Source organism: Mobula birostris, chromosome 4 (genome assembly GCF_030028105.1).
Source record: "Mobula birostris isolate sMobBir1 chromosome 4, sMobBir1.hap1, whole genome shotgun sequence".
In the NCBI taxonomy this organism is placed as follows: domain Eukaryota; kingdom Metazoa; phylum Chordata; class Chondrichthyes; order Myliobatiformes; family Myliobatidae; genus Mobula; species Mobula birostris.
The window spans coordinates 192856847-193106421 of NC_092373.1; the positions used below are offsets into that span (position 1 = coordinate 192856847).

The 249575-nt window shown below is 43.6% G+C and overlaps 1 protein-coding gene across 1 annotated transcript; it reads left to right on the forward strand.

The window, feature by feature from the left end:
• The first annotated feature begins 16144 nt into the window (after window positions 1-16144).
• gfra4a (GDNF family receptor alpha 4a) lies at window positions 16145-242768 on the forward strand. Its single transcript, XM_072256714.1, has 8 exons — window positions 16145-16478; window positions 138979-139257; window positions 153768-153848; window positions 161674-162019; window positions 204236-204345; window positions 216096-216230; window positions 217988-218142; window positions 237064-242768. Exons 1-8 carry the CDS (start codon window positions 16439-16441, stop codon window positions 237208-237210), a joined length of 1293 nt encoding a protein of 430 aa, XP_072112815.1. The 5' UTR covers window positions 16145-16438; the 3' UTR covers window positions 237211-242768.
• Window positions 242769-249575: the final 6807 nt, after the last annotated feature.

Consider the following 249575-nt stretch of genomic DNA (forward strand, 5'->3'; position numbering starts at 1 on the left):
CCTGGTTTGTTTATCCCGCCAGTAGACTTGGAGGATTATTCATTGCTGCTCTCACAGGTTAATTATATGTCTTGTGGGATGCATTTATAGCTCACTGCAAACTATGGGGCACGTAATTGCCTTTAGGAATCTGCTGCTTTAAAAACTAAAGTTGAGAGCTAATAACTCATGACAGATAGCTCTGGTCTGTGACCTTCTGGGACTCGGTGATGTAATGGTACCTGTGACTGGATTTGCAGCCAAAATTCCTTCTTATACTGGCTTCTTCCCACTTCCTTTCCAGTCCTGATGAAGGGTCTCAGCCTGAAACATTGACTGTTTATTCCCCTCCATTGATGCTGCCTGGCCTACTGAGTTCATCCAGCATTTTGTGTGTGTTACTGCGGATTAACAGTATCTGCAGAATCTCTTGTGTTCCACTATTCTGTCCTAATGGCAGGGTTTCTTTATGCATTCATAACATCTGATCAGGTTCACTTGCAGAGAAAGACGGGAGATATTTCTAAGCACAAGAGATTCTGCAGTTTCTGGGAATCCAGAGGAACACACACACACAAGGCTGAAGGAACTCAGCACAAACAAGAGAAAATCTGCATTGCTGGAGGAACTCAGCAGGTCGGGCAGCATCTATGGAGAGGAATAAACAGTTGACATTTTGGGCTGATATCCTTCATAAGGACTGGAAAGGATGGGGGAAGAAGCCAGAATAAGAAGCCGGGGGTGGGGGGAGAGTACAAGCTGGAATATGACTAGAAGATGCCAGGTGAGGGTGGAAATTGGTGAGTGGAGGAGGGGGGATGACGTGAGAAGCTGGGAGGTGATAAGTGGAAATTTCTAAATGCAGAGAATTGCAAATCTTTGGAATTTTCTATGTCAGAGGGATAGGTCAGATCAGGCCTCATCTCAATGGATGAAAAAGCCAGCTTGAGACACTAAATAGACAATTCCTGCTTCTGATGACTGAGGTAAGAGTGTATGGTAAGTGTGACCCAGTTCACTGATTGTCTGCACCATTGCTAGTGAGGTGGATCACTCAGTGATCAGAGGCATCCATTAGTATCACCTTGCTTCTTCCTTCTAACGAAGGAAAGTGCAACACTAATTTGGCTCACAAACAAGAGAAAATCTACAGATGCTGGAAATCCGAGCAACATGTACAAAATGCTGAAGGAACTCAGCAGGCCAGGCGGCATCTATGGAAAAACGCATAGTCAATGTTTTATGTGGAGTCCCTTCAGCGGGTCGAGAGAAAAGAAAGCTGCGCAGTAGATTTGAATAGTGGGGAGAGAGAAACACCAGGTGATCGGTGAAATTTGGAGGGGGAAGGATGAAGCAAAGAGCTAGGAAGTTGATTGGTGAAAGAGACAGAAGGCCATGGAAGGAAGAAAAAATGGGGGGAGGAGCACCAGAGGGAGGCGATGAGCAGGCAAAGAGGTAACATGAGAGAGGGAAAAGGGGATGAGAAGTGGTGAAGGGGGGGTGTGGCATTAATGGAAGTTTGAGAAATCGAAGTTCATGTCATCAGGTTGGAGGCTTCCACTTGCAAGAATAAGTGCCAAGAGGGAGATCAGTGGGGAGGGAAGAATGGACAAGAGAGTTGCATAGGGAGCAACCCAAACGGAATATAAGGTGTTGTTCCTCCAACCTAAGTGTGGCTTCATCACGACAGTGGAGGAGGCCATGGATGGACATATGGGAACAGCAATGAGAAGTGGAATTAAAATGGATGGCCACTGGGAGACTCCGCTTGTTCTGGCGGAGTGGTTTCCTAGTCTACCTCAGGTCTCACCAATATACAGGAGGCCTCACCAGCTGCACCGGACACAGTATATGATGCCAACAGACTCACAGGTGAAGTCTCTCTAGGAAGAGGTACAGTCGACGTTTCGGGCCAAGACCCTTCGTCAGGACTAACTGAAGGAAGAGCTAGTAAGAGATTTGAAAGTGGGAGGGGGAGGGGGAGATCCAAAATGATAGAAGAAGACAGGAGGGGGAGGGATGGAGCCAAGAGCTGGACAGGTGATTGGCAAAAGGGATATGAGAGGATCATGGGACAGGAGGACCAGGGAGAAGGAAGGGGGGGGGAAACCCAGAGGATGGACAAGGGGTATAGTCAGAGCGACAGAGGGAGAAAAAGGAGAGAGAGAGAGAAAGAATGTGTGTATATAAATAAATAACAGATGGGGTATGAGGGGGAGGTGGGGCATTAGCAGAAGTTAGAGAAGTCAGGGCCCCAGACAATCCTTCCAGGTGAGGCGACACTTCACCTGTGAGCCAGCTGGGGTGATATACTGCGTCCGGTGCTCCTGATGTGGCCTTCTATATATTGGCGAGACCCGACACAGACTGAGAGATCGTTTCGCTGAATACCTATGCTCTGTCCGCCAGAGAAAGCAGGATCTCCCAGTGGCCACACATTTTAATTCCACATCCCATTCCCATTCTGATATGTCTATCCACGGCCTCCTCTACTGTAAAGATGAAGCCACACTCAGGTTGGAGGAACAACACCTTATATTCCATCTGGGTAGCCTCCAACCTGATGGCATGAACATCGACTTCTCTAACTTCCGCTAAGGCCCCACCTCCCCCTCGTACCCCATCCGTTATTTATTTTTATACACACATTCTTTCTCTCTCTCTCCTTTTTCTCCCTCTGTCCCTCTGACTATACCCCTTGCCCAGCCAGTGGGTTCCCCACCCCCTTTTCCTTCTCCCTGGGCATCCTGTCCCATGATCCTCACATATCCCTTTTGCCTATCACCTGTCCAGCTGTTGACTCCATCCCTCCCCCTCCTGTCTTCTCCTATCATTTTGGATCTCCCCCTCCCCCTCCCACTTTCAAATCTCTTACTAGCTCTTCCTTCAGTTAGTCCTGACGAAGGGTCTCAGCCCGAAACATCGACTGTACCTCTTCCTAGAGATGCTGCCTGGCCTGCTGCGTTCACCAGCTACTTTGATGTGTGTTGCTTGAATTTTCAGCATCTGCAGAATTTCTCGTGTTCACATATGAAGTGTTGCCCTACCTGGAAGGACTGTTTAGGGCCCTGAATAGTAATGAGGGAGGATGTGTAGGGAAAGGTGAAGCACTTGTTCCACTTGTAAGAATAAGTCCCAGGAAGGAGGTCAGTGGGGAGGGAAGAATGGACAAGGGAGTTGCATAGGGAGCGATCCCTGTGGAAAGCAGAAACTGTGGCGGGGGGGAGATGTGTTTGGTGATGGAATACAGTTGGAGGTGGCAGAAGTTTCAGAGAATTATGTGCTCTACGCGGAGGCTGGTGGGGTGGTAGGTGAGGACAAGAGGAACCCTATCCCTGGTAGGGGGGGGCAGGAGGATGGGGTAAGAGCAGACATGCGTGAAATGGAAGAAATGTGGTTGAGTGCAGTGCTGATAGTGGAGGAAGGGAAGCTCCTTTCTTTGAAAAAAGGAGGACATCTCCTTCATACTAGAATGAAAGGCCTCATCGGGAGACCAGGTGTAGCGGAGATGGAGGAATTGAGAGAAGAGGATGGTGTTTTTACAAGTAGCAGGGTGGGACGAGGTATAGTCCAGGTAGCTGTGAGTTTCCATTGGTTTATAATAGACATCGGTGGACAAGCTGTCTCCGGAGACAGAGGCAATGAGATCGAGAAAGGGGAGGGAGGTGTTGGAACTAGACCAGGTAAATTTGAGGGTAGGGTGGAAGTTGGAGGCAAAGTGGATGAAGTCGATGAGTTCAGCACGGGTGCCAGAAGCAGCACCAATGCAGTCGTCAATGTAGCGTAGGAAAAGTGGGGGACAGATGCCAGTGTAGGCTTGGAACTAGACTGTTCCACATAGCCGACAAACAGGCAGGCATAGCTGGGACCCATGCGAGTGCCCGTAGCAATCCTTTTTGTTTGAAGGAAGTGGGAGGAGTCAAATGAGAAATTATTTAGAGTATGGCACTGGGCAGAGGAGAGTGGTGGTGGAGAGGAACTTGTGTACCTGCTACAAGGTTTAGTACAGGAGGAGACTGGTGTGAAGCATAAGCACTCCTGTAGTAAATGTCAAAATCCTGTGGTATAACCTCAGTACAAAAGGTTCAAAGGTTCATTTATTATCAAAGTATGCATGCAGTATACAACTCTGAGATTCGGTTTCTCCGGTTAGCCATGAAACAAAGAAACCCATGGAGGTCATTCAAAGAGGAACTTCAAACCCATTTTCCTGCGCAAAGAAAGAATGGTAACATTTTAGCCAGAGGGTGGTGCATCTGTGGAATTTGTTGCCATGGGCGGCAGTGGAGGGCAAGTCATTGGGTGTATTTAAGGCAGAGATTGATAGGTATCTGAGTAGCCAGGGCTTCAAAGGTTATGGTGAGAAGGCGGGATAGTGGGACTAAATGGGAGAATGGATCAGCTCATGATAAAATGGCGGAGCAGACTCAATGGGCTGAATGGCCGACTTCTACTCCTTTGTCTTATGGTCTTATGATCGTCAACCCCTAAACCCATTCTCCCCCGCACAAGATGCAACAAGAACATTGACACTGTGCAAGTGAAATGTTGTCAAAGAGCTATGCTTATTGTGAGGCTCAGAGTTGTTCATCTAAGCATGAGATGACATCTAGTAAAGTCTATTTACAGACAAATGCACAAGACACATATGAGCTTGATATGAGGTGTGTCCTTATTACTCAAGACTGATAAAACAAGGGATATTTTTAAATGATGAGAGACCTGTTTATATTTATTCATCTTCTTAGGAATCTGGGCATCACCAGCAAGACCAGAATTCATTGCCCATCATCAATTTCCTTTGACAAGATGGTAGTGAGATATTTTATTGAGTTTCCACAGACCTTCTTGCTGAAGGTTGTTATATAGAATATTTCTGGGTCAGGAGTTCCAGGACTTAGAGTCCGTGACAATAAAGATCACCAAGATTTCAAAGTTAGGATTGAATACAAGTTGGAGAAGAAACTTCAGGTAGCGTTGCTGCAACGTACCTGCTGCCTTCGTCCTTCTTGGTGATAGAGATAATAGATTTGGGGATGGAGATCCAATTGGATTAGCCTGGACAAGTAACTGCAGTCCTTTATTCCAAAACCACCCGCTATTTAAAATGGATGTGTTATTTTAGTGGATTTTTTTGTAAAAGTAGATAACCACACAGTGTATTCCATCTGCCATGTGTTTTTGTACTCATTTAGCTTGTCCCTTTGAAGTCCCCTCTGGTTTTCATCACATTCCCACTCAATCAGGAGTCATCAGCAAACATGAAAATGTTACACTTGGTCCCCTAGGCCAAGCTGTCCATATAAATTGTGGCTAGATTGAGCCTAGGCAGCAATCCACGTAGCAGAACACTAGTCACACCATGGCACCTTAAGAAGAATCTGTTTAGATTCATGGAGTTACAGAGCATGAAACAGGCCTTTTGGCCTACACATTTTTGCTGACAAAGTTGCAAACTTGAGCTCACCCTATTTGCCTGCATTTGGCCTAAATCCCCCCCATATATTTCCCATACATGTACCAGTCCAAGTATTGTTTTAAACACTGTAACTGTGTACACTTGTACAGCTTCCTCTGGCAGTTCATTTCATACACCCACATCCTCTGAGTGAAAAGTTTACCCATCAGGTCACTTTGTAAACTTTCCTCTCTCACCTTTAACCTATGCTACCTAGTTTTTTTATGTTTGTTTGTTCGTTTATTTATCTTTCTATCTACCTGTTTATTGATTGACGAATTGAAATACAGCTCTGAATAGGGCCTTATGGCCTTTCCAGCCACACTGCCCAGCAAAGTCGCCCCCCCCCCACCCCCAGATTAAACCTAGCCTAATCATGGGACAATTTACATTAGTTTTAGACTCCCCTACACTAGGACCAACCACCTTATCTATTCCTTCAGATTTTAAAAACCTTTATAAGGTCACCCTTCAACCTCCTACTGTCAAGAGAAAAATGCCCCTATCTATTCAGTCCCAGTAATACCCTCAAGAATATTTCCAGATTAATGGCTTCCTTCCTTTTACTTGGAGACTAGAACCACACACCTCTAGGATATTTTTCTGGTTCAGATTCCAGCACCTGCAGTTTTATTTGCTTTCCTTTACTGTTGAATTCACTGTGACTTCTCTTCCATTATCGTTCAAACCAATCTTCAGAGGCTTTGTCTAATTATCACTTCTTTCTCTTATTTGCTCCCTTACAGGCATTTAAATTCAGGCTTGGACTCACCTAATTGCTACTTTCTGACATGCCTCATTCCATCCCCTACATTTTTTTTCATCTTCCCCTTTAAACCTTTTCTTTCAGAGGGTTTGAAAGAAAGGATCCAGTCTCGGAGGTTTTCTTTCTCTGACATACTTTGAAAACAATGTGGTTTGCTCGTATTTATCAAGCTAATAAAAAGAATTTACAAGACGCTTTTCAAGAGTGACAGAATGGCAAAGTCAGTAAAGTTGCTGCCTCATGGCTCCAGAGGGCTTGGTTCAATGCCGTCTGCATGGAGTTTGCACATTGTCTGTGCTCCAGTTTCCTCCCACATAGGACATAAAACACCGCAGCACAATAGGGGTTGTTTGGTCCACAACACTGTGCTGAAATTTATAAGATGATCAATCTAAACTCTTTCCTCCTATACAGCCCACAACACCCCATTTTTCTTCCATTCCTGTGCCAGAGGACGGTGCCAGAGTCGTGAGTCTTGGACAAGGTTTAATCCACACGGTTTGTAGGCTCGACTCTGTAGTTCATGTTATGATGTGCTCCAAACGGTATCTGATTTTCCTTTTTTTATCATTACTTTGTGCGGCTTTGTTGGGGATGGACCTGCTCTGTGGCCTGCGGTCAACAAACGACACAGTGTTAAATTGAACAAATTGAACACTCCCAGACTCTTTCAAGGTCTCTATGGTTTGATGTTTTATATTCTGTGTGTTGTTTGGCTCATTTTTTCCATTTGCATAATTTGTTCTTTTTTCAGGTGTTTGATGCTTTTTTTTGAACGGTGTTTCTTTGACTCGTGGCTGTCTGTGCGAAGATTAATCTCAGGTTTGTATACTGCATACATACTTTGATACAAATGTACTTTGAACTTAGAACTATCTATGGGTCTTTTAAATGCTTCTATCGTACCATTCCCTGCCACCACACCTAGCAGTGCTTTCCAGGCGTCCACTGCTCTCTGTGTAAAAAACATATCTCTGCTATCTCCCCTAAGCTTTCCTCCAATTACCTTAAACAGATGTCCCCTGATATTGGTCATTACTACTCTAGGTTAAAGGTGCTGGTTATACAACTCTTTCAATCCACCTCTCATCACTTGTTGCTCCAAAGCGAGAAGCTCACTCAACCTTTCCTCAAGGACATGTCCTGGATTCCAGGCAGCATCCTGGTAAATCTCCTTTGCACCTTTTCTGAAGCTTCCATATCCTTTCTTTCATGAGGCAGTGAGAACTGAACACAGTACTTTAAGTGTGATCTAACCAGAGTTTTATAGAACAGCAACTTAACCTTGAGGATCTTGAACACAGTCTCCCATCTAGTGAAGACCAGTACGCCATATGCCTTCTTAACTACTCTATCAATTTGTGTGACACTTTGAGGGATTTGTGGACTCAGTCCCGAGATTGCTCTGTTCCTCCACACTGTCAAGAATCAATGGTGCCATCTTGTACTCTGCCTTCAAGTTCAATATTCCAAAATGTTTCGGCTCACACATCTCTAAAACATGTGAGTTAATGTCTCACTGCAAAATGCCCTGCTGTGTAGATGAGGTGCAGAGTTTAGTATGGGGAGATGCTGGGAAAATGGAGAGAATAAAATGGGTTAGGGTCAATTTGGTGTCATAGTAAGTACTTAATGGTCAGTCAAAGGGCTTGCTTCTATGCTATATCCCTTTTTGACTCTACGACAGCTTATAGTAGCCACTTTACTAATAGTTGCTTATTGAAATAGTGGGAGAGTCTAGGACCAAAGTATACAGCCTCATAATAGAGGGATATCCCTATGGAACAGAGATGAGGAGGAATTTCTGTAGCCAGAGAGTGATAAATCTGTGGAATTCATTGCCTCTGGAGGCCAACTCATTAGGTATATTTAATGCAAGGGTTGATAAGTTCTCAATCAGAAATGGTGTCCAAGGTTACAGGGAGAAGGCAGAAGAATGGGGTTGAGGGGGAAAATAAATCAGCCATGATTGAATGGCAAAGTAAACACGATGGGCTGAATAGCCTAATTCTGCTCATATGTCTTATGGTCTTATAGAAGTTTTACATTATGAATGTTCTAAGTATCAGGGTGGCAAAGTGGAGGTATGTCTCTACCAAAGGAGGCGTAAGGCATTTCTTCCCTTCACTATCCTTCAGGTCACCCTTAGGCAGGGTGTAGTTCCTGCTTAACACTCCCCCATCACCATCAAGATCACGTGAAGCCATGGGAGCAGGTGGTGAATGGTTGTATGAGCAGCTGGTGCATATCACAAAGTGCTGGTTATGTGACCACTGACACCAGGCAGACAATCTCTGCAGAGTACTGATAACAGCTGGGGTCACCCATCTTGTAAACACACTGCCCAGAAGGCAGTGGCAAACCAATTCTGCAGAAAAAATTTCCAAGAACAATCATGGTCTTGGAAAGACCATGATCACCTACATCATACGACACAACACATAACCAAAAATTAAATTCTGGCCTGGTAAATCCCTGCCAACACTTCCCACTGAGAACTCAGGTTTAAAATATGATGCATTTTGAGCACAGCAAATCACAGAATCATTCAGTGCGGGAGAAATCCATTCAGCCCACAACACCTGTGCTAGCATTTGATCTGATTCTCCCTGTTCCATTATTGTTTCACGGAACAGGCATGAAAGATACCATGATGGATTCTAAAGTTGCTTCAGAAAGGTGTTATTCTGAAGATGGGGGGTGGAGGGTCATTTTAGAATCAAAGTGCTTGCAAAATTTCTCTCTCCTCTTGCCCGCAGATAAAATGGGATTACCTGATGCACTTTCGGTCAAGATATGGCAATAGAGAAATGGGGACAATACTAACCAATGCCATGTTAATCATCAATAATGTAAAATCAGTGTGAATCATGGAGTAAGATGTCGCCAGAGTTCCCCTAAAATAACGCAGTACGCAGTTTAAACATCATTAACTGTTTATATAGGCTATACAAATGATCAATGATATCCCTCAGTTGCAAGCATATTGGAGTATCCATTATGCCAACTAACATGGTCTTATTTCTCCCTGCTTCCTTTCATTTTTTGCATGTGCACGTAGTATGTGATTGGTCTACAAAGCTACTCAAAGGGCAACTCGACTCACATTACAGTGTATCAAAATATCAGAATCAGGTTTGTTATCACTGACGTATGGAATGAAATTTGTTGTACACCTGCTCATTAATGCACATATCTAATCAGCCAGTCATATGGCAGAAACCCAATGCATAAAAGCATGCAGACGTGGTCAAAAGGTTCAGACCAAACATCAGAATGGGGAAGAAATGTGATCTAAGTGACTGCTGCGGAATGATTGCTGGCTCCTGGCAGAGTGGTTCAATTATCTCAGGTCTCCTCCAATTTTCATGCACAAAAGTCTCTAGAGGTCACAGAGAATGGTGCAAAAAACAACAAAAAAATCCAATGAGCTGCTGTTCTGTGAGTGAAAAAGAGATCAGAGAGGTCAGAGGAGAACGGCCAGACTGGTTCAAGCTGTATTTACTAAGGAAACTGGCATGAAGTCTATGGAATTGAGGGAATCAAGTAGTGAGATCATGGAAACCGTACAGATTGAAAAGGAGGAGGTGCTTGCTGTCTTGAGGAAAATTAAAGTGGATAAATCCCCGGGACCTGACAGGGTGTTCCCTCGGACCTTGAAGGAGACGAGTGTTGAAATTGCGGGGGCCCTGGCAGAAATATTTAAAATGTCGCTGTCTACAGGAGAGGTGCCAGAGGATTGGAGAGTGGCTCATGTTGTTCCGTTGTTTAAAAAAGGATCGAAAAGTAATCCGGGAAATTATAGGCTGGTGAGTTTAACGTCAGGAGCAGGTAAGTTATTGGAGGGAGTACTAAGAGACAGAATCTACAAGCATTTGGATAGACAGGGACTTATTAGGGAGAGTCAACATGGCTTTGTGCGTGGTAGGTCATGTTTGACCAATCTATTGGAGTTTATCGAGGAGGTTACCAGGAAAGTGGATGAAGGGAAGGCAGTGGATATTGTCTACATGGATTTCAGTAAGGCCTTTGACAAGGTCCCGCATGGGAGGTTAGTTAGGAAAATTCAGTCGCTAGGTATACATGGAGAGCTGGTAAATTGGATTAGACATTGGCTCAATGGAAGAAGCCAAAGAGTGGTGGTAGAGAATTGCTTCTCTGAGTGGAGGCCTGTGACTAGTGGTGTGCCACAGGGATCAGTGCTGGGTCCATTGTTATTTGTCATCTATATCAATGATCTGGATGATAATGTGGTAAATTGGATCAGCAAGTTTGCTGATGATACAAAGATTGGAGGTGTAGTAGACAGTGAGGAAGGTTTTCAGAGCCTGCAGAGGGACTTGGACCAGCTGGAAAAATGGGCTGAAAAATGGCAGATGGAGTTTAATACAGACAAGTGCACGTTGGAAGGACAAACCAAGGTAGAACATACAGGGCTAATGGTAAGGCACTGAGGAGTGCAGTAGAACAGAGGGATCTGGGAATACAGATACAAAATTCCCTAAAAGTGGCGTCACAAGTAGGTAGGGTCATAAAGAGAGCTTTTGGTACATTGGCCTTTATTGATCAAAGTATTGAGTATAAGAGCTGGAATGTTATGATGAGGTTGTATAAGGCATTGGTGAGGCCGAATCTGGAGTATTGTGTTCAGTTTTGGTCACCAAATTACAGGAAGCATATAAATAAGGTTGAAAGAGTGCAGAGAAGGTTTACAGGGATGTTGCCAGGACTTGAGTAACTCAGTTACAGAGAAAGGTTGACTAGGTTAGGACTTTATTCCCTGGAGCGTAGAAGAATGAAGGGAGATTTGATAGAGGTATATAAAATTATGATGGGTATAGATAGAGTGAATGCAAGCAGGCTTTTTCTACTGAGGCAAGGGGAGAAAAAAACCAGAGGACATGCGTTAAGGGTGAGGGGGGAAAAGTTTAAAGGGAACATTAGTGGGGGCTTCTTCCCACAGAGAGTGGTGGGAGTATGGAATGAGCTGCCAGATGAGGTGGTAAATGCGGGTTCTTTTTTAACATTTAAGAATAAATTGGACAGATACATGGATGGGAGGTGTATGGAGGGATATGGTCCGTGTGCAGGTCAGTGGGACTAGACAGAAAATGGTTCGGCACAGCCAAGAAGGGCCAAAAGGCCTGTTTCTGTGCTGTAGTTTCTATGGTTTCTATGGAAGGTGGCAGTCACTCAAATAACCAGGAGCTACAATGGTGGCGTGCAGAAAAGCATCACTGAATGCGCGACATGTCACACCTTGAAGTGAATGGGCCACAGAAGCAGAAGACCACGAACATACACTCAGAAGTCACTTAATTAGGTCCAGGAGGTATCTACTAAAGCAGCTACTGAGTGTATAAATACTTATGTTTCTTATTGGAATATTTATATATAAAATCCAAAAATAGTGAGGTAGTATTCATAGGTTAGCTCATCATCAGTTCGGAAATGTGACGGCAAGAGAAAGAGGATGTTCTTAAAATGCTGAGTGGGGCCTACAGGATCCTGTACCTTCTACAAAATGAATCTCGTGGCCAAAACTTATTGGGTTTTATTCATTTTCCAGTAATGTATTTGGCACACCCTCTATTTATACAAACATCTATTAGTCGATGCATAATTGAAATTGCTAAAATATGCCACTTGTAGAATTTAACTTTCAAGGAGATATCTACAACAACAAATACATTCCCCTAACTGTGTGCATATAAATTCATAGAAAGCAATTCCTTGAGACCACGGCCACTACAGCCCCCCATCCTGACAGCATGAACATAGATTTTTCTAACTTCTGGTTATTTCTCCCTTCTCTATTTTCCATTCCTCATTCTGTTACCCGTTCCCTTCTTGTCACCTGCTCATCGCTTCCCTCTGGTGCCTCTCCTCCTTCTCTTTCTCCCATGGTCCACTCTCTTCTATCAGATTCCTTCTTCTTCAACCTTTTCTACTTATCATCCCCCAGCTTCTCACTTCAACCCCCTCCCCCAACCACCAACCTTCCCCCTCATTCAGTCTCACCTATCACCTGACAGCTTGTACTCTTTCCCCACTCCCCACCTGCTTATTCTGGCTTCTTCCTCTTTCCTTTCCATCCCTGATGAAGGGTCTCGACCCAACACAACTGTTTATTCCTCTCCATGGCTGCTGCCTGACCTGCTGAGTTCCTCCAGCACTCTGCGTGTGTTGCTCTGGATTTCCAGCATCTGCAGAATCCCTTGTGTTGAGCATTAATCTGATTCTGGTTCTGATTCCAACTGGCTAACACAGGCTGACGAGAATCCTATGCCAAGATAAACTTGGTAAGACAAGGAAATTTCAGAAATTAACATACTGTGGAGCTCATCAGGAAAATCCTCAGTAAACTGCACAGAGAGGTAAAGAACTGAATGCTGTTCTAATTGAGTTCAATGGAGTGGGAAAACAGGAACCACGTAGCCTGGCCTCCTTGTCATTGAGGACATCTTCAAAAGGCATCAAAAAAGTGGCATTCATCATTAAGGATGCCCACCATCCAGGAGATGCTCTCTTTTTCTATAATATTTATAATTTTACAATATAAAATATTATATTTTATATGTGTGATAATATAAAAGTATAAAATATGTTATGTTACATCTTATATCTCATAGTGAGAGATACAGCACAGTAACAGGCCCTTTGAGTCTAATGAGTGCGAGCTGCCCATTTACACCCATGTGACCAACTAATCTGTCCATACATCTCTGGAACGTGGGAGGAAACCCACAAAGATACGGGGAGGACATACAAACTCCTTACAGACAGCAGCGGAAATTCAAGTCAAGTCAAGTCACTTTTTATTGTCATTTCCACCATAACTGCTGGTACAGTACACAGTAAAATTGAGACAACATTTTTCAGGACCATGGTGCTACATGAACAATACAAAAACTACACTGAACTATGTAAAAAACAACGCAAAACTACTCTAGACTACAGACCTACCCAGGACTGCATAAAGTGCACAAAACAGTGCAGGCATTACAATAAATAATAAACAAGACAATAGGCACAGTAGAGGGCAGTAGGTTGGTGTCAGTCCAAGCTCTGGGTATTGAGGAGTCTGATGACTTTGGGGAAGAAACTGTTACATAGTCTGGTCGTGAGCGCCCGAATACTTCAATGAATGAACTGAACTCATGCCGCTGGTTACTGTAATAGTGCTGTGCTAACCATTACAGTACCACACTCCCATACATTATTACTATCTTCTGAGAGGAGGTACAGGAACCCAAACACACACACACACACACACACTCAACGTCAGATTTCTAGCAGACAATGAACCAACCCATGAACACTGCCTCACTATTATTGCTCTCTTTTTGCACCACTTATTTAATTTTTTAATCTATATTTCTTATTGTAATTTTTGTTTGTTTTATGTATTGCTCTATACTGCTGCTGTAAAACAACAAATTTCACGACATGTGCAGTGATAGTCAACCTGATTCTGATTCTGAGTCATAAATTCCAACACTAGTTACATCAAAATGGTCTGCCTCCGTCTCAAGAAATATTCCTTTAATTCAGTTATTGCCTTATGCATGAATATTTTGCAACATCATCATATGTCATGTCATATGACGTGGGCGATCATGGTCATTGCACAGGATTGTTCTCGGCAAATTTTTCTGCAGAAGTGGTTTGCCATTGCCTTCTCTGGGCAGTGTCTTTAAAAGCCGGGTGACCCCAGCCATTATCAATACCCTTCAGAGATTGTCTGCCTGGCCCCAGTGGTCGCATAATCAGGACTGTGATATGCACCAGCTGCTCATACAACCATCCACCACCTGCTCCCACGACTCCTCGTGACCCTGATCAGGGGCTAAGCAGGTGCTATACCTTCTCCAAGGGTGACCTGCAGGCTACCGGAGGGAAAGAGTGCCTTACACCTCCTTTGGGAGAGACACATCTCGACCCCACCACCCAATTTCACATCAAATGTGCAAATTAATTTATTAATTCCAAAATGTATTCAGTATAAAGGGCAGTACAGAAGTTAAACAGTGTGAAACAGACAAAATGCTTGGTAGAACTGGAGCATGAGCTAGAAAATAGGGAAGTAAGATCCCAGCTCACACCCACCCCTCTGCCAAAGGATGTCTGAGAAGTTAAGTTCAGACTTCTAAATTTTATTCAAAAGCAACGTCACACCATAAAACCAAGACAGAGTTAGACTATTCAGCTCATTGAATCTGTTCCTCCATTCCATCACATCTGATTTATTATTGCTCTCAACCCTTTTCTCCTCCCTTCTCCCCGTAACATTTGATGTCCTTACTAATCAAGAACCTATCAACCCCCGCTTTAAGTATACCCAATGACTTGGTCTCCACAACATCTGTGACAATGAATTCTTCAGATTCACCACACTCTAACTAAAGAAATTCCTCCTCATGTCTGTCCTAAAGAGACCTCTTTGTATTCTGAGGCTGTGCCCTCTAGTCCGAGGCCGTGCAGACAGAAAACCGAAGGTGCAGAATGAAGGAAGAGCTGCTGAATTTCAGTTCTCCTGTGATTAGTGATCTAGATAAGATAAAGCCTTGAACACTTACACTCAGTGACCACTTGATTAGGTACACCTGTGCACCTGCTTATTAATGCAAATACCTAACCAGCCAATCATGTGGCAGCAACTCAATGCATCAAATTATGCAGATGGAGTCAAGTGGTTCATTTGTTGTTCAGATCAAACATCAGAATGGGGAAGAAGAGAGATGTAAGTGACTTTGACCATGGAGTGATTGTTGGTTCAGACGGAGTAGTTTGTATATCTCTGAAATTGCTGATTTCCTGGAACTTTTGCACCCAGCAGTCTCTCGAGCAGGGGTTCCCAACCTTTACTATGCCATGGACGCCTACCAGGAACCGAGGGCTCTGTGAAGTCTAGGTTGGGGAACCCCTACTCGAGAGTTTAGAGAGAACGGTGAGAAAACAACAAACATCCAGTGAGCAGCAGTTCTGTGGGCAAAAACAAGTTGTTAATAAGAGCGGTCAGAAGGGAATAGCCAGACTGGTTCAAGCTGACAGTAACTCAAATAACCACACATTTCAATAGAATCTCTACAGAGCATCTCTGAACATACAGCACATTGAACCTTGAAGTAGATAGGCTACAGCAGTGAAAAATTCAAGATTACTTAATGTCATTTCCAGTGCATGTGTAAAGGAGAATGAAATAATTGTTACTCCAGATCCTATGCAGCACAAAATAAACACTAGATAAAGAACAATAATAATACAAAAAACAAATAAGATAGCTATTCTTATTGATTGACTATATGTCCATAAGGTGAAGCTAGGCACAGGAGCATCTGTGCATAAGGTGACTGGCAAGAAACCTTGCCAATGATAAAGTAGTGGGGTGTGGTGGAGTGGGTTAGTGGGTGAACCTGTTAATCAGCCGTTTTGCTTGGAGAAGGCTAACTGTTTTTGCGTCTGGTGGTCTTGGCGTGGATGCCTTCTCCTTGTTGGGGGTGGGACAAATTGTCAATGAGCAGGGTGGGTGGGACCTTTCATGATGTTACTGGCCCTTTCCAGCACCTTGCTGTGTACATGTCCCTGATGGTGGGTAGGCTGGCGGCGGACCACACAGAGTTCCAATTCCGTACCTAATAAAGTGGCCACAGAGTGCACATCCATGGGACACTTACAGTGGCAGAAACTGGCGCTCAAAGCGCCGTGGAGATTGGTCCTGGACGCTCAGGTGGACCGTGAGTGTGGGCAAGTTCCTTGCTTTAAGCGGTGCCTTGTTGCCACTGACGCCAGGCGGCAGAACATAGGAGCTTCAGAGAGCGAGAGAGAGAGAGAGAGAGGCTCACAGCTGGATAGCCGTGCGCCGATATTTTACAGTCTCCCTCTTTCAGAGTGGGTCGGGACAGAAAGAGCAAATGATTTACTATCTAAACACAGCGGATTTAAAACCCTCCCCAGTGCGGGCGGTGCAGGAAACCGCGAATCTCAACTGACAAGCTGTCTGCTCTTTTAGCGAAAGAAATTTTTAAAACTGGGGATTTAGAAGAGTTCTGAGCTTCTCTTTTTCTTCCCCCATCAAATTGAACGGACGTTTGTTTTTTTTTCATCGAATCTTATAAGGAATGATACCAAGGAAAGACCCCAGCAAAACCCAGCGGATTATAATTTTTATACACGATTGGACAAGTGATTTTTGAATCGATTTGAATTTGCGAGAAGGGAGCGGTTCACACGCAATGTTGCTGATGGGGATTTATTTAGCCTTGACACTTATTGGTAAGTACTCAGTATTTTTAATAGGGAGATGTAGAGGCACGAGCCGTATCACGCTATTTATAACTGGTAGACATATAGAGACCTCGACAGTCTGTTAAAAATTTGAAATCCAATAGTTGTAATTCGTTTCAAAATTTGCAAAAGTGGCTTTTTATTATAGATCTCTTTTTACGGAATTACTGTGAACCGCGAGCTTCTCTTGCACGGACAAGACAGTTACATTGCATTCTAAGGATTAGATCCGGGGTTCATTGTCCTAACAGTGGGGATTTATTTCGCGGGGAATCGGGTTTCCAACTTTTCAACCCAGTGAAGATTAGTTTTTTTTTCTTTCAGTTATTTTCGATGCAATGAAACCCCAGGGTAGAAATATATATTCGGGAAATTATTTGATCAGATCTATGCCATGTCTTAAGGAAGAATGAAAGGCTACTTTAACCAGTTTGGATAAACCAGGGAATTAAGATTCAGAAAGAGAGAAGGGGAGAGAAGGGGAAGAGAGAAGAAAATAAACGGATAGTGAGGGAGAGATGTCTTCACCGGAGCAGAATGGGTTCCATAACATTCACTCCAATTTTAGCAGAGAAACGGTGGGAGTGGGATCCAGAACTGGGGAATCAGTCGGTGCCGCGAAGTCCTGCCCTGTCTATCCTAGTCTAACACATTTTTATATTTGGAGATAATGCGCTGATGTGTGTGTGTGTGTGTGTCTGTGCGAGTGTCTGTGTGCGTGCCTGTGTGAATCTCTGCGTGCGCGCGCGCGTGTGATTGTGCTTAAGTGTAAGTTTATGAATCTGCTAATAAGTGAGTCCTGAAGTACTTTTGTGCGTTGATGTGTGTATGAACGTGTGTGTGGGTGGGTGTGTGTGAATGTGTGAGTTTGTGTTTGACTGTAAGTGCGAGCGTGTATTTTGTTGCGCGTGTATGCAAATGTGTGAATATGTCCGCAAACTTGTATTTCCCGGAGTATATTGATATAGATATACAGTGTATATATTGAAGGGGATTGCTCGACTTGTCTGCGTTTTATTTAAGATCATTTCGCTATCCCATTCATCGAATCGCGCTAATTTGTTGAACATGTCCTAAACCCGTTTAAAAATGGAATGTATAGCTGTACAGACAGGTTAGAGGTTACTGCGTCTTTTAAAGATCGGCATTGTTGTTGGTGGCTCGGTGGCGGAGCGGAGCTGTCAAGCGTTTAATCCCGTCCTACCAAGCGCGGGAATTCGCGAGCGAGAGGCGAAGTGAAGGACGCGGAGTTGGACTGTGTGCTGGAAGGGATAATCTGAAGGATCTAGGGGTTAACCCTTTCTCCCAGTCTCGCCGGAACCAAATGGACAATGCCTTTTATGTCTCGAACGTTCGCAGATCTGAGAACTCCGGCAGCTTTCGTTTGCTCTTACTGTACCAAGAACAGCGAGAAGCTAGAATCTAGCTGCTGTTCAATCAGGACAGAGTAAATAAGACTCCATAAAGTTCCACACATTAACTCCCTCCTCGGGACCCCTGATTTAAAGGAAGGAGGTCTATCTGTATTAATCAATGTCTCATTTCTCCTGTCTTTGTAGCGTCGAAAACCGATTTGAAATATCCAGCTCTCACAGAAACTCGATGGTGTTTAAAACAGTTTTAATGCTCATCGTGTGAGACAGTTACAGAGGGCCATTCAGTCCATTATGTACCTGCTGCCCCCTTGAAAAAAGATGATTGGCTAGTCCCAGTAAACCGCTCCCAGTCGTTTCAAATGTATTTCCTCTCGTCCCTTTTGAACATTATTATTAGACCTGCTGTCACTGCTCGTTCAGACAGACAGAGCATGACAGATCTGAACAGATGGCCGTGCTTAAAAAAGGGTCCCTTCACCTTTCATCTGATCGTTTTGGAAACCTTATCCAGATTAAAAATGTTTTAAAAGGTTGATATGGGGAAATATTTTATTTCAAACTTTTCCCCCAAAAAATGTTTGACTTAAATGATGCCCGATCCAAAGGTTAGGCAGATAGTCTCACAACATTTAAGAAAGCATCTAGTAGACAACTTGAATCACCCAGGCCAAGGAGCAAGAACCTTCGCAAAGACGTCGTTAAACGGGAAAGAGTGCCGAGAAGATTTGCCATGATGCTGCCCAGGACTGGAGGGACTGAGTTTTCAAGAGGTTGAAAGGGTGGGAGTTCAGGCCCTGGACATTGACGGATGACATTACAGAGACGCAGAAAGGACATGATACTCCGAGGTAGGGTGTACGCACAAGCACCTTCCTCCCCCCCCCCCCCGCGGAAGTGTACCTAAAAGCTAGAGGGCATAGGTGAGAGGTAAGAAAAATTAAGGTGACCCGAGAGGCAATTTCTTCAGTCAGTGTGTAGGTGGAACGAGCTGCCAGAGAGGGCGGTTGAAGCAAGTACAGAACCAACATGTAAAAGACATTTGGATAAGTACATGTATAGGAGGGGTTTAGAGGTACAGGGCGGCACGATAACACATCAGTTAACACAATCGCTTCAGAGCGTCGGCGATTACCGGTCGGTTTCGATTCCCTGACCGCCTGGGTTTCCTCCGGGTGCTCGGGTTTCCTCCCCCATTCCAAATACGTAGGGGTGAGGATTAGCGAGCGGTGTGCTGTCGCTGGAATTATGGCGACTCTTGTGGGCTGCCCCCAGCACAAAAGTGCCACATTTCACGGCAGGTTTTGATGTTTAGGTGTGCACGTGACGAATAAAGCAAATCTTAAATGCGGGCAGATTGTGCTGGGTGGTCGCCCTCACAGTGCCTGCTAGCCCGCGAGCCTCCACATCCAACATATTGTGTCCAGTGCTCCCGACGCAGCCTCCTCCGTACTTGTGAGACCTGTCGAAAATTGAGGGACTGCTTCTTCCAGCTCCTCTGCTTCATCCACCAGAAGTAGAAATTCCCGGCGGCCAAATATTTTCATTCCCATTCCAATATGTCGGTCTCTGGGCTCCTCTTGTTCCACAGTGAGGCCGTCTTCAGGGTGGAGGAGCAACGCCTTATATTGCATATGGGTAGCTTCCAACCTGATGGCATGAATATCGATTTCCCTTTCTGGGAATAAAAAAAACGCTTCTCCTCCCATCTTTTTCAATTCCCCTTTCTGGTCTCTTACCTCTTCTCACCTGCCTATCACCTCCTCCTGGATCCCTTCCTCCTTCCCTTTCTCCAATGGTCCACTCTCCAGTCCTATCAGATTCCTTCACCTGCAGCCCTTTACCTTTCCTACCCACATGGCTTCACCTATCACCTTCTCCCTGCCAAACAGCCAAATCACGATATTTACTCAGGTCACTACTGACCAAACTAGTATTTGTTGTCCCTTTATTCCATGCCCATTTCCCTCTTTAGATCCTGCAAAGTGCCTCCAGCATTTTATTCCAGTATCTGCAAGTCTCTTGTGTCTCCATGTACTGTCCATCCCTAACTGCCCAGTCCGGCATTTTGATGTCAGCCATGAGTCATTCTTTGTCCCTCTGGGTCTGGCTTCACATTCAGACCAGACAAGAAAGTAGTGATGTCCAGTTTCTCAATGTGAAAGTGAAGCAGATGGGCTTTTACAACACCAGCAGATCCACATTCAGTTTAACTGATATTTGTTTTTTTATGGCAGATTTAATTAATTACAAGTGATTATGTATCCCAGCTGCCACAATGAAACTTGAATCTGAGGCTCCTGATCGATATTCTAGCCTTCTGGATGTTAGTCTAGTAGTTTAAACCACTGTGCCACCATTCGGCCAGATGTGCTGATAAGTCACCAGAACTGCTTGCCACCGTGTGTTCAAGAGAGTGTATATATCAGTGGGGGATATTCTGGACAATAAAAACAATGCCCTGTAATTCATGTCTAACAGAGATCATTATTGTTCTAGTCCTGTGAAGGAACACAATGTAGGGTGATGGATCTATCAGTCAAGAGGCAAAGAGAGAGCAGAGAAACTGGTTCTGGACTGTCTTTTTTTTCTGTGCTATAAACATGAATGGTTCTGTAAAGCCAGCTAGATAACTGATGTGTACAAAACACAGAAAAGAAGTCTGCATTTTAAAGGTGATTTTCTGTTAGCAGTGAAGTACCAGGATCTGATTTTGATTTCTTATCACTGACATGTTATGAAAATTATTGTTTTGCGGCAGCAGTACAGCGCAATACAAAAAATATACTGTAAATTACATTCAGAAATACACTCAGTAGTCACTTTATTAGGTACACCTGTACACCTCATTAATGCAAATATCTAATCAGCCAATCATGTGGCAGCAACTTAGTGCATAAAAGCATGCAGACATGGTCAAGAGGTTCAGTTGTTGTTCAGACTAAACTCAGAATGGGGAGGAAATGTGATCTAGATGACTGTGACTGTGGACTGACTGTTCGTGCCAGACAGAATGGTTTCAGTATCTCTGAAACTGTTGGTCTGCTGGGATTTTCATGTACAACAGTCTTTAGAGTTTACAGAGAATGGTGTGAAAAACAAAAAAAAATATATTGACTGAGAGACAGTCCTGTGTGCAGAAAAAAAGCCTTGTTAATGGAGATGTCAGAGGCAAATGAACAGATTAGTGTAAGCTGACAAGAAGGTAACTGTAACTCAAATAAACACACTTTACAACAGTGGTGTATAGAAGAACACCATTCTGAAAACACAACACGTCAAACCTTGAAATGGATAGGCTACAGCATCAGAAGACCACACCAAGTACTACTCCTATACCTAGTAAAGGGACCTCTGAGTATATGTTAAAAAATAGACAAGAGAAAATCTGCAGATGCTGGAAATCCGAGCAACACACACAAAATGCTGGAGGATCTCAGCAGGCCAGGCAACGCCTATGGAAAAAAGTACAGTTGATGTTTCGGGCCGAAACCATCAGACATAGGTAGTGCAAAAAGAGAGCAAAAATAGTGAGCTAGTGAAGTGTGTTAGTGCCTTCAGGATTCAGCGAAGCTACATCAGACTCTCCTCTCTCAGCAGGGAGTTATATTACCAATCTGAACATTGCAATTCTCTCCAATCCTGTGGAATTATCATTGCCTTTCCATTCCACAAGCATAAACACAAAACTACTCACAGAACTTCTCTCTGCGCTTTTATTTTATAAACATTCAAGCTTCAGATCAGCTCTCTCATATAAAATAAGAATAAACAGAGATTTTGACCAAGCCAGTAAATGTCTTACTGAGAAAAGTTCCTGGTTTGGGATTTTCAGTGGTATTCAAAAAGCTCTTTACATTGTAAATATATGCTGTTTTTTATGTATTTATGTACATTTTATTCCATATCTAAACTTTGACTTTATTTGTTATATAATTCTTTATTCTTTATAATTGTTGAATGTTGTTGTTTGTTGTTGCATGTTGCACCCTGGTCCACACATCATGGAAAATTCCTAATACCTGTAAATATATATGGCAAATAAAGTTGATCCTTGATCATTGAAATAGGTATTTGGCATATTGTGTCAGTATTGGGTCTGCAGTCAAACCAACACTCTCATAGCCTTATACTAACCCAATATCCTCTCTTTGACTCACTTTGTTACACTATACGCCGCTGACATGAATATCCATTTCTCCTAGTGAACATAATTCCCCCAACCCCCTTCTTTTATTCCCTATTCTGGCTTTTTACCTCTTCTCACCTGACTATCACTTCCCCCTGGGTCCCCTCCTCCTTCCTTTTCTCCTATTGTCCACTCTCCTCTCCTAATGGATTCTTTCTTCTCCTGCCCTTGACCTTTCCCACCCTCCTGGCTTCACCTATCACCCTCCAGCTAGCATCCTCCCCCCCCCCCCCACCTAACCTTTTTATTCAGGCATCTCCTTTCCTTCTCAGTCCTGAAGAATGTCGATTGTATACTCATTTCTATAGATGCTGCCTGACCTGCTGAGTTCCTCCAGCATTTTGTGTGTGTTGCTTTGGATTTCCAGCAACTGCAGATTTTTGCATGTTTGCTCTATACTGCATTCTCTCATTTTTTTTTGTTTCTACCATCTCAATCTATTTATGCGTCAAATGATCTTTCCAGATGCCATGCAAACAAAAGCATTTCATTTTATCTCAGTACTTAACGATAATACATCAATTACCAATTATTCCCTCTTACAAACAACTTCCAACCACTCTCTGGATCAAGAAATAGCTACGATCTTTCTCCTTGGAGAAAATTCTAACTGCTTGAGCCCCTCTGTCATAGAATTCACCTGTCACCTACCAGTTTGTACTCCTTCCCCTCCCTCCACCTTCTTAATCTGCCTTCTTCTCCCCTTCCTTTCAAATCCGGATGAAGGTTCTCGGCCCGAAATGTCTACTCTTTGTTCCTTTCTATAGCTGCTGCCTGACCTTCAGAGTTCCTATAGCATTTTGCGTGTGTTACCCTGGTTTGATAGCATAACTGGTTAAGTTACAAGGCAGAGATTTCAGAGATAGAACTTTTAAGAGCCAGCAAATTCAAAATCAAATAATCACATACATCTTGACAATGAAAGTAGATTATTGTCTTTACTAAAACTTATTGTTCTTTAGTGTGCTTCAGGAAAGAAATCTGTCATCCTTACTGGGTCACATCTGACTCCAAACTCAAAGCAAAGTGGTTGACACTGAAATATCGGGGCACCACGGTAGCATCGCATTTAGTGGTTAGCTGTTATAGCTCAGTGTGTCGGTGTTTGGAGTTCAAAGGTTTGTACGTTCTTCCTGTGAGCATGTGGATTTCCTCCGGGTGCTCTAGTTCCTCCCATGGACCTAGGCTGACCCAGTTAGTAGGTTAATTGGTCATTGTAAATTGTCCTGTGATTATATAGGCATCTGTTGTCTCCTGAGACCATGGATTTACGCCTTGGAAGGTTTCCAGGGCGCAGGCTTGGGCAAGGTTGTGTGGAAGACTGGCAGTTACCCATGCTGCAAGTCTCCCCTCTCCATGCCACCGATGTTGTCCAAGGGAAGGGCATTAGGACCCACGCAGCTTGGCATCGGTGTCGTCGCAGAACAATGTGTGGTTAAGTGCCTTGCTCAAGGACACAAGCACGCTGTCTCAACCAAGGCTCGAACTCGCGACCTTCAGATCACTAGACGAACGCCTTAACCACTTGGCTACATGCCAACGCGTCCTGTGATTAGCCTAGGGTTAAATAGGTGGTGTGGCTCATTGTGCTGTTCCTCACTGTATCATTAAATTTTTAAAAATGGACCAGAAAATCACTCAGATTGAGATCTGCAGAGGCACATCTATAGAGGGAAATAGGTGACATTTTGGTGGAGAAACTTCATCTGAACTAAACTTTATCTGATATGGTCAGGAGACAACTGTGGAGCAGGATATGAAGTTAATGCTCTGTCAGAAATGTCACACTCGGAATTTTAATGGTAAGCAGGTAAGGGATCTTGAACCTCTGGGAAAGTTGAATGAATCTGATCTTGTGTGCAAGACAACGTCACTGCACTATTGAGAAGTGGAAGACTTCAATGGAGGGAGTGAGCATGCGGTAGAACCTCTAATTAAATTAATGAGGAGAATTCTCACTAAGCCCTGCCCACATATGCCATCACCTGTGTTGTACCTAGGCCATCCTAGAGTGAAGGTTTGCAATGGACTTCCATTTGGTGGCCCACATGTTGCCTCAGTGGAGGCCAAGCTCCATAACTTTCCCAGCTCTGTCCACTGAATTTAACCCAAACACTGCAGGCTATTAACAATGGGAGAAATCAGCCTCTAGGAGAAAGATTCAGCAAAGTTTTCACACTGTCGAGTTTAAATATTCTTATTTTGTTTTTAAGTGTGTGCATGGCTTACTTTAGTCTTCTAATATTCATTTTTTTAACAGTCAAAGAGCAATGTCACATGGAAACAAGTCTGCATGAAGCATCCATTTATTCTAATTCTATGATAATATCCTTATTTAAAACCAAAAGACCAGAGCTAGGCCAATTGGCCCCTTCTGTCTGCTCTGCCATTTCAATCATGGCTGATTTATTCTTCCTCCCAACCCCATTCTCCTGCTTTATCCCGATAACTTTTAATGTCCTTATTGATGAAGAACCTTCCAACCTCTGCTTTAAATATACCCAATGACATGGTCTCCACAGTCATCTGTGGCTATCATTTGCACAGAATGGCACCCTCTAGCTGAAGAAATTCCTCCTCATCTCTGTTCTAAAGGGACTTCCTCGTATGCTGAGGCTGTGCCTTCTAGACTTCTATAGAAAGCCTCTCTTCACATCCACACTATCTAGGCCTTTCCATATTGCATAGGTTTCAGTGAGATTCCCCCCCCCCCACCCCATTCTTCTAAACTCCAGTGCATACAGGGGCCCAGGGCCATCGATAGCTCCTTATACTTTAACACTTTCATTCCTGGGATCATTCTTGTGAACCTCCTCTGGACCTTCTGCAGTAGCAGCACGTCCTGTCTCAGGTAAGGGGCCCAAAACTGCTCACAGTACCCCCCATGACTTCCTGACTTGGAAATATCACTTTATCTTCACCTCAGATGGGTTAAAATCATGGCAGTCCCTCCCTTCCTATCAGTATTGTGGGTCTATCTGTACATCAACGGTTGCAGCAGTTGAGAAAGGTGCATTTTCTTTCAGGGTTGGCACTGTAATGTAGAGGTCAGTATAACGCTACTACAGCTCCAGAGACCCGAGTTCAATTCTGCTGCTGTTTGTAAGGAGGTTTTACGTTCTGTCTGTGACTGCCTGGGCTTCCCCCCACACACTAGTCACACAGTAGATTACTTGGCCAAATGGGTGCAATTTGGCAGCACAGGTTTATTGGGTGGGGAGGGTGTGGAACTATTAATTAATAAATTTCTAAATAAATAATGTAACTCCCACTACCTTCTAAAATGGCAAATAGGAATGTACAATTACATGCTGGCTTAGCCAATGTACCCCCTCCCAACCCTTCAATGAATAAATAAATAAGTTCTCATCAATTCACCCTAGGTACTAACATTCACCTACAAACAATGTCATGTTTGTTCATTTATTCATTCATTATGTGCCGTGACGTATGACGTGGGTGATCATGGTCTTATCCATGACCTTAATTGTTCTTGGCAAATTTTTCTGCAGAATTGGTTTGCCGTTGCCTTCTTCTGGGCAGTGTCTTCACAAGACAGGTGGCCCCAGCCATTATCAATACTCTTCAGAGATTGCCTGCCTGGCGTCAGTGGTCGCATAGCCAGGACTTGTGATATGCACCAGCTGCTCAAACGACCATCCACCACCTGCTCCCATGGCTTCACGTGACCCAAAGCAAGTGCTCTATCTTGCAGGCGATCTGGAGGCGAGTGGAGGAAAGGGGCGCCTTACACCTCCTGTGGTAGAGATATGTATCTCCACCCTGCCATCCAAATGTCATGTTACAATGGGTAATTAACCTATTGACCCATGCATATTTGGGATTTTGGCAGCAATGGGAGCACGCAGGGGATAATGTGCAAACTCCACACAGACAGTGCCTAAGGATCGGATTGAATAGAGGCTACTGGAGCTATGAATCCACAACTCCTTTCACTGTGCCACCCTAATCTTAATCAATACTCTTCTAATATTTTAGTCATTCTCGGGTGATTTTGAATAGATGTTGACAACTGGTAACCCTGAGGACAGCGCCCTCCTCTGGTTGTCTCAGCGCGCGCGTGCACACACACACACACACACACACACACACACACACACACACACACACACACGGAGTAACCATAAGCTGCAACACACAATCTGCTGGAGCAACACAGTGGGTCAAGCAGCATCTGTGGGAAGAAAGAAATTGTTGCTATTTCAGATCAAAACTACATAAGCTCCAGCTTCCTGCATCTGTAGATTCTTGTGTCAGCCTTAAGGTGTCCTGACCTGTTCCAATGAGCTGGGAACAGTAAGTACAGTAGGTTCCAGTTAATTAGTCCATTGGTTAATCATTTTCAGTGGATAAACTTCACTTCTTCTCTGCCTTATCATGACCTCCACCCTCCACAAAGAGTGGCAAAGCCGTCTTCTTGGCCGTTGGGTCTCACTGTAGATCTCATCCACCAAGTCTGCTGGAGCTGGTATGAGGCCCACTAGCTACCCTCACGCAGTTTGGCCCACCTGTCGAATCGGTGTACTGGGGGGGGGGGGGCCACTGTCGCATTCAAACAGTCCTTGGAGGCACAGAAGACAGCTGAGGGGTCTGGTAAGGACCAAAGGTAAGTGAACTGCCCCAGAACGGACACAATAAACCCCTTCACCAGAGGTGCTAGGCAGCACCCACCAGATGAATTCCTCTGTTAATAATGATTAGGAACTAATACACAGCTTTATACTACTGTAGTAGTATTGGTAGTGTTCTAATTTGTTCTATATTTCAAATAAATATATAATTCGTTATGTAGTTAAATGAGTCTTTTTTTATACCTTTTTAGCTATTTCCCTGAAACTGGCTCATTGGTGCATTTGCTTAATCGGGACCAAGAGCACTGGTCCCAATGTGTCCCAATTAACCAGAATCCACTGCAAAAGAGAACTGAGAACATGAGTTGTAGAGTCCTTGAAAGTAAGTCCATAGGTTGTGGAATCAGTTCAGTGTTGAGGTGAGTGAAATTATCCCCGCTGGTTCAGGAGCTTAATGATTGAAGGGTAATAACTGTTCCTGAACCTGGTGGTGTGGGATCTCAGACTCCTGTGCCTCCATCCAAATGGCAGCAGCAGGATGAGAAGTTTGTACTGTACATAGGACAAGCAGGAAGGTCTGTCATGTTATAGCGAGGCACATTGCTAATTTTAATCCTCTGTCTCTCATCACAACCAAAAGCATTGACCATTAAAAGTAAATCAAAGGAAGAAACAGTGTATAAAGGTGCCATTCAGCCCATTATGCTGTGCAATCCCTTTGAAAGAGTTCTCCAACCAGTCATGTATCCTCCGCATCATCTTCCCTACAGTATAATTATTTTTGTGTATTTATCCAATTCCCTTTCTAAAGTTACCATTGAACCTGCTTTCACCAAATATGCAGGCAGGATACTCCAAATCTCGATAATTTATTGTATTGAGTAATAATTCTCCCTCATCCAGCTTCAGATAAACATGCTTTGTCTGCCACACTCCCAGCGAGGCTACAAAAGCAGCAGGCAAATACAGTTCTTTCCAGATCAGAGCCATTCACCGTGTAAACAATTATTGCTTCATCCTCTCCCGCTTGGTTCCTACGACAATTGCTTTTAATCTGTAGTTGTTGACCCTCCTGTCAGCTTCTCCCATTAAAACCCTTCACGGCTTTGAAATGGTGGAATTATATCCCGCGTTGTACATTGCAGTGTCAGCTTTAACAGTGTATTTCACCGCTGCTCCCCTCGAGCCCTGTGATAGATGAGCTGTGTTTGGGGCGTTTGATTTATGGAGAGGTGATCTCCAGAGTCACTGTGATTCATGGTTCAAAAGTCTGATTAGCAACAGAGGTAAAAAAAAAATGATGATTTGCTTTGAAAACTGCTGTTAAATTAAGCTTAGCTATGTAAGAGCTGGAGGAACTGCTGGATGAACGGAGAGGGGTTATTTTCCTTTGGTCAGAGAATCTAGATCTGGAAGGAAAGCCAGGATAAGATACAGTTATTTAGAAGTGAGATTACTGAAAATCTTTACCTTGGTGCGTGATAGGTGCTGAGTCACTGAAATATTTCAAACCAAAGTTGCGAAGATTATAGAAAAGATTTAGAGGGATATAAGAAGGCAGCAACCATTGTCAAACACCTCCACCATCCAGACCGCTTCATGCTAAACCATTGGGCAGGAGGTACAGGAGCCTTAGATCCCGCACCACTGGGTTCAGGAACAAAAGGCAGAGAAGGATATGGGCCAAACACAGGCAAACGGAGACACAAGATGCCGCATACTGAGAGTGGAGGGGAGAGGTAGCCAGTATAGGATAAGGAGGAGATGGGGAGCGGTGACACAAGTGTCTGAGTTGATGGGTAGGCCAAGGAGGGGTGAAAGTTGACGGCAGGTTGCACCAGATGGTGGGGGGAAGGGATGGATTTGGCAGACGGCAGCAGATAGGTGAAAGATGGAGACAGAGGGAGAAACATAAAAAATTAAATGAAACGGGGTGGGGGTTAGGGAGTCTAATCCACCCACAGGTGTTCGACCCACTGACTTTGTTCCATAGTTCGTTTGTTACAGGAAAATGGGACAAGCTCATTTGGGTAACTTGTCCATTTGGGCTGAAGGGCCTGTTTCTCTGCTGTGTGCGTCTGTGACTCTATGGCTGAGCCTGACAGCTGTTTGGAATCTTAAAGGACCATATGGATTTCAGGTGAAAAAACGCTGAAGTGGACCCGCAGCCATAACTTACTGAGCACGTGGCTGGGGGCATGGACCTGCCCCCATTTCTAGCATCCATTTCCAGAAGAAAATGAATCACAAAGTTCAAAATAAACTTATTATCAAAGTACATATATGTCACCCTGTACAACCCTGAGATTCATTTTCTTGCAGGCAAATCCACAGAAGAAGAACCAAAACAGAATTAATGAAGGACCGCTCCAACTTGAGCATTCAACCATGTGCAAAACACAACCATCTATGCAAATACAAAAAGGAAAAAAAAACAATAAATAACTAAATAAGAAATAAGTATCGAGAACATGAGATCTCAAGTCCTTGAAAGTGAGTCCATAGGTTGTGGGAACATTTCAATGATGGGACAGGTGAAATTGAGTGTAGTTATCCCCTTTCATTCAGCAGCCTGATGATTGAGGGGTAATAACTGTCCCCAAACCTGGTGGTGTGAGTGCTGAGGCTCCTGTACCTTCTTCCTGATGGCAGCAGTGAGAAAAGAGCATGTCCAGGTGGTGCGTGTCCCTGATGACGAATGCTGCTTTCCTGTGACAGCACTTTGTGTAGATGTGCTCAATGGTGGGGAGGGCTTTACCTGTGGTAGACTGAGCCGTATCCACTACTTTTTGCAGAATTATCCATTCAAGGGCTTTGGTGTTTCCATTATCAGGCTGTGATGCATCCAGTCAGTATACTCTACACTACACATCTAGTCAAAATTTTAGATGTCGTGCCGAATCTTCACAACTCTTAACGAAGTGGAGGCACTGCCATGCTTTCTTCATAATGGCCTTTACATGCCGGACCCAGGACAGGTGCTTTGAAATAATTACACTGAGGAATTCAAAACTGCTGACCCTCTCCATCTCTGTTCCTCCAATGAGGGCAGGCCAGGGTTGTATATGGTGAAATATACTGTATGTACTTTGATAATAAATTTACTTTGAACTTTGGACAACATGTCCATTGAGAACCTCAAAGAATCTGGTTTGAAGCTAATGGAAACATTTCACAGGGAAAGGCAAGAATTTGTTATGAGCCTGTTGGGTTTAGGATTGATTAGTAATGGGAATGTGCAACCGTACAAGTTGGGAAACAGACCCAGATCAGCAGGATATTATCTGCACGGCAGGACTGCTTAAGCACCTGTTCACCTGTTCACTCCCTGATCTCACAAGCTTGCCAGCTTTACCACAACGTGCTCTGTGATTCAGAAGGTCTAGAGCCACAGGCAGGTCCAAACCTCTGTTCTAGCAAAGTTTATTTTGCCCTAATGCATCAGGGCTCGTTTCAGAATCGGAAACACAATCAGGTTTAATATCATTGACATATTGTCATGAAATTTGTTGTTTTGCATCAGCGCTGCAGTACGATACATACAAAATGTTATAAATTACAATAAGAAATATATATTTTTTAAATTAAATAAGTAGCGCAGAAAGAAGGCAGAAGTAGTGAGGTAGTATTCATGTCTTGGTACATTGTCCATTCAGAACTTTGACTATGTATCTTCAGTCTCCTGTACCTCCTCCCTGATGGTAGCAATGAGAAGAGGGCATGTCTTGGTTGATGGGTGGCCTTTTTGAGGCATCGCCATTTGAAGATGTCCTTGATGCCGGGGAGGCTGGTGCCCATGATGGAGCTGGCTGAGTTTGCAAGCTTCCGCAGCTCTTTTCTAATCTTGTGCAGTGGCCCCTCCATCTCATTTAGTGCTACGTTCTAGTTTCTCCTTAATGATATGTTTCAGTTCCAGATTTTAGCTGTGTACAAGTGATGTAGGATTCTCTTCCCTTTAGTGATAGGCCCAAACCCAGCAACACCCAGAACTTCCCATTTGATTCTCTTTGTAATCTTTCCCAACCTCCTTCATCTTCCTGCTGTCTTGGGCCTTCACCCAAGAAACTCCCCTGTCCAGCATTTATTGCCCCATCTCCTAATGCACTTGAGAAGGTAGCACTGAGCTGCAAACTTCAAACGTTACGGTCCTTGTAGTGAAGGCAATCACATAGTGCTATTGAGGAGCGTGTTCTAGGACATGGACCTGGTGACTGCCGAGGTATTTCCATGTCAGGCTGATATTGAAGCTGATTGGAAGGGAACCTGCAAGTGGTGGTGTCCCAGAAAGAGGTGGACACGGTCCAGTCCATCAGAGGCAAAGCCTTCCCCACAACTGAGCACATTTACATGGAACGCTGCCACAGGAAAGCTGCCTCCATTATCAAAGACCCCCACTATCCAGGCCGTGCACTCGTATCACTCCCACCGTAGGGCAAAAGGAAAGGAAGCCATAGATTCCACACTACCAGGTTCAGGAACAGTTATTACCCTACTGTCAGGCTCCTGAACTAGCGTGGATAACGTCACGTTACAGTCCTCGTAGTCACCTCAGTAATGAACCCTGATTCTGCAACCTGTAGACTGTTTTAAAGTGACACTTCACAGCTTATGCCCTCAGTATTATTTGTCTTATTTTGCACATTGTTTGTCAGTTTTTGTTTATGTATGGTGCTGTGTAAAGTCTAGTGTGTTTTCTTTATTTTCCTGTAAATGCCACACAAGAAAACGAATCTCAAGGAAGTTAATAAGACCACAAGACCATAAGATACAGGAGCAGAATTAGGCCATTTGGCCCATTGAGTCTGCTTCACCATTTCGTCATGGCTGATCCAATTTTCCTCTCAGCCCCAATCTCCTGCCGATGATAACATACATATCTAGATAATAAATGTACTTAAAACTACTATTTTTGTCCTCGGTGGTTGAGACTGTGGGTTTGGGAGGTGATGTCCAAGATACCTGGGTGAGTATTTGAATGAATAGGTTAGGACTTTGTTCGTTGGATCACAGGAGAATGAGGGGAGATTTTATGGAGATATACAAAATCATGGGGGGTATAGGAGTCAACTGGCTGGTGGCATAGTGGCATCAGCGCTGGACTTCGGGGCGAGAGGTCCGGAGTTCGATTCCAGCCGGCACCCTTGCACACTCTCCATCCATGCTGGGTTAAGAGCTGGTGATCTCCTAAAAAAAAAAAAACACTCACCTGGCAGAAGGTAATTGCCTCGTACACAATTTCCCAATACGTCAGAGCGGCGCGGAAGGAAATCCCCTGCTAACCAGAAAATTCTGGATGCAACACACCTTTCTGTAGCTAGAGTAATAACATGCAGGTGTTTTTTCATTTGAAGTTGAGAGAGACTAGGACTAGAGAGCATAGGCTTAAGGTGAAAGGTGAAATATTTAAGGTGAGTCTGTTGGGTAACTTCATGAAGGTGGTTTGAGAGTAGAATAAGCTGCCAGTGGAAGTGGTAAATGTGGGATAAATTAGATTTAAGAGATGTTTAGATAGAAATGGGGATGGGAGAGGTATGGAGGGCTATGCTCCAGTTGCAATTCAATGGGACTAGGCAGAATAAAAGTTCAGTATGGACTAAAGGGGCCAGAGTGCCTTTCTCTATGCTATACCGCTCTATGACTCTATGACTATGATTTTGTAGATGGTACATTCTGCAGATGCTATGCGCCCGTGGTGGAGAGAATGTTTACAGTGCTCAATAAGATGCCCATCAAGTGAGCTGCTTTGTCCTGGATGGCTTCAGGTGGCTTGGGTGTTATTGGAGCTGTGTTCATCCAGAGAAGCAGAAAATATTCCAGCATTCTCCTGACTTGGAGGCGGTGGACAGGTTTGGCTGGTCAGAAGGTGAATTGCTCTCCACAACATAGCCTGACCTACTTTTGTTGCCGCAGTATTTATAAGACGGGCCAACATGTTCAGAATCAGAATCGTGCTTCTTATCACTGATGTGGGTTGTGAAATTCATTGTGTTGCAACAGCAGTGCAGTGGAAATTACTCTAAATTATAAAAATAAATAAACAAAGCTAAAGATGAATAATAAGGTAGCGTTCCAAATGCACCGTTCAGAAATCTGATGTGGGACCGGAAGAAGCTCTCTGACTGAGACTAGAGCTGGTGATCATCGGCTTAGAGTGAAAGGTGAAATATTTAAGGGGAGTCTGAGGGCGAACTACTTCACTCAGAGGATGGTGAGGGTGTGGAATGAACAGCCAACAGAAATAGTAGATGCACATTCAATTGTCACATGTAAGAGAAGAAATTTGGATAAGTACATGGACGAGAGCAGTATGGAGGGATATGGTGCAGGTGCAGCTGGACGGGACTATTCAGAAGACCAGGCTGGCATGGATAAGATGGGTCAAAGGGCTTGCTTCTGCGCTATAGTTCTCAATGACTCTAAAAAGGCCAAGAGCTGCACAACTGATGTCTCACATATAGTAGATTCTATCGTGTTACTTGTAGGTCCTGCCACCACCTGGTGGGTTTTGCGTAACCATGGCACCAACTCTGCAAGTACCAGGTGCATTTGGCCACCTTCACTTCCAGTTCACTTACTGTTCAATAATGTGTTCACTTCAATGAAAGTGTTACAGTAAAGCACGAGGTTTCTCAGCTCATCACACCTGCTCTGGCTGTTTGAAAGAATTGAATTGATTAGTCTCACTCCCCATGTGTTTCCTCTCTTGTCTGTGGATTCAATAAAGACTGTATGTAAATGAAATCAGATCCCACCATTGGGAGAAATCTCTCATTATCCGCCCTGCCAATCCTTCATGGAATCTTGGACATCTCAATCACCATCTTCTAGCGTCCGGGGAGTACAGGCCTGTCTTCTGCAATAATTCCAAAATCTCATTTGGGAATCTATCTTATGATTCCACACTAGACTGATTTCAAGGCAAGAATATCTTTCTTAGTGCAGAAGACCTTAAGACCAAGGAGCAGAATTATGCCATTCAGCCCAACAAGTCTGCTCCACCATTTAATCATGGCTGATATATTATCCATCTCACCCCCATTCTCCTGCCTTCTCCCCATAATCTTTGACACTCTTACTAATCAAGAACCTATAAATTTACCCAATGACTTGGCCTCCACACTCATCCATAGCAATGAATTTCACAGATTCACCACCCTTCTGGCTAAATAAATTCCCCCTCGCTCTGTTCTAAATGGGTGTCCTTCTATTCTGAGGCTGTGCTCTCTGGTCCTGGATTCCCCCACTATGTGTTATGGAGACTAGAACCCCAAATGAAATGATATCAACACCCTGTAAAATCTCTCAGCAGTCTGCCCTACTTCTCTACTTTTCCACCGTACTATTTGCCTTCCTAATTACTTATTCTGTTGTATGTGAAGCATCACTGTACAGCCATGTGTATTAGTTTATTAATACACTATACCAAACTTTCAACTATGTGAGCCCTTATTTCATGCAACACGTATGGTAGTATAGAGATTAGTGCAATGCTTCACTGCATCGGTGATCAGGGTTCAATTCCTGTATGTTCTTCACATGACCACCTGGGTTTTCTCCGCTGCTCCAATTTCCTCCATGTTCCAAAGACACTTGGATAAGTGAGGATTAGTAAGTTGCGGGTATGCTATGCTGTAAGTAGCAGCATGCTGGCACTTGTAGGCAACCCCCAGCACATCCTCACACTGTGTTGGTTACTGATGCAAACAACACATTTCATTGGATGTTTCAATGCATATGTGACAAATAAAGCTAATCTTTCTTCTTGTAATGGACACCGCAGCATTCTCAGAAACCAGCATGGACACTTGGTAAAGAAAGGGATATTAGTTTTTATGACCAAATCACCATCAAATGTTGAAGCATGTTGTACCTATCGAAGATATTCAAAATTCCATGGCTTCACAGCACAAGGGTGCTGGCAGGCAATACTGACTGCCATCTACTGGGCAGTCTATGAATAACATGTATTGAGCGATGTTTGGCTGGAGATGCCTGGTTCTTAAACTCAGTCAACCTTGGACAATGGTTCTAAAGGTCATATTTTCAGAGATGTTGAGATCTGTTTTAAAGTTTCTTATACTTCCAATTCTTGTTGCTCCTTACATGTAGTTGTACTATGTAGAAACTTAACACTGTGTTTCACGTGTGCATTGAACATAGAACAGTACAGCACAGTACAAGCCCTTCGGCCCAAAGTTTAATTAGCATGCAGTGATGCTAAGAAATGAGTGCACAACAAGATTCCATATTCAAGGACAAGGAAGAAGGAAGAGGTCCTTCTCCAGAGAAGTCAGGAAGTTAGGAGAAAAGCACAAAAGTGGGATGTTTAGAGGGATCTTGAGGGTCCAATTCCACACTTCCCTGAGAGTGACAACCAAGGTGTATGGGATGTTTCACTTTATTGCTAGGGGCTTAGGGTACAGGGAGTATTTGTATAAACCTGTGGTTAGACCTCAGTTGGAGTATCGTGTTCAGGATCTGGAAACAATGTTCCCTGTGGTGGGGGAGCCTAAGACCAGAGGACACAGCCTCAGAATAGAGGGACATACATTTAGAATGGAGATGAGCAGGAATTTCTTCAGTGACAGAGTGATGAATCTCTGGAATTTGTTGCCTCAGGCATTTTTGGTTGCTTTGTGGTTGACGGATTCTTGATTTGTCAGGGCATGAAGGGATACGGGGAGAAGGCGGGAGATTGGTTTGAGAGGGAAGTGGATCAGCCACGGTGAAATGGTGGAGCAGACTTGATGGGCCAGGCAGCCTAATTCTGCTCCTTTACCTTATGGTCTTCAGGTTGCCCCACTGCGGGAAGGATGTGTAGTCTCTGGAGTAGGTGCCTGTTGACCAGGACTCTGCCTGGATTAGAGGATGTTAGCTACAAGGAGAGGATAGACTGACTTGAATTGTTTTCTCTGGAGCATCAGAGGCTGGGGGGAGACCTGATACCTTTATAATTTTATGAGAGGCATGGATAGGGTAGACAGCCAGAAACTTTCCATCAAGGTAGAAATGTTGAATAGTGAAGGGAACAGCCTTAAGGTGAGATGTGTGGGGCAAGTTGTTTCAGTCAGAGGGTAGTGGGTGCCTGGAATAGGCTTTCAAGGTGGAGGTGGGTACTATGCGGCCTTTTGAACTGCCATATTCCAGGTGGCCCAGTCATTTGCTATGTCTGCCCAGTTGTTCATTTCAATGTTGGCCACCTTCAGATCCTTTTTGCAGATGTCCTTGAAGCTATGGGCGAGCAAATGGCTATTTTATATGCCTCCAACTGGAGTTAGAGGAACATATATACACGAATATCATGGAAAGGAATAAAAACAACAGGGTTATTGTAATGGGAGGGGGGGTATTTAATTTCTCAAATATTGAACGGGGCTCCCATAGTGCCAGGAGTTTAGAAGGGGGAAAATTTCTTCAATGGGTCAAAGGCAGGTCGTGCCTAACAAGCCTATTGAGCTTTTTGAGGATGTGACTAAACACATTGATGAAGATAGAGCCGTAGATGTAGTGTATATTGATTTTAGCAAGGCATTTGATAAGGTACCCCATGCAAGGCTTATTGAGAAAGTAAGGAGTCATGGGATCCAAGGGGACATTGCTTTGTGGATCTAGAACTAGCTTTCCCACAGAAGGCAAAGAGTGGTTGTAGACGGGTCATATTCTGCATGGAGGCCGGTGCCTCAGGGATCTATTCTGGGATCCCTACTCTTTGTGGTTTTTATAAATGACCTGGATGAGGAAGTGGAGGGATGAGTTAGTAAATTTGCTGATGACATAAAGGTTGGGGGTGTTGTGGATAGTGTGGAGGGCTGTCAGAGCTTACAGTAGGATATTGATAGGATGCAAAACTGGGCTGAGAAGTGGCAGATGGAGTTCAACCCAGATAAGTGTGAGGTGGTTCATCTTGGTAGGTCAAATATGATGGCAGAACATAGCATTAATGGCAAGACTCTTGGCAATGTGGAGGAACAGAGGGATCTTGGGGTCCGAGTCTATAGGACACTCAAAGCTGCTGTGCAGGTTGACTCTGTGGTTAAGAAGGCATATGGTGCATTGGCCTTCACCAATCATGGGATTGAGTTTAAGAGCCGAGAGGTAACGTTGCAGCTATATAGGACCCTGGTCAGGCCCACTTGGAGTACTGTGTTCAATTCTGGTCACCTCACTACAGGAAGGATGTGGAAACCATATAAAGGGTGCAGAGGAGATTTGCATGGATGTTGCCTGGATTGGGGAGCATGCCTTATGAGAATAGGCTGAGTGAACTCGGCCTTTTCTCCTTGGAACGACGGAGGATGAGAGGTGATCTGATAGAGGTGTACAATATAATGAGAGGCATTGATCAGGTGGATAGTCAGAGGCTCTTTCCCAGGGCTGAAATAGCTAACATGAGAGGGCATATTTTTAAGGTGCTTGGAAGTAGATACAGAGGAGGTGTCAGGGGTAAGTATTTTACGCAGAGAGTGGTGAGTGCGTGGAATGGGCTGCCAGTGACGGTGGTGGAGGCGGATATGATAGGGTCTTTTAAGAGACTCCTGGATGGATACATGGAGCTTAGAAAAACCGAGGGCTATGGGTAAGCCTCAGTAGTTCTAAGGTAGGGACATGTTCAGCACGGCTCTGTGGGCCGAAGGGCCTGTATTGTGCTGTAGGTTTTCTATGTTTCTATGGGTCCAGGAGAATTTCATGAAACAATATTTAAATAGTCCAACAAGGGTTGGGACCATACCAAACATCTCATTGGAGAATAAACCTGCCAGGTGATCAAAGTTACAGCGGGGGAGCATTTAGGGAACAATGATCATAATTCTAAAGTTTTAAGTTAATTATGGACTAGGATACAGCAGGTCCTCAGGTGAAAGTTCTAAATTGGGGGAAGGTTACAACATTAGAAATGTTTTTGGGGGAAGTGGATTTTAGGTGACTGTTTTGAGGATAAATCCACTTCTGACATGTATGAGTCTTAATTGGGGTTCTTAATTAGTAAATTGGTAAACTGATTTATAAATGGTCTACCGAGTTACAGAGAAAAGCTTTATTTTGCATGCCATCCATACAGATCATCGAGGTCGTACAAGGAAAACCAATAACAGAAAGCAGAATAAGGTGTTGCAGACAATAAGTTGCAAGGAACACAACAAGGTTGGTTGTAAGGTCAATGTTCCATCTTATCATACAAGGGAACCATTCAATAGTCTGATAGCAGTGGGACAGAAGCTATCAAAGGCTGGTGATACATTCTTTCAGCCTTTTGTATCGTCCGCCAGATTGGTGGGGGGAAGAGAGAACATTTGCGGTCTTTGATTATGTTGGCTGTGAGGCAGCAAGAAGTTCACATCACTATTCACCACGGTGAAGGACATGGATGATGGTAGGATTAGGGAGGACATATTGATATTGTGGGAAATGCCAAGGTTAAGATGGAGGAAGTGCTAAGTGTCTTAAAAAATAGTCGTGTGGAAAAAGCAACAGGTCCTAATGGGTTCTATCTCAAGATACTGTGGAATACATGGGGATTGCTGGGACGTTGACAGAGATCTTTGACGCTGATGAGGCACCGGAAGATTGGAGACTAACCTGTGTTGTTCCTTTGTTTAAGTAGGGCAACAGAGACAAATCAAGTAATTATAGGCTGGGGAGTGTTCCATCAATGGTAGGAAAATTATTGGAGAAATATTTAAAATGTGAGATAGAGAGATTCAGTCACTGCATATTTGCATTGGAATGAAGGGCAAGGCAGGCAGGATTGTAGAACCATAAGTGACAAGAGATATCTAGGTACTGATCAGGAAAAGGAGGAGGCATATATCAGGTAGGGTAGTAGGTTGGAGATACGTCTCGACCAAAGGAGGTGTAAGGCTCTCCTTCCCTCTACTAGCCTGCAGTCACCCTTGGGCAAGGTGTGGCACCTAATTAGCCTGCTGATCAGGGCCATGTGAAAGCCATGAGAGCAGGTAGTGGATGATCGTACGAGCAGCCGGTGCATATCACAAGTCCTGGTTATGCGACCACTGATGCCAGGCAGACAATCTCTGAAGAGTATTGATAATGGCTGGGATCAGCCGTCTTGTAAAGACACTGCCCAGAAGAAGGCAATGGCAAACCACTTCTGTAGAAATATTTGCCAGGAGTAATCATGGTCACCGTGATCACCCACGTCATATGACATGGCACTTAATAAACGAACGATATATCAGGTATAGAGCAGATGGGATCAAGTGAACTCCTTGAGAAATACAAGAGATATCGGAGTGCACTTCAGCAGGAAATTAGAAGGGCAAAAAGAGAAAATAAGATAAATTTGGCAGATAAGATAAAGGACAATTTTAAGAGACTATACAAGTCATTGTAAGCGGTGTCACAGGTAGACAGAATGGTGAAAGATGTTGGCGTGTGTTTTTCATCAGTCAGGGAACTCAGTACAGGAGTTGAAACATTATGTTGCAGCTGTATAAATCACTGTTGAGGCCACACTTGGTGTACTGTGTACAGTTTTGGTCACCCATGTTATAGGAAAGATATGGTAACACTGGGAAGAGTCCAGGAAGATTGGTGGGGATGTTGCCAGGACTAGAGGGCCTGAGTCATATAGAGAGGTTGGCCAAGGTTGGAGTGAAGGAGAATGAGGGGTTATAAAATCATCAGGGGCATAGGTGAGGTGGATGGACCACAGCAAGGCTTTTGAAAGAGTCATAGAAAAGTACAGCATGGAAACAGTCCCATTGGCCCATCTAGTCCATGCCGAACCATTTAAACTGCCTACTTCCATCAACCTGCACCAGGCCCATAAACCTCCATACACTTACCATCCATGTACCTAGCCAAACTTCTCTTAAACATTGAAATCAAGCTTGTACAGGCAGCTCATTCCACACCCTCTCGATCTCTGAGTGAAGAAATTTCCCCTCATGTCCCCCTTAAACTTTTCACCTTTCACCCTTAACCCATGACCTCTGGTTGCATTCCCACCCAGACTCAGTGGAAAAAGCCTGCTTGCATTTACTTTATCTGTACCCCTCATAATTTTGTAAACCTCAATCAAATCTCCTCTCAATCTTCTATGTTCCAAGGAATAAAGCCCTAACCTATTCAATCTGTCCATGTAACTCAGGTCCTCCAGACCTGGCAACGTCCTTGTAAATTTTCTCTGTACTCTTTCACTCTTACTTACATCTCTCCTATGTGGTAGACTGCATTGTGAACAGAATGAGGAACGAAAATATTTCCACGGGCACAACTTTCCTCCAGAACTAGAGGAGCATATATTGAGGTTGAAAAGGGATTGAGAAGCAAAGGGTGGTAAGGGTCTATGGAATGAGCTGCCACAAGAAGAGGTTGAGGCAGGTACAGTATTAACATTTAAGAAGCACTGGATAGGTATATGGAGGGCTGCGGATGAATGCAAGAAATTGGGACTAAATTAGTGTGTCAGCATGGACTGGATGGCCCAAAGGGCCTGTATCTTCTCTGCCTTGCTCTATAAGTCAATGATTCTAAGTATATTATGAACCAAAGGGGTAAATAGAGAAAGGATAGGTCCTCTTAAGAATCGATGTGATCATCCATGTGTGAAGCTACAGGAGAGGACAAGCTGTTGAGTGATTACTTCTCATTTGTATTTACTGTGGAGAAGGTCATGGAGGAATTAAGGGAAATAAATAGCAATATTTTGGACCATATCCAAATTACAACAGATGAGATGCTGAAAGCTTTAATGCATATTAAGGTAGATAAATCGTCAGGACCTGATCGAGTGTATCCTAGGACTTGTGGAGAGATGGAGAAGAATTTGCGGGGCACTGCAAGGTACCTTTGTCCTACTTAGCCACAGGTGATGTACCAGAAGGCTGAGGATAGGCAATGCTGTGCCTTTATTAAAGAATGACTGCAAGGACACGCCAACAAACTAAAAGCCAAGTGAGCTTAATATCAAAGAGGAACGGGATCTACCAGCATTTGGAAAGACATGGAATGATCACAGATTGTTAACATGTTATTGTGCAAGTGAGCCTAATATCAAGGAAGGAATTCTGAGGGACAAGATCTACCAACATTTGGAAAGGCATGGAGTGGTTAGGGATAGTTAACGTGGTATTGTGCATAGGATGGCACCAAGATGGTGCCAGTGACCAACACAACTAACAGCAACATCCTGCAGGCAGCTCACCACACTACTTAGAGTCATAGAGTCACAGAAACAGGCCCTTCGGCCCATCTAGCCTTTCTCTTCTTTTAAATATGTTTCTTCTACTAAACTGCATACGATTGCTGATTGTGAGATCCAGTGATTTTGCTGCCTCCGGGCGATTTTGGCAAGGTTGAGAGTGGAGTGTGCAGCCTAGGGGCAGAATGCAAACCCACGATTAGCTTTGTTACTTCTCGCCAGCTAAAATATTGAGCACAATTGAAATCAGTGAGGACAAGAGTGGAAGGTGAGTGGGTATTCAACATCGTCTGCCTGCGTCTGACTGATCTCCCTCTTGCTCGCTGCTGTTGAAGGGAGGTGCAGGAGTCTCGGGTCCCACGCTTCAAGGTTTGATCAGTGCGGCTTATAGCTGTGGACTCATACATTAAAAGGACTTTGCGGTTCGTATCACCTGTCTCTCTGGACTCTGCTTACCTCTTTTCCCTATTGTGTGTGATTTGATTGGGGCTCTTCAGTGTGGACTGGGAGCTTTGGCACAGACTGGCTCTGTCACCAACAAATGACACAGGCTTGGCTTGGCTGAACTGAACTAAACATTCCCCGACCATTTCAAGGACTCTGCGATTTGATGTTTAATATTCTGTGTGTTATTCACTCACCCTTTCCCTTCTTTGCAATTTGTTCTTTTTTTCGCGTGTCGGGTGTTTGACGTTTTCTTTGGAAGAGTTCCCTGGTGTTTTTTTGTTTCATGACTGCCTGTGGGAGGACAAATCTCAGGGCTCTATACTGTCTACATACATTGATAATAAATGTACTCTGAATCTCTAAAAGGAAAATGCGCATCACAGATTTGATTGAGTTTTCTAAAGAAGTAACGAAGAAGATTCATGAGGCTAAGGCAGTCGACATTACCTGCGTGGACCACAGCAAGGGTTCTGCGTTGGTAGGCTGGATTGCTATGAGAATATTTGCACGGGCATAACCAAGACCATGGGCAAATTGAACCAAATTGTCTGCTTCTGTTCTGTAGTCTCCTTTACCTCGAAATTGGACCCAAGCACTTGTGGAAGTACTACATTAAAGCCACTTTATGCATGTTGAAATCCCACTCCTCCAGAGATTGCGCTGGGCACTTCTGGTTATGATAATGTTCAAAGTTTCAAGGTACTTAATATCAAAGTATGCCCTGTAGCATACAGTGTGGGCACGTGGCCAAGTGATTAAGGCATTGGACTAGCGACCTGAGGGAACGTGGTGTGTCCTTGAGCAAGGCACTTAATCACACATTGCTCTGCGACAACACTGGTGCCAAGCTGTATGGGTCCTAATGTCCTTCCCTTGGACAACATTGGTGTCATGGAGAGGGGAGACTTGCAGCATGGGCAACTGCTGGTCTTCCATACAACCTTGCCCAGGCCTGCGCCCTGAAGAGTGAAGACTTTCCAGGTGCAGATCCATGGTCTCGCAAGACTGATGGGTGCCTTAAAAAGCATACAACCCAATGTAGTGCTGTGGTGTTTGTTGAATGCAGGCCGCAGGGTCAGTCCACCTGATCAAAATCACTCAAAATAACAATAATAAACGGAGTGACCAGAAACCAGAAACACATCATAACATGAACTACAGAGTCCAGTCCACAAACCGCATCGATTAAACCTTGCCCGAGACCCACCACACCAGCACCATTCTCCGACATCATCGAGCGAGAGGGAGAGGGAGAGACCGGCCAACGCAGGCATGATTCCAGACAAGGCACGTCTGAAGTCATTTGTCAATAACAGCTATTAAAGCAAGGACAAAAGTTTGCAGCAAGATTGCAAAGAGACATGAATTAAAGCATCCCCACTGGGACACTGATGTGCTAGAGTCAGCATCTCCCTGCCTGAGTTTTTTGATGTTCTGAATATTTCACACATAACTGCCTGGTGTCACAGTACTTCCCGCAGCCCTGCACAGTGAAGTGATGTGCTGCTCTCTTATCTCTGCATATGCCTTGGGGCCGGCCATGAGATGGGACCTGCTCTGCACCAACAATCATAGCAGTGGTGGTGCTGGAGGTGGCTGGATTGGATGAAGACACATTTGCAGGACAGATATTATGTTAACTTTTCCGGTTACACCATAGCTCCCTGTCCATCCGACAATGTGAATAAAATGTGAGCAGATCTCAGCCGTCATGGCTAAAGTCACAAATGAAACAGTTCTCTCTATAGCAGGGGTCCCCAGCCCGGGGTCCTTGCTTAATGGTATTGGTCCATGACATAAAAAAGGCTGGGAACACCTGCTCTACGGTTATCCTGGGCTCTCTGTCAGAAACTTGAATGAATGGCGCCTTCAACCAGAATTTAGGCAGGGCTGTTTTCAAGTTAGCATCATTGAAGCTGGCGATTTCAACCATGCTAACTTAAAAAAAAAATCCTGCCGAAATTCTATCTTTGCTACCAGAGGTAAGAACACATTAGTCCTGATTTATACCAACATCCCTGGTGCTCCCAGCTGCTCCCAGTCCTCACCTCAACCACTTATCTGTTATGCTAATTCATGCATACCAATTGCTGATTAAACCAGTTCAAAGGAAGATAAAGACCTGGCCAAAAGGGGCAATTTCAGCATTATGGGACCGTTTTGAAAATATGGACTGGAACCGGTTCAGGGAGATGGCTAGCTATAACATCAGTCAATATACGAGATCTGTGATTGGTTACTCAGAGAAGTGCATTGAAGACATCAGTGTTATTAAACACATCTTTGTGAGGGCACATCAGAAGCCATGGCTGTCAGCAGAGGTCCAGGTATGGCTGAGAGGTGGAGATGCTGCTGTCAGATCAGGGTTAAGACTGCTCTCAGGTCAGCAAGACCTGTATTGCCTTCCGGGCTGTGCTTTGCTGCACCACCCAGAAGGCAAAACAGGAATATTCACAGAGAATATACAGACATTTCTTTTGCACCAGAGACAGGAGGCGTGTGGCAGAGCATTCGGGCTACATGTCCACCCTGCACGTCAACGATAGTGATTCTTCTTTTCCTGACAGGCTAAATGTCTTTTACACTCAGTTTGGTGCATGAAATGATCTGCAGCGAGGAATGCCCCCCCCCCCCACCTCCCCTTGGGGAGCAGGAACTCTGCTTGGCTGCAGCTGATGTGAGGAAGACCCTAGCCAGGATCAACCTACGTAAAGCTGCAGGGCCTGAAGGATTGTGCAGCCCAGTTAACAGAGGTTCTAACAGACATCTTCAACATCTTTCTGGAACTGTCCCCTATCCCTTCAAGCTTCAAGGTGTCCACCATCATCCCGGTGCCCAAGAGGGCAGGGTGACAGTATCCTGCCTCAGTAACTACCGTCCAGTGTCACTGACCTCAACAGTAATGAAGTACTCTGATTGGCCGGTTATGGATCACATTAAAGCCCACCTTCCTGTTGCATTGGACCCATTCCAGTTCACTTTTCACTCAAGTCAGTCCACTGATGTCCTGTCCCACCTGGAAAATGGTGCATCATATGCTAGGGTGCTGTTCATTTACTTCAGCTTGGTGCTTAATATGATCATCCCTCAGGATCTGGTGGGGGAACTGTCCTCATTGGATCTGAACACTCCTTTCTGTGACTGGATCCCGCTCTGTATTGGCAAAAGCATCTCTAGCTCCATCACGCTGAGTACTGGCTCCTCAGGGCTGCCTGCTCGGGCCGCTGCTTTTCATGCTGCTGATGCCTGACTGCATTGCTGGATTCAGTTCAGACTGAATAATCGAGTTTGCTGGTGACCTTCCAGTGGCTGGCCTCATCAACAACGACAACCAAGTGGCCTGCAGAGAGGAGGTAGAGTGGCTAGTAGAGTAGTGCAAGCAACCAACAACTTGAGTCCCAATGTGGACAGGACCAAAGAGGTGATTGTGGACTTTAGGAAGATGCAGGCTGACCACTCCTCATGGTACATACTGTATGCGGCTTCACTGTGAAAAGAGATAGGAATGCCAAGTTTCTGGGAATGCACTTAACGGGATTTGGTCAAGAAGGCACAGCAGTGTCTCCACTTCCTGAGGAGACTGAGGTGAGTGAGGCTCCCCACCTCGCCCACCCCCATTCTAACCCAGGACTTTATCAAGAGCATCTTGACCAGCTGCACCTACAAAGGACTGTGAGGACAGCTGAGAGGATCATCAGGGTCTCTCTTCCACCCATCTGTGATGTTTATCAGGAGTGTTGTGTAAGCAGGGCCCTTAGCATTGTCAATGATAACAATAGACAATAGGTGCAGGAGTAGGCCATTCAGCCCATCAAGCTAGCACCGCCATTCACTGTGATCATGGCTGATCATCCACAATCAGTATCCAGTTCCTGCCTTATCCCCATAACCTTTGATTCCGCTATCTTTAAGAGCTCTATCCATCTCTTTCTTGAAAGTATCCAGAGACTTGGCCTCCACAGCCTTCTGGGGCAGAGCATTCCATACATCCACCACTCTCTGGGTGAAAAAGTTTTTCCTCAACTCCGTTCTAAATGGCCTACCCCTTATTCTTAAACTGTGGCCTCTGGTTCTAGACTCACCCATCAGCAGGAACATGCTTCCTGCCTCCAGCGTGTCCAATCCCTTAATAATCTTATATGTTTCAATAAGGTCCCCTCTCATCCTTCTAAATTCCAGAGTATACAAGCCCAGTCGCTCCAATCTTTCGACATATGACAGTCCTGCCATCCCGGGAAATAACCTTGTGAACCTACGCTGCACTCCCTCAATAGCAAGAATGTCTTTCCTCAAATTTGGAGACCAAAACTACACACAGTACTCCAGGTGTGGTCTCACCAGGGCCCTGTACAGCTGCAGAAGGACCTCTTTGCTCCTATATTCAATTCCCCTTGTTATGAAGGCCAGCATGCCATTAGCTTTCTTCATAGCCTACTGTACTTGCATGCTTGCTTTCAGTGACTGATGTACAAGAACACCTAGATCTCGTTGTACTTCCCCTTTTCCTAACTTGACTCCATTTAGATGATAATCTGCCTTCCTGTTCCTACCACCAAAGTGGATAACCTCACATTTATCCACATTAAACTGCATCTGCCATGCATCTACCCACTCACCCAGCCTGTCCAAGTCACCCTGCATTCTCATAACATCCTCCTCACATTTCACACTGCCACCCAGCTTTATGTCATTGGCAAATTTGCTAATGTTACGTTTAATTCCCTCATCTAAATGATTAATATATATTGTAAACAGCTGCGGTCCCAGCACTGAACCCTGCGGTACCCCACTGGTCACCGCCTGCCATTCCGAAAGGGACCCGTTAATCACTACTCTTTGTTTTCTGTCAGCCAGCCAATTTTCAATCCATGTCAGTACTCTGCCCCAATACCATGTGCCCTAATTTTGCCCACTAATCTCCTATGTGGGACTTTATCAAAGGCTTTCTGAAAGTCTAGGTACACTACATCTACTGGCTCTCCCTTGTCCATTTTCATAGTCATATCCTCAAAAAATTCCAGAAGCACGATTTCCCATTCATAAATCCATGCTGACTCAGACCGATCCTGTTACTGCTATCCAGATGTGTCGTAATTTCATCTTTTATAATTGACTCCAGCATCTTTCCCACCACCAACGTCAGGCCAACCAGTCTATAATTCCCTGTTTTCTCTCTTCCTCCCTTCTTGAAGAGAGGGACAACATTAGCCACCCTCCAATCCTCAGGAACTGATACTGAATCTATAGAACATTGGAAAATGATTACCAATGTGTCCACAATTTCTAAAGCCAACTCCTTAAGTACCCTGGGATGCAGACCATCAGGTCCCGGGGACTTATCAGCCTTAAGACCCAACAGTCTATCCAACACTATTTCCTACCTAATATAAATTTCCTTCAGTTCATCCATTACCCTAGGTCCTTTGGTCACTATTATATCTGGGAGATTGTTTGTGTCTTCCCTAGTGAAGACAGATCCTATGTGCCTGTTCAACTCGTCTGTCATTTCCTTGTTCCCCATAAAAAGTTCACCTGTTTCTGTCTTCAAGGGCCCAATTTTGGTCTTAACTATTTTTTTCCTTTTCACATACCTAGAGAAGCTTTTACTATCCTCCTTTATATTCTTGGCTAGTTTACCTTCGTACCTCATTTTTTCTCCGCGTATTGCCTTTTTAGTTACCTTCTGTTGCTCTTTAAAAGTTTCCCAATATGCTGGCTTCCCACTAGTCTTTGCTATATAACCATATAACCACATAACAATTACAGCATGGAAACAGGCCATCTCGGCCCTTCTAGTCCGTGCTGAACTCTTACTCGCACCTAGTCCCACCAACCTGCACTCGGCCCATAACCCTCCATTCCTTTCCTGTCTATATATCTATCCAATTTAACTTTACATAAAATCGAACCTGCCTCAACCACTCCTGCTGGAAGCTCGTTCCACACGGCTATCACTCTCTGAGTAAAGAAGTTCCCCTTCATGTTACCCCTAAACTTTTGCCCTTTAACTCTCAACTCATGTCCTCTTGTTTGAATCTCCCCCATTCTCAATGGGAAAAAGCCTATCCACATCAACTCTATCAATCCCCTTAATAATTTTAAACACCTCTATCAAGTACCCTCTTAACCTTCTACGCTCCAAAGAATAAAGACCTAACTTGTTCAACCTTCCTCTGTAACTTAGGAGATGAAACCCAGGCAACATTTTAGTAAATTTCCTCTGTACTCTCTCAATTTTATTGAGCATAAGGTGGTAGCTACTTTGATAAGTTTTCCTGGCCCAGTAGGAAGTGGTGGCAGAAGAGTCCTCATCCTCTGTAACTGGGAGGGTCTCAAAATCTATATCAAACCACTGCTCTTCCAGGACTAGCTCTGGATCTCCGTTAGGAAGCATAGCACTCAACTTGGTCATAGAAACAGAGAAACATAGAAAACAGGTGCAGGAGTAGGCCATTCGGCCCTTCGAGCCTGCACCACCATTCAGTATGATCATGGCTGATCATCCAACTCAGAACCCTGTACCTGCCTTCTCTCCATACCCCCTGACCCCTTTAGCCACAAGGGCCATATCTAACTCCTTCTTAAATATATTCTTCTCTTTTATTTTTACACTGTCCATTACTCCCCTTGTCAGCCACGGCCTCCCCTTACTCCCCTTAGGATCTTTCTTCCTCTTTGGAATGAACTGATCCTGCACCTTCCGCATTATTCCCAGAAACACTTGCCATTACTGTTCCACTGTCATCCCTGCTAGGGTATTGTTCCATTGAACTTTGGCCAGCTCCTCCCTCATAACACCATATGATGCCTCCCATCCACCCAACAATCTCTTTGACCTCCTACCATCAGGCAGGAAGTACTGTAGTGTCAGAACAAAAACTATTAAGATGGGAAACAGCTTCTTCGCCCAGGCTGTGAGACAACGGAACTCCCTGCCACCACCCAGGTCTCATCATATATGAAACACCAGTAGTGCTGTTACAATGCTTATATTTTAACGTGTGTTATAAATGCACCTTATTATTTGTTAATTTACTGGTAGTAGTATCACTTTATGTGTTTGTGAGTTATATGCACTGTGTTGTGCACCATGTTCTAGGGGAAGGTTGTTTCGTATGGTGGTGTACATGTGTACAGTTGAATGACAATAAACTGAACTTGAACGTAAATGCCATGATCACCAAAGCTATCTTCCACACCCAATCGCTGAAAGAGAGATTTTTTAAAAATTTCAAAATATACTTTATTCAAAAATAAAATTATATACAATAAACCATTCAATAACTTTCTATCCTTTACATACTTTTTCATTATCGTCTGTACATATCCATACTTATGGCCACCCATGTGGCATGAGATAAAATCCAAAGGGGAAAGTAACTCAAATAAGAGAGGCTGAGCAGCTAAAACACAGCTTGCTGTATCTCAAGCAACAAACATCAAAGTTGCTGGTGAACACAGCAGGCCAGGCAGCATCTATAGGCAGTGAGTACAGTCGACGTTTCGGGCCGAGACTCTTCGTCAGGACTAACTGAAAGAAGAGCTAATAAGAGATTTGAAAGTGAGAGGGGGAGGGGGAGATCCAAAATGATAGGATAAGACAGGAGGGGAGGGATGGAGCCAAGAGCTGGACAGGTGATTGGCAAAAGGGATATGAGAGGATCATGGGACAGGAGGCCAAGGGAGAAAGAAAAGGTGGGGGGAAACCCAGAGGATGGGCAAGGGGTATAGTCAGAGGGACAGAGGGAGAAAAAGGAGAGAGAGAGAAAGAATGTGTGTATATAAATAAATAACGGATGGGGTACGAGGGGGAGGTGGGGCACTAGCGGAAGTTTGAGAAGTCAATGTTCATGCCATCAGGTTGGAGGCTACCCAGGCGGAATATAAGGTGTTGTTCCTCCAACCTGAGTGTGGCTTCATCTTTACGGTAGAGGATAGACATATCAGAATGGGAATGGGACGTGGAATTAAAATGTGTGGCCATTGGGAGGGGCCCCCCTCCCCCTTCCACTTTCAAATCTCTTACTAGCTCTTCTTTCAGTTAGTCCTGACGAAGGGTCTCGGCCCGAAATGTCGACTGTACCTCTTCCTAGAGATGCTGCCTGGCCTGCTGCATTCACCAGCAACTTTGATGTGTGTTGCTTGAATTTCCAGCATCCGCAGAATTCCTCGTGTTTGCTGTATCTCAGATATCTTCTGACATGTACTTAGGACCAATTATATTAGGGTTAACGTATGCGGCATAAAAAGTGACTCTGCTTTGTTATTAATACCACAGGCACTATTTTGAGATTACTAACTGTGCTTGGCATGGCTTTCTCTTGTGCCAAGATGAGGCCACCCTGAGGGTGGAGGAGCAACTGCTTATTTTCCATCTGGGTAGCCTTCCAACCTAATGACATGAATACTGTTTTGTCCTTTCGATATAAAAAAAATCCCTGCTCCTCCCCTCTTCTTCTATTCCCCACTCTGGCCTCTTACCTCTTCTCACCTGCTTGTCACCTCCCCCTGGGTCCCCTCCCTCTTCTCTTTCTCCTTTGGTCGACTATCCTCTCCTATCAGATTCCTTCCTCTCCAGCCCTTGACCTTTCCCACTCACCTGGCTTCACCTATCATTTTCTAGCTATCCTCCTTCCCCTTCGCCCACCTTTTTATTCTGGCGTCTTCCCGCTTCCTTTCCAGTCCGGAAGAAGAGTCTCAGCCCAAATATCAACTACTTATTCACTTCCACAGGTGTTGCCTGACCCGCTGAGTTCCTGCAGCAGTTTGTATGCGTTAAGTTAAACATAGAGTGTGCACAATTTTTTACAGGAAAGAATATGATTACAACAAAATAACATGTCACTTAATACAAAATGATCGAAGTGTTGCCTAAACTGCCGTGATTAGGGTCGTGACAGTTAGTTCAAGAACTGAATGGTTGAAGGGAAATAGCTGCTCTTGAATCTGGTGGTGTGTGACGCCTGCCTGATGGTAGCAGTGAAACAGAGCTGATTAGTTCTATTTCTAGTACTGTATACGGAAATGTGTACCTGTAAACCTAACACACTAGCCGGCCATTGGTGTAGTGGCATCAATACTGGACTTTGAGGTGAACGGTCCCAAGGTCGAATCCAGCCGGCTCCTTGCACGGTTTCCATCCATGCTGGGCTGAGTGTCGGCCTCGTACAACACAGTCAAATGCTGTGGAAACGGCAAAAATATGTGAAAAGGACAATAACTAGCCTAATACATACCCTCCCTCTGATGACTTACTCTGTTGCTTGGAAGCTTGAAAGAAACTAAATGAAACTGTAATATGTTCAACAAAAATTGCTCCGACCACAGGCAGCTTCTTAGTTTCGTGGCTGCCTGTAAGGAGATGAAAGTCAAGGTTGTATAGACTATACATACGTTGATAATAGAAGTACTTTGAACTTTCACCTGTTTATAGGAACTCATTCCTGCCTGTGGTCATCAAACTTTACAACTCCTCCCTTGGAGGGTCAGACACCCTGAGCCAATAGGCTCTTCCTGGACATTCCCTGGCATAATTTAAATATTACTATTTAATTATTTATGGTTTTATTACTATCTAATTATTTATGGTGCAACTGTAATGAAAACCAATTTCCCTCGGGATCAATAAAGGATGACTATGACTATTACACAGCCCGCTACACACATGTCCATGTACTGTACCACACACCCTCACAAACACAGAGATGGGGTGCCACGATCGCGTAGATGCTTATCACAACAGTCTACCGTGCAGACCACCCGGGTTCAGTTCCTGCCCCTGCTTGCAAGGAGCCTGTGTATCCTTCCTTTGGCTGCGTAGGATTCCTCCAGGTGCTCCGGGTTCCTCCCACAGTCCAAAGACGCATCAGTTACTAGGTTAGTGGGAATTGTAAATTGTCCCATGATTAGGCTAGGATTAAATTCGGGGGATCGCTGGGCAGCATAGCTCGAAGGGCTGGAAGGGTCTATTCCATGCTGTTGATAAATGAATAAATAAGTCTTAACTCCACGTTCAAACTAATCCTGTTCTGAGAAACAATCTCAGCCCAACATGTACCCACCCAATGTGATCATTCTTATAAACATACACACCATTACCTTCTGACACAAGTCCACCCTTGCATAGAGATTTACTCATCCTTACATTCATCAGCCTAACAAGTTCACTCAGGACACGGTGCAGGTGCGTGACGTGTGAACCCTTGCACAAACTGCAAGAATTAGTGGTGGTTAGCAATTGAACGGATGCAACACACACAAAATACTGGAGCAACTCAACAGGTCAGGCTGCACCTATGGAAAAGAGTAAATAGTCAACATTTCCATCTGAGGCCCTTCATTAGGACTGGAAAGAAAGAGAAGTCAGAGTAAGAAGGTGGGGGGAGGGGAGGATGGAGTACAAGGTGGCAGGTGATAGGTGAAACCAGGAGAAGGGGAAGGGAGAAGTAAAGAGCTGGGAAGTTGAATGGTGAAAGAGATAAAAGGCTGGGAAAGGAGGAATCTGATAGGAAAGCTCAGAAGACCACGGAAGAAAGGGAAGGAGGTTGAGCACCAGAGGGAGGTGACGGGCAGATACAGAGATAAGGTAAGGGAGGGAAACAGGAATGGGGAATGGTGAGGGAGGGCCATTACTAGAAGTTTGAGAAATCGATGTTCATGCCATCAGGTTGGAGGCTACCCAGATGGAATAAGAACATAAGAAATAGGAGCAGGAGTAGGTCATCCAGCCCATCGAGCCTGCCCCACCATTCAATAAGATCATGGCTGATCTGTCCTTAACTCAGTTCCATCTATCTGCCTTTTCCCCATAAACCTTAATTCCCCTACTATGTAAAAATCTATCTAATGGTATCTTAAATATATTTACTGAAGAAACCTCAACTGCTTCCCTGGGCAGAGAATTCCAAAGATTCACCACTCTCTGGGAAAAACAGTTTCTCCTCATCTCCATCCTAAATCTTCTGCCCTGAATCTTGAGGCAATGTCCCCTAGTTCTAGTCTCACTTACCAATGGAAACAACTTTCCTACTTCTATCTTATCTATCCCTTTCAAAACTTTTTATGTTTCTATAAGATCCACTCTCATTCTTCTGAATTCCAGAGAGTATAGTCCCAGGCGACTCAATCTCTCCTCATAGGTTAACCCCTGAACCTCCTCTGCACTGCCTCCAAACTGAGTGTGGACTCATTGCAGCAGAAGAGGAGGTCATGCATCGACATGTCAAATTGATATGATGTTGGGTTTCCAAAGTCCTAACTCATGTTAATGATTAAGCTGGATATTATCATCATTTACATTGACCATGCCCATCGCACAGCCAGGGAACATGTTTCAGCTCAAATGTAAGAAACCAATTATTGTGCACTTGCAATTTTGCATGCTGTTGTTTGTGATTGGTTAGATATTTATAAGTCCCTACAGGAACATTGTTTGGGCAAGTGAAGCATGACTTATAGCATTGCTTGGAATCTTGAAACAAATTGACTGAAACTGTAATGTGTTCAGCAAAAATTGCTCCAACCACAGGTGCAGGGTTGGCTGAAATTGCATGGTGTGACTTTTGGCCTCAGAAGAGCGGGACATAAATCATCTCTGAAACAGCACCCACGGCCTGTCCCTCCTCAATTACTGAGCAATCTCAGAAAGGAGAAAGCCTGCATCGGACAGATTGGAACACTCAGTGGCTAGTTTATTAGATAAACCTGTAAACCTGCTCATTAATGCAAATATCTAATTAGCCAATCATGTGACAGAAACTCAGTGCATAAAAGCATGCAGACCTAGGCAAGAGGTTCAGTAGTTGTTCAGATCAAATATGAGAATGGGGAAGAAATATGATCTAATTGGCTTTGACCCGTGGAATGATTGTTGGTGCCAGACAGGGTGGTTTGAGTATTTCAGAAACTGCTGATCTCCTGGGATTTTCTTGCACAGCAGTCTCTAGAATTCACAGAGAATGGTGTGAGAAACAAACAAAAAAATCCAGTAAGCAGCATTTCTGTGGGTGAGGACACCTTGTTAATGAGAGAGGTCAGAGGAGAATGGTCACACAGGTTCAAGCTGACAGGAAGGTGACAGTAAATCACATAACCACATGTTACAACAGTGGTGTGCAGAAGAGCATCTCTGAACACACAAAATGTTGAACCTTGAAGTGGATGGGCCACAGCAGCAGAAGACCTCAAGCATACACTCAGTGGCCACTTTATTGGCCACAGGAGGTACCTAATGAAGTGGCCACTGGCTGTATAGTGAAATGTATTGTTTGCGTCGACAACTGGGCTTTTGCCATGCTTCTGGCACCAACACAGCATGCGCATAACCTACCCGTAAACCTCTGGAATGTGGGAGGAAACCTGAGTGCCCAGAGGAAACACACACGGGCACAGGAAGATGGTCCAAACTGCTAACAAACAGTTGTGGGTATTGAACCCTGATTGTACAGCTGGTGGTGTAATGCATTATGCTAACTACTAGGCTACCCTTCTGTGTTTATTTGGTCATGAACATATTTATCAATTAAAAACAATATTATAGCTAGTATGGGATTTCTGCTTCATTTGTGGTTGAGTGCCCTTAACAAACATGGCCTTAACAGTCAGAGATACATCTCCTAACCACTGTTCTGGTCAATTAGGAAGCATTGCCTAAGTACCACACGTGGCCCAATGTCTAGATGCATATTATAAGTTTTTTTTCCTTTTTTTTTTCTTTGTTTTTTACCAACCAGCTCATTTTGGTAAACAACAGGAATTCTGCAGATGCTGGAAATTCAAGCAACACACATCAAAGTTGCTGGTGAACGCAGCAGGCCAGGCAGCATCTGTAGGAAGAGGTGCAGTGGACGTTTCAGGCTTGGGAGCGGGGGTAGATTTTTTAAAAATAAGATACAATTATTTTATTTTATTTCATTTCATAATTCAATCTTTTTTTTCTACATGATTGATTTGGAATATGGGATACTGTGATCATATTACTGTGATTTAAATGTAATGTAATTCATATTATTTACTTGTATCCTTATGAATTTTGTATTTGTATTTATGCAATTTATATAATATCAAAAAAAAATTGAAAGAAGATAACTAAGCCACCACTTGCTAGGGGAGTTTGGGATAAATAGAAGAGTGTTGCTCAGTTGGCTACAGACTCTCCCCCTCTCCCTCTTCTTGCACCTCAGTAGAAGTAGAAATTAGGCAGGCTACCAATGGATTCAAGGTTCTGCTTTACTGACTGAACAGCTGTTAGGGTTAAATAACTCTAGACTCCTTATCCTGAACTCCATTCTGAGCTTGGTCAGGGCCATATGGGAGTTTGAAAGCAGGAAGGTTAGCATCACAATGGAGTGAAGTTTCTGTTAAACGAGGAAAACAAGCTCCCTCCTGTGGGTTGCCTTTTAATAACCACACGTTGAAGTTGATTATCCACAAAATCTCCAAGAGGATAAAGTTCTGTGAAAAATATCCCTGACTCCCCAAAGTAATATAGTGAAAGTTCAGGATTTCAATCCAACATTGCAATCTGCATTATTCAGTCATGGACAGTTGTATCCAAGGGAGCATGAGAAAAAGAGAGCATGGGAAAGAGTGAGAGAGAGAGAGAAAGGATGAGGGAGAAAGAAAAGAGAGAGAGAAAGAAAGAGACTGAATGAGAAAGAGAGAGAGGCTGAGGATGAGGGACGGACAGAGAGTGTGAAGGAGTGAGAGAGACTCCCAAAGCCCCACCAGTTCAGATTCCACATATTATTTGATCTTTTCTCTCTCATAATCCATATAATCCCCAAGTTTACGGTGGAAAATAGATGTCCACCTTTTTTGGCCGTGATGAGCAGTATCTCTGTGTACTCAATTCATAGCTCTGGAAATCAGGGGAGAAATCTATCAAATCATCTAATTAATCCTTCCACAGACATTTATGAACTTGGTATTAGCTTTCGGCTAATTTCCAGAGCTTTTCTCCAAGGAGTCCATTCTGTCCATTAGCAATTCCTTAAATTAAACTGTTGTTCCTGATTTTACTGGTGAACCTTTGTGCAGGCTGTTGATCGCTATATTGACTTTGCCCTTGTTCTAGAGAAGTACAGCACAGAAACAGGTCCTTCGGCCCCTCTAGTCCATGCTGAAACCATTTAAACTCCCATCAACCTGAGCTGGAACCATAGTCCTCCATAGCCCCACTATCTATATACCGTACCTATCCAGAATCAGGTTTATTATCACCGGCATATGACGTGAAATTTGTTAACTTAGCAGTAGCAGTTCAATGCAATGCATAATCCAGCAGAGAGAGAGAAAAAATATAATAATAAATAAAATAAAACATAATAAACGAGTAAATCAATTACGTATATTGAATAGATTTTTTTTTAATGTGCAAAAACAGAAATACTGTATTCTTAAAAAAAGGTGGGGTAGTGTTCAAAGCTTCAATGTCCATTTGAGAATCGGATGGCAGAGGGGAGGAAGCTATCCCTGAATCGCTGAGTGTGTGCCTTCAGGCTTCTGTATCTCCTACCTGATGCTGAGAGTAAGAAAAGTGCATGCCCTGCATGCTGGAGGTCTTTAATAATAGACGCTACCTTTCTGAAACCCCGCTCCCTAAAGTTGCCCTGGATGCTTTGTAGGCTAGTGCCCAGGATGGAGCTGACCAGATTTACAATCTTCTACAGCTTCTTTCGGTCCTGTGCAGTAGCCCCTCCATACCAGACAGTGATGCAGCCTGTCAGAATGCTCTCCACGGTACAATTATAGAAGTTTTTACATTTGTTGGCATGTCAAATCTCTTCAAACTCCTAATAAAGTATAGCCTTTCTCTTGCCTTCTTTATGACTACATCAATATGGTGGGACCAGGTTAGATCCTCAGAGATCTTGACGCCCAGGGACTTGAAGCTGCTCACTCTCTCCATTTCTGATCCCTCTACGAGGATTGGTATGTGCTCCTTCGTCTTAGCCTTCCTGAAGTCCGCAATCACCTCTTTCATCTTACTGACGTTGAGTGTCAGATTGTTGCTGCGGCACCATTTCACTAGTTGGCATATCTCACTCCTGTAAGCCCTCTCAACACCTGCGATTCTACCAACAATGGTTATATTGTCAGCAAATTTGTAGATTGTATTTGAGCTATGCCTAGCCACATAGTAATGTGTATATAGAGTAGAGCAGTGGGCTAAGCACACACCCCTGATATTCACCAGTGTTGATCGTCAGCGAGGAGATGTTATCACCAATCCGCATAGACTGTGGTCTTCTGGTTAGGAAGTCAAGGATCCAGTTGCAGAGGGAGGTAAGAGGCCCAGGTTCTGCAAGTTCTCAGTCAGGATTGTGGGAATGATGCTGGTAAATGCTGAGCTATGGTCAATAAACAGCATCGTGACGTAGGTGTTGGTGTTGTCTAGGTGGTGTAAAGCCATGTGGAGAGCCATTGAGATTGCGTCTGCTGTTGACCTTCTCTTAAACGTTGAAATCAAGCTCACATGGACTACTTGTGCTGGCAGCTCATTCCACACTCTCGTGAACCTCTGAGTGAAGAAGTTTTCCCTCCTGTTCCCCATAAACTTCTCACCCTTCACCTTTAAGCCACGTCCTCTGGTTGTAGTCCCATCCAACTTACCTGCTAGTATTTACCCTATCTGTACCCCTCATAATTTTGTAGACCTCTTTTCAAATCTTCCCTTAATTCTCTACATTCTGAAGAATCCAGTCCTAATTATTCCATCTTTCCTTATAACTCAGTACCTCCAGATCCGGAAACATCCTGGTAAATTTTCTCTGCAGTCTTTCAGCCTTGTTTACATGTTTCCTGTAGGTAGGTAACCAAACCTGCACACAGTACTCCAAATTAGACCTCACCAGTGTCTTATACAACTTCCATATAACATCCCATCTCTTATACTCAATACACTGACATATGAAGGCCAACGTGCCAAAAGCTTTCTTTACAACCCTACCTACCTATGATGCCACTTTCAATGAATTATGTACCTGTATTCCCACATGCTTTTGTTCTGCCACACACCTCAGTGTCCTACCATTCACTGTGCAAGACCTAACCTGGTTGGTCCTATCGAGTGCAAAACCTTGCACTTATCTGCATGAAATTTCATCTGTCATTTTTCATCCCATTTTTCCAGCTGATGCAGATCCCTCTGCAAGCCATGCTAGCCTTCCTCACTGTCCACTACATCCCCAGTCTTGGTGTCCTCTGAAACTGGCTGATCCAGTTAAACACATTATCATCCAGATGTTGATGTAGATGACAGACAACAATGGACCCAGCACCGATCCCTGCAGCACACCACTAGTCACAGGCCTCTAGTCAGAGAGGCAACCATCTACTACCACTCTCTGTCTTCTCCCATAAAGCCAATGTCTAATCCAATTTACTACCTTATCCTGAATGCCAAGCGACTGAACATTCTTGACCAACCTCCCCATGCAGGATCTTGTCAAGTGCCTTAGTAAAGACTACGTAGACAACATCCACTGCCTTGCCTTCATCCACTTTCCCAGTAACTTCCTTGAAAAACTCTACGAGTGTTTAGATGTGACCTACCACTCACAAAGCCATGCTGTTGTAGATATAGTTTAACCCGATTCCCAGTGTAGATTAATCATTTCCTCCACACTATGACAATATCTCTTTGCAAACACTCCCTTACCTTTCTATATCTCAGAATTTAGTGTCAGGATATATATATATGATACTTAGCCCAACATACCTCAATGCCTAATATTTGGTTGAAATACCAATACAGTCTTGTTTCCTTGCTCTTTTTTCCAAAGAACTGAGATCATTTCCTCTTCTCACTACTACCATCGGGAAGAAGGTACAGGAGCATTCGGCCCCACACCAACAGGTTCAGGAACAGTTATCACATGACATCCATCAGGCTCCTGAACCAATATGGTTAGCTTCAATCAACACCACTTGGAACTGCTTTTGTCATCTACAGACACTACAAGGACCGTTTCCAACTTACACTCTCAGTATTATTTTTGTTAGCACAGTTTGTCTTCTTTGTACATTGCTTGTTTGTCAGTCCTTGTCAGCATTTACAGGAAAAAAGGAATACAATAGAATTTACAAAGGACTACATATAAACACCTGTAAATGCTTGCAAGAAAACGAATCTCAAGGTAGTATATAGTAACATATACGTAATTTATTTATCAATTGATATCAAACTTTAAACTTTGAAAGTATTTAACTCATTCTCATTTGAATGCTCACTCTCACATTGAATCTCCTTCCACTGCCCACTTGAGTCACATATCACAGGTCAAGCCAACTTACTGGGCCAAAGGTTTCTATTCTGAATATTTTTTAAAGCCTCTGTATGTTAAGCAATTCATTTTAAATCCTTATCTGTGCACAGTTCTGGTCACATGACTATAGTAAAGTTCAAAGTAAATTTATTACCGAAGTATGTATGTATATATACTACCTTGACATTCATTTTCTTGCAAGCATTCATGGTAAAATAAGAAATACATTAGAATCAATGAAAAATTACTCACAAAGACTGACAAACAATTTGTAGAAAAAGGCAACAGGAAAGATGTCAAGCAACACACACAAAAGTTGCTGGTGAACGCAGCAGGCCAGGCAGCATCTATAGGAAGAGGTACAGTCGATGTTTTGGGCCGAGACCCTTTGTCAGGACGAACTGAAAGAAGAGCTAGTGAGAGATTTGAAAGTGGGAGGGGGAGGGGGAGATCCAAAATGATAGGTGAAGACAGGAGGGGGAGGGATGGAGCTAAGAGCTGGAAGGTTGATTGGCAAAAGGGATACGAGGCTGGAGAAGGGAGAGGATCATGGGACAGGAGGCCTAGGGAGAGAGAAAGGGAGGGGCGGGGAAACCCAGAGGATGGGCAAGGAGTATAGTGAGAGGGACAGAGGGAGAAAAAAGAGAGAAAAAAATAATAAATAAATAAATGAGGGATGGGGTATGAAGGGGAGATGGGGCATTAAGGGAAGTTAGAGAAGTCAATGTTCATGCCATCAGGTTGGAGCCTACCCAGACGGAATATAAGGTGTTGTTCCTCCAACCTGAGTGTGGCAGTAGAGGAGGCCGTGGATAGACATGTCAGAATGGGAATGGGATGTGGAATTAAAATGTGTGGCCTCTGGGACATCCTGCTTTCTCTGGCGGACAGAGCGTAGGTGTTCAGCAAAGCGGTCTCCCAGTCTGCGTCGGGTCTCGCCAATATATAGAAGGCCACATCAGGAGCACCAGACACAGTTTATCACCCCAGCCGACTCACAGGTGAAGTGTCGCCTCACCTGGAAGGACTGTCTGGGGCCCTGAATGGTGGTAAGGGAGGAAGTGTAAGGGCATGTGTAGCACTTGTTCTGCTTACAAGGATAAGTGCCAGGAGGGAGATCAGTGGGGAGGGATGGAGAGGACGAATGGACAAGGGAGTCACGTAGGGAGCGATCCCTGTGGAAAGCAGGGGGGAGGGAGGGAAAGATTTGCTTAGTGGTGGGATCCCGTTGGAAGTGGTGGAAGTTACGCAGGATTATATGTTGGACCCGGAGGCTGGTGGGGTGGTAGGTGAGGACCAGGGGAACCCTATTCCTAGTGGGTTGGCGGGAGGATGGGGTGAGAGCAGATGTGCGTGAAATGGGAGAGATGCGTTTGAGAGCAGAGTTGATGGTGGAGGAAGGGAAGCCCCTTCCTTTGAAAAAGGAGGACATCTCCTTCGTCCTGGAATGAAAAGCCTCGTCCTGAGAGCAGATGCGGCAGAGATGGAGGAGTTGCGAGAAGTGGATGGCATTTTTGCAAGAGACAGGGTGGGAAGAGGAATAGTCCAGGTAGCTGTGAGAGTCCGTAGGCTTATAGTAGACATTAAGCTGAAAAGTTTGCAAAAAAAGAGTCATAAGTTTCTTGGTCCAAAATGTCAACTGTTTATTCCCCCGTATAGACGCTGCGTGACCTAAATTACGGGATAATTTTCAATGACCAATAAAACTGTCTTCAGAAACCGGAAACTGGAGGACCCGGAGAATACCCACACAATGCTCCAAGCAATAATAGCATCAAGCTAACCGCTACGCTACTGTGGCGCCCACAGAGGGCTTGAGTTATAAGGAGCAATTAGATTGGTCAGGATGGATTGAGTTATAAGGAGTAATTGGATAGGCCTGGAAGGCTTGAGTTATAAGGAGTGATTGGATAGGCCTGGAGGGCTTGGGTTGTAAGGAATGATTGGATTGGTCAGGATGGCTTGAATTATGAGAAATAATTGGATAGGCCCGGAGGGCTTGAGTTAAAAGGAGCGGCTGGATAGGCCTGGACCTTCATTCCTGGAGTGTAGGATGTTGAAGGCTGACCTTTCAGAAGTGTATAAAGTCATGAAGGGCATGAATAATGTGAATAGTCACAGTGTTTGTCCCCCAGGGAAGGGGAGACAAAAACTAGAGCATAGACAAGGTGAAAGAAAGGGAGATTAAATATCAGATTAGTTTTATTTGTCCCATGAGCGCTGCCCTCAACACTGCCCAAGGATGTGCTGGGGGGCAGCCTTCAAGTGTTACCATCAAGACAGCATGTCTATAACCCACTAGCCCTAACCGGTACATCTTTGGACTGTGGGAGGAAACCGGAGTACCAGAAGGAAATCCATGTGGTCACGGGGAGAACGTACAAACTCGTTACAGGCAGTAGCAGGAATTGAACCTGATTTAAAATTTAAAATGAATCCAAAGTGCAAATTATTCATAGAGTGGTGGGTAAGTGGAAGAAGCTGCCAGAGTAAGTGGGTACAACGGTAACCAGTCAACCAATCCGTCAGCTTTGATGTATTGAGACTACGTGTTACACTTTTTTTTGGATCGGTGTCATTGTTGTTTGTAAAGTGTTTCTTCCCATTCTACTGAGGAAATCTTACATTTAAAGTTGTTCTCCTTTCTCCCCTGGAAGGTCCGGAGTAAATAATGCCATGGATAAAGTGATTAGCTTTATTTGTCATGTGTACAGTGAAATGTATCGTTTATGTCAAATCATAATAGCAGAAATAGTGCCTGGCAGCCCTCATTTGTCGCTACACTTTCAACGCCGACATAGCGTGCCCACAATTCACCAACCCTAACCCATACGGTAGGTCTTTGGAATATGGAAGGGAACCGGGGCACCCAGAAGAAACCCACAGAGCCAAAGGACAAGGTACAATTTCCTGAGAGGTAACTGTGGAAATTGAACCTCCGATCAGTGATCAGTGGTGCTGTAAAGCAATGTGCTAACTACTTTGCTACTGTGCTGCTCCTCCTCGCCCACTGGTTGCTTAGTGAAGTAGCAGTGCTTGGGAAGTTAGGCTGAAGACCAAGAAGGGACCCCAGGGCCTGGTGATCTATACTGCAGAGTACTGAAGGAAATAGCTCTTGAAATAGTGGATGCACTGGTGGCCTCCTCATCTGCTTATTACTTCCCCGTAGGTCCCTTCCTCCTTCCCTTTCTCTCCTCTCCTATCAGATTCCTTCTTCTCCAGCTCTTGATCTTTCCACCCACCTATCATCTTCCAGCTAGCCTCTCTCCCCTCTCCCCAACTTTTTACTCTGGCATCTTCCCCCTTCCTTCTCCATCCTGAAGAAGGGTCTTGGCCCACAATGTTGACTATTCCTTTCCATAGGTGCTGCCTGACCTTCTGTGTTTCTTCCAGTATTCCGTGTGCGTTGCTTCTTGCAATCTCTCTTTTTGTCTCTGGAATAGTTTCTGTCGGTCACTGGGGCAAAAAGTGGTCCAACAGTTTAAATAGGGAAGAAGCTTAACTACAGGGAATTAAGATAATTAAAGCCTTACATCAGCAGTCAAGGAAATGCTATTATATAAAGTTGCAATAACAGTACTTGAGAAAATGTAACAGGGTTGAAAAAAAATCAGCATAAGGTGATGAAAAAATACATCATAGAACATAGAACAGTACAACTCGGGAACAGGCCCTTTGGTCCATGATGTTGGTGCTGAACATGATGCCAAGTTAAACCGAATTTCTTCTGTCTGTACATGATCCACACTTAACAAATCTGCAGGATTTTTTGGAGCATCTAAATCCTATAATATTAGGGGGAAAGTGGTGGGCGTAGTGTGTTTGGTCCTTAGAAGGTTTTTGATAAGATCCCAATAAGAATTTAGTGTGCAAAATGAAGCATAAAGTATTAGATTAGATTAGATTATGAGGACACTCAGTCCTCGTTTATTGTCATTTAGAAATGCATGCATTAAAAAATGATGCAATGTTCCTCCAGAGGGATATCACAGAAACACAGGATAAACCAAGGCTAAACTGACAAAGCCACATAATTATAACATATAGTTACAACAGTGCAAAGCAATACTGTAATTTGATAAAGAGCAGACCATGGGCACAGTAAAAATAGTCTCAAATCCCGATAGCCCCGTCATCTCACACAGACAGTAGAAGGGAGAAACTCTCCCTGCCATGAACCTCCAGTGCCGCAAACTTGCCGATGCAACGCCATTGGTAGCACCCGACCACAGCCGACTCTGAGTCCGTCCGAAAACTTTGAGCCTCCGACACCGAGCACCATCTCTGCCGAGCGCTTCAATCCCGCCCCGGCCACCGAGCAACAAGCAAAGCCGAGGACTCGGGGCTTTCCCCTCCAAAGATTCTGGATCACACAGTAGCAGCGGCAGCGAAACAGGCATTTCAGAAGTTTCACCAGATGTTCCTCCGTGCTCTCACGTCTGTCTCCTTCAAATCAGGATTGTGCACGGTGCCCTACTTGACAGATAACAGATATCATTCACCGGAGTGGCTGCTGCGCGTTGTGTCACGCTGCCATCTTCTCCTTATTAGGGGTAACATACTGACGCTATTGAGAATCGGTTGGTGACGGGAAGCAGACACTATAAGTAAATGGGAGGTATTTGGATGGTAGACTGGTAGGCTGTGGCACGATCAGTGCTTAGGCCCCAGCTACTCACAGCACATGAAGGATGGAGGAACAGTCCATCACAGGAAATGGCATCCCCACCATTGAGCACACCTACAAGGAGCCCTACCACAAGAAAGCAACATCCATCATCGAGGACCCCCACCATCCAAACCACGATCTCTTCTCCTGCTGCCATTGGGAAGAAGGCAGAGGAGCCTTGGGTCACACACCACCAAGTTCAGGAACCCTTCAACATCAGGCTCCTGAACCTCCTCAACACTGAATTGATTCCACAACCTATGGACTCACTTTTGCTGAGTCTATAACTCATGTTCTCAGTTTTATTTGTTTATTTGTTTGTTTGTTTATTGTTTATTGTTATTATATTATTATTATTGTATTTGCACAGATTGTCTTCTTTTGCACATTGGTTGTTTGTCAGTCTTTGTGTGTAATTTTTAATTGATTTCATATTATGTTTTTGTGCCACAGTGAACGGCTGCAAGGAAGTGAATCTAAGACTAGTATATGGTGACATTATATATACTTTGATAATAAATTTACTTTGAATTTTGAACTTTGAAGTGTAACTGCTGCGAGTCTGTAAATAACATAAGGCTGGGGGAGAGCGTGAACTGTTACAAGAAGACTCCTATTTGATTCGCATTCTGTGCTCACTTTATTAGATATCTCCTTTATCTAATAAAGTGGCCATTTAGTGCAGGCTTGTGGTTTTCTGCTGCTGCAGCCTATCCACTACAGGTTTCGACATGTAGTACGGCAGAGGTGCTCCTCTGCACACCACTGTTGTAACGCGTGTTTGCTTGAGTGGCTTGTCAGCTTGTACCAGCCTGGCCATTCTCCTCTGACCTTTCTCTCACTGACATGCTGTTCCTACACTGAGCGTGAGTCCTCCCTGACGGTCATGAGAGGAGTGCACGTGCTGGAGACGGAGGATCCACAGTGATGGATGCTGTCTTCCTGAGGCACCGCCTTTTGAAGATGCCCTCAATGGCGGGGAAGTTAGCGCCCATGATGGAGATGGCTGTGTCTGTAGTGGCCTGCAGCTTTTTCTGATCCTGTGCATTACAGCCTCAATGCCAGGAGGAAATACAACCTGTCAGAATGCTCTCCACTGTACAGGTAGAACATAGCACATAGACACTACAAGCCCTTCAGAACAGTTCAGGCCCTTCAGCCCATGATGTTGAGCCGACTTTTTAACTCTAAGGTCAACCTAACCATTCACTCCTACATATCCCTCCATGTGCTTATCATCCAATTGCCTATCTGCGAGTCTCTTAAATGTCCTTAATGTGTCTGCTGCTACTACCACCCCTGGCAGCATGTTCTACACACTCACCACTCCCTGTGTAAAAAAATTACCTCTGACAACCCGCCTATATTTTCCTCCAATCACCTTAAAATTACACCCCTTTTTATTAGTCATTTCCACCCTTCGAAAAGTTTTCTGGCTGTCCACTCGATCTATGCCTCTTATCTTGTACAAGTCATCTCATGCGTGTCTTGTCATCTATAGAAATTTGTTCAAGTTTGTTGAGTATCCTAGGGCTTTGGTTTGATAACCTAAGGGAATAAAACAAGAAATTGTACGGAAATTCTTACTGGAGATTAACTGGGTGATGGAGTACTTAAAAAGGCTATGCTCCCACTTGAAGAAAGATGGTGAACAGATTGTATAACTACGTAGGTTCATTATGGTGCAGGCATTTACAGTAGTTTAATTCTATTATGTTTTTGTGAATGCCCACAAGAAGATCAATCTCAGGGTAGTATACGGTGACATGTATGTACTTTGATAATAAATTTACTTTGAACTTTGAACTTTTGCTATGAAGTCTCTAAGGAGACATGACAATGTATGCAATGAAAAAGGTGTTACACCATGTTTAGGGCAGTGGAGCAAGAGAAGACAGAGGAAACACAAAGGGACAATAGACTAAGGAGTCGCAGACTCAGGGTCACCATGGTAGTGTAGTGGTTAGGGTGACACTATCATAGCTCGGGGTATCCTGGAGTTTGGAGTTCAATTCTGGTGCCGTTCTGTAAGGAGTCTGCACGTCCTCCCGGCAGAATGCATGAGTTTTCCCTGGGTGCTCCTGTTTCCTCCCACAGTCCAAAGATGTAGAAGGTAGGTTAATTGGTTATTGTAAATTGTCCCATGATTAGGTTAAGGCGAATTGGTTTTGTCGGGGGTTACTGTGTGGCATGGCTCAAGGGAATGGAAGGGCTTGCACCATACTGTATCACTAAAAAAAATTTAAAAAATTATTATTTCAGCAAGTGAATGAACAATTTATGAAGCAGGAAGCTGATACTGATTCAGGCTAAAACAAGCAGGAGAGATTTCATCCAAAAAATCATACTCTGGGACACAGTATATGAATAAGTTGAAACATAATATGTGATTCGTGTTGGCATGTGGCCAAGTGGTTAAGGCGTTTGTCTAGTAATTTGAAGCTCACTAGTTCGAGCCTTGGCTGAGGCAGCGTGTGTGTCCTTGAACAAGGCACCTTACCACACATTGCTCTACGACGACACCTGTGCCAAGCTGTATGGGTCTTAATGCCCTTCCCTTGGGCAACATCAGTGGCGTGGAGAGGGGAGACTTGCAGCATGGGCAACTGTCGGTCTTCCATACACCCTTGCCCAGGCCTGCACCCTGGAAAACTTTCCAAGGCGCCAATCCATGGTCTCATGAGACTAACAGATGCCTAAAATATGTGATTTGAAAATCATCCTTGGGAGGAAAGATACAGTTCACAGTATCGACAATATTTTCCTGGAAATTTGTCTGGACCCGCTGCAGAGTAATTGAGAGACTGGTTGCTTACAGGCCAGACCATACTAATACTAACCAAGAAACTGTGAGATGGCTGGCGTTTCTAATACAGACAGACAGAATGAGCAAGTTATCTAAAGACGGAGAAAGCAATTTTTACGGTTATTCGCTAGTTTCACAGCCGTGATAATAGTACTGTCATTTCAGACAGAGTCAAATTATTGAAATTTAATTTCTTCAGGTGTGGGATTCAATCCAGTACAATAATTCAGGTCTATAGATACCAGTCATCAAAAATGGGACATATTCTACCATAGCTACATCCCAAACTGCTTAGCATTTTCAGTCTTTATCTCAGATTTCCAGTATTTTCAGCAGCTCACATCTTTCAACATTAGACTGGCTGGGCAAACTTTTCAATGATATCCCCTGGGGAGTGGACAGCTTTACCCAAGAAATCATTTGCACATTAATTTCTTCCATGCCACAGTGAGAATTATAGCAGTCATATACAGTATCGGATTGGAATCGAAGTTAAAGTGTTCAAATCCCACCAAGGCAAGAGGTGAAACTGTTGTCTATTTTATATATCAGGCATGTCTGAGTAATCTTGTTGATTTAAATTATTCGTTACAGATTATAGTAAAAATATATTAATTACATACGTCATCACCCTACCTCGTGATACATGCACACGTCGTGTAAAGTAAAGGCAAAGTTACACCTGCATTTTGGACTCCTATTTTCATTTGAATTTGTTTAATGTTTTGAAGTTACAAAGAATAGCAGAAGCGAAGTTTTAATATATATGAAAATGGAAATCAGAAGATCTGTGGAGATCTAAAGTAAAAACAGAAAGATGCAGGGCAGGTTCAGCAGGTCAATCAGCATAATTTGGCATCGAGTTAGAAAGGATGTGCTAAAACTGGAGAGGGTTCAAAAGAGGTTCACGAAAATGACTCCAGGATTGAATGGCTTGTCATATGAAGAGTATTTGATGGCTCTGGGCCTGTATTCATAAGACATTAAGAGAATAAGACATAGGAGCAGAATTAGGCCATTCAGCCCATTGAGTCTGCTCTGTCATTCCATCATGGTTAATCCCGATCCCACTCAATCCCATACACCTGCCTTTTCGCCATGTCCTTTGATGCCCTGACCAATCCGGAAACAATCATCTTTTGTCTTAATCATACTCACAAACTTGGCCTCCACTGCAGTCTGTGGCAGAGCATTCCACAGATTCATTACTCTCAGGCTAAAAAAAATTCTTTCTTACCTTTGTTCTAGAGTTGTCCCTCAATTTTGAGGTTTGTGCCCTCTGAATTCAATGGAATTGGGAAGAATGAGGGGTGACTTCATTGAACCCTATCAAATGGTGAAAGGCCTTGATAGAGTGAATGTGGAGAGGATGTTTTCCATGGTGGAAGAGTCTAAGACCAGAGTACACAGCCTCAGAGTAGAGGGGCGTCCTTTTAGAACAGAGATGAGGAGGAACTTCTTTAGCCAGAGAGTGATGAATTTGTGGAAATCTTTGCATAGGCTGCTATGGAGACTAAATTTTCATGTATTTTTAAGGCAGAGATTGATAGATTCTTGATTAAATCAGCCATAATGAAATGGCCGAACAGACTCAATGAGCCAAAATGGCCTAATTCTGTTCCTATATCTTCTGGTCTTTTGATGTTAAGCACAGACAACGTTTGTCAGAGGGCCTGTTCCTCCGTTGTACTATTCTAACTTCTATGTTTAAACAGAGCTAACCTTTCATTAGAACTAGGAAAGATTAAAAACAAAGTTAAAATTAATTAATTTCAGACCCTTCGACCCACAATGTTTTGCTAACCCTTTAACCTACTCTAGCTATTCACTCAATTTGTACCTCTTATTGCACACATCTGTCAAGTCATCTCTCACTCTCCTTTGCTCCAAAAAGCAAAGGCCTAGCTCACTCAGCCTATTCTTATAAACCATGCCCTCTAGACCAAACAGCATCCGTGTAAATCTCCTCTCCTCTTCCCCCTCTCGAAAGCTTGCACTTCCATCCCATAATGAGGTGACCAAAACAGAATACAATATTCCAAGTCCTGCTGTCACCGCACCTCCAAGCGTTCTGAGTTCAGTTCCAGCCTCAGGTACCGGATGAATGGATTCTGCACGTTCTTCTTTTGATTCACTCTGAATGCTTCAGTTTTCTTTAACATTCAAAAGCAAAGCAAGTTGGTAGGTGAATTGGCCAGTGTATCTTGTACCTAGTAGGTAGAGTCTGGGAAGGAGTTAGAACATAGGTTGTACCTAGTAGGTAGAATCTGGGAAGGAGTTAGATTAGATTATGAGAACACTCAGTCCTCTTTTATTGTCATTTAGAAATGCATACATGCATTAAGAAATGATACAATGTTTCTCCGGAGTGATATCACAGAAAACAGGACAAACCAAAGACTAACACTGACAGAACCACATAATTATAACATATAGTTACAGCAGTGCAAAGCAATACCATAACTTGATGAAGAACAAACCATGGGCATGGTAAAAAAAAGTCTCAAAAGTCTCAAAAGTCCCCGATTCCCTGATAGCAGGCGGCAAAAGGGAGAAACTCCCTGCCATAAACCTCCAGGCCCGTCAACTTGCCGATGCCTTGGAAGCAGCCGACCACAGCCGACACTGAGTCCATCCGTCCAAAAACTTCAAGACTCTGACTAGCCCCTCTGATACAGCCTCCCGAGTGCCATCCTCTACTGAGTGCCTTCGACCTTGCCCTGGCCGCTGAAACAAGCAAAGCCGAGGATTTCGGGGCCTTCTGCTCCAGAGATTCTGGTTACCACACAGTAGCAGCGGCAGCAAAGCGGGCATTTCAGAAGTTTTCCAGATGTTCCTCCGTACTCTCACGTCCGTCTCCATCAAATCAGAATTGTGCACGGTCCCCTACTTGACGGATAACAGACATCACCACTGAAGTGGCCACGCGTGCTGCCGTCTCGCCGCCATCTTCTCCTCCTCCTCTGTCCAATGTTAGAACATTGGACATAGAAGATTACAGCACAGAAATAGGCCCTTTGGCCCACAGTGTTGTTCTGATTCAATGGGTAATCATTCTCTTCTGCCTACGCAATGTCCATACCCTTCCATTTTCCTTACATTCACATGCCTATGAAAATGTCTCTTAAAAGACCCTAATGTGTCTGTCTCTACCACCATCCCAGGCACCCACTACTCTCTGTGCAAAAACCTTGCCCCTCACATTACCCCCTCTAATCTTAAATGCATGCCCTCTGGAACCCTGAGAAAATGTACTGTCTACTCCATCTGGGTCTCTCATAATCTTACAAACTTCTATCAGATCTCCTATCGGCCTCGGCCACCTCGGAGAAAACAACCCAAATTTGTCATTCTCATTCTTCTATGGCCTTCTGTCCTTCTTTATCAGTTTCCTCCTTCCCCAGCCCCTTATCCCTTTCACCAATTTACTTCCCAGCTCTTTACTTCACCCCTCTCCCCTCCCAAGTTCATCTATCACCTACCTCCTTGTATTTCTTCCCCCCCCCCCATTTTCTTACTCTGACCTCTCATCTTTTATCTCCAGTCCTGATGAAGGAACTCAGCCCAAGACGTCAGCTGTTTATTCCTTTCCATAGATGCTGCCTGGCCTGCTGAGTTCCTCCAGCATTTTGTGTGTGTTGCTTGGATTTCCAGCATCGACAGATTTCCTCTTGTTTGTCCATATCTGTCCAGCCTCACATTACAGCTCTTATCCAACCAGCATCCTTGTAAACCTCTTCTGCACCCTCTCCAAAGCCTCGATGTCCTTCCTGTAATGTGGTGACCAGAATGGTAACAATACTCCAGATTAATAATGGTTGTCATGGATTTAGTGGTCCAAAGAGATGTATAACTCTATGAAGTTGTAGCTCTTAAATGGCCTGGCAGCTCACTTAGCTCAAGCACAATTAGCGACACCATTTTGGCCAGTAATACCCAGATCCTGAGGCACAAATACATAAATAAAAACACTGATTTTATATGTGACCCCAAATGAATAAATATATTTTTAAAAAATCGGAAAGTGGAGAACGGCAAACACATTTATAACATGCTGGAGGAACTCAGCAGGTCGGGCAGCATCCGTGGAAACGATGAGTTGATGTTTCAGGCCGGAACCCTTCGTCAGGACTGAAGAGGGAAGGGGCAAAGGCCCTATAAAGAAAGTGGGGGGAGAGTGGGAAGGAGAAGGCCGGTAGGTCCAGTTGAAAAACCAGTAATTTGCACGTTCCCAGGAAGGAGACGTGGCTGTGGTAGCGGGTCCGGGTCAGGACACATTTAATATTTCAGGACAATAAGATGTTGACTTGAAATGCTAATTTTCTTAATTCCTCAGTGTTTCCTTTCTGGAAAGCACTATACAGCTATTAAAACAAAAAAAATCTTCATGCCATCTTAGAAGTTTCTTTCCTCAGGCAGTTAATCTGATCAACCACTATAGTTAACTGCTCTCCCTCTGTTTATTAGCTCAGTCACTGCACTGTAAATATTATTCCATATCTGTACTAATAACTTATTGTTATATAATTCTTTATTCTACATAAATGTTGAAGCAATTTGATTCAGAATGTTGTTGCTTGGTCCTACTGTTTGCATGATTTGTGTTTTTTCCCTTCTTTCTCTGCGCATTGGGTTTTGGTCTTTTTTTTAATTGGGTTCATTTGGGTTTCTTGCTTTGTGGCTGTCTGTAAGCAGGCAAATCTCAAGGTTGTATAATGTATACGTACTTTAATAATAAATGTACTTTTGACTTTGGTTTTGGTTTTTTGTTGGATGTCGTGACAACATGCCACAGCAAACTCTTAATACATATAAATGTATATGGAGAATTCTGTTGATCCTTGGTCCTTTCCATCACTTTCTGTTTTTATTTGATATAAGTAATTGGCTGTTCAGAGTGTTATATCATTTGAAGAGGCGGATTAAGGAAAACATCTTTTCCGCAGAGTTACAGGATCCAGGGGCGGTCAGTCACAGAGCATCATTTAACCATCCTATCTTTTCATTAAAACCTAATAAATTTCCAGAGTGTCTATGTATAGTATCACAACACAGCAATTACCATTGATAAAGATGTTTCGAGAGTTCATACAGACAATGACCTGTATCTTCTCTTTAGACCACCATGCAACAATAATCACTGACAGGAGGTCAATTAAAGTCTCAGAAACACTGAAATCCTCATGTGTTTAATGTTCTCAAAGCCCAGTGAAATTCATTCATGGCTTCCAGTGCGAGGACCAGACCCAAGAACAAGAATAGGTTAGTCATACCCATGTTGCCTCATCTTTAATTTCTATTTAAATCCATGGTTAATGAAATTCTATTGATCTGATTCCTGAAAGCTCCTTTAAACCTCCCGCCCCAAAATCGATAGTGTTTTCAGGCCATGTTTTATGGAATTCTACTGTGTTGATATTCCTCCTACATGGCTGAGGTTTATCAGTCATACTATATTCCTTTTCCAAATATTTTCTACTTTCCTTTACTATTTCTTTTCTTCATGTCAACCCTGCTGAATCCTTTACACATTTTTAGCACCTTAATCAATTCACCTCTTTATTTTCTCTCCACTTGTCTGTCTCCACCTGTCATCCACCCTTCCTCCTCCCATCTGTCCATCATTACCTCCTCCCCATCGGGTTTCACCTATCACCTGCCAGGCCTTGGCTCACTCCCACCTCATCTCCTGCTCCAAGTTTGGAAAGCCTAGTCACTTTAAAACCTACAAAACCAAAGTATTTATTCATATATCTAAAGATACATATTGGAACAAACCGTTCCAGTCCAGCAATCTACACCACCCAGCAATCCTCCTATTTAACCCTAGCCTAATCAGATGACAAGTTACAATGGCCAATTAACCTACCAGCTGGTACGTCTTTGGAATATGGGAGGAAACCGGAGCACCCGGAGGAAACCCACGCGTGTCACGGGAAGGACACACAAACGTCTTACAGACAGTGTTGGAATTGAACTCCAAACCCAGACGCTCTGAGCTGTAATAGTGTCACGGTAACCACTATGCTATACTGAGCTCTTCACGATAAAAAAGTTGTTTTCTCAGTGCATACAGTGCTTTGACATTAAAAGAAGCATACATTTCAATTTTACTCAAAAGTACTAACTGGAAACCTATTGGAAACATCTTAACATAACTCCCCATCAAGGCGCCCCAAAGCAGAACAGGTTCTTGATCCCAACAGACTAACTACAGTTGAAGTCAGAAGTTTACATACACCTTAGCCAAATACATTTAAACTTAGTTTTTCACAATTCCTGACATTTAATCTTAGAAAACATTCCCTGTCTTAGGTCAGTTAGGATCACTACTTTATTTTAAGAATGTGAAATGTCAGAATAATAGTAGAGAGAATGATTTCTTTCAGCTTTTATTTCTTTCATCACTTTCCCAGTGGGTCAGAAGTTTACATACACTTTGTTAGTATTTGGTAGCATTGCCTTTAAATTGTTTAACTTGGGTCAAGTGTTTTGGGTAGCCTTCCACAAACTTCTCACAGTAAGTTGCTGGAATTTTGTTCCATTCCTCCAGACAGAACTGGTGTAACTGAGTCAGGTTTTTAGGCCTCCTTGCTCACACATGCTTTTTCAGTTCTGCCCACAAATTTTCTATCTGATTGAGGTCAGGGCTTTGTGATGGCCACTCCAATACCTTGACTTTGCTGTACTTGAGCAATTTTGCCACAACTTTGGAGGTATGCTTGGAGTCATTGTCCATTTGGAAGACCCATTTGCAACTGAGCTTTAACTTCCTGGCAGATGTCTTGAGATGTTACTTCAATATATCCACATAATTTTCCGTCCTCATGATGCCATCTATTTTGTGAAGTGCACCAGTCCCTCCTGCAGCAAAGCACCTCCACAGCATGATCCTACCACCCCCATGCTTCACGGTTGGGATGGTGTTCTTTGGCTTGCAAGCCTCACCCTTTTTCCTCCAAACATAACGATGGTCATTATGGCCAAACAGTTCAGTTGTTGTTTCATCAGACCAGAGGACATTTCTCCAAAAAGTAAGATCTTTGTCCCCATGTGCACTTGTAAACCGTAGTCTGGCTTTTTTATGGCGGTTTTGGAGCAGTGGCTTCTGCCTTGCTGAGCAGCCTTTTAGGTTATGTCGATATAGGACTCGTTTTACTGTGGGTATAGGTACTTGTCTACCTGTTTCCTCCAGCATCTTCACAAGGTCCTTTGCTGTTGTTCTGGGATTGATTTACACTTTTCGCGCCAAAGTACGTTCATCTCTAGGAGACAGAATGCGTCTCCTTCCTGAGCGGTATGACGGCTGCGTGGTCCCATGGTGTTTATACTTGCGTACTATTGTTTGTACAGATGAATGTGGTACCTTCAGGCATTTGGAAATTGCTCCCAAGGATGAACCAGACTTGACATCATTTTCTGACCTCAATCCGATAGAAAATTTGTGGGCAGAACTGAAAAAGCGTGTGCAGGCAAGGAGGCCTACAAACCTGACTCAGTTACACCAGTTCTGTCTGGAGGAATGGAACAAAATTCCAGCAACTTACTGTGAGAAGCTTGTGGAAGGCTACCCAAAACATTTGACCCAAGCTAAACAATTTAAAGGCAATGCTACCAAACACCAACAAAGTGTATGTAAACTTCTGACCCACTGGGAAAGTGATGAAAGAAATAAAAGCTGAAATAAATCATTCTCTCTACTATCATTCTGACATTTCACATTCTTAAAATAAAGCGTGAGATGTGGGACTTTCGAGAGACTTTGAACTTTTTTACTGTGCAATGGCCTGTTCTTCATCAAGTTATGGTATTGTTGCACTGTTGTAACTATATGTTATATTTATGTGGTTTTTGTTAGTTTTTTCAGTCATGGCCTGTCCTGTATTTTTGTGGTATCACACCAGAGGAATATTGTATCATTTCTTAATGCATGCATTACTAAATGACAATAAAGGAGGACTGCATGTCCTCATAATCTAAAAAAAAGTAGTGATTCTAACTGGCCTAAGACAGGGAATGTTTTCTAGGATTAAATGTCAGGAATTGTGAAAAACAGAGTTTAAATGTATTTGGCTAAGGTGTATGTAAACTTCTGACTTCAACTGTACCTTCTTCACCACCCGATCTACTTAGGTTTAACAACTTTCAGGAAACTATAAACTTGAGCGCTAAGATCCCTCTACCCTCTGCATTCATTAACATCGCATCATTTTCTGTATCAGTCCTGCCCTTGTTTGATTTGACACCTATTGTGCTAAGATAGAGTGGACATCCTTTAGAGAGTGGTGAATCTGTGGAATTCATTGTCACAGATAACTGTGAAGGCCAAGTCATTGGGTATATTTTAAGCAGATGTTGATAGATCCTTGATTAGTAAGCACGTCAAAGGTTACAGGGAGTAAGCAGGAGAATGGGGCTGAGAGGGATAATAAATCAGCCACAAAGGAATGGTTGAGCAGACTTGATGAGTCGAATGGCCTAACTCTGCTCCTCTGTCTTATGGTCTTATGGACTTCCCAAAACGCATCACCTCACACTTGTCAGGATTAAATTTCATCTGCCAGTTCAGCAGCTAAGTTTTCATTAGTCAGTTAATTATTTAGCCCTAGAGAAAGAATGCTTTGTTTTGGAGCCATGCAAGAACCACAGTGACATTTCAATCCTAGACCCTTGGAGGTTGTGCGGAGCTAGAGTTTTGGAAGTAGGAATTAGAAAGCAATTAAGACAGGCAATCAACACATTGTCTCTGTGAGGGTCTGTCCCATTCCTCAAAGGGAGTTCTTCAGTGGATATGAGAAGTTATTAATAAGAATCCTCTCACAGTTAAAAGTTCAAAGTAAATTTATTATCATATATCTTACACAACTGTGGGATTCATTTACTTGCAGGCATGCACAGAAAAATAAAGAAGTACAATAGAATTCACAATGCCCGAGATATTTGTGGTTTAAGTGATAAGGAAATCAGTTAAAGTTATTAAGCAGGGAGAATCTGCTGAGAATATAGTTGAGATAACTGTGGAAGTCTAAAGGTTTGTAATGGGTGTTTGGTACTAAGATAGAGACCCAGAAGGGGATGAGATAAATTAGGGGTAGACCATGTGTGAGTGAAGAATGAAAGGCAGAGAAGTGTGGAAAGTGGTGGCAAATGTAATGGAAATTTCGTTTCTTAGATGATGTCAGGTGAACTCTGTTTTTCTGCAGAGTTAAAGCTGCATTCATCCTGGCAAATGGAGGGTTTTCTGTTATATTCAGGAGCTTTGTCCAGTGAAGAGACTTTGGGGTGTCAGGAAGTGTTCACAAGAGCAAGGATGTGATGCTGAGGCTTTATAAGGCACTGGTGAGGCCTCACCTTGAGTATTATGAACAGTTTTGGACCCCTCATCTTAGAAAAGGTGTGCTGGCATTGGAGAGGGTCCAGAGGAGGTTCACAAGGATGATTCCAGGAATGAAAGGGGTACCTTACGAGAAAAATTTAATAGCTCTGGCTCTGTACTCACTGGAATTTGGAAGGATGGTGGGGGAGAGGGGGGATCTCATTGAAACCTTTCGAATGTTGAAAGGCCTAGACAGAGTAGATGTGGAAAGGATGTTTCCCATGGTGAGAGAGTCTAGGGCAAGAGGGCACAGCCTCAGGATAGAGGGGCGCCCTTTCAAAACAGAGATGCGGATAAATTTCGTTAGCCATAGGGTAGTGAATTTGAGGAATTTGTTGCCACATGCAGCTGTGGAGGCCAGGTCGTTGGGTGTATTTAAGGCAGAGTTTGATAGGTTCTTGATTGGACATGACATCAAAGGTTACGGGGAGAAGGCCGGGAACTGGGGTTGAGGAGGAGAGAAAAAAAGGATCGGCCATGTTTGAATGGTGGAGCAGACTCGATTGGCCAGATGGCCTAATTCTGCTCCTGTGTCTTATGTCTTATGGTCTTATGGAGTCACTTGCCAAAGGTTACTCACCTCCTGACCCGCTCTTGTAACTACAATATTGGTTGGGTCGAATTGTTCTCTGATCTTGGCAATCCATTTGTGAACATTTCATCACCATACAAGGAGACATCATTCTATTGTGATGAACTGTTAGAAAATGGATTGCCAAGATAGGAGAACGATTCAATCCAACCAGCAACCACCTGAGCTACACATTTTCTGAGCTGCTTCCAACCACTGTATTTCTGTGGTTAGTGCGCTTTAAATGTTCAGTCATAGACGGTAGACTTTAAGACCATATGACCTTATGTGGTAAATTGGATCAGCAAGTTTGCTGATGATACAGAGGTTGGAGGTGTAGTAGTCAGTGAGGAAGGTTTTCAGAGCCTGCAGAGGGACTTGGACCAGCTGGAAAAATGGGCTGAAAAATGGCAGATGGAGTTTAATACTGACAAGTGTGAGGTATTGCACGTTGGAAGGACAAACCAAGGTAGAACATACAGGGTTAATGGTAAGGCACTGAGGAGTGCAGTAGAACAGAGGGATCTGGGAATACAGATACAAAATTCCCTAAAAGTGGTGTCACAGGTAGATAGGGTAGTAAAGAGAGCTTTTGGTACATTGGCCTTTATTAATCAAAGTATTGAGTATAAGAGCTGGAATGTTATGATGAGGTTGTATAAGGCATTGGTGAGGCCAAATCTGGAGTATTGTGTTCAGTTTTGGTCACCAAATTACAGGAAGGATATAAATAAGGTTGAAAAAGTGCAGAGAAGGTTTACAAGGATGTTGCCGGGACTTGAGAAACTCAGTTACAGAGAAAGGTTGAATAGGTTAGGACTTTATTCCCTGGAGCGTAGAAGAATGAGGGGAGATTTGATAGAGGTAAATAAAATTATGATGGGTATAGATAGAGTGAATGCAAGCAGGCTTTTTCCACTGAGGCGAGGGGAGAAAAAAACCAGAGGACATGGGTTAAGGGTGAGGGGGGAAAAGTTTAAAGGGAACATTAGGGGGGGCTTCTTCACACAGAGAGTGGTGGGAGTATGGAATGAGCTGCCAGATGAGGTGGTAAATGTGGGTTCTTTTTTAACATTTAAGAATAAATTGGACAGATACATGGATGGGAGGTGTATGGAGGGATATGGTCCGTGTGCAGGTCAGTGGGACTAGGCAGAAAATGGTTCAGCACAGCCAAGAAGGGCCAAAAGGCCTGTTTCTGTGCTGTAGTTTCTATGGTTTCTATGGTTCCTATGGACATAGGAGCAGACCAAGACAATTCAATACATTGAGTCTGTTGCACCATTCAATCATGGCTGATTTACTTTCCCTCTCAACCCTATCTTCTTGCCTTTTCCCCATAACCTTTGATACACTTACCAATCAGGAACCTGTCAGCCTCCACCTGGACCTGGTCTCCATAGCCATCTGTGGCAATGAATTCCACAGATTCACCACCCTCTGGCCAAAGAAATTCCAACAAATTACACAACAGTGATAATGATCCTGATTCTGATTGTGATTTTGATTTACCTCAGCTCTAAATGGATGTTCCTCTACTCTGAGGCTGTGCCCTCTGGACCTAGACCCCCCCTCTTTAAGAAACACCCTCTTCACATCCACTGTATGAAGGCCTTTCAATATTTGGTAGATTTCAATGAGTTTTCCCTCTCATTCTTCTAAACACCAGTGAGTATCGACCCTGAGCCATCAAATTATCCTTGGTGTTGATGTTGCAGTGAATCATATCAAGGATAGTTGGTTAGATTCTCTCTTGTTGAAGCTGGAGGTGGCATGGTAGACAGCAGTTAACATAGTGTTCCTAACTTTAGAATGTACTATTGGGCAATTAATATTTGATATATTACTTTTTGGATTCACTATTAAGATGTACATGAATATCCTTCATGGTTGGATTTGCAGGTAAACGCGGTGAAAGGATTCTCTTCGGCCTCTTTACTGGGAGCTCCTCTTCCCTTTTTGTTCTCTAAGATTAGTAAACAAGATTTTAATCCCATTATTAAACATGCGTTAAGAATTTGGTTTCAGTTTCGTAGATTTTTTGAGTTAAATAATTTTATTCTTTCTAGTAATATCTATCTCAATTATTTTTTAAAACCATCAGTTTTGGATAAGGCCTTTTTAATTTGGAAAACCAAGGGAATAATAACTTTTTCAGATTTGTTTTTAGGGGATTATTTAATGTCTTTTTCTCAGTTAGTGGATAAATATGATTTATCTAATGTACACTTTTTTAGATATTTACAAATTAGGAATTTTTTACATGGTTTGTTGCCAAATTACCCTTCTGCTTATCCACCTAATATGACAGACGCTCTCTTTCAGTTTAAACCATTTCAAAAAAGGGTTGATAGCTATAATCTATAAACGGTTATTGAACTCACAAACGATATCTAATGATAAAATTAAACGCGCTTGGGAATCGGAATTTCAAGAGTCATTTTCAGATAATCAATGGAGTAAAATTTTTCGTTTGGTTAACAACTCATCTATTTGTGCCCGTCATTCCTTGATACAGTTCAAGGTGGTGCATCGGGCCCATATGTCAAAGGATAAACTGGCGCGAATTTTCTCCAATATCAATCCTATTTATGACAGATGTAATACTGAGCTGGCCACTTTAACTCATATGTATTGGTCTTGTGTAAAGCTAGATAACTTTTGGAGAGATGTTTTTAAAATACTATCAAAAGTTTTGGATCTGGATCTACAACTTAATTTACTTACAGCAATTTTTGGGATTATCCCATCGGAAGCAGGAAATATTCCTGTTTCCGCTCAACGTATGATAGCCTTTTCGACCTTACTGGCTAGGAGAGCCACTTTATTGAAGTGGAAGGATTCTAATCCACCTACTGTCTTTTATTGGCTCTCCTCCATTACGTCCTATTTAGAGAAAATAAGGTCGGACATTTGATACTTCCTTTAAATTTGAGCAAATCTGGTGACCTTTTATCCAATATTTTCATTTAATTTGATTTATTACTCTTTCAATTTTTTTTTCAAAGTTTTAGATTTGATCAGAAAGTCTTTCTTCCTTTTTTTTGGTTGTATCCTCAAAATGGACTGCCCAGTCCCTCTTTATTTTACTTTTCGTTTTGTTTTTTTTATATAGTGTAGTGGGTTTTTTTCTCTCTTCATTTAAAACTCAATGTTTTTTCTTTTCTCTTCATAAACTGATAAGAGGAGAATTGCCATTTTCTTTGTTTATTATTATATATTTTATACTAGTTTAACAATATCTATGATTTTGACAATGTTTATCTTAATCTCGGTTTATATTGTTACTGATGTATATATGTGAGATATTCTCCTCTTGATTGTATTTATGTTCCTTTTAAATCAATAAAAAGATTAATAAAGAAAGAACATAGTGTTATTACAGTGTCAGCTGTAAGATCAGGAGTGCAATTCCTGCCACTGTCTAAAAGGTATTTGTACGTTCTACTGTGACCATGTGGGTTACTTCTGGGTGCTCTGGTCTCCTCCCAAATCCCAAAGATATACAGTTATTTGGTTTGTCGGTCACCTGATTGTAAATAGACGGCCTGGACTCGCCATGCTGTATTTCTAACTGAAATAAATAAATAGGCTGACTGCATGGTAATTAACCCAACTGGATTTGCGGTATTACTTGCGAACATAGATAGGGAAGGTTGTACAGTGCAGTTGTGTGCATTGTAACTGTCCTGAAAGTCTTTCACCGGAGGCACAGCTATTCTGGAGCACAAGGCTGGGAAGTTGTCTGATCCCCCGGCCTTTGCTCTATCCAGTGTGCACGGCTATTTGTTGTTATCACATGGAGTGTGTCAAATAGGCAGGAGACAGGCTTCTGGGAATCTTGGGAGGACGCCGGGATGAATCATTTCTTCAGCACTTCAGGCTAAACGCGGTTATAAATGCTTCAGCCTTTTCTTTAGCACACACATGCTGGGTCCCAGCATCACAGGTTCTCCTGGTGCCTCTGCCCATCATTAGCTGTTTAATTACCCGCCACCGACCAAGACAGGACAGCGGAGCTTTGGTCTCGTCTGCTGGTGTGGGATCAGCTCACTCTGTCCATTCCATGCTGCTTCTGGCTGTTTCTCCCACATGTAGCCCTGTCTTTTAGCTTCACCAGGCAGCTACCTCATCACTCCCAGGAAAGGCTAATAGGCAGGGGCTTCACTTTCAAGTGACTGTCGGCGGAATATCAGAAATATGTTTTTTTTTACACGGAGAGTGGTGGTTGCATAAAACATGCTGCCAGGGGTGGTGGTAGACGCAGATACATTAGGGGCATTTAAGAGTATCTTACATAGAGATATGGATGACAAAAATGGAAGTCTCCATGGGAGGGAAGGGTTAGATGAAACTTTGAGTAGGTTAAAGAGTCAGCCCAATATTGTAGGCCAAAGCGACTGTACTGTGTTGTGTTCTATGTTCTGTCTTCTATCCTCTGTGCTCTATGTATCGCTTAAGCCCTTTAACATACAAGAACCCATTAATCTCCACCTTAAATACCTCTACAGCTGTCTGTGGCAATGAATTCCACAGATTCCTTCTTTGTATCTCTGCAGTCCTTATTAAACAAGGCTTGATCCCTTATCTAAAAAATAATGGCAGATTGAGGGATATAATGGGCCCTGATATTACAGCTCAAGGGATTGCATGTTTCTGTTGCTGCTGGTTGTCAATGTCTATGTTGCCTCATGGATATCCAGTTCTGACCTGCCATATTTGTACTGAGTCACTCTCATTTATGGTAGCACCATTAAGCATGATGGATGTGGTCATCGGTGTCAAACAATATCTTCGTCTCCTTGAAGCAAGGGTAACCAACCTTTTTTTGTTCCGTGGACCATTGCCATTAAACAAGGGGTCTATGGACCCTGGGTTGGGAACTCCTGGGACTGCATGATGATCACTATCAATGGAGTTATGTACAGATGCATCTGCCTCAGGTAGTCCAATAAGAACAAGATTGAGGGTTCTGTGAAGGGTTTCGGCCCAAAATGTCGACTGTACTTTTTTTCCATGGACGCTGCCTGGCCTGCTGAGTTCCTCCAGCATTTTGTGTGTGTTGCAAGAATAAGATCAAGTAGGTTTCTCTCGTGATAGTTCACTCATTACTTGACCCAGGTCTGATCAGGTAGCTGGGTCCTTTAGGACTCAGATTTCTCGGTCAGTGCACCAGATCGTTCTTGGTGATGGGCATTAAGGTTCTCCCATTAAGGTGCCCTTGCTGACTTCAGTACTTCCAGGAGTTGTTCAACAAGAGTGAACACTGATTCATTGGTTTATCATGGTCCATATTAATCAGAAGGAATTTCCTTGCCTGCATTTGACAGTAATAAACCAAAAATTTACCAAAATAAATAAATAAACTATAAGGACTTCTGCTGCTAATATTTCGATATTATACACCACCCCACTGCTAATTTGGGTGGCTATGCATGTCATACCCAGGAACTGTAACGTAGGAGTCAGACCCATTTTCTGCAATGTATGATTCTGTGAATGCTGCTGTTTGACTAGCGCCTAGGATGGCTGTCCCAACTTAGACAGCAGTCAGACCAAAAACTTCAAGATGACGCCAGTGACCAATGCAACCAATGGTGACATTCAAACTTGAAAGTAATTTTATTATCAAGGTACATATATATCACCATATACAATCCTGAGATTCATTTCTTGTGGGCATACTCAATAAATCTATAAGAGAAAAATAATCATGATAGAATCAATGAAAGACACCAAATGGTTGTTCAACCACTGTGCAAAAGCAAAAGAAGTAATAATAATCAATAAATAAGTGATAAATTTCAAGACATCCTGAAAACAATTTACAAAGCTTATTAATTTTTTAAATATGTTTCTACTACTAAAATGTGTGTGATTGAAGCCTGTAATTTACATTTTGATTATGTGTTTTGGGCTGACTGAGCGATCTGGTGCTTTCGCCGTCTTCGGGGGAATTCAGCGAGGTTTAGAGAGGAGTGTGTGGCCTAAAAGCGGAGCTCAAACCCATGATTGGCTTCATTACATCGCACCTATTAAAGCGCCAAGCAAGATTGAAATCCACAAAGGCGAGTGGGTGTTCAGCGCCATCTGCCTGCATTTGGCCTGTCTCCCTCTCGCGCTCCCTCGCTGCTCCTGGAGTAAGGTGCAGAAGTCACGCTGCAAGGTTTGCTCAGAACAACTTGTGGCTGTGGATTCATCTCTGGGGGACTCATGTTACATGTGTTTCTGGTCACTTTTTTTGGCTATTTTGTACAATTCGATTGGGGCGCTTCAGCGTGGACTGACTCTGCGGTCTGCAGTGAACAGATGACACAGTGCTAGGGTGAACTGAACTGAACTAAACACTCCCAGGGTGCTTCGAGGACGCTGCGATTTGATGTTTGATATTCTGTGTGTTATTCGCTCACTTTTTGTCGTTTGCGCGATTCGTTCTTTTTATTTGCTCGTTGGGTGTTCGATGTTCTCTGCGAACGTGTTTGTTTGTTTCGTGGCTGCCTGTGGGAAGACGGATTTCGGGGTTGTATTCTGTATACCTACTGTGGTAAACCATATATATAGGTTGTAACTGGGTTACCTGTCTGGACATGCCTGGACACGCCCCTCTGCTGATTGCTCCTGGGGCTCCTCCCACAGACTCCTGAATAAAGGCGATTGTGTCACTGCTCCTCCCTCAGTCCAGGACAGATACTCAGCATGGACGTTAGACCATTTACTGTTAATAAAAGCCTTTCAGTATTTACTCTACTTCCAGTCTTTTGGAGTAGTTGATGTGCATCACCTACTTTGATAACAAATGTACCTTGAGTCTTTGAGTGCCCGGATGTCTGTGAAGAGAACTTTGTCAGGTTGCCAAGGCTGGCAACAACTTCGCCAATTCTGTGCCCAGGTTTCTCAGTATGTTCTGTTTGAACATAATGATAAGGTTGTAAACAGGCACATGGATGTTCCATTTATTTTATATTTTTTGGAGATAAGCACAGATACTGGCCCCTGCCTCATAATTATACCCATGTGACGCATGAAGACTAACCCGTGTATCTTTGGAATGTGGGAGGAAACTGAAACCCTCATGGCCATCGGGAGAATGCACGGATTGCGGTGGAATTGAACCAGGCTCACTGGCACTGTTACTGCCACGCCAGCCCTTCAGAAGGCAGTTCAGAGTCAAGCACGTATTGTGGACCTGGATTCACATATAGACTGGACTGGGATGAAATGAGGAACCCAAATGAGCTTTCACAGCTACCTGGTAGTTTTTGTGCTCATCATCTCGAAGATTTGTAAGTTTTGTTTCCAGATTCCAAATTATTGACAATATAGATTGCACAGCTGCCAAGGTGGGATTTGAAGTTAGAACTCTGTGGATTATTAATCTCGTCCTCTGGATTATGTATCACGGAGCCAATACTATAACAAAAACGGCACTTCTCCATAAATACAGCAAGTACCAGTAAATTGCTGGTAAAGTTGACACTTGGTTGTGTTGGTTGCCATAGTGATGGATTGTCAATCACAAACAACTAAATTCACGCTCAGAAATGATGGCAGCCACGTAAACTGCTAAATTGATAAATGGATTTATTTTTATCACATGCATCCAGGAACATTGGGCGGCAGAGCGGAGATACGTCTCTACCAGAGGAGGTGTAAGGCACTTCTCCCCTCCCCTAGCCTGCAGGTCACCCTTGGGTAAGGTGTAGCACCTGGTTAACCCCCCCACCCCACCCCCGAAGGTATAGGATGGTTGTATGACCAGCCGGTGCATATCACAACTTCTGGTTATGCGACCACTGACACCAGGCAGACAATCTCTGAAGAGTATTGACAATAGCTGGGTTCATCTATTTTGTAAAAATACTGCCCAGAAGAAGGCAATGGCAAAATACTTCTGTAGAAAAATTTGTCAAAAATAATCAAGGTCATGTAGACCATGATTGCCCATGGCAAATGATAAGTTTCATTGTGTGTTTTGATGTACATATGACAAATAAAGCTAATCTGCTTCTTGCTTTTCACGACTCTGTATTGGCTCTTTGGGTTTGCTGATATGATGGAGAAATGGTCGGAAGACTGTATTGTTTATGCTTCACAAACAGGAGAAAATCTGTAGATGCTGGAAATTCAAGCATCACACACAAAATGCTGGAGGAACTCAGCAGGCCAGGCAGCGTCTGTGGAAAAAAAGTACAGGACGAAGGGTTTTGGCCAGAAACGTCAACTGTACTTTTTTCCATAGATGCTGCCTGGCCTGCTGAGTTCCTCCAGCATTCTGTGTGTTTTGCTTTGTTTTTGTTTGCTGGGTGTTCTGAAGGTGTAAAATAAAATTAAGGCAATGGCTCAGAATTTGTACAGAAAGCAACAGTGAATTTAATGCAATAAATAATCTGCTGGAGGAGCTCAGTGATTTGAGCATCTATAGCTGAAAGGAATAGTTGGTGTTTTGGGCCAAAACCCCAAAGAGTGGAGAGACAAAATGGCCGATATAGAGGAGATGAGGAGTGTGAGACACGAGTCCAAGATGATTGGTTGGCTGAGGTGGAGTGAAAGATGATGAGGAGGTCAAACTAGGTAGTAGAGGGGCAGGGGTGCTTGAGGGATAGGGGCAGGCAGATGACAGATGGGGCAGAGAGGACAAAGCAGCAAAGGGAAGGGTGGAGGAAAGAAGCGAAGATCCATCCTCCCCCAGGGATGAGGTCTTTGGAGCTTCGACTGGTGTCTCTGTAACTGGGTTTTTACAGGATGAAGTTGCTAGCCCCATGCCCAACCCTCTTCCTTTCGCAGCCGGGCTTGGACTGTCCATTGCTGGGCTAAACTGATCTTGGTGTAGATTAAAAGATCAGCACATCATCGGCCAAGTGGCCGGTATAGTGCTGTCATTTTCCATGTTCTATGTTTCAATTGCTGATTTACAAATAAGAATTAAGCTCACTACAGAAGTCTGGTCTGGGAATTAATCATGTCCTCCCTCTATAGCCTTCACTCTCACTGGTCAGTAACATAAGTAGAGGTTTGGTAGCTCACATTCAGATCTACTATTATCATCGACAGACATGAATGGTATAAAAGCCATGAAAATTAGATTTATGCAGCAGTAACACAATATATTACAGAATATGGACAAACATAAGTTAACATAAATTACGCATAACCTAGCAATGACCTGTGATGCCTCTTGGCCAGTTTCAGAATCAGAATCAGATTTAATATCACTGGTATACATTGTGAAATTTTTTAACTTTATGGAAGCAGTAAAATGAAATAAGACCGTATGATATATAAGCAGAATTAGGCTATTTGGCTCATTGAGTCTGCTCCACCAGTTCATCATGGCTGATCCAATTTTCCTCTCAGCCACAATCTCCTGCCTTCTCCCCATAACCCTTCATGCACTGACCAATCAAGAATCTATCAACCTCTGTCTTAAAGACTTGGCCTCCACAGCTGCCTGTGGTAAAGAATTCCACAGATTCACCACTCTCTGGCTAAAGAAATTCCTCCTCATCTCCATTCTAAATGGACGTCCCTCTATTCTGAGGCTGTGTCCTCTGGTCTTAGACTCTCCCACCATAGGAAACATCCTCTCCACATCCACTCTATCAAGGCCTTTCAACATTCAATAGGTTTCAATGAAGTCACCCTCATTCTTCTGAATTCCAGTGAATACAGGCCCAGAGCCATCAAATGCTCTTCATATTTCAAGCCATTCAATCCTGGAATCGTTTTCGTGAACCTCCTTTGAACCATCTCCAGAAATACATGATAAATAAATACAGAGAAAAAAAAAAACTGAATTGCAGCAAGAATATATATGTCTATTAAATAGTTAAGTTAAAATAAGACCATAAGACATAGGAGCAGAATTAGGCCATTTAGACCATCAAGTCTGTTCCGCCATTCCATCATGGGTGAATAAGTAATGCAAAAAAAAAAATTATTGAGGTGGTGTTCATAGATTCAATGTCCATTTAAAAATCGGATAGCAGAGGGGAAGAAGCTGTTCCTGAATCACTGTACTTGCTCCCCAATGGCAACAATGAGAAGAGGGCATGTCCTGGATGATGGGGAGCCTTAATGATGGACGCTGCGTTCCTAAGGCATTGCTCGTTGAAGACCTCTTGGATGCTATGGAGTCTAGTTCCCATGATGGAGCTGACTAAGTTTACAAGTTTATGTAAGTTATTTTTGATCTTATGCGGTAGCCTCCACGCCCCGCCCCTCCCCCTCCCCTTACCAGATGGTGATGCAACCAGTCAAGATTCTCTCCATGGTACATTTATAGAAGTTTTAGTGTTAATGTCTTTACTGGAGGAGTGGGATGAGGAAGGAAATCCCACCCACGAGGTACATTTCAATGTGGACTCCCCCTGGGATCTTACTGAGTGCTTCAATAATTTGGTGAGGGATCAAGGATCAATTTTATTTGCCATACATATTAACATGTATGAGGAATTTGTTGGTGCAACATGGAACAAAAAAAGAGCATTCAACAATTGTGTAAGAATAAAGAATTATATAAAATATAAATTTTGAGGGGGTACGTCACTTGCTTCGGTTGCGTAGACTCAGTGAAGAGTCAATTCCGCCAGAAGGGAATGTTGTAAAACATCCATTCCGCATGAACAGTGCAAAAATTCTGGGCGGTTCCCTTTAAAGTATGGAGCTGTAGCCCCCAGTGCTCACTCATGCTGGCAGGGAGCAATTGCAATGAAATCATCTGAAAATGCCTTGTTTGAGCATTTCCAGAATCCAGCCCATGGAGAGATGACTAATATTGATGGTAATATGAGCATACACCATAATCATTAGCTCCTATCCAAATGAGCCATTCCACCAGAAACATGGTAATTGTGCTTGTGGAACAAAGGCCTAATTAAAGCAGGCTTTTTATCCATGAGAAGTAAAGATTTTAGAGAACTAGAGAGACTTTGACAGAAGTATCACATACAACACAGAGACAGGCCCTGAAGCCCACTAGGTCTTGAGGAGATTTGGTGTCGCCAAAGACTCTAGCATATTTTTTACAGATATACTGTGGAGAGCATTCTGACTGTTGCATCACTGTCAGGAACTGAGGGGCCAATGCACAGGATCGGAAAAGGCTGCATAGGGTTATAAGCTCAGCCAGCTCCATCGGGGGCACCAGCCTCCCCACCATCAAGGACATCTTTAATACGTGATGTTTCAAGAAGGCATCATCCATCACTAAGGAGTCACATTATCCAGCGCATGCTACCATCAGGGAGGAGGTATAGGAGCCCAAAGACACATTTTCTGAACAGCTTCTACCATCAGATTTCAGAATGGACCATAAGCTCATGAACACTGCCTCATTATGTTTGCGCCCTTTTTGCACTGTAACGGGGCTCTCTGTTGATCGGGGTTGACCATGGATATTGTATCCTAGCCGTCTACGTAATACTCAAACCAGCACACAAGCCAGAGCAGCACGATATGCTGTTGCCCATGCAACAGGCTCCCCCTTTTCATGCAGCTGATGAATCCCAAGGAATGGGAGACACTAATAGAGTTTTACACCGATTGGCATCACAGGAGTTGCCAGTCAGTGTTGATAGGATTGCCTTAGGGACTCCAGCTCTGGATTTTTCTTGGGGTTTACTCCCCATGAATGGGTATGGCTGCAAGGAAGCGGAGGTTTAGGTCAGAATTTTTCCTTCTCCTAGCTGAACTGCCAACAATAGCTGATGAGCCCCATCTGCCCAACCCAAAGCGACTGATTTTAAGGCATCAATAACCCACCTTTGCCCCTTCTCCTGTCAGTGGAAATGGGCTTAGGAACTAAGCCACACATAAATGCCAGGAGCTGGACTTAGTTGTCAGAGGCTATTTGAGATGCACGCCATTGGGAGCATTTAATAGGTAGCGGAAGCCTGTTCTCATTACCATCCCCAGCTATAACAAACTTAAGGAATCCTTTTGCATTTCTTATTTATATACTGTGTGTAACTTACAGTATATTTTATGTATTGCACTGTGCTGTTGCCACAAGTGTTGGCGCGTGGCCAAATGGTTAAGGCGTCGGTCTAGTGATCTGAACGTCGCTAGTTCGAGCCTCAGCTGAGGCAGCATGTTGTGTCCTTGAGCAAGGCACTTAACCACACATTGCTCTGTGATGACACTGATGCCAAGCTGTATCGGCCCTAGTGCCCTTCCCTTGGACAACATCGGTGGCATGGAGAAGGGAGACTTGCAGCATAGGCAACTGCCGGTCTTCCATACAACCTTGCCCAGGCCTGCGCCCTGGAAACCTTCCAAGGCTCAAATCCATGGTCATCACGAGACTAACGGATGCCTATAGTGTTGCCACAAAACGACAAATTTCATGACATATGTCCGTGATAATGAACCAGATTCTGATTCTGATTCATATCCATGCCAACCATTAATTACCATCCAAAACTTTTCCATTTATCTGCAATGAACCACAGCTTTCCCTGCCTGGACGATTCAAGTGCTTGTCACTATGATATCCTTGCAATATCAAAAACCTTAATATACAGTACTGTACAAAAGTCTTAGGTAGCACATGTCTACATACCTAAGGTACCTAAGACTTTGCACAGTACTATATTTGTCAATGTGGAGTGGAGAGCGAGTTTGTAAATCTGGTGGGAACAAAGGATGTTGGGAATGGAGAGGGTGAAGTGCCACGGGAGGGATGTGGGGCAGGTGGCAGAGAAGGAGTGCCAGGGGCATGGGATGGCAGAAGTGCAGACATACACAGCTCTGAGACACCAGGCAAGGTCATTTGATTCCAATATTTATTAGAAAAATAACAGTAGCAGGGATGACAGCAAAGCAGCAATGACTGGAATTTCTGGCAACAATTCGGAAGGCACAGGATATATACATCCCAAAGAGGAAGAAAGGCAGGATGGCACAACGGTAGCTGACAAGAGAAGTTAAAGCCAACGTAAAAGCCAAAGCAAGGGCATATAACAGAGCAAAAATTAGTGGTTAGTTGGAGGATTGGGAAGCTTTCAAAAACCAACAGAAGGCAACTAAAAAAGTTATAAAGCAGGAAAAGATGGAATATGAAGGTAAGCTAGCAAACAATATAAGAGAGAGTACCATCAATTTCTTCAGATACATCAAGTGTAAAAGAGGAGAGAGTAGATATTGGACCGCTGGAAAATGATGCTGGAGAGGTAGTGATGAGGGACAAGAAAAAGGTGGACAAACTGAATAAGTATTTTGTGTCAGTCTTCACTGTGGATGATATTGGCAGTACGCCAGAAGTTCGAGTGTTTCAGGGGGTAGAAGTGTGTGAAGTTTGCGTTACTAGGGAAAACGTTCTTGGGAAACTGAAAGGTCTGAAAGTACATAAGTCACCTGGACCTGATGCTATAGACCCCAGGGTTCTGAAAGAGGTGGCTGAACAGAGTGTGGAGGCATTAGTGATGATTTTTCAAGAATCAATTGATTCTGACATGGTTCAGGAGGAATTGAAAGTTGTAAATGTCATCCCACTCTTCAAGACGAGAAAAGGGACAGAAGCAAAGAAATTATAGTCCAGTTAGTCTGACCTCAATGGATGGGAAGATGTTGGAGTCAATTGTTAAGGATGTGGTTTTGTGGTTCTTGGAGGCACATAATAAATAGGCCATACTCAGCAAAGAAAAATCTTGACTGACAAATCTGTTGGAATTCTTTGAAGAAAAAACATACAGGATAAACAAAGGGGAATTGTTTGATGTTGTGTACTTGGACTTTCAGACAGCCTTTGACAAGGTGCCACACATGAAGCTGTTTAACAAGTTAAGAGCCTATGGTATTACAGGAAAGATACTAGCATAGATAAAGCTTTGGCTGATTGGCAGGAGGCAAAGAGTGGGAATAAAGGGAGCCTTTTCTGGTTGGCTGCTGCTGACTAGTGGTGTTCTATAGGAGTCTGTGTTGAGACCACTTCTTTTTACTTGATATGTCAATGACTTGGATGACAGAATTGATGGCTTTGTGGCCAAGTATGCGAGTGATACGAAGAAGGGTGGAGAGGCAGGTAGTTTTGAGGATCTAGAGAGGCTACAGAAGGACTGTGACAGATTTGGAGAATGGGCAAATAAGTGGCAGATGGAATACAGTGTCGGGAAGTGTATGGTCATGCACTTTGGTAAAAGAAATAAAAGAGTAGACTATATTCTAAATGGAAGGAAAATCAAAAATCTGAGGTACGAGGAGGCTTGAAAATCCTCATGCAGGATTCCCTAAAGGCTAATTGCAGGTTGACTTGGTGGTGAGGAAAGCAAATGGAATTCTTGTCATGAGGACTAGAATATAAAAGCAAGGGTGTAACACTGAGGATTTATAAAACACTGGTGAGCCTCACTTGGAGCATTGTGAACGATTTTGGGCCCTTTATCTATGAAAGGATATGCTGACTAGATGGGCCAAATGGCCTAATTGTGCTCCTATATCTTAAGATCTAATTGGTTTATTGATCTGATTGGTTTATGTCTCTTTGGTTCTTCCCACTCCCTCTCCTCTTCCTTCCCCTTTTCCTAACCTCAAGTCTCCTTCCCACTCTCAATTCACAATAGAGACCCATATCAGTATAAGGTTTATCATCACTCACATACAGTACTGTGCAAACGTCTTAGGCACATATATATAGCTAGGGTGCCTAAGACGTTTGCACAGTACTGTAGTAAATTTTATGTATCGCACTGTACTGCTGCCAGAAAAAAAAACAAATGTCATGACGTGTGATTGATGATAAATATGTTTTGTGTGTGTTCAAAGTTCTAAATAAATGTATTATCATAGTACGTATATATCACCATATTAGATTCACTTTCTTGCAGGCATTCTCAGCAGAACAAAGAAATAAAATAGAATCAGTGAAAAAAATTAAACACAAAACAGATAAGCAACCAATGTGCAAAAAGGCAAACTGGGCAAATACAATAAAACCACAGAAAATATATACAAAAACAAACTGACAAATAATAGATAAATAAGTAAATAGAAAGATAGATAGATAGACAGATAGATAGGTAATATTGACAACATGAGCAGTAGAGTCCTTGAGCGGGAATCTGTAGGTTGTGGAGTCAGTTCTGTGTTGAGATGAGTGAAGTTATCCATGCTGGTTCTGGAGATCAATGGTTGAAGTGCAATAACTTTCCCTGAAACTGGTGGATGGGGTCTTAAGACTCCTGTACCTCATTCCCGATGGCCGTAATGAGTAGAGAGCACACCCTGGATGGTACAGCCTTTGGTGAAATATGCTGCTTCTTCTGGCAGCACTTGACTGATCTTTCTTCAAGACAGGCCAGAGACAAAAACTTTGGTTCTTCAAAAGGATCAGCAGAGAAAAGAAAAGGTCCAGTGTTTACAAGGTGCTCCAGTGATCATTATGTTAAGAGAAGTGAGCACAACATTATTACAGCACAGACATCAGTGCTTGGAGTTGAATTCAGGCATCTTCTGTAAGGTGTTTTTTACGTTCTCCCCGTGATCATGTGCTCCAGGTGCTCCGGTTTCCTCCCACCATCCAGAAATGTTCCGGTTAGTAGTTTAACTGGTCATTGTAAATTTTCTTGTGGTTAGCCTAGTGTTAAATAGATGGGTTGCTGGAAAGGCTTGTTCTGCTCTGTCTCTCTAAATAAATAGAAAAATAAATAAATAAATAGAAGTTTAAATTTAAAATTGCTATTACTGTGCCTGCAATGTATCGAAAACAATGTAAAGTTGAAAATTACCGCAACTGTTAGTAAGAGATAAGTCAAAGTTAATTTCTGGTAGTTACAGTCGATGTTAAGAATTTCAATTGGTGCACTGTCTGTATTCAAAATCATTTATATGAGATCCGTTAGATAGGAAGTCTATTGTAAAAGTCATTTATTTGATTTATTGGTGCCAAGGGCACCCACTATTGATTTGTTATCTCGAGTTAACATTGTAGTGTTGTGGTTCAGAAGATTTGAAAGACAGAGATTTATGTTTGGTTATAATACTGTGCAGAATATAAATATGTGTGTGTGTGTGTGTGTGTGTGTGTGTGTGTGTGTGTGTGTGTATATTGTATATATATATATTGTTAGAGTGCCTAAGACTTTTGCACAGTATTGTATCTACTAAATGTTTACTAATATTAACAAAAACTTAAGACTCACAGATATTGCTGTTTGACGGGCAGATGGAGGATGGAGATGAATGTCTTTCCGCCATGTGCTTCAAATCCAATCAAAATTAACTCACGCAGGAAATGATATAAAAAGCAGCTTACAGTACTCTGCAACAGTCTTAGGCACCCTAGCTATATATACGTGCCTAAGATTCCTGTATAGTACTGCATATCCACAGTTGCTAACTGATTATGTTTTGTAAGTAGATAATTAATTAGAAAAAATGTGGAGCGGCCCGGTAGCATGGCAGTTAGAGTGCCATATCACTATTACAACATTAGCGACCCAGATTCAATTCGCACTGCTGTCTGCAAGGAGTTTAAGCATTCTCCCTGTGACCACATGAGTTTCCTCCCACACTCTAAAGGCACACTGCTTAGTAGTTCAATTGTACACGAGTGTAACTGGGTGGTGCAGGCTTGTTGGGCCAGAAGGAAATATTACTGTGCTGTAAGTCTCCAATGTACAATACTCTGGGTTTTACCGTGTACTTTGTATTCTGTATGATGTGTACACTTTTCACAATTTGACTTTAGCAACTTTAACATCCTATGAGCTATGACTTGGTGTCAACCACCGCTGTCAAGTTGAATGTTTGTTAGATACGTGGGTTATGTCCAAAGAGAAAAGTGGCTGGAACTATTTTGCACTTTAGTGCAAAGGTGTTTATTAAGCACGTCAAAAATCAAATTTACAAAATTCAGCGAAAATAACAAAAAGAAAACTGACAATATTTACAAAAAGCTATCTACCAGAAAACATAATATTACTTCCATACCTTGTCAAGTATAAGCTCCTGGCAACCCCGATCTCTTTCTCCCACTGAGGGTGATGAGCCCTGTTTATTAGGCAACAGGGCATAATTACCCACAAAATTAACTTAAGACAACACAAAGCAGAATATGATACACCCCACAATATAGCTACAATCATATTACAAAATAAACTGAAGTATCTGCCTTAAATACAGTATACAAATAACATATACACATCATTTACACATTCTCATTATTAAAGAAATGGACTATTCCTCTGCGTATGGAGGGGAATGTCATAAAACCAAATCAAGCACATTAGCTCAGTTTAGGATCAATTATGAGGATATACTGGGTAAGACATTGACTCAGCACAAAACAGCAGAATGACAAGGCAACGTTTATGTCTGTGCAAATGTGCATGGGTAAGGAGTGTGTTTACCGAGTGCTCTCCGTCACAAGTTAATCGTGATCAACGAAGGACACACCATTGAATCCAGTTCAGAGTGAGCTCTTGCATTTTGTGAAGTCAAACTAAGGCAGGACTCTCAGAGTGAGTAGTAGGGCCCTGGCATTGTTGTAGAATAGTGGGACCTATGAACAGTACCACACAGTTCCCTGAAAGTCAAGCCACAGGTAGACCCGGTAGTGAAGAAGGCATTTAGCATGCTTGCTTTCATTGGTCAGGCCAGTCAGCGTTAGACTAAGTTGCAGTTGTACAAGACATTGGTGAGGCTGGGCTTGGAAGAACATGCACAGTTTTGATTACCATGTTATAGGCAAAATGTCATTAAATTTTACAGAAATGTTGCTAGGACTTTGTTTCTTGGCGCATAGGAAACTGAGGGGTGCTTATACTCATAGATTCCTCTGCTCTATAGAGTTGTATAGAATCAGAGGGGCACAGATAGATTGAATGGTCTTTTGCTCCAAGGGAATGGAATCAAAAACTGAGAGGATATTTGCTTACGGTGAGAGGGAAAAGATTTAGAATGGACCTGAGGATCCGTTTTTTATGCAGAAGGTGTTACATATATGGAATGAACTATGTGGTTGAGGCAGGTAGAATAACATTTGTTAAAAAAAACTTAGAGGGATACATGGATAAAAAAGGTTTTGAGGCATTTGTACCAAACCCTGGCTGATCAAAGCAGCTTAGATGGACATCTTGGTCGGCATGGACAAGTTGGACTGAATGGCTTGTAACTATGCTATATTACTCTATGACTCTGTGATATTTGGTGAGAAACAATTCTGTTGATATGTCTTGCTGAACAGCAGCCTAGAGAGGAGAGGAGTCTCTGGAACTTCCCTCAGGTCTACAATCCTTTGCACTTTCCTACTCCTGGACTCTAATCCATCCGGAAGATTATTCATAATGCTGTACCAATTAGAAGACAGAGATCTGAAAGCATCGTAGGTCTGGAGAAAACGGTAGAGGAAGAGAATGCTGGAGGCCATGAATGGGACCGAAAATAAGAATAAAAATTCTAAAAACTAGACGTTGCAGGACTGGGTTAACTGAGCAAACACTGAGTGGTTGATAAAGTGGACTTGGATATAGTTGGAGATTATCTCAATGTCAGACAGTGGAGATTGGAGGCCAAGCTGCAGTGTACTATCACGCTCAACTCTTTATCCACAAATGTTTACATAACACCTTCAATGTGGAAAGTGTCTCCAGGTCCTTCGTAGAACAAATCTCACCAAAGCATGATGCCATAAAACATTAAATAAAATTAGGACAGATAGCACAAAGCTGGGTGAAAGGAACACAAACACGAGGAAGACTGCAGGTGCTGGAAATCTAAAGCAACACGAACAAAATGCTGGAGGAACTCCGCAGGCCAGGCAGCATCAAAGGAAAAGAGTAAACAGACAACGTTTCAGGCTGAGACTCTTCATCAGGACTGGAAAGGAAGACGAGAGGTTTCCTTAAGATGATGGGGGGAGAGGAGGAAGAAGTACAAGATAGAAGGTGAAAGGTGAAACTAGAAGAGGGGGAAGTTGATTGGTGAAGGAGATAAAGGGCTGGAGAAGGGGGAATCTCCATGGAAGAAAGGGAAAGAGGAGGAGCACCAGAGGGAGATGATAGGCAGGTAAGGAGATGAGGTGAGAGAGGGAAACAGGAATGGAGAACAGTGAAGGAGAGGTGGGGGGGGTGGAAATTACCAGAAGTTCAAGAAACCATTCATGCCATTAGGTTGGAGGCTACCCAGATGGAATATAAGGTGTTGCCCCTCCAATCTGAGTGTGGCACCATCACAGCAGTAGAGGACGACTTGGCCTGATATGTCAAAATGGGAATGGGAAGTAGAATTGAAATGGATGGCCTCCAGATGACCCTGCTTTTTGTAGCGGACGGAGCGAAGGTGCTCAGTGAAACCGTCTCCCAATCCTACGTTGGGTCTCAAATGAGGAGGCTTGAGGGTTAGAAAGGTTGTCTTTCTTTGCCACATTGAAATCTAGAGCAATGGCTGTCTCAAACTCTCTCAAATTAAATTCTGTGTCGCTGACCAAATCATCAAACTGCACACATATTGGTTACCTAAGAAAGTGTTGCAGCATCTTGCAAAGAAATATGCATACAGTTGTCATAGCAACAGGACCTTTTTCTACAAAAGGTACTGATTTTCTGGAAGAGAATGATGTACGCACATTGTGATTATCCAGCTAATGGATTTTTGGTGGCCAGCCACTTTGGAGCATCTGAAAGGCTGTTAAGAATATAACTGACTTCCCTACACTCAGAACAACCAAACAGTTAGAACAGGGGTAAACAGAGTGCTTATTAGACATTTGTTCACTGAAAATGGGCCCCAGTGGCTATACCAATACTTATTGCCTATCATCGAAGAGTCTGCCCTGTTTATTGATCTGGAACTACATGAAAGCCCCACTGCTTCAGGATGCAGACTCCCAGAGTAAGATAGAGGTGACACACATCAAAGTTGCTGGTGAACACAGCAGGCCAGGCAGCATCTCTAGGAAGAGGTGCAGTCGACGTTTCAGGTCGAGACCCTTTGTCAGGACTAACTGAAGGAAGAGTGAGTAAGGGATTTGAAAGTTGGAGGGGGAGGGGGAGATCCAAAATGATAGGAGAAGACAGGATGGGGAGGGATGGAGCCAAGAGCTGGACAGGTGATAGGCAAAAGGGGATACGAGAGGATCATGGGACAGGAGGTCCGGGAAGAAAGACAAGGAGGGGTCAGAGGGACAGAGGGAGAAAAAGGAGAGTGAGAAAAAGAATGTGTGCATAAAAATAAGTAACAGATGGGGTACGAGGGGGAGGTGGGGCCTAGCGGAAGTTAGAGAAGTCGATGTTCATGCCATCAGGTTGGAGGCTACCCAGACGGAATATAAGGTGTTGTTCCTCCAACCTGAGTATGGCTTCATCCTTACAGTAGAGGAGGCCGTGGATAGACATGTCAGAATGGGAATGGGATGTGGAATTAAAATGTGTGGCCACTGGGAGATCCTGCTTTCTCTGGCGGACAGAGCGTAGATGTTCAGCAAAGCGGTCTCCCAGTCTGCGTCGGGTCCCGCCAATATATAACAGGCCACATCGGGAGCACCGGACGCAGTATATCACCCCAGTCGACTCACAGGTGAAGTGTTGCCTCACCTGGAAGGACTGTTTGGGGCCCTGAATGGTGGTAAGGGAGGAAGTGTAAGGGCATGTGTAGCACTTGTTCCGCTTACACGGATAAGTGCCAGGAGGGAGATCAGTGGGGAGGGACGGGGGGGACGAATGGACATGGGAGTTGCGTAGGGGGCGATCCCTGCAGAATGCAGGGGGGGGGGGAGGGAAAGATGTGCTTAGTGGTGGGATCCCGTTGGAGGTGGCGGAAGTTACGGAGAATAATATGTTGGACCCGGAGGCTGGTGGGGTGGTAGGTGAGGACCAGGGGAACCCTATTCCTAGTGGGGTGGCAGGAGGATGGAGTGAGAGCAGATGTACGTGAAATGGGGGAGATGCGTTTAAGAGCAGAGTTGATAGTGGAGGAAGGGAAGCCCCTTTCTTTAAAAAAGGAAGACATCTCCCTCGTCCTAGAATGAAAAGCCTCATCCTGAGAGCAGATGCGGCGGAGATGGAGGAATTGCGAGAAGGGGATGGCGTTTTTGCAAGAGACAGGGTGAGAAGAGGAATAGTCCAGATAGCTGTGAGAGTCAGTAGGCTTATAGTAGACATCAGTGGATAAGCTGTCTCCAGAGACAGAGACAGAAAGATCCAGAAAGGGGAGGGAGGTGTCGGAAATGGACCAGGTAAACTTGAGGGCAGGGTGAAAGTTGGAAGCAAAGTTAATAAAGTCAACGAGTTCTGCATGTGTGCAGGAAGCAGCGCCAATGCAGTTGTCGATGTAGCGAAGGAAAAGCGCTGAGGACACCACTATCATCAAAGGTCAAATCAAAGGTGATGACGAATCAGCATATCGGAGGGAGATTGAAAATCGGGCTGAATGGTGCCACAACAACAAGCTGTCAATGTCAGCAAGGCCAAGCAGCTGATTATTGATTTCAGGAGAAGGAAGACGGAGGTCCATGAGCAATTCCTCATTGAGAGATCAGAGGTGGGGCGGGTCAGCAACTTCATCTTCAGTGTTCTCAATTTTTTTTTTATAATCACTTTATTCTTTGTATTTGCATAGCTTGTTGTCATTTGCACAATGGTTGTTTGTCTGTCCTGTTGGGCATGGTCATTCAATGATTCTATTGTGTTTCTTGGATTTATTGAGCATGCCCGCAGGAAAACAAATCTCAGGGTTATATATGGTGACATAAATGTACTTTGATGATAAGTTTACTTTGAACTTTGCACTTTGAAGGGCCTGTTTCTATGCTGTAGTATTCTATGACTCTATGTTCTTTTCTGGTCACCTCGTTATAGGAAGAATGTGGATGCTTTAAAGAGGAGATTTACCTGGATGCTGCCTGGATTACAGAGCATGGCATGAGTAGAGGTTGAGTGATCTAGGGCTTTTCTCTTTGGAGTGAAGGAGGATGAGAGGTGACTGGATAGAGGTGCATAAGATGATACAAGATCAAGTTGACAGCCAACGTCTTTTCCCAGGGCAAAAATAGCTAATACAAAAGGGCATAATTTTAAGGTGATTAGAGGAAATTATAGGGGGTGATGTCAGAGGTAGGTTTTTAAAACTGGGAATGGTAAGTGCAGGGAACTCCCTGCCGTGGGTGGTGGTAGAGGCAGATACATTAGGGACATTTAGGAGACTTAGATAGGCACATGGATGAAGGAAAAATGGAGGGGTATGTGAAAGGGAAGGGTTAGATGGATCTTAGAATAGATTACAAATTTAGCACATCATGGGCCAAAAGACTTGTACTATGCTCTACAGCTCTATGTCACAGAAAATGGGCTTTGGTAGCCAAACCAGTCTTTATTGCCCACCAGTAAAACTGCCTGAAAGTGAAGTACACAAGATCATTTCAAAGGTCCATTGAGAGTTTGTCCTGTTTATGGGTCCAGAGTCATATATGAGCTATGCTATTTAAGTATGGCATATTTTAGAGTAATGGTAGAGGTGGGTTCGTTTAAAAGGCATTTAGAGAGGCTAAGGGCCAAGCGTAGGCAAAGAGACTAGTTAAGTTAAATAATTTGGTCAGCACGGATGTGTTGGGCTGAAGACTCTGTTCCATGCTGTAAAATTCTATAACATCTCTCTATATTTTTCCCTAAAGGACATTTGTCCACAAGATGAGGTTTCATTACAGGCTGGTGATATTTTTATGGTTTCCATGAGTGATGTTTAATCACTTGGATCTGCCATATTGGGATTCGCTCTTGACTCCAGGTTAACGGTCCAAGCCCCTGGAGATGAGTCTAGTGAAAAGACTGCTGAACACTAATGGTCAGCCTTCAGCCCAAATTTGGCAAACGATTACATACGAAATAGGGGCAAAGCTTTCCAATAGTGCAGTCACTCGAGTTGAGTATAATGTTCTCCTAAGGGGTTGTCTGTTGGTGGTTGTAGAGGCTGATCTGATATCCGCTTATTCTGGTGTAGTGTGAATTTCCAGACCTCACAATCTTACCCTCTTCACCACTTGCCGACCACCACAGGATTTAATATTAGGGTGGATTCCTTTAATAGCGAATGGCTTTGTTCAATGTGGGGAGGCTGATGTATGGCTGCCTCCACACAGTCCTTGACAGATCGGGGTCAGGGTCCAATGCCATGGACTGTAAGATGACTGGGGTTCCTTTACTTCTGCAGCCTTCCTCCACCTTCACTGCCATTATGATGCATCTTCATCTGCTGCCAGCTCCACCGTTGAGGTCACCACTGCATCACTCTTTGCCTGGAACCTCCCTCTTGATTTTGCCACCATGGGTGACCCTATCAGGAGATGGGCACCAGGTGGCTGAAGTCCAGACATCGTCACTCTCAGAATCTCAGGAATTCATAAGCAACCCCATCATGGCAAGGCGTCGATCCTCAGAGAAGAAATGATTGCTTTCCAGTAGCTCCATCATACAGGAGCTTCTCTAGTGCAGAGAGCTGGGGTGTGAGTTGGAGTTTTACCCTCTGGTACCCAAATGCTAACTTGCAGCTGGAGTTAGCAGTAAAGAAGGCAAATGCAATGTTAGCTTTCATTTCAAGGGGACTAGAATATTGAAGGAAGGATGTAACACTGAGACTTTAAATGACATTGGTCAGAAAACATATGGAGTATTGTGAGCAGTTTTGCACCTTATATCTAAGGAAGGATGTGCTGGCATTAGAGAGGGTCCAGAGGAAGGTTATGAGAATGATCCCAGGAACAAAAAAGTTAACATATGAGGAGCATTTCATGGCTCTGGGAATGTAGTCGCTGAAGTTTAGAAAACTGATGGGGGAATCTTATTGAAATCTATCGAATGTTGGAAGGCCTGTATAGAATGGATGTGGAGAGGATGTTTCCAACAGTGGGAGCTCAGCACCAGAGCGCACAACCTCAGAGTAGAAGGATGTCCCTTGAGAACTGAGATGAGGAGGAATTTCTTTAGCCAGATGGAGGAGAATATGTGCAATTCATCACCACAGATAGCTGCAGAGGCCAAGTCATTGGGTATATTTAAAGTGGAGGTTAGTGTAAGGGCATCAGGCATTACAGGGAGAAAGCAGAAGAATGGGGTTGGCAGGGAAATTTAGTCAGCAATGATTAAATGGTGGAACAGACTGAATGGACTGAATTCTGCCCCAATGATCTTATGGTCTTGTGAATTAAAAAAAAAATGAATGGAAGTACAGTAGGGCATATCAGACTTGTAAAATCCACTTCCTGTCCCATGTGAGAAATCCAGGATGATTCGTGCGAGGGCTGTTATCTGGAGAAGCTAATGGTTCAACTTAATATCAGAGAATGTATACATTATACAACCTGAAATTCTTACTCTTCACAGACATCCACGTAACAAGAAACCCCAAAGAATGAATGATAGAAACATCAGAAGCCCAAAGCCCCCTCCCCCCTTGCACACCAAGCAGTAGCAGAAGCCCCGACCTTCCCCCTCCACCTCCTACCTGCGCCAGCGGAAGCACCTACCCCTCCCCCCCATGCAAGCAATGGCAAAAGCTCTGAGCCTTAGCAATTTATGGACCCTATATTGTTGATTTCAGCTTGACAAAAAGTTGCTTCTAAGATGTATGCACCATTTGAATCTGTATTACGGACAGAAGTCTGCAAAATGCCTCAGCATGAGCTTGCAAAAAGTGTTACAGGGTACGGATCTGAGTGACAGTTAACCGGAACACATCTGCAACAAAGCAGTTAAATTGACAGCATCCATGAAGGATGACTTCTGTTCACAGCATGGTTTTGAAATACACCTGGATTTGGCAATGTTCAGGTGGATTTTGCACACAGACATTGATAGAGTCGGTAAAACACTCTGACAATTCCTTTGTACGGGGAACGCAGAAACTAACGGACTCCTTCCAGCTCTCTGCTGATTTCTTGATAGAGCATAAATAGAAATATTAACTGGGAAATACCTCGATCAATTAACCAAGAATGGACTCAGGCTTGACATAAGACCATACCATAAGACATAGGAATAAAATTAGACCATTCATCCCATTGAGTCTGCTTTGCAATTCGATCATGGCTGATTTATTTTCCCGCTCAATCTCATTTTCTGCCTTCTCCCCTTTACCTTTGACATCCTGACTAAATAGGAACCTGTCAAACTCTGCTTTAAGTGACTTGACCTCCACGGGCATCCATGGCAATGAATTCCTTAGATTCACCATTCTCTGGCTAAAGAAATTCCTCCTCATCTTTTTTCTAGAGGGACGTCCTTCAATTCTGAGGCTGTGCCCTCTGGTCCAAAACTCTCCCAATACTGGAAAACACATCTCTATGTCCACACAGTTTCAGCCTTTCAGTGTGGAAAAGCTGAGTGGTTGAGAGTACTGGGAACAACCAGTTGAGCTCCAAAGTACCAGCAGAACTGTTGGATTTAAGGGAACATTTAAGCGAAATTTGAATAGATTCATGAATGGGAGGGATATGGAGGACCATGGTCAGGATGCAGGTCAATGAAACCAGGCAGATTAATAGTTCGCCATGGACTAGAAGCCATCAAGAGGACCACATGGTTTGGAGGCTTGTGTGCTTTAATGATTCGGAGAGCTATGTTGGCTGAAATCAGGGCTTTGTGCTTTGGTTGCTGGTAGGATCATCCATGCCACAGAGGTCAAAGGATAGAGGACAGTGGTCTATCGGTCCTCTAGGTTTGAGGTTTCACCTAACAACCCTGGCTGGTAAAAAAAATTGTCACAGAAACAGCAATGAGGAATCCTACATCTGAGTGTGACAGTATTCCTGAGTCTCCACTTGGAACTTTCATGACTGAGAAGAAGCTAGTGACATGATGAAAGAAGTCCTGAGCATGACCAGAGATGGAGGACCTTCATGACTGCCCTGAATGCCAGCAGCATAGATAAGTAGTGCACTAGAAGGGTCATAGAACACAGAAACTTACAGCACATTACAGGCCCTTCAGCCCACAATGTTGTGCTGACCATGTAACCCACTCTAGACACTGCCCAGAATATCCCTAGCACATAGCCCGCTATTTTTCTAAGCTCCATGTACCTATCTAAGAGGCTTTTAAAAGACCCTATTGTGTCCGCTTCCACCACTGCCACCAGCAGTGCATTCCACGCACCCACCATTCTCTGTGGTCGAAGGACCTGTTTCTGCCGCAGAACTCCATGACTCTAAAGTCAGCCAGGATTTGGTTCCAGTGGGTGTAAGCCTGCAGCTTCTCATCACATGCTGCATAGTCGAGCTGTGTACCAGTCAACATAAATCAAGCCTGATCCTTTAAAGAAACATTATGCAGTTGCACGGGTCTTTCATTTTCCTGTTAGCAGTCCGTATCGCCCAATCTCGCAGTCAATTCAATGCCACAGATGCTTTGTGACATAAAATGAATGCATTATTTCCTAAAGCTCTGATGGTCTGCCAGCACTCAAAGGGTTAACAACCTGCACGGTGCTGATAGCTGAGGCCAGCATGCTCTGTCATTTATTCACGGTTGAGGAAATTATTTCCAATTCTGAGCCTGAATTTGACAGATAGTTCAGTCTGTAATTTCCAGATGAAGGGCATTTTTCATTTTTTTTTAAAGAAGAAAAATTTAATTTCATCACGTTGTACTTCAGACAGAGTAATTCACCGTCTGTAATGCTTTAGGGCATGTTATTGTCCCTTTTGATCACCGTTGTACAAAGTAAAATCTCTGTCCAATGGTAACATTACTTCAATGCAGGAGGCTAAGACATCATAAAATGCTCCCCACAATATTTAAGGACAACTTGATGGTGGATCTTTTTACAAAGTTTACATTGGCTGCCAGTCCATCAAAGGCTTGATGTTAAATTTTTCCTTCTCCTGTGCTATTCCCTCAATGGTGTAGCTCTCCTTTCCATTTGTAATTCTCTGGGAATTTTAACTTCTCACTCTATCCTTTGGGTGTCTATGCCTCTGGCTGTCTAGCTCTGGGTTCCTCTGCCTTAATCTTCCCACCTCTCTCTTATTCTGCCAAGTAGTCCTTACAACATCTCTCTTTGCCCAAGCTTCCGATCCCTTGTGCATTTCTGGTCGCCACACTATAAGAAAAACATAGGAGCAGAATTAGGCCATTCAGCCCCTCGAGTCTGCTCTGTCGTTCTATCATGGCTGACTCACTTTCCCTTTCAACGCCATTCTCCTGTCTTCTCGCCGTAACTTCCAATGCCTTTACTAATCAAGAACCCATCAATCACCACTTTAAATATACCTGTACCCACAGTTTTGACCTCCACAACCATCTGTGGCTATTAATTCCACAGATCCACCATCCTGTGGCTAAAGAAATTCCTCTTATCATTTCTGTTCTAGAGACATCCTTCTGTTCTGGTGCTGTGCACTCTGCTCTTGATTCACGAGGGTGTTACCTGGACTGGAGTGGTTCATTTATCAGGAGAGCTTGGACAGTTGCAGTCTCTCTTCGATGAAACAAAGGAGGATAAGGAGTGACATGATAGTGGTATATAAAATTTTGAGGGGCATAGCTAGGGTGGATATCTAATGTCCGTTTCCCATGGTAAAGGAGTTTAAAACTAGAGGGCATATGCTTTCAGAAGAGAGGGGGGAGGTTTAAAGGAGATCTGAGGGGAATTTTTTTTCACACAGGGAGTATGAGCTGTCCGCAGAGATGGTGGAGGCAGTGACAGTAACAACATCTAAAATGTATTTGAATGGTTACTGGAATGAGCAGGGTATAGACCGAGGCTTCCCAACCTGGGCTCCATGGACCTCTTGCTTAATGGTATTGGTCCATGGCATACACAAAGTTGGGAACCCCTGCTATAGAGGGATATGGAATTAATTCAGGCAGGTGGAATAGGGATGATGCTTAGCAAGTACAAGAGGGGTTGAGGGCCTGTTCCTGTGCTACACATTTCCATTCATTGCTCTTCGGTTCTGTTTACCATCCAATGATTTAGTTGAAAATTCAAAGTAAATTTATTATCCATGTACATACATATCACCATATACAACCCTGAGATTCATTTTCTTGAGGGCGTACTCAATAAATTCATTCACTGTAATAGAATCAATGAAAGACCGCATCAACTGGGGCATTCAGCCAGTGTGCAAAAGACTTAAACTGTGCAAATACGAGAAGAAAGACATAATAATAACAAACAAGTAATAAATATCGAGAACATGAAGAGGTGAGACTTTGAACGTGAGTCCATTGGTTGCAGGAACATTTCAGTGATGGCAAGAGAATCTGAGTGAAGTTATCCCCCTTTGGGTCAAGAGCCTGATGGCTGAGGGGTAATAACTGTTCCTGAACCTGGCAATGTGAGTCCTGAGGCTCCGGGTGTCTTCTTCCTGATGACAACTGTGAGAAAAGAGCAAGTCCTGGGTTGATACCGTCATCAGGGACCCCTTGATTTGTCAAGTTGATACCAGACTTGGCATAATGGTGGGATTGTCTATTTATTTACTCAGAGGAAATGAACATCATTGGCATTTATCATTCATTATTTAAGCCATGGAATTGAGGAGGCAATTCAGAGTTAGTCACAGTGCAGGTCTGATATGTCATATACGTCAGGGTGGTTTCTTTCAAGGACCTAATGAGTGTTTAAGGAGAGCCCAGTATTTCACGATGACCATTGCCAAGTCAGCCAGTTGCCTGTAACAGAACATATAGGGGCTCGCAAGATGGGCAGCCAAGTGGTAGATGGAGCATAACACAAGTGGAAGGAAATGGAGGAGACAATATACTTAATGGGACAGATCAGGAACAGAGGAACCTTAGGCACCATGTGCATGGTCCTTTGAAGGGTATAACATAACACAGCCTATTTAGCAAAGCACTTGGGATCTTGGGTTTCGTAAACAGAGGCACCAAGATTAAAACGGAGAGGTTTTGCTGAACTTTTTTGAAGCTCTGGCGAGGTCGCATCATCAGAATTGTGTCTAGTTCTAACCATCATACATTGGGATGGATGTGAAGATCATATAGGGGAGACAACGATTTTGCAAGGTATGAATGATTTGAGCTACAAGGGCAAGATTTGAGAAGCTGAAGTTGTACCTCAAGTTTGAAATGTCTAACACCAGAGGGCATGCATTTAAGGAGAGAGGGGATAATTTCAAAGGATATCTGAGGGGCAAGCTTTTTCACAGAGAGTGGTGGGCACCTGGATATATGGTGGTAGAGGCGGATACATTAGGGACTTTTAAGAGGTGTTTAGATAGGCACGAGAATGTGGAGAAAATGGAAGGATATGGACATTGTGTAGACAGAAGAGATTAGTTCAGTTGGCCATTTGATAACTACTTTAATTGGTTCAGCACAACATTGTGGGCCAAAGGGTCTGGTCCTGTGCTATACTGATCTATGCTCCATGTTCTATGAGCAAAGGAGGCTGAGGGTAAATTTGATAGAAGTGTACAAGATCATGATGGGCTCGGAGAGGGCTGATGAAGAAAAGCTGCTCCCATAAGCCACAGGTCCACACAGCAGGGATTGCAGAATTAAAGTTTGAGGTTTAAAGAAGGGCCTTTTCAACACTGTGGGGCTGGTGGAAACAGAGACAATCAACAACTTCAAATGGAAGTTTGACCAATACGTGAGAGGAGTAAACTGTGGAGATGAAACAGAGGAAGTTAAATGACTGGACTGCTCTACAGACAGATGTCATGGATGGCAATATGAATGACTCCTTGTGCAAGCAATGACTCTACAATAATCCTCTGAATCATCTGAAAGTGATTTATTACATTACAGAGTTTTGTAAAAAAAAATGATTCTTGTTTATTTTAAGGTAAAATATTACCAGGAATCTGTGATTAATTACCTTCCCAGGCAAGATACGATCAATATTATCCAGGGAGATGTTCTCCTGTGTGGGAGGAATAGGTTCAGTTAAGAGAGTGGACTTGATTAACTACGGTCAATAGAGTAAACAGCCTAGTTCGAAATCTAACCCTAATGATATTCCTTTCTTTATGATGCTCAGTGTCCAGTAACTCTAAGCTAGCGACTAGGGCATGATAGGATTGGAATAAGTAGGTGCCGGTGGGGAAGTGAGTCTAGGTTCCTACATCTCTTCATCGTCCAATCACTCACTTTCTCCTAGAAAAGGGAACCAGCTAAGCCACAGTTTGTTGCCCACTACTGATTGGTTATGTTAGAAACATAGAAAACCTACATTACAATACAGGCCCTTCGGCCCACAAAGCTGTGCTGAACATGTTCTAACATTAGAAATTACCTAGGGTTACCCATAGCCCTCTATTTTCCTAAGCTCCATGTAACTATCCAGGAGCCTCTTAAAAGACCCTATCGTTTCCGCCTCCACCACTGTTGCCAGCAACCCATTCCACGCACACACCACTCTCTGTGTAAAAAACTTACCCCTGACATCTCCTCTGTACCTACATCCAAGCACCTTAAAACTGTGCACTTTCGTGCTAACCATTTCAGCCCTGGGAAGAAGCCTCTGACTATCCACACGATCAATGCCTCTCATCATCACGTTCTCGAACTACTTCAGTGCTACTGGTGAAGGTATTCCCATACTGCGATTGGGTGGAAAGATTCATACCTAGTGACTATAATGTATCTTCTGGAGAAGGTGCAGAAGAAATTCACCAGGATCTTGTTTAAGAAGGAGCTTTTCTGCTATAGAGTCATAGAACATTACAGTACAGAAACTGGCCCTTCAGCCCATCAACTCCATGCTGAATTGTTATTCTGCTTAGTTTTATCAATCTGCACCTGTACTATAGCCCTCTAAACCCCTCCCTTTCGTGTGCTTATCCAAACAGCCTTTAAATTCTGCAGCCGAGCTTTTATCATCACTACCACTGGCAGCATTGCACACTCTCGCCACCCTCTGAGTGACGAAATTCCCCCTCAGGTTCCTCTTAAATATTTCATCTTTCACCCTTAACCTATGACCTCTAGTTCTGGTCTCACATAACCTCAGTGGAAAAAGCTTGCCTGCATTTACCCCTAAAATTTTGTACGCCTCTATGAATTCTCCTCTCATTCTCCGCTCCAGAGAAAAAAATCCTGTCCTTTTCAACATTTCCCTGCAACTCAGGTCTTCAAGTCCCGGCAACACCCTTGCGATTTTTCTCTGGGAAACAGGATGGGCTGAATTTGTTTTCTCCGTGAGTGGAGAAACTAGAAAAGAGAGGTATATAAAATACTGAGGGTGCAGGTATCAGTTAGAATCATTTCCCCATAGCAGAAGTGACTGGAAGTAGAGTAACACACAAAGTGCTGGAGGAACTCGGCAAGTCAGGCAGGATCCGTGGAGGGAAATGGGCAGTTAACACTTCTGACTGAGAGCCTTCAACTGGACGAGAAAGAAAAAGGGGGAAAGGGTAATATGAAAAGGAGGAGGAAAGAGGTGGAACAAGAGCTAGCAGGTGATCCAGGTGACTGGAGGGCATGTGTTTAAGGTAATCGACAGGAGTTTCAGAGGGGAGCTGTGGGAGAAGCGTTTCACCCATAGAGCAGTTGTAGTCTGGAACATGAAGTCTGAGGCAGAGGTGACGTCAAGTACTCTCACAACATTTAGAAGGATTTGCATGAGCACTTGGATCATCAAGGCTTCGAAGGCCATGGGCTCGCTGTTGGAAAATGGAATTGGCCTGGATAAGGACTTGATGACCAGCACAGATAAAGAGCCTGTTTCTTTCCTCTCTCTACTCTGTGGATAGCAATACATATCCCAGTCAGAAATAGAAACAGAAAATGCTTGAGGTTCTCAGAATTTAAGGCACTATTTTTAGAAAGAGAAACAGTAACATTGACTTTTATTATGATCGTTGACTTGAAATATTGATCGTTGATCATTTTACTCTCCATGGTTGCTACCTGACCATCTGAGAGCTTCCAGAATTTCCAGCAACCATAGAAATTTCTTCTTGAGGTCTCAGGGTACTTGGAGGCGCATGATAAGATAGGCCATAGTTGGCATGGTTTCCTTAAGATAAACTCTTGCCTGACAAATCTGTTGGAAGTCTTTGAAGAAATAACATGCAGAATAGATAAAGGAAAATTGGTTGATGTTGTGTATTTGGTTTCTCAGAAGGCCTTTGTCAAGGTACCACATATGAGGCTTCTTAATAAGCTATGAGCCCATCTTTCCTGGTAACAGGAAAAATTCTAGCATGGATAAAACAGTGGCTGATTGGCAGGAGGCAGAGTGGGAATAAAGTGAGATTTTTCTGACTGGCTGCTGGTGATTCACAGGGGTCTATGTTGGGACCGATTCTTTTTACGTTATATGTTAATGATTTGGATGATAGAATTGATGGCTTTGTTGAAAAGGTTGCAGATGATATGAAGATAGATGGAGGGGCAGGCAGTTTGGAGGAAGTAGTGAGGTTACAGAAGGACTAGACTGATTAGGATATCGGATAAAGAAATGGCAGATGGAATACAGTGTTGGGAAGTGTATGGTCATGCAGTTTGGTAGAAGAAATGAAAGGGTTGACTATTTTCTAAATGGAGAGAATACAAAAAAGTTAAGGGGCAAAGGGACTTGTGAGTAATCGTACAGAATTCCCTAAAGGGTTAATTTTCAGGTTGAGTCTGTGGTGAAGAAGACAAATATAATTTTAATGTTCATCACAAGAGGACGAGAATATAAAAGCAAGGATGTAATGTTGAGACTATATAAAGCACTGGTGAGGCCTCACTTGGAATATTGTGAGCAGTTTTGGGTCCCTTATCTTAGAAAGGATAGTGGGTTTAAAGGAGGTTCACGAAAATGATTCCAGGATTGAATGACTTGTTGTATGAAGAACGTTTGATGGCTCTGGGCCTAGATTCACTAGAATTTAGAAGAATGAGGGGTGACCTCATTGAAACCTATTGAATGGTAACAGGCTTTGAGGGAGTGGATGTGAAGAGGATGTTTCCTATGGTGGGAGCATCTAAGTCCAGAGGACACAGACTCAGAATAGAGGGGTGTCCTTTTAGAATGGAGATGAGGAGGTATTTCTTTAGCTAGAGAGTGGTGAATCTGTGAAAATTTTTGCCACAGGCGACTGTGGAGCCCAAGTCCTTATGTATATTTAAGGCCGAGGTTTATAGATTCTTGATTGGCCAGGGCACGAAGGGATATTGGAAGAACCATGAGATTGAGGCTGTGACGAATATGGATCAGCCATGATGAAAAGGTAGCATAGACTTAATGGGCCAAATGGCCTAATTCTGTTCCTATATCTTATGATCTTATAATGATATAGATTGTGAGACCAGGTATGCCCATCTTATCATGCAAGAGATCCATTCAAGAGTCTGAAGGCAGAGGGATTGAAACTGACCTTCAGAGAAGCCCATTTCTTTTTATCTCCTTACGTTCTTATCACTCCTCCCAATTACAGCAACTCACCTGCACATTAGGAATAGTTTACAGAGGCCAATCAACCTAACAACAGACACAGTTTTGGGATCTGGGAACATAATCGAGGACCTGGAGGAAACCCAAGTGGACTCAGGGGTGGGGGCAAGAGTGGTGGAAAGAGGGAGAACATGCAAACTCCAGAAAGGCAGCACTACAGATCAAGATTGAACCCAGGTCTCAGAAATTAGGAAGCAGCAACTCTATGAAGTGCGCCACTGTGCTGAGTGTCATTGGAGGTATCCATTTTCTAGTTAAATCTAGCAAGCCTATCATATGACACTAAGTTATCTGAAACACTTTGAATGGTGTGAAAAAAAAAATCTGTCTATAGTCAGCATAAGGTTGTAGGTACTGGGACACAATTTCACATGAATCAGGAATCTTTGCAGTCTACATTCAAATACAAATTCAGATTCAGGTCTATTTATCACATCTACATCAAAGGATACAGTGAAATATGCCTATCCAGTGTGTATATGGGTCTAGAGATCACTGCACTGCTCTCAGTGGGTATAGGAGGTAGCTAATGAAGTGGCGGCTCTCTGTACATCATTATATAGTGGCAAGTCAAATGGAATTGAGTTTATCACCACATGTACAGTGAGTTTCAGGTACAATGGAAAACTTACTTGCACCAGCATCACAGGCACAGAGATTCAACTAATATACGGAACATAAATTATGCAATAGAGTGAAGATAAAGACTATGCAAGACAAGATATTAGTGCAAAATCAAGACTCAATCAATCACTAATCCATGGTAGTGCAAGTGGTCTGCAGTGTTCAGTTACTGTGTAGGATGAAAGTTTTGCAGGTCAGTTCAAGAACCTGATGATTGTAGGAAAGAAAATGTTCCTGGACTTTGTGGTGTGGGGCTTCACGCCTTCTCAGTCCAGTCCAGTCACCAAAATAGGTTCAATGGTCAACTTAATATCAGGGAATGTATACAATATACAACCTGAAATTCTTACTCTGCGCAGACATCCATGCAACAGAAAAAAAACATTGAATGACAGAAAATGTTAAAACCCCAAAGCCCTCTTCCCCTTCTTACTCACAAGCAGTAGCAAAAGCATCCACCCGCACACCCCTTGCTCCAGCAAAAGCATCAATACCCACCTCCAACCATGCAAGCAATAGCAAAGTCTCAGAGACCATGACCTAGAGTCCATCGAAAACTACTGTCCATCCCAACACTTCGACACTTCAGACAGGGCCTCTCTCTCTCTCGCTGTTTCCAGCATGCATTAGAATCAATAGACTATTTCCAGCCTCAGGTATGTTAGTCTCAGGGTTCAGAACTTGGTCTCTAATTAAGATCCAGACAGCTGTACAGTGCTTCCAGTAAGTGTAAAGATTCAAAGTACACTTATTATCGAAGTACGTATGCAGTATACAATTCTGAGATTCTTCTTCTCCAGATAGCCATAAAAAAAAGAAACACCATGCAGCCCGTTCAAAGAAAAACATCAACCCCCGCCAACATGCAAAAAAAAGAACAAATTGCACAAACAGCAAAAAAAAAACAAGTGATGCAGGGTCTGTGCACAAACTTCAGAAGTTGAAGGATCTGTGGATTCCTTCCAACGCATATCAGAACCAAAGACGCTATTCATTGCCATTTGAGTCAGAAGTAGATAGTTTGTGCATTCTCCCTGTGACTGCATGAGTTTCCTCTGGGTGCTCCGGTTTCCTCCCACAGTCCAAAGACGTATCGGTTGGTAGGGTGATTGGTCATTGTAAATTGTCCCGTGATTAGGCTAGGGTTAAATCAGGTGTTTCTGGGTGGTGTAGCTTGAAGGGTCAGGAGGGTCTATTCTATGCTGTATCTCAATAAATAAATAAATAAACCTGTGTCCTACCTTTTATGGGTATGAATCTAGGGGTGAGTATACTACTTCCAGTATGCATTAACATCCATGGATCACTGTAATTTCTCCAATGCACTTTCTTAGTTACCCACCCACTTTTCCAAATTCCTATCAAGAACCGTGTGGACCTTAAATGCCCTATCTATGATTTGGTGAGCAGATACCCAGAATTAGATATAGGTCTTAGAGTGTGGCCTCTTGTATGCACAGCTTGAAAATAACACCCTCAGACCTCTAGTTTATTTTTCGAGCTCCGGGCAGATTCTATTTTTTCTAATGTTCCACTGCTCCTCTCTAACATACTGTGAATCCAGACATTCTGCAAAATAATTTTATGTTTTATTGCGCGTGTGCATTTGTTTATGAGTTGAGAAGAGGGAGGGGGCAACGTGTTTTCTTCAAAGTAACAGAAATATCTCCCTTACAAATGAACAAGATGTGAATTTTATTTTATTTAAGAAATAACTTTAATCTATCTTAAAATCAAAAGCAACGAAGAATGTTATTGGTTTTATACCCTGCCTATTTTTTTCTGATCATTCCGTTGGTTTCAGTTTCCTTTGCTTCACCGATCACTTCTTTGAATTTCAAACAGCATGCAGAATTTAACACTAACACAAGATGGACAGTGGTTAATCAGGAGATCATTTAACACGCTTTCCAATTTACTTCTCCATTCTTATTTGGCATATTGGTTCCTATTGTAACAATGACAACATTTCAAAACAGCACCATGGACTATAAACACAAGAGGTACTGTAGACACTGGAAATCTGGAACAAACACGATGTGCTGTTCGAGCTCAGCAGGTCAAACGGTATCAATGGATGGGAATAAACAATCAATGTTTTGGGCCAAGGCCCTTCATCCTGATAAACAGTTGAAACATCGACTGTTTAATCACATCCATAGATGTCGCCTGACCTGCTGAGCTCCTCCAGCTATAAAAAATGTAGACAGAAGTAATGGAGGGGAGATACAAGAGACTGCAGAGGCAGGAATCTGGAGCAACACACAAAGCATTGGATGAACTCTACAGGTCAGGCAGCATTTATGAGGGGAAATGGACAGTTGGCATTTTGGGTCAAAACTGTTCTTCATGTAGAACTAAAGGAAAGAGAGGAGAAGTGCAGAATAGAATAAAAAGGTGGAGAGAAAGATATATCAGCTCTCACTTGCCAGCTCGCTCTCACTGCTTCACCTCGTTCTATCCAATCCATCTTAGACCATAAGGTCATCAGATATAGGAGCAGAATTAGGCCATTTAGCCCATCAAGACTGTTCTGCCTCTTCATCATGGCTGATCCATTTCCCTCTTTGCCCCAATCTCCTGCCTTCTCCCCGTATGCCATCATGCCCTGACCAACCATCTATCAACCTCTGCCTTAAATATACCCAATGACCTTGCCTCCACTGCTGCTTGTAGCAACAAATTCCACCATTCTCTGGTTAAAGAAATTCCTCCTCATCTCCATTCTAAATGGACGTATCTCTATTAGAACCATCTTCATGGTTTGTTGCCTCTGCAAAGCTGATAGTATTGTCATTCCTTTTCTCCCCTCTTCCTTTTGGGAAAAGATACAGGAGCTTGAGAGTCCAGACATCCAGACTCAACAACAAGCTTCTTCATCCCCACTGCGACCAGTCTTCTGAACCTATCACCTCTTTCACAACCCCTTCTTAATGGTTCTGCCATTTTTTCAGACACTTAATTACAAGGAACAGTACAGCACTGGAGAAGGCCCTTTGTTATCAAAAATCTGAGGTGGTGAGGGCCTATGTTGGTCAGAGCTGACCATGGATATTGCATCTTAGCTGTCCAGATATGCAAGCCTGGGCAGTACAATATGGAGATCAAGCTGCTGCCCATGTAGCCAGCTCCCCCCTCCACACATCTGGTGAACGCAAAGGTACGGCAGAGACGGACACAGTTTGGTGCCAGTAGTGCCACAGGAGTTGCTCCAGTCATCATTGAACTCCATGTAGGTCTGCCTTAGGGACACCAGCTCCGCATTTCTCCCTCAGGGTCTACTCCCGAAGCCTTCCCCGTGAGTGAGAATAGCCACAAGGCAGCAGAGGTTTGAGATCAGAGTTTTCCTTCTCCTAGATGAGCTGCCAACCACAACTGCTGAGCCCCATCTGCCCGAAGTGACTGGTTTTAGGGTGCCAGTAACCAGTCTTTGCCCTTTCTCCTGTCAGTAGAAATGGTTCCGCTGGGCTTAGTAGCTACGGTGCACATGATGGCAAGGAGCTGGACTTGGTTGTCAGAGGCTATTTGGGACGCAGGCCATTGGGAGCACAATAATGTACACAAATTAAACTAGTAATTAAAAGCCTTACTAAACTAATGCCTTTTGCCTACACAATGTCCACATCCCTCTATTCTATGCACATTCAGGTATCTATCCTGTTAAGTACCTCTGTCATATTTCTCTCCACTACCATCCTTGGCAGTGCATTCCAGGTACCAACCATTCTGTGTAAACTACTTGCTCTGTGCATCTCCTTTAAACTTACCCCACCCCCCCGACCTTAATGCATGCCCTCCGGTATTACAAATTTCAGCCCTGAGAAAAAGAAAAATAAACTTTTATTGGAACTCCCATCAGCATCCACTGCTCCAGAGAAAGCAACACAAGTTTATCTAACCTCTCGAGGGCACATGCCCTCGAATCCAGGAGGCGCCCTGACAAACTGCTTCTGCATTTTGTCCAAAGCTGCCACGACCTTCCTATAATAGGGTGACAAGAAGTGGCTAGAGATTATAAAGCTGCAACTCTTGTTAACTCTTGTGTTCAATGCCTCAACTAATAAAAGGAAGCATGTCATACACCATCTTTACCACTCTATCAACCTGTGCAGCTTCCTGTACATCTCTGAACTTACTCCCCACTCACCTCTAGTATTAACATTTCAACCCTGTGCAGCTCATTTCAGGGAGCTATAGATCTGGATCTCAAGATCTGTCTGTGCATTAACACTAATAAGGGTCTTGCCACTGACAGTGTACTGCCCTTTATGTTTGACCACCCAAAATGTAACACCTCACATTTGGCCAAATTAAGTTCTATCTGCCATTCTTCACCTATCTCTTAACTGATCTAGTTTTTCCCACTCTATACTCTGGCAATCTTCTACACTATCCACTATGCCACCAATCTTTCTATTGTCTGTGAACTTACTGACCCACCCATTCAGACTTTCACCCAAGTCATTTATATATATCACAATGAGCAGAGAACCAAGTAGAGATCCCTGCAGAACACCTCTGATCATAGACCTCCAGCTAGGATAAGTCCCATCAATTTCCTAAGTCCCATAACTCTCTTTCGGTTATTCCATTATTGTCTCTTTGGCATTGCTGTATAGACTACTTCAGATTGTTGCATGAAACTATACATTCTGTTGTTTTGTTCTTATTGCTTTACTCGTTACTGAAGAAGTTTCCATTCATGTTCCCCTCAAAGTTAAAAAGTTTTAGGGAAACATGAGGGACAAATTCTTCACTCAGGATCGTGAGAGTATGGAACGAGCTGCCAGCACAAGTGGTGCATGCGAGCTTGGTTTCATAGAAAACATAGAAAATAGGTGCAGGAGTAGGCCATTCGGCCCTTTGAGCCTCTACCGCCATTTATTATGATCATGGCTGATCATCCAACTCAGAACCCTGCACCAGCCTTCCCTCCATACCCTCTGATCCCCGTAGCCACAAGGGCCATATCTAACTCCCTCTTAAATATAGCCAATGAACTGGCCTCAACTGTTTTGACGATTAAGAGAAGTTTGAATAGGGACATGAATGGTAGGAGTATGAAGGGCTACGGTCCCGGTACAGGTTGATGGGAGGAGGTAGTTTAAACAGTTTGGCATGGACTAGATGGGCTGAAAGACCTGTTTCTGCATTGTAATTTTCTATGATCTGTATATTATTGCCTTGTATACTGTTATGTGTGAGCTTCACACAAACATGGTATCTCATTCCACTCTGGTTCTTATGAGAGTAGACTAACTTGAATCAACTGAAATATATTTCTATAAATTTCTTTAATTTATTAACAAAAATATTAAATAAGAATTGTGTTTAAAATACATTTTATTTCCTTTACATAGGACATAAAACACTACAACACAGTACAGCCACTTCAGCCTATGACATTACATCGACATTTTAAGGTACTCTAACATGAATCTAACCTTTCCCTCCTACATAGCCCTCCAGTTGCCTATCTAAGAGCATTTTAAATGTCCCTAATGCATCTGCATCAACCACCACACCTGGTAGGGCATTTCACACACCACAACTCTGCATAAAAAAATTACCTCTGACATCCCCCTATATTTTCCTCCAATCATCTTTAAATTATGCACCGTTGAACTAGTTATTTCTGCCCTGGGGAAAGGTCTCTGGCTATCCACTCTATCTATGCCCTTATTATCTTAGACACATATATCAGTTCTGCTGTCATCCTTCTTTGCTCTGAGAGAAAAGGTTCAGCTCACTCTCATAAGACATCGTCTCAGATTCCTCCTTCTTTAGCCCTTTACCTCTTCCACCTATCACCTCCCAGTTTCTCACTTACCCACCCTCCAACCCCGCCCCTCATCATCTGGTCTTACCTATCACCTGCCATCTTGTACTCCTTCCACTCCCACAGACTCCCTCCCCCTTTTTTATTCTGGCTTCTTCCATAAAGCTAAAAGAACATAAGACAAAGGAGCAGAATTAGGACATTCAGCTCATGGATTCTGCTCTGCCATTCCATCATGGCTGATTTATTAACTCTCTCAATCCAGTTTTCCTGCCTTCTCTCCATAACATTTGACATCCTGACTAATCAAGAACCTATCAACCTCTGCTTTAAATATACTCAGCAACTCCGCTGCCATCTGTTGCAATGAATTCCAAAGATTCACTACCCTCAGGCTGAAGAATTTCTTCTTCATTTCTGTTCAAAATAGACATCCCTCTATACTGAGGCTGTGCCATATGTTCTGAAACTCACCCATTATAGGAAACATACTCTTCACATCCACTCTATATAGGCTTTTCAATATTATCAAGTAGATTTCAGTGAGATCTCCCTCATTCTTCCAAACTCCAGCAAGTACAGGCCTAGAGCCATCAAGCGTTCCTCATATGTTAACCCTTTCATTCCCAGAATTATTTTCATGAACCTCCTCCGGACCATCTCCAAAGCCAGCACATCTTTTCCTAGATACGGGGCCTAAATCTGCTCACAATACTCCAAGTGTGGTCTGATCACTAACTTATAAAGCCTCAGCATGACACCCTTCTTCTTTGATTCTAGTCTTCCTGAAATGAATGCTAACATTGAATTTGCCTTCCTTACCATTCACTCAACTTGTTCAACTTTAGGGAATCCTTTTCAAGAACTCTCAAGTCCCTTTGCACCTCTAATTTTTGAAATTTCTCCCTGTTTAGAAATAATCTATGCCTTTATTCCTTCTACCAAAGTGCATGAACATACACTTTCCTACACTATATTCCATCTGCCACTTCTTTGTCCATTCTCCCAATCTGTTAAAGTCTTTCTGCAGACTCCCTGATTCCTCAAAATCACCTGCCCCTCCACCTATCGTCATATTGTCCGCAAACATGGCCACAATCCTATCAATTCCATCACCCAAATTATTGATGTATAACTTGAAAAGAAGTAGTCCCAATATCGACCTCTGTGGAACACCACTAGTCACAGGTAGCGAGCACTTTATTTCCACGCTTTGGTTCCTGCCAGTCTGCCAATTTTCTATCCAGGCTAGTATTTCCTATAATACCATGGGCTCTTACCTTGTTAAACAGTCTCATGTGTGACACTTTGTCAAAGGCCTTCGGAAAATCCAAGTAAACAACATCCACTGACTCTCCTTAGTCTATCCTGCTTGTTATTTTTTCAAAGAATTCCAATAGATTTGTCAGGTTAAGATTTTCCCTTGAGGAAACCACACTGACTTTGGCTATTTTATCCCGTGCCTCCAAGTACGCCAACTTCATCCTTAATAATGTACTGTGACATCTTCCCAAAAACTGAAGTCAGGCTAATAGGCATATGTAAAATGACCTTTCTCCTGCCTCCCTTCCTTCTTAAAGAGTCAAGTAATATTTGCAATTTTCTGAAACCATTCCAGAATCTTGAAAGATCACTACTAATGCCTCCACAATCTCTTCAGCTACGTCTTTTAGAACCCTGAGAGTCCACCTGGTCCAGGTGACCTATCTATCTTCAGTTCTTTCAGTTTCCCAAGCATCTTCTCCATAGTAATAGCAACTACACTTAATTCTGCCCCCTGACATTCTTGAATTTCTGGCGTACTGCTAGTTTTTTCCACAGTGAACACACAGAATACTTGTTAAGTTTGCCCACCATTTCTTTGTCCTCCATTACTACCTCACCAACATATTTTCCAACAGTCCAATATCCACACTCTATTACTCTTTATATAGAACATCTGAAAAAACTTCTGGTATCCTCTTTGATATTATTGACTGTCTTACCTTCATACTTCATCTTGTCTTTCTTTGTGACCCTTTTAGTTGCCTTCTGTTGGTTTTTAAAAGCTTCCTCATCCAATAATTTCCCACTAATTTTTGCAATATTACCTGCTTTTCCTTTTATGCTATCTTTGACTTCCCTTGTCAGCCACAGTTGCATCTTCCTGCCTTTAGAATACTTCCCCTTCCGGAAGTACCTATCCTGTGCTTCTTGAATTGTTCCAGAAACTTCAGCCATCACTGTCCTGCCATCATCCCTGCTAGATTAGATTATGAAGACACGTAGTCCCCTTTTATTGTCGTTTAGTAATGCATGCATTAAGAAATGATACAATATTCCTCCGGTGTGATATCACAAAGCACAGGACAAACCAAGACTGAAAAAACTGACAAAACCACATAATTATACATATAGTTACAAACAGTGTAACAATACCATAACTTGATGAAGAAAGTCCGTGAGCACAGTAAAGTTCAAAGTTTCTCAAATGTCCCACATTTCACGCAGACGGGAGAAGGAAGAAAAACTCTCCCTGCCATGCTGACCACAATCCAACTCTGAGTCATCCGAAAACTTCAAGCTCCAATCAGCTCTCCGAGCACCGAGTACTGAGCGGCATCTCTGCTGAACGATTCGCCAAAAGCAGGCAAGGCCGGGGATTTTGAGGCCTACCCTCCGAAAGATTCCCGACCGCACAGTAACGACAGCAGCGGATGAGCGTTTCAGAAATTTCTCCAGATGTTTCTCTGTGCTTTCACGTCCATTCTCCATCAAATCAGAATTGTCCACGGTCTCTATTTAACAGATACAACATCATTTTTCACCGGAGAGCTGCGCACGCGCGGCATGCTGCCATCTTCTCCTCCCGCTCCGGTCAACTTTGTGACCCCTTCCAATCGACTTTGATCAGCTCCTCTCTCATGCCTCTGTGATTCCCATTATTCCACTCTAATACTGATAAACCTGACTTTATCTTCACCCTCTAAAACCGCAGGGTGAATTCTATCATACATATTATGATCATTGTCTCCTAAGTGTTCCTTTACCTTAAACTTCCAAATCAAATCTGGTTCTTTGCACAACACCCAAACCAGAATTACCTTTCCCTTAGAGGGCTCAACTACAAGCCTCTCTAGGAAGCTGTCTCATATGACTCCTCTTTTTGGGATCCAGCACCAACCTGATTTTTCCAATCTACTTGCATATTGAAATACATACATGTTTGGCATAGCTTTGTGGGCCGAATGGCCTGTATTGTGCTGTAGGTTTTCTATGTTCTATGTTCTATGAAATCCCCCAAAACTATTGTAGCATTGACTTTTTACATGTATTTTCTACCTCCCATTGTAATTTGTATTCCACTTCCTGGCTACTGTTCAAAGGCCTGTATATAACTCCCTTCAGACAAGTTTTTACCCTTGCACTTTCATTACTCTGAGGATTCTACATCTTCCAATCGTATGTCACCTCTCTAAAATTTTGATTTCATTCTTTACCAGCAGAGCCACCTCACACCTCCTCCCATTTCCTACCTATGTTATTGGTACCAAAATATACCACGACTTCTGGCTGCTCAACCTCCCCCTTTTGAATGTCGTGCACCCAATCCAAGGCATCCCTGACCTTGGTACCTGAGAGGCAAAATATCATCTTGGTGTCTTTTTCACATCCACAAAACCCCCTGTCTGCTCCTTGAACTATGGACTCCATTATCACTACTGCAGTCCTCTTCTCCCCCTTACCTTCTGCACCACAGTGCCAGAGATCTGGACACTGCAGCTTCTCCCTGCTAGGTCATCCCCCTCCTTAGTGTCCAAAGCGGTATACTTATTACTGAGGGAAACAGCCACAGGAGCACTCTACATCAGTGGCCTATACCCTTTCCCTCTCCTGAAATTTGGAGGTGACTACTTCCCTGTAGCACCTATCTATAAGCTCCTCATTTTCCTGTATGAGCTGAAGGTCATCGAGCTGCAGTTCCTGTTCCTTAACACAGTCTCTAAGGAGCTGCAGTTTGACAGACTTCATGCAGATATAGATCTCCGGGAGACTAGAGGTCTCCCAGAGCACCTACATCTCACATAAAGACCATACTGCTAACTCTGGACCCATTCTCCATGCTCTAGCTACGTACTAAAAGACAAGGAAAGAGAAAAACAAACTGGCTAGAACCTTACTTAGAACCTCTGCCTGCATTTGCTCAAGCCTGTTCTCACCCAACCCTGTTGAGCCAACACCTCCCACTCTAATACCAGCCCACTCCAACAATGGCTACTCCGCTTACACCTCCCTTCCTTTTATTGTCTCAAATAAAACTCACTCCAGATGAGACTTGTTCTTTTCAGAAGGTTTCCACCTTGGACCGATGTCTCACTCTCACTCACTACTTCAAATTAAAAAATTCTTCCCCCTTTCATTCCAGTACTGATGAAGGGTCTCAACCTGAAACATTGACTGTTCATTCCTCTCCACAGATGCAGCCTGAGTTGCTGAGTTTCTCCAGCATTTTGCAGGATCATAGAAAAGGCCTGAGTTTCTCCAACATTTTGTGTGCGTGTTGCTCTGTATTTCCTGCATCTGCAGATTCTCTTGTGTTTGTGGCTTGCTTCTCTTTCATTTTCGATGAAGTTTGGAATCTCTGTTCACACAAATGTGGCTGTGCCAGATCCCAGCAATGGCAAGTGTAAATTTATGCGTGTTGAGGGGAGATGAAGAGGGTCTCCCCTCAGCGCTGTGCAGAATCCTCCCCCGCCCCACCATGCTGAGTGCAGTGGACGAGCAGAAGCAGAGATCTCCCGCCCAATGAGCTCTAGCTCGCCTGTAATTCTCCACTGCAGTGTGCTGAGATGTACTGCAGCTGGCTGGGAGTTCTCTGCGGAATCATTAGCTAATCCTCAGCACTAACTGGCCCATTAATTCAGTGAGTGAAAAAAATTCTTCATCTCCCCTTCTGGCTCTTTTTGTCAATGATCTTAAACCTCATGTCAGGATAGCTCCATATTAAATGTCATGCACTGATTGCTTTGGCCACTCAGATAGCCAAGCAAGGGCAAGAAAGCCATGGTTCCACGCTGTGTTCAGGCAGCAAAGACATGGGGGTACCAATTGCCAAGTGACTAGAACTATAAACATCTTACGGTTTGTGGCAGGAGATGAGCAAATCTGCAAGGACACCTAAAATGCTCCTTTTAGCAGGGAGAGAATGAAGAAGCAGCAGCAGCCTTTATTAATATCTAAATCAGAATCAGGTTCAACATCACTGGTATATATCATTGCAATTTGTTGTTTTCAGCAGCAGTGCAGTGCAATGCATAGAAAATCTACAAGTTACAATAAGAAATACTGTATATACGATAAGTGTATGTCTGTGGTTTTTTGCAGCCCATCCACTTCTAGGTTTGAAGTGCTGTGCATCCAGAGATGCTCTTCTGTGTATCACTGTTGTAACGTGTGGTTATTTGACTACTCTCATCTTCCTGTCTCCTTGAACAAGTCTAGACATTCTCCCCTGACCTCACTCATTAAGAAGATGTTTTCACCCACAGAAATGCCACTCACTGGACTTTTTTTTGGTTTTTTTTGCATCATTTTCTGTAAACTCTGGAGACCGTCGCGGGTGAAAATCCCAGCAGTTTCTGAGATACTCAAACCACCCCATCTGGCACCAACAATCATTCCATGATCAGAGTTGCTGAGATCACATTTCTTCCCCATTCTGATGTTTGGTCTGAACAAATGAGCCTCTTGACCATGCCTGCATGCTTTTATGCCTTGAGATGCTGTCACATGATTGGCTGATTAGATATTTGCATTAATGAGCCAGTATCTAATAAAGTGGCCACTGAGTATTTATTATATTAAAAATAAATCAACTAAGTAGTGCAAAAAGGGAGCAAAAAATAGATTTCTTGAGCTAGTTCATTGTCAGTTCAGAAATCTGATGGCAGAGGGGAAGAAGGTGTCCGTAAAACATTGAATTTGCATTTTCAGGCTCCTGTGTCTCTTCTCTGATGAGATCAATGGGGAGAGGGTATGTTCTGGGTGGTGAGTGTCCTTAATAATGAATGCCGCCTTCGTTGAGGCATCGCTTTTTGAAGATATCCTCAATTCAAGGGAAGCATGTGCCCACGGTGGATCTGGCTGAGTTTTCAGACCTCTGCAGCTTTTTCTGATCCTTTGCTGTGGCCCCTGCACACCAGAGCAAGTTCAAATTCATTGTCCTTCAACCATATACATGTATACTGCCAAATGAAACACCTTTCCTCTGGATCAAGGTGAACAACACAGTGCATATTCCTCAGACACAACACAGAGAGTAACATTACCACAAATAAATTAAAAAAATAATAAGGTGCATTTTAACACAGGTTAAAAAATAAACAGTACAACGTTACTGACACTTCATATGTGATGAGACCTGGTTGGTGGCAGTGAGTTTAGTAGTCCCACAGTCTGGGGGAAGAAGCTGTTCCCCATTCTAACAGTTCTTGTCCTAATACTACGCCACCTCCTGGTGCTGTACAGATGGGAGAGATCATTGACAATGCTAAGAGGCCGGCGTACTCAGCGCTCCCGATAAATATCTTGGACAGGTGGAAAAGAGGCCACGAAGATCCTCTCAGTCCTTTGTAGGGTCTTGCAGTCAGTTGCCATGGAATTTCTGTACCAGATGATGATGCAGTGTGACACTCCCAATAGTGCTCCTGTAAAAATTGGTTAGAATGGAGGGATGGGGTAGGGGTAGGGGGGAGACTTGCTTTCCTCGATCTCCTCAGGAAGTGGAGATGATGCTGTGCTTTCTTGACTAAAGAGGTGGTGTAGAGGGACCAGGTGAGATCATCCGTGATGCAACTGATGTAGTCCCCGGAGTGCAGCATTAGCACTGCAGAAAGACATCTCAAATTACTTGTGAATATATTAATGACTAATAATTGTGCAAACAGCTATTAATCAGCTATTCCTTTTCTTTAACTAAAGTGTTGCACAGGTTACCAGGCACGTCCCAGCCTGGATCCTACATCACTGATGTTCCGTCGGAGTTGAAAATCTGGATCACATTCCCCTTCAATCTGTTTGCATTTTAAAAATATCACAAGGAGAGCAGTCCCTGTTCAGTAACTTGATGATTTAGCACCCTCATCCGAAAGTCATCATTGCACTGAATCTCTGTACAGTCACCAATACCTTTCAAAAGACAGATGTCCCAAAGTGCACAAGATGTACCGCATCGTCTGACCTAATGAACCGTACATAAGTAAAACAAAATTACACTCACTTAACTTGCATTTAACTTGATGAGAATCACTTTAAAAATACTGGCAACCTTTACTAACTATCAAATAATACTGTCCCAATCCTCTACTTTTCCATATGACATAGAGAGAGATTATTAGGCCCTTAACATCATTGCCAGCTCTTTTAGAGAGCTTTGCAATTATTCCAACTTTCCCTGTTGTAAGACCGTAAGACTGCATGACGTAGGAACAGAATTAGGCCATTCGGCCCATTCTAACATGGCTGATTTATTATCCCTCTCAACAAAATTCTCCTGCCTTCTTCCTGTGACCTTTGATACCTTTACTAATCAAGCACCTATCAACCTCTGCTTTAAACATACCCAATGACTTGGCCTCCATAGCCGTCGGTGGCAATGAATTCCACCGATTCACCGCACTCTGGCTAAAGAAATGCCTCCTCGCCTCTGTTCTAAAGGGATGGTCTTCTATACTGAGGCTGTGCCTTCTCATCCTAGATGTCTCCACTATAGGAAACAACCTCTCCACGTCCACTCTATCTAGGCTTTTCAATATTCGATTGGTGTCAATGGGATGAACCCTCATATGACATCGAGGGAGATAATTAGGGCCTTAATATCAATGCCAGATCTTTTAGAGGGGTTTACAATTATTACAAGTTCTCCCTCTCAAACTGCAGGGTGAATTCTATCATATTCATTCATTTATTTGTTATGTGCCATGTTGTATGATGTGGGTGATTGTGGTCTTTCCATGACCAGGAGTGTTCTTGGCAAGTTTTTCTACAGCAGTGGTTTGCCATTGCCTTCTGTGGGCAGCGTCTTTCCAAGACGGGTGCCCCCAGCTATTATCAATGCTCTTCCGATATTGTTTGCCTGGCGTCAGTGGTCACATAACCAGGACTTGTGATTTGCAACTGGTACTCATTCGACCATTCGCCACCTGCTCCCATGGCTCATGTGGCCCTAATCGGGGGGGACTAAGCAGGTGCTACACCTTGCCCGGGGTGACCTGTAGGTTAGCAGAGAAGAGGAGCACCCTATACCTCCTTTGGTAGGGATGTATCTCCACCCCGCCACCAATATTAAGGGTTCTTTTACTTTAAACTCTCTAATCAAATCTGGTTCATTATGCAGCATCAAATCCAGAATTGCCTTTTCCCTGGAGGGCCGAACCACAAGTTGTAAATAAAAAGCCATCTCATAGGCATTCTACAAATTCCCTCTCTTGGCGTCCAGCACCAACCTAATTTTCCAAATCTACCTGCATATTGAAATCCCCCATGACTATGGTAATATTGAAGTTTTTCCATGCCCTTCTATCTTCCATTCTAATTAAATATCCCACAGTCTGGCTACTGTTTGGCGGTCTGTGTATATTTCCTATCAGGGTCTTTTTACCCTTGCAGTTTCTTAACTCTGCCCACAAGGATTCTATACCTTCCAATCCTATGTTACCTCCTTCTAAGGATTTGACTTCATTTTTTTTACCAACAAGGGCCACTCCACCCCCTCTGCTGACCTGCTTGTCCTTTTGATACAATTTGTATCCCAACTATGATCTTCTTTCAACCAGGATTTATTTCAGCCGCAACATCATACCTGCCAATCTCCAACTGGGCTACAAGATTATCTACCTTATTCTGTATGCTGCATGCATTCAAATAGAACAGTTTTTGTCCTGTGTTCATCACGTTTCAATTTTGCCCCTATGTTACACTTCAATTCATCTCACTGACTGCAATTTTTCCCTAACATCTGCCTGCCTCCTTCACAGTATCACCACGCACCACATCTAGTTGCATACCAGCTGCCCTATCCTCAGCCCTCACACTTCAGTTCCTATCCCCCTGCCAGATTAGTTTAAACCCTCCCCAACAGATGGAGCAAACCTGCCCACAAGGATATTGGTGCCCCTGAAATTTGGGTGTAGCCTGTCCTTTTTGTACAAGTCATACCTTCCCCAGAAGTGACACCAATTCCTCATCCATGCATTTATCTGCCAAATCATCCTATTCTTAACCTCACTGGCACGTGGCACAGGCAACAATCCAGAGGTTACTCCCCTTGAGGTCCTCCTTTTCAGCTTTCTACCTAACTCTTTATATTCTCTCTTCAGGACTTCATCCCTTTTCCTATCTTTGTCATTGGTGCCAATATGTACCATGACTTCCGGCTAGTAACTCCCCACTAGAATGCTATGCCCCTGATCTGAGACATCCCTGACCCTGGCACTGGGAGACAACATACTATTCTGGTGTCTCTTTCACGTCCACAGAATCTCCCGTCTGCTCCTCTAACTATGGAATCCCCTATCACTAGTGCATGCCTCTTCTCACCCTTGCCTTCCGAACCATAGAGCCGGACTCAGTGCCTGAGACTTGGTCACTGCTTCTTCCCACCGGTAGATCATCGCTCTCCTCCACCCAACAGAGTCTGGCTGAAGGGTCTCAACCTGAAATATCGATTGTTTCTTCCTCTCCATAGATGCTGCCTGACCTGCTAATTTCTTCCAGCATTTTATATGTGCTATTCTTATCACATCAGGGTTATTTAAAATGTTTTGGGGGATCTTCTTTCGTTCGCATGCCCTGCATTTGTGGCACATCCCTAACTGCCCTTGAGAAGAACATTATTATGCTCTATTTATAAAGGACGTTATTTTGTTTCATAAAAGGAACACCCTGAACTAAAACAGGTATCTTTTTCACTTCAGGGATTTGGCCAATTGAATTTAGTAGGTTGAAGGCTAACCTAATTGAAATTTCTAAAATGTGAAAGGATTCATCAAGCTGAATAGAGAAAAAAATGTTTAACTCTGCCAGAATTGGGACAAGAGGGGGCAATCCCAAACTTAGAATTATGCAGTTTAGGCGTCAGTCATAAAGGATTTCTTCACCCACAAAACAAAAATGAAAAATGGATACCTAATCACTGCCTTATAAGGTTCAATTTTCAAGATCATTTATTGGCATTCTTCAATACACGAATGTAAAGGATAATGAAAATTATTGTTACTCTGGATCCAATGCAGCATAAAAAACACAATAAACATAAGTCAACAAATGTAAAGATAAAAGCAATCCTATAAAACACAATGTACAAGTAACTGTTTGAGTGTGTCCCTATAAACATAAGATTATCTTTTATTGTGAGTTATGTGTTTGGTCGTATGACTTGGACAATCATGGTCTTTCCATGGCCATGATTTTTCTTGGCAAATTTTTCCACAGAAGTAGTTTGCCATTGCCTTCTTCTGGTAGTGTCTTTACAAATTGGGTGATTCCAGTCATTATCAATACTCTTCAGAGATTGTCTGCCTGGCGTCAGTGGTCACATGACCAGGACTTGTGATATGCACCAACTGCTCATAGGACCATCCACCACCTGCTCCTATGACTTCATGTGACCCTGATCTGAGGGCTAAGCAGATGCTACACCTTGCTCAAAGGTGACCTGCAGACTAGCAGAGGGAAGGAGCTCATTACATCTCCTTTGGTAGAGTCATATCTCTGCCCCGCCACCCATATCTTATATACCGGACATTGGCTAATTGAGTGTACTGTACATAAAGTGATGCAAGGTGCAGGAGTATCTATACTCAGGTGACTCTGACAGGAAACGTCAAAGTGACAAAGCAACTCTTGAAAAGAGGAACTCTTCTAGGTAGCAGCAGGGTAGATGAAAGCACCAACTGCAGACGTCGGGATCAATTGAACGTTCCAAAATTGTGACTGACAGCTTTTCGTTCAATGTGATTATCAGGTAAATGGAGCAAACACAGTAGGTGGAGATGAAGTTCAGATCAATCACTAACCGACTGAAGAGCAGAATAAGCCCAACGGTCTAAAGGACATAATCCTGTTCCTTTGTTCACATGTAAGAGCATTGGGTCACGAGGAATTCCAGGAACGAGAGTTATATGAAGAGACTAAAGAAGCTGGGGCTGTTCTCCTTGCAATAGAGGAGGTTGTGTGGGGATCTGACAGAGGCATTCAATAGATTAGAAAGATAGAGCATGTTTTTGTTGGCAGATCAAAAATTTACAGGGAGGTTGCCGAGACCTGAGGACCTGTGTGATAGGAAAAGGTTGAATAGGTTAGGACTTTATTCACTGGAGCTCAGAAGAATGAGGAGAGATTTGCTAGAGGTATACACAATTATGAGCTGTATAGATAAGGTCAATACAAGCAGGCCTTTCCCACTGAGGCTGAGTGAGACTAGAACTAGACGTCATAGGTTAAGGGTTTAAGGGGAGCTTCTTCACTCCGAGGCTGGTACAAGTGGGGAACAGACTGCCAGCAGAAGTTTGGCTGTTACGTCTAAGAGAAGTTTGGATAAGTACATGGATGGATGGGATATTGAAGGCTATGGTCCAGATGCAGGTCGACGGAACTAAACAGGATAACGGTTTGGCATGGATTATATGGGTCAAGGGCCTGACTTATGTGCTGTAGTGCTCTATGACTCTATGCCTGGTCAAAAACCAAAAGATATGCATTGAAGAGAATTAACAAGGGCAACAAATTTACATGATTAACATGTAGAAAAAAATCTTTGTTCAAGTTATTTTTTGGGTCTCCTCAAGCATGCTTTGAAGCTTCCCAAACAATTTTTATTCTTTCTGCTGTTGAGAAAGAGATCTGTATGTTTTCCACAAGCTTGTTATTACTTTTCTTTCATTGTGCAAGAGGATGATGGATCTGCAGTTCATTGCCACAGACTGCTATGGAGGCCAAGTCAATGGGTGTATTTAAAGCAGAGGTTGATAAGTTCTTCATGAGTAAGGATACGGAGAGACTGCAGGAGAATGGGGACCAGGAAGGAAGGGCAGAGATGCCAGAATAAGAAGGTGGGGGAAAGGGGAAGGAGTAGAAGCTGGCAGACCAGGTAAGAGGAATGAAGTGAGAAGCTCGGAGGTGATGAGTAGAAGAGGTAAAAGGCTGAAGAAGGAATCTGATAAGGAGAGGAGAGAGGACCATGAGAGAGAGAGAAAGAGATTTGGAGTCACTTGAGGTACTGTAAGCAATTTTGGGCCCCTTATCTTAGAAAGGAGGTGCTGAAACTGGAGAGGGTTCAAAGGAGGTTCACAAAAATGATTCCAGGATTGAACGGCTTATCATATGAAGAGCTTTTCATGGCTTTGGGCCTGCATTCACTAGAATTCAGAAGAATGAGGGGTGATCTAACTGAAACCTATCGAATGGTGAAAGGCCGTGATAGAGTTGATGTGGAGAGAATGTTTCCTGTGGTGGGAGAGTCCAAGACCAGAGGGCACAGCTTCAAAATAGAGGGGTGTCCTTTTAGAACAGAGATGAGGAGGGATTTCTTTAGCCAGAGAGTGGTGAATCTGTGGAATTCATTGTCACAGACTGTGGAGGCTGAGTGTTTATGAATATTTAAGGCAGAGGTTGATAGATTCTTGATTGGTCAGGGCATGAAAGTATAAGGGGAGAAGGCAGGAGATTGGGGCTGAGAGTTGAAATGGATCAATCATGATGAAATGGTGGAACAGACTCAGTGGGCCAAATGGCCTAATTTTGCTCCTTCATCTTATGACCATCTTTAGCTTTGATTTAAAAAAATGTAATTGCTTTATAACTGCGTGAGAAAATAAAGTGTACAACAAGGTTGCAAGGATTGCAACATTCGTGCACGTTTTATTAGTTCACGCAGTTGTTCATTTACTCTTTAAGCCATCTGGGTAGCTCTGCCAATTGGTTTTAAGCAGATTAAAAAATCTGCCATGGGCTTTAGCATTCTGACATTGATGACATTTGAAGGAAGCAAGAAAGTAAACCTTCTGCAATGGCTTTGTACTCGGAGAGATCTGTCTAATCCTAGGCACAAGAGAACAAATGGGAGCCCCAGTGTATTATCATATTCGCAGTGATAACATTGGAATCTGTGCTGGTTCATAAACTCTGGTGAATTCAATCATCAGGCAATGGTTTGTCTAGAACAAATAGCTTATGGGATCTTCAGAGAGAGAGTGATGAGGATTAATGAGATCATGAAGTGGCTTTTCTGTATATGGAAATAGTTCCTGGCAGCAATGAGTAATTTTTAATATTTCTTTTGGATAATCTTTTTTCATATCTGTCAATATTTGTTCTACAAAACTGCTGTGATTGATCTGGCAACACTCAAACATAATGGCTACACTGAGAGCTAGTGTACAAGTACAAGGCTGCTCTTTTAGAACAGAGATGAGGAGGAATTTCTTCAGCCAGAAGCTGTAGAGTTCATTGCCATGGACGGCTGAGGACGCCAAGACCTTGGGTATATTTAGAGTGGAGGTTGATAGGTTCTTGAATCGTAAGGATGTCAACGGTTACATGGAGAAGGCAGAAGAATGGGGTTGAGAGGGATAATATTTTATTTCTTGTTATTTAGAGATGCAGCACAGAACAGGCTGTTCAGGCCCAACGAGCCACCCCTATCAGCAATTCACCTATTAGATTAGATTAGATTATGAGGACACGCAGTCCTCTTTTATTGTCATTTAGTAATGCATGCATTAAGAAATGATACAATATTCCTCTGGTGTGATACCACAAAACACAGGACAGACCAAGACTGAAAAAACTAACAAAACCACATAATTATAACATATAGTTATAACAGTGCAACAATACCATAACTTGATGAAGAACAGGCCATGGCACAGTAAAAGAGTTCAAAGTTTCTCGAAAGTCCACATCTCTCGCAGACAGGAGAAGGAAGAAAACTCTCTCTGCCATGCCCGACCACAGTCCGACTCTGAGTCGTCCGAAAACTTCGAGCCTCCGATCAGCCCTCCGACACCGAGTACCGAGCACCATCTCTATCTGAAAGATTCGACCTCAGCCTCGGTCACCAGCAGCAGACAAAGCCGTGGATTTTGAGGCCTTCCCTCCGGAAGATTCTCGATCGCCCAGTAACAGCGGCAGCAAACCGGCATTTCAGAAATTTCTCCTCTGTGCTTTCACGTCTGTCTCCATCAAATCAGAATTGTCCCCGGCCCCTATTTAACGGATACGGTATCATTTTCACCGGAGAGCTGCGCGCGTGCAGCGCGCTGCTATCTTCTCCTCCCGCCTAGGATATTAACCTATTAACCCTAGCCTACTCGCAAGACAACTTACAATGACTAATTAACCTACGAACATCTTTGGACCGGAGCTTCTGCAGGAAACCCATGCATTCACAGGGAGAACGTAGAGCTTCTTATAGACAGCACCAGAAGTGAACTCCAAACTCCGAAGCCCCCGAGCTATAATGGTGACAGGCTACCATCAGCCATGATCAAATGGTGGAGCAGACTCGATGGGCTGAATGGCCTAATTCTGCTCCTTTGTCTTATGGTCCTATGGTATGCCATGGATTGGTGGGATCATGATTGTGACCAGTATTCTCCCGATACTTACATTCTGTCTGAAAAGGTAGTTTTAAGTGACTATCTCTAGAAGGAAAGTGACATAACTGGATTGTCTGCCTGCTGCCCTTTTTTATCTCATTCTCTTTTACTCTAAGCAAGCCTGGGATATTTTATTCAGCTAAAGTGTTAGAAATAAGTTGTTGTCCTTGATGATGCAGGCAAGAAGCTGATCCAATCTTCTTCCCTGCCTGACAGATTAATTTAAAACGGCTTTATTCATGGGAATTATCTCCCAAGACATTGTTTTAACATCCCATTTTTTGGCAATTTCCCCCAGCTCACATCCTGCGCAACCTTTAAACTACTCTTCAAGTTTTCATCTGCCCATCTTCAGCCTTCATCATCAATGCCCCTCGAATGCCACCATAACAGCACCGACACTCCCCTCCTCCCTCCTCACAACACGGTAACGTAGTGGTTAGCTCAGGCAATCCGGGTTCAATTCCCACCACTGCCTGTAAGGAGTTTGTACATTCTCCCCATGACCACGTGGGTTTCTTCCGGGTGCTCTGGTTTCCTCCCAAAGTCCAAAGACATACCAGTTGGTAAATTAATTGGTCATTATAAATTGTCCAAGGATTAGGCTAGGATTAAATCAGGGGATTGCTGGGCAGTGCAGCTTGAAGAGCCAAAAGGGCCTTTTCCACACTGTATCTCAATATTTAATTAATTAATAAGATCTTGCCTGCTCTCCCAAATGGACATCAATAAATCACCTTTGCATCATTGTGAAAAGAAAAACCAAAAGCAAAAGAAATTGTTAAATTTGATTCCTCCTTAGTATATGCTAAAACGTTTAACGCAAAATGGAAATTTGTAAGACAAAATACTGTTAGTCTGGGTTTTGGGAATGTTTTGAGAAAGTACAGGGGAACCAGTCCACAGAAATGTTTTGAGAACTTAGTGTGATACCAGTCTACAGACTTGAGAGTAGATAATGGTGGGAAACATGTTTATCTGGGAAAGTAAGGGGACTTTAGAGTATAAAAAGGGGCAAATTTCTTTGTACAAGTGGGAATCTTCTCTTAGGCTGGGTTGTGACTCATGTTAAGAGCTGGAGAGAGAGAGACAAGGACATAAAAACACTAGATTATATAAACAAGGATGTAATGTTGATGCTTTATAAAGCACTGGTGAGGCCTCACTTGGAGTATGTGAGCAGTTTTAGGCCCCTTAACTCAGAAAGGATGTGCTGACATTGAAGGGGGGATCAAAGGAGGTTCATGAGAATGATTCCAGGATTGAAAGGCTTGTCATATGAGAAGTATTTAATGGCTCTGGGCTTGTACTCACTGGAACTCAGAAGAATGAGGGAGGAATCTCATCGAAGGTTCTCGAATGTTGAAAGGCCTCAACAGAGTGGCTGTGGAGAGGATGTTTCATATGGTGGGAGGAGTCTATAACCAGAGGACACAGCCTCAAAACAGAGGGGTGAACTTTTAGAAGAGATATGAGGTGAAATTTCTTTAGTCAGAGAATGGCAAATCTGTGGTGGAGGCCAAGTCAATGGGTATTTTTAAGGCAGAGATTCACAGGTTCTTGATTAGTCAGGGCATGAAGAGATACAGGGAGAAGGCAAGAGACTGGGGCTGAGGTGGAAAATGGATCAGCCATAATGAAATGGCAGAGATACCCGATGGGCCAAATAGCCTAATTCTGCTCCTATATCTTATGGTCTTATGGACATTGAGAGAGAGAGAGAGAGGGATAGAGAGACTGGAAAACTTGTCGGACACCTGCGGTTCCCTCAGGCAGTATATTGTGTGCTGTGGCTTCGTGTTTGGTTGATAGGTATTATTTTATCTCATTAACTATTTATTAGCCATTCCTCTTCTGAATTTTATTCTTTTTAAAACTCTTGTAAAGTAATTTCTTATCACCTTAAGCATGTGTACAGTGCTTCCTTGGCTTGCAGATACCTCTTGCTGCTGAATCAGATAAAAACAAGAAACGAATTTTAAAATACTTTTGTTACATCGAGGAAGTTATCCCTCATATCCTGATCAGTATTCACAAGCAGAAGGCACAAGACAAATAGGAATAGGCTACCTGGATCACTGTTGAATATCATTATGGCTAATCTCCACCAGACCTCAACTCCCCTCTGTGCTAATTCTTCATTGTTCTCATTTATTCCTAATCATTCAAAATTAATCTGCCTTCTCTTTAAATATATGATGTTAAATTTATCCCTGATCCCATAGTACTGAAACCGATTGACTTGATAATAAAATCTTTTCTCTGTGTCTCAGTACACATGACAACGATAACCAATACCATTAAAATCGTAAGGTATAGGGGCAGGGGTCTCATCAAGTCTGCTCTGCCATTCCATCATGGCTGATTTATTATCCTTCTCAACCCCGTTCTTCTGCCTTCTTCCCGTAACCTTTAACACCCTTACTAATCAAGAACAGAGCAATCTGTGATTAATTTATTTATTGAGACGAAGCACAGAATAGGCACTTCCAACCCTTCAAGCCGAGCCACCCAGCAATCTCCCCGATTTGATCCGAGGCTAATCACGGGACAATTTACAATGACCAATTAACCTACCAACCTGTATGTCCCTCCTGTGAGCGCATGGGTTTTCTCCCACATTCCAAAGGCGTATTGGTTAGTAGGTTAACTGGTCATTGTAAATTGTCCTGCTATTAGCCTGGCGTTGGATTTGTGGGTTGCTGGGTAGCGCGATTCATGGGGCCGGAATGGCCTGTTCTGTCCTGTATCGCTAAATAAAATAAATAAATAAACATCTTTCCCAAGTATAAGCTAATTTTAATCTTTCATTCTCTCGTCTTCACTCATTCTTTACATTCTAAAAGCAACACAGGTCAATATTCTTCCACAGGTTTCAGCCATAGCTACATTAGAGTGCACACAGTGGTGGAAAGGATTAGGCTGAACTCCTTCTCCCCCCTTCGTAATTATCTAAATAATCATTAATCTCCTCCTGTCAGCACATACCTGAATTATGTAACAAAAAATTAACAAGGCAAATTATCTTCTGTCGAAGTAGCATACCGACCACTAACTGCTGACTTAGTACAGACGTCAGGCACAATGTGATTAGCTTCAGTTGTGTAACTTTCTTCATTGTTGATTATCTAGTTCCCTTTTGAATATTAAAATTTGGTCTGCTATCATCACATATTAAGACAGTTCATTCCAGATAATAAAGCTCGCCACGTCAGTAATATTCATCTTATTGCATTCCCCCTCCACTCAGCCCTGAGGCACCTTTCTCAAGCCAAGACAATTTCCGAATCACAGAAAACTTACCACACATTTGGCCCCTCAGTTCTGTGTTAAAAAAATCAAACTCGTCTCATTTTCCAGCACAAGCTTATGGTTCCTCATTTACAAATTTAGAATGGTTTAAATGTGGTTTCTGCCTTCCTGACCCTTTCTGACAGTGAGTCCCATTTTGGAACCTTCATATTCTCTCTGGGTAGCCTTCAACCTGATGGCATGAGCATCAATTTCTCTCATTTCTGTAATTTCACTCACCTCCCATTTCTCTCTTTTTCCATTCCCCATTCTGGCCCTCTTTTTACCTCTTCTCTTCTCATCACTTGCCTATCACCTCCCTCTGGTTCCTCTCTTCCCTCCCTTCCTCTGTGGTTCACTGTCCCCTCCTATCAGATTCCTTTTTCTCCAGCCCTTTTCCTTTTTCAAGCCATCTCCTCCCATCCATCTTCTCACTTCATCCTCCCTTCCCCACTCACCCATCTTCTCATTCGCCTGGCTTTGCCTATCACTTGCCAGCTTGTTCTCCTTCTCCTCACCCTAACCTCTTCTTGTGGCTTCCTCCCCCTTCCTTTGCAGTCCTAATGAAGCATCTCAGCCCAAAACATCCTCTCAATAGACTCTGCCTGGCCGGCTGAGTTTGTCCAGGATTTTGTGTGCTGTTCTGGATTTCCAGCATCTGCAGAATATCTTGTGTTTAATATTTTTCTTTATCTCCCTTTTGCTGACCACTTTATATTGATGCCTTCTGTTTCTTCTTGACACATAATTAAGGGAAATAGGTCTTTCCTTTTAATTATGTCTGCACACAGCCTGCTCTGTTCCAAGAAAAACAGCCATTGCTATATCCAACCATATCGCTCAACTGCAACATTCCAGTCCTCACCCCATCTTTTAGATCTTCTCTGCACTGTCCATTGCAATCATATCTCTCCTAAGACCTACTAATGAAATCGTTGATTCAGACCCTATCCTAAGCAGAATATGAGATGCAGATCACAAGAAAGTCATCAATCCCATTCTGCCAATGGCATCTGTTTGAAATTCCTTTCTCACAGAGAGCATTTTAATATTGACAACTACATCTTATGCTAGCATTCCATGCAGAGCATTTAAATGCATGTTTAGTAATGCAACTCTGCAACTCATTTTCTCAATATTATTTAGAAACCATAGAAACTACAGCACAGAAACAGGCCTTTTGGCCCTTCTTGGCTGTGCCGAACCATTTTCTGCCTAGTCCCACTGACCTGCACACGGACCATATCCCTCCATACACCTCCCATCCATGTATCTGTCCAATTTATTCTTAAATGTTAAAAAAGAACCCGCATTTACCACCTCATCTGGCAGCTCATTCCATTCTCCCACCACTCTCTGTGTGAAGAAGCCCCCACTAATGTTCCCTTTAAACTTTTCCCCCCTCACCCTTAACCCATGTCCTCTGGTTTTTTCCTCCCCTTTCCTCAGTGGAAAAAGCCTGCTTGCATTCACTCTATCTATACCCATCATAATTTTATATACCTCTATCAAATCACCCCTCATTCTTCTACGCTCCAGGGAATAAAGTCCTAACCTATTCAACCTTTCTCTGTAACTGAGTTTCTCAAGTCCTGGCAACATCCTTGTAAACCTTCTCTGCACTCTTTCAACCTTATTTATATGCTTCCTGTAATTTGGTGACCAAAACTGAACACAATACTCCAGATTCGGCCTCACCAATGCCTTATACAACCTCATCATAACGTTCCAGCTCTTATACTCAATACTTTGATTAATAAAGGCCAATGTACCAAAAGCTCTCTTTACGACGCTATCTACTTGTGATGCCACTTTTAGGGAATTTTGTATCTGTATTCCCAGATCCCTCTGTTCTACTGCACTCCTCAGTGCCTTACCATTAACCCTGTATGTTCTACCTTGGTTTGTCCTTCCAACGTGCACTTGTCTGTATTAAACTCCATCTGCCATTTTTCAGCCCATTTTTCCAGCTGGTCCAAGTCCCTCTGCAGGCTCTGAAAACCTTCCTCACTGTCTACTACACCTCCAATCTTTGTATCATCAGCAAATTTGCTGATCCAATTTACCATATTATCATCCAGATCTTTGATATAGATGACAAATAACAATGGACCCAGCACTGATCCCTGTGGCACACCACTAGTCACAGGCCTCCACTCAGAGAAGCAATTCTCTACCACCACTCTTTGGCTTCTTCCATTGAGCCAATGTCTAATCCAATTTACCACCTCTCTATGTATACCTAGCAACTGAATTTTCCTAACTAACCTCCCATGCGGGACCTTGTCAAAGGCCTTACTGAAATACATGTATACAATATCCACTGCCTTCCCTTCATCCACTTTCCTGGTAACCTCCTCGAAAAACTCCAATAGATTGGTCAAACATGACCTACCATGCACAAAGCCATGTTGACTCTCCCTAATAAGTCCCTGTCTATCCAAATGTTTGTAGATTCTGTCTCTTAGTACTCCCTCCAATAACTTACCTACTACTGACGTTAAACTCACCGGCCTATAATTTCCAGGATTACTTTTTGATCCTATTTTAAACAACGGAACAACATGAGCCACTCTCCAATCCTCCGGCACCTCACCCGTAGACAGCGACATTTTAAATATTTCTGCCAGGGCCCCCGCAATTTCAACACTAGTCTCCTTCAAGGTCCGAGGGAACACCCTGTCAGGTCCCAGGGATTTATCCACTTTAATTTTCCTCAAGACAGCAAGCACCTCCTCCTTTTCAATCTGTACAGTTTCTGTAATCTCACTACTTGATTCCCTCAATTCCATAGACTCATGCCAGTTTCCTTAGTAAATACAGACGCAAAAAACCTATTTAAGATCTCCCCCATTTCCTTTGGTTCCGCACATAGCCGACCACTCTGATCTTCAAGAGGACCAATTTTATCCCTTACAATCCTTTTGCTCTTAATATACCTGTAAAAGCTCTTTGGATTATCCTTCACTTTGACTGCCAAGGCAACCTCATGTCTTCTTTTAGCCCTCCTGATTACTTTCTTAAGTATTTTCTTGCACTTCTTATACTCCTCAAGCACCTGATTTACCCCCTGTTTCCTATACATTTCATACAACTCCCTCTTCTTCTTTATCAGAGTTGCAATATCCCTTGAGAACCAAGGTTCCTTATTCCTATTCAATTTGCCTTTAATCCTGACAGGAACATACAAACTCTGCACTCTCTAAATTTCCCCTTTGAAGGCTTCCCACCTACCACTCACATCTTTGCCAGAGAACAACCTGTCCCAATCCACGTTTTTTAGATCCTTTCTCATTTCTTCAAATTTGGCCTTCGTCCAGTTCAGAACCTCAACCCTAGGACCAGATCTATCCTTGTCCATGATCAAATTGAAACTAATGGTGTTATGATCACTGGAACCAAAGTGCTCCCCTACACAGACTTCCGTCACTTGCCCTAACTGGTTTCCTAACAGGAGATCCAATATTGCATCCCCTCTAGTTGGTCCCTCTATATATTGATTTAGAAAACTTTCCTGAACACATTTTACAAACTCTAAACCATCTAGAACCCTAACAGTATGGGAGTCCCAATCAATGTATGGAAAATTAAAATCCCCTACCACTACAACTTTATGTTTCCTGCAGTTGCCTGCTATCTCTCTGCAGATTTGCTCTTCCAAGTCTCATTGACTATTGGGTGGTCTGTAATACAATCCCACTAATGTGGCCATACCTTTCCTGTTTCTCAACTCCACCCACAAGGACTCAGTAGACAAACCCTCTAATCTGTCCTGCCTGAGCACTGCTGTAATATTTTCCCTAACAAGCAATGCTACTCCCCCACCTTTCATTCCTCTGCCTCGATCACATCTGACACATCGGAACCCTGGAATATTAAGCTGCCAGTCCTGCCCCTCCTGTAGCCAAGTTTCATTAATTGCTATAACATCATAATTCCACGTGTCAATCCACGCCCTCAACTCATCCGCCTTCCCCGCAATACTCCTAGCATTGAAATATATACACCTCAGAAGATTTTTACCACCACTCACAACCTTTCTATCAGCGGATTTATGCATTTATTCATTATTTTTGCACTTATTTTTTGTATTAGCACAATTTGTCTTTCTTTGCACATTGATTGCTTATCAGGCTTTATTAGTGTGTAGTTTTTCTTTGATTCTATTGTATTTCTTTGTCCTACTGTGAATGCCCGCAAGAAAATGAATCTCGGGGAAGTGTTTGGTGACATATCCGTACTTTGATAATCTATTTACTTTGAACTTTGAGCAATTGGTAATTGTTTTATTATTGTCTCACATACTGAGATTACAGAGTAAAGCACCATTTTACATGACTTCTGTACGGTTCATTTCAGAGCATAGGTATATCGGGGTAGTGTGAAGCCTCCGTTGGTCTGGGTTGACCACGGATATTGTGTCTGAGCTGTCTTGATACGCAAGTCAGGGAAGTACAATATGGAGAGAAAGCTGTTGTCAATGTAGCAAGCTTCCCCTCTCCATGCATCTGATGAATCCAAAGGAATGGCAGAGACCGATACAGTTTGATATCAACTGCATCGCAGGAGTTGCCGGTCATCACTGAACTCAATGGAGGATTGCCTTAGGGACTCTTCCCTTGGGGTTTACTCCCAAAGCCTTCCCCATGAATGGATATAGCCACAAGGCAGTAGAGGTTTGCGATTAGAGTCTTCCTTCTCCCAGATGAGCTGCCAACCATGGCTGACGAGCCTGGTCTGCATGAAGTGCCTGGTTTTAAGGCACCTGCTTTTGCCCTTTCTCCTGTCAACAGAAACAGATCCGCTTGGATCTTAGTAGCTAAGCCACACATGAAGGCCAGGAGCTGAACTTGGTTGTGAGAGGCTATTTGAGGTGCACACCATTGGGAGCATTTAGTGGGTAGTGGAAGCTTATCCCAAATACCATCCCTTGGCTATAACGACCTTAAGGAACTCATCAAGGTAGTCAAAAAAGAAAAAACAATAACGAATGGGGACATAATGTAACAGTTATGGAGAAATTACAGTGCACGTAGACAATAGGGTGCAAGGCTGTAACAAGGTAGATAGTGAGGTCAAGAGGTCCATACAGGAGGTCTCTTCATTACAGCAGGTTGGAAGCTGTCTTTGAGCATGGTGGTACAGCACGCACTTACAAGCTTATGTATCTTCTGTCTGATGGAAAGGAAGAGGAGAGAGAAGGTGCAGGGTGCTACGGCTCTTTGATTATGTTGGCTGTTTTTCCATGTCACCGAGAAAAGTAGATGGTGTCAGTGGAGAGGAGGCTGGTTTCTATCATGGACTCGTGCCGTCAAATTAAATATGAACATCTTCTTTCTTCCCCCCTGCCCCTCCTTGCTAGATGGACTGTGGAATGTGGAAGGGGCCCACAGTGATTGCTTACAGGCCAGCGAGAGCTGCATCAATGACCCCAAGTGCAGCTCCAAGTACAGGACATTCCGCCAATGCATGGCTGGCAGCAGTGCAGCTCCACTGGGTCCCGGTGCCAAGAACCAGTGCATGAGTGCGGTGGTGTCACTTCTCTCCAGTCCCCTGCACAACTGCAAGTGCAAGCGAGGCATGAAGAAGGAGAAGAACTGCCTCGGGATCTACTGGAGCCTCCATCAGAGCATGATGCAAGGTTGGTCGTTACTTCCTTTCTTTATAGATTGTACGCAGTGACACCAAAGATCAAGGGTAAAGTACATCATAAGATATAAGGAATAGGAGAAAAATTAGGCCATTCTGCCCATTAAGTCTGCTCCACCAATCCATCATGGCTGATTTATTATCCCTCTCAATCCTATTCTCCTGCCTTCTCCCCATAACCTTACTAATCAAGAACCTCCCTACCCATATTTGAGCAAAAGCTCATTGAAAGAGATAGGTTTTAAGGAAAATCTTAAAGACCATAAAACATAGGAGCAGAATTAGGCTATTTGGCCCATTGAGTCTGCTCCACCATTCCATTATGGTTGATGGACTCTCTCAACCCCATTCTCCTGTCTTCTCCCTGTAACCTTTGAAGCCCTTACTAATCAAGAACCTTTCAACATGAAATATACCCAATGATTTGCCTTCCATGGCCTTCTGTGGCAATGAATCCCAAAGAATTGCCATCCTGAAGCTAAAGAAAATCCTCCTCACCTCTGTTCTAAAGGGACATCCCTCTAACTGAGGCTGTACTCTCTGGTCCTAGACTTCCCCACAGAAGGACACATGCTCTCTAAGTCCACTCTATCTTGGCCATTCTACATCCAATAGGTTTCAATGAGATCCCCCCTCATTCTTCTCATCTCCAGCAAGTACAGGGCATCAAATGCTCCTCATGTGTTAACCCTTTCATTGTCATGAACTGCCTCTGGACCCTCTCCAATGTCAGCACATCCTTTCTTAGGTAGGAGGCCCTAAACTGCTCACAATGTTCCATGTGTGGTCTGAGCAATGCTTTATAAATTCATTCCACTGGTTTAACATTCCCCAGAGATCATGCTGCTCAGGCAACAAGAATTGACTCTGTGCACTTAATTCAACACTAGTCCTCCATGCACGATAATTTGCTTGAGAGAATATCTCTTGTTTATTTGTAGAGTTCGTTGTAGTCTCAATTATAGGTTCTGTCTGCAGTGACCCTTTTTTAATAAACTCTCTATGCTGATAGCTGACTAAATGGATACTGCCTTTTTAATTTTTATTTGTCTCACAAAACAGGAACAATGAGCCTTGAAATGCTGTATTGAAATCATAGAGATTTACTGATAATACTTAAGTGATTAGAAAGACTGGGACAATAATGAGGCATTCAGCTCCTCAAACGCTTTCAGTCAGAGACAGGGCTGATCTCTGAGTCAGATACAAGCCCCTTTCTGCCTTCAGTTCAGTGGCTGATGTGATGTTACCAATAAGAAGGGTACATTGACATTGGAGGGAGTCCGGAGTACCCAAATAGTACAGGGACTCAATTATGAACTAGTAAGCAAACTTATCCCTGTTTATGGTTTATGTCTATTGCGTTTATAGACTGTGGACTTTCCCAGACTTATGAATTTTATATTCTTTGCTTTTTGGCCATGTCTGTCTGTTTTATATGAGGGAAGGGGGTCTGATGTTTCACTCTGAATGACTTTCATGTTCTTTCTTTGTTTCGTGGCTGTCTGCAGAAGAAAAATCTGAGTTGCTTATGGATACATACTTTGAAAATAAATGAACCTTTGAACCTTTGTTAGTATATAAATATATCCAAATGAATTGTTGTGAATGGCTTGGGTGTGAATGTGAGTGATATGATCAGTCAGTGTGTAAATGACACAAAGACTGGCAGAGTTAGAACACTAATGATCATTGGTTTGTCCTGTAATGATGCAGAAGCTCTTTTATCCTGCTGTGCACTCTTAATAAAATGGCCAAAAAGCACAGTAACGTTCACAAGGATTTGTGGACCTGTAGTACACCATAAGAATCTACCATTGGAGATGTATGTCTGAATCTCATTGGTGCTCCCAAAATGCATCAGCTCACATTTGTCTCTATCTGTCATCTCACCATCGATATCCCTCTGCAACTTGAATACCTCCCAAACTATCAACAACAATTGAGAGACTCTTAAATAGACACATGGATGATAGAAAAATGGAGGGCTATGTAGGAGGGAAGGGTTAGATTGATCTTAGAGTAAGTTGAAAAGTCGGCACAACATTGTGGGCCAAGGGCTTGTACTGTGCTGTACTAAACTAAGTTCTTATTCCACCAATGTTTGTACCATCCGCAAATTTACTGATCATGCTTCCGACATCTGTATCCAAGCCGTTCACCTTTACTACAAACAACAAGGGTCCCAGCAGCAACAAGTCTCAGAAACAAACCTCCATCATCACCCTCACTTCCTGCCTTTGTTCTGTACCTTACAATATTAATTTATGCACATTAGTTTATTACATATGTGTGATTTATCTGTAAATTTTATCCTTACCTTCGTAAGCTACCGTGCGATATGTGTGTTATGTGTACTACTGTGTTTTACACTCTGGTTCGGAGAAACGTTGCCTCATTTCTATACACATTACATGGTTATATACGTTTGTACATGTATATAGCTAAATGACAATAAACTTGACTATTGCCAAGATAGATAGATGGTTGCATGATATTGTGGAAATTTGATAGGGACGGATGGAGAGAAATAAATTTTTACCCACTGAGGACTCTTCGACATTATTTATTTATTTAGAGATCCAGGACGGAATAGGCCCTTCTGGCCCTTGGAACCATGTTGCCCCACGCAACTCCCAGTGACCCCAATTTAATCCTAACCTAATCACAGGACAATTTACAATGACCAATTAACTTACTGGGAAAGGCATTGGACTGTGAGAGGAAATCAGCACCTGGAGGGAAACCCCCACATTCCACAGGGAGGGTGTACAAACGCCTTACAGAGGATGCTGGGATTGAAGTCTGAACTCTGATGCCCTGAGCTGCAAAGCCATCACACCAACTGCTAAGCTACTGTGGCACCAAACTCTGGCAACTGACTCAGACAACTGGAATCAAAGCTTCTCTCTTCCAAGCATCCTTGACTCTGTAACCAAACTTTAGATTCCTGTCGTAGGGGAGAGAATCGTGATGTGCATTGTACTAATGTAATAACAAGGAACTGCAAACAAAAATAGAGACTTGGATTGAAGCAGCAATGACACCCAAGTTTCAGGACCTTCACTAATTCTGTTGCACCCATTGTTGTAATGGAAAATTGGATTTAATGTTGACCTGTAGATAACCATTTTATTCTGTAGAGTTATGGAGTCATAGAAAAGTGCAGCTTATAAACAGCCTATCTAATCCAAGGCAAACCATTGAAACTGCCTATTTCCATCGACCTCCACTGGACCATAGCCGTCCATACCACCACCATCCATGTACTTCTCATAAACGGTTAAATCATTGCATTGGCAGCTCGTTCTCAGGACCTAGATTGTTACTTTATTAACTCTTGCTGTCACCACCATTCTCATCAACTGAGAGTGTAAAAGCTATACCAAATTCAGACCCAAATAGATCAGCTTTGACCGGTCCCCAAATTTTAATGAGTCACCCGTTATTTCAGATACCAACTCTGTGTGATCTTTGTTTGCTCCTACACTCCCAATACTCTTATTACCTCCTTCTTCCATTTTGTACAATAAAAAATCCAAGCCTGATAAATGTTGATTGGCTTATCTGAATGGCAGCTCAAGAAATTAGTCATTTTTTGTGATATGCACTGTTAATGCCATTGAATACCCATATTCAGTTTTTATTCTGACAGTAACTATTTATAGGAATGCTGATGACCCTTATACTCAGTACAATTAATTCAGCCCATTGATCTGTACAGTAAGCAACCTTGGCATTCCTCACTCTTTCTTGAGACATTCATCTGGTAACTAAAGTGTTCATTTGAATAGGTAACACTATTGGCAGCCATTTGTCCCTCTAATGAGGATTGCTTTGTCCTATGGTTATGCACGGCTCTTTGCATTATCAATAAAATGGCTATAAAGCACAATTATGTTCTCATGTTCTTCAGTATATGCTGGGGAAGTATTGAGTAAGTAAAGAATAATTCCTCCTAACAAAGTGATTGCATAATGTTGACACCTACCTCAGTCAATGAACTTAGGTTAATTAAATGACCACACAAATCCAAATTAATTTAAGACTTGCAACTTTATCACGTCAATGTTCATATTTGCTGTGCTGACCATAGGTCCACCATTTGATGTTTCAAAGCTTCAAAGTAAACTTATTATTAAAGGTTCAAAAGTTCATTTATTATCAAAGTATGTTTGCAGTATACAACTCTGAGGCTTGTCTTCTCCAGATAGCCATGAAACAGAGAAAAGCATGGAAGTCGTTCAAAAAGAAACATCACCCCCACCCCCTCAAAAAATAACATGCAAATGGCAGCAACTACATCAACCACACACACACACACACACACACACACACACACACACACACATGCAGAAAAACAAATCGTGCAAACGGCAAGAAGAGAATCAAACCCTAAATCCTTCCCCTCGCACAAAAAAATTTAACAAATCATGCCAAATGGCAACCAGAAAGAACAGGCAAAATCACAGAATTTAAAAAAAGACAACTGAAAGAGGCCACAATCCAATCCGTAAATCACAGAACTTCTTAAGTATGTAAGTACGTACATAAGAAAGTATGTAAATGTCACCATATATAACCTTAAAATTCATTGTCTTCCAGGCATTCACAATATAACAGAGAAATACAAAATTATCAGAATAAAAATACACAAAAAGACTGACAAACAACTAATGCATTTGTTGAATACAATCGTTCCTTTCGTACCAGTCCTCACTAAAACTACTCCCACTTCCAACACCAAAATAAGGATCTTCCTCTGGCAAACTATTGATCCTTCTTCTCCCTGTAACTTCCTTGTGATAGTTAATCTCCCTAGAGTTCTCACTGCTTTTCCTCTGAAATTCTTCATTTTTATTCTTTTTCTTTGGCAGTTGTGCACTGTTATATTTCATTTCTGTTGGTTCTGATTTCAGCCTGTGTGTATTTTCCATTACTGTATCTGGCAAGAGACTATTTCTCCTGAAAAGTGATTTGATAAAGTTGACTCTTACCTCAGTCAAGTAAAAAAAAACAGAAAATGAGATCAGAAAAACAGCTCACAGAACGCTGGTCACAAGAGTGGTCTTACAAAATGCCAGTCTCCACTTCTTCCACCACATGGCGAGGACAAAGACATTTCTTTTGCCCACTTTCCATAAGACCATAAGACATGTTAAGCCATTTGACCCATTGATTCTGCTCCACCATTTCATCATGGCTGATTCAGTTCCCTCTCAACCCCAATATCGTGCTTTCCCCCTCTATCCCTTCATGGCTGGACTAATCAAGACTTCACCACTCTCTGGCTAAACAAATTCCTTCTCATCTGCGTTCTAAATGGACATCCCTCTATTTGAGGCCGAGTCCTCTGGTCTTAGATTCCTCCATCATTGGAAACATTCTCTCCACATCCACTCTATCAAGGCCTTTCAACATTCAATAGATTTCAATTAGATTCCCCCCTCTCATTCTTCTGAATTCCATTGAGTACAGACCCAGAGCAATCCAATACTCCTCATATGACAAGCCCTTCAATCCCAAAATCATTTTTGTGAACCTCCGTTGAACCCTCTCCAGTTTCAGTACATCCTTTCTAAGATAAGGGGCCCAAAACTGCTCACAATACTTCAAGTGAGGCCTTGCTCGTGCCTTATAAAGCCTCAACATTACATTCTTTATTTATATTCTAGTTCTGTCTTATCAAGAACCGAATCAGCCTCTCCTTTACATATACCCAATGACTAGGCTTCCACAACTGCCTGTGGCAAAGAATTCCACAGATTTACTACCCACTGGCTAAAGATGGAAAGAATGGAAAGGACGTAGTCAATGCGAGCTTATGACTCACACTTACTGAGAACTCCTCACTCATGGGAAATAGTTGCAATTCTTCATCCCAGTCATGACTGGGATTCAGCGGGATACCCGGACTTGGTGGCATAGGGTAGGCACACGTTGTTCCATTCATTGTTGCACGCATGCGGTCCTGAATATTGACCTGCTATTGCTCAATCTCATGTGCCACTTGACCCTTTAAGAAGTTGTTCGGCGACTGCTCAGAGGTGCCAGAAAGAATTAGGATATAGGGGTCTCGGTCATTATCGGATTTAACCAGACAAGTCACTCCGCCAAATAAGAATGGCATGCAGCACCACCCACAGAATTGAGAGAGAGCTACCATCCTGTCAATCCTGTCCTTGACATTCCACTGCGCAGTTTTGTGGGCTTTTAATGTATTCAGGCCAACAATAATTTGTACTCTTTTTGATTTAGTTTCACAACTGGAATTGATTAATTTTAATCTGACAGTGGATATGATCTCATTATTCAAACTGAAAATGCACCTTGAGTAAAACACATTAGCAGAGACATGAACTCCCCAGGCCATCAGTGACTCAAATGAAAGAAATGCTTTCATTAAGCATTGTTCACCAGGGCAAGTGATTGGGGGGATTTGGGAAGGTGAGGGTAGGGGGTTTGTAGAGGGGAGAGAGATATTTGTCTGTGTTTCTCTTTACCATTGAAAACTAGCAGGAAACATCTGGATAACATGTGGTGGGGGTGGGGATGGGAAGCAAAATGGCCCTTGAGGAAGCTTTCAAATTCCACCACCTGACAGAGCTAGGGGACATATTACCTCAGTGCACATGGGATGATCAGTATTCCAGGGGACGCAATGTTTCTAGTAAATGTATTATCCAGGTGTTGACAATTCCACTCCTAAAGCATCTAAAGGAGCTAGATTAAGGAGTAGAGCTTTCTTCTGCAAATCTCTTTGAAATCCTGTAGATTTTTTTTATCAGGACGCTCTCAATCCCTCAAGGTCTGATCTTGTTGCAGGGACACAAGGCCCGGAGTGCCTAACAAGACTGGGTAACTAATTGGTTTCCATTAGAAGTGGTGACACTAAGTGGTTTTTCATTGCTAAGGGCAATCTTTCTGCATGATAAATAGTTGATGCAACAGAACTGTACTAGTTCTGACGCAGTCGCCACGAGAAACGTGTCCCTTCTCACCCCTCCTGCGAACATTGCGTCACATAAGTCATTTGTTTTAATTCAGGAATAAAGTGCCGAGGACGCCAGCCCAGACCAAAACACACCGCATGTTTTTGGAATGTGGGAGGTCACAGGGGGAATGTACAGACAGGGCCAGGATTGATCCACAATCACTGGCACTGCAAAGCTTTATCCTAGCCGCTTTGCTCAGTAATGTAGCAGCTAGCAGCAGTGATAGCAATGCAATGTCTGTGAGGAGTTCATACGTTCTCCTGGTGACCGCGTCGGTTTCCTCTGGGTGCTCTGGTTTACTCCCACCTTCCAAAGACAAATGGGTTAGTAAGGGTTAGTTAATTGAGAACATGCCATGCACAACACTCGCAAGCTTCCTCCAGCAAATCTGCAGATCCTCAAACTGTGCTGGTCTTTGACGCAAATGATGCATTTCACTGGTTGTCTCGATGTACTGTACATCTGACAAATAAAGCTAATCTAATCTCTTTTTTTGAATAACACAGTTGCTCTGAGCATTGGTATACTATTAAATTTAGCCAGCTTGTACCCTGCCTTTCATCCTGAGCTGGTTGCTGGCTATTCTGATCTGGGAGAAGATGAGAGAAACAGTAAAAGATTTTTTTTTTAATTTATTCGGACACGGATGATTTATTTATTTGAGCCACACTGCCTAGAAAACCGGATTTAACCCTAGCCTAATCACGGGACAATTTACAATGACCAATTAACCTACCAACCGGTAGGTCTTTGGACTGTGGGGAGCAACCAGAGCACCTGGAGGAAACCCAACGGTCAGGGGGAGTGCATGCAAACACCTTACAGACAGCGGTTGGAATTAAACCTGGGTCACTGGTACGGTGAAGCATTGTGTTAACCACTACGTCCCCATGCCTCATTGCTTTGCGAGATGTCAGCATTGGGGTGCACGGTAGCATAGTTACCGTATACAGTATTCCATTTGGGTAGCGTCCAACCTGATGTCATGGATATCAATTTCTCCTTCCAGTAAAAACAAATCCCTCCCTGTCCCGTCTTCTCCTACACCCCATTCTGGCCTCTTACTTCTACTCACTGTCTATTACCTCCACCTGGATCCCCTCCTCTTTCCCTTTCTCCTTTGGTTCACTCTCCTCACCTATCAGCTCCCTTCCTCTCCAGCCCTTTACCTTTCCCACCCACCTGGCTTCACCTTATCCTCCTTCCCCCACCCCTGCCCACCTTCTCATTCTGGCATCTTCCCCCTTTCCTTTCCAGTCCTGAAGAAGCGTTTCGGCCGGAAACATCAGCTGTTTACTCCTTTCCATAGATGCTGCCTGACCTGCCGATCCTGTGTGTGTGTTGCTGACGTTCATTATCAATCCATAACCACCACCTGGAAGGCAGCAGTGAGTTAACTCCCCAACGAGGTTCAGAGCCGGGTTTACCATCATCAACAAACGTCCTGAAATGTGTGGCTTTGCAGCAACAGCACAGTGCAGTACATTTAAAAAATCTCCTGTAAGTTACAATAGGAAATATAAAAAATAATTTAAGTGGATTGCTCTATGTTCTACTAAGTTTTTCACAGTAAGAGTGGTGAATCGATGAAAAGCACTGCCGGGGATGGTAGCAGAGGCAGGTACCTTAGGGACATTTAAGAAGCTCCTAGGTAGGTACATGGATGTGAGAAAGATGGAGGGTTATGCAGAAGAGAAGGGTTAGATTGATCGCTCCCAGACTGGCTGGAGCATCTGGTTTAATTGGTATTGGTCTATTATGGTCACGTGTAGCAAAAGACAGTGAAAAATGTGTTTTGCATGTCATACAGATCAAATCGTTACACTATGCATTGAGGTCAAACAAGGTAATGCGACAACTATGCAGAATAAAGTGTGAAAGCAACTGAAAAACATAGAAACGTAGAAAACCTACAGCGCAATACTGGCCCTTCGGCCCACGAAGCTGTGCCGAACATGTCCTTATCTTAGAGTTACCTAGGCTTACCCATAGCCCTCGATTTTTCAAAGCTCCATGTAGCCATCCAGGAGTCCCTTAAAAGACCCTATCGTTTCCGCCTCCACCGCCGCCGCCGGCAGCCCATTCCATGCACTCACCACTCTCTGCGTAAAAAACTTACCCCTGACATCTCCTCTGTACCTACTTCCATGCACCTTAAAACTGTGCCCTCTCGTGCTAGCCACTTCAGCCCTGGGAAAAAGCCTCTGACTATCCACAATGCTTCTCATTATGTTGTGCACCTCTATCAGATCACCTCTCATCCTCCATCGCTCCAAGGAGAAAAGGCCGAGTTCACTCAACCTATTCTCGTAAGGCATGCTCCCCAATCCAGGCAACATCCTTGTAAATCTCCTCTGCACCCTTTCTATGGTTTCCACGTCCTTCCTGTAGTGAGGCAACCAGAACTGAGCACAGTACTCCAAGTGGGGTCTGACCAGGATCCTATATAGCTGCAACATTACCTCTCAGCTCTTAAGCTCAATCCCTGTGCCAGTAAAAGTGCAGGTAAATGATGCCAACAGTCGATCTTATTATGTAACAGGTCCATTCAAGAGTCTGAGAGCACAAAGATTGTAGGTGTCTAGACTCCATGGTACACTATACCCCGGCACTTGTAAAGGTGCCTTGCCAGCATTTGAAGGGTTAAACAGTCAAACTGCATGGAAACAGGCCCTTCAGCCCAACTCATCCACACCCCGTGGGCTAGTCCCACTTGCTGCATTTGGCTGCCTTTAAACCTCTCCTCTCCATGTACTTACCTAAATGGCTTTTGAAAATTGCTGATGTTCCCACCGCAACCGCTACCTGTTTAGCTCTTTCCAAATAAGCACCAACTTTGTGTGGAGGAGCTGTCCCTGATGTCTCTTTTAAATCTTTCCCCTGATCTTAAAACTGTGGTCTACATTACCATGGATCAGTGGTCGCATTCCAGGTAAGGGTGGCGAGTTTCATCCTCGAAAATACAAACGTTTGTACATGGGCGGTGGGGTGGACATATGACCCTACCAAAGGAGGTGTAAGGCACTGCACTATCCTGCAGGTCACCCTTGGGCAAGGTGTAGCACACCCCACCCCTCGATCAAGGTCGCGTGAAGCCATGAGAGCAGGTGGTGGATGATCGCATGAGCAGCTGATGCATATCACAAGTCCTGGTTATGCACAACTGACGCCAGGCAGACAAACTCTGAGGAGTATTAATAATGGCTGGGGTCACCCGTCTTGTACAGACACTGCCTAGAAGAAGGCAATGGCAAACCACTTCTGTAGAAAAACCTGCCAAGAACAATCATGGTCATAGAAAGCCCACGATCACCTACATTATATGACACAGCACATGAATAAACTAATAGGCTTTAGCAACAATCCAAGATCAAATTTAATTGTCATTCAACCTTACATGAATACAGCCAAACAAACCAGCCGTTACTCCAGGGCTAAGGTGCAAAACACAGTACCAAGTCATGTGCAGCACAAGACACAAGTGGCACATATAAGATATCAATAAAATACAGACTCACAAAAAATGTGCAGTAGTTTTGCCATTACTGACTGGCTGATACAGATGTAAATGGTTTATTTCTGTTTTGAGATTTGAATTTATTCCAGTAATCATGAGGCCAGGCATCAAATTATGATAGATTTCAATACCAGAACACAATGGTGGTGAACCATTTGAAAGTGTGTGCCCAAATTAGGGATAATCTTCCAAAATATTCTCTTGCATGCCATGGAAATGTTGAGCAGAGATTATTATTAATGAATGAATTAGTAATAAAAATTATGGACAATTTTTAAGGAAAAAGGATGTTTATTTATGTATATTCATTGTTTTACTATTAATGGAAGTGTACAGACAGATTGAAATAAATGAAGCATTTTAGATAACCTGTTCGAGAATTATTAATATTAATCTTTTAAAAGACAATTGAAAAATAACATAATTTCAAAGTTGTATTGTTATCATACCACAGATATAACGTAAGAAATATGAACGTGAAATTATAAGCTTTGGTCCATCTCTGTACAAGATTGAAGGGCGGCACTACATGGGGCATTCCAGTATCTTACCATGTTCCCTTGAGGGTAATTATGAATGGACAATAAATGATGGTCTATATAGAGTCATAGAGCACTATAGCACAGAAAGAGACCTTTCAGCCCATCTGGTCCATACCAATCTGTCAATCTGACTAATTCCATCAACTCACACCTGGACCATAGATTCAAGGTTCAAGATTCAAATTTAGTTATCATGTGCAAGTACATCGAAACATACAATGAAATATGCCATTTTCCCTCCAAAAGCCTCCCAGCCTTGTACTTATCCAAACTTCTCTTAATGGTGCAATCAAATCTGCATCCACCACTTCCGCTGGCAGCTCATTCCATGCTCGCACTACCCTCTGAGTAAAGAATATCCCACTCAGATTCCCCTTAAATATTCCAGTTTTCACCCATAATCTATAACTATCTCTAGTTCTAGTCTCACTCAACCTCAATGGAAAAAGCTTGCTTGTATTAACCCCATTTTATAATTTTGAATTGAATTGCATTGAATTCACTTTATCTCTTACATCCTTCACATACATGAGGAGTAAAAATCTTTACGTTACGTCTCCATCTAAATATGCGATATGCAATCATAGCAATGTAATATAGAGTACACACAAATCACCGTGAGTTCATCAGTCTGGTGGCCTGGTGGAAGAAGCTGTCCCGGAGCCTGTTGGTGCTAGCTTTTATGCTGCGGTACCGTTTCCCGGATGGTAGCAACTGGAAAAGATTGTGGTTGTGATGGCCTGTGTCCCCAATGACCCTATGGGCCCTTTTTACACACCTGTTCTTGTAAATGTTCTGAATCATGGGAAGTTCACATCTACAAATGCACTGGGCTGTCCGCACCACTCTCTGCAGAGTACTGCGATTCGGGGAAGTACAGTTCCCATACCAGGCAGTGATGCAGCCAGTCAGGATGCTCTCAATTGTGCCCCTGTAGAAGGTTCTTAGGATCTGGGGACCCATACCAAACTTCCTCAACCATCTGAGGTGAAAGAGGCACTGTCATGCCTTTTTCACTACACAGCTGGTGTGTACAGACCACGTGAGGACCTCGGTAATGAAGATGCCGAGGAACCTGAAGCTGTTTACCCTCTCAACCCCAGATCCATTGAAAGCAATAGGGGCTAGCCCATCTCCATTCCTCCTGTAGTCCACAACCAGCTCCTTTGTTCTTGCGACATTGAGGGAGATGTTGTTTTCTTGACACCACTGTGTCAGAGAGATAACTTCTTCCCTGTAGGCCACCTCATTATTATTAAAGATTAGGTCAATCAATGTAGTGTCGTTGGCAAATTTAATTGGCAGATTGGAGCTGTGGGTGGCAATACAGTCATGGGTATACAGGGAGTAAAGGAGGGGACTCAGTGCACAGCCCTGAGGGGCTCCTATATTGAGAGTCAGAGGGTTGGAGGTGAGAGAGCCCACTCTTACAACCTGCTGGCGATCTGACAGGAAGTCCATGAACCAACTGCACAAGGCAGGGTCAAGGCCGAGGTCTCTGAGCTTCTTGTCGAGCCTGGATGGAACTATGGTGTTGAATGCTCTATCAAATTTCCCTTCATTCTCCACTGCTCCAGGGAATAAAGTCCAAACCTTTCCAACCTTTCCCTTTAAGTCACATCCTCAAGTCTCGGCAACAGCCTTATAGATTTTCTGTATGCTCTATGAAAATCAAAAGAAATAGGCAACAGCATTAAGAACATAAGACAATAAGACGTAGGAGAAGAATTAAGCTGTTCTACCTATTGAGTCTACACCACCATTCCATCATGGCTGATTTACTTTCCCTCATAAACCCATTCTCTTGCTTTCTCTCCATAACCTTTGACAGCATTACTAATCAAGAATCTATCAACCTCTGCTTTAAAAAAAACCATGACTTGGCCTCCACAGCAGTCTGTGGCAATGAATTTCACAGAATCACCGCCCTCTAGCTAAAGAAATTCCTCCTCATTTCTGTTCTAAAGAGACATCCTTCCTTTCTGAACAGGTGCCCCTTTGGTCCTAGACTTCCCCACTATAGGAAGCATCTTCTCCACTATAGGAAACATCTTCCCCATCATAGGAAACATCTTCCCCCACTATAGGAAACATCTTCTCCACTATAGGAAACATCTTCCCCCACTGTAGGAAGCATCTTCTCCACTACAGGAAACATCTTCTCCACTATAGGAAACATCTTCCCCATCATAGGAAACATCTTCCCCCACTATAGGAAACATCTTCTCCACATCCACTCTATCTAGGTCTTTCAATATTTGATAGGTTTCAATGAGATCCCTTCCCCCCATTCTTCTAAACTCCAGTGAGCACAGGCCCAGCTGAAAACTTCCTCCATCAGATGGAGAGCCTGAAATTCATACTTGGGTTGAGGGTTCGCCCCTTCCGTCAATGCTGTTCTTCAGTGTTCGCTCGGTGGAATAAAAAGCTGAACCAGGACAACTTACCATCAGTTCTACAGTCATGCCACTCAGGAACTTGGGCTATCTTTTTCTTTCCTTGTGACTGTATGTTCTTCTGAAATCATAACAAGATATGTATTTATGCTCTGTGCAGTGTGCAGTGTGCAGTGTGTGTGTGCTGTGTGCTGTGTGCTGTGTGCAGTGTGCTGTGTGCTGTGTGCTGTGTGCTGTGTGCAGTGTGCTGTGTGCTCTGTGCTCTGTGCTGTGTGCTGTATGCAGTGTGCTCTGTGCTCTGTGCTGTGTGCTGTGTGCTGTGTGCTGTGTGCTCTGTGCTGTGTGCTGTGTGCTGTGTACTGTGTGCAGTGCGCTGTGCGCTGTGCGCTGTGTGCTGTGTGCAGTGTGCTGTGTGCTCTGTGCTCTGTGCTGTGTGCTGTGTGCTGTGTGCAGTGTGCTGTGTGCTCTGTGTTCTGTGCTGTGTGCTCTGTGCTGTGTGCTGCGTGCTGTGTGCAGTGTGCTCTGTGCTCTGTGCTCTGTGCTCTGTGCAGTGTGCAGTGTGCTCTGTGCAGTGTGCAGTGTGCTGTGTGCTGTGTGCAGTGTGCTGTGCGCTGTGCGCTGTGTGCTGTGTGCTGTGTGCAGTGTGCTGTGTGCTCTGTGCTCTGTGCAGTGTGCTGTGTGCTGTGTGCAGTGTGCTGTGTGCTGCTGGTAATATGTTTGTGCACCTTGGCCTTGGAGGAATGCTGTTCCATTTGGCTATATTTATGTATGGTTGAAAGATAATTAAACTTGAACTCGAAGTTACTGCCTGATCTTTCTCACCTTCCACCTCAAGTGAAAATCAGGTAGGAAGTCATACTAGAAGACAGAGGCTGCAGGGAAATTTACCACCTCTGACTTAATGCAACCCGTAGACCAGCACTGGAAATAAATTCCTTCCAGTGTTTCCCCGTTAGACATTTGATTTCATGTCAATAGAGTTGAATAGGAAAGACAAATCAGCTGAAGCAGACAGGAGTGAGTGTAACTGTTGTTAATACTTTGATTTGCAGGAGAGGAGACAGCTGACAGCTCCCCCTACGAGCCCAGCAAGAGAGGGTATGACTATGCCAGACTGGCCTCCATAACAGCAGGTGAGTCTCCTCTTTATCAAGCAGAATGGCTCTTCTGTGCCCTCAGCCACACTCTGGGAATTTAGTGAGACCGGGTCAGATGAAGCATTGACTGATGAAAGCCAGAAGCACTGAGCTTTGCACCGCTTAGCACTCAGACAAACATTTCTTAAGGGAACCTCTGCCCCGTTTGACGCTGACACAACCAAATTTATCAAGAGTCCTGATCTTCCCAACTTGGAGCAGAAGGAGTGGTGAGAAAGAGGAACAAACGCAACTTAGAGATACAGTATAGGACTGTTATAACATACGAGGCCATTCAGCCCTTCAGATCAATGATATCTCCTAGTTTATCTCCCTAATTCTAACAATTATTCTCCTGCCAGAGCCCATACAGCTTCCCCATCACCACCCCTATAGACACTGAGTTCCAGATTCCAGTGACTGTTTGCCTAGAGAGAAGTTTATCCTCACATCCCACTTCTACCTTTTGTATAAAATTTTAAAGAAGTGTCCCTGCATCTTAAACCACCTATTGATGGGAACAATTTCTCTCTATTTATCCCATCTAAACCAGTTACAACATGATACCCTTCAGATCGCTAATCATTATTATTTGATTTGAAAGTAACCCGGTTTCTCCAACCTAACTTGCCTTAATTGCGACTTATATTTTTTTCACACATCTTATGTCTTGGACCTTCACATCTTCACCTGAAAGGTCCCACTATAACATACTGTAGAACATAAAACACTGCAGCACAGTACAGGCCTTTTGGCCCACAATGTTGTGTCCACCATTTAACCTATTCCAAGATCAATCTAAACCTTCCCTCCCAATAGGCCTCTGTTTCTCTATCGCCCATGTGCCTCCCTAAGAGTTCCCTAATTAACTCAAACAATAAAAATGAAATAATTGATATAATCTACAGTATATTCCATTGAATCACAATAAGTCTTAAAACAATGGGAATCGCATTATGTTGGGAAGACGAAGAGAATAAGACCATAAGATCATTGACATAGGAACAGAATTAGACCATACAGCCTATCAAGAATGCTCCACCATTCCTCCATGTCTAACCTATTACCCCCTCAATCCCTTCTCCCTGTAACCTTTGATGCCCTTCCTAATCAAGAACCTATCAACTTCCTCCTTAGATATGCCCATTGACTTGACCTTCACAGCCGTCTCTGTACGCCAATGAATTCCACAGAATCGCCACCCTCTGGTTAAAGAAGTTCCTCCTCAACTCTGTTCTAAGGGGACGTCCTTCCATTCTGAAGTGGTTCCCTCTGGTCCTAGAGTCCCCCGCTGTCTTAAACATCTTCTCCAGTTCCACTCTATCTAGGACTTTCAACATGAGATGGGTTTCAAAGAGATCACCCTCTCCCCCAGTTTTTCTAAACTCCAGCAAGTACAGGCCCAGAACCATTAAACACTCCTCATGCATTAACCCTTTCGTTCCTGGGGTCATTCTCATGAACCTCCACTGGACCCTCCCCAGTGCAAGCATAGAATGGAAACTACTTGACACCTAACGTAGACCCTTGCCAGAGCTTACAGGCCAGGGGGTGAACTAATACATCAGCACAACACAAACAAGACGCAGGAAAAGGAGAGTGGAGCACTCCAACCAGCTGATAATGCAATAGGAACACAGATGAGGGCCAAGAACCAATAATTAATAATTTAGCCATCAAATAAAAACTCTCCCGATATTCTTTTCTATCCCTACCCCCACCCACCCCCATCTATCCAAACCAATGTGCCCTCCCACCATGGAAGGATACTCTCAAATTCAAACACACACAAATGCTGGAGGAACTCCACAGGTCAGGCAGCATCTATGGAAAGGAATGAAGAGTTGATGTTTCAAGCCAGGACCCTTCAGCAGGATTGGAAAGGAAGGGGGAAAATGTTGGAGTAAGAAGGTGGGAGGAGGGGAAGGAAGCTGGCAAGTGATAGGTGAAAGCAGGAGAGGGGGGAGGTAGGTGGGTGGGGGAGGGGGGATGAAGTGAGAAGCCCTGAAGAGGAAGGAACCTGATCCTAGGTTTAAAACCTTTCATGCCCTACCAAGCTATCGTGAGTGCAACGCCCACAAAATACTAGAGGAGCTCAGCAGATCAGGCAGCATCAAAGGAAGGTCTCTGACCAAAAGGCCAACTGTTTATTCATTTCCACAGATGCTGCCTGATTTGCTGAGTTTCTCCAGTATTTTGTGTGTGTTGCCTTGGATTTCCAGCATCTGCAGAATCTCTTGTGTTTAAATATTGTGGGAATATCTGCTTTGAGATTCAAGAAGGCAGAGCACCACCACCTTCTCCAGGACAATTAGGGATGGTCTTGCCAACAGCTTATTAATTAATTATCTTTGAATTCAGTGTCTTCATTCACATTTAAAATATAGAACATAGAACAGTACACAACAAGAATAAGACATTCATCCTACGATTTTGTGTCAAGCTAATTAATTACATGTCCCTTCAGCCTGCACATGGTCCATTTCCCTCCATTCTCTGCATTTTCATGTGCTGTCTAAAAGCCTCTTAAACACCTCAGTTGTATCTGCTTCTGCCACCAGTCCCTGGCAGTGCATTAGAGTGCATAAAAAAAACTTGTCCCACTCATCTCCATTGAACTTTCCCCCGTCACCTCTCACCCTCTGCACCTCTCAGATTCAAAGAACTGAATAATGAAGTGATACTTGCCTTCATTTGAAATGCTGTTCATTTACAGGATGTGTCATATAAATACAATTTCTCTTGAGAAAAATGGACCAGACCAGATGGGATGTCTCAACCCGAAACGTCGACTGTCGGTTTCCCTCCCACAGATGCTGCCTAACCCACTGGCTTCTCCAGCTTTTTATTTGATGCTTCAGATTCCAGCACCTACAGAATCTCTTATGTCTACACAATTTCTCTTTTTACTTCCATCAGCTAACTTATTTGCTCTAGTTGCTAGTCTACAAATTTAACGAAGATCGTTATCGGTATCGCAAGAATGGCTGCGATGGTCTTGGAGATGCACAGACCTGAGGAGACTTTTAACACAGGATGTTTGTTTAAGAAGACAGGTATTTAAAGAGGAGTACTTGGTCCTTGTTTAAAACTCCTTCATATGAACTCTTTGGAAAGATGGTGTAAGTTTGAAACTATTTCAACCCACTTAGGTTGGGCAGAGAGAAGGTACTGATTTACATTTCACAGAGGTCTTGCTAGCTACATAAAGATGTGTATCCAAAGCAGTTATTGAAGTGCTTGGAAGCTGCCATTCTTGAAGTTTCCATAAACTGCTGCTGGTTTTGTAATTTCCTGAGATTCCAGATGATTTAGTAGGTAGTGAGTCATCCTCCAATATCTCAACCAGACAAATATAAACTGACTTGACCACCTTGTTATGATGTCAATGTTCTTGAACCATTGGGACATGGCACAGTAGCCTAGTAGTTAGCAGAAACATTTACAGTGCCGGAGATCAATAATCAGATTCTGATTCCTGCTACTGTCTGTAAGGAATTTGTTCTGTAAGTTCTCCCAGTGACTGAGTAATTCTCCTCTGGGTATTCCGGTTTCCCCCCACATGCAAAAGATGAATGATTGGGGTAAGTTGTGGACATAATATGTTGACGCTGGAAATGTGCCAACACTTGTAGGCTGCCCTGAGCGCAATCAGAAGCTCATAAGAAATAGGAGCAGGAGTCGTCCTTCTGGCCCATTGAGCCTGTCCCACCACTCAATAAGATTATGGCTTACCTGCCTTTTCCCCATAACCCTTAGTTCTCTTGCTATACACCTAACTGTGTCTTGTGTTGGTCATGGATGCAAGACTATGCATTTCATTATGTTTCGATGCACGTGAAAAGAAAAGCTATCTTTTATTGTTCTTGTAAATGCTGAATTCCAAAAACTTAAGCCATTGGGTTCTTCATTGCTTTCGAGAGGCAGCCTCTCTTCCCATATCCAGGCTGTTAATCTCATTGGATCAGCAATTATTCTCAAGACAATATCGCTAACAAATTCTTCACAGATGGTCTCTGACTCAAGTGTATCGCAGATGGAGGTGCCCGACGGACCGCAGGTTAGCTGGCCTTTTCCTCTGTGACCTGAGAGGGGGTTTGTTTAGATTATGTAGCATTAACACACAAGATCCTGATGAAAGATCTAGGCACAAAACGTCGACTGTTTATTTCCCTCCACTGATGTTGCCTGATCTGCTGAATACAAAGTTCAAAAGTGTTCAAAGCAAATTTATTATCAACCTATGTATACTCAGTGGCCACTTTATTAGGTACCTCCCTTTTGTGGGTTTGTGGGTCTTCTCCTGCTCGAGCCCATCCTCCTAAGGTTCAACAAGTTGTGCGTTCAGAGATGCTCTTCTGCACACCATTGTTGTATGTGTGGCTATTTGAATTACTGTCAGCCTGGCCATTCCCCTCTGATCTCTCTCACTTACAAGGCATCTTTTTACAAGGCAACCCACAGATCTGCTCACCGATATTTTTTCATGTCTTGTGTCATTCTCTGTGAATTCTAGAGAAAGTTGTGCATGAAAATCCCATGAGACCAGAAGTTTCCAAGATACTCAAACCACCCCGTCTAGCACCAAAGATCATTTCATGGTCAAAGTCACTTAAATCACGTTCTTCCCCATTCTGATGTTTGGTCTGAACGACAACTGAACCTCTTGACCATGTCTGCATGCTTTTTTGCGTTGAATTGCTGCCACATGATTGGCTGATTAGATACTTGCATTAATGAGCAGATGCACCTAATGAAGTGGCTACTGAGTATATATGTCAGCATATGCTACCCTGCGATTCATTTTCTTGCAAGCATTCACAGTGGAACAAAGCAATTCAATAGACTTCTTCCACAAATGCACTAATTCCCCATGATGAAGAGAAGCACAACATTGGCCGATCTGCTTTTGCCTGTCGGGCTCTAACCTCACAATCTCCTGGAGGCTCTCTTCATCATTTAACTGTTCCACCTTGTGGTTGTCCATTTGCCTGAGGGTTTAGCAATCTTGTCACCTGAGAATGCGTCTTGTCACCTGAGGCTTGATTAACCATAGCCGTCGGACTCTCAGTGTGAGGGAGATGCCAGCTCGCTCCACGCCACTTGTGCTGGTTTTCCTGAGCTATTATCTCCATTGCTGCTCACCTTCACTGCTGCCAGAAGCATCCCAAGGGCACACAGGAGAACTCAGAGATGGGGTGGACACTAGGAAATTAGTGCAGCTTCCACCCTTCTTGCTGATAAATGATGTGGTCCACTAAACGACTAAAGCCATTGAAATCCTGCACCAGAGCCGTCTCTTCCTCTGCCTGATGACGATAAATAAATGAAGAGAACCGCACTGAAACTCAGATGCCCAGTCCTGGCTAATGAGTTTTCGGAAGGGAAGTCACAACGGATTAGAGCTTGATCACGTTGGGACCACTTAGTGAAAAGGCATTAAACACATGGAGAATTCAGCTCCAGAAATACAAAAGTTGATTGTTTCCTTCTTCGACCAGGAATGATGCAATGACCAGCTGCTGCCCCGCAGCAGTCATCTACACGGTAGCGTGGCTGTTAGCACGGCGCTATTACAGCTCAGGGCGTCGGAGTTCAGAGTTCAGTTCCAGCGCCGTCTGTAAGGAGTTTTTACGCCCTCCCTGTGAACGCGTGTGTTTCCTCTGGGTGCTCTGGCTTCCTCCCACAGTCTAAGGACGTACCGGTTAGTAGGTTAATTAGTGATTGTAAATAGTCCTGTGATGAGGGTAGGTTAAATAGGTGTGACTCATTGTGGTGGAAGGACCTGTTCTTTGCCATATCTCTAAATAAAAATAAGATCTGAGACTGCGTTTTCCACCTCGCCCTCCTGTCCTTTTCCAATTCCTTCATCTCATCATTAGCTTTTCCATCCACATCCAAAACCCTGAATACCCTTCCCAAACTCTGTAATATCCTTCCCAACCCATCCTTTCATCTGCTAAGATTTTCCTTGAAGCTACTTCAATCAGATTTTTTGGTCCACTCTTGATCTCTCCTACTTCAGAATCAACCTCCTGTGTTTAAAAGCACCTTGAGTTGATTTTATTGCTTCTTCTAGTGAACTTTGCACATTGACTGAGCAACTCATTTATTATTTTGGCTGGTATCCCATGTGGCCCATGAGGTCACATTGGGCATTTTGTGTGCAACCTTAGTCTTCTCCCTTTACAGTCCTGCTAATTATTCCCCCTTCAGTGCCTGCCCAATTCCCTCCAGGTTTCCCATTGTCATTGAATCTGCCTCCATCAACCCTGCAGACAATAAGATTCAGATTTATTTATCACATGTGCATCAAAACATACAGTGAAATGCGTCAATGGCGTTAACAACCAAGGATGTGCTGGGGGTAGTCCGCAAGCGTTGCCACACAGTTCAGCATTCTGGATTGTCACCATTCTTTAAAAAATGATTTACCTTGCAACCCCTTTAGTTCTTTGAAGATGTGGTACCTTGAACTATCCACCAATGTGTCTCCAATTACCCCACCTGAACCTGGAGTGATCTTCTACCGCTCTGTTATATCTCCTCTTAATCTTCTTGGCTCAAGGGTAAACAACTAGATAAGAAAGCTTCTTTGATGTGTACAAACATATATGGCATTGGGCTACTGAGTCTAACAGAGGAGCAATGTCCCTTCTCCCTCAATTTCTACAGCCCCATCTCCAATCTACAATCCACAAGCACCTAAGGTCCAGGTTCAGTGCCACTGGCTATTACTTCTTGACACATGTTCACTCTCCTAGAGCATCTAATTTTTTTAAAAACAACACACCATCCATTCACCACTGTGCTGTCCAGTGACACTGTTCTGTCCATGCCAGAAACAGCAAACCTGATGATACACCAACAGGAAAACAACCTTGCAAGGCCCACACCCACCTTGCCCATTCTTCTTTTCCCTTCTCCTATCAGGCAGAAGATACCAATGCCTACAAGCACAAACACCAGGCTCAAATGCAGGTTCTGTCCTGCTGGTGTCAGACTTTTGAACAGATCTCTCAAACACTCAACTCTTAATCTCTGAACTCTAAACTTCTCATGAGATGAACTCTTCAACTCCTAATCTTCTGCTGTACTTCATCGAGACCCTTGCACTTTATTTGTTGTGTAATTATGTTACAGGTGGCCGTAGTGCAATCACTTTACATCACCACCAACCACTGATGGGAGTTCGATTCCCACCGCTGTCTGCAAGGAGTTTGCACGTTATGCACGTGACTGCATAGATCTCCGGGTGCTCCGGTTTCCTCGCACATTGACGAAGTGGCGGGCATGCAATGTCGGCGCCAGAAGCATGGTGACACTTGGCGAGCAGCCCCCTCCCCCCCCACTGCATCATAAAGGATGACAGGAAAACACATTTCACTGTATATTTCAATGTACAAGTGACGAACAAAAGCTCATCTTTAAATCTTCGTCGACCTCCTCTACACATTTACTGTAACACTATATTCATTTCCTGTTTTCTTTTGGAATTCCTTGATGTATTTATGTACGGCATGAACTGACTGGATGCCACACAAAGCAGACACTTTTCACTGTTACATGAGACAACAATGAGCCAAGACAGTTTACAATTACTCTGTTTAACTTTTGAGATGTTCCAGAGATACAGCTGGGGACTGTACTCGTTCAAGCCTTGTCTGGATGCTGGATACAGCACTTTGCTGGGGATCTTGGATTCTCTGCAAAGCTCCCACTAGTGTCTCCGCACCTGTACATCATGTCTGTCAAGATGCTTTCACTGCAGTTGCCACAAGGTCTATAGGAAGGTATAATGTTTGTCCAATTGGTTTCACAGGGTCTGATGTCGGCGTCACACGGGCCAACCGTTGCCTGGACGCGGCCAAAGCCTGCAACGTGGACGAGTCGTGCCAAAGGCTGCGGACGGAGTACGTCTCCTCCTGCATCAAGCGCTCCAGCAAGACGGAGGCCTGCAACCACCTCAAGTGCCACAAAGTCCTGCGCAAGTTCTTCGACCGCGTCCCCGTCGAGTTCACGCACGAGCTGCTCTTCTGCCCCTGTGAGGACACGGCGTGCGCCGAGCGCAGGAGGCAGACCATCGTCCCGTCCTGTTCCTACTATGTGAAGGAGAAGCAGAACTGCCTGTCGCTGCTGGAGTCGTGCAAAGTCAATGTTGTTTGCAGGTAAAGAGGTTGTAGATTGACTTTCTCTGTGCGGTTGACCTTGTCAAGGAGGCTCAGTCCTCAAAATTATAAGATTCATAAGAACATCAGAAATAGGAGCAGGAGTCGGCCATCTGGCCCACTGAGCTCTCTCTGCCATTCGATAAGATCGTGGCTATTCTGGCTGTGGCCTCAGCTCCACCTACCTCACTTTTCCCCAGAACCCTTAATTCCCCTGCTACACAAAAATCTATTTGACCGTATCTTAAATACAATTGATGAGATATATCTCTACTGTTTAATTAGGTTTACATAGGGCCGGCTGGTGGTGTAGTGGCATCAGCACTGGACTTCAAGGCAGATCGTCCTGAGTTCAAACCCAGCTGGGTTCCAACCAGGGCAGCGGCAGTATCTGTGCAGAGGCAAGGCCTGGCAGTCCACTTCCATTTCTTGCCATGAAAGCTCTATGGACCCTGTGGTCCAAGAGGTCATGAAGTGTCAGACTCGACTAAGCGACTGAACAACAACAAGATTGACATGGGTTGGCACAACATTGTGGGCCTGTACTGTGCTGTCTAGCACATAAGACAGAGGAATTGAATTCAGGCATCTGGCCCATTGAGTCTGCTCCCCATCCCATCATGGCTGATTAATTTTCCCTCTCAACCCCATTCTCCTGCCTTCTCCTCGCAACCTTTGGCATATTTACTAATCGGGAACCTATCAGCCTCAGCTTTAAACACTTACGATAGTGATGGGGAATTTCAATATAGTCATAGTCATAGTCATACTTTATTGATCCCGGGGGAAATTGGTTTTCGTTACAGTTGCACCATAAATAATAAATAGTAATAGAACCATAAATAGTTAAATAGTAATATGTAAATTATGCCAGTAAATTATGAAATAAATCCAGGACCAGCCTATTGGCTCAGGGTGTCTGACCCTCCAAGGGAGGAGTTGTAAAGTTTGATGGCCACAGGCAGGAATGACTTCCTATGACGCTCTGTGCTGCATCTCGGTGGAATGAGTCTTTGGCTGAATGTACTCCTGTGCCCAACCAGTACATTATGTAGTGGATGGGAGACATTGACCAAGATGACATGCAACTTAGACAGCAGGTAGATAGGGAAAATTAAGCTGGTGCTGTATCTCAAGTGAGGGAATTTGTGGAACGCTTACAAGATTTTCTTTTAGAGCAGCTTGTGGTTGAGTCCACTCAGGGAAAGGTAATTCTGGATTGGGTGTTGTGTATTGAAACAGATTTATTTAGGGCGCTTAGTATAAAGGAACCCTTAGGAGGCAGTGATCATAATATAAAGAATTCCCCTTTCAGTTTGAGAGGGAGAAGATAAAGTCAAATGTATCAGTATTACAGTGGAGTAAAGGAAATAATAGAGACAGGAGGGAGGAACTGGCCAAAGTTGTTTGGAAGGTGACACTAGCAGAGTTGACAGCAGAACAGTAATGGCTGCAGTTTCTGGGAGCAATTCGGAGGGCACATCCAAAAGATGAAGGTGTATTTTAAAAGGAGGATGAGGCAACTGTAGCTGACAAGGGAAGTCAGAGACAGCATAAAAGGAAAAGAGGGGGCATGTAATATAGCAAAAATTAGTGTGAAATTAGAGGATTGATAAGCTTTTTAAAAAACAACAGAAGGCAACTGAAAAAACCATAAAGAGAGAAAAGATGCCAAAAATATAAAAGAGGATACCATAAGTTTTTTTTCAAATACATAAAGAGAAAAAGATAGGCAAGAAAATGATGCAGGAGAGGTAGTAATGGGGGCAAAGAAACAGTGGGTGAATTTACTAAGTATTTTGCATCAGTCTTTACTGCAGAAGACACTCGCAGTATGCCAGAAGTTTGAGAGTGTCAAGGGGCAGAAGTGACAGCAGTTGCTATTACTATGGAGAAGGTGCTTGGGAAGCTGAAAGGTCTGAAGGTAGATAGGTCACCTGGACCAGATGGACTACACCCCAGGGTTCTGAAAAGAGATTGTGGAGGCATTAGTAATGATCTTTCAAGAATCACTGGATTCTGGAAAGGTTCTGAAAGACTGGAAAATTGCAAATGTCAGTCCACTCTTTAAAGGGAGGGAGGCAGAAAAAAGGAAATTATAGTCCAGTAGCACTGACTTCAGTGTTTGGGAAGATGATGAAGGATGAGGTTTCAGGGTACTTGGAGGCACAAGATAAAGCAGGCCAAGGTCTACATGGATTCCTTAAGGGGAAATCTTGCCTGACCACTCTGTTGGAATTCTTTCAGAAATAACAGGCAGGATAGATAAAGGAGAGTGAGTGGATGTAGTTTAATTGGATTTTCAGAAGTCTTTGACAAGGTGCCACATATAAGGCTGCTCAACAAGATAAGAGCCTGTGGTATTACAGGAAATATACTAGCACGGACAGAAGATTGGCTGGCTGGCTGGAGGCAAAGAGTGGGAATAAAAGGGGCCTTTTCTGGCTGGCTGCTAGTGACTAGTGGTGTTCTGCAAGGGTTGGTATTGGGACCACTTCTTTTTACATTATATGCCAATGATTTGGATGACAGAGTTGATGGGTTTTTGGCCAAGTTTGTGGCTGATACATAGATAAGTGGAGGGACAGGTAGGGTGAGGAATCAGGGAGCCTGCTGAAGGACTTTGACAGAATAGAAGAATGGGCAAAGAGGTGACAAATAGAATATAATGTAGTGAAGTGCATGGTAATGTACTTTGGTAGAAGGAATAAAGGCATAAATTACTTTCTGAACTGTCCTTGTGCAGGTTGAATCTGTGGTGAGGAAGGCAAATGGAATGTTAGCATTCATTTCAAGAGGACTAGAATACAGAAGCATGGCTGTGAAGCTGAGGCTTTATAAGGCATTGGTCAGACTACACGTGGTGTATTGTGAGCGACTCTGAGCCACTTGTCTAAAAAAGAGGTACTGGTATTCGAGAGGTTCTAGAGGTTGTTTATGAGAATGATTCCAGAAATGAAAGGGTTAACATATGAGGAGTGTTTGATGGATCTGGACCTGTACTCACTGGAGTTTAAAAGAATGGGGAGGAATCGCATTGAAACCTATTGAACATTGAAATGTCTGGATAAGGTGGACGTGGGGAGGATGCTTCCTGTAGTGGGGAAGTCTAGGACCAGAGGCACAGCCTCGGAATCAAGAGGCGTTCATTTAAAACAGAGATGAGGAAGAATTTCTTTAGCCAGATTGCTTAATCCTGCTCCTATGTCTTGTGGTCTAAATATATCCAATGACTTGGCCTCCACAGCCCTCTGTGACTTTCCTCATCTCTGTTTGAAAGGGACACCTTTGTATTCGAGGCTGTGCCCCCGTTCCTAGGCTCTCCAACTTATGTTCCATTTTCATATCCCACTCCAGTGATAACCACAAAGATGTGGGCTAACAATCCAACTCAGCACTGAGGTGATGAATGAGGTATTAAAAACCAAGGCCTCAAGCAGTCATTCAGCAGAGAAACAGGACCTTCGGCCCATCCAAGTTGTGCCGACCAAGCTGCCCAGACAAGCTCATCTCATTTTCCAGAGCTCGGTCCATAACCTTCTCAACCTTTCCTAGCTATTAAGGATTCCATCAGGATGTTGCCAGGACTTGAGGAACTGAGTTATAGGGAATGATTGAATAGGTTCGGACTTTAGAGGTATTCAGGTATTCAAAATTATGAGGATAAATGGTAAGGAACATAGGGTAAATGCAAGCAGGTTTTTTCCACTGAGGTCAGATGAGACTCGAACTAAAGGTCATAGGTTAAAGGTGAAGGATGAACTATTTAGGGGGAACGTGAATGGGAACTTCTTCATTCAGAGGGTGGTGAGAGTGTGGAATGAGCTTCCAGCGAAAGTGATGGATGTGGGTTCAATTTCAACATTTAAGAGAAATTTGAATAAGTACACGGATGAGAGGAGTCTAGGAGTCTGAGTTCCATGCGCAGGTCGATGGGTCCAGGCAGAGTAACAGCTCGGGACAGACTGTGTGGATCGCAGGGCCTATTTCTGTGCTGTGGTGCTCTGTGACTCTGAGACTATCCATGTACCCGTCCAACTGGCTTTTAAAAGTTGTTACTGTACCTGCTTCACCCAGTGCTTCTGACAACACAATCCACCTACCCCTTGTTGTAAAAAAAATATTGTCCCTCACATTCCTCTTAAATCATTCTCCTCTCGCCTTAAACCTATACCCTCGACTTCTTGGTTCCCAACGCTGGGAATAGGTCTGCGTGCGTTCACCCTATCTATGCCCTTAATGATTTTAAACACCTCTAAAGATCACTTCTCAGTCTCCTACACCCCAAGGAATAAGGTCCTAGCCTGCCCAACTTTTCCCTGTAAGTCCCTCAAGTACTAACATCATTCTAAATCTTTTCTACACTCTTTCCAGTTTAGTGACATTTTTCCTAGACCAGTGCGGCCAAAACTGAACATAAAATTCTGCTCTCTTAGAATGTCCAATAGCATTCAAGCAGGATGGAAGAGGTGTTTTTGTTCTGGCCTAGCCCTCTGGCCAATATTTATTCCTAGCTTAATGTTTCCAAAAGCAGATTCTCTGGACATTTTTACAAGCCAAATATTAGACCATAAGACCATAGATATAGGAGCAGAATTAGGCTATTTGGCCCATCGAGTCTGTTCTGCATTCTGACATGGCTGATCTTTTTTTCCTTCCTCAGCCTCACTCTCCAGCTTTCTCCCCGTAAACTCTGATGCCATGTCCAATCAAGAACCTATCAATCTCTGCCTTTAGTGCACTCAATGACCTGGCTTCCACAGCTGCCTGTGGTAATAAATTCCACAAATTCACCACCCCCGGCTAAAGAACTGTCTCCGCATCTCTTTTAAATGGGCACCCCTCCCTCCCAAGGCAGTGCCCTCTTGTCCTAGACTCCCTCACCATAGGAAACATCCTTTCCACATCTACTCTGTCTAGGTCTTTCAACATTCGAAAGGTTTCAGTGAGATCCCTCCCCACGGCCCCCCCATCCTTCTGAATTCCAGCACGTACAGACCCAGAGCCATCAAACGTTCCTCGTATGACAACCCTTTCATTCCTGGAATCATCCTTGTGAACCTCGTCTGAATCCTGCCCAATGCCAGCACATCTTTTCTTAGATGAGGAGCCCAAAACTGTCTTGTGCAGGAATACAGTGTGGTACAGGTGCAATGAATATTTGCATAGCAGGCACAGAGATTCAGACAACTCACAGAGCATGAATTATACATAAATTTTACAAAACAGTGAATAGGGAGAAAAGAGAGGACTGCAAAAAACAAGACCTCAATGCAAAATAAAACAAAGACACAATCAGACAAAGAACATAGTAGTACAAGAGATGGTCAACAGTGCTCTATTGTGAGGGAATGTTCAGAATCAGGTTTAATATCACTGACATTTGTCATGAAATTTTTGTGTTGTGGCAGCTGTACTAAACAAAATATAAGTTGCAGTAAGACATATTACAGTACAGTGCAAAAGTCTTCAGCACATGTATATAGCTTTCCTTTTGCACAGTACTGTACTTGCCAACGTGGAGCAGAGAGCAAGGTTGTAAATTGGGCAGGAGCCAGGGATGTTGGGAATGGGGAGGGTGGAGTGCCAAGGGAGGGTTGTAGGACAGATGGCAGAGAAGGAGTGGTGGGGGGCGCGGGTACAGACACACCGAGCCCTGAGACACCAAGCAAGGTCACTTGATTCCAAATTGGTTTATTGATCATTACAGAATGACTCCCTGGTGTTTCCCGCTCCCTCCCGTCTCCCTGCCCCCTTCCCACTCTCAGTCCACAATAGAGACTCATATCAGAATCAGGTTTATCATCACTCACATATGTCATGAAATTTGTTTTTTTTACAGCAGCAGTGCAGTGCAACACATAAAATCACTATGCTTTAAAAAATATACAGCATTGTGCGAAAGTCTTAGGCACATATGCCCAGCTTGGTTCCTAAGATTTTTGCATAGTACAGTATATTTTTAAAAATAAATTAAATATGTAGCACAAAAACTGTTCATGGATTCATGCGCTGTTCAGAAGTCTGATGGTGGAGGGGAAGAAGCTGTCGCTAAAACATTGAGTGTGTGTCTTCAGGCTCCTATGATCCTCCCTGATGGTAGTAATCAGAAGAGAGCATGCCCTGGGTGCTGGGGGTCCTTAATGATGGATGCCGCCTTGCATCACCTATCAAAGATGTCCTCGATGCACGGGAGGTTAGTGCCCATGATGGAACTGGCCAGGTTTATATTCCTTTGCAGCTTTTTTTTTTGAACCTGCGTAGTGGCCCCTTCATAACAGACGACGAGGCAACCAGTTAGGGCTTGTACAGCAGCGGTCCCCAACCACTGGGCCACGGACCGGTACCGGGCCGCGAGGAAACGATATGATTTGGCGATGTGATTCAGCAGCACCTTTCCTCATTCCCTGTCACGGCCACTGTTGAACCTGAACACACGCGAGGTCATTACCTGCGCGTCATCCATGTCAGCGCGGGAAGAAGATCAACTCCTCAAGCTTGCAAATGACGACGGGCTGAAAAGTATGTTTGACATAACATCTCTGCCGGCATTCTGGATCAAAGTCAAGGCTAAATATCCTGAGATAGCCACGAAAGCACTGAAAACGTTGCCTCCATTTCCAACATATCTCTGCAATGAATGCAACGAAAACTAAACTGCGGAATAGACTGGACTTAAGGAACCCCCTTCGAGTATCGCTGTCTCCCATCACCCCTCGATGGGACCGTCTTGTTGCAGGGAAACAAGTATTCATCCCAGGGCTCCCACTGATTCAGCGATATTGGTGTGTTGCAATGATTTTATATGTTCATACAGGGAAAATATGCACTGTGTGTTTAATATCCAAACGTTACTTAAAATGGTATGATGCTATTGACATAAGTGACATCACTATATTCATGCGAGGAAAATATGCGCTGTGTGTTTAATATTAAATTTGTTAGATAATCCCTTTTAGAAACGAAATTGAGTGTATTAGCCACTTATCACCGATATTCTGGTCGTGATTCACACCGCCCGCCCCCCCGAACAGAATTGACAAAAATGATATGTAGAAAAAAAAATCGCACATACACGCATGTGTAAGTCACGCATGCGCACTGGTGTCGCGCAAGGCTTCATGGTCATTGTAGTCTCCTCGGGGTAAACACAACGTATTTGACGGTTACTCTTGTCCATTGGCAACCCTACCCCCACCCCCACCCCCCCGGGTCGGCCGGTCCGCAAGAATATTGTCAATAGTAATAAACCGGTCCGCAGTGCAAACAAGATTGGGGACCCCTGTCGTACAGGTCAGTCCAGGAAGCTGGTGGTTGTAGGAAGGTAGCTGTGGCTGAACCTGGTGGCGTGGACCATAATGTTTCTGTATGTCCTGCCCTGTGGTAGCAGCAAGAAGAGGGCATGACCTGCATGGGGGGGGGATCATTGATGACACATACCACTGTACTTTCTTTGCGTGAGATCAACAATACACAAGTTAATTGTGCTTCCTTGTTACACTAACTACACTAACAACTACTACATTGGCTGCAAAGCACTTTGGAACATTGTGAAAGGGTTGTCAAGGCTGTGACATACTTTGTTTCATGCCTTCTGACACCCAGTGATGTCTGTGTACAATCCTCATGTCTTCTCTGTGCCTAAACAAGCTCCCCTGTATATTCCAGCTTCCTCCCATCCCAGAGATTTGATAGTCTTTGGGTTAAACGGCATCATGAATTACCTCAAACGTAGGTGGGTGGGAGAATTAAGGGAGTTAGTGGGCACATAAAAGAGATGAGGTTTCAGAGGAATTATTTGAGAAATTGGATTTTTCTGAGAAAAGTAATGGGCTGAGTAGTCCCTCCTGTACTGTAAAAGAAAATAAAACTATCAGACAACTGGTATTTGGTTTATTATTGTCACTTGTACTGATACAGTGAAAAGCTTTTGTTTGCATGTTTATCCAGACAGATCATTTTAAACATAACTATTCACAAAAGGAATCCAGAACAGCATGCTAAATGTACTTCAGTTAGTCCTGACGAAGGGTCTCGGCCTGAAACGTCGACTGTACCTCTTCCTAGAGATGCTGCCTGGCCTGCTGCGTTCACCAGGAACTTCGATGCGTGTTGCTTGAATTTCCAGCATCTGCAGAATTCCTGTTGTTTGCTGAATGTACTGTTCATGTTACAGAGGAAGTGCAATGCACTTGACAAATTAAAATGCAGGAGGTGGAGAGATCAAGCATTGAGCTTTATTGTATAAGAAGTTTGTTCATGGGTCTGATACCAGGATAGAAGCTCTGCTTGAGCCTGATGTTACGTGTTCTCAAGGTGTTGTATCCTCTGTGCGCTCAATGACTGGGGCGGGAGATGTCCTTGGTTATTATTTTTTGAGATACAGCGCGGAACGGACCCTCTCGGCCCTTCGAGCCACGCCACCCAGCAACCCCTGATTTAACCCTAGCCTAATTGCTGGACACTTTACAATGAACAATTACGAACCGGTCCATCTTCGGACTATGGGAGGAAAACAGGCAATCTGAGGAAAACCCACGTATTCCAGAAGGAGGATGTACAGACCCCTTACGGATGACATTGAAATTGAACTCCGAACTCCCACGCACTAAGCTGTAATAGTGTCGTGCTAACCCCTACACTGCCGTGGCGCGGCTGGCTTCCAGAGGTAGTAGGGAGAGTAAGCAGAGCCTGTGGAGAAGAGGCTAGTTTTCAGAATCAGAATCGGATTTATAATCACTGATCTACTGTCTGTGGTGAAATTCATTGCTTTGTGGCAACAGCACAGTGAAATACATTAAAAATATCTGTAAGTTATGATAAGAAAGAGAAAATAAATAAACAAAAACATAATTTTAATGCACAGAAAAAGCCTTTCTGGCCCTTCAGGACATCCCACCTAGCAACCCCTGATTTAACCCTAGCCTAATCAAGGAACAATTTACAATGACCAATTAACCAAGCACACTCACCGGCCGGTGATGTAGAGGCATCAACACCAGACTTTGAAGCCAAAGCTCCGGAGTTTGAATCTGTCTGGCACCTTGCAAGCTTTCCATCCATGCTGGGTTGAGCATTGAGTTAGCAACTCAGCCTCATAAATACAGTCAAATGCTACGGAAACGGCAAAAATGTGACTTGATGCGCCACAAGGTGTGAAAAGGAAGAACAGCAATTAACCGGAGTGTCTTTGGACTGTGGGAGGAAACTGGAGCACCCAGAGGAAACCCACACATTCCATGGGGAGGACACACAGATGCCTTACAGATGAATTGAACTCCGAATCCCGATGACCCAAGCTGTAATAGCATTGCACTAACCGTGTTCCCCAATAATTAACCAAACAAATAAATAGTAAAACAGTGAGGTAGCATTCATAGGTTTATGGGGGACCATTCAGAAATCTAATGGTAGAGTGGAATAAGCTGTTCCTAAAACATTGGGTGTGTCCCTTCAGCCTCCTGTGACTGAGATGTGCCCAGCACTCTTAACAGTTTTGTGTGGTCTTGACAGAAAAGATGCCACACCAACTTCTCTAACTTAGGGCAATATTTGCCCCTTCCCCCTTCCAATCCTCACTCTGGACCGCTCTTACCTCTTCTCTTCTCCTCACTCGCCTGTCACCTCCCCCTGGTGCCCCTTTCTCCCATGGTCCACTCTCCTCTTCTATCAGGTTCATTCTTCTTCAGCCCTTTGCCTTCTCCACCTATCAGCTCCCAGTGTTTCACAGATGCTGCCTGACCTGCTGAGTTCCTCCAGTATTTTGCGTATGTGTGTGTGGCTCCTTTGTTAGAGGATTTAAACCCAGTAAAGTGTAATGCTACTGACATCGTAAATAATGTGTTGGGTGGTAGCAGGGCATTCCGAAGTCTCACAGCCTGGGGGAAGAAGCTGATACCCAGCCTAACAGTCCCTGTTTTTATACTGTGCTACCTCTGCCTGATAGTAGAAGGTCAAAGAGATTGAGGGGCAGATGGGAGGGGTCCTGAGGGTACTGTGAATGCAGCACTTCTGTTATTTGTCCCTGACGGGGCTGGAGAGAAACCCGGTGATTCTCTCAGCAGTCCTCGCAATCCTTTGCAGGGTCTTGTGGTCAGATGCCTTGCAATCAGTGCATAATCAGTCATTACATACTCTCGTTGACAGTTAATTCCTACCTCCTAAAGCCTTCTAACCTTGCCTGCTCCACAAAGAGATCGGAACTCCAAACACTCCTAAGAAGGGAAATAAAATCCACCCCCCTCCCTCATCCCTGTCTCCTCTTGTCCTGTTCCGCATTCTGGCCTCTGGCCTCTGACCTCTTCTCACCTGTCCATCACTGTCCTCTCCCGGCTCCCCTCCTCCTTCCCTCTCTCCTTTGGTCCACTCTCCTCTCCTATCAGATTCCTTCCTCTCCAACCCTTTGCCTTCCCCACCCACATGGCTTCACCTATCACCCTCCTCCCTCCTTTTTATTCTGATATCTTTCAGAATCAGAGTCAGAATCTGGTAAGGTGCCTATAAAAAGTATTCACTCCCCCCCCCCCCCAGAAGTTTTCATGTTTTATTGTTTTATAACATTGAATAACAGTGGATTTAATTTGGCTTTTTTGACACTGATCAACAGAAAAATACTCCTTTGTGTCAAAATGAAAACTTCATTTCCATAGATACTGCCTGACCTGCTGAGTTCCTCCAGCATTTTGTGTGTGTTACTTTAGATTTCCAGCATCTGCAGAATGTCTCATGTTTATGATGAACTTCTAAGAAGGGATTAAGTTCTGGCTGCCTGTTGTAATGCTTCAACATGAAAGAAACTCGCGCAACATCTCCCCAGAGAAGCATGAAACTGTCCCTAATTTGGCAATAAATTGACAACCTCTCTGAAACAAGGAGGCCTGGCGGTGGGAAATTTCACACTGTCGCAATGAGCAGTGTTCTATCAAATCTGGAGTCAAAACCTTACAGAGCAAATCAGTTAGCCTTGAAGTGCAACCACATACAACCTATGCTATGCCAGACTGTGTGTCCAATCATCCACAGTTCCCTTACAGGACTGGCAATGGAACCTTGTCTAATGACGATGAAAAGCCTCTTAGCCAAACCAGATTCAAAGACCAAATTCTGAATGATACACCTCAGATTTGTTAATAAGACCATAAGACATAGGAGAAGGTTTAGTCCACTCAGCACATTGACTTGCTCTGTCATTCCATCATGGCTGATTTATTATCCCTCCCAACCCCATTCTCTGCCTTCTACCTGCAACCTTTGTCACTATTACTAATCAAGAACCTATCAACCTCCACTTCAAATATATTCAATGGCTTGGCCTCCACAGCCATCTATGGCAATGAATTCCACAGATTCACCACTCTCAAACTAAAGAAATTCCTTCTCATCTCTGTTCTAAAGGGACATCATTCTATTCTGAGGTTGTGCCCTCTGGTTCTAGACTGCCCCACTATAGAAAACAGCCTCTCCACGTCCACTCTATCTAGGCCTTTCAATACTTGATAGGTTTCAATGAGATCCCCTGTCATCCTTCTAAACTGCAGTGAGTACAGGCTCAGAGCCATCTAATGCCCCTTCTGTTAACCCTTTCATTCCCGGGATCGTTCTCATGAACCTCCTCTGGACCCTTTCTAATACCAACACATCCTTTCTTAGATAAGAGGCCCATAACTGTTCATAGTACTCCAAGTGCAGTCTGACCAATGACATGTAAAGTGTCAACTTGATCTGAATCACCTGACATTCACTGGAAGTGGCAAATTAATAGACAATAGACAATAGGAGTAGGCTATTCAGCCCTTCAAACCAGCACCACCATTCACTATGATCATGACTGATCATCCACAATCAGTACCCTGTTCCTGCCTTCTCCCCATATCCCTGCACTCTGCTATCTTTAAGAGCTCTATCTAACCCTTTTTTGAAAGAATCCAGAGAATTGGCCTCCACTGCCTTCTGAGGCAGAGCATTCCACAGATCCACAACCCTCTGTGTGAAAACGTTTTTCCTTAACTCCATTCTAAATTGTCTACCCCTTATTCCTAAACTGTGGCCTCTGGTTCTGGACTCCCCCAACATCGGGAACATGTTTCCTGCCTCTAGCGTGTCCAATAGAAGGAACTGGAGGTAATTGTATCTATAGGATGCTGGTAGTCGATTGCACACTCTGTTATTTTTTATAAATCTAGGATTCACCAGATGTCCAAGGTAACCTTTTCCTGCTGCTGGTGTCACGGGAAATTTACAGCACAGAACAAGGCCACTCAGCTCATTGTCACTATGTTAATTCCACCTTTCAGTATCCGAATCAGGAGCACTGGTCATCCTCTCTTCTCCGGTCCCCTGTCAGGCAGAAAGGACATACCACCAGACTAAACGACAGCTTCAATCCCGCTGTTAGCAAACTCTTGAACTCTTAAGATCAAAAATCCATAAGAAATAGGAGCAGAATTCGGCTATTCCAGCCCATTGAGTTTTTCATCAAGGCTGATCCATTTCCCTCTCAATCCCATTCTCCTTGATCTTCCCCTTGAACTCTTGATCTCCCAATCTACTTCATCCTGTTTTTCCATCTGTACTGCACCTTCTTTGTAACTGTAACTTCATGTTCTGATAAACATAGTGTTCATTAATTCAATGATTCTTCAAAATTACTTTGAATTTTGGACCTCCAGTTCTGATGAAGGGTCTCAGCCCGAAGGTTTGACTGTTTTTATTCCTCTCCATAGATGCTGCCTGACTTGCTGAATTTCTGCAGCGTTTTGTGTGTGTTGCTCACTATAGTCTGTATTCTGTAAGCTTTTGAGTACCTCAGTATACACTCAGTGGCCACTTTATTAGGTACACCTGTACACCTGCTCATTAATGCAAATATCTAATCAGCCAATCATGTGGCAGCAACTCAATGCATAAAAGCATGCAGACATGGTCAAGACGTTCAGTTGTTGTTCAGACCAACTATCAGAATGGGGAAGAAATGTGATCTATTGACATTGATTGTGGAATGTTTTTTTGTTGCCAGACAGGATTGGTTTGAGTATCTCAGAAACGACTGATTTCCTGGGATTTTCATGCACAATAGTCTCTAGATTTTACAGATAATAGCGTAAAAAACTAAAAGGGAAAAACACGCACTCAGCACGGTTCTGTTGGTGAAAACGCCTTGTTAATGAGAGAACTCAGAGGAGAACGGCCAGTCTGGTACAAGCTGACAGGCAAGTGACAGTAGCTAAATCCACATGTTACCAAAGTGGTATGCAGAGGAGTATCGGTAAATGCACATCACGTTGAACCTTGAAGTGGATGGGCTACCACAGCAGAAGACTGCACCAGGTTCTATTGGTGTGTCTAATAAATACATATCTCAGGTTAGCACTATAAAAATGCAACTTAATGCACTCGAAATCAAGGCACTTCAGTGAGTCTGTTGAGTAATAGAACATATACTCCCCCTTGCTAACACTTTGGGATGATAAGATGCTTTAGAAACTATGGACACCCATATTGCTGGCATTGGGAATATCAACCCTCCATACCCCCGAGAGGAATCCTCAGCCCCATTTTTTCCATGGTAGGCTTACATGGAGTGCACTGACTGACCTTCAGTGCCATCTAGTGAGAAAGGCCCAAACTGAAGGTTAACATCAACCCGTCCACCAAAGGGGAGTAAAACGTGCTTGCTTTCCTTGTGCTAATGAACCATTCCTGCCTCTGTGACAGTTCTATCTTTAGTAGTTAGGTAATTTATTTGCTCTTTGAACACAGACTTGCACATTACTTCCTATTCCACCACATTGTTCTCTCAATTCCAGGATGAAATTAGTCCAGAAAAACTGGAGCCCATAAATTGTATTCTATTTCTTTCTCCCGGGACTTCAAACTGAGGGAGTCTACTACCTTTGATTCTATTTCTGTAATCCACAGGCTTTTAAATCATTTGGATTCCTACTTCCCATCACTCCACGTGTCCTCATAGGCTGGCTCAAGATCTTCACTCACCTCAACACTGAACTAACTCCACAACCTATGGACTCACTTTCAAGGACTCTACAACTCATGTTCTCAATATTATTTATTCCTTTACTTATTATTAATTTTTGTCTCTTTTTGTATTTGCCCAGTTTGTCTTTGTTTGCACATTGGTTGGCTGACCGTCTTTGTGTGTAGTTTTTCATTAATTCTGCTGTGTTTCTTTGTCTTCTTCTTAAGCCCATCGTCACTACTGGGGCTTCCAACAGCAGATCACCAAAGTCCATTGAATGGGGCAATTTCTTCAAGTTGTCTCCAGTTGTAGCCCATCTCCGAAGATCCCTCCTCTCTCCAGGATGAGGTCTTTGGAGCTTCTGTTGGCATTTCTACAGCTCCGGGTTTTTACGGGATGGGGTTGCTAGCCCCTTGCCCAACCCTCCTCCTTTTGTAGTCGTGCTTAGGATTATCTATGGTGGAGTGTGTGCTTCTTTGCACCTATTGTGAATGCCCGCAAGAAAATGAATCACAGGGTGGTATATAGTGACATATATAATAAATTTGCTTTGAACGTTGAACAAGTCTATTTTGAAACATAGATGAAAGAAAAAAATGGAGGACAATGTGGGAGGGAAGGGTTAGATTGATCTCAGAGTAGGTTAAAGAGTTGGTATAACAGTGGGCCGAAGAGCCTGTACTATTCTATGTTCTCATGACATTTCAGCCTATTAAGTCCATGCAGGTTCACAGATTAATCCCATTCCTCCAATAATTATCCTTGTAACCTACTTTCTGAACATTCCCATCAACTCCACCCCCCCAAGCCAGTAAGGGGAAGCCCCTTTCCATCATACCACCCCCCTCAAGTCCTACATTCCACACATTCCCATCAACACTCCCTCCCACAAACCTCCCCCCCCATCCCCACCCCACCACCACTCCAAGTTCTATCACTCAGCTACGCACCAGAGATAATTAATGGGAGGCAGATATCAAAGCCAGACTGGTCAGCACAACACTATTACAGGTCAGGGCATCGGAGTTCTGAGTTCAATTCCAGCACTGTCTGTAAGGAGTTCGTATGCTCCCCCCCCCCACCCCCCGTGAACCGCACGGGTTTCCTCCGGGTGCTCCGGTTTCGTCCCACAGTCCAAAGAAGCACCTGTTAGTTGGCTAATTGGTCATTGTAGATTGTCCCGTGAGGAGACTGGTGTTAAATAAGTGGGGCGCTGAGCAGTGTGACTTGCTGGACAAGAAAGGCCTGTTCCGCGCTGTATCACTAAATAACAATAAAATAAACAATTCAATTTAATTGTCATGTCTGCAGGTACATGTGCACAGGTGCATGAAAATCTTCCTTGTAGCAGTATCACAGACATTTAGAATCATATAAGTGAAATTCACAAAAAAAATACAATTTAGTCACAAATTATATCTTCTTTTTTACAAGAAGGAACACAATTAAAATAAAAAAGCTAAGTCCACTTTAGTGATCGAAGTGGTCACAGTGTTGTTACACTGTAGTGATTAGGGTTGTGCTGGTTGGTTCAAGAACCGAGTGGTTGAAGGGAAGTAGCAATGCCCTCTTCTCATTGCTACCATCGAGAGGGAGTCCAGGAGCCTGAAGGCACACACTCAACGATTCGGGAACAGCCTCTTCCCCTCTGCCGTCAGGTTTCTGAATGGACATTGAACCCACAAACTCTACCTCACACCATTATCCCCGATGAAGATGGCAGAGTTTGTCATCAGAATGTCAGTTAAAATCAGAACCTGTACCCAGCTGGAAGGCCGAGGAGAGTTTATTTGACTACCTTACCACTTCATTTTCTCTTTTTGTGCTACTTACGTATACTCACAGCTTTTATTATTATGGATTGCAATGTCCAACACGTCTCACGACATACTGAACCTGATTCTGAGTCAGTTCCTCAACCTGATGGCATGAGTTTTCAGACTTCTCTATCTCCTGCTCGATGGTAGTTGTGAGAAGATCACATGGCCTGGATGGTGAGAGGGATCTCTGCTGATGGATGTTGCCTTCTTGGAGGCACTAGCCTTATAATCTGCATGTGTTTGGGATGTGGGTGGAAACTGAAGCAGAGGAAGACCCAAGGGGGAGCTGTGCCATCACGGAGAGCGTGCAGACTCTACACACACACGCACGGGGCACCCAAGGTCAGAATTGAACCTGGCGCCGGGTCAATGCTGCAGTGTGACAGCAGACCCACCAGCTGTTCCTCTCTTCGGATCACCTTTTAATTCCTAGCTTCCTGCAGGTGCCATAGAATTGTTATTGTGAACAGTTTTGTGCCCTATATCTGAGAAAAGATGTGCTGGTGTTGGAGAGGGTCCAGAGGAGATTCACGAGAATGATCCCAGGAAATGGAAGGGTTAACATGTGAAAGACATTTGATGGCTCTGAGCCTGTATTCACTGTTTAGAAGAATAGAAGAGTGGTGGGGGGAGGCGGGATCTCATTGAAACATACCCAATATAGAAAGGCCCAGATAAAGTGGATGAGGAGAGAATGTTTCTGATATTGGGGGAGTCTTGAACCAGAGGACACAGCCGCAGAATAGAAGGACGTCCCTTTAGGAAAAAGATGGGGAGGAATTTCTTTTGCCGGAGGATAATGAATCCGTGGAGATCATGGCCACAGGCAGCTGTGGAAGCCCAGTCATTGGGCATATTTAAAGCAGAGGATGATAAGTACTTGATTAGTCAGGGCATCAAAGGATACGGGGAGAAGGCAGGAGAATGGTGTTGGGTGGGATAGTAAATCAACCCTGCTGGAATGGTGGAGCCCACTCGATGGGCCAAATGGCCTAGTTCTGTACCTCTGGCTTATGGTCTAATCACATGAAAATGTGACAAGAAGTTTTAAATCACTATCTCATGATACCCTGCTTTATAGTCGATTAAATACTTTCGAAGTAACTTGGGAAATGTGGCAGGTAATTGAGTGGAGTAATCTGTCATAAACAGCAATGTGACGTTGGGCAGATAATCTGCCTTTAGACATTCTTCAGGCACAAGTATTGACTAGACTACTGATGCAACAAGTGTAATAGATTTCCCGCGATGACCCCCTGAGAAGGCAACCTCTGACCGTTCAGGACTCTTTTATATTCAAATACCGTGAGACTTGAATCCGCAGCCTTTAGCTTCAGGAAAAGAGATTGTCAAACTGAGTGCACGGCTGATAGTCACAGCAGGCTCTGTCAGAGGGGGAGATGGAATTCAATCTACACAGCGGCGTGTGAAGTTAATTATTCATTACGCACCATATTAATTAATGTTCAGCAGGCAAGCATCCTGCGAATCAGCCTGCTCAGATGTCTGGGTATACTTGGGTGGTCAGCCAATGTACTTTACCTCTGCATCTCTGTGGCCTATTTAAACTGAATTCCATGGCCACTTTGTTAGGTACATCAGTACACCTGCTCATTAATGGAAATATCTAATCAGCCGATCGTGTGGCAGCAACTCAATGCATAAAAGCACGCAGACGTGCTCAAGAGGTTCAGTTGATGTTCAGACCAAACATCAGATTGGGGGAAGAAATGTGATCTAAGTGTCTCCAACCGTGGAATGATTGTTGATGCCAAACAGGGTGGTTTGAGTATCTCAGAAACTGCTGATCTCTTGGGATTTTCACACACAACAGTCTCTAGGGTTTACAGAGAATGGTGCAAAAAAACAAAAAAAAACATCCAGTGAGCAGCAGTTCTGTGGATGAAAATGCCTTGTTAGTGAGAGAAGTCAGAGGAGAATGGCCAGACTGGTTCAAGTTGATAGGAAGACACAGTAACTCAATTAACCACACGTTACCACAATGGTGTGCAGAAGAGTTTCTCTGAATGCACAACACGTCAAACCTTGAAGTGGATGGGCTACAGAAGACCAAGAACTTTGTTAGGTAGCGGAGGTACCTGCATGTAAATTACTGAAGATAGACCTTCTGATGCAATGCCTCCGCACATTGCCATTCTTTATTATAAACAGATCTGCCCTAACAGAGTGGGGAAAATGGGAAGAGAGGCCACATTTATCCATTTGAGATCCACTTTCTTTTCTCTGAGGTTGTGGTCTAGTCAACTCATTATAGGAAGGATGTAGAAACGTTAGGGGAGGTGCAGTGGAGATGAACCAGATGCTGCCAGGATTAGAGAGCGTGTCTTATGAGGAGAGGTTGTGTGGCTGGCATAGTAACATAGCCAATCCTTACAGCGCCAGCTGTAAGATCGAGGTTCAATTTTGCTGCTGTCTGCAAGGAATTTGTATGATCTCCCCACCCCCATGACTGCATGGGTTTCCTCCAGGAACTCCTGTTTCCAAAGGCGTACTGCTTAATGAGTTGCGAGCACGCTGTGTCAGTGCCGGAACCATGGCAACACTCGCGGGCTGCCCAGTACAATGCTGGCTGATCTGATTTGACGCAAATGATACCTTTCACTGCATGTTTTGATGTACATGTGACAAATAAAGCTAATCTTTATCCTTATCCTTATAATCCTTGAGCGAGTTAGTGTGTTTCTCTTGATAGAGGAGCATAAGATGATAAGATTCATTGAGTCGAGAGCCAGTGACATTTTCCTAGGCTGGCAATGGCTAATACAAGATTTAGGCTAATTGGAGGAAAGTATAGGGGGTGTCAGTGGTAGAGTGTTTGCACAGAAAGTGATAGGTGCATTTAATGTACTACCAGGGACGGTGGTGGAGGAAGATGCATTAGGGACATTTAAGAGACTCTTAGATTAGATTATGAAAACACTCAGTCCTCGTTTATTGTCATTTAGAAATGCATACATGCATTAAAAAATGATGCAATGTTTCTCCAGCGTGATATCACAGAAAACAAAACAGACCAAAGACTAACACTGACAAAACCACATAATTATAACATATAGTTACAGCAGTGCAAAGTGATACCATAATTTGATGAAGAACAGCCTATAGGCACAGTAAAAAAAATAGTCTCAAAGTCCCGAGTCGATTGACTCCCGAGTCCCCGATAGCGGCGGAAAAAGGGAGAAACTCCCTGCAATAAACCTCCAGGCACTATCAACTTGCCGATATCTTGGAAGCAGCCGACCACAGCCGACCCTGAGTCCATCCGTCCGAAAACTCCGAGCTTCCAAGCAGCCTCTCCGATACAGCCTCCTGAGCGCCATCCTCTGCCGAGCGCCTTCGACCTCTCCCCGGCCACTGAAACACGCAAAGCCAAGGATTTCGAGGCCTTCAGCTCCAGAGATTCCGGTTACCGCACAGTAGTAGCGGTAGCAAAGCAGGCATTTCAGAAGTTTTCCAGATGTTCCGCTATGCTCTCACGTCTGTCTCCATCAAATCAGGATTGTGCACGGTCCCCTACTTGACAGGTAAAAGATATTCGTCACCGGAGAGGCACATGATGAAAGAAAAATGGAGGGCTATGTGAGAGGGAACAGTTAGGTTGATCTTGGAGTAGGCTAAAAGGTAAAACATTATAGGCCAAAGGGTCTGTATTGTGCGACTGTGTTCCATGTTCTATATTGTGATCCTTAAAGTCAAAGTCAAGTTTATTGTCAGATGCACAAGTACAGACAAGGACAATTAAAAATTTACAGAAGCATCACAGGCACTTAACATCAGGAACACCACATTACAAGAAACACATAAATTATATACAAATATTACAAGAGAAAAACAATTAGAACAAAATAAAAACAAAGTCCACTGCAGTTCAAACTGGTCCATTTTTTGCTATATTGAGGTGGTAACTTGGGTTGTGCAGGTGGTTCTTTGCACATTGACGTGAGTATGGTGGTGTCTAAATCAGACCAAGTTTATTATCACTGACATATGTCATGACATTTGTTGTTTTGCAGCTGCAGTACTGTGCATTACATAAAAATCACAAGTTATAAGTTAAAATAAGAAATGTATAAAAAATAAATAAGTAGAGCGAAATAGTGAGGCAGCCCATGTAGAGATAGACCATTCAGAAATCTGATGGTAGAGGGGAAGAAGTTATTCCTAAAATTAGCCAGAAAAAGTGACTCACCTGAGGACTGGGAGAAATTCAGAGTTCAGCAGAGGAGGACAAAGGGCTTAATTAGGAAGGGGAAAAAAGATTATGAGAGAAAACTGGCAGGGAACATAAAAACTGACTGTAAAAGCTTTTATAGATATGTAAAAAGGAAAAGACTGGTAAAGACAAATGTAGGTTCCCTACAGGCAGAAACAGGTGAATTGATTATGGGGAACAAGGACATGGCAGACCAATTGAATAATTACTTTGGTTCTGTCTTCACTAAGGAGGACATAAATAATCTTCCAGAAATAGTAGGGGACAGAGGGTCCAGTGAGATGGAGGAACTGAGCGAAATACATGTTAGTAGGGAAGTGGTGTTGGGTAAATTGAAGGGATTAAAGGCAGATAAATCCCCAGGGCCAGATGGTCTGCATCCCAGAGTGCTTAAAGAAGTAGCCCAAGAAATAGTGGATGCATTAGTGATAATTTTTCAAAACTCGTTAGATTCTGGACTAGTTCCTGAGGATTGGAGGGTGGATAATGTAACCCCACTTTTTAAAAAAGGAGGGAGAGAGAAACCGGGGAATTATAGAACGGTTAGCCTAACGTCGGTGGTGGGGAAACTGCTGGAGTCAGTTATCAAAGATGTGATAACAGCACATTTGGAAAGCGGTGGAATCATCGGACAAAGTCAGCATGGATTTGTGAAAGGAAAATCATGTCTGACGAATCTCATAGAATTTTTTGAGGATGTAACTAGTAGAGTGGATAGGGGAGAACCAGTGGATGTGGTATATTTGGATTTTCAAAAGCCTCTTGACAAGGTCCCACACAGGAGATTAGTGTGCAAACTTAAAGCACACGGTATTGGGGGTAAGGTATTGATGTGGATAGAGAATTGGTTAGCAGACAGGAAGCAAAGAGTGGGAATAAACGGGACCTTTTCAGAATGGCAGGCAGTGACTAGTGGGGTACCGCAAGGCTCAGTGCTGGGACCCCAGTTGTTTACAATATATATTAATGACTTGGATGAGGGAATTAAATGCAGCATCTCCAAGTTTGCGGATGACACGAAGCTGGGCGGCAGTGTTAGCTGTGAAGAGGATGCTAAGAGGATGCAGAGTGACTTGGATAGGTTGGGTGAGTGGGCAAATTCATGGCAGGTGCAATTTAATGTGGATAAATGTGAAGTTATCCACTTTGGTGGCAAAAATAGGAAAACAGATTATTATCTGAATGGTGGCCGATTAGGAAAAGGGGAGGTGCAACGAGACCTGGGTGTCATTATACACCAGTCATTGAAAGTGGGCATGCAGGTACAGCAGGCGGTGAAAAAGGCGAATGGTATGCTGGCATTTATAGCGAGAGGATTCAAGTACAGGAGCAGGGAGGTACTACTGCAGTTGTACAAGGCCTTGGTGAGACCACACCTGGAGTATTGTGTGCAGTTTTGGTCCCCTAATCTGAGGAAAGACATCCTTGCCATAGAGGGAGTACAAAAAAGGTTCACCAGATTGATTCCTGGGATGGCAGGACTTTCATATGAAGAAAGACTGGATGAACTGGGCTTGTACTCATTGGAATTTAGAAGATTGAGGGGGGATCTGATTGAAACATATAAAATCCTAAAGGGATTGGACAGGCTAGATGCAGGAAGATTGTTCCCGATGTTAGGGAAGTCCAGAACGAGGGGTCACAGTTTGAGGATAAAGGGGAAGCCTTTTAGGACCGAGATTAGGAAAAACTTCTTCACACAGAGAGTGGTGAATCTGTGGAATTCTCTGCCACAGGAAACAGTTGAGGCCAGTTCATTGGCTATATTTAAGAGGGAGTTAGATATGGCCCTTGTGGCTACGGGGGTCAGGGGGTATGGAGGGAAGGCTGGGGCGGGGTTCTGAGTTGGATGATTAGCCATGATCATAATAAATGGCGGTGCAGGCTCGAAGGGCCGAATGGCCTACTCCTGCACCTATTTTCTATGTTTCTATGTTTCTATATGACACGGTGTGGGCATGTGGCCAAGTGGTTAAGGCATTGGACTAGCAACCTGAAGACCGTGAGTTCGAGCCCCAGCCGAGGCAAAGTGTTGTGTCCTTGAGCAAGGCACTTAATCATACATTGCTCTGCGACAACACTGGTGCCAAGCTGTATGGGTCCTAATGCCCTTCCCTTGGACAACATTGGTGTCGTGGAGAGGGGAGACTTGCAGCATGGGCAACTGCTGGTCTTCCATACAACCTTGCCCAGGCCTGTGCCCTGGAGAGTGAAGACTTTCCAGGTGCAGATCCATGGTCTCGCAAGACTAACGGATGCATATGACACAATGGTGTAATGGCATATGCCAGTCACATATTTCTTACATATAATCTGCAATCCAACAATATATTTACAATTTTACTTGAATATTACTGAAATATTAAATACACAACAGCCTGTGGTAAATGTCCTTGATGGTAGTGAGGATAGCAGTAATGATGGAGGAGGCTGAGTTTCCAACTCTGAACTTTTTCCAGTCCTGTGCAGTGGCCCCTCCATACAAGCTGGTGTTGCAACCAGTTACAATACTCCTCACGCAGCATCTGCAGAAATTTGCCAGAGTCTTTGTTGGTATACCAAGTATCCTCAAACTCCTCATGAAATATAGCCACTGGTGTGCCTTCTTTGTAATTGCATCAATATGTTGGGTCCAGGTTAGAGGTTCAGTGCTGTAGTTAAGTTACCTTCCACTACTCCAGAGATCGAGTTTAAATCCCACCAAGGCATCTGTAAAATCTGAATTAATTCAATAACCTGAACACAAGAGATTCTGCAGATGCTGGAAATCTTCTGCAGCACGCAGAACATGCTGAAAGAACTCAGCAGATCAGGCAGCATCTGTGGAAATGAATAAAGAGTCAACGTTTTCTGTTCATCAGGACAGAAAATGAAGGGGGAGGAAGCCAGGTTCCGCAGGTGGACGGAGTGGAAGAAGTACAAGCTGGAAGATGATAGGTGAAGCCAGGTGGGTGGGGGGGGGGGGGATGAAATAAGAATCAGGGAGGTGATAGGTGGAAAATGTAAAGAGCTGAATAAGAAGGAATCTGATAGGAGAAGAGAGTGGATCATGGGAGAAAAGGAAGGAGGAGGGGTAGGAGTGGAGCCAGAGTGGGGAAGGGAGGAAGAGGGAAGGGGGAGGGGAAAATCACTGGAAGTTAGAGGAATCGATGTGCCTTCCTCTTCAGTGCTGATGAAGGATCTCGGTCTGAAACATCGACTGCTTATTCACTTCCATAGATACTACCTGACCTGCTGAGTTCCTCCAACATTTTGTGTATGTTGCTCTGGATTTCCAGCATCTGCCGAATCTCCTGTGTTTTAGACTAAGCCACAATTTTTTTGCTTTTCATTTCAATTTAGTCCGTAATGCTGCCATCTCCTCATAGTCCTTCAAATTCATTTCTGACTGATATTTGCCCAGATCTTTAACGAACCCTACTATTAAATCTGGAATATTTACTGATTTCCACTGGCCCCCACACACCTTCAGTGCACCGATCCCCAAATTTGGTACCTGGCTGGCCACACCTCTCCTTCCTGGTCAGCCACAGGACTCCACACCACTCCAAACCTTGCCTCAACCCACTTTCTGATTTCCTCCCCAGTCCTTGTTGTGATAAGCCCCTTTTATCCCGACACTGTATTTCTGCTTCAAACCCTCCAAATCACCTTGCTCCCAATTGTGAACCACGCCCCTCCCCCATCATCATGACATCAATCCCTCTCTGCATCTGATTCCCCTCCAAATCCCATCCCCATGCCTTGGACTTTGACCTACCTAATTCCTTTTGTGCTATCCGCAGTAACGGTTTGTTGTGGACTTCCAGTAGGACGGTGACACGCTCAGACACCATGGGGTCCAATAAAAGGTGCATTCGGTCATCCTGTAAGTCATTTTCAAGATCGTAAGTCACTGCTGAATACTAAGAAGATCAAGTACTACCGGACTATCCCATCAGCGAGTTGCTCAGTATCGATAGAGCTGGACTTATTGTTTACCGTTGTTGTGTTGTCGTCTGAACTTGTTGTGTTGTGCTGAGACGGTGCACAATCCGGCAATGGATCGAGTGATTATCTTAGACATTTTTATTGGGATCGCAAGACTCTGTTGGACGTTAGAACACTGCAAGTCCGTTCATTGACGAGACCGATGGCGGGGAGAGGATGGCGCCACCAAATACGTAATGCGGCATCCTCCAGCTGGTTGAGGAGACTACTTCTTTCACTTCTTTTACGACATCTTTTTCTTTCAAATGTTATTCCCGTACTACTGGAGCCTGTGATCTACAGTTTGATGGTGTGCATTTGGGCCGGTTCAGCACGTGCAGAAGACAAGTGAGTGTTCAGCGCCATATACCAGCCTCCCACTCGCTGCTGCCAGGGGAGCGTGTCTGCATGTGACGGTCTCTCTCTCTCTCTCTCTCCCTCTCGCTCGCTGTTCCCAAAGGAGTGTCCTTACATTCAAATGGTTTCTCTTTCCCTCGATGCTGTTGGAGCCCTGGGTCTTGGGAAAAGCTTAATCAATGTGATTAGTGAATTGGACTCTGTATTTCACATTATGATGTGCTTCTCGTTTCTGCTCACTCCTTTCTCGGTTGCTATTTTGAGCGACTTTAAGTCCAGCCGGTATGCAGAACGAACACTGAGCAGAACTGATTTATGCCTGGACTCTTACGATTTTGCGTTTTATATTCTGTGTTTCTCAGTCATTTTTTTTGTTGCCGTTTCTGCTTTGGCAGGGGAGGGGGTGATGTTTTTCTTTGAATGGGTTCCATGGTTTTCCTTGTTTCATGGTTGTCTGTGAAGAAGATGAAGCTCAGGGTTGTTTACTGCATCCAGACTTTGATAATAAATGTACCTTGAACCTTTGAGTTTTTGGGAGAGCTGCTTTGCCTTGGTTATGAGGCGAGGACTAGGCCTCAGCCAGTGGATTGCCTTGGGCGCAGCAGCCTGTTGCAGCCACCCAAGGGCCTCTGCTCGGTGTGCTGGAATCGTGCTGGTTTGGGGGGGCTGTCCCATCCAGTGTCCATTCAGTGCTGTCCTCTGGTGTTTGCTCGGCGTTGCCTTCTGGTGTTCACTCAGTGCTGCCCTCCAGTGTGCGCCCAGTGGAAGAACAAGCCGGACTAGGATGATCTACAGTCATGCCACTCAGGGATTTGGGCTTTTTTTTTCCTTTGTGATTTTATGTGTCACAACCATAGATTTTCTGTAGTGTTTGCATCCCCTCGCAGGCGGGCTGCAGGATAGGTTCAGCAATCACGCACACAAGCGTGCACGTTCCAGCCAATTAGTGTTTCACTGCGGTGGTATTTAATTTCCTCCCCCTCATACCAGTCTTGTCAAGACTTGACCAAAAGTAGAGCAATGTCGACACTCCCTACTTACCATTGTCCTGGTACTGGGAGAGAAGATTACCACTGAGACTGACGCTGTTAAGGAGCAGTGTTTATTTAGCATTAAGCTCCCTTGGCCAATCACTGTATCAGTGTCAGCTTTAGTTTGAGATTTCTAGTTTATGCTCCTATTGGCCTAGCATTTTTTTTACTCTTTTTTTCTGCACAGTTCCCATTAAAGTCAATAAGCTGTTGATCCACTTCAGTGTCTCTCTTTCCACATTTGGGCTATTCTATCAGCAATTCTCAGCCAACAAAAATGGAACCAGCAGAGAGAGAACTGCTGACCTTGGCCCTGACGTTCATTGCCCAGAGAGGGGATAGGTTACAGTCAGTTGAAGCTGCTGTGAGAGAAGTGACTGTAGCATTGCGACAGATATTCTCAGAATGAGAAGCTCAGTCTAAATTGAAGATCGTGGAGGAGAAAATAAAATCAGTAAAATCTGGGTTGGCCGATGTCTCTCATGCCGTGTGGCAACTACTTTCAGAATGGCAAATCCAGTCCCAGCTGGAAGAACAGGTGCCAGCCCTGACAGCAACAGTTCAACAACTTACTGCAGACAGCCAGAATCAGATGGCAGCCATTACCGCTCTCACGGCTGCAGTTCAGCAGCCCTGTCAGTGCCACTTCCAGCATCTCCCAGATCCTCTTCTTCAACATCCATCAGCCTCGCCAGCAAGGATAGCAAGCTCCATTCCTGAATTGATTATTGGTCCCCTAAGAAACATCACAGTGAGGAACCGCTACCCTCTTCCCCTGCTTGCCTTTGCTTCGAACATCTCCAGCGAACAATCATATTTTCCAAGATAGATCTGCACAATGCATATAACCCTGTTCATACCTGAGAAGGGGACGAGCGGAAGACAGCATTTTTTAATGCCTTCACTGGCCACTATGAATACCTCGTGATGATCGTTGGTGTTGCTTATGTCTGTGCTGTTTTGCAGGCCCTGGTCAATGCTGTGCTCAGGGACATGTTGAATCCGTTTGTTTTCGTGTATTTGGACATCCTGGTCTATTCCTGCTCTCACCAGGAACATGTCCAACATGTCCAAAAGGTTCTCAGAGGGCTCCTTAAGAATAACCTTTATGCCAAGCCAAAGAAGTGTGAGTTCCACAAAGGACAGGTGTAGATTTTTGGTCTATATACTCACACTTTACTGTGTTTAAGTGGACTCATGTAAAGTGCAGGCTCTGACACTGACGTAGGAGGGGGTGAAACTCTCCTACATTCGGGACTCAACTCCTATCAAGCTTGCTGGGCCCTCTTCTCCACCCCGTTTAATTTCACTCTTACCTACCATCCCGGCAGCAAGGATACCAAAACCGATGCCCTCTCTCGGCAGTTCGATGTGTCTAAGGACAATCCCAATCCAGAGCTCATTCTCCCTTGCTCGTGCATTGCTGCTCCAGAACTTTGGGAAGTAAAGGCGGAGGTGAGGGCCACACAACAGTCAGACCCAAGCCCAGGTGGGGTCCTCCCAAGGTTGTTTGTCCCTTCATGGTGCACCTTGGAGTGTTGGAATGGGTCACTCTTCCTGCCTGGTTGGCCAACTAGGAATTCAGTGGACCCTGGAATTTATCAAGAGATGATTTTGGTGACTATCTTTGTCTGAGGGCATCCACGACTTCATCTCTGCCTGTTTCACTTGTGCCCAAAACAAGACATTACGCCATCGTCCTGTGGGCCTGCTATGTCTGCTGCTTGTACCTCACCTGGTCCCACCTCCCAGTGTAGTTCATCGTGGTCTTCCCCCTTCTGATGGAAACATTCTTCTAGCTGTGGATCGACTCTCTAAGGCTGCCCACTTCATTACTCTCCATAAGCTCCCATCGGCTCGTGACACAGCCACCCTCATGGTTCAACGTGTGTTTAGGCTGCCCTCAGGACATAGTGGCTGATCAAGGACCACAGTTCATGTCCTGTTTCTGGGATGCCTTGTGTACTCTTGTGGGAGCCACGGCCAGCCTCTCATCTTGTTTCCACCCCCGAGCTAACAGCCAGACTGAGAGAGCAAACCAGGAGCTGGAAACAACTCTATTGCTGCCTTATCTCTTCCAACCCTGCGTCCTGGACCACCCAATTGGTTTTTCCCATAATAACCTCCAGTCTTCCTCCACTAGGATGTCCCCATATGAATGCCAGAAGGGATTCCAGCCACTACTCTTCCCTCACCAAGAGACTGATATGGGAGTTGCTGCTGCTGAACTGTTGTTCCAATGCAACAAGCACACATGGAGATAAGCCAGGGCTTCTCTGCCTCATGCTCAGGAACAACATGCCCAGCAGGCTCATTGCCTCAACATGTGACGCCTCTCGTGCCAGGAGTGAAAGTCTAGCTGGCATCTTGAGACCTTCCCTTGAACGCCGAGCCACAAGTCGGTCCCACGCTCCCAGTTGTAGTGGAGAAAGCTATCAACAAGGTCTCATGTAGAAGATCCACCCAGTGTTCCATGCTTCCCAGCTCAAGCCCGTGACTACCTCCCCCCTGGCTCCGGTCACCCCCCCACCCCTGTTCACTCAGTGGATGGTGTCTGGTTTATTCTGTGCAGCGTATTCTAGTGTCTTGCCAGCTAAGGGGCAGGGTCCAGTATCGCATAGATTCGGAGGGGTATACCCTGAGGAACATAACTGCATTCCAGCTATTGACATTCTGGATAAGTCTCTGATCCAGGACTCCCAGCAGGCACAGGTCTCCAGCACCCCAGGAGCTGCGCCTCGGGAGGGGGGCGTTGTCACAACCAAGGACTCCGCCGCGGGGTCTTCACGCCCTTGCAGGTGGGCTGTGGAATGAGCTGGGCAATCATGCTTGTAAGTATGCATATTCCAGCCAATTGTCGTTTCATTGTGTTGATATTTAATTCCCTTCCTCTCATTCCAGTCTTACTGAGACTTCATCAAAAGCAAAGCAACACCTATGTTCCCACTTACCACTGTCCTAGTTCTGTGAAACAAGGCTACTGTTTAGCCTGACGCTGTTAAAGAGCTGTATTTATTTAGTATTAAGCTACTACAGCTGAGCCACTATTAGCTTTAGTTTGACAGTTCTAGCTAACGACCCTTGTTGGCCTAGCATTTATTTTATCCCTTTTTATTTCTACACAGTTCCCATTAAAGTCAGTGAACTATTGATCCACTTCAGTGTCTCTCTCTCTCTCTCCCCGCTTTTGGACCATAACCGCACATCCTGTCTGTATATTTTTCTGAAGCGCTATTTGTGCTGCGTGCTCTTTGCAGTGTGCTGCGTACTTTGGGTATTGTGTTTTGTGCCTTGGCCGCAGAAGGATGCTGTTTAGTTTTTGCTACATTCATGTATGGTTGAATGATAATTAAACTTGAGCTTGAACGTGAGAGTCTCTCGTCACACTGTGCCATCAGGAAAAAGGCACGGGAACTTCAAGTCCAACACCACCAGGTTCAGGAACAGTTATTACCCCTCAATCATCAGGCTCCTGAACCAGCCTGGATGACTTCACTTGCCTAAACACTGAACTGATTCCACAACCTGTGGACTCATTTTCAAGGACTCTACAATTCATGTTCTCAGCATTATTTATGTATGTATGTATTTATCATTGTTATTATTTTTTGCATTTGTTTATTTTGTGTGAGTTCCTCCAGCAATTTGTGTGTGTGGCTCCAACTTCCTCATTTTTTTAAGTTTAGAGATACAGCATGACGATGGGCCCTTCTGGCCCAGCGAGCCTGTGTTACCCAGTCACATCCATGTGACCAATTAATGTGGGAGGAAACCCATCAGAACATACAAATTCCTTACGGCAAAAATGAACTTTGATTTATCTGCCTCCATCTACAGTTCCTCCCAACTTCAACCCCTGCAGTTCGGTTTTAAGGAATTAGGGAAGAGGTTAAGAACCTCGAGGTACTGTAAGTCAGCGGTCCCCTACCACCGGTACCGAGCTGCAGAGCATGTGCTACCGGGCCGTGAGGAAACAATATGAGTCAGCTGCACCTTTCCTCATTCCCTGTCACGTACTGTTGAACTTGAACATAGGGTTGCCAACTGTCCCGTATTAGCCGGGACGTCCCGTATATTGGGCTAAATTGGTTTGTCCCATATGGGACCGTCCTTGTCCTGTATTTCCCCCGCTAAGGTAGAGCGTTCCTTTGAAACCTTTCGTGCCGAAATGGGATGAAGCGAAGAAGCAATTACCATTAATTTATATGGGAAAAATTTTTGAGCGTCCCAGACCCGAAAAGTAACCTAACAAATCATATCAAATAACACATAAAACCAAAAATAAATAACACTAACATATAGTAAAAGCAGGAATGATATGATAAATACACAGCCTATATAAAGTAGAAATAATGTATGTACAGTATAGTCGGGAAGATGAAGGCAAAACCGATTTGTGGTGGAAAAAATCGGCACGTACGCGCATGCGCACATCACGCACACGCACACAGGTGCCCTCGCAAGGCTTCATGGTCATGGTAGTCTTTCCAGGGGTAAAGTGTCCCGGGATTTGACTGCTACATTTGTCCCTTATTTGCGAGTGAGAAAGTTGGCAACCCTAACTGTAAAAGACATGTTGAGGTGAGTTTAACCCTACTTGAACACCCCGCCCCCCCCCCCCACACCAGTCGGCCGGTCCGCAAGAATATTTTCAATATTAAACCGGTCCACGGTGCAAAAAAGGATGGGGACCCCTGCTGTAAGTAGCATCCAGATCACTTAATGGTCACACAAACTGGCCAAAAAGATAGAGAGAAAAATAGAGTCTATGACATGCACCACGTCTTAATGCAGTCACAGATAGATGGAGCAGTTGCAGGTGGGAAGGCCACCAGTCTCTATCTTTACGTAAGGGCAATCGAGCTTGTCCCTTCTCAGAGAACACAGAACAGTACAGCACAGCTTCGGGTGCTTCAGCCCAGAAAAGTTGTGCTGAATTAATTTCTTCAACAGGCACGTGGTCCATATCTCTCATTCTCTGCATATTCGCGCGTCTATCTGTAAGTCTTGTAAATGCCTCTTTCTTATCTGCCTCCACCACCAGCACCCTGGCACCCACTACCCTCTGTGGAAAAACTTATCCAGCACATCTCCTTTAGAACTTTACTCCTCTCGTGTTAAAACACATGGCTTCTAGAATTAGAAGTCTTGACCCTGGGCTAAAGATGTCAGCTGTCTGCCTGTCTATCCCTCTCATAATTTTATAATGAATGGTCCTTAGCCTGAGATTCTGCTGAGTGTCACCCGTATTTTCTGTTTTTAATTTAGATTTCCAGTGGGAACACAATCGCTACCATTTTTGCCTTCCTTATTCGTCAGATTACAGCACTAGTATTCTTTGTGTTCCCACATCACCCAACGTCAGCTGTCTATAACTTTGCCCTCCTCATCCCCTACTTGGCTCCATCTGCATTCTATTTTCTGTCTGCCTCCATCCATAATGTGTCCCAATGCCATACCCCCCCCTCCCCTACTTTTCTCAATCTGTCTGTCGTCTTTCAACAACCCCCCTCCTTTGTCTACCAATCGCCATTCGTCTCTGCCTTGCCGACCCCCCTCTTAACCCTTCAACCATCAACCTTCTAAACTAGTGTGGGTAACTTCACTCACCTCAACTCAGGACTGATTCCACAATCTATAGACTCACTTTCCAGGACTCTACAACCCCTGTTCTCAGTATTATTTATTTACTTATTGATTTATTATACTTGTATTTGCACATTTTGTCTTCTTTTGCACATTGGTTGTTAGTCTTTATGTTTAGTTTAGCATTGATCTTATTGTATTTTTGTTTGTTCTAGTGTGAATGCCTGTAAGAAAATGAATCTCAAGGCAGAATATGGTTCAGCAGGGTAACATATTGGTTAGCACAACATTTTACAGTACAGACGACCCAGGTTCGATTCCTGCCACTGCCTGTCAGGAGTTTGTACATTCCCCCTGTGACTGCGAGGGTTTCCTCTCACAGTCCAAAGACCTATCAGTTACTAGGTTAATTGGTGGTTGTAAATTGTCTAGGATTAAATCAGGGACTAGCTGGGTGCCATGGCTCGAAGGTGTTACAAGAATCATCTTCTGGTTCTGCTGCTCTAGCCTATCCACTTCAAGGATCAATGTGTTGTGCGTTCACAAATGCCCTTCTACACATCACTGTGGTACCGTATGGTTATTTGGCACCCTCTGGTAGAAGAAATTCCAAGGATTATCCTGAGACTGTGATCCCTCTTTTGGATTTTCCCACCATCAACAATGTCCTCCCTGTTAATGGGCTGTCTATCTTATCCTGTTAGAGGTTACTGTGAAAAGGAATGGGGAATGAAGACGTATGATCTGTGTGCAAGATACTCAAAGTAAAATTTATTTTCAGAGTACATACATGTCACCATATACAACCCTGAGATTCTTTTTTGTGGGCATACTTAGCAAATCTATAGAACAGTAACTGTAAACGGGATCAATGAACAACAAACTGTGCAAATGCAGGTATAAATAAATATCAATAAATAATGAGTATGAAATACTGTAACCAGATAAAAGAGTCCTTAAGTAAGTGTTATTATCCCCTTTTGTTCAAGAGCCTGACGATTGAGGGGTAGTAACTGTTCTTGAATCTGTTGGTGCAAGTTCTGAGGCACTTGTACCTTCTTTCTAATGGCAGCAGTGAGAAAAGAGCATGGTGTTAAGTGGTGAAGATCTTTGATAATGGATGCTGCTTTCCTACAGCAGCATGTCATGTAGACATGCTCAATAATTGAGAGGGTTTTACTCGTGATGTACTGGGCTGAGTCCATTACATTTTGTAGGATGTTCTGCTCAAAAGCATTGGTGTTCCCATACCAGGCTGTATTGCAGCCAGTCAGCACACTTTCCACCACACATCTACAGAGGCTTGCCAAGGTTTTTGATGACATGCCAAATCTTTGCAGACTCCTGAGGAAATAGCAGTGCTAACACGAGGAAACCTGCAGACGCTGGAATCTCAAGCAACATACACAAAAAATGCTGGTGTACGCAGCAGGCCAGGCAGCATCTCTAGGAAGAGGTACAGTCAACGTTTCAGGCCGAGACCCTTCGTCAGGACTAACTGAAGGAAGAGTTAGTAAGAGATTTGAAAGTTGGAGGGGGAGGGGGAGATCCAAAATGATAGGAGTAGACAGGAGGGGGTGGGATGGAGCTAAGAGCTGGACAGGTGATTGGCAAAAGGGATATGAGGCTGGAGAAGGGAGAAGATCATGGGACAGGAGGCCTAGGGAGAAAGAAAGGGGGAGGGGGAACCCCAGAGGATGGGAAAGGAGTATGGTGCGAGGGACAGAGGGAGAAAAAGGAGAGAGAGAGAAAAAAAAATAAAAATAACAATAATAAATAAATAAATAACGGATGAGGCATTAACGGAAGTTAGAGAAGTCAATGTTCATGTCATCAGGTTGGAGGCTACCCAGACGGAATATAAGGTGTTGTTCCTCCACCCTGAGTGTGGCTTCATCTTGACAGTAGAGGAGTGGACATTCTGATATGTCTATCCACGGCCTCCTCTACTGTCAAGATCTCTTCTCTCAGTTAGTCCTGACGAAGGGTCTCAGCCCGAAACGTCGACTGTGCCTCTTCCTATAGATGCTGCCTGGCCTGCTGCGTTCACCAGCATTTTTTTGTGTGAAATAGCAGTGCTGTTGTGTTTTCTTTGCAATTATATTTATATGATGAGTCCAGGCCAGGTCTTCTGAGGTAGTGACACCCAGGAATTTAAAGTTACTGACTCTCTCCTCCTCTGATCCTCTGATGATTACTGGCTCATGATCTCTGGTTTCCCTCTCCTGAAGTCTACAAATAGTTCCTTGATCTTATTCACATTGAGTGAGAGGTTATTGTTATTGCACCACTCAGCCAAATTTTCAATCCCCCCAGGCTTAAAAATAAAAGAGAACAAAATTATTTGAATTGATCCTTTGATCAAAGTTTTCAATGTTTCTGTTTTAAAGGAACTGATCCAATTGTCAGTAAGAAAATATTGCTATTGATTGGGTCTTGGACCAGCAGGTAAGCTTAAAAATTGCAGACAGACCCTTTATGCACAAAGTACCATGGGTGAAGGAATTCTGGTACTTTCTTCCACATATAGAAATTTATAGTGAGTTAATTATTATAGTGAGTAAATCTAAGATTAACCGATATTTGTAATTTGTAAAAGTGATCAATGGAGTTAAATGACCCATTTCTGCTCCAATATTGGATCTCCTGCCCTTGATCATTTTCAAATATATGTTATATTTTACTTTCTATTGAAGTAATTCAAGAGCAGGCTGAATGAGTATTTAATTGCTAATACGAGGGTGCAAATTTTTAAGATAATTAGAAGAATGTGTGGAGGCATATCAGGGGTAAGTTTTTTTACACATCGAGTAGTGGGTGCATGGAACGCCCTGCCAGCAGTGGTGGCAGAGGAAGCTACGTTAGGGACACTCACAACACGCTGGAGGAACCCAGCAGGTCGGGCAGCATCTGTGGAAACGATCAGTCAACGTTTCAGGCCGGAACCCTTCGTCAGGCCTGCAGAGGGAAGGGCAGAGGCCCTATAAAGAAAGTGGGGGGAGGGTGGGAAGGAGAAGGCTGGTAGGTTCCAGGTGAAAAACCAGTAAGGGGAAAGATAAAGGGGTGGGGGAAGGGGAAGCAGGGAGGTGATAAGCGGGAAAGGTGAAGAAGGAATAGGGGAAAACACATGGGTAGTAGAAGGAGGTGGAACCATGAGGGAGGTGATAGGCTGCTGGGGGAGGGGGCAGAGTGAAATAGGGATAGGAGAAGGGAGGGGGAGGGAATTACCGGAAGTTGGAGAATTCTATGTTCATACCAAGGGGCTGGAGACTACCTAGACGGTATATGAGGTGTTGCTTCTCCAACCTGAGTTTAGCCTCATCATGGCAGTAGAGGAGGCCATGTACGGACATATCTGAAATGGAATGGGAAGCAGACTTGAAGTGGGTGGCAACCGGGAGATTCTGTCTGTTGTGGTGGATGGAGCAGAGGTGCTCGACGGAGTGGTCCCTCAATCTGCGTCGGGTTTCACCGATGTAGAGGAGGCCGCACCGGGAGCACCGGATGCAATAGATGACCCCAACAGACTCACAAGTGAAGTGTTGCCTCACCTGGAAGGACTGTTTGGGGCCCTGAATGGTGGCGAGAGAGGAGGTGTAAGCGCTGGTGTAGCACTTACGCTTACATGGATAAGTGCCGGGTGGGAGATCCATGGGGAGGGACGTGTGGATCAGGGAGTCGCAGAGGAACCTGTCCCTGCGGAAAGTGGAGAGGGGTGGAGAGGGAAAGACGTGCTTAGTTGTGGGGTCCTGTTGAAGGTGGCAGAAGTTGCGGAGGATAATGTGCTGGATGCGGAGGCTGGTGGGGTGGTAGGTGAGGACAAGGGGAACTCTGTCCCTGTTGTCGTGGCGGGAGGATGGGGTGAGGGCTGAAGTGCGGGAAATGGAGGAGATGCGGGTGACCGCTTCGTTGAGCACCTCCGCTCCGTCCGCCACAACAGACAGGATCTTCCGGTTGCCACCCACCTCAACTCTGCTTCCCATTCCCATTCGGATATGTCCATACATGGCCTCCTCTACTGCTATGATGAGGCTAAACTCAGGTTGGAGGAGCAAAACCTCATATACCGTCTAGGTAGTCTCCAGCCCCTTGGTATGAACATAGAATTCTCCAACTTCCGGTAATTCCCTCCCCATCTCTTCCCCTATCCCTATTACACTCTGTCCCCTCCCCCAGCTGCCTATCACCTCCCTCATGGTTCCGCCTCCTTCTACTATCCATTGTGTTTTCCCCCATTCCTTCTTCACCTTTCCTGCCCATCCCCTCCTTGCTTCCCCTCCCCCACCCCTTTGTCTTTCCCCTTACTGGTTTTTCACCTGGAACCCACCAGCCTTCTCCTTCCCACCCTCCTCCATCTTCTTTATAGGGCCTCTGCCCCTTCCCTCTGCAGTCCTGACGAAGGGTTCCGACCCAAAACGTCAACCGATCTTTTCCACGGATGCTGCCCGACCTGCTAAGTTCCTCCAGCGTGTTGTGGGTGTTGCTTTGACCCCGGCATCTGCAGAGTATTTTGTGTTTAAGATACATTAGGGACAGTTAAGAGATTCTGAGATAGGCACGTGGATGATTGAAAAGTGAAGGGCTATACAGGAGGGAAAAGTGGATGGCTAGGACAATGGAGGGTAGAGTTAGATTGATTTTAGAGTAGGGTAAAAGGTCGCCACAATATTGCAGGCTGAAGGACCTGTAGTGTCCACTGCACTCTAAGTTTCTATGTCCATCCCCTTGCTGCCCTTGAGAAGGTGCAGTGGGCTGTCTTCTTGACACCCCAAACTGCAATGTAAGCATTGGAAATCTCAAGTCTTTGAGATGTGACTAGACCCACAATGCTGGAAGGGAGAGGGTTCAAGGATTTTGGCATAGAAAATAGCCCACCTGATCCAACCAGCGAACAAGTTCAGCTAAGCATCATTTTGCAGCCGTGGAGGAGGAGCCCAAAGCGAGGTGAGAAATGAGTGAGCAGCTCGCATATCTGCACCTTATTTATTGCTTTTGGATGGTGAGTTACTACAGTGCTACCGAAGCCATTAAAGCTAGTCTCCTTATCTTACTTCTTGCAGTCCAAAGGGACTGACAAAAAATATATCTCCAGATGTTTCTCATAGAATTGAGTGTTTGAGATTTCCAATGTAATAGATCTTTTCATTGCCGTTTCGGGGGGTGCATTTTTTTCTTCCCTTTGAACAGATTTTTTTGCTGAAAAGTAGTTAAATTTTCCAAGGACTGCTTTTGATTTAACTTTTAAACCCCTGTGAACAGACCTAAATATGAATGACCTTTTTTGTTTCCAGTGACAGTAGACCTTGAATATTATTCTATCTTCGTAGCAGTCTGCTTTCCAGACAAAGAATTTCAAATGAGCAGAGCTCGGCTGGGTCAGAGGTCCCCTCTTGTGGAGCAATAGCAGAAGACCATCATTGAAGTTGAAAGCTGCGATTGTAGCAGGTCTTTTATCACTGTTTCATCAAAGAACTGAAAATTAATTGAAAGAAAAGAGCAGAAGTCCAGTGGGGATTACTGGGGAAAAGAGGAGAGTAAATGTTGGATGCTTGGAGAAGGAAAACTATCTGCTTTCTTTACAACCAGAACCTAGCGTCAAAATGTACAAATTGTAGAGGGCTTTGGTGAAACCACATATGGCATGCTGTATGCAGGTTTGGTCCCCCTTATAGAGGGGAGCATATTCTCAGTGCCACGTAGGTTCAATCATGGGTTAAGGAGGTTTTCTATAATGAGAGATCAACTAAGATTGCGCCAGAGATAAGAATGAGGTGTGATCTCATCGACATATACAAGGCTCTGAGAGGAATTCTTTAGGGACTGGAGGTAGGGGCATGGTCAAAGTCAGAATCAGCTTTATTATCACTGACATATTTGAAATCTGTCATTTTGTGACAGCAGAACTGTGCAATACATAAAATACACAATTATTTACAGTAATTATATAAGAGGACAGCTTCAAAAGATGATGCCTCAAAAAGACAACCAATATATACAGTGTGATGTAAATGAAAATTATTTTAAAATTTGTTATGTTCTTTTCTGATTCAGTAATAAGCATTCACTTATCTATTCCCACAAGAAATCACTTCATAAGAGTTACAAAAACATATAATACAAAATATTTGGTTAATAATGTAGAGATACAGAAAACAAAGAATTCCAACAGTCATATACGGTATATATACATCTCTCTCTTCTCTCTCTCTCTCTCTCTTCTCTCTCTTCCTCTCCCTCTCTCCATCTCTCCGTCCTTCCCTCTGTTCCCTCTGGTTCAATTTCAACTTTTCTTATTAATGAAGCCATCCAAATGTATTTTTGATGTTGTTATCATACCATTCCTATAGTGACCAGAACTACACACAATATTCTAGGTGCATGCCAACCTGCTGTTACATGACATCCCAACTCATGCAGTCTGCAGATGCTGGAAATCCAAAGCAACACACACAAAATGCTGGAGGAACTCAGCAGGCCAGGCAGCATCTATAGAAAAGAGTACACAGTCAACGTTTCGGGCTGCGAAGTACACCATGCCTTTTCAAATGAAGCCAAGCGTACCATATTCCTACTTCATGACATGTGTTCATCATTTTCAAGGATCTATGTATCCTTAGGTCTGCCCCCCCGTTCTACAACACTGTCCAAGATACTGGAGGAAATCAGCAGGTCAAGCAGCATCGATGGAGAGGAATAAATTGTTGATGCTTCGGGCCGAGACCCTTCAGGGCGACTGGAAAGGAAGGGGGAAGAAGCCAAAATAAGAAGGTGGGGTGGGGGAGGGGAAGCTGCAAGGTGATAGGTGAGCCATTTGAGGGGGAAGTAAGGTGAGAGAGGGAAGAGGGATGAAGTAGGAAGGTGGAGGGTGATAGGTGGTAGAGGTAAAGGGCTGAATCTAATAGGAGAGGACACTGAACCATGACAGAAAGGAAAAGGGGTAGGAGCACCAGAAAGAGGTGATGAGCAGGTGAGGAGAAGAGAAAGTGGTGTTAGAGGAGCCAGAATGGGGAATGAAAAAAGAGAGAAGGGGGAGCAGGAAGAAATTGCTGAAATATAATTTCTTACCCCTCTAAAACCCTTTTTACTGTTATTCCTGTCTTTTTCCAAGGGCTGGGAGTCTAAAACTAGAGGTTTTAGGTTTATGATAGAGGGGAAATTTTAAAAGGGGTCTGTGGGGCAGGTACGAGGGGTGATTGATAAGTTCGTGCCCTAAAGTAGAAGGAGTCAATTTTAGAAAACCTAGCACGTTTATTTTTCCTACATTTACACACTAAGTCCAGCAGTCATGGAGCATATGGATCCCTTCTTTGTAGAAGTCAGCGTCTTGGACCTCCAGAAAGTGGTCCACTTCAGTGGTGATTGATAAGTTCATGGCCTATGGTAGAAGAAGATGAGTTATTAACTTTAATCTTCCTGCATTTTCACTCAAAAAGTTGAACTGCACGTGCACGTAACAAGAGCTGTATAACTCACCTCCTTCTACCATAGGCCATGAACTTATCAATCACCCCTGCTGTGGACCACTTCTACAAAGAAGGGATCCGTATGCTCCACGACCGCTGGACTAAGTGTGTACATGTAGGAGGGGACTATGTTGAGAAATAAATGTGCTAGGTTTCCTATGTAACGCTCAGCTATATTGCTCGTATATGTCTAGGGGAAATCCCACCCAGCACCCGCCTGAACGCTTCCCACGGAATCGGTTGCTGCCCGAATCAATCATCAGCCAGCACACCCAGTACGTTTTACCAAGTACACTTTATAGATATTACTAAGTCTATGAAATTAATATAAATTCGATACAGAAAAGGAAGTAATGGGAAAAAAAGGCGCCAGACTGACCAAAGTCCAAGTTCTTCATGCACAAGTTGGAGCTCAAAAATTCCTGACAACCACCCGAACCCTGTCGACTCGCGGCTCGGGACCGCCCAGAGTGATCGACCGGAGCGTTTTCACATGTCCGCCGTCCTCTTCGTCTCTCCTCCGACTCCCCGCACGTCCGCCATCCTCCCGGTCTCTCCTCTGACTCCCTGCCAAAACCCCATCCACCGTCCTCCCCGTCTCTCCTCTGACTCCCCACCAAAAACCCCGTCCACCATTCTCTCCGTCTCTCCTGCAACTCCTCACCAAACACCCCTGTTCCCAATCATATGAGACAGCATTATCACCCGAAGAACGATAACATGAACACCCATTGGCCAATAGCACCCTGCTGTCTGTATTAACCCAAGCAAATGTCTAGCTGGAGACTTTCTCAGCATTTAACATAACAAAGAAGTCATTTTAATCCACATACACAGCAATTTAAAAGACTAACATAACAAAGAAACCATTTTAAATTTAACATACAAAAAAAAGAGACCCCGTAGATCTAAAACTGACTCCTTCTACCTTAGGCCATGAACTTATCAATCACCCCTCATATTTAACACAAGGGTGGTGGGTGTAAGGAATGAGTTACAAGAAGGGGAGGTAAAATTACAATGCTTAAGAACATTTGGACGGGTACATACAGTAGAACGGTTTAGTAGCAGGCAGATGAAATTGACTTAGAACGAGATCTTGGTCAGCATGGACAGGTTGAGTTGAAGGGCCTGTTTCTAACTGTGATAATTAGAGCCATAGACCACTACAGGACAGAAACAAGGCCTTCGACCCATCTAGTCTGTGCTGAACTACTATTCTGCCTGGTCCCTTTGACATGCACCTGGACCGTAGCCTTCCATGCCCCTCTCATCCATACACCGATCCAAATTTCTCTTAAATGTTGCATCCGCCACTTCCGCTGCCAGCTCGTTCCACCTTCTCACCACCCTCTGAGAGGAGAAGTTCCATGTCATGTTCCTCTAAAATCTTGTTTTCTAATTTGTTGAAGAAAAATTGTTTCCTCAATCTTGTTCTCATTTGATAGAAAACAGACAAACAGGCATAAAACAGTTATGTTTGCTCTGCCCCATGATGAATTAATTTTGATTCAATTTTGAACTTAATATTTTATAGATACTTCTACCTATTTGAGCATTGATATCCCTTTATATAGGACATAAACTGAATGTTACTGCCCCTGCATTCTGTGTAGATCTCAGTAAAATTCAATCGCATGGTAGGAGAAGTCAAACTGCAGAGATATGAAGAACATATTGAAATTCATTTCCTTCAAGGTTGGGAATGTAGCCAGATATGGATGCACACTAACTGTTTTTTTAAACATCAATCACTCTTGCCATTTCTCAACCAAGTCACTGAATGATACAGCAGCTTTGGGAGACATGGGCTAATTACAAGGTGATGGCAGATACCTTGCGGAGTGAAACCACCATCCAGTCAAAATACCTGGTCGTGAAACCTCAGACTTCCTTTAAAAGGTTCAAAAGTTCGAAGTAAATTTATTATCAGAGTATGCATATGTCACCATATACTACCCTGAGATTCGGTTTCTTGTGGGCATTCACAGTAGAGCAAAGAAATACCTTATAATCAATGAGAAACTACACACAAAGACTGACAAACAACCAATGTGCAAAAGACGACCTGTGCATATACGAATAGATAGATAGGTAAAGAGATAGATAGACAGACAGACAGACAGACAGACAGTTAGACAGACAGACAGATAGATAGGTAGATAGATAATACTGAATACATGAGTTGTAGACTCCTTGAAAATGAATCCATAGATTTTGGAATCAGTTCCGTGCTGAAGTGAGTGAAGTTAGGTCCTATAGGGACCTCAATGGGAAAAGAAGATAAATAGACAAAAGGAAATAAATATCTGTGTACAGGTAGAAAACATTGACATCAGTCCCACTCTTGCTCTTCCCTCACCTGCTTATAATCCATTTACCTGGACCCACCTATCACCAGCAAGTTCCTGTTCCACCCTTTCCCCCCAGCTTTTATACTGGCTACCACCCGTCTGTGTCTTAAGTCCAGATGAAGAGTCTCAACGCAAAACATTGACTGCCCACTTCCCTCCATAGGTGCTGCCCGACCTGTTGAGTTCCTCCAGATTTCTATGTGTTACTCCAGGTTTTCAGCATCTGCAAGATCTCTGTGTCTTCATTGTGACCATCAGGAAGGTTGTTCAATGTCTTGTTGCTTGTTGTGTTGGGCAGGTGGCCAAGTGGTTAAGGTGCTCATCTAGTGATTTGAAGGTTGCTAGTTCGAGCCTCAGCTGTGGCAGCGTGTTTGTGTCCTTGAGCAAGGCACTTAACCACATATTGCTCTAGTGTCTGTACGAGGAGTGGAGCCCCACACAGGCTTCCAATCTGCTCCTTGTAAGACATGAAAATGCCCAACACAGGCCTCTCATGGTCTGAGTCGACGTTCCCTCCCTTGCAGGTCCCTTTTGACATCTTCAATATGGTGAGGAAGTAGGATTGAGAGTTAGTCCAATTTTACGATGATCTCTGGTTTGATTAACCGAAGACCTTTAATTCCAGTAGGAGGATTGGTGGATTCTATATTTTACCTTGTAAATAGAGTAATTCTGTTCACCTTTGGATATTACGGTTTTTAATTGGTATTCGACTCAGAACTCATATTCCACCAATCTACAAGTTTTTAGAAATGTAGTCTTGGCCAAAAATGTAGCCTTTCTCATGTCTCAATAATGTTTGAGTGATCTTGTGTGTGTATATATATGTTTTTTTTTATTAAGCATTTTTATTCATTTAAATACAGTAATTCATTATGGGTTATAGGTTAAATATTTGATTTACATATGTGTGAAATATATGCACCTTACTTAAAGTAAACACGAAGTTAGACCCGCATTTTCGGACTTCCATGTCTTCCTTTGAAGTAGTTTAATGTTCTGAAGTTATTTCTGTCTTGAAATCCATTTCCAGCACTGATTAGGGTGAGACCATCCAGTCCACACACAGGGTCTCAAGCTGAAACATCGACTGTCCATTTCCCTCCATTTGCTTGACCTGCTGAGTTCCTGTAGCATCTTAAGTACTACTTCAGACTCCCAGCATTTGAAGTCTCAAACTTTATACTTGTTGGATTATTAGGTAATCTGGGTCAAATCTATTGTTCTACACTGTGGTCTGACGCTGATGAACATTGGAGTTATTTTTAATTGTGTACAAGCCACGTGATGAAAATGTTCTAACACTCTGCCAGATGTTATAGGTCACAGCCTCAATCATAGTGTACAAGAAAGGCTCAGTGTTTTAATTTCCTTTGGTTAAACAGAGTCATGTAATTTTTTGCTTTTTCTTATCTTCCCCCCGGCAGATCACGGCTAGCAGAGTTCCAAACCCGTTGTCAGCCTTCAGCACAGTCTGTGAGTGGTTGTCTCAGGGAGAACTACGCCGCATGTCTGCTCTCGTACACTGGGATTATAGGTGAGATTCTGGCACCCTGCCTTTTAAGGGCAATGTTATTCTAATTACAATGCTCTTCGATGTGAAGGTAAATAGCACTGGAGAGTGGAACATGTTCCCATTTCAGGCATTCAGTGTCAGTATTTAACACTTCCTTTTGTGTTAGTGCATCACTGGTCTTCTGAAGGCTATGAAAAGCATTAAATTATTTATTCAACAGTCCTGACGAAGGGTCTCGGCCCCAAACATCGGCCCTTTCTTCCTCACCATAGATGCTGCCCTAGTAGGTTCCTCTAGCATTTTGTGTGAGTTACTCCACACTTCTAGCATCTGCAGAATCTCTTGTGTTTGAGTTATTGATTCTGAGAGAAAGCAGCTCAATCATAGGGGAGCTGCAGAGAGAAGCTCGAGCAATTCTCCTCAGGAATGAAATCAAAGTCAAAGTAAAATTTATTATTAAATTATATATATGTAACCTTGAGATTCATTTTCTTTCAGGCATTTACAGAAAATAAATAGAATATATGAAAAACTATACCTAAACAAAGATTGACAAACAACCAATGTGCAATTAAAGACAATTTTTTATTAAAATAAACTTTATTCATGAATAAAAACATCTGCATAAATAAACCATATAATACCTTATCATTCTTACATTCATAGTCAATGCTTTCAGTACTGTACAATTACAGTCCTTTGTTCGTTCGTTCGTTAAGTGCTGTAGCAAATTTTTCTACAGAAATGGTTTGCCATTGCTTTTTTCTGGGCAACGTCTTTAAAAGACAGGTGACTCCAGCCATGATCAATACTGTTCAGAGATTGTCTGCCTGGCATAACCAGGTCTTGAGATACGCACCAGCTGCTCCCATGACTTCACATGACCCTGATCGGGGCCTGATCGGGGGTGGCGGGGGGGGGGGGGCTAAGCAGGTGCTACACCTTGCCCAAGGGTGACCTGCAGGCTAGCAGAGGGAAGGAGCACCTTACATCTCCTTTGGGAGGGACGTATCTCCACCCTGCCACCCAATCCTTAAGTTGAGCAAATAAATAAATAAATAAATACAACTGAGAATATGAGTTGTAAAGTCCTTGAAAGTGAGTCTGAAGGTGGTTCAAGAGCCTAATGATTGTAAGGAACTTAATACCTCTCATAACCTTTGATGTACTCCCCTTTGCAGAAATATAATCCCTATTACAGTTGAGGAAATGGAATAGCTAAGATTATGTCATGCAAGACCCAACAAATGAGTTGAGGCAAAGATCAGATAATTTATTTGTTCAAAGGCTTCTCCTGAATACATTGGACTTATATCTTTTCCTCTTTAAAAGACCATAGCACCGTAAGATATAGGAACAGAATTAGGCCATTTAGCAGATCAAGTCTACTCTGCCATTTCATTATAGCTGATTCATTTTTCCTCTAAGCACCAATCTCCTGCCTTCCCCCATATCCCTTAATGCCCTGACCAATCAAGAATCTATCACCCTCTGCTTTAAATATACATAAAGATTTGTCCTCCACAACTGCCTGTGGCAAAGAAGTCCACAGATTCACCACTCTCTGGCTAAAGAAATTCCTCCTCATCTTCATTCTTAAAGGACACCCTCCATTCTGAGGCTGTGTCTTCTGGTCTTACGCTCTCCCACCATAGGAAACATCCTCTCCACATCCACTCTATCAAAGCCTTTCACCATTTGATAGGTTTCAATGAGGTCACACGTCATTCTTTTGAATTCCAGTGAGTAAAGGCCCAGAGCCATCAAATGCTCTTCATACGACAAGCTGTTTAATCCTGGAATCATTTTTGTGAACCTCATTTGAACCCCCTCCAGTTTCAGCCCATCCTTTCTAAGATAAGGGGCCCAAAACTGCTCACAATATTCCAAGTGAGGCCTCACCAGTGCATAATGAAGTCTCAATATTATATCCTTGCTTTTATATTCTAGTCCTTTTGAAATGAATGCTAACATCGCATTTGCCTTCCTCACAGACTCAACCTGTAAATTAACCTTTAGGGAATTTTGTACAAGGACTCCCAAGTCCCTTTGCATCTTAGTTTTCTTGTATTTTCTGTCCATTTATAAAATAGTCAACCCTTTCTTTTCTGCCACCAAAGTGCATGACCATACATTTCTAGACATTGTATTCCATCTGCCATTTCTTTACCCATTCTCCTAATCAGTCTAAATCCTTCTGTAACCTCATTACTTCCTCAAAACTGCCTGCCCCTCCACCTATCTTCATATTGTCTGCAAACTTTGCAACAAAGCCATCAATTCAGTCATTCAAATTATTGAGATATAATGTTTAAAGAATCGGTCCCAACACCACTAGTCACCAGCAGCCAATCAGAAAAGGCTCCCTTTATTCCCGCTCTTTGCTTCTGCCAATCAGCCACTGCTTTATCTATGCTAGAATCTTTCCTGTAATACCATGGCCTCATAGCTTGTTAAGCAGCCTCTTGAATGGTACTTTGTCAAAGGCCTTCTGAAAATCCAAGGAAATGATGCACCTTTGTCTATCCTGCTTGTTATTTCTTCAAAAAACTCCCAACAGATTTGTCAAGCAGGATTTTCCCTTGAGGAAACCATGCTGACTGCAGCCTACTTTATCATGTGCCTCCAAGTACCCTGAAGCCATCTCCTTAACAATCAACTCCACATCTTCCCAAACACAGAGGCTAAACTAAATAGCTTGTAATTTCCTTTCTTCTGCCTCTCCCCTTCTTGAAAAATAGAGTGACATTTGCAATTTTCCAGCCTTCCAGAACCATTCCAGAATATAGTAATTCTTGAAAGATCATTACTAATGCCCCTACGATCTCTTCAGTCACCTCTTTCAGAACACTGTGTGTACACCATCTGCTCCAGGTGACTTATCGGTTTCCCCAAGAATCTTCTCTCTGGTAATGGTAACTTATGACATCTGACACCTGGAATTTCCACTATACTGCTAGTGTCTTCCACACACAATGAAGACTGATGCAAAATACTTATTCAGTTCATCCACCATTTCATCATTCCTCATTACTACCTCTCCAGCATTGTTTCCACCGGTGGAATATCCAGTTTTGCCTCTTTTGCACTTTATGTATCTGAAGAAACTTTTGGTATCCTCTTTAATATTATTGGCTCGCTTACTTTTGTATTCCACTTTTACCTTCTTAATGACTCTTTTACTTGTCTTCTGATGGTATTTAAATCTTCCCAATCCCCGAACATCCCACTAAATTTTTGCTCTATTATATGCCCACTCTTTGGCTTTTATATTGACTTTCCTTATGGACTGGAATTCCGGTTTCTACACATCCCTTGAAGTAATTGGCTTGTCTGGAGTCACTCTGTCACATTGCTGGGCCATGACCTTATGACCCAATTAACATTCATGGTGCTTAGAGGCAAGGATTCTCTTACTGACCATTGACAAGCATAACAGTTATTTAAAGTATTTTATAAAGTGGGAGTGGCATGGTAGCACAGCGGTTAACATAATAGAAACATAGAAACATAGAAAATAGGTGCAGGAGTAGGGCATTCGGCCCTTCGAGCCTGCACCGCCATTTATTATGATCATGGCTGATCATCCAACTCAGAACACCGCCCCAGCCTTCCCTCCATACCCCCTGACCCCCATAGCCACAAGGGCCATATCTAACTCCCTCTTAAATATAGCCAATGAACTGGCCTCAACTGTTTCCTGTGGCAGAGAATTCCACAGATTCACCACTCTCTGTGTGAAGAAGTTTTTCCTAATCTCGGTCCTAAAAGGCTTCCCCTCTATCCTCAAACTGTGACCCCTCGTTCTGGACTTCCCCAACATCGGGAACAATCTTCCTGCATCTAGCCTGTCCAATCCCTTTAGGATCTTATACGTTTCAATCAGATCCCCCCTCAATCTTCTAAATTCCAATGAGTACAAGCCCAGTTCATCCATTCTTTCTTCATATGAAAGTCCTGCCATCCCAGAAATCAATCTGGTGAACCTTCTCTGTACTCCCTCTATGGCAAAGATGTCTTTCCTCAGATTAGGGGACCAAAACTGCACACAATACAACAGGTGCGGTCTCACCAAGGCCTTGTACAACTGCAGTAGTACCTCCCTGCTCCTGTACTCAAATCCTCTTGCTATAAATGCCAGCATACCATTCGCCTTTTTCACCGCCTGCTGTACCTGCATGCCCACTTTCAATGACTGGTGTATAATGACACCCAAGTCACGTTGCACCTCCCCTTTTCCTAATCGGCCACCATTCAGATAATAATCTGTTTTCCTATTTTTGCCACCAAAGTGGATAACTTCACATTTATCCACATTAAATTGCATCTGCCATGAATTTGCCCACTCACCCAACCTATCCAAGTCACCCTGCATCCTCTTAGCATCCTCCTCATAGCTAACACTGCCACCCAGCTTCGTGTCATCCGCAAACTTGGAGATGCTGCATTTAATTCCCTCATCCAAGTCATTAATATATATTGTAAACAACTGGGGTCCCAGCACTGAGCCTTGCGGTACCCCACTAGTCACCGCCTGCCATTCTGAAAAGGTCCCGTTTATTCCCACTCTTTGCTTCCTGTCTGCTAACCAACTCTCCACCCACACCAATACCTTACCCCCAATACCGTGTGCTTTAAGTTTGCACACTAACCTCCTGTGTGGGACCTTGTCAAAAGCCTTCTGAAAATCCAAATATACCACATCCACTGGTTCTCCCCTATCCACTCTACTAGTTACATCCTCAAAAAATTCTATGAGATTCGTCAGACATGATTTTCCTTTCACAAATCCATGCTGACTTTGTCCGATCATTTCACCACTTTCCAAATGTGCTGTTATCACATTCTTGATAACTGACTCCAGCAGTTTCCCCACCACCGACGTTAGGCTAACCGGTCTATAATTCCCTGGTTTCTCTCTCCCTCCTTTTTTAAAAAGTGGAGTTACATTAGCCACCCTCCAATCCTCAGGAACTAGTCCAGAATCTAACGAGTTTTGAAAAATTATCACTAATGCATCCACTATTTCTTGGGCTACTTCCTTAAGCACCCTGGGATGCAGACCATCTGGCCCCGGGGATTTATCTGCCTTCAATCCCTTCAATTTACCTAACACCACTTCCCTACTAACATGTATTTCGCTCAGTTCCTCCATCTCACTGGACCCTCTGTCCCCTACTATTTCTGGAAGATTATTTATGTCCTCCTTAGTGAAGACAGAACCAAAGTAATTATTCAATTGGTCTGCCATGTCCTTGTTCCCCATAATCAACTCACCTGTTTCTGCCTGCAGGGGACCTACATTTGTCTTTACCACTGTAATAATGCTATTACAGTGCTAGTTACCGGGTTCAATTCCCACTGCTTTCTCTAAGGAGTTTGTACATTCTCCCTGTGATCGTGTGGGCTTCCTCCAGATGTTTAGGTTACCTCCAACATTCCAAACACTTACACATTAGTAGGTTAATTGGTCACATGGATGTAATTGGGTGGTGTGGGCTCATTGGGTCGGAAGGGCCTGTTACCATGGTGTATCTTTAAACAGATACAGTTGAAGATACATTTTATAGATACAGTTGAAGTCAAAAGTTTACATACACCTTAGCCAAATACATTTAGATTATGAGGACACGCAGTCCTCTTTTATTGTCATTTAGTAATGCATGCATTAAGAAATGATACAATATTTCCTCCAGTGTGATATCACAAAACACAGGACAGACCAAGACTGAAAAAACTAGCAAAACCACATAATTATAACATATAGTTACAACAGTGCAACAATACCATAACTTGATGAAGAACAGCCATGAGCACAGTAAAAAGTTCAAAGTCTCTCAAATGTCCCACATCTCACGCAGACAGGAGAAGGAAGAAAAGCTCTTCCTGCCGTGCCCGACCACGGTCCGACTCTGAGTCATCCGAAAAGTTCGAGCCTCCGATCAGCTCTCCGACACCGAGTACCGAGCACCATCTCTATCCGAACGATTCAACCTCAATCTCGGTCGCCAACAGAAGGCAAAGCCGGGGATTTTGAGGCCTTCCCTCCGGAAGATTCTCGATCGCGCAGTAACAACAGCAGCGAACTTGCGTTTCAGAAATTTCTCCAGATGTTCCTCTGTGCTTTCACATCTATCTCCATCAAATCAGAATTGTCCACGGCCCCTATTTAACGGATACGATATCATTTTCACCGGAGGGCTGCGCATGCGCGGCGTGGGGCTATCTCTTCCTCCCACCAGTTTAATCTCAGTTTTTTACAATTCCTGACATTTAATCCTAGAAAACATTCTCTGTCTTAGGTCAGTTAGGATCACTACTTTATTTTAAGAATGTGAAATGTCAGAATAATAGTAGAGAGAATGATTTTTCAGCTTTTATTTCTTTCATCACTTTCCCAGTGGGTCAGAAGTTTACATACACTTTGTTAGTATTTGGTAGCATTGCCTTTAAATTGTTTAACTTAAGTCAAATGTTTTGGATAGCCTTCCACAAGCTTCTCACAGTAATTTGTTGGAATTTTGTTCCATTCCTCCAGACAGAACTGGTGTAACTGAGTCAGGTTTGTAGGCCTCCTTGCTCACACACGCTTTTTCGGTTCTGCCCACAAATTTTCTATCGGTTTGAGGTCAGAAAATGATGTCAAGTCTGGTTCATCCTTGGGAGCAATTTCCAAATGCCTGAAGGTACCACGTTCATCTGTACAACAACAGTACGGAAGTATAAACACCATGGGACCACACAGCTGTCATACCGCTCAGGAGGGAGACGCATTCTGTCTCCTGGAGATGAACGTACTTTGGCGTGAAAAGTGCAAATCAATCCCAGAACAACAGCAAAGGAGCTTGTGAAGATGCTGGAGGAAACAGGTAGACAAGTATCTATACCCACAGTAAAACGAGTCCTATATCGACATAACCTAAAAGGCTGCTCAGCAAGGCAGAAGCCACTGCTCCAAAACGGCCATAAATAAGCCAGACTACAGTTTGCAAGTGCACATGGGGGCAAACATCTTACTTTTTGGAGAAATGTCCTCTGGTCTGATGAAACAAAAATTGAACTGTTTGGCCATAATGACCATCGTTATGTTTGGAGGAAAAAGGGTGAGGCTTGCAAGCCGAAGAACACCATCCCAACCGTGAAGCATGGGGGTGGCAGCATCATGTTGTGGGGGTGCTTTCCTGCAGGAGGGACTGGTGCACTTCACAAAATAGATGGCATCATGAGGAAGGAAAATTATGTGGATATATGTGGACAATGACCCCAAGCATACCTTTATACTTTATACTTTATTGTCGCCAAACAATTGATACTAGAACGTACAATCATCACAGCGGTATTTGATTCTGCGCTTCCCGCTCCCTGGATTACAAATCAATAATAAATATTTAAAATTTAAATTATAAATCATAAATAGAAAATAGAAAAATGGAAAGTAAGGTAGTGCAAAAAAACCGAGAGGTAGGTCCGGATATTTGGACGGTACGGCCCAGATCTGGGTCAGGATCCGTTCAGCAGTCTTTTCACAGTTGGAAAGAAGCTGTTCCCAAATCTGGCCATACAAGTCTTCAAGCTCCTGAGCCTTCTCTCGGAGGGAAGAGGGAGGAAAAGTATGTTGGCTGGGTGGGTCGTGTCCCTGATTATCCTGGCAACACTGCTCTGACAGCGTGCGGTGTAAAGTGAGTCCACGGACAGAAGATTGGTTTGTGTGATGTGCTGCACCGTGTTCACGATCTTCTGCAGCTTCTTTCGGTCTTGGACAGGACAAATTCCATACCAGGTTGTGATGCACCCTAGAAGAATGCTTTCTACGGTGCATCTATAAAAATTAGTGAGGGTTTTAGGGGTCAGGCCAAATTTCTTTAGTTTTCTCAGGAAGTAAAGCCGCTGGTGGGCCTTCTTGGCAGTGGACTCTGCTTGGTTGGACCAAGTCAGGTTATTTGTGATATTGACCCCAAGGAACTTAAAGCTTTTGACCTGCTCCATTTGCGTACCACCGATGTAAATTGGGTCGTGCAGTCGGCTAATCCTTCTGAAGTCAACAACCAATTCCTTCGTCTTGCTGACGTTGACGGATAAGTTATTGTCTTCGCACCATGCCACCAGGTTCTTAACTTCCTCTCTGTACTCAAACTCATCATTACCCGAGATACGGCCTACAGTTGTTGTGTTATCAGCAAACTTATATATTGAGTTCAATGGAAACTTGCCTACACAATCATGGGTGTACAGTGAGTACGGCAGGGGGCTGAGTACACAGCCTCGTGGGGCACCGGTGCTCAGAGTGATTGTAGAGGAGAGCTTGTCCCCTATTTTCACAGCCTGGGTCCTGTCTGTGAGGAAGTTGAAGATCCAGCTGCAGATCTGAGTGCTAAGGCCCAGGTTCCAGTGCTTAGGAATCAGTTTATTTGGAATGATGGTATTAAAGGCAGAGCTGTAGTCAATGAAAAGGAGCCTTATGTATGTGTCTTTATTCTCCAGGTGTTCTAAGGAGGAATGTAGGGCCAGAGAGATGGCATCTGCCGTTGACCTGTTGCTCCGGTAGGCGAATTGCAAAGCGTCGAGGTTGACTGGTAGGCTGTGGTTGATGTGTGCCATAACCAATCTATCGAAGCACTTCATAGCAATTGATGTCAGAGCCACAGGTCGATAGTCATTCAGGCATGCCACCTTGCTCTTCTTCAGCACTGGGATTATCATTGCCTTCTTAAAACACGAGGGGATCTTAGACTGAAGCAAGGAGCAGTCAAAGATGTCAGCAAACACTCCAGCTGGCTTGCTTGCACAGGCCCAGAGAACCAGTCCCGGGACACCATCTGGGCCCGTCGCCTTCCTTGGATTTATCTTCAGGAAGGCCCTTCTAACGTCCTCCTCGGTGACGATGAATCTCGATGCCACCAGGTCCGGTTCATCCGGAGGGAGCGGGATGCTCCTCTTCTGTTCGAATCTTGCGTAGAATACGTTAAGTTCGTCAGGAAGAGAAGCGCCACAGTGATTGATATTCCCAGCCATTTCTTTGCGCCCAGTGATCTCATTTAGATCCTGCCATAGTCTACTGGCATCCCTCTGGTTAGCCTGGGCTTCCAACTTGGCTCGATATTGCCTTTTGATGCCATTAATGGCTTTCCGCAGTTCACGCATACCTCCAAAGTTGTGGAAAAATTGCTTAAGGACAACAAAATCAAGGTATTGGAGTGGCCATCACAAAGCCCTGACCTCAATCCGATAGAAAATTTGTGGGCAGAACCGAAAAAGCGTGTGCGAGCAAGGAGGCCTACAAACCTGACTCAGTTACCCCAGTTCTGTCTGGAGGAACGGAACAAAATTCCAGCAACTTACTGTGAGAAGCTTGTGGAAGGCTACCCAAAATGTTTGACCCAAGTTAAACAATTTAAAGGCAATGCTAACAAATACTAACAAAATGTATGTAAACTTCTGACCCACTGGGAAAGTGATGAAAGAAATAAAAGCTGAAATAAATCATTCTCTCTACTATTATTCTGACATTTCACATTCTTAAAATAAAGTAGTGATCCTAACTGACCTAAGACAGGGAATGTTTTCCAAGATTAAGTGTCAGGAATTGTGAAAAACTGAGTTTAAATGTATAAACGCTTGTATTTGGCTAAGGTGTATGTAAACTTCTGACTTCAACTGTACCTCCTGTACCTAATAAAGTGGTAACTGAGTGTAGGTTCATGGTCTTCCACGGCTATAGCCCATCCACTTCAAATTCTAATGTGTTGTGTGCTCAGAGGTACTCTTCTACACACAACTTTTGTAGCATGTGGTTATTTGAGTTAATGTCAGCTTCAACCAGTCTGGAAATCTCCTCCAACAAGGCATTTTCATCCATAGATCTGCATTTTTTTGCACCATTCTCTGTAAACTCTAGATATTGTTGTGTGTGAAAATCCCAAGAGATCAGCAATTTCTAAGATACTTAAACCATTCCATCTGGCACCAACAATCATTCCACAGTCAAAGTCGTTTGGATCACATTTCTTCCCCATCCCGATGTTTGGACTGAACAACTGAACCTCTTGACCAGGTCTGCATGCTTTTATACATTGAGTTGCTGCCACATGATAGGCTGATTAGATATTTGCATTATTGAGCAGGTGTACAGGTGTACTGATTAAAGTTGCCACTGGCAATAAATAATAATAAAAATAAACATCATAAAAGTAAATATAAATAATAAAAGTATTGGTCTTACCCTGTCTTCCATTGACCTGGACACACCTCAGCATTGCACTAACAGTCACAGGTAGTGATGCTTCAAAGTTCAAAGTAAATTTATTATCGAAGTATATTTGGTGTAACTGTATACAACCCTGAGATTTGTTTTCTTGTGGCATACTCAATGCAACCAACAACAAAACAGAGTCAGCAGATGGGCAATGAGCAAAATAGGGCGGACAACCAATGAGCAAAAGACAGCAAACAAAAGATAATAATTAATTAATTAATTAATAGATAGATAGATAGATAAATAAATAAATAAGCAATCAATATCAAGAACATTAGATGAAGAGTCCTCGAAAGTGAGTCCATAGGTTTTTGGAAAAGAGAAGTTGAGTAAAGTTATCCCCTTTGGTTCAAGAGCCTGATGGTTGAGGAGTAATAACTATTCCTGAACTTGGTGGTGTGAGTTCTGAGACTCCTGTACCTTCTTCCTGATGGCAGTAGTGGAAAAAGAGCATTGTGTGGGTTCCTGATAGTGGATGCTGCTTTCTTGCGGCAATGCTTCATGTAGATGTGCTCAATGGTGGGGAGGACTTTACCCGTGACGGACTGGGCCGTATCCACTACTTTTTGTAGGATTTTCTATTCAAGGGCATTGGTGTTTCCATACCAGGCTGTGATGCAGCCAGTCAACATACTCTCCACTACACATCTATAGAAGTTTGTCAAAGTTTTGGGTGTCATGCTGAATCTTCACAAGAATACAATCTTGTATGTTCTCAAGGGGGGGTGTTGTGGAGGTACATGAGGGACTGCAGGTGCAGACATCCAGAGGAACACACACAAGATGCTAGAGGAGAGCAGCTATGGATGGAAATAACAATCGACACCTTGAGCTGAGACCCTTCATCAGGGTCCTTCTTTAGAACAATGTGGGGGATCTCATTGAAACCAATCGAATATTGAAAAGCCTGGTGGAGAGTCAATGTGGAGAGCATGTTCCCAGTAATGGGGGAGGCTGGAACCAGGAGGCACAGCCTCGGAGTACAAGAACTGTCCCATTAGAACAGAGATGAGGAGGAATTTCTTGAGCCAGAGGGTGGTGAATCTGTGGAATTCATTGCCACAGTTGGCTGTGGAGCCAAGTCATTGGCTATATTTGAAACAGAGGTTGATAGGTTCTTAATTAGTAACTGTGTCAAAAGTTTCGGGGAGAAGGCAGGAGAATGGGGTTGAGAGGGTTAGCTAATCAGCCATGATGGAATGGTGGAGTAGATTTGATGGGCCGACTGGCCTAATTCTGCTCCAATTGCTTGTGGTCTATGGACAGTCAGCCTGAGGTGTCAACTGTTTATTTCCCTTCACAGATGCTGGCTGACTTGCTGAGTTCCTGCAGTGTTTTGTATGTGTTGTTCTGGTACTTCTTTCTCTGCAACACGGTCCTGTGCAGTGAGGTTCCAAGCCCAAGGCTAATGAGCTGAAATCACAAGCTACACAACAGTAGGCATTCTGCGTGGCCCCAACAGAAACCCATCAACATCTCCATGGTGGCGTCCTAAAGTTTGTTCCCTCTCTTTTGATAGGTACTGTGATTACCCCGAACTACATTGATAACTCAAGCTCGAATGTGGCACCCTGGTGTACTTGCAGTGGGAGTGGAAACCAGAGAGAGGACTGTGAGAGCTTCCTCAGCCTCTTCACCGATAACATCTGCCTCAGTGAGTGTGGTTACCTGTCCTGGGACGTAATGGTGCCATTTGTTCTGAAGAAATGTATTTTGATTGGTGGAAGTTTAAGAACGTTCTGATAGAGCAGTCACTGGGGTGTAGGGAGAGAAAAAATGGGAGTGCTCCCTTGTTGTAGGCATGGTAACCTAGCAGTTAGTGTAATGCTTTACAGTGCCAGCTTTAGGAAGAGCAGGTTCAATTCCCACTGCTGCCTGTAATGAATGTGAACTCCCATGACCTCTTGAGTCTCCTCCCACATTCCAAAGACTACGATTAGCGTTAGTATGTTGTGGCGCCACAGGCATGGTGACACGTGTGGGGCTGCCCCCAGCACGGCCTCGAACATTGTTGGTCATTGACACAAACAACGTATTTCACTGTACATTTCAATGTACATGTGACAAATAAAGCTAAGCCTTATCTTTTTCATCCCACTTATATACCAATCATTAGAGCAGTCTGCAGTCCTGGGATGTCCTTGCTACATTTCTGCTGCACAGTGACAACTCTGCATTTGCTCAGATTGTAAATGTTAACCCCCATCCCTCCACCTCCATTTCCCTCAATCAGAAATGAATTCACTCCTTTAAATTCAACTTTTCCTCATTATGCCTCTTTTACACTATTTATATATTTTTGTAATTTACAGTAATTTTTATATCTTGCACTGTACTGCTGCCTCCAAACAACAAATTTTATGACATAATAATAAAGCTGATTCAGTATGCTAAGCCCTATGAGCTTGTAAATCCCAAAGATCAATAGCCCCGAGTGATGGGTAAGTTTAGGATATGGGCCAAATGTGGGCAAATGGCCTTCAAGAGGACCACAGCCTTGTAGGGTTTGGAGGCCTGCGTGCCTCAGTGACCCGGAGAGCTATGCTGGCTGGGGTCAGGGCCTTGTGTTTTGGCACCTGGTACGGTCACCCATTCCAAACAGGTCAAAGGGTAGGGGTCAAACTGAGAGTGGTCCACAGATCCTCCAGGTTTGGGGGTCCAGCTCAGAGCTAACAACCCTGACTGGTCAAAAAAAAATGTAATGGAAATAGCAATAAAGAATCCTTTTATACAGACAGAGATAGAGGACCTTCATTGCTGTCCTCAACACCAGTGGTGTAAGTGAGCAAATGGATTAGCTTAGATGGGCATCTTGGTTGGAATGGGTGAGTTGCAATGAAGGGCCTGATTCCATGCTTTATTGCTCCATGACTCGATGAATGAAAACGTTTCTCCACTATTCATCCTGAGACTATGAGTCTGCATATCTGAGTCCAATGGAGGCCGGAAGCCAAAGAAAACAGCCGGTCTTGGACTTAGAGCTCTGTGGTTAAAGGAATGGGCTTTGTTTTGCTGTTTGTTGTGTTCTGTGTTGTTCGGCAGAGTATTTGTGTATGTGAGGTGTTGCTTTGCAGACTGCCCCCAGCACACCCTTAGGTTGTTAACACAAACAACGGTTTTCACCACAAGTTTGAACACACAAATGATAAATAAACTTGAATCTTGAACCTCGACCCTGAAAATCTCAGGCTGAAAGAATCTCCAAGGTTATAAAAGACTGCTATTAATTGGATATATTTTAAAAAGATCACTGTTCATTTACTAAATTCCAGAGAACATTATATGCTCATTCGGCAGTAGTGTGTTAATTAAAACTGAAAAAACAGCACAACACAGAAAAAGATAGAATATTTTTTACAAATCTCAAGCCCGAGATCCAGTACTTTAAGCTATCTTATCTTCGACCTGCAGAGAATGCATTTCAAGCATTTGGAAATGGGACAGACCTTAACACAGGCTCCAGTGTGCATCACTCCACGTCGCAGACCTGGGGGAACAGACACATAAACAGCACGGAAGCTTCACACCAGGAGGAAAATGCGTTTAGTTCAGCACTACCCACACAGGTAGGAACGGAACGTAATGGGAGTGGTCCGTGTACAAAGGTAAGCAAGGTCCTGCACTGATCCTTGCTGAAGTAAGTCGGTGACCTCAAACAGATGAGCCACTGTGCTGGATGAGAACCAAACTCGGTCAGGATCTCTGAAGCCCGTAAGCCTGCTCTGAACCCTGGTGGGGAATGAACTGTTGCAGTGTAGGAGGATATGACTGGGACTGACAAAGTAAGCTCCACAGGCATGTCATCAATTCACATATAGGAAAAGTGGGAGGTTAGGGATGATACGATAAAGCTGTGTACTTACCATAAAGCTGTGGAAGCCCCAGAGTGTGATATGGTACTCTTCACAAGTAGCTGTCCAAGTTAATGATACTCTGCAAGAGCATATTTGGCTGTGCAGGGTTGATTTGGTCACTTGATTGCTGTTAGAGCAGCTTGGTCCATTGATAAGGAAACTGTATAGCAGAGTCCACTGGCAGGTTTTTGTGTTTCCAAACATGATTTTTTTTTCCATCACTTCTTAGAAATAATACCTTTCAACTTTGTTTGAAGCTGGGGCAAGGTGAAAGCCAGATCAATATTCAGTTCTAAAGGGGAATCTCAATAGAGCAGAGAACAGTACAGCACAGTATTGGCCTTTTCGCCCATGATGTGGTGCCAACCTCTTAACCACCTCCAAGATCAATCTAACCCTTCCCTCCCACACAGGCCTCCATTTTTCTATCATTCGTGCATCTATCTAGGAGTCTCTTAAATATTCCTAATGTATCTGCCTGTACCACCACCCCCGGCAACGAGTTCCATGCACCCACCACTCTCTGTGCAAAAGTGAAAAAAAGGCCTATCTTTAACATGCCCCTCCACATACTTTCCTAAGAGCAACTTACGATTATGTCTTTTGTGTTACCTATTTCCGCCCTGCGAAAAAGATACTGCCTGTCACAGCCGTCTCCAAAGGTCCAAACGATGCTGCAAATGTGGATCTTAAATGTTTCTCTTGTGATCGCAAGATCCTGTTCGTGGTAATATAACCTACTGCAGGTCTGGTTCGCTGATGAGACCAACAGTGGGGGAGATGTGCGGCCTCTGTTGCTGTGCAAGTATATGTTTGAAGGATTAATGAACTTGAACTAGAACTTGTAAGCCTCCTCTGCATCCTCTCTAAAACTTCCAAATCCTTCCTATAATGAGGCAATAGCCTATCGTATATTGTTGATGGGAGTGAATAGAGGGTCTGTATACAACATCAAAATGGAATACTTTATCACTTATAAGGTCCACATTTAAAGAAGGATGATACTAACAGAGAGAGCACATTGTAGATGCATTCATATACAAGGAAATACTATATATATATATATGTAGTATTGGGATATTCAATTATTAAAAGATTTTGACAGTTCTTAGCACAGCATTTAGTGTAATGCCATTGAATTGGAACAAAAGCAACAGATTCAAGCAGTGTCAATTAGAAACAAAGTATCACTAAGATGGTGTTAAAATGGAGGCCAAGAGATTTATTTATTTACTTATACAGAGGATTATAATGCTGTGATAGGATGGTGGGGTGGAGATATATCTCTTCCAAAGGAGGTGTAAAGCGCTCCTTCCCTCCGCTAGCCTGCAGGTCTCCCTTGGGCAAGGTGTAGCATCTGCTTAGCCCCCGATCAGGGTCATGTAAAGCCATGGATGGTCGTATGAGCAGCTGGTGCATGTCACAAGTCCTGGTTATGCGACCACTGATGCCAGGCAGACAATCTCTGGAGAGTATTGATAATGGCTGGGGTCACCCGTCTCATAAAGACACTGCCCAGAAGAAGGCAAGGGAAAAATCACTTCTGTAGAAAAATTTGCAAAGAACAGTCATGATCATGGAAAGACCATGATTGCCCACACCATACAACATGGCACATGATGACGATGATAATGCTTTGAAGATATACTGACGAAGCTAATGTCTGAAGCTGAACTGTAGGAGTTTTTGAGTCTGCCTTTGCTGAGAGGTGTCTTTCCAGGTGAAAGTCATTTGCCTTTTGCAGGGTCTAGCAGGACATTAAGACCATAAGATATAGGAGCAAAATTAAGCCATTTGGCCCAGCATTCCATCATGACTGACTTATTATCCCTCTCAACCCCAGTCTCATGCCTTTTCCCCGTAACCTTTGATGCCCCCACTAATGAAAAACGTATCAACCTCTGCTTTAAATATCCCAATGACTTGGCCTTCACAGTCATTTGTGGCAATGAATTCAATAGATCTACCACCCTCTGTTGTAAAGGATGTCCGTGTATTCAGAGGATGTGTCCTCTGGTCTTAGACTCTCCCATTATTGGAAAAATCTTTTCCACATCCACTCAATCTAGATATTTAAAAATTCAACGGGATTCATTGAGATTCCCCCCCCCCCATTCTTTAAAACTCCAGCAATCGTAGGTCAGAGCCATCAAAGACTCATGTTGCATTAACCCTGTCAATACTGGGATCATTCTTGTGAACTTTTTCTGAACCTTTCCAAAGCCAGCACATGTTTGTTCACTATGGTGCCCAAATAAAGAGACCTTCTTTATCAGGGGTGTTGACGATGAGGGAGGGTGAATAGGGGATCTTTGTTTTATAGATATTTAAGCTACGGTTCATTTTCATGAAGTTTAAGACATTGAGGATGAAATTCACTGCTGCCACTGGTGTCTGAGCAAAAGATTATTGAGCAAGAGCTCAAGCCCAGCGCAAAACTCACAGTCTACTGGATAGAAGTGTTGGCGTGTGGCCAAGCGGTTAAGGCGTTCGTCTAGCGATCTGAAGCTCACTAGTTCGAGCCTTGGCTGAGGCAGCGTGTTGTGTCCTTGAGCAAGGCACTTAACCACACATTGCTCTGCAACGACACTGGTGCCAAGCTGTATGGGTCCTAATGCTCTTCCCTTGGACAACATCAGTGGTGTGGAGAGGGGAGACATGCAGAATGGGCAACTGCCGGTCTTCCATACAACCTTTCCTAGGCCTGCAAACCTTCCAAGGCGCAAATCCATGGTCTCATGAGACTAACAGATGCCTATATAACTGGATAGAAGTGATCCCCAGTCTCCTTGGCACTTCAGAGACACAACCACCCATAACAGACTCCTCAAAGCACTGGATAGGCACCACCAACGATTTCTCCAATTCCACTGGCAAAATAAGTGAACCAAAGTCAGCATTCTCTCCCAACTCAGCACTGGGGCCACAGTCACACTAAGTGCAGGCCACACTTACTATCTGCCAGGTTCCAGGTTCCTGATACATGCTCTCCACTGAGCTGTGCCATGGGAAAAATGATTCAAGGACTTTCCCAAAGTCACTTTTAGTAAAATGCAACATCCTCACTGATACAAGGCAGTCCCCAGCCCCTAATCACTAGAAAGGCAGGAACAATATCTGTAAAGGAGCTAGGAATGGTTGGATGACTCGACAACGGTTAGTGTAATGCTTAACAGAGCCAGCCATCAACAATTGGGGTTCAATTCTCCACGTGACCATGTGGGTTTTCTCCAGGCGCTCTGGTTTCTTCCCATATCCCACATACATTTAGGGTTAGGACTAGCAGGTTGTGGGCATGCTATTCTGGTGCTGGAAACAAGACAGCACTTGCAGTCTGTCCCCAGTATGTTTGTGATGCAAGTGACGCACTTTGTTGTATACTTCAATGATCCAGTGTACGCGTGACAAATAAAGCTAATCTTTAGATTTGTGACCGAGGCACCTTGACAAGAGTGCAAGGAGTTCAAGAGAAAATGGGGGGGATTGGACACAAAACGTCCCAGTCAATTCCCCCTCCCCCCGCCACACACTCCCCTGCTTCATAGACCACCTCCCAGCTCATCCGTGCAGGTTCTTCAGACTCCACACACGGCTCATCAGCTGTCTCAGAATCCTGGTAACTGGACTGAAAGAAAGTCACACACGACCTCGAGAGACCACCTTAGAAGAAGATTGTGTTGATATGTTACCAGGACAACAGCCGATTAGGAAGGCAGTTCACTAGGGTCTTCTCTCAGGTGATTAGGGAATAAATGATAAATGATGGCATTTATGGTCAGCATGGCATGGTCATGTATTGGTTGGTGTAAGTTTTTATATTGCCAGATATAAGATTGGGGTTCAATTTCTGCCACTGTCTAAAGGAAGTTTGTACATTCTCCCTGTAACTGAGTGGGTTTCCTCCAAGTTCTCTGGTTTCTTTGCACGTACGAGTCATGGTTAGTAAGTTGTGGGCATGCTAGGTCAGTGTTAAATGCGTGGTGACATGGTGGGCTACCTCCAGCAAATCCTTAATGCAAACGACAGATTTCACTGTATGTTTTGAAGTACATGTGACCAGTAAAGTTAATTTTTATCTTCAATCTTTCATCTTTATCTTTACATCCCTATTCTGTAAATTAATGTGTAGCATTGCTCCAGAAAGATCAGAGATGAGAGACTGTCAGCAAACTTAAGTTTTTTTTCAGTATTTATTTCTGGAATGTAGCCTTCACCAGCAATCGTCACACAACCTTATCCCTGGATGGCCTTGGTTCAATGGAAGTGAGCAGTGAACTTGATCTGATAATGATTTTAAACAAGAAATAACCAGGCTATTTTACTCTGAGGGAGATTAACTGCATTGGTATGGAGCCATTTTCTTGGGATATATCTTCTGTGGCCACTTTACACCTGTACACCTCCTCTTTAATGCAAATATCTAATCAGCCAACCATGTGGCAAAACTCTATGCATAAAAGCATGCAGACATGGTCAGGTGATCTGTATATACCAACTGTGTTGTGAAAGAGGCACAGCTGCACTTCTTTCACCTCAGACGGTTGAAGAAGTTTGGCATGGGCCCCCAAATCCTAAGAACTTTCTACAGGGGCACAATTGAGAGCATCCTGACTGGCTGCATCACTGCCTAGTATGGGAACTGTACTTCCCTCAATCGCAGGATTCTGCAAAGAGTGGTGCAGACAGTCCGGTGCATCTGTAGATGTGAGCTTCTCACTATTCAGGATATTTACAAAGACAGGTGTGTAAAAAGGGCCCGAAGTATCACTGGGGACCTGAGTCACCCCAACCACAAACTGTTCCATCTGCTACCATCCGGGAAACGGTACTACAGCATAAAAGCCAGGACCAATGGGCTCTGGGACATCTTCTTCCACCAGGCCATCAGACTGATTAAATCATACTAATGCAATTGTATTAGTATGTTATATTGATTGTCCTGTTGTACATACTATTTGTTACAAATTGCTATAAATTGCACATTGCACATTTAGACAGAGACATAATGTAAAGATTTTCACTCCTCATCTATATGAAGGATGTAAGAAGTAAAGTCAATTCAATTCAATTCAATTGTTGCTTAGACTAAACATCTGAATGGGGAAGACATGTGATCTAAGTGACTTTGACCATGGAATGATTGTTGGTGCCAGATGGGATGGTTTGAGTATCTCAGAAACGGATGATCTCTTGGGATTTTCATAGTTTACAGAGAATGGTGCAAAAAAACAAAAAAACATCCAGTGAGCAGGTCTGTGAGAGAAAACACCTCATTAATAAGAGAGGTCAGACTGGTTCAAGCTGACAAGAAGGTGACAGTAACTCAAATAACAACACATTACAACAGTGATGTGCAGAAGAGTATCTCTGAAAGCACAACATGTTGAACCTTGAAGTGGATGGGTTACAGTAGCAGGAGACCATGAGCATACACTCAGTGGCCATTCTTTAGGGACAGAAGGTACTTAATAAAGTGGCCACTGAGTCTAGATGGTAAATTGCTTTACATGACATTCATGATTATTTTTACTGATTCCTGACTTTTATTACCAATTTTATTTTTAAAAATGAGAAATCTCAGATGGTTATGGTGAGATATGCATTCCTTTAGATTATTAATCTAAGACTCTTTAGTAGTGCAGTACAGCGATGTGAGTGCTAAGCCATTATAGCCTGTTACTAATGGTACATTGTACTTCATTCTAATGGCACATTAAATATCATCAGTCGCAAAGATCCAAAAGAAAGACTGCAGTATGGTTTAACTTGACAGTGCAAAATGTGCTCTGCTAACATCGAGAGAAGAAGGGGCTGTGGTTTATCTGGGCTTCCCTTCTAGATTTGACACCCTGCACAAAATTACAGGGTGACCAGCAGCAAACAAGTGTTCCACAAAACTGATACCCAATAAGAATAACCATGATGGGTGGATGCTGTAACTATTTGGTTTCACTTGAACAAATGGACCCAGACTCAGTAGTTCCTCCGAGACTCACTTTATTGTTAATACAGAGCAGAGAATAGAGAGCTGTGAGAAATGCTTTATCTCGTACACTACCTACACCACTAATAGGTGGGGCTAACTTAAGCAACCCCTAGTATTCTACACCGCCGAGTATACTTAGCAACGTCTGCGTGGTCCCTGAAGCAGGAGATCAACCGTGGACTGGCTAGGGTGAAGGTTCTTGGCGTTGGTTTGGCTGCTCAGCCTGAAGGTGGGACCCGGGAGAGTGGTCTGCCGAAGAAAGAACTTGCCCACCTTTATAGTACTATCACCACCTCCCAGTCCAGCTAGAAGGGGCTCGGCGTCCAATCCAACGCTTTTGCGACCCTAACTTGGGCCAATCCTAGTCCTGGCCACGTATTAAGCCAACGTACCTGCAAGTACCATAATTGGCCTTTGCCCCCTCAGGGACAATGCATCCTATTACTCTTACAACCAAACACTGTAAAAAAAAACATTCTTTAGAGACAAGGTGGTTAATTACTTTTACACAACTCATCACTTTTAGCTGACTCTCAGGCATGTTATCCAGTAGACCAGAGTCACATATTGTCCTCCCCTTATCTAGAATCAAGGGTCAATCTACCCAACAACATAACAGGCCCACAAATTCCTAACTATTAACCATTTCCCTGCCGTGCCAATTTTCATACCCGCACACCTACCCATACACCATACACTTACCTATACAATTGGGTATGTCCACCTTCCAGTGAAGTGAATTGGAAGGACAAAGGCAGTCTCTGTGATCACATCGTTAATACGTTGCCTTTGCAGCCTGCCTGTGCTTATCTCTGAAAAATATAACTGAGGCCGGGGGAGTGGAGAACAGTGAGTTGCAATGTTTATCAATCAGGTCAAAGGAAATCTTATGGGCAGTGGCAATATGTCTGCAAGCTCTTAACTGCATTGGACTCGTTACTTTGGATGCTGCCTATAAAATGCTGCAAAAGGCTCATAAAATTATTTTCAAATTGTATATTTTCATTAAAAAATTTTTAAGGGCTGGCATAGAATTGCCAAGGCTTAAAACCCCCCAAACTGATTGTTTGAACTGACTAACACTAAATGTACTACAGGCGACACCCACATTATGGAGGCATAGATGACTGTACATATCATTATTTTCTGTAGTGCAGCCTCCATTTTCCCATTGAACCCCATGTTATAAGTGGAGGTGCATTCTTCCAGCCTGTTTTTCTCTCATATTAATCAAGATCAGAAAGCTAGAGAATCCCAGTGGGTCAGTTGGCATCTATAGAGGGTGGAGGTGGTTGGAGGAGCAACACCTTATATAGCCTCCAAATTGATGGCATGAACATTGATTTCTCAAACTTCCAGTAGTTGTCTGCCCTTCTCTCCTTCACCATTCCCCATTCCTGTTACCCTCTAACAACTTATCTTCTTACCTGTCAATCATCTCCCCCTGGTGCTCCTCCCCCTTCCCTTTCTTCTATGGTCTTCTGTCCTCTCCTATCAGATTCCCCCTTCTCCAGCCGTTTATCCCTTTCGTCAGCTTCCCAGCTCTTTACTTCACCCCCACCTCTCACCTATCCACTACCACCTTGTACTTCTTCCTCTCATCCTCCCATTCTGACTCCTCCACTTCCTTTCCAGTCCTGATGAAGGGCTTGAAACATCGACTGTTTACTCTTTTCCATAGACGCTGCCGGGCCTGCTGAGTTCCTCCAGCATTTTGTGTGCGTTGCCTTGGATTTCCAGCATGGGCAGATTTTCTCATGTCTGTGATCTACAGCGGGTGCTCTGGTTTCCTCCCACATTCCAAAGACGTATGGGTTAGAGTTAGGACAGTGTGCGCATGCTATATTGTCGCCTGAAGCATAGAGTCATTGAAAGGTACAGCACAGGTACAGGCCCTTCAGCCCATCTTGTCCATGCCAAACCATTAAAACTACCTACTCCTATCCATGTATTTATCCAAACTTCTGGCGACACTTGTGCAGTGCCCCCAGCACTATCCTCCAACTGTTTTGGTCGTTGACACAATTGACGCATTTCACTGTATGCTTCAATGTTTCGTTGTACATATGACAAATCAAGTTTATCTAAATCTAATCTAATCTTGCGGATTAGGAACGTATTTGGAAGTGGGGGTGTTGAGCGAAGAGATTGGGGGGGTTCATGGGTGTAGAAAGGTGGTGTAGAAGGAGTTGAAGGGGGGATAATGAGTTAAAGCATGGTAGCAGTGGAAGTGTAGAAAAGGCTGGAGGAATTACTCTAAGGAGAAGGAGTACGAGCTGGCCACGGCCACTGCGGCTGCTCACAACGCCTCACAGATGAACAGCGTGGCAGTGCTACACTCTGAGATGCTTGTTCATATCCTCAGGTTAGAGGGAGAGGCTGCCAACCCAATTAATTTGATAATGGTATATCCAAATCGTATTGCCCCACAGTATAGAGTGACCACAGATAAAACAAACATTTGTTGTTTCTTTCACATCTTTTTCCCACATAACATCCGTAAGAAGGAATTTTGTTCCATATCTCAGATTTTCGGGTAGTGATTTATAAATTCCAGAGAACAGAATTTCTGTAACACGAAAAGCTGTAACATGGGGGTTGCCTGTTGAACGGGTCAGGAAGCAGTATGAACATAAAGGGTCATTGAACGACTGAAGTTGAAGGCAGTAGTCCTATTAGATTTCCACAATATACACTGCGTGTCCACTTTATTAGGTACATCCTACACATAACAAAGTGGCCACCTAGTATGTTTATGTTCTTTTGCTGCTGTAGCCCATCCACTTCAAAGTTTGGTCCGTTGTGTGTTCAGAGATGCTCTTCTGCACACCACTGCTGTAATGCATGGTTATTTGAGTTAATATTGCCTTCCTGTCAACTTGACTCAGTCTGGCCATTCTCCTCTGACTTCGCTCATTAAAAAGGCTCTTTTCACCCACAGAACCTATGCTCAATGGATGCTTTTTTTTTTGTTCTTTGCACCATTTTCTGTAACTTTAGATACTGCTGTGCGTGAAAATCCCAAGAAATCAGCAGTTTCTGAGATACTCAAACCACACTGTCTGGCACCAACAATCATTCCACAGTTAAAGTCACTTAGATCACATTTCTTCCTCATACTGGTGTTTGGTCTGAACAACAACTGAACCTCTTGACCACGTTTGCATGCTTTTGCGCATTGAGTTGCTGCCACAAAATTGGCTGATTAGACATTTGCATCAATGAGAGGCGTACATTTGTATCTAATAAAGTGGCCATTGAATGTATTTACAAATTGATGTTTAATTCTGTCCCTCTAAAGTTTTCCTCTAATGGTTTAATGTTTACTTTCACTATCTTGTGTTTGTTGAAGATGCAGATTCAGAAGTTTCCCTGATAGGATTATCACAGTGTTTGGGAAAGGGAGTGCCCAGCTTTCGTTTGGGCATGGTAATATGGAACAGTTGTAATGCTACCCCTCAGGATTAAGCAACTTTCCTGTGAAGAATGGTCACATGCTAGAGTTTCCTGGAACCTACAACTCAGCAAAATCAGAGGGGAAGGGAATCTTTATTTGTGCTACCTCCAAAGTCATCGTATTGACTGCAAAAAATGGCACAGGAACTGTGGTGCTGAGAATGAAGAGCTCTGGGAATGAAACAGAGTGCAGTTGCAAACATGTTGCAATAGGAGTGTTTTTACTTTGGATGCAAGGGTTAAACAAATGATAGCTTAGGTATTCAGTGAGGTAATTCCAGGCACCTGGTGTACTATCCTTGTTTATAATGGTGCCTTACATGCAATGATTTTCCTGGGGTCTAGTCTATGCTTACCTCCAATTCACTTTTGTTTATATCCTCTTTTTTTTTTGGTGTTCTAATGGAGTCAACACACACAGATCATATTCTGTTTCCGCAGGTCCAAGATTAAAGGGGATTCGATAGTTAGGGGGACAGATAGGCGATTCTGAAGCAACAAAAGAGATGCCAGGGTGGTGTGTTGCTTCCCGGGTGCTGGGGTCAGGATGTCTTTCAGTGGTTGCAGAATATTCTTGAAGGGGAGGGTGAGCAGCCAGAGGTTGTGGTACATATTGGTACCAATGACATAGGCAGGAGAGGGGTAGAGGTCCTGAGTAGTAAGTTTAGGGAGTTAGGAAGGAGGCTGAAGAACAAGGTGGAACTCTCCGGATTATTCCCGGTGCCATGAGCTAGGGAAGGGCAGAACAGGAGGACAGTGCAGACGAGTGAGTAGCTGAGGAGATGGTGCAGGGGGCAGAGTTTCAATTCTTGGATTATTGGAACGTTTTCTGGGGAAGGGGTGTCCTGTATAAGTGAGACGGTTTGCACCTCAGCTGGAGGGGAACCAATATTTCGGGAAGGCTTGCTATGTTATCGTGGAGGATTTAAATTCGATTTACAGGGGGGTGGGAACTGATGTGAAGAGGCAGAGGATAGGCCAGTTGGCACATAAGTGGAGACGGCTTGTAGAGAGCTTGTATGGAAAGCTAGGCAGAGGATAAAGCAAAGTTGCACTCAGCCAGATGGTTTGAGATGTGTCTATTTTAATGCAAGAAGTATCATAAACAAGGCAGATGAACTTACAGCATGGACCAATATGTGGAACTATGACATTGTGGCCATTGCAAACAGAGACTTGGATGTCTCAGGAGAAGGAATGGCTGCTGAATGTGCTGGGCTTCAGATGTTTCAAAAAAGGACAGGGAGGGAGGCAAAAGAAGTGGGGTGTGGCATTGCTAATCAGGGATAGTATAACAGCCATAGAAAAGAAGGACGTCATGGAGAGATTGTCTATTGAGTCATTGTGGGTGGAATTCTGAAACAGGAAGGGGGCAATAACTCTACCTGGTGTTTTTTTTATAGACCCCCCCCCCCCAAATTGTAATAGAGACATCAAGGAGCAGATAGGGAGGCAGATTCTGGAACATGGCAATAATAGGGTTGTTGTGATGGGTGATTTTAATTTTCCTAATATTGACTGGCATCTCCTTAGAGCAAGGGATTTGGATGGAGTTTGTTATGTGTATCAGGAAGTTCCTGACGCAATATGTAGATAGGCCAACTAGAGGAGAGGCTGTACTTGATCTGGTATTGGGAAATGAACCTGGTCAGGTGTCAGATCTCTTGTTGGGAGAGCATTTTGGAGGTAGTGATCACAACTCTATCTCCCTTACCTGGAGAGGGATAGGAGCAGACAATTTGGGAAAACACTTAATTGGGGGGGGGGGGGAAATTCAATGCTATTAGGCAGAAACTTGAAAGCATACATTGGGAGCAGATGTTCTCAGGGAAATGCATGGCAGAAATGTGGCAAATATTGAGGGAACATTTGCATGGTGTTCTGCATAGGTATGTTCCATTGAGGGAGAGAAAGGATGGTAGGGTTAAAGAACCATGGTATACAAAGGACGTAGAAAATCTAGTTAAGAAGAAAAGAAAAGCTTACGAAAAGTTCAAGAAACTAGGTACTGTTGGAGGTCTAGAAAATTACAGGGTTGCCAGGAAGGAGCTTAAGAATGGAATTAGGAGAGCTAGAAGGGGCCATGAGAAGGTCTTGGCTAGCAGGATTAAGAAAAATCCCAAGGCATTCTAAAAGTATGTAAAGAGCAAGTGGATGAGCCGTGTGAGGATAGGACTAATCAGGTGCGATAGTGGAAACATGCATGGAGTCGGAGGAGGTAGCGGAAGTACTTAATGAATACTTGCTTCAGTATTCACCAGGGAAAAGGACCTTGGCAATTGTGGGGATGACTTACAGTGGACTGAAATGCTTGAGCATTTAGACATTAAGAAAGAGGATGCGTTGGAGCTCTTGAAAATCATTAAGTTAGATAACGCACCAGGCCCAGACAAGATATACCCCAGGCTACTGTGGGAGGTGAGGGAGGAGATTGCTGAGCCTCTGGTGATAATCTTTTGCATCAATAGGGATGGGAGAAGTACCAAAGGATTGGAGGGTTGCAAATGTTGTTACTTTGTTCAAGGAAGGGAGTAGAGATAACCCAGGAAATTATAGACCAGTGAGTCTTACTTCAGTGGTGGGCAAATTGTTGGAGAAGATCCTGAGAGGTAGGATTTATGAGTATTTGAAGAAACAATCTAATTAGGGATAGTCAGCATGACTTTATCAGGGGCAGGTTGTGCCTTATGAGCCTGATTGAATTCTTTGAGGATGTAACAAAACACATTGATGAAGGTAGAGCAGTGGATGTAGTTGTCATGGTCCGGATCGGAGTCCCTTTAAATTTACCTTGTTTATGTTGCGATCCGGACTGTTGATTCCCTGTTTTCCCATGTCCCTCGACTTTGGTGATTAGGGGCAATTAACGCTCGGCTGAACCAGTAGTTTATAGTCTCCGGCTTTCAGCCGTTCAGTACGGGAGTGTCTGCAAAGTCACGACGTGCCAATGACATCTGGCCGGAGCAAGCCTTGTCTCTGCCCGAAGCGAGTGTCGGTAATTCGCCTTTCCTCACCGGAGCAACCCTGTCCAGTTACCTCGCCGAAGCGAGCCTGCAAAGTTTCTTCACCAAGGTGGGTCCGTCACTTAACCCGCCGGAGGGAATCAAGAACCGCTGTCTACTGTTTCCGGGTCGAGTCAAGAGCTCGCCACTACCCGGAGGCTCCAAGTCAAGTCCTGGCTCCGGCGGCATTCTAGCACCAAGTCGAGTCCTGGCCCTGGCGGCATCCTAGCACCGAGTCGAGTCCTGGCCCTAGTGGCATTCTAGCACCAAGTCGAGTCCTGGTCCTGGCAGCTTCCCAGTTCTGAGTCAAGTCCTGGCCCTGGCGGTCTGTGATTCCTGTCCTACCCCCTTGTCTGAATGCCTTCTCTGCCCCTCTCGCCTCTAGCCCTCATCTGAAGCCCCCGCCTGCAATTCGGTCTAGTTCCATCACCGAAGCTAGATAGGTACTGTCTGGTGTTCATTCGTGTTGGTTTTGTCTTGTCTTGTCCTTGCCTCCGTGGGGTAAGTCAGGCCGTCTTGCCGTTGCCCCACGGGGGGTCATGTTCTGTCTTGTCTTGTCCTTGCCTCGGTGGGGTAAGTCAGGCCATTTTGCCGTTGCCCCGCGGGGGGTCATGTCTTGTCCTCGCCTCCGTGGGGTTGGTCAGGCTGTCTTGCCGTTGCCCCACGGAGTGTCATGAGTCCCGGCCCTATGTCCTGTACCCAAGGAGGAGTCCCGGCTCTCTGTTCTGTGTATGTGTTCATGTTTCCATGTACCTGCTCTCCCGAGACCGATACTCTGTGTTCCCATGTTCCTCCTCTCCCTAGGCCATGTCATGTCCATGCCTGGTTCTGGGGTCCAAGCCCGAGGCAAGACCCAGGTACTGGGTCCTTGCCCAGTCTCTGGCTTGGAGTCCATACCCTAGCCTCTTCATGTCTCCTCTAGTTTTGGGATCTGATTCCGAGTCCAAGCCCAGACCCTTGGTCCCAGCCCAGTCGTAGTCCTGAGTCCTTGTCCAGTTCACTATTTCCTGCTCCTGCCTTGCTCTCCTGGTATCGAACAATAAACTAAATCTAAGTAACCTCACAAGATGTGTCTTGCATTTGGGTCCACCCTTGCTCCCAATGCCCCGCCATTGTGACAGTAGTGTATATGGATTTCAGTAAATCATTTGATAAGGTTCCCCATGCATGGTTCATTCAGAAAATAAGAAGGCATGGGATCCAAGGAGACCTTGCTTTGTGGATCCAGAATTGGCTTGCCCACAGAAGGCAAAAGGTGGTTGTAGATGGTTCATATTCTGCATGGAGGTCAGTGACCAGTGGTGTTACACAGGGATCTGGGATCTCTCTTCTTTGTGATTTTTATAAATGACCTGGATGAGGAAGTATAAGAGTTTTATTATTAAGTTTGCTGATGACACAAAATTTGGGGGTGTTGTGGATAGTCTGGAGGGATGTCAGAGGTTACAGCGGGACATTGATAACATATAGAACTGGGCTGAGAAGTGGCAGATGGACTCCAACCCAGATAAGTGTGAAGTGGTTCGTTTTGGTTGGTCAAATTTGAAGACAGACTATATTATTAATGGTAAGATTCTTAGCAGTGTAGAGGATCAGAGAGACCTTAGGGTCCCTGTCCATAGGACACTCAAAGATGGTGCGCAGGGTAACAGTGTTGTTAAGAAGGCTTAAGGTGTGTTAGCTTTCATCAACCATGGGATTGAATTCAAGAGCCATGAGGTAACATTACAGACCTTAGTTATATCCCACTTGGAGTACTGTGTTCAGTTCTGGTCACCTACTACAGGAAGGATGTCGATACTTCTGGGAGTGCAGAGACTTACAAGGATGTTGCATGGATTAGAGAGCGTGCCTTATGAGAATAGGTTGAGTGAACTTGGCCTTTTCTCCTTGGAGCAACGAAGGATGAGAGGAGACTTGATAGAGGCATATAAGCTGATGAGAGGCATTGATCGTATGGATAGCAGAGGCTTTTTCCCAGGGCTGAAATGGCTAACACGAGGGGGCATAGTTTTAAGGTGCTTGGAAGTAGATACGGGGGGCTGTCAAAGGTAAGATTTTCACACAGAGAGTTGTGGGTGTGTGGAATGCACTACCAGCGATGGTAGAAGCAGATAGAATAGGGTCCTTTGAGAGACTCTTAGATAGGTACATGAAGTTTAGAAAAATAGAGGGCTATGTGGTAGGGAAATTCTAGACAGTTTCTAGAGTAGGCTACATGGTTGGCACAAGATTGTTGTGGGCTGAAGGGCCTGTAATGTGCTGTAGATTTCTATCTATGATAAACCTGATTCTGATATGGGTTTCGATTGTGCACTGAGCTTGAGAAAGGGACAGAGGGAGGGAAGGGAGTGGGAAGCACCATTCTGTCAGGATCAATAAACCAATTGTTCGTAATCAAATGGCTTTGCCTGATGTCTCAGGGCAGGGTGTATCTGCTCCCTCGCCACCCCCCGACCCTGCCATTCCTTCTCTTTCACTTGACTCACATCTGTCCAGCGGCTCTCCACCCTCACCAATCCCACCAGATTTACAAATTCATTCTTGGCTGTACATTGACAAATACAGTAGTTCTGTGTAAAAAGTCTTAACGCACTTTACTTATATATGTGTATCTAAGACTTGCACAGTACTGTATGTAATACTTGGGCAGTTAGAAAATGCCATATAACATAGCTGGTGCACCGTTTCTCTTGGAGTTGGCATGTGAAGATAATTTCCATTATGATTCTAGATGCTAAACCCAAATTGGATTTCAGGGAGCCATGCTTGGGCCACCAGAAGGAGGTGTTTGAGGATGATCTTAGTGATAATGTTCCCTGCAGAAGATGTCAGGGTGACTTCCCTAAATTTATTGTGGCTGAATTTGAGTCCCTTAGGGAAGGTGTTTAAGCTGTTATCTGGAATGAAAGACTGTTTGGGCGATGACATAGCCTAATAGGTGCTGCTTATAGCAGATCTCAATATATAGAGTACAATACAGGAACAGAAGCCTCAGCCCATCGAGTCCGTGCTGAAATTATTCTGTCTTGTCCCATTGACCCGCACCCCAACCATAGCCCTTCACACCCTTCCCATCCATATACTTATCCAAACCTCTCTTGAACCCGCACCCACCTCCACTGCTGGCTCATTCCATACGTGTATCATCCTCTGAGTGAAGAAGTATTCTTTAAATATCTCACCTTTACTATTAACCTATGGCCACTAGTTCTATTGATTCTATTATGGTTCTTGGATTTACTGAGTATGCCCACAAGAAAATGAACCTCAGGGTTGTATATGGTGATATATATGTTCTTTGATAATAAATTTACTTTGAACCTACTTCAAGGTCAATCTAACCCTTCCCTCCCATTTTACTTCCATCCATGTGCATATCTATAGTAGAGTTTCTTAAATATCCCTAATGTATCTGCCTCTATAATTAAGATTCAAGATTCAAGATTCAAAAAACTTTATTGTCATTCTAACTGTACATCAGCTCTGCAGGGCAGAATGAGACAGTGTTTCTCAGGAGCAGTGCAATCATAACAAATGCAACACTAAATTATAAACATAACAATAAATAGTAAAACACAACAACCAATGTCAGTTAAAATCAAGTTATAAGTGTCCAGTGCAAGTTAAAAGTGTCCAAAGCAGAGTCAGGTGGAGCAGCTATTTAGCAGTCTGACTGCCTGTGGGAGAAGCTGTTTAGTAGCCTTGTGGCTTTAGTTTTAATGCTCCTGTAACGTTTGCCTGATGGCAGAAGAACAAACAGTTCATGGAGAGGGTGTGAGGGGTCTTTAATGATGTACCGTGTCTTCTGGAGGCATCGACTATGAAAGAGGTCTTGGGCAGAAGGTAGGGAGACTCCAATAACTTTCTCTGCTCCCTAACCACCCTTTGCAAGGCTTTTTTGTCGACAGCACTGCAGCTGGAGTACCAGGTTGTGATGCAAAAGGTCAGCACACTCTCAACCACGCCTCTGTAGAATGTAGTTAAGATGTTAGTGGGGAGTGATGCTTGTTTAAGCTTCCTCAGAAAGTGCAATCTCTGCTGGGCCCGTTTCACAATCCCAGTGGTGTTCCTTGACCAGGTGAGATTGTCCGAGATCTGCACCCCAAGGAACTTTATGTTTTCCACTCCCTCCACTGTGGAGCCATGTTAGTGTTACTCTATCACAACACTGGCAACCCAGGGTCATTTTGTAAGAAGTTTGTACGTTCTCCCCACGACTGCGTGGGTTTCCTCAGGATGCCCCGATGTTCTCCCGCATTCAAAAAGCATACGATTAGTGGGTAAATTGGTCACATGGGTGCAATTGGGTGGTGCAGACTTGTGCAGGAAGGATCTATTACCTCTAAATAAATAAATAAAAATAATTAAGTTTCCCTCCCACCCTAGTCATTCTCTCTTCTCCCTGCTTCCACTGAGCAGAAAATGTACAAGATTGAAAGTGAGACCCACCGGACCCAAGCTCAGTGTCTGTCCCACTATAATCAAATGCTTAAATGGACCTCTCATACACAAAGAATAAATTCTTGATCTCCAAACCTTGTTATGTCCTTTGTACTTTACTTACCTACATGTGGTGCACTTTCCGGTACCTTTCTGCATTCTCTTTTTACTGTCTTACTGTAATCTGGATTGCATGCAAGCCAAAACTTTTCACTGTATTGCAGTATCCCTGGCAATACCATAAGTCATAGGAGCAGAGTAAGGCCAAATGGCCCATCAAGTCTGTTAGATTAGATTATGAGGACACACAGTCCTCTTTTGTTGTCATTTAGTAATGCATGCATTAAGAAATGATACAATGTTTTTCCAGAATGGTATCACAGAAACACATGACAAACCAACTTAAAAACTGACAAAAACCACATAATTATAACATATAGTTACAACAGTGCAAAGCAATACCGTAATTTGATAAAGAACAGACCATGGGCACGGTAAAAGTCTCAAAGTCTCTCGGAAGTCCCATCATCTCACTCAGACGGTGAACCTCCAGCGCCGCAAACTTGCCGATGCAGCATCTGACCACAGTCCGACCCCGAACCTCTGACCAGCTCTCCGACACCAAGCACCATCTCTGCCGAGCACTTCGACCCCGACCCCAGCAACAGGCAATAGGCAAAGCTGAGGATTTGGGGCCTTCCCCTCCAGAGATTCATGATCGCACAGTAGCAGCGGCAGCGAAGCGGGCATTTCAGAAGTTTCTCCAGGTGTTTTTCCCTGCTCCTTCACGTCTGTCTCCATCAAATCAGGATTGTGCACAGCATCCTACTTCACAGATACGATACCATTTGGAACAGCCGCGTGCGCTGCGTCACGCTGCCATCTTCTCCTCCCTCCTGTCATTTTATCATGGTAGATCCATCCTTTTTAACCTGATTCTCCTATAAGACTATAAGCTAATAACAATACATCATAGTATTGTAAAATTTTCTCTAAACTGCTCAACCAAATATAGTACAATATATCCTGGTGAATCTTCTCTGCACTGTCTCCAGGGTAACTGTATCTTTCCTGTAATATGAAGACCATAACTATATACAATCCACTAACTGTGGCCTCTAAAAGATATGTTGTACGAGTTAAAACATAATGTGCTAGAAGGAGAGGTTGGACGGACTAGACTTGTTTGTTCTGGAGCAATACAGCCTGAGGGGAGACCTGACAGAAGTTTATAAAATTATGAGAGGCACAGACAGTCAGAAACTTTTTACCAGGGTTGAAAAATCTAAAACTAGAGGGCATGCACTTAAGGTAAGAGAAAGTTCACGAGGCAGGATTTTTCTTTACACAGAGTAGTGCGTGCCTAGAATGTGCTGCAGGGTGGTGGTGGGGGCATATGCAAAGCATGCACTTAAAGAGAATTTTATGTAGGCACTTGAATGTGCAGACTTTAGAGGGATACGGGCCAAGGGTAAATTGGTTTATTATTGTCACATATACTGAGTAGAGTGAAAAACTTATTTTGCAAACTATTCATACAGATAATTATTTAGAGCACTGTGGTAGTATAAGGGATTGATTTAATTAAGTATCATAAATTTAACATCATGAGCCAAAGGCCCTGTTTTTGTGCTATATAGTTTAATAGTTCCAAATGTTATATTTTGTGCATTTAGCATAACTTATGTTTATCTTTTTCCATGCAACAACCATGGCTTTATTGTTTATTTAAAAATTGTCTTTCAGTCGGCCGACGAGCGGTTGCTGTGGAAGGAGTCGAGCCCCAGCCGGGCGGCCTCCGAGGCCCGGGGCCTGGCAGAGGCCTTGCGCTGCGACTCCCGGCTGCTCTGGAGCCTGCTGCCAGCCGCGCTCCTCTTCCAGCCCACGATGTGAAGATGGTGGAGGGCCCAGGCCGCGACACAACGCTCCCGATCCCAACTCATCCCACCCATCCCCGGAACACGCACCAGTAGGACCGTCTCCACCATCGCCGCCCGCACCGGGGACCAGCAGAACATTTGACACACAAAAAAAGGGGCACGAAAGGTTTGTGCAGCGTCGTCAAAGGTATATAAACACGGGCACACGCTCGCACGGGAAAACTGGACATCGCACCTCAACCGGAGAAGAGCAAATCAGCCGCACACAAGCCCAATAAGCCATTCAGCGACGCACATTTTCTCCAGGGGAACCATTTTAGTGCCGCGCATTTCTTCTCGGGGAAGTCATTCAGCGACGCACATTATTTTCGGGGAAGCCAATTAATGACGCACGTTGCTAGGATACGGGACCTCCATCAGCAACAGGGTGGCGCCTTGTCTCCTTCAAGTAAGGATCTTCGATCTCCTTTACACTACTTTCAAAGACAATTCAGAAAATCATTACTAAAATACAGTTTAATAAGCTTCTGTGCCCATGTTGTGATGTTCAAGGTCGGATTTCACTAATGCATTATAAATAGTTGTAAAGTATAGAGAATGAATTTAAACGCCTTATTACCCGAGTTTGGTATTAAGGGTCTATTGCATTAAATGGAAGCTTGGTGCATTTTTAAACAATTGCCATTTAATTCCACTATTTTAAGGGTTAACAGCTAATTCTCCAACTGGGGGGAAATTGATAAGCAGTTGGTACCCCCCCCCCCCCCCCCGTCAGCATTGGTGCACATTCGGGATTTCCTCGCATATCTCCAGCCCATCATCTTCAGAAAGACCTCATCCATCTTCTCACTCTGAAAATGCAGCATCCCAAAGAGAGATAAGCGTGGAAAGTGCTGGGGAAACTCATCAGGTTAGACAACATTTGTAGAAAGAGGAACAATCAATATTTCAAGTCTGGGTCTCTTTCCATAGATAGTGCCCTACCCGCTGACTGTTTCCGGCTTTTTTTTCTGTGCTTTTTGCAAAATTGCAACATCTGCGTGGCTTTTTTTTAATTCCCAAAGAAAGATCATACTTTCATTTTGGACATTTTTAGTAACAATGATAATTCCTCGTTTTGTTAAAAAAGAGTTGTTTAGATTTGCAATTATGTTCAGTTGAAAGTTAAACCAAATAGCTTCAGAGTTTCCAAATATGTAAGATAAATTGTTCAGGTCTTTTTTTTTTCATTGTGCAGTAGTGCTATGGGAACTAATTCCAGTGTTGCAGGTTCAATCCTGGTTCCTGTGCTCTCTATGTGGAGTTTTCATGTTCTTCCTGTGATCAGACCATAAGATATAGGAGCAGAATTAGGCCATTCAGACCATCAAGTCATTTCCAGCATTCAATCATAGATGATATTTTGCAACCCCATTCTCCCACATTCTTCCCTGCTTGGTTCCTTAATTAGTAAGGAAATTATGGATCTTTTCCTTAAATACACCCAATGATTTGGCCACCACAGCCCTCTGTGGCAACAAATTCCACCGATCAGTACCCTATGGCTGAAAAAATTCTTCTTCATCAGTTTTAAATATATTCCCTTTATCCTGGGACTGTTCCCTCAGATCTTGGACTTCTTGTCTGACAGAATGTGATCACATTCACACTTTCAAGATATTTCAGAATTGGGTGGGTTTCAATGATATCAAACCCCATCCTTCTGAACACCATTGAGTACAAGCCCAGATACATCAAACGCTCCTCCTCCAGGCCTTTCATTCCTGGAATCATTCTTGTGAACCTCTTCTGGACCCTCTCCAGGGCCTGCACAACTTTTCTGAGACGTAGTGCCCAAAGTTGCTCACAATATTCCAAATGAGGTCTAAATAACTCCTTTATAAAGCCTTAGTAATACATCCTTTTGTGTTCTAGTCCTCTTGAAATGAAAGCTAACTCTGCATTTGCTGTCTTTGGCATTGACTCGATTGGTGGGTTTTTGTTGGGCACTCTGGTTTCCTCCAACACCCTAAAGATATGCTGGTTGGAAGGTTAATTGGAAACAGTAAAAATGCCCCTGATTGTGTATGTGGGTGGGAGGAGAACTGAGTGGAGAGATGGGAATGTGAGAAGGAATACAGTGTAGGGAAATAGGATTGCTCGGAGGGCATTTGATAGTTTAAATGATGGCCTGCTGACTTGGAAGAGAATAAGGAAGAAACAATGAAAATTAAATTCGCACTTAGCTATGAAGTTTAATTAATATTCTTGTACTTATCTCCTGACTGGTCCTGCTCCTTCATGCCACTTAGCCCAAAAACACCCCAGATGTAAATTATTTAATACTTTGTACAAATCTCTCCATGATGTGTTTGTGATAATTTATCAAAACTCTCCAAACTTTGGGCAGGTCCTGGTGGATTGGAAGATAGCAAATGTCATGCCACTATTTAATATAGGCTAAAGACAGATAACTTTGGGCCAGTTAGCTTAATGTCTGTAGACAGGAAAATGCTTGAAGGTATTATTAAGGAAGAGATAGTGAGCCATCTGGATGGAACTGGTTTCAACAGGCAGTCACAGCATTGATTCATAAAGGGCAGGTCCCAGTTGGACAAACTTACTGGACTTCTTTGAGGATATAATGAACACACTGGATAGAGAGGGAGCAGGTGGATGCTGTATACTTGGATTTCCAGAAGGCATTTGATAAGGTGCTGCATAAAAAACTTTTCCATAAAATAAGGATGAATGGAATTGGGGGTAATGTATTAACATGGATAGAGAATTGGTTATCCACTGAAACCAGATGGGATAAATAGGATTCCTCTGGTTGGCAATCAGTGCTGAGCGGAGTGCCGCAGGGGTCGATGCTGGGCTCGCAATTGTTCACAATATAGGTTAACGATTTGGAAGCGGGGACTGAGTGAAAAGTGTGAGTCTAAGTTTACTGGTGGCACTAAACTGAGTAGAAAAAGCAAATTATACAGAGGATGCAGAGTAAATCCCTTTGCTCCCCAAAAGAAAAATTATGCAATGGAAAAAAGAAATCGCTGAATTTTGTTATTTAGTGGTTACATCTTACCAGTTTAAGAAATTCTGATTCCTGATACTTTACACATCAATGGTATTATGGGAATACCTTCATGATACATAATGGTTCAGCTGAGTCATAATCTACTGAAGGTAAAGACTTGGTTTACGAACACTAACAAAGATTACAGAAGTTATGTCAGTCTTTGTGGAAGTGAGATACATTAACTCCTGAACAATGCAGACGCATAGTTGTCTACTGCTAGCAGTGAAGAAGTAAGGTGAAATGGCAGTGCCTTGTGCCAGCATTTAGTAATGCACCCTGATAGCAGTATTGAATGTGAGTATTCTTTATGAGGTCATGGCCCAAAGCTTGTTCTCCCAAGTGACAATGGGCAGGAGTGGCCATCTTGAGCCTCAGTTCTTAAGCTGGAGGAAGCTTACTCATCTTGCACCTGTTTGAAATGACAGATCCCTTAGTGAGATTACACAACATTTGCCTTGTTGGCTTCAGGCCTGTGAATGTGTGACAGGTGAAAATGTCCAGATCTGAGGTCCACTGTAATATGAGTATTGATTATGCAAAATAATATTAAAAATCTGAATTAATATAGCAAATAAAAATAAAAATTGTGGCTCTCTCAATTGCTGGCAGTTTCTTCTCTCGTCACCTAGAAGATTGGTTAAGGTAACACAGATTTAAAGTAGAATGACCATAGGAGACAGACAGATAAGTCACTTAGAGAGTAAGTTGTCATTGGAATCTGTTGCTTGTGAGGGTGGTGAAAGTAGTTTTGGAAGTGATTTAGAATAAAAGAAAGAATAGCACTAATTTGATTTGTTCTCTCAGACTTGATGAGCCAAATGGCATTTTGCATTGCCTCATTTTTTGAATTCCTACAGAATTTGTTAATTTTCCCCTTAGTAAAAGTGCTGTCATCTGGCCTATTGTCATAGATATTAGCTATCATGCAGAGTCTAATTTTAGATTTTGCATGCCCATAAACAGGTCTAATGGAGGTGCCCCTTGCAAATTCAAAGCTCTAACTTAAACCTAGTGCAACCAGAGGACAGTGTTTCTTGGAATAATGGAATCGTTTGCGTGAATATTTTAGGGCATGACGGAATAATTCACTCTCATGTGATAGTTCCACAGATGAATATTTTAACAGAAAATGTCATACAATTCTTTGCTGAGTCACTCCCTATCAGAAGCAAACACGCATCCTATCATGTCATGATATTTTACAAAATACCAAGCCAGCTTTTTCTTGTTCCATTAACTTCAGTTGAAATTTAGCTGTTTATATTCCAGTCTGTGTAAAGATATGAGATTAGCTCATTCAGCCCTTCATGCTGGCAATGCCATTTATTAAGATCTTTACTGATCTTTCCCGTCAGTACTATTTTCTGTACCAATCCCGTACCTTTTTAATTCCTGCAAATTTAACTTTTTTTAAAATCTTGAATGCTCTCTGTGACTGAGCCTCCACTGCTCTCCTGGACAGAGAATTTCTAAGACTGACCAATCTGTGGTAAAGAAAGTTCTTCTCATCTGCCCTGAATAGCTGATCCCTGATTTGGATCCTGTGACCCCTGGTTCTAGACATGCCAGCCAAGGGAGGTCTGACCCTGCATCCAACCTGTCAAATTGTGCCCACTTCAATGAGATAAATTTTCATCCTTTTCACAAAACTCAGAGAGCAGAGGCTCAGTGCACTTATGATATTCTCATGCAATAGGAGAGAAATAAATGGGCAGTTATTTGATCTGAGTACTCTTTTAGCTGCTCAGTGCAGGCTACAGTCCGTTCCAAGCATGCGCTGAAAGTTCCCCTTCCCAAGCTTCACTAAGGTCCTCAAGGGAATTTTTTTTTGGGGTCGTCACAGCCCAATGACTGATGGATACAGATTCAAGGCACCAATCCACCTATTCCAAAATTCAAGATGATGGGTGGAACAAATTTAAAAAAATACTGTTATTGATACAAAATAGAGCCTTTTGTTATAAAAAATATTGTAGAATGTGAGAGGGATATTAGGCTGTTAACCCTTATAAACATTGCCTGCTGTGAACTCGCCCTTGAAAGCTTGTCCAGTAAGGCCACAGGCTATCAGCATTGCACCACTTGATGAATTGTTATCGAGCATATTTTCTAAAACTATAGATGTTTCTGTACAGAATCTTTTTAAAATCAGGCTGATTTTTCTGAAGTACACGTGGCCATGTTTGATGATGTAAGCGGGTATGTGCTAATCACCTTGCTCCTGGCTGATTTTGTCAAGGGTGGGGAACTGAAAGGTTTAACCTTACAAGTTAACGTATTAACCATTCCTTTCACGCAGCAGCTTTTCTTTTCTAATGTTGGTGTTCTGATTTGGAATCTAGGTGTTCAGTTGCGTGATGTATAATGTCTATTCTGCCAATTCTCTTACTCCCCCCTCCCCCCACCCCACCCATCTCCCCCATCACCATGTGAAACCATTTGTCCATGCAGTGTTCTTGTTACGGCAACAAGTCTTTGTTCTTAGGAAGCAATGTATGAATTTTGTTTTGATTGTTATGAGTGATTTTTATTATCCATAATAAAATTGAAACAAATGTGATTTTGTTTGTTCTTTATTCACCTTGCATCGATACATGTCAGAAGGTGAATCTCAGAATGAAACCAGCATTCTATGCATTAATTCATTTCTTTGTAAATACTCATTGATTGCTTATTTCCAAGATCTCACCCCACACCTTTTTTTAAAATCTCCTTGCACCTAATAAAGTCGCCGCTGAGTGTGTATGTTTGTGATCTTCTCCTGCTGTAGCCCATTCATTTTAAGGTTCAATATGTGGCATTCAGAGCTGCTCCTCTGTACAGCTCTGTTGTAAGACATGTTTATTTGAGTTACTGTTGCCTTCCTGTCAGCTTGAACCTGTCTGGCCATTCTCCTCGGACCTCTCTCATTAACAAGACATTTTCAACCACAGAACTGCTGCTCACTGGATGCTTTTTGTTTTACGTACCATTCTCTGTAACCTCTAGAGACTATTGTGTATGAAAATCCCAGGAGATCAGCAGTTTTAGAGATACTCAAACCACCCTGTCTGGCACCAACAATCATTTCATGGTCAAAATCACATAGATCACATTTCTTTTCCATTCTAATATTTGGTCTGAACAACAACTGAACCTCTTGAGTATACCTGTATGCTTTCATGCCTTGAGTTGCTGCCACATGATTGACTGATTAGATATTTGCATTAATGAGCAGATATACAGGTATACCTAATAAAGTGGCCACTGATTTACTTGCACCCTTTTTCCATATTTTAAACTTGGCAATGAATGATGCTCATGTCATCGTTGAGGCTTAATAAGCTTCTTGATCGTCTCCCTACTCTGCAAGCTCATACTGATATGTCAAAACTCTGTTCATTTAACCACCTCTGTTAACCCTCTTTTAGCAGCCTGTATTGAACTAGTTTGGGTATTGTAAAATTTTCTCTAAACTGCCCCACCAAATAAGATCTGCCTGTGACCAAGCTTTTAATATAACCACCTTCATCTGATTAAGCCTCTGTGAAGCTCCATTAAAAATTTCCCTTTACTCCTGCCACAGAATAAATGGAGAAACTCAATTGTTCCATTGTTTATTTGGACAATCATCAGGAGCAGGAACTTTTGTAGAACTTAGAACAGTACAGGCCTTTTAGCCCTTGAAGTTGTGTTGGCCTTACAACCAATTCAAGATAAAACTAAAACTCTCCTCCACATAGCCCTCCATTTTTCTTTCTTACGTGTGAATATCCAAAAGCCTCTTAAATCTCCCTAATGCTTTCTTAAGCACACTATCAACTTGTGCAGCAACATTGATGGATCTGTAGCTATGGACCAAGATCCCTCTGTTTCTCCACACTGTTAAGAATCCTACCATTAAATTCATACTTTCCCTTCAAGTTTGACATTCCAAGGTGTATGACTTCACATTTTTCTGGACTGAACCCCCATCTGCCTCTACTCAGCCCAGCTCTGCATCCTCTCAATGTCCTGTCGTAAACTACAGCTTTCTACACTGTCCGCAACTCCATCTGCCTTCATGTCATCTGCAACTGTACTAATCTTCCCTTCCACTTCATCATCCAAGTCATTCAACTTGATTTCTCGCACCCATCTCACAAAGGATATTAAAATACTTTACCACCATTACTTTGTGTCAATTCAGCATTGATCTGAAATCCAGCTTTTATTGTTGTTAATTAATGTTTGCCTACTAAGTCATCCATCATTGCTGACAATCGATGCCAAGTAACAGCCCTTGGAGAGTACAATGACTTGCCCTCATCCAGCAAGCACGAGTAAGCAGGTTTTAGTTATAAATATTAGAAATTGGAATTTAGTGTATTATTGTCACAGGTACCAAGATACAGTGAAAAGCTTGTGTTGCATACTGTTCATACAGGTCATATCATTTCACGGTGCAGTGAAGTAGTACAAGGTTAAGCAATAGCAGAATGGAGAATGAAGTATTACAGAGTAGAGTGCTGGTATACAATAAAGTACAAGGTAGATTGTGAGGTCTTGTATGAATGAATGGTTCAATAGTCTTATAAAAGTGGGTTAGAAAGTGCTGGTACATGCTTTCAGGCTTTTGATTCTTCTGCCTAATGGGAAAAGGGAGAAGAGAGAACGTCCAGGTTAGGAAGGGTCTTTGATTATGCTGGCTACTTACCGAGGCAGTGAAAATTAGAGACAAAGTCCATAGAAGGGAGGCTGGTTGGTGTGATGTGCTGGCTGTGTCCACAATTCTGTAGCTTCTTGCGGTCACAGGCAGAACAGTTCCCATGCCAAGTTGTGGTGCATCGAGATAGGATGTTTTTATGGTACATCAGTAAAAACTGTTAAGGGTCAACAGGGACATGCCCAAATTTCTGTCGCCTCCTGAGGAATCAGAACCAGATTTAATATCACCAGCATGTCATGAAAGTTGTTAATTTTACAGCAGCAGTTTGATGAAATACATGATAAATAAATATGGAGAAAAAAGTGACTTTCAGAGAAAACAGTGCCTGTAAAAAGTATTCACCCCCCCCCCCCCCGCCACTGGAAGTTTTTGTGTTTTATTGTTTTACAACATTGAATCACAGTGGATTTAATTTAGCTTTTTTGACACTAATCAACAGAAAAAGGCTCTTTAATGTCAAAGTGAAAACAGATATCTACAAAATGATCTAAATTAATTACAAATATAAAACACAAAATAATTGATTGTATAAGTATTTACACCCTTCAAGTCAGTATTTCCTAGATACACCCCTGGCAGCAATTACAGCCTTGAGTCTGTGTGGATAGGCTTTGCATGTCTGGACACTGCAATTTTTCCCCATTCTTCTTTACAAAAACTGCTCAAGCTCTATCAGATTACATGGGGATTGTGAATGAGCAGCCCTTTTCAAGTCCAGTCACAAATTCTCAGTTTGATTAAGGTCTGAACTATGACTTAGCCACTCCAGGAAATTAAACTTTGTTTTTAAGCCATTCCTGTGTAGCTTTGGCTTTATGTTTTGGGTCGTCTCACTGGAACACAGGTCTCCTCCCAAGTTGCAGTTCTCTTGCAGACAGCATCACACTTTCCTCCAGAATTTCCCTGAATTTTGTTGTATTCATTTTACCCACTACTTTCAGAAACCTTCTGGGGCCCGCTTCAGTGAAGCATCCCTAAAGCATGATGTAGCCACTGCAGTGCTTCATGGTAGGGATAGTGTGTTTTTGATTATGTGCATGTTTGCCTTATGCCAAACATAGCATTTAGTCTGAAAAAAGCTCAATTTTGGTTTCATCAGAACCTTCTTCCAGCTGACTTCAGAGTCTCCCATATGGCTTCTGGCAAACTCTAACAGAGGTTTCATGTAAGTTTTCTTTATCAAAAGTGGCTGTCTCTTTGCCACTCTCCCATAAAGCTGCGACTGGTGAAGCACCTAGGCAACAATTGTTGTTAGCACAGTCCCTCCCATCTCAGCCGTTGAAGCTTGTAACTCCTCCAGCGTTGTCATATGTCTCTGTGCTGGCCTCCCTCACTAGTCCCCTTCTTGCACGGTCACTTGGTTTTTGAGGACGGCCTGCTCTAGGCAGAATTACAGCTGGTCCATATTCATTCCATTTCTTCATGATTAATTTAACTGTACTGTAAGGGATATTCAGTGACTTGGAAATGTTCTTGTATCCATCTCATAATCTGTGCTTCAATAACCTTTTCACAGAACAGCTTGGTGTGTTCTTTTGTCTTCATAGTGTAGTTCTTGCCACGATACTGGCTGACCAGCAGTTGGACCTTCCAGATACAGGTGTATTTTTACTACAATCAATTGAAACATCTTGGTTGCACACTGCACACAGGTCTCCAAAAACAGATCTCCATTTAACTAATTAGGTGATTTCTAAAACCAGTTGGCTGCGCCAGTGATGATTTGGTGTGTCATATGAAAGGGGACTGAATACTTGGGCAATCAATTATTTTGTGTTTTATATTTGTAATTAATTTAGATCACTTTCAAGAGATCTATTTTCACTTTGACATGAAAAAGTCTTTTTCTGTTGATCAGTGTCAAAAAAGCAAATTGAATCCACTGTGATTCAATCTTGTAAAACAATAAAACATGAAAACTTCCAGTGGGGTGGGGGGGTTTGAATACTTTTATAGGCACTGTATACTGTATGTCTATTAAATAGTTTGTATGTCTATTAAATAGTTAAGTTAAAGTAACTAGTGCAAAATAACATAAATCAAGAAGTATTGAGGTAGTGTTCATGGGTTCAATGTCCACTTAGAAACCAGATGTCAGAGGGGAAGAAGCTGTTCCTGAATTCCTCCAGGCTTCTGTACCTCCTTCCCGATGGTAACAGGGTGAAGAGGGCATGTCCTTGGTGGTGGCGATCCTTAATGATGGATGCCACCTTCCTAAGGCACTGCTCCTTGAAGATGTCTTGGATACTATGGAGGCCGGTAGCCATGATTGAGCTGACTAATTTTACAAGTTTCTGCAACTTATTTCGATCTTGTGCAGTAAACGCCCCTGCCCCCACCAATACCAGTGGTGATGCAGCCAGTAGCGATCAGTGGGGATCTCAACTAATAATGAGACAGCCTACAGAGAAGAAGCCATCACCCTGATAGTGTCATGAAAACAACCTCTCCCTCAATGTCGCAAAAACAAAGAAGCTAGTTGGGGACTACAGGAGAAATGGAGACAGGCTAGCTCCTATTAACATCAATGGATCTGGGATTGAGAGGGTGAACAGCTTTAAATTCAATAGACAATAGGTACAGGAGTAGGTCATTCAGCCCTTCGAGCGATTCACTGTGATCATGGCTGATCATCCACAATCAGTACCCTTTTCCTGCCTTCTCCTCATATCCCTTGACTCCGCTATCTTTAAGAGCTCTATCTAACTCTTTCTTGAAAGAATCCAGAGAATTGGCCTCCACTGCCTTCTGAGGCAGAGCATTCCACAGAATCACAACCCTCTGTGTGAAAAAGTTTTTCCTCAACTCCGTTCAAAATGGTCTACCCCTTATTCTTACACTGTGGCCTCTGGTTCTGGACTCCCCCGACATCGGGAACATGTTTCCTGCCTCTAGCGTGTCCAATCCCTTAATAATCTTATATGTTTCAATCAGATCCCCTCTCATTCTTCTAAATTCCAGTGTATACAAGCCCAGTCGCTCCAATCTTTCAACATATGACAGTCCCGCCATCCCGGGAATTAACCTCGTGAACCTATGATGCACTCCCTCAATAGCTAGAATGTCCTTCCTCAAATTTGGAGACTGAAACTGTACACAATACTCCAGGTGTGGTCTCACCAGGGCCCTGTACAACTGCAGAAGGACCTCTTCGCTCCTGTACTCAACTCCCCTTGTTATGAAGGCCAACATGCCATTAGCTTTCTTCACTGCCTGTTGTACCTGCATGCTTACTTTCAGTGACTGATGAACAAGGACACCTAGATCTCGTAGTACTTCCCCTTTTCCTAACTTTACACCATTAAGATAGTAATCTGCCTTCCTGTTCTTGCTACCAAAGTGATAACCTCACATTTATCCACATTAAACTGCATCTGCCATGCATCTGCCCAGTCACCCAACCTGTCCAAGTCACCCTGCATTCTCATAACATCATCCTCACATTTCACACTGCCACCCAGCTTTGTGTCATCTGCAGTCCCAGCACTGAGCCTTGTGGTATCCCACTAGTCACTGCCTGCCATTCTGAAAAGGACCCATTAATCCCTACTCTTTGTTTCCTGTCTACCAACCAATTTTCTATCCATGTCAGTACGCTACCCCCAATACCATTTCCTCTAATTTTGCCCACTAACCTCCAATGTGGGACCTTATCAAAGGCTTTCTGAAAGTCCAGGTACACTACATCCACTGGGTTTCCCATGTCCATTTTCATGTCCAATTCCTCAGCATAAGCATCACTGAGGACCTCACGTGGTCTGTACGTACTGGCTGTATGGTGAAAAAGGCACAGCAGTGCCTCTTTCACCTCAGGCGGTTGAAGAAGTTTGGTATGGGCCCCCAAATCCTGAGAACTTTCTACAGGAGCACAATTGAGAGCATCCTGACTGGCTGCATCACTGCTTGGTATGGGAACTGTACTTCCCTCAATGGCAGGACTCTGCAGAGAGTGGTGCGGACAGCCCAGCACATCTGTGAACTTCCCACTATTCAGAACATTTACAAAGGCAGGTGTGTAAAAAGGCCCGAAGGATCATTGGGGACCCGAGTCACCCCATCACAAACTGTTCCAGCTGCTACCATCTGGGAAACAGTACTGCAGCATAAAAGCCAGGTCCAACAGCCTCCAGGACAGCTTCTTCCACCGGGCCATCAGACTGCTTAATTCATGCTGACACAACTGTATTTCTATGTTATATTGACTGTTCATATTTAACCATCCTGTTACTGTCCTGTTGTGCATACTGTTTATTATAAATTACTATAAATTGCACATTGCACATTTAGGCGGAGACGTCACGTAAAGATTTTTACACCTCTTGTATATGAAGGATGTAAGTAATAAAGTCATTGAATTCAATTGTCAGAATGCTCTCCACAGTGCATTTGTAGAAGTTTTCAAGTGTTTTAATTGACATACCAAATCTCCTCAAACTCCTAATGAAACATAGCCACTGTCTTGCCTTACTTAGAGCTGCATCAACGTGTTGCGTCCAGATTAGGTCCTCAGAGATATTGACACCCAGGAACTTGAAATTGCTCACTCTCTCCATTTCTTATCCCTCTATGAGGATTGGTTTGTGTCCCTTTGACTTACCCTTCCTGAAGTCCACAATCAGCTCTTTGGTCTTGC

Excerpts from the sequence above, each read along its gene's own strand:
- gfra4a (XM_072256714.1), top strand. The coding sequence starts at position 16,439 with ATGTTGCTGATGGGGATTTATTTAGCCTTGACACTTATTG. Across the intron at positions 16,479-138,978 it reads TTTAGCCTTGACACTTATTG|ATGGACTGTGGAATGTGGAA; the intron begins GTAAGTACTCAG and ends CCTCCTTGCTAG. Across the intron at positions 162,020-204,235 it reads AAAGTCAATGTTGTTTGCAG|ATCACGGCTAGCAGAGTTCC; the intron begins GTAAAGAGGTTG and ends TCCCCCCGGCAG.